Source organism: Triturus cristatus, chromosome 4_2 (genome assembly GCF_964204655.1).
Source record: "Triturus cristatus chromosome 4_2, aTriCri1.1, whole genome shotgun sequence".
Taxonomy (NCBI): Eukaryota; Metazoa; Chordata; class Amphibia; order Caudata; family Salamandridae; genus Triturus; species Triturus cristatus.
This window is the reverse complement of record NC_140586.1, coordinates 498,680,183-498,968,540: the sequence shown is the minus strand read 5'-3', so window position 1 is coordinate 498,968,540 and position 288,358 is coordinate 498,680,183.

The window sequence follows — 288,358 nt, the reverse complement described above, 5'->3', positions numbered from 1 at the left end:
TATGCTGTAACTATCCACAAGTCTCAAGGATTGACTGTAGATTGTGCATTTGTGAACATTGGTTCAACTGTGTTCAAAGAAGGTATGGCATATGTAGCTTTGTCACGAGTCAAAACATTATCAGGTTTATTCATGATAGACTTTGATGACTCAAAAGTTAGTGCTGATACAAACTGTGTAAAGGAGTATAATAGATTAAGAAGAAGCTATGCTCCTCATTTAGGTCAGTATCCTGTGTTGGAGAAACGTGTAGTTTCTCGTAAAAGGAGAAATGAGAATATCTGTAATGAAGATATAGAGAAGAGGAAAAAAAAGAGGAGTGATGTAATTGCAAGCAAAAAGAAAAAGGACAATGAAGAACAGGTTGTAGGATGTCATTTTGAAAATAGCTCTGGTGTCAACTGCTACGCTAATGTAGTGCTGAATGTTGCATTTTATCTGGAAAGTTTGCAAGAGCAGATAATAGTAAATCAGGGAAAAAGATTCTGTTCAGAGCTGAGTCTCCTTTTTCAAAAGCTGAGTAAAGATAAAACTCAAATAGAAAGTGCTACTGATATTAGAAAACTTTTAGATGTATGTTCAGGACGAACACAGTTTTCACAAAATGAACAGCAAGATGCACACGAATTTTTGATGTATTTTCTTCAGGTAGTGGAAGAAGAAGGAGTTCCCATTGACATTTTTTTTGGTCTCTCTTATAAATGGGAACATAGTTGTGATAATTGTTATAATATATGTGGCTCTATTGTTGATAATGAAAGGTTTATTTATTTGACATTGCCAGAGAGTAAAACAGTCACTTTTGCAAAATTAGTTAAAGATGCTAATCATAGCATGAAATGTGGTGAGTGTAATTCTGACATGTTTTCAACATTAATTTTAAGGGAATACGGACAGTATGTAATTTTAATGATGCAACGATGTAGAGCTGATGGTTCAAAATTGGATACTTTAATAAAGAAGTTTACAGGACAGCAATTATCAATTTCAGGAAAAACTTTTGTAACTGTTGCAATAATTTTCCATGATGGACCTACTGTTACTTCTGGACATTACACAGTTTATCTAAAATGTGAAAAAGGCTGGACACTGTGTAATGATTCCCAATTGATTTTCAAACAACGTTTGCCTTTTGATTTAGCAAATTCCTATCTAATCTTCCTGAAACCTAAATTTTAGAGAGACTTGGCAAGATCTGGACAAAATAATTTTACCATTTTACTGGATTACCATTGCAATTTTGTAGAAAAAATATTTTTAAAATTATCATTTGGCCTAAAGGAAAGATAACCAATTGTAATGTGGACTTTTTTAATTTTTAATGCAATTTTGAAAAACCAATAATTTATAGATAATCGGTAACTTCTGCACATTTTAAATTTTGGAATGCTATTGGACTGCCATTGGAAATTTTTTCAAAAATGATTTAAAAAATTACTATTTGGCCATGTGGAAAAGTAAGCAATTCTATTGTGGACTAAATAAATTATTCAAAAAATTTTCGTGAACCAAAATGTTACAGAGAATCGGTGAGATCTGGACAGATTAAACTTTAGAATTTTAATGGATTTCCCTTGGAAATTTATTCCAAAAAAAAAAAAAAAAATACTATTTGGCCTAAAGGAAATGAAATCAGATGTCTTTTGGAGTTATTTGAGATATAATATTGTGATTATACTTCTGAAACAAACATATCAGACGGTATTTTAAAGAAATAAGTATTGTTTTTAGATGATATTTTTTTAGAATAATATGCATTTCTGTAATGATAAGTTTAAGTGAGAAGAGATTCTGGGCTTTTTTAATACAATCTTTGAGATTGTTATTTTTTTTTGCCCGCTGTAAAATGATGAATGCAATTGCTTTCACAATTTATAGTGAAATGCAATATATTCTGAAAACAGCAAAAATAAGGCAAAAATATTTTTTTGAAAAAAATGTAAATATGTATACTGTATTATAAATTGTTAAAAAAATATTAATACTTTTTTCTTTTTTTTCAGATCGATATAGAAAATTTTCGAAAACTACAACCATTTTTAAAACTATTTTTTAAAAAAACAAATGAATAAATATTTTTTTGAGTGATTATGGTAAGTCAATAATAATAATTGTAGTCTCTCAAGGACCTTGTAATGTGATAATTGATTTTTAGTGTTTTTTTTAAAAAATAAAAAAAAGGTACGCGCACCGTACGCGTACGGTAAAAAAAAAAAAAAAAAGGTTTTAAAAAATATATGTAAAAAAAAGATGAAAGATAAGGTTGGCTCTTAAAAGAACCGTTGTGTTCATGCAGGGACAGAGGAAAGGAAGCATGGGAAAATCATTCAAAGCTACAAATGTGCTGATCTATTTTGTTGTTCACTAGGGAAACACTGGTCTCCCTATGACAAATTAGACCTTTACAAAATGTGCAATGAATATCAACCTTCCGAAATCGAAGGTTCATTTCCAGAGGGCCAGCAAAAGGAGATTCTCCCCCCACAGATGAAGGGCTCACCTGACCTGCAGAAGAAGGAGTCAGCCCTGCAGATGATGGTCCAGGCTGAGCTGCTGTGGATGTACTGGCTCGTCTTTCTGAAGAGTTACCTCCAAAAAGATGACCATGTGTCCTTCCGTGTACATCCTGGAGGTGCCTCTTCATGGTGTGATTCCCAAAGGAATACTTCCTGTTAGGATTACCTCTAGAAAGTACACGCTTACACAGACAGCAAGTAACTAAGGGTGCATTCACCTTTTGCTGGCCTTCTGGAAAAGTAAAATAATCCCAAACATAAGAAGGCTTTTGTTTCCTCGATCTCTGCCTCAAGACAGTGCTGCTGGTGCTAGGCTCACTCTCAGAAGAGCTCTGCTGTTCTGCCATCGTATCCCAAAGACAAACCAGCTCCTTCTCCCAAGGGATCACAAGCAGAAATGAGGGGAATGGGTGTGGTGTAGGAGAGTTCTAGAACTGAAAGTAGTTTCAACCAATCAAAAGTTGTGTTTCATGATCACATGACCTACCGTACGCTTACGGTACGCTTACGGCAAAAAGTACGCGTGCGCGTAAAAAAGACATGCGCTTCCGCGCATGCGCATAACAGTCACTCCCCGGCACTTCCGCGTAACGTGCGCGTGTGGCGTAAGCGCGCACGCGTCCCACGCGCAGTACGCGCGGCTACGCAAATTGCGTAACTATACGCAAGCAGCGTAGATAGATTACGGACGTTGCGTAAACCGTACGCTTACCGTGAGCTTACGGTACGCGTACTAAAAAAAAAAAAAAAAAAAAAAAATCTGGTAATAAATTTTACATGTTTATTTTAAAAAATATATTAAAAAAAAATATGTAAGGATTTTAAAAATTTAAGCATAGTCTTTATAAAATGAAAGAAAATTAAATTAAAAATATGTTTGAAAAAAATGAAGAATAAAAAAAAAAATTAGCATTTAAAAAACCTTGCAAATTCACTGAAAAAACCATGGGTTACACACACGTTATAGTTAGGAATTAGCATTTAAAAAACCTTGCAAATTCACTGAAAAAACCATGGGTTTCACACACGTTATAGTTAGGAATTAGCATTTAAAAAACCTTAGAAATTCACTGAAAAAACCATAGGTTTCACACACGTTATAGTTAGGAATTAGCATTTAAAAAACCTTAGAAATTCAGTGAAAAAACCATAGGTTTCACACATGTTATAGTTAGCTGGACATTTTACTCGTAAAAAACCAATGAAATTGCCCCGTTATAGTTAGTTCAGCTAACTATAACTCACGCGCCCGCAATGCACTGCTGATGACGTCACATATTACATCACTCATGACATGGTCAGTGACATCACTCATGACATCACTGATGACATCTCAAATGACATCACTGATGACCTCACTGATGACATCATCCAGTGAATGTGTGTTTTTCTGAAAATTAAATATGTTTTATATATGTATATCTCAAGGTCGATGGAAGAATAAATGGGTATATAAGTGTCTAAATGGATGATTTGTTTTTAAAAAATTGATTGTGTAAATGACTGATTAAGTGTATCTCTCACTTTGTGTATAAGTGGCTGCATGGGTTGGTGAGTAGCTACATGGGTGTCTATATAGGTTAGTAGTTGTTTTTTTGAGTATCAGTCTGAGTGTCTGTATGGTTCGGTGGGGGGTATTACGTAGTGCATAGGTGCATGAATGAGTGACTCACTGTTTGTATGTGTTGAAGACAGCATGTGTGCAGGACTGTATGGGTGGATGAGTGTGTGTATGGGTGTGTTAGTGAGTGAATGACTGTCCCAATAGTGTCTTCAGGAGTAACTACATATGTTTTAAACTAGTATATGTGACTATTGGTGTATATATGTGAGTATATGTGAGAGGGACAGATTGAAAGAGTTCCTGTATGAATAAGTATGTGTTTCTATAAGTGATTGTTTAAAAGACTAAGTATGTGTAAGTTTCCGTAGAAGTAAGTGTGGTGGTGTGTGTATAACTGTATATGCAGGTGAATGTATGTTTGATTCTTTATTAGCATGAGTGACTATGTGTGTGAGTAACTCTATGGATGAGTGGCATTATGTAACAGGATGTATAGGTGTATGAGTACATATGATGAGTGAGTACATGTATGAGTGACTGTATAGGACTGTTGGTGAATGAGTGGATGTGTATGTGGATCTTAGAATTACTGAAGAGGTTGTTGTAACTGGTATTGGTATGTCCATTGTTTTGAAAATTTTAGTCTCTATTTTTGAATGTGTGTATCAAAGCTTATATTAAGGTGAGAGGAGGTCTGCCACTCTATCACAAGGATGATGTCATCAGTGAGGTCATCAGTGATGTCATTTGAGATGTCATCAGTGATGTCATGAGTGAAGTCACTGACCATGTCATGAGTGATGTAATATGTGACGTCATCAGCAGTGCATTGCGGGCGCGTGAGTTATAGTTAGCTGAACTAACTATAACGGGGCAATTTCATTGGTTTTTTACGAGTAAAATGTCCAGCTAACTATAACATGTGTGAAACCTATGGTTTTTTCACTGAATTTCTAAGGTTTTTTAAATGCTAATTCCTAACTATAACGTGTGTGAAACCTATGGTTTTTTCAGTGAATTTCTAAGGTTTTTTAAATGCTAATTCCTAACTATAACGTGTGTGAAACCCATGTTTTTTTCAGTGAATATATATATATATATATATATATATATATATATATATATATATATATATATATATATATAGTTGTTACGGTCTAAGCAGGCATGCCCTCGCTGTGGCTCTTCTTTCTAAGTCGAAGATCTGCTAAAGATTGATCATCATTTAATCTTTTTGTACAGTGTAGCTACTGTGGAGAATACCATTTTCAGGTATATTACAAGAAAGTGAATTACTTTTCTGTGTAATGGCTTCTTACATCAGAAAACACTAAGGTCTCAAGCTACATGGCGATCTCAATGAGGTTTATGCTTGCCCCAATAAGTCGTACCGGCTGATCACCAATGCCAACCCCAGCAAGGTACTCTCAGCCTTCCACACGTCCAGTGGTGGACTGGAATTTCGAGAAGGGTGGCACTTACAGATGGGCTAGCTTGAAAGGGCAAGTTTGTTGGATGCTTTTTTGACATGTCATAGCGCATGGGACCACAAAAAAAAAAGCCTGCACGCTGGCCCTGTCAAGCTCGGCCATCACCCAGTGCCAGACTGCCCAAAAATTCAGTCCAGTGCCGCATCCTAATGAACATCTGTAATAAACTGAGTATTGAGTACCATTCATAATATTAACATCTGAGCAGGAACTATCCACTTTAACTAATGTTGCCCAGTGACAGAGCTGTCCCTTTGGTACCCCTGGCACAGTTCTTGGCACCCGAATCTGAGGAATCATGAGGGCAGAAGCAGGAAAAAGATACAAACAGAGCTTTAGAATCCTTGTTTACTAGTTTTCCCTCGCTGCTTTTGGCCTAGCTTTGCAACAGCAAATAGGTGACTGTTAAAGAGCTAAGGATGAGACAAGGTAGCAAGCGTGTGTTAAGGAGAATTTGGCTGAAGGATGAGAGATGTCAGCTTCTCTACGTCTAGAGTTTTTGGTGAATCGAAGTTCATGCTTGGAAGCAGCTATCCACATATTAAAATCCTATCTGGCTGTGGCCTCTGGTAAAATATCAGTGTCAAAGGTCAGCTCAGCATCTTTCAAGCTTTATCTGCTGTTTCTGTAGAAAGATTTGTCTTAGCAAGTTCCCTTTCATGGTAAATTGCCGAGTCACAATCTTCATTAGTAATTTCAAGAATTTAACTCCTAATTTAATGGACATTAAGGCTGTAGCATGTACCTTAGCGGGGTTAGCATCCTTTGCAGATATCTTAGTGTAAAGGTTATTTAGGAGTTTGAAAAAGAGCCAGTATGGGTTGCTAAATGCTATGAATAGCATTTTTCTTTTTGAAAAAGCTTTATTTCATTGGTAAAAGTTGTCTTTTGTGTGTTCCAACACTGCACTCCAATAATAAACTTTTTAAATCAATTGTTTCAGTTCTCTTTTGTTAATTTTCTCCTGTGTGCGTCCCAGGGATAAAGTGCTGTCTCCGGTCTTGCACTATAGCAACAATGAAGGATGTGCCGGAAGTGGATCTCCACCTCCCGACTCTGGTCGCACTGAACTTTCAGAACCCAATGGTTTTGTTCACCTTCTTTTTTAAATGAAATACATCTTTACTCAATGGCTTATTAGTTTTGTCCATGTTTACTCACATTTTTTTTTGTGTTCACACCGGGTTATCGGAAGGCGGAGGAGCTGCATTGAGCTGACATTTATAGTGATTGTATTATTTGGGTTTTTGACATGGAAGCCCCTGAAGAAGGGTCTATGACCCGAAATGCGTTGGGTAAGGTTTTGAACAAGAGGATTTTTAAGCAATGAATATCTAAAATTGGAAGTCATTAACGAGATTATTCAATGCATAAGACTAGTTAACTTCAAAGAAATTGTGTGAATAAACAGGGACAAAACAAATAGACAACTGATTAATGGTATATTTAATTTCAAAAACAAGGTGAACAAAACTATTGGGTTTTGACAGCTAAGTGGTCAGGAGTTGGGAATCCACTGCCGACACATCCTTCATCATTGGTAAAAGTTGTAACATATTTTGATGACTTTTCTCAACCTCTGCCGACCCTATCAAATGTATGCAAATTATTCAGCAGTTTAAAAAAAAATTTGTTTGACTGGTGAAAACGTGTGAAAATATATTTGCAACTTTTATGGACTCAAAATTAGGACTGAATTCCAAATTTTTAGGTTAATCCAGATACTGCAAATAAAACCCTCTAGTTATAAGTTGAAATCTGTGCCCGGATAGCTCATCCTTTCATGATCTCAAAGTGGGTGAGACGAACACCATTGAGTTGAAGAAATATACCACTTATTAACTTAATGGTTTGAGGGTAGACCTCAGACTGAAGGTTAGGTACTAATAAAACTTAATAATAAACAATGGGCTGAGTACCTGTCGCTCAGGCCTGTGTCTGAAAGGTACATAGCATGCTGCAAAAATAGGACTAGTTGTGAAATATCATACATAACTTTTTTATCCTCTAGCAATGTTTGAATAATGTTGGTGCATTTTTATAAATGCCTTAGTTATTTTCTATACAGCGGTCCCAACATTTTAGATATTATTCTGGTTTTAAAACATGCTGCTGACTAGTAACAAGTAATGAAGAACATGAAAAACTACTTCTTCAAAAGAGAGAAGTGTGTGTTTTTCCATAGTGAAAAGAGACTGTATCAATTCCAGAAGAAAATAAATGTGTAGACGAATGGGTATTTATAGCGTTAGAGTTTTCTCTATGGAGAACAAATAGCTTTGAAAAAAAAGTAAAAACCTTTCAGAAACTGGTTAGGGTTATATAAAGCTAGTGCATATCATATACCAAAAAGCCAACAGGTTATGGGGCATATTCAGAAAGGCATTTTGGAGTTAGTAGCACTCCTCTAGCACTCTTTTAGGTACTTTTACATACATTTGTAAATCGGCCTCAAAACATCTAAAATGGCAATCAAGTGGGACTATTCAAGGAACATTCATATACAGTTAGTACAAGTACATAGGACTGTGCCCTTTTTGCACTTTTATTAATACGGAGTTGGACGTTTCAGGGCTGATTCACAAAGTCATAAAAGTGTACGTAAACGAGTACTCCTGTTATACTCTTACTGTATTCATATGTGCTTTTGTGAATCAGTCCCACAGTTTGTGGAGTACAATTCATTGGAATTCCATGAATTCCACAAAAAAGAAAATCTCTGTGTCGAAGTATTAAGTTTATTAAGTTTACTCATCTAGATGTACTATTCATTTTTTATTTTTTATGAATGATACATATTTTTCATACAGAAGTAGAAAGATGATATGTTTGGGTCATAAAGGTAGCTAGGCATTTTATAAAGGGAACACCTAACTACATTAGACCCTTGGAATGTTGAACTCTCCATTGAAGACAATGGAGTGCCCTGGGCTTCTAATGGCAGTTAGAAGCCCGGAGAGCAACATTCCAGTATTTTTTTTGATTTCACAGCTGTTGCTGTGAACAAAGGAATTTAAATCCCCTCGGGCTCCGAAAGGCCTTTGTTTTTACTAATTAGAACATTCTGCCCTATAGGGGCGGAATGCTCTAATAGCCTTAGAACCCTCCGTAGTGGCCCTTACCGACCATTAAAGGCCCGCTACCTTGTTAAAGGCCCGAGCAGAAGAGCAGGCCTTTAGTGGCCGTTGGCTATATTACAACGGGGTGCCATAAAATAAGGGGGGGTAGATAACCAGCCATTGATGGGGAAAGGACTGCGAGGGTAAGCATTGAAGGTGTGCAGGAAGGAGCAATTTGAGTCTCAGGGGAAGGATGGAACATCTTCTATTCAAAACGGAAAAACTAGCACTATGTTTTTCCAGCATGGCCATTAGCATTCCTGCTTCTGTTCAGGAAGCAGGGCTCTCGCCTCCAGGGCATGAAGAGCTGAATGTCTTTCAGTTGTTGGAAAATACTACAGCATTAATGAGCTTTCAGTGCTCGATGCACTCAATACAATCCTTTGTTTCAGTCGTGTTTACGTTCCAAGAAGCATTGTGAAACCTAATTCAGAAGAAAGGACTGAAAGAAAGGGCCCAGCAGCAGTTTTATTTCAAACAAAAACAGGTAAGTGATCAGTAGCGCCAACGCCGAGAGTCACCCACGCGTTTAATTTAATCGCAGTGAAAAAGGTGACTCCTACGGGTTTTTCGTTTTCATTTCGTGCCCGCTGCTCCTGTTCCGTTCTGTTCCGTTCCGTTCTGTGACCTTACACGCAGACACCTTTTGGTCGTAGCAAAAAATGGTGTGTTTTTCCGAAGCAACTTGTCGGAGGCCTTTATGTACTTTTCAAGGCCTCCAAATATTTTAAGTATGCTCTTCTGATAAGGAGATTTGTTGTTGAAAAGCTTTAGCTGTAAAAGGTATTCAAAATATTTACATTTTTTAGTTGGTGAAGTATGAGCTTAAGCTAATCTCCTCCCAAGATATTTTATTTTTCTACAAGCAATTTACGCAATGCACTCTTTACCTCACAGATAACAAGAAGATAATAAAAAACGCCCGCTAAAAACAACATTTCTTGCCTTTAATTGTGCCTTATTGAAAGTCTTTGTCGTAAAATTAGGGCTGCGGGCTGACTCGATTAAAATGGCGCTCAGAGTCAGTACTGGCCAAACTTTCCACCTCTTGGAACGGAAGCTGCGTGTGCGTGCTTTTGTGACCGATTAAGCCCTGCTCGGACCCTGCAGCTAAGTGTAGGTCAACGCCTGCAGGCTTTCAAAGAAAAATGCTTGGAGCCAAATACAGAGTTTGCAGTCTGTTTCTTGTGACTCCACACAGTTTGACCTCTGTTTCTTGTGACTCCAGATAGCAACTCTAGCCCTGTTTTTCAGGTGTTTTAAGTCTGGCCAAGAGCCTGCTTATAGTGTCTTCTGAGCCTCATGTTTGCCAAAAAAACAAACATAATCACCCCTTGTATCCTGCTTTTGTTTACATAACTTTTGTTTCAACAAAAACTCAAGAAAACATGCTAAGACAGAAACCATATAAGCAGATGTGCAGAGCACATAGTGACCACACCGTCATCCGCTCCACTCAACACGTATGCACAGACATCACCCTATGATTACACTGACACATTAGTTATGGGTGAAGAACTGCTGCAGGTTTATTTCATACAACATAAGTATGACGATAGAGTGGGTTATCTTACGGGCGATCCAGGGCAAGCAGCCCCTCGTTGCTCCGCCCGCCTTGCGAGCCAGCACGCACGGTGGGTCGATGCCCGGCAGTGCGGCACATTTTTCAGATCCTCCTTTGGATCACGTGATCTGTGTAATACTCCTGCCCCTTTTAACGGGGGCGGAGCGTGTTATGGCACACCCCCGGTTGGTCAGGCCCCCCAACCGCCCGAAGGACTAACGGGGCGCCGTCGCAGTCTTCCCAGAACCTCCTTCGGCTCCCGGACCTTGGCTCGGGCACCCTTACTGTGCCGGACAGGGGTACCCTTACTGTACCGACTGTCGCAGAGGTACCCTTACTGTACCCTTCTGCCTCCAGATCGCCCTGTAACTCCGCCTGCAACACAAGAAAAAACATTATAACATTCCAGTTGCGCGCTGCCTACGCCGCGCAGGGTAAGCGGAAAGGGTGGGATCTCGCGCGGCCAGGAGCGTAACAGGAAGCAGAGGGCGATCTACGGGGGCGGGAGGCATAAATAGGGCCTGGCCCCGCCCAGCCCAGTAGCCCGCCTCCCCCAGCAATGCCCATTGGGGCCTCCCCTCCCCAAGGCGTGGCCTCTCTCTCTCGAGAGAGAGATGGAACGGGGGGGGGGTAGGCTCCAACGGGTGGCCACTAGAGAGCTGCCCTGCTGATGTCCCCCTGCATGGGACGCGGGCAGCGGCATAGTGACCACACCGTCATCCACTCCACTCAACACGTATGCACAGACATCACCCAATGATTACACTGACACATTAGTTAAGGGTGAAGAACTGCTGCAGGTTTATTTCATACAACATAAGTATGACGATAGAGTGGGTTATCTTACGGGCGATCCAGGGCAAGCAGCCCCTCGCTGCTCCGCCCGCCTTGCGAGCCAGCACGCACGGTGGGTCGATGCCCGGCAGTGCGGCACATTTTTCAGATCCTCCTTTGGATCACGTGATCTGTGTAATACTCCCGCCCCTTTTAACGGGGGCGGAGCGTGTTATGGCACACCCCCGGTTGGTCAGGCCCCCCAACCGCCCGAAGGACTAACGGGGCGCCGCCGCGGTCTTCCCAGAACCTCCTTCGGCTCCCGGACCTTGGCTCGGGCACCCTTACTGTGCCGGACAGGGGTACCCTTACTGTACCGGCTGTCGCAGAGGTACCCTTACTGTACCCTTCTGCCTCCAGATCGCCCTGTAACTCCGCCACAGCTCTGGGGAGGCTCCCGTCGCTGCCAGAGCCCCCCCTTCCTCCCTTCGCTGTTATAGGTGCCCTGCCCCTGCGAGCTAGCTTTAGTGGGCTAAATTATGGATCCTGTTCTGTAACCCGTAAATAACGGCAATAATTTGTAACTGATAACCGGGCTTCCCCAGGTCCAGCAAACCAGTCTTAGCCCATGCAGGCCCGGAGCCGGCATACCCCCTCAGGCAAGTGCCCCTATTCTATCAAAGCTCCCCGTGGATTTTGACTGAAGTGACCCCAAACCTAAAAATAGGCGTTGGTCCAATTTTACCTTTGCATGGCTGAAGAACAATACCTATGACAAGCCACTCCTGCCAGGAAGTGCCCGCGGGTGGAGGTAAGAGTTGACAAACCCGCTCTACTTCCTCTTACCTCAGTTATCTGAGTCTAGCCCTAGTCGGAGTATGACCATCACCTTCCGACAGTCAGCACCCTATGTGAAGCCTAGCCCTCCCAAAGTTCTGCCCGCATACCAGCGAGCAGACAGGACAGCGTGACCCAGGGGGGAACCAGAGCATAAATGCCTCACTATGTTAATACTGGGAATGCCAGTGGTACTCCTGCTACTTTGCAGCCCAAATATGCCTCCTAGGAGTTGTTCGGCTTATACGTGAATGATGTTCCTAACTTACTTTGAGATGTAACTGCAGATCTTCCAGACGTAATTGTGTGAAGATCTAAAACCTACATTATAGAGCCAGAACTGGACCATTTTTTTTATTTTCATTTTTTAAATTCTTCAGTCCATCATACCCTTCATTCCTTGAACATAATTTTGTAAACAATGGAAGAATATGTTCTCTGCCGGTAAAGGTGGCTGAATTTTCGGAAAGCGGCGTTTCTTTCCTAGCACGAAGAAGATTTCATTTTCCACTTTGTCTAAACAGGAGATGTATTAATAGTGTTTGTGGTTCCCGAAATGCTGTTGCCTCGAGGTATGCATGGTTTCTAGGCAGGGCAAAATATTTAAAGCTGGCTGCTTATATGGACGCCTTTTGCCATTCTCTGGATAAAGCCAATATGACTGACTGCCTAAAAGGTGAGAATTTGCTTCTGAGGGATACATATCTTTCAGCTCGGGCCAAAATTTGTGAACGTTCCAACTCCCTAGGCTACAAGGAAGGACTGAGCGAAGGAGGGCCACACCTAAATCTGTTTCTCAGGACTGGAAAATATGGCATGGGTAACAAGGCATTGGTGAAATAGGCGTTTATGGACATGAAATCCTATTATGGTTTTTCAATTGTGCCAAATTAGGGTCCATTCTGGCTTAGAAGTGTGTTTCCAACAGCTACATCACAATAACGCAAGATGAAGGTAACGTGTGAGTTAACTACCTTCCCTACGATTATAAACACCAGCTGACATCACGGGTATCCGATGATGGGATGGGCAATTAAAAGCTGTGAACATCAGACAGTAAGGGGGCAACAGCCTCTGTCTATGTACTCTCACCCAGCACACGGAAACCTATGCTCACTGTCCCTGGCTGCTTCATGTCACTGTCTCTGAATGTTAATGCCACAACCTTAGCTAGTGACAGCATTATTGGCAAATGATTCGTTGAGACAATCTCACCCTCCTACAGCCTGCTAATACTAGTCTCGCTGTTCATCCCAATCTTTTCTTGCTCTCCACTGGGACAGTGTATACAATTTCCTTGCTTGTTGAATAGAAGCTAGATTTTAGACTTTATTGCTGCTGCAAGGAGTTTATAGGTTTGCCTACAGTCCTTGATATACCGGTGTTGCTGTGCTATAGGTAATTTGTGGCACCGACATACAGCCTCATGCATCAAGCCAAAATCCAGTCGGTAAAATACCGAATCGCAAAAATCACCCGTTAGCGATTAAAAAATACCTACTTCAAATGCATGAACCCAAAACGTGAGCAAATAACGAATCGCAAAAAATAAATCCGCCAAAATACCGAATCGCTAATAACCAAAATGCAAAATTACCGAATCGCTAAATACCGAATTAGCAGATACCGAAATCACTATTAGCTCCCGGAAAGTGCCAATAGCAAATAACGATTCGCACCCCAATGCAACAACAGTCGCTAATAACGAAAATCCCAAAAATCGCTATTTTGCCAGAGCTAAATAAGGGGAATCAAAACCTGGAGGTAAAGTTAAAAAAAAAAACACAAATGCAAAAAAAAAAAATTCAACATGTGCAAATGATTGAGGCAATCACAAAACCCTTAAATGTGGCCCAGGAGACCCTGTTGGCTCCCACAAAATGGCTGCCCTCTACGTGCTTGCAAGGAGGATGCGTATCAATGCAGCAGGACAGCGCAGGAGAAGGGTCCAGGAGCGAGTTTTCAGACTGCGCATAACCTTGCTCGGGCAGAATGAGGACAAGGTGTACGAGAAGTATCGCCTCAATCGTGCAATGATCATGCGCCTGATTGCAGACCTGGATCCATTACTGCAGCACCAGACACACCGGACCAATGCAATCCCTGCGCACGTTCAGGTCCTATGCAGCCTGCACCTACTGGCCTCAGGGAGTTTCCAGGGGGTAATTGCGGTGGCCGGAGGCGTATCGCAAAGCGCACTGTCACGCTTCTTCAAGAAATTCCTAGATGCCATGCTGACAATGCTACACACCCACATCAGCTTCCCCACAACCCCACAGCAGTTGGACCGCACCAAACAGGCATTCTACCAGGTGGCACAATTCCCACATGTGATTGGATGCATCGACTGTATGCATATCCCCATATGTCCACCCGCAGCAAATGAGTACATATTACGGAACCGCAAGTCATACCACTCAATCAACGTGCAGGTTGTGTGCGATGCCAATAACATCATAACGGACCTAGTGGCACAATTCCCGGGGAGTACACACGACTCCTACATCTTCCGCCACAGTGGAATGCACAGGAGACTAATCAACGGAGAATTTGGAGAGGGACTCCTGCTAGGTACGTAAAAATACGCTTCCCCACACCAACACCACACATGTATGTACATCACAAATGCTAAGTCTATGCTTCTATCTTCTAGGTGACAGTGCTTACGCCCTGCGTGAATACATACTCACCCCATACATCAATCCAGCAACCCCACAGGAACATCGCTACAACGCTGCACACATCAGCACTAGGAATGTCATACAGAGGACATTTGGGATTCTGAAGAGTCGCTTCAGAATCCTACATAAGACTGGCGGCGCCTTGCTATACAAACCTGAAACATGCTGCCGGATAATTGCTGTATGTGCAATGCTGCACAACATTGCGACCAGAAGGGGGATACCCATAGAGGTGGACAGGAATGACGACCACCGGGATGACCAACCACCCGCCCAACAACGACAGGCACACGTCCCTAACACAGCAGAGGGCCATAGGAGGCGGACATACATCATGCAAAATCATTTTTGAAACATGTGAGAATGAAACATTACAAGTTAGTTTGAGGTGCAACTGTTTAATGCACAGTAGCACTGAGGTTTGTGCAACAAAACTAGCTATGTAAATCATGCTCCAATTGCATAAAGTAAAATAAAATGTGCCTTAAAGTCACGCCTGTGCATACTCAGTAAGTGGATGTCCATGGTTGCCCCACCATGGTCCTGTATGCATGTCCAACTGTCTAGTGGTGCTTCCCACGTACCCCAAGCCTCCGCTCAGGTGTCTCCAAAGCCTCACCACGGCCTGTCCCCGTGGATGCCCGCGAACTGCGGCGCCTGGTGCTGGCCTCTGCCAGTGACACGCTGCTGACACTGGAGGCAGCCTCACTAGCGTCATCCCCCCCCAAAGCTGCAGCACTGCATGTGCTGCTCTGGAAGTGTTCCACAGCAGTGGTCAACTACCCCAGTGCCTTTGCCACATCCCCGCAGAAGTGCCCAAGGTCGACCTGCAAGGACACAGTGCGGCGTGCCAACACTGCGGTACTGTTGCTGTGGCGCGTGATAACCCTAGTAGCGGCAGCGGAACGCAACAATTGCTGTCGGTGCCTCCTCTTCTGGCACTCATGGCCCTCCCTCATGGCACTGGTGAGCTCTTGTATATCTTCCCTGAGGTGACCATTGCCCTCTGCCACCACAGTGCTCATGTCCCTGACCGCCGTGCCCATGGCCGTTACTGCGGCAGTCATGGCTCGCATTTCACGAACAAGGTGCACGATGTTGGTGCTGATGGTTGCCATGTGGCGGCTCTGCACACGCTGTACAGACAGCATCCTCTCCTCAATGCCAGGAGTGTGTTGGAGATCCAGGTTGCCTGAGGAGACCGAACGTTGGCGAGACCTGCGCCGCTGTGTTAGCCTGGCGCGGACAGGTGGTGCATCAGGTGGTGTGATGGCGCGCTGACCGTGTCCCGTTTGTGTGGTGGGTGTTTCCATCACCGGCAAGGGCGCAACCTGGGACCTGCGCCGCGGCGCTTTGGTGGCTGTCGTGGCAGCAGCTGGTGTGGCTGGTGCTGGTGGTGCTGGTGGTGCTGGTGTTGCTGGTGCTGGTGTTGCTGGTGCTGGTGGTGCTGGTGGGGTGGCAGGTGTAGGTGATGTGAGGGCATCCTGCGCTGTCTCAAGGTCTGATTCAACCGGTGTTTCGGAGATTATCAGCCGGCCGCTGTCATCTGAATCCCCAGGTGATGCATCTGTGTGTGAAACAGTGCATGGTTAGTGGGATAGTTAGACCTACGTAGTGTTGTACACATACATGTCCCTCTGTGATCCACTAAATATACTGTCTATACCCAGCTTCTACTGATCTGGTGAATGGCTATTGCATTTACCCCTGTACATGCACACTTGCCTGAGTAGACTACAACTCCCACGATGCACTAGTGTTAGGAGTAAAGCTGTGTGTTGCAAAGCTGCATGCACACTCAGATCCTGGTGGGGGCCTGGAATGGGATTTACGCTATGCTGGGTATGGCAACAGGCATGCATCTTACCTTGGGCACTTGTGGCTGCGCCGGACGTGTCCATCTGGGTCACTCCCACGACGGCTTCCTGCTCAATTGTTCCTTCCACCAGCTCCTCCAGGGCAGTGTTAGCCTGGACCATGGAAGGGCCGCCTCCCGTTCTGCTTGCGTCCCGGAGCCTCTCTGCTATCCTCTCCTTCGCACGCTTCCGCAGGTCGTACCACCTTTTTTTTAGGTCGTCGATGCTGCGGGGCATCACACCTACTGCATTCACCCTCTCGCGGATGCGCAGCCATATGCGGCGCTTCTCCGCCTCAGGCACCTTGAGGGACAGCTTGCCGAAGAGGCGATCGTGCTTGCTCGAGACTCCCTCAATTAGGTGCTCCAGCTCCCTGTCGGAGAACTTGCGCTTGCGCGCAGCCTCAGCACTGGATGGGGCTTCCTTCTCCATGGATGTTGTATTTTGGCAGATAGAACAGTCTGTGTGGCTTCAGTCTGCACTGGCAGTCTGCAGTCAGTGCTCCTGTTTGCTCCTCTGTCGATGCAATGAGGGTGGGGCTGCTGTATTTCCTGGTTGGTGATGTCATCTGCACGTTCCCGGTATGACGCGGTCATTTACGATTTCGCTAATACCGAATTCGCTATTTGCTAATTCGGAATTACCGAACTCGCTATTAGCTAATCGGAGTTTGCATGCCCCGCTATTGTATATTCGGTAAAATTAGCGATTTTTAAGGAATCGCTAATAATTACCGAATCTGTTGATGCATGCCCAAAAGCGATTCCTTAATAACGATTCCTTATTTCTCGCTATTAAGGAATCGCTTTTGGTTTGCTTGATGCATGTGCACCATAGTGGCTTGAAAAAGAATCTTCTTATTTTATCAAATAATTTGTTGTGAGCCCCAGTTATGATTTCGTTTACATCTTCATAGTTGGCAGTGTCTCTATCTTGCCAATACCTGGGTCACGTCTACCTTAATTGATGACAATACATCTGGCTTTTCCACTAGCTTTGCCCATTTAACCTGTCAAATGTCATTGGAAAGCAGCACATCTCTGGTCATGCTCATTTCAGATGGTGTTAAGCCCTTTCCATTATTAGAAAGTTTAAGTGCAAATTTCAAGAGGTATGGTCGCTCTCTGCTCTCTCAATTATTTCCATGTAAATGAGGGCATGCCACAACTCCAGATTTATTGATAATCAATATGGCTGGCACGGTAGCCAATATTATAAGTGTTTGACTCATGTCTATCTGAGTTGGATCTCCCATTTACTGCCCTAATGCCCATTTCCAAACATAGGGCTTTTAGTTGTAAAGCTGTTTCAGTCCATCCTTTGATAGGCACTATTTCTAGGCTGGGGGTACCCCTTAGAGCATCTTCCTCTTCGGTTAGTTTATAGTTGTCCTGGTAGAGGGGCCCAAAGGTTGTATTAAAATCCCCTGCTATTAGTAGGTGAGGGATATCTGGGTTAATAGCCAGAGGTTCACCCAGTAACACCACGGTGTTAGACCTTCGACTGCCTTTGATTCCTCTAGTGTATACATTCTAAATAACTATATAGGTCTGGTGGCTAATCTGCATGCGAATGGCAAGGAGCTGTCTGTACAGCGCTCCTGGATCTTATAGCCTGTGGCCTGCCTCACCCATATGGTCATCCCTCCTTATGGCCTGCCTAACTGGCGGCGAGCTGTCAGTATATGATAATTCAGGCACCCAGGATGGAATATGGGGTCTGTAGACCATGTTTCCTGAAATAAAGATATCATGTGTATCAATTCGACTGTTCCAGTCTGAAGAAGCTCCCCTAGATCTCAGTCCTGCGATGTTCCATGATAGGAATGATGTCTTAGTTGCTGCTATTGGCTGGAGTGAGACTACCTGGTCATTTGGGCCCCATGGGCTGTGTTTGTTATTTCCTCGATACAAGTGGGCAGGGGAGGCATGGGGTTCAGATGGAACACATGAAATTAGTTGGTGGCCGGTAGCCTCTCCAGTGCATTCAGGAACTACATTCCGATGGTACTCGTGGAGAGGCTTCCATGACCATCAATCCAATGCACTTGGGGGAAACTATTAAACGAGAAAAAGGATGGTTTTTGGGTAGTAGATTTAATTAGAGATCCAGGGAGTTATATTTCGTTCGGATTTGTGTATCTGTTAAATGGGAATTCCAAACCTCAAATGCCACTAGATTGTCAACTAGTTCACTACAGGTAGGGGCCAGCGCTATACAATCCAAGCAGATCCAGATTGGGGTAGCCTTTCCACCATCATTATATCTTCCCTAATAATTGATCGACAGCCCCTCACATGTCTGATCCATTGGGTGCATTTATTTATCAGTGCGACTTTGTCCTCTTTAATTAAACTAGGGGATCATTTGGGGACATTAGTTAATTGAGCGATTTTGTTCTGAACCCAGCACAGGATCTCTAATAAGTTACGTCGTCTTCTTCCTCCTATTATGAAGGATGGATGTGCTTGAAGGGTTCCCAGGAGTGTCAACACACTTTATAAACTGAGGCCCAGTCAAACGAGTTTGTACTGTTTTGTACAGTTACGTGACCAAATGTTGGGCCAGGCCGTTATGAATATTGGTGGAATCTGAATGTGCTACCATGTGGGAGGTGATCGTAGGGTTTAACAGTATTCTCACTGGCCCCTGAAACCTGTCTGACAGGGTGCAACTCACTGCACACTGTTATTGTAGAATTATGTAGCTGATTCTTTATATGAACTGTGTCTGCTAGTACGAGTTTAAGGGATTCAGATGATGTGCTAACCATTACTTTAAGAGCGCTGACCTCTTTATTTAAATCCTTAATCTGCAGTTTTAATTTTCAGAGACCCTTCCTCTGAGTTAGATGCGAGTTTAGGGAGAGTGTTCGGCTTAACTAGTTTTACTAGTGGGGGAGAGTCAACACTGGGGTTGGGTTGGATGGAACCAGCATGATGTCCATTTGGGAGAAGAGGAGGAATGGATTCTGTGATATTAGGTGAGTTGGTATTATTTTCAGTTTATTTGAGCTTACACTTTTGTGCTGATTGTCTGGACAAATAGCTTTTTATTGTGCCATGCTTTTGACACAGAGTTGTTTTCGACCCTGCCTCTCACACAAAACCGCTGAGCCAATCAATCATATGCATGTCAATCAGTGTATCGGATATGTTACCTGAGCCAAAGGACTCAAAGTGTAGGAGACTCATGTCATCCCTGCTGGCAGGCAGTATAGTTTAAGGCTGCTTGGTGTGGAGAAGCACAAGCTCAGTCGATTTCTAGCCAAACTAACCCTCTTTGCAACATTAATCAATGTTCTAATAATGTATGCTTAGCGGTGTGTATGCAGCTCTAGGCTGAGCGTTCGTAGCTCACTGTTGACTATTAGGGCCTTAAGATATACATTGCAAGTAACAAAAGGATGCCTCTTTTGAACACAGTAACCCGCTGACCCACTCACATCATACGCACTCTGAAATCTACCCGGCACACGTTCCTTGCAGCGGGCACATCAACCCTATGCACTAACTACACCAAAGTCAAAACCTCCACTATACAAATCCCCGATCTCTCTCCAGGAAGTAAACGAATCACACGAGTCATCTTGACATTTATGTGAGGCCTGGAATTGCCGCGGAAAGAAACGCAGCATCCGGTGCTTCAAAGCTCTTAGGAAAAAAACCTATGCATGCGGGGGGGGGGTAGGGAACTGTGCAAGCTTTCGCGACCGCGGTCAAATCCTAGGCCATTCACAGCTCTTTGGAGCGGTGTCTGCCTGCTTAATAGCATGTTTGCTCCAAAGTGTAAGTTTGTTGGACCATTTGCAAAGCGCCCCCTCGACTCGCTACGGTCCGATTGCAATCAGCTATGGCCAGACACAGAGTACCACGCGAATTACACCAGTTCTGATGGTGCTGCGGACGCCACGACCGACTCGCTCTACTGGAAGGCGGCAGATGGCCCCACGTTCATGTTTCACCCCCGCTGCCGAACCGCACCTCTGGAGCGAGGAAGCCAAACCTCACTGCTTCATGGCGGGGCCAACCCGCACACAAGGAAACCAAATGTAGGTGCTGCTTAACCCGAGACCCTGAAGTCGTTATGTGATGAAACTGGTCCCTTTGCAACGTGCTCTGACACCTTCATGTAGGGTTTGTGCTATCGAAATTCGCATTTAATATATCAATACATACACTAAATTAAGGGCAGGTGCGTGCCTATGATCGGCTGGGGCGAGCAGGAAACGCGATCCCCATGAAACACTGGTGCTGACGGGAGGCTAGCCCAGTCCGGTTAAGGGCACGCCCAAGGCCGCGGCGGCCTGCTGTGCATTGTTCTTATGCCCCCACCTCACCGCTGGTAAAACGTGCAGTCACTCCGGCCGCACTCGACTGCGCAGATGGCACGATTACCCGTCCTGATGCCCGGGTGGACAAGGACAACCCCAGTCTGGGACTTGAGCATTCATTAGAAGTGGGTATGGGGACGGGGCCTCATCCATGCCACGCATGTGCTATTCCACTAAGCTGCATCCCTGGCACTGCGACGGCCGGGAACGAAGCCCGGATCCCACCCCCTAGCTGGAAGCACCGCCACAGTGTTCAACCAGGAAGATAGGCTCATGACGATAACCACTGCCCCCACAGGAACTCTCCTCGGGGCCCCAACGCACCAGATCCACCCAGTATCATCGCCCAACTAAACCGGCATTAGGCTGCTAAAGCACTTGCGCCAACGCTGCGCGAGCCACAGTAACCATGTTCTAATAATGTATGCATTGCGGAGTGAATGCAGATTTAGATAAGCGTTTGCAGCTCACTGATGAATATTAGGACACAATTGCAAATAACAAAAGGATGCCTCTTTGAAAATAGTAACCAGCTGACCTATTTACATCATACGCACTCTGTACTCTACTTGGCACACGTTCTTAGCAGCAGGCATATTAACCCTCTGCCCTAACTTCGCCGAAGTCAAAACCTCAACTGTACAAAAAACCTGCTTGCTCTCCTGGAAGATAATGAATCACGCGAGTTATCTTGGCATTTATGTGAGGCCTGGTAATTGCCGCAGAAACAAACGCAGCCTCCCGTGCCTCAAAAGGCACGCGCACAACGACTCCCACCGCACAACCGTGGCGGACACAGCAAGGATTATAGGCGCTTAAAGGCTGAAAATTGTTGCATATTTATATAGCGCGGACTAGACCCGAAGGTAGCGGAGCGCTTCATACGAGCACCGTATTTGGATTGCACATTCAGGCTTGTAGAGATTATATGATTTGCCCCAGGATCACAGAAAGTGGCGCGAACCGAGACGCGAACCCTGGTTTTCAGCACAAAAGTCAGCAGGCTAGCCGAGGCGCCACATCCCTCCGCGATGTATCCACGGATCTGACCTTCATATCTAAATCGCGAACTCTGCCGGCCAAACCGCCTTGGCGCATTTTTACATGCCTAAAATTCGTAAACCTTGATCTGTAGCCCCAAAGGCGGCTGCGCCGTTGATGGGGGGACCCGCTGAGCCCCGCGCCCCTTCCCCCGGAGAGGATGTAGGAGCGCTGTCTTTGGTGCCGCGAGGCCCGACTCGCGGTCAGCAACCCCCCCAATCTCGCCCAGCACAACAGAAACAAGTACAGGTGTCGCTGAAGGCTCGATCATTTAAACATCGAGCTATAGCAAAATACCTTCCTTGCAAATATCAGTGTTGCGCTGCCGCCGAGGCAACCCTATTACACAGAGCCCGATGCCGAAGTTTCCCGCCTAAAGAATGTTAATCTTCTGCGTTTCCAGATGAACGATATAATCGTGACCTTGCGGGACTCGAACCTGAAGCTGACGCTCGCCTTCAGCATAGGAATGCACCACGCCGGGCTCCACGAGAGATCGCCGAACCCGCTTCCCGCTCCGATGCCACAGAACATGTTCCCACATCCAAATTTAAACCGCCCTAAGCCATAAGCGCCGAACCCCAAAGATTCCATCTTGCGCCCCCTCCGCCCGTGGCATTTCTGCGCCACAGGGCCCCGTCAACCTGGTACTGCCCAGGGACAGGGCCGGGGCGGAGTGGTTGCGGCAAGACTCACCAGCGACTCGTAGATGCACGTGGGGCCAGACGACGACGACCGAGGCGACGGCGTGAAAGTGGGGCAGCAAAGGGGCGAGACGTCGCGCGGCCAGGAGCGTAACAGGAAGCAGAGGACGATCTACGGGGGCGGGAGGCATAAAAAGGGCCTGGCCCCGCCCAGCCCAGCCCAGTAGCCCGCCTCCCCCAGCAATGCCCATTGGGGCCTCCCCTCCCCAAGGCGTGGCCTCTCGAGAGAGATGGAACGGGGGGGGGGGAGGCTCCGACGGGTGGCCACTAGAGAGCTGCCCTGCTGATGTCCCCCTGCGTGGGACGCGGGCAGCGGCAATCTATTAGTATTTTTGGCGGAGCAGAAGGGCATCGTGACCTTTCTGAGGTTTTTCGTTTCTGACTCTCCTACATGCAGGGGCTTCTGGTCAGCCCTCTTTATCCATTAATCTGTTTAAGTGTCATTTATATTTTGCCTGCACCCACCCCAGTTTACCGAATGGGCAATGGATCAGCCTACTTCGGCCACTGGTTTTCATCACTATGAGTGATGGCTTTTAACTTGGTTATATGCGCTCATCCACTTTAAAAGAAAACCACTATAGTTCTAGGGCTGCTAGGAGTAAGAAAGATGATTATTAATTGGGGTGGACGGTGTCCAAACTCAAGCAATAATAACATTAACTTGTCAGGGTGAACCCCAAAGTCACTAAATGGACCTGAGCTCAACCCCTGTAGCTATGGCACGGAGTAGATAGGAATAACTCAGGGCAATGTGTAAAGTAGTTATGCAGTACCAAAACAGTGATAAAATGGGAAAAAAAAATCTGTATTAGAAATCTTAATGAGTAACATTTAATAAACAAAATTACACCAAAACAACAAAATTGCAGTAAGGGGAACCAGAGAAATGACTTTTTAAAGTTTTAGGTAAAAAAATGCCAAAAAGTACTAGGTGCCAATGATAGTCCATGTAAGCGGTAAATCGGGACATAGGCACTATTTCCGGCTGATCGTGATGGAGCACTCGTCAGATACCCCAAGCGGGGTTGTACAAGTCAATGATTTTACCTTCTGACTGAGGCTTAATATGGAGCTCAAAATCCTCCAACTGGACAAGCCTGAAGCTGTATTAGAGTAAGATGCATTGAATTCAGACACCTTTGCCGCAAGGTCCCCCAATGGCTACACAGGTGATGGAAGTCCAAAAAGTTTCTAAGTCCACACTTTTCAAAGTTTCTGGAGCAGCTCCTGTGGGTCAAGTCTAAGGCTCCCAGGACCTCAAGAAGAGAAATTAGGGGCCAGAACCCACTTCAACAAAGGCCACCAGCAAGGACCTGTCAAGGTTCATTTGGTACTGATCAACAGGTCACTTCAGGAAAAAAGGTCTCTTACAGCTTATTTTTCCCCTGTCTCTACAGAGAGGGTCAGCCAAATGCCTCTTGGAGTCCAAATCTTTGTCCTCTCTATAAGAAGGAGCATAACCAGTCCTTCAGGGCTCCTCTTGGGTCACAGACAGCAAGCCTGGTCATCTTATGGTCTTACGAAGGTCCAGAAGTTGTCCTGAGGAGTGTTCCTTGGGGTGTCACATTTATGGTTGGCACTAGCCAATGGGTAGAGTGACTCCTGGGCACTCCATAACCAATGGAGGAAAAATTCTCTATTGGGTAGGGAAAACCGAACATGGACATGCTACAGAGAGTTGTTGGTTCACAACCAATTTGTTTGAAGCAACCCTAGTACAGACAATTGAAGACGATGATAACATGACACTGACGCTGCACATCAGTGGAAGAGGAGGAAGGAAATGAGGTGTGGGCAAACGCAAGGGGTAGGCAAGGGCAAAGCACTATGCGGGGAGGAACTGAGCTGCTTGAGCCATGTGTGAAGGCCAGTGACTCGCGGTGTGCCGAGGAGTGAATAATCTGCCCACCTGGCTACTTTGGTACTTTAAACTCTCTCCAGTTTTCCGACAAGGAGGACCCACTGCGCTGGTGGTATCGGTGCCTACAGTGGGTCCGGTGTCTGGCGTCTGCACTCCTTGGTATTCCGCCCTCCTGTGTACCAGCCTACCGGACATCATCTAGGCATCCAGACATGACTGCGGGTAAGCTGTATGCAGGAGCAACAAACAGCAAATGGTAGGTAAGCAGCAAGTAAGCAGCTAAGTGATTACTCCCAGGCAAATGCAGTTGGAGCCCTTGTTAAAAACCCATTGGGATACAGCCTTAGTCTTCCAGCCTCAGCCACAGCTATAGCTCGGTTCTCTGGCCATGGCCCACTGTTTGAAATCCAGTGCTTTAGCGCGTTTGCGCTGCTTTTTGTAATTTCAGTTAAAATTTAATTTCACAGACTGAGCGCACCCTCTGAGGCAACATCAGTGGCCTGGCTAGGTTTGGGTGCAGCTTGCAGCCACAGGGGAGGGTGTTGGAGGGGGGAAGGGGACTGGTGTCATCTACATCACTGAAAACTGTGTGTTTTTCTGGATACCTAGTTGGATACTTGGCTGGGCATTTGAAGGCCCAGGAAGTCATTGTTATACCACTGCCAATCCTACCACCAATACTACTGCCTGATTGATTTGGGAGAACTTTTTAGCACACATTAGGCACAGGTGAAGTTTTACTGCTAAAGCAGTCAGTCGAGGTGCTGGTGTGGCTTGCAGGTCACCTGCCCTTTCCTTCCAAGGATCTTGTTCTTCAACATTCTGTAGGAGTGAGTTGGAACTCAGGCAACCCTCATGCCATTACCTGTGTTGGTGTAGTGGCGGATTGTTCATTCATGGCCGTTGACCAGTTGAAAGGCGTCAGAGCGGAGTGCCCATTTTGTATTGGTCACAAATCTTGTGCTGTTATCTATTTCTTAGATGAGCCCAGGTAAAAGCTGATTTAATTGTTCAGCTCAGTATTCTTCCTCCTATTCCTACTCCTATATTTACTCTGTATCTGCTTGCATATATCATGGAAGCAAAAAAGCTAAGATCAGGGAGATTGATCTCCTCAAGGTGTTGTCAAAAGACCAAATCAAATCCATTAAGGAACAAGGCACCACATTTGGGTATTTTAAAGAAGAAATCAATTATTCAGGCTCATTTTATTAGATCTGGTAAAGAGCACCTCAAGACGGAGGCTGATTTATTACCTACGAAAGATTGTTTGAAAATAAAATCACACAAAAAAATCACAACTGGATGGACCTTTGGCGGACCTGAAGGTTAATCTTCATGACTCTTTAGGTAGTAACATCACTCCTGATACTTCTTTGCTGTTTCTTGATAACGATCCAGGCCCAGTTGCTACAGAGTATTCAAGCCAAGGCTCTTTGGTTTTAGATGATCCTGTGTCTCCACATGAGAAAAGCAAGATAGTTCATCAGGGGGGCTATCACAGAGATACCTTTTTAATGGTAGAGTATACCCTTCCAGAGATATCGCCGTTTAAGGATGCCTCTCCTGCATTAAGTTAAAGTATCTCAGAAAGAGTTGCAACGTTAACACAGAAAAAGAAAAAGTCAAGGGAATTCTTCTGTAGTACAACTTGTATTAATATCTTGTCAGGGCTAAATCTCTCTGCAGCATCAGAATTACCACTTCATCCATCAGCGAATCTCCCTAGTGACTATGTCTTCTTCTCTAGAACTCTTCAACGCCTTCAGAGAATTCTGCCCTCTATTCTGCAATTGTTGGAAAAAACTAACAGATCTGATCATATACTGGACATTTTATCAGTAATTCTGAAAGAGCTCCCAATGAAATACGAGGGAGTTGACATATCAGCTGGTAAAAAGATTACTCAAGCTAATTCTATTCAAAATAATGATATGGGACTTCAAAACGGTTGCCCCATTTACTATCGATTCCGCAAAAATCAAAGCTGGAGATAAACCTATCTTCATTGGAGCTTCTCTTTACTGAGAAGGACTCCTCTCTTCAAATCTCACCAAAGGCTACTTCAGGCAAATATAATCCCTCTGCAGTACAATTCATGGGATCTGAAGTTTTTCCAGTTATTAAAACAAAAGGAAAACTTAAAGGGGCTGATGAAAGGCCAATATCTCTAGCCGTAAATCCCCAAAAATGAAAGATTGGAAAAAAGCTAAAGGAAAGCTAAGAAGACTAAGCAGAAGAGGGGCTAGAAAAATCACGTTCCCTGAGGAAACGTTTCCTACTTCTTCTTCAATAGACCTTGGAGAAAGTGTGATGTCTACCAAATGAGAATCCACAGTTAGCAGCTGTTTCTGAGAACCCTCATGGTTAAAGCAATTTAAATAGGGTTATACCATCAAAGGAAAGGAGTTAGTTACTAAAAATACATTTTCTTAGATAAAGAGGCGGAAAAGATGTCCCTGACTCGAAGAACTTTGTGCCATCTGTTTATTCACATTGGGACTCGAAAGACTCCAAAAAGGAAATAAGAGCCCCATCAATTGCTCCAAACCCAATTTTGAGGACCTTTGTGTCTCGTACATCATCTGATAAAGTGGAAAATGGCCCTCAAGATCTCCAAACTTATCAGTCTAAAATGCAAAAGAGAATGGAGAAATTCCAACTTTGGACTTTATTGTCTTATTTGAGAACAATTCTTCTTTTTTCAACTGATCCCTTTTATTGAATTTCTTGGCCCAGGTAGACCAACTTAAGTTGGTAAGGAGCAGTGATTTGGAATTACTTGTATTATTAGACGCTTGACTAGAGAAGAAAACAAAGGTTACATTTAAGTCGCTAGTTATTGTAAATTTGATCTTCAACTACTATGAGTTTTTTATGTCTCAAGGAATTGACATTATTCACTCACCTCCAAAAAACAAGGTTTTGCCAATTGAGGGGATGGGGGAGGTGGTGATTGGATTACACAGGAAGAGGTGATTACCAACGCAAAATTAACATTAATCTCTTGTAAAGCTGGTTCTAGGGTGGTTTCATGCAATGATTATATGATTATAAATCAGACTTGATGTCTAAAAGTGATGATGTATCCCAATGGGCCTGGCTAGCTGGTTGGTTAAACACTGGAAAAATGCCCCCACATCAAATTGGCTGAAGTGGGTTGTTTAGTAGTGCATCCCACTTCTTTCAAATTGTATCATGGAATATAACGGGCTGCTGGAATAATCTGGGGAAAATCCAGAATTTTGATGTATTAAGTCCTACAGTAAATTGCTTGCAAGAAACGTGGGCTCCTGCCGCTTTTAAGGTTGAAAATGTCTTTGTTATTTGTTGTCCTGCTATTAAATCAAAGAGATGCCATGCTAGTGGTGGTATAGCCACACTATTATCTACAAATGTTACTTGGACATAGCAAGTGTATTGGCAACAATCAATCCTATTACATTGTATTGTATTCCCAGAGCAGAATTAGGGGCACAACTCTGTTTTTCCCTTTATTTTGGTTAATCTACATATTGTACCAGGCCAAGAAAATACTCATTTGTTAAGAGAGTTCTTTTGTTATACTAACATGATTATTTGTAAAGTAGGTATCTCCAAGTTCCTAATAATGGGAAATCTAAATGCAAAAGTTTCTAATCATCCACTTGCTCTTTTTGTGGACAAAGAAAGGGAAGAGGCTGTTAGTATCCAAGCCATCATGTTCCCTTCCTCCTCCAGGACAAGTGAAAGAGGAGTTTTGCTCCTGGTGGCATGTAAAGAACATTACTTAATTGTCCACAATGGGAGACTACAGGGTGATATCCCAGCTAATTTCATCCATATTACAGCAAAATATGATATTTGACTATGTTACCAGCTCATTTATGGTTTTCCAGTATCTATCTGATTTAAAGGTGATAAAGAATATTTTGAGTGATCATAATATTCTTCTTCTTTCCAACAATGGAAACCTGATGATGTGGACTCATGGCAGATTGCTGAGAGTGACGATGTGTTATTTAGCATAGCAATTGGGAAGGTCTTATGGACCGAGAAAGATAAACAGTTGATAACAGTAGAATTAAGGAAAATTACTGAAACTCTTCCCCCATCAGGTTGGCTACCTGTAGACGTATTTGAGGAAGATATAGAAAAAATAGTGAGGATAAATCTGAATTTGGTAGGTAGTCCTTGTAAAAAACCCAGAGGGCATTCTAATTATTTTAATAAATTGTTTGTTTTTAACAAGCTTATTAATCACCTTCAAAGAAGGCAATTTACCTTATATTCTAAGGAACAAAATAGGAGGATTTACCACTTAAAAAGAAGAAGAACTAGGTGGGTAAGAATCCAAAAGAGATGTAGCTCTGATTACTCTCGGGGTACAATTAACAGAAGCAGTAAAATGTAAAAATCAAAAAGCCGTTTGGAAAATTATGGGGAAAAACAGCGTCTCTCTCCCCAAACCTAAGATAAATAATAATACTAGCATGGAATGGCAAGAATACATTATCTCTATCTATGCTTTGAACACACAGACACCCAGGAACGGTTTAATAGAGTCCCTAGATGAGGAATCAGCCGGGAGATGCACCCCCCTTCCCTCTCTTTGGACAGGAAGTGTGCATTATCTTCAAGCTGCTAGGAATACTGGGGCAAGAGATCCAGACCAACTATCTATTTCTATCACAAATTTAGACCTGGACTTATGGACCACTTACTTAACGTCCTTCATACATTTTTCAACAGCTTTTGACTGCGTGGACAGGCTGGCCCTTTCAAAAAATTTGAGTGCTTTGGAATTAATAAGATGTCTCCAAAAACATTTATTTCTCTCCATACAGTTACCTGGTGTCATGTTATGTTAGGAGGAAGGCAGGCTCTGATCCAGAAAATTCCTACCAGTAATGGTTTGAAGCAGGGCTTCCTGTTGGCACCCCTGCTTTTTTCTATTTCTATGGCAGACCTGTCTGATATGCTGAGCAAGGCGGCTGGTGATCCCCCAAAACTAAGCTCCTTTAGGGTATACCTTTATGCAGATGATATCGTTCTGAAAGACCTGACTCTCAAAGGCCTCCAGAAACATCTCGCTATATTAGCCTCTTACTCTAATGCTCATTTCCTGAAGGTTAATATAAAGAAAACCAAGATTATGAGGTTCTGTCCAAAAGGGTGTCGGGCCAATACAAAGTATAAGTGCTTCTATAATAATTCTACAATAGAAGTAATAAAATCTTACCCTAATCTTTGAAGAATTATGTCCACAAATTTGGCAGATGCTGAACACATTGCACACATATCAAATAAGGCATATGCTCATGGAAACGCACTTAAGTCACTTCATGAAACAACAGGTCGCAGGCACTTTAATCATCTCCTAACAGTATACAAAATGAAAATTCTGTCGACCCTTTTATATGCTATAGAGACAACAAATATTAAGCAATGGCACTTTATGTATAAGGTGGAGGGGAAGATTCTTTGCACAATTTACGCTTTAAATTCTATGGTCTGGATAGGAGCGCTTAGGCTAGAATTAGGCTTGGTGGGCACTTACATAAGAGGACTAGATGCCATTCAACTATGGTATCACTGTATTCTACATGCCAAGGACAAATCTTTAAGGAGTATTATGGCCATGGAATGTTTCCTTCCTACTAAAAAGGCCGGTCCACTTTTAATTAATATTTTATCTGCACTTCAGCAGTTTTACCTGACTAGATTAGATATTCAGATTATGAGCTATGCTCACAGTAAAACATTTTTAAAGCTTACCATTGCAAATTCATTGATGGAGGATTATATGGATACATGTAGCCTGAAACCTCACTTTCAGTGTGTCACGCAGTCATGTGAGGCAGCAGTACCCCAAGCATATTTGAACTAGAACCTAGAGCACAGGGTGTGAAGGTGTATAATGCTTTGTAGGTTGAAATGTTTACCAATAAAAACTGTGACAGATGCATGGCAGAATGTTGTTTGGGTGGAAAGAATTTGCACTTTACGTTACAATGGTGTACAGAATATCAAATGTGTTATATTTGTCTGTCCCCGTGCTCACTACGCCACTGGAGTCAAGCTATCCTGGCTGAAGAGGGGTGAAACCCCGAAACCGGTCCTAAGATGCTTGATTCCGGTCCAGGGAAGACATGGCTTGGCAGTTCCGGCTGGACTGTTCCCATGAGGCACAAGGTCAAGACTGATTTGCATATGGCCATGTCTGAACTGGGGTGGCGTGGTGAGCAAAATAACGATGGATTAAACCCAGATCTGTGACTGGGGGTGAATGTTTTGCCAATAAGCAACATTCCGGCCATCATCTTGTGTGTTTTGCTGTTCGCCCTATGTGGGAAGGGTATGCCCAGACGTGGGTCCCATGCTCACTACGCCACTGGAGTCAAGCTATCCTGGCTGAAGAGGGGTGAAACCCCGAAACTGCTCCTAGGCTGCTTGATTCCGGTCTAGGGAAGACATGGCTTGGCAGTTCGGGCCGGACTGTTCCCATGAGGCACAGGGTCAAGACTGATTTGCCTATGGCCATGTCTGAACTGGGGTGGCGTGGTGAGCAAAATAACGATGGATTAAACCCAGATCTGTGACTGGGGGTGAATGTTTTGCCAATATGCAACATTCCGGCCATCATCTTGTGTGTTTTGCTGTTCGCCCTATGTGGGAAGGGTATGCCCAGACGTGGGTCCCGTGCTCACTACGCCACTGGAGTCAAGCTATCCTGGCTGAAGAGGGGTGAAACCCTGAAACCGCTCCTAGGATGATTGATTCCGGTCCAGGGAAGACATGGCTTGGCAGTTCGGGCTGGACTGTTCCCATGAGGCACAGGGTCAAGACTGATTTGCATATGGCCATGTCTGAACTGGGGTGGCTTGGTGAGCAAAATAACGATGGATTAAACCCAGATCTGTGACTGGGGGTGAATGTTTTGCCAATGTGCAACATTCCTGCCATCATCTTGTGTGTTTTGCTGTTTGCCCTATGTGGGAAGGGTATGCCCAGACGTGGGTCCCGTGTTCACTACGCCACTGGAGTCAAGCTATCCTGGCTGAAGAGGGGTGAAACCCTGAAACCAGTCCTAGGATGCTTGATTCCGGTCCAGGGAAGACATGGCTTGGCAGTTCGGGCTGGACTGTTCCCATGAGGCACAGGGTCAAGACTGATTTGCATATGGCCATGTCTGAACTGGGGTGGCGTGTTGAGCAAAATAAAGATGGATTAAACCCAGATCTGTGGCTGGGGCTGAATGTTTTGCCAATGTGCAACATTCCGTCCCTCATCTTGTGTGTTTTGCCATTTTAGGTGTCTACCAACAGAGATTTTTAAAACCACTTTTAAAAAACACATGGAATTACAGCTAAAGCTGCTATGGAGGTGATAAATTGTCCCGCCAATTAATTAATGTGCTGTAATATTTATTATTTTTTTAGCTCATTTTTAAAATTGCGTTAATTGATGTATTTTATATATTGTAGCGATCATTGTAACATCCAAATCTCTTATTAAAACCTTGAACCTTGATAGGGAGGCAACCTTACCCACTTTGTCAGCAGTTCCTGTTTGTCCTAGTACAAACAACTCCACAGCACCCCTCATTTCTGAAATCCAAGATGGGGAATTCCTTCATCCCTTGTGCCGAGCTTTTGTGTCCACCCAGAAGTGTGGCCAGGGAAATGAGCAGTCCCTTCCCCTGTGTCCACGTTAAACTGGTTCTAACTTTCTTCCCATTATGTTTAGTGCCAGCCAGGATAGTGTGGACCTTGGGGACAAAGGCTTTTTATTCTTCAGGTGAAGTTAATGAAGTTCCTGGGTCCACGCCACCTGTCCTTCCTGGGCTGATAGGGATCAAATACCCTTGACCCAGTCCATTCTGCCATTAGGCCTAAGCCATCGTTTTGCATTGAGAGTAGTTGTTACACCACATTAAAGTCAAGCACTTACAGAGAAGTTGCTGGCAGGCTAATGCAATTTAGCCTCCAGGCGCTGCAGACAGAGAAAAGGTAACTTTGTAAAGGTTATGTCAAAAAGTTACTTTTCCTAAATATTTATTAAATATCTAACTTCACCAACGAATTAGATTTTTAATAAATGTGAAAATTAGTCTTTGAATTGCTATTTTAGCCATTTCCTTTTAAGACTACAGATTAAAGTTTATAATATGTACTTTGGTGTTTTGTAGGATCAAGCTACAGCTGTGCCAGCAAAAATTGCTTTTGGGGTCTTGTCACTGGAAGAACATGGCAACTTTTATTCCACATGTTCCACTTTTAAATATAAGACACGTTACCTTGTGAGTGACAAGGTGTACTTAGGAGCAACTACATAATATTGAAAAGCAGAATTTGCCACCATCAAAAAAGGTTATTTTGGCAGGTTTTGACAGCAGGTTTTTATACTGCTGCAGTCAAGTTGCACAGGGTAGGCATGAAGTCATTGTTTACAGGCCCACTCATTGTCATCTAAAAGTTGCCTTGGCCCTGCACAATTGGCATGCAAGTAACACTCAGACCCATGCAGCTGCTGCCATGCCATTTTCTCTGTCTCTGCAACTAGAGACATGGTCGTCATCCTTTTTAATAGATTCAAAGTGATACAGCATGTCACACAGTAAACACACTCCAAAGGTCACATCCTCGATCATGTCTTCTCAATATCGACAACCATCCAATGAAAGCCACCCACCTTATGAAGATGATGTCTTAGCATCATCCTTCATCAAAGCTCTCTCTGGGGATGCTCTCACACCCCTGCCTGCCATTGTCCATGCCTCACTCACACAAGGCATCTTCCCAGAATTTTTCAAGAGTGTTCAGATCATCCCACTACTAAAGTAACCTAAACTAGACCCTGAGGATCTCGCCAACTACAGGCCCATTACTCACCTACTATTTGTCTGCAAGATAATTGAAAAAAGGAAGTCTATGCTGAACGCCTCTCCTGCATGACTACCAATCTCGCTTCAAATCATGAAGCAGTAGTGATCGCTACCTTATACATTGTAGACAATACCCTATTAACCACGGATGAAGATGACCCCTGCCTCCTGCTATTGCTGGCCTCTCAGCTGCCTTCAACACAGTCGACCATCTCACTCTCATACTCACTCTCAAGTCACAAATGGGATTCACTGGCAATGTTCTTCACTGGCTATCCTCCTATCTTTCAACCTGACACTAGTTTGTTTAAATGGGCACCTCCAAGTCACAAAAGATCCCTATCATATATGGAGTCCCACTGGATTGCAGAATGTCTCCTGCCATCTTCAACCTTTACATGGAGTTGGTTAGTGCTCTACGCACAGAAAAAAGCATCAAGATTCATCAATATGTCAATTAAAAACAAATCTACTTGAATGTCTCCTCTGCGTTAGACATCCAATTCCTCAAACACTGCTTTCAAATCAACCAGACCTGGATAATAAGCACCTACTTGAAGTTCAACACAACCAAGACAGAATTCCTATTTTTTTTATAAGAAAAACAAACTAGATACAGTGCAAACCTGGCTGAATGACATGAACCTTGACAGCTTCAAACTTCAACTTTCACAAAATGCCACATCACTTGGATTTAACATGGACATAAATCTCTCCCTCACAGAACACATTGCTACAAAACCAAAGTTGACCTAGCACCTGCTCTCTCTTCTAAAGGATGGCAAACCATTTCTTTTGGAAAGCTACTTTAGGGGGCTGGTCAAGCCCTTGTACTCTTGCATCTGGCTTTTGTAGTGTCCTACTCCATAACCTCCCAGATTGCACACTAGCACCACTTACAGGCATCCTACATGTTGCAGCGCATCTCATTCAGGGCCTGGAGAGATATGATCATATTACCCCCACCCTGATGGAAACCCATTGGCTCCCTTGATAGCCCACATCATCTTCAAAACCAGCTGCATCATTTACAAAGCAATCACAACCAGCACCCCTGCTTATCTTGTATACAAGCTCACCATCTCTGGGGGTTCTCAGCACGCCCTCAGCAAGGACACCCTCAGACTGCAACTCACAAGTGTAAAAATAGAAAAAATAAAGAAAACTGGTCTTTCCCATCTACGCACCCAACATCTGGAACAACATTGCTGTATCAATCAGGACTACCTGCATGCTTCTGTAGTTTAAGAAAAAGTTGAAGACTCACCTCTTTAAAGAACACTGCCTCACAATGCATTAATTATCCAGAACTCAGCTTCCTCTCCTAGTGCTTGCCAACTTTAAGCTTACATTAGACCATGTACAGTACTCCGCTGCCTAACGGCTAGGTTCGCACTACAGAAATTCTGTATACATATATACATACATACATACATATCAAGGGAGAGAGCACCCACTTTCCCCTACCTCCTTTTCACATTTAGCCCAGCCCTGTGATCGATCTTTTGTCTGAATGTTTTGTGTCACCTTTAAGTCACTGCATTATAAAACAAAAAATCCTCAACAGAGGAAATTGCAGAGAAAGCAAGATAGAAAATCTGTGAGGGATAGAGGAGAAGTGAATAAGAAAGCATTTGGAAAATGTCCTCCCTTACCTGCTGATTGTGTTGCGATTTTAACGTTTCCTCCATAAGTCTCATGGGTTTTCCGAATGTCTTTTAGGATCTTCTCATCGCTACATGGTTTGGTGATACGCCTTGAAGCAACCCAAAAAATGATAATTTTTTCTTTTTAGGCAATAACTTGTAATGGCCTGTTGGAGAACTGGGCATCAATTAGTCCCACCTGTATAGATTTAACTAACATCCGGTCACCTTCCCGTATGCCAGTTGAGTGTGCTTGCATACACCTGTCAGCATACTGCTTCATCTTTTCCTTGGCTTGTTGATCTTTCTTGTGGGGTTTCTTAGCTTATGGATGTCACCTGAGTCATCCGGGGGGCTCCAGCTCAGTGTTCACATCTAAATCTCTTGCCCAAGCATGATAATTGCTGGTCATTGACCAGTGGTACTGTGCGGAGTGTTTCAGTAGGTTCAGAAACGAAACATGGTTCATTTAGGCTTGGTGAATTGCCTTTTTCATGATTGACATGAAACAATCAACCATCACATGTATTTATGGCCATAGTGGTGTGATTCTGTATTTGAAGCTCAGATATGGGGCAAACTGAGCGAAGTCTTGGCAGTCGATTGCCCTAGCAAACCTCATGAAGGGGAAGCCATAGCGCTCATCACACCATAGAATTAACTACAGATGACGGCGATATGGTCGATGATCCTGAGGCGGTTGCGGGGTGCTTCAGGCGATGTAACGCTGACCTATACAAGACCAAGTCCTACAGTGCACCCTCTGACATATTGGAATAACTGGAATATATTAAGCTACCTTGGCTACTAGATGCCCACAGAGAATATCTGATGCATCCGCTGGAAGCGTGGGAGATTCATGCTGCCTTGTACATGATGTGCTCTGATAGTGCGCCAGGGCAGGACGGACGTACGGTAGGGTTCTACAAGGAATTTAAAGAACTTCTTACCCCAAAGTTGCTAATGCTATTTGAAGAGATAGCGGAGGAAGGCACTATGCCCCCCACGATGCGCGAGGTGCTCCTGGTGGTTCTTCTGAAGCCCGGGAAACCCCTGCAACATTGCTCCTCTTATCGGCCACTCTCACTTTTGAATGTGGACACCAAAATCTTTGTCAAAGTGCTTGCGAACAGACTTGCCCCTCTGCTGCCGACCCTTGTTGGATCGGAATAGGCTGGTTTCATACCAGGTCGCTCGCTTACTCACAAATTACGCACAGTGTTTGGTGCGATCCAGCATACTAAACCAGACATCAGGGCAGCTGCAATTTTTTGGGACGCTGAAAAAGTGTTCGATTCGGTTGAATGGAACTTCATGTTGTTGACCCTAGAGCGAATGGGGCTGGGAAGCACCTTTCTGAGCCTGGTCAGCATTTTGTACCGAGACCCCACGGCCCGCGTGCGAGTGGGAGATGGTGTTACTGTCCCCTCGACTATATCCAGGGGTACCCGACAGGGCTGCCCGCTCTCCCCACTCCTATATGCCTTGGTCGCTGAGCCATTAGCTTGCGCATTGCGTGAATATCATAGCCACTGGGGAATCAGATTCCCAGGATACAACCTCATCGTCTCCACTTATGCGGATGATACCCTCCTATACGTGCGGGACCCAGCCCAGAATGTGTCTCGCATCCTGCGTGAGATTGTGAGATTCGGCAGGCTCTCCGGACTGAAAATAAACTGGACGAAATCGGTTATATTCCCCCTCACTCTGGTGACCCCTCCTGAAGTCCTGGACTTTCCCTTGCAATGGTCGACTGACTCGGTGCGCTATTTGGGAATACAGATACATGTGGACTCTGAGCTGGTGTTCAGAGAGAACTACAGCCGCGCCATAGCCAAACTTGAAGAAGACATAGCGAGATGGACGCGTCTCCCCCTCTCCCTCCTAGGTAGAATATCGCTCATGAAAATGGTGGTCCTTCTCAGGTTTCTCTTCTTGTTTCTTAACATCCCAATTGTTTTGCCGGCACATTTCTTCAAACAACTCAGAACGCTGCAAATTAGATTAGCTTGGGCCGACAAACAACCGCGAGCCAGTTGGGAGCTCCTTACTCTACCATACTCTATGGGGGGTCTGGAAGCCCCAGACCTTGACCTTTATTATAGGACTACACAAGCCTCCCATGCGTATTACTGTTTACACCAACAGGCACCTCCCCCTCAACTACATATATAACGTCTCACACAGGCCCCTGCTCATTTAGCAACTGCGTTGTTTAGAGCGCCGCGCCCCATCACTGGGACCCTAGACTCGATTAATGCAACCGTACACGCCTGGCATAAAATCCTTAACCGACAGCACTCTTCATATTATATTCTCCCGCAACCTCCATTGTTTGGTGCGAGTGGATCCCAATCCTCACCACACCTGAAATGATAGCGGCTTTACACTCCCTGGGACTGTATACAATAGGCGATTTCTTTAATGAGGGAATGGATAAACCTTGGGCAGACCTGTTATCAACCGAACCACCACCACCCCCTCTCATCACATTCCACTATTATAGGGCCAGAAGTGCTCTGCGGGATTTACTTGGAGACGAGTTACTGGAACCCCCGGAAGTCCTCTCCTTCACCTCTTTGTTGCAGGCTCACTCCCCAAAGAGGATAGTCTCCCATATATATTCACAGACACAAGAGTTGTGCCGTAACCACTATGTCAAAGCCAGACTTAAGTGGCAGGCGGACCTAGAGCTAGATATAGATGATGGCATGTGGGAATACTGCTGCAAAGCCACCAGCCGCATCTCCCTTAATGGTAGGCACCGAATAATACAGTTAAAATTCCTTAACCGAATCTATCACACACCGATGCGGTTGCACAAATCCGGACTACGTGATACGGCCAATTGTTAGAGATGCGGGGAGGGTGAGGCCGATTTTTTCCATCTAGCATGGCTCTGCATTGCGATCGCCAACTTTTGACAACAAGTGTTTGCAGAACTTAGCACAGTCACACAAGTGGAGCTCAGCCCTGACCCGCTACTGGCCCTCCTTGGATATTCCAAAAAATTGCGGAAACCCATCAGACGCTTGGTAGATCTGGCCCTCCTGGTCGCTAAACGTGTCCTAACAATGCACTGGCCCCGCGGGACCCCCCCTTCCCTGTCTCAATGGACTAGGGACATGTTGTATTGCAACACACAAACAGAAGCATATAGTGAACTGCTCCCACCCCAGAACTTCTGGAGCTTATACACAACTTACATTGCGACACAGCCTCGAGAGCATACCGCAACGCCCGCCCCTGCCGAAGGGTCACAACAGCCATGATAGAATTTATTGGTATTGGGAAGCGAACTACCGGTCTAGATATCGGTCATTGTACGCTACTGCCCCCACACTACTGTGCTGTTTGCTCCTGTTGTCGTTGAATGTATTTGAAAATCAATATATGTATCTATTCTTTTTGTGTTATTGCTGTTTTTTTATGTTGCTTGCCCATGATCCTGAAGATGATTTTCAGAGAGTATTGTATTTTCAGTTCCTTTTATGTCTTAATTATGAGTCAGTAGACTGTTTTGAATTTCTGTTTGATTTGTATGGATAAAATGAGAAAAAAAAGTCTTGGAAGTCGATTGGTGGACTTTTAGTTCACAGTTCTAGGTGGCAATTTTAGTTGACTTTTAGTTGACAGTTTTCTGTGACAGATGAGTAGTTGCCCGTTTATTGCCTCGGGGACTCAACATGTTGACATTTTTTATCTACTGTGGAGATGACAGCTCTTTTTTTTGTTTGAGGATAGTGACTTGTCTGATGGGAATCAAGAGTTCTCATTCATGATCACAAGTATATATTTTCCAGTCTGCAGTGGTCCAAAACATCAGTGGCAGCATTCTGTCATGCCTTGTCAGGGAGTGTGGACATTTGTAATAGAGGCAGATAGGCACCCTTACTGCATCTTGACGATGGCTGCATGTTCAGATTGTTTCTACTAATAACTGGTCTTGGTTTACGAACCAGACACACTCTCTTAGCACTTAATTGGTAGCCACTAGTCCCCTGTGACTCTCATGTGCTAGATCAATGATCAGCTCTTTTGTACGGTTTCTGGACTTACACATTGCTTGTCTCTGTGTAGCAATCCACATGTTGTTAATAAAAGCTCATCATTTACATACCGAAATCTGCACACTTCTTGCATGTTAGCCTCCACTGGCATTTCGTCCAGGTGCTGCCACCTACTCCCCAATTAAAATGAACAGCTTTTTTGGTCAATTTAGACAGTGGATTAACAATATGTGAGAAGTGTTGAGTGACATCATGAAAGAAATTGGAGAAACCCGGGAAAGTTTCAATTTCTTTGACAGTTTCAGGTGTGGAGCAGTTCCACACCTTTAACTTCTCCTGAGCCATACCTATGCCTTTGGCAGAAATTCAAAATCCAAGTAATACCACCAAGGGTATTTTAAGAATATAATTTTCAAGCACTTCCTCCTGCTATTCATGACAACTGCCTACGTTTGAAAAAAACAGAATGTATTTGAGATAATTGATGATACAGGTCTCTAGGATGTCTTGAAAAATGTGATTTACGATGTATTGAAATGCCACTGGACATTGCAAATATTAAAGGGCATCATCATATGCTCAAAGTCTCCATATCTTATATTGAGAATAGTTTTTCATTCATCTCCCTGATTGATTTGCACCAGATTATATGCCTTCTGGAGATACAATTTTGAGAAATTCTTGGCATATTTTTTAGATCCAGTAACACTGAGATACAAAGACGTGGATGCCTGTTATGGATCATGATAGCATTGAGTTCTCTACAATCTGAATAAAGTCAAAACTGTCTTTCAGATTTTGAAAAGAATAAGGTAGAGTTTCCTGCTAGTGAGGTTGCATGAAGGATGAAACACTTTTGTACATTTTCCTTTGAGGGCTCCAGAAGTAACGTGGGACAACGTCCATATGACAGTATAGGGGTTATGAAAATGCAATTGAATGATCCGTTTCTTACTAATTATGTTTCTATGTATTTATATATATATATTACCTACCGGCGGTTGCCAGTAGGTAGTTATAGTTAGGACCAAGTTTCCATAGGAAGAGCATTTTTTGTTTTGCTTATAACTTTGGCGTTGTTTGATGAATCTTCATGAAATTTACCAAACTAATTCTTTGTTCATATCAACTCCCATGTGGGAAGTTTGGGGGTGATTCGTCAAGGGGGGGCTGAGAAAAAGGGGGGTCCCAAAACGTGTTTTCTCCACGTTAATTTCCATAGGAAACTTTAGACAAGGCTACAGGTAGAACGGGTGAACGGAATTACCCCAAATTTGGCAGAGAGAAGGGTCTTGGTCTAGAAAACACGCTTTTGTGTATTTGGTGTAAATCCGGTCAGTAGTTTTTGAGAAGTATCGAAATTTACAGATATCGATATTAGGGAATTCTGCCATCTGATTGGCTGAGGCGTTACGAGCATGAGCTTGCTGCTTATTGGTTATGAGCGCTGCGAGCGGTTGCAACTAGGAAGTGTTGGCCGCCATTTTGTGATTCCGTCGAAGCGGGTAAGGGGAAAAAAGGGTGAAAAAAGTGGGAAAGAGGAAGGTAGGAGCACTGTAACCTCTGTGGGGTGTTTAGGTTGTGCTATAGACGGGGTGTGAAGCGAAGTATTCACCCCTAGTGGTGTGAAAGTGCTGGGCTATGGAAATTAAGTGAGGTATTGCCTAGAGTCTGATGCTGCTAAGGTGAGCTGGTGTGGGAGTCGGGGATTAAAGCATGTGCCCAAATTGTGTGTCTTATGCTGTGAAGTCATGTGCCGTGGCCGCTGCACTACACCTGTGGAAGTAGTGTCAGGATGTGTTTATATCTACTAGGACAAACTACTGACCCGTACTGGTATGAAAGTCCTGGGGTACGGAAAATATGTGAGGTATTGTGTACAGTCTCATGGTGCTAGGCTGAGCTGGTGCCGGACTCAGGGATGAAAGCGTGACTCCAAACAGTGTGTCATATGCTGTGAAGTCTTGTGCTCTGGCCGCTGTGCCACATCTGTCCAAGTAGTGTCAGTATGTAGTTATACCTACTGGGAGGAACTTTTGTTTCGAACATGTGTATGGTGCTTAGGGGGTGTTATACAGGGAGTGCGAAGGTGATTTCGCGCGTATCAAATCAATTCGGTATTTGTAAAGTGCAAACTACTCACTCCTACGGGTCTGATGGCGCTGGGGGCGTAAGCTGAGCTACTGACGGACTCAGGGTAAAGCCGGTGAACTACTGACCCCTACTGGTCTGAAAGTGCTGGGTACAGAAATTAAGTGAGGGATTGCCTAGAGTGTCATGCTGCTAAATTGAGCTGCTGCTGGACTCGGGTATGAAACCAGGAGCCTGTGTTTGCTATGCTGTGCAGTCATGTGCTCTGGGTGCTGTGCCACATCTTGTCCAACTTGTATATGGTGCTTAGGTGGTGTTGTACAGGGAGTGCGAAAGTAAATCAATACGGTATTTGTAAAGAGCAAACTACTCACCCCTACGGGGGAGTAGAGGTGGTGATCAAAGCGAGAGCTCTGTGCTGCAAAGTGAGATGGTCTGGCTGCTGTGTGGAGAATACATTTTGGTGAGGGTCCGGGAGTTGCCATTAGCTAGCCCTAAAATAGCGGGCCTAAGTTGTCAGTTATAGGGGGCTCTAAAAAGAGCCCTTGTGTTGATTAGTTGCAGCTACATATAAGTGCGAATGCACAGCTTCAAGTTATTCCGGAAAACTCGATTTCCGTGATCTGTGAAGTGTACTCCATCACTTCTGTAGATATCAGCCATATCAAAACATACGTTGTTGTTGAAGATGGACCCCATTACGTGGTCTCTGAGGTATGCAGACACAGCTTTGTTGAATTTCTTCCTAGATTTTTCAATCTGAGGACAAAATTGTTTTGACCATTTCCACTTCTGTCTTTGGCATATATTGGAATATACAAAGACAGTTTGAGGGAAAAGTAACATCAATTGTCCAAAGGTGTCCTTCATAAGCATTTCCAAACCTACCCCAGTCAATGTGCCTAGGTCGTTTCCACCGCAGTGCTCAATCATGAGGTCAGGGTGTTGGAGATGCAAACAGGTTTTAACCAACGGCAACAATTGGTGCCACTTCAATCCTCTCTGTGCAAACCATTTAATGTCCACATTTTGTAAACCTAGGTCTAAGTCAATACGTCTCTGTTCTGCATACCTCTTGCACCAGAAAATATAGCTATGTCCTACGATCCACACTAGCATTTTGAAGGTATGGCTGGAAGGTATGGAAAGATGTCTGTAGCTCAAGCAGTTCCTTGGTAGAATAAGAGATATGCTTAAAGATGGGGAACTACTTTTTATTGCCATACAAAACGATACATGATTGGGAGACAAAAAGCATTCTTTTTTAAAAGTAGGGTGCACATTCGTTTTGTGGAAAAGCATCTTTGTGATTGGTTAAGAAAAAGCAGTTTCAACGTGGCGTACATATTATAGGATAACAGTTGTCAACTCAACCACACCTGCTACTTGCATTTGGAAGGCACTGTTCGAACTTAAAACAATCGTGAACTTTTAACCTGCACGTTCCGTTAAATGTTCGAGAAAATGTTGCAAAAAATATGGTTACGTTTAAAAAGATTGATGAACTTTTAACCTGCACGTGTTGTAGAATGTTCTAGAAAGTGTGTTGATAGAATACGTTGCACTTCTGACTTCTATGTGTTGTTGAATATTTTAAAAAACTGTTTATATGGAAAATTAAAAAGAAACTAAGAGAGAGGAGTTTTGAAACCTGAAAGAATCAAGGAACTATTCTAATTTGTTCTTTACATGTATTTATGTGTGGAGCAACACAATTATAGAACCGCACCAGGAAGAGGGAGAAGCAGGGAGTGGGGGGACGGGGGAGATGGGCAGAATGGCAGACATGCAAAATTAAGTATAGCACAAGTATAGACAAACAATGGCCAAAATGAAACACACCAACAAGGAGCACAAGTCACCCAACTCGCCAACATCACACCAGTGAACGAGCATAGAAGTGAAAACCATGCTGCATTCATAGAGGATGTGTACAAAGGCGGGTCGTTGGTGTTGTGGGATGTCTGCGACCGTGGTCATCATGGATGAGATGCCCAGAATCTGGCACATGGGCGAGTTCCCTGTCTGTTACACTGCAAACAGCTGCTCCTCCCTCCCACGAGCTCCCACACTTTTGTACGGTGCGCTGTTGTATCCCGTGCACTCGTACGGCACACCATTGTAATGCCTAATTGCACATGTGATGCTGCATTCCAACTACACCATCACAGTGCCATTTGGAGGTGGTGCATGCCACTTTACAACATCGACTGCTAAGGCCCTTGTGGCAGGCCACATCAGAACACAGAGACACACTTACCGCCTTTCCTGTACACGGAGATGTCCAAGACACCCCGTTCCTGTTGTCAGATAGGCACACCCCTGCGCTGACCTGTGTACTCCGGACAAGCACACACCGGTTGTGCATGCAGGAGGATGCGTGCGTAGCTACATGACCAGGCTCACTGCCAACACTGAGGTGATGGCACACTGTGATGTTATAGGGCTGGTGCCTATCATGGTAACACATGACCAGAGGGACACACTTGCTCAGATGCGGGTTTGGGGGGCGTTGGCGGTCCCGGAGTTGTTCCGAAGAGTCTTGTGGCCTTCATGGGTATCCCTGTATCATGCTCATTTATTCTATGGCACCTGTGGGTGTTCTGGTGTGGCTTTTGGCTGTGTTCTCTTTCATGGTGCAGGTAGTCGTCCTGCTTAACACCATCAGAAAGCAGGTGTAAAATCCCTGGTGCTAACGTGACTTATCGCCGGAATTTGTTTCACATTGCAGTTGGTGTGAAAGATGTGATGTGATTTTTTGCGTGTGCAGGACAATATACGAACTGGGCAGTGTATCTCGTCAAGATCCAGCACCTGACGCCCGATTTCCAATCAATATAAATACAATGAGTTTTCGTAAATGATTTTGTGTGTACACTGTAAGTGCAGCCACTACGTCAGTGCAATTCAATACAGGATTTTAGTATTTTGAATAAATCGCAAAGGTGCACCTCGTGTCTTTTTGCACGGGCACGGCTAGTCTGCATTTCATTATCAGCACTTTAATGGAAGTAAAGTTGAGATAAATCTAACACACTATTCAGAAGTTGGTGGAAAATGCAGACATCACCAGTATTCTCGCGATAAGCCCTCCAAAATTTAAGACCATGGTGGACTTCATCAAATAACAGTAATAAGAACAAGAAAGAGTTACACAGCAGTTAAGAAAACAACCAGAAACGTTATTCATTTTTTTTTCAAACTTTATTTTTTTATTAACATATATCAACGATAAAGTAATAAACAAAATTTATCAAAAAAATACAAAATAACAAGGTGGAACACTGCTAAGGGGACCATGGGTGTGGACGACAGAGCCTGGAAAATAAAGCACAAAATAAGGACGTGTGTAATGCGCATATCAAAGGAGAGAGACATAGAGAAAAGGAGAAGGAAAAAAAGCCAGAGAAAAAAAGAGAGGGAAGGAAAGAAAAGAAGTGAGAAAGGGAGAAGGAGGAGAGAGAGTTAGAGAGATAGAAGGAAAAGAAGGAAGAAAAAGAGAGAGAGAGAGACAGAGGGGGGAGAGAGAGAGAGAGAGAGAGGGGGGGAGAGAGAGAGAGGGGGGAGAGTGGGAGGGGAGAGAGAGAGAGATTGAGAGAGAGAGAGAGAGAAAGAGAGAGAGAGAGAAGCACTGCCGCCCCTGCGCATCCATGAGCAAATAATTACCTGGTGCCACCGGAGTGTGCAGCAGTGGGCACTCCACATGCCCATCAAAACTCATCCCAGATATGTCGCTGAGTCCTGAGTCATCAATGGCGGAGACCACATCAGCTTCTGGGGCGCTAAGCCTGTGGAAGTTAAGTTCGTGCCACGTGGTGGTAGGCCCCTGATGGCCATATGAGCTTCAGGTGGCACTAACCCTGTGCATCTGAAGTCCTTGCCAAGGGGGTGGTAGGCCCCTGAGGGCTATACAGATTAGGGTGCGAGTAACCTTCTGCGCAAGTTTTGAAAGACTCTTTATGGTTGAGACACATGGAACGTCCGGCATCTAGTCAACACCGGCAATAAAGGATGTGACGTTGTCGATCTATTATATTTGTGTGGTCACATGGCCTGTGACGCATGTGCCGGACGGGTCTGGTGTGTGGGTAAAGCTGCCCTCAGGGAGTGGGTGGGAGATGTGGAGAACTAGACCACTGACCTGCACAGGAACAGCGAATACGCCTGCGACAGGTAAGTATGTGGGGCCATCGTCGGAACGTTATCTGAGTGGCATGACGTGGGGTGGCGTACGACGGAACAGGGCTGGGATAGCTACAGTGGCGCGGACGGCTCATAGTACTGCATCTGTGAGTGGAGTGGATGGGCTGCAGCTGTCCCTCTGAGAGCCTGGGAGCGAACTGTTCATAACTCACACTACATAAGTATTGAAAAATCATTTTGTGATTCAGTCCGTCAGCTGGCATTTGTCTGAGGTATTTGTGAAAACATATCGGAGTTCTTTCTGTGATAGATACCCCTTTGACGCTGCCTCTCCCCACATCAGTAGGTAACGCACCCTCTTCCCACATTACCATCATACCCCCAACAACCTTCTTGGGCCCGGAAGAGTCCCTGTGTGGTTGGACAAAGAAGAGTCTTAGACATGTATAGATTTACATATAAATAGATTTATTTAAAGAAAAGAACAACAAATAAGGCTGAAGGGAGTCTGGTGCTGTGGTCGCTGCCACGAAGTTGGGGTGACTGCCATTCAGGATTCAGGACACAGTTACACATGTGGGATCGGTTTGTGTTAAAGAGGGTTAGTGGGACTACGTGTCGCCGGCGTTGCATTTAGAAATATGCCTCACAAATCGAAGGGAGTATGTTGTGTGGTTGCTGCTTCAGACTTGGGGTCACTGCCATTCAGGACTAAGGACACAGTTACACATGTGGGATCGGTTTCAGTTAAAGAGGGTTAGTGGCACCAGAAGTATTGAGAGTGTATGAGCCTGTGATGATGCTTGGTGTGGACGGGCCGCACTGGGAGCAATGTGTCTTGGCTACTGGACTGTGTCATGTGGTATCAGGACTCTATCTGAATTGTGAGCCCTGCTGACCATAGTGTCCCACAGTCACGTGCAAACGTTGGTGGCCCCACCGACCTGCGTAGTGCAGGTTCAGTGGCACCACGTGTCGCCGGCCTTCCATATGCAAATACCCCTCACTAATTGAAGAAAGTGTGATGCTGTGGTCGGTGTCACGAAGTTCGGGTCACTGACGTTCAGGACTCAGGACACAGTTACACATGTGGGATCGGCTTGTGTTGAACAGGGTTAGTGACACCAAGTGTCACCAACCTTGCATATGGAAATATGCCTAACTGATCAAAGGGAGTATGCTGCTGTGGTCGGTACCACGGACTTGGGGTCACTGCCATTCAGGACTCAGGAAACAGTTACACATGTGGAATCGGCTTGTGTTAAAGAGGGTTTGTGGCACCAGTAGCATTGAGACTGTATGAGCCTGTGAGGATGCTTGGTGTGGACGGGCCGCACTGGGAGCAATGTGTCTTGGCTATAGGACTGCGTCATGTGGAATCACTACTCTATCTGAATTGTGAGGCCTGAGGTAGCGGTGAGCAAGGGCCCACAGCCACGTGCATACGTTGGTGGCCTCACCGGCCTGCGTAGTGAAGGTTCAGTGGCACCACTTGTCGCCAGCCTTTAATATGAAAATACTCCTCACTAATCGAAGGGAGTGTGGTGGTGTGGTCACTGCCATGAAGTTTTGGGTCACTGCCATTCAGGACTCAGGACACAGTTCCACATGTGAGATCCGCTTGTGTTGAAGACGGTTAGTGGTACCATTTGTCGCCGGTCACCCATAGTGTAGGGCAGAGGTAGCGGTGAGCTAGGGTCCACAGCCACGTGCATATGTTGGTGACCCAATCAAACCTTGCGTAGTACAGGTTCAGTGGCACCACGTGTCGCCGGTCTTCCATGTGGAAATACCCCTCGGTGATTGAAGGGAGTCTGGTGCTGTGGTCGCTGCCATTGAGGACTCAGGACACAGTTACACATGTGGGATCGGCTTGTGTTGAGCAGGGTTAGTTGGCACCACGTGTCGCCGTTCTTCCACAGTGTAGGCCGGAGGCAGCGGTCAGCAAAGGCCCACAGGCAGGTGACGTTGACTTGAGCTGTACAGAGTGGGAGCATTTGGTCTTCTTAACTCATTATAGTCTCTTACACAATTTGCGTCGCTACTAATGTTGAATTGTAAACCATGTAACTCCAGTGTAGGGCGGAGGCAGCAGTCAGGATGGGCGCACAGCCACGTGGCGTTGAGTTGAGCTGCACAGTTAGTGGTACCTGGAGTACTCAGCGTGTGCGCACTCTGCGATGAGACGTAGTCCCGGCAGGCCACACTAGGAGCAATGAATTCTGTGTTGATAAGGCCACGTGGCAATGACTTATGGTGCAGTGAGCTAGTAGTACCTGAAGTACACAGCGTGTGCGCACCCTGCGATGATGCGTGGTCTGGGTGGGCCGCACTGGGAGCAACGTGTCTTGCGACCTAGACTGCGATATCTGCAATCGCCCCTACATCTGAATTGTGAGCCGTGCTGTCCGTAGTGTAGATCGAAGGCAGTAGTCGGTACAGTCATAAATCTGTGGTGCTGTCCCACTGGGTTCGCAGGGGCCCTGTGTGGAGGAGGCCCGCGGTTATGGCGGCTGCCACGTGCCAGGGTGAGGGCTGCCGTTCTGACAGACTGGTTGGTCTTCCCACAAGTGAACCATGCCTAGGGTCTGGTCTATTTATTCATACTACTACGCTGGAGTGGCGTACATTGGAGCAGCCCACTCGCTTCCGCTTCCAGGGGGGGACAACACAGCTACATGACCGAGATCTTCCCCACTGCCTGAGGTAACATGGTTGCATCCACTGTGCACTACACTACAAGTATCAATGGTATATTTCCACATGGAGAGGTTTGTGCTTTGCATAGTGAGCTCTGTGCAGCACATGAGCGTTACACTTGGCATTGTGTGCTTTATCAGTGATGGGTGACTTGCCTCCTTCATATATAGTTGGTTGCTCATCTCCCAACATTTAGCTATTGTGTGGCTGAGGGGCATGGCGTTTTGGGAAGGTCTGTTCTGTTTTGTGCTGCCTCGGTGGTAGTAGGGGGGTGGTCCGGGGGGAGGTTCTGGTGGTGGTGGGGCTGGGTGTTGTGGCGTTGTTGGGTGTCGGAGCTGCATGATCAGTAGCTGTATCACATGTTGGTCTTTATGTGGCTGTGAGTTGGGTTGAAATAACGGAGTAGATAGTCGACCTCGTTACACCAGTTAAAGGTTGATGTTAATTTGTTACTGCTAACTCGGCTTATCGCCTGCTTTTTGGATCGCATTGCAGATTTGGCTGGTCGTTGAAAATATGGGGAAGTGCTGTTTTCGTATTTTTTTGCACGGGAACGCCTACTGTGCATTTCATTAGCGTTAGATGTGGCTCTTGTTTATGGCGATTTTGTTGTTGTAAGGTATTGATGGAAGAGTGGTGAGATTTGCAGTTTTCACCAAGTTGAGAATGGAATGATAATTTAAAAACACAGAAAAAAAGATAGGTTTAATGAACGTTATAAATAGATATTAGCATTTAAAAAACCTTTGAAATTCACTGAAAAAGCCATAGGTTTCAGGCACGTTATAGTTAGAAATTACCATTTAAAAAACCTTTGAAATTCACTGAAAAAAACATAGGTTTCAGGCACGTTATAGTTAGAAATTAGCATTTAAAAAAACCTTAGAAATTCACTGAAAAAAACATAGGTTTCAGGGACGTTACAGTTAGGAATTAGCATTTTAAAAAACCTTAGAAATTCACTGAAAAAACCATAGGTTTCAGGGACGTTCTAGTTAGTTGGACATGTGACTCATATAAAACCAGAGAAATTCGCCTGTTATAGTTAGTTGAGCTAACTATAACTTGCGACCCTGCAATGCACTTCTGATGACGTCACATATTACATCACTCATGACATGGTCAGTGACATCACTCATGATATCACTGATGACATCTCAAATGACATCACTGATGACATCACTGATGACATCATCCAGTAAATGTGTGTTTCTGTAAAGTTTAAATATGTAACATTCTTGTTTCTTTTCTCGATGCACTCATCTTGTGCTTCCTGTGTTATTGTTGCATTCCTTTGACCCTGAGTGCCATTTGTGGTCTGTGTGTTCTTCTTTGTTCCTGGCTTTGGGGCCAAAATGCTTTTTCACCCTTCTCAGCTTTCCCCAACTTATTTTAGTTTTAGCTGAGCCTCCATCTGGTCATGAAGTCATGTCATGCCTTTTTCAGTGGCAAAATTTCTTAGCAGGTGATGCCTGATGGACTATGGTTGTCAACCCTCTACGATCCTCAGACAGATTGCTGCTGCTTCATCTGAGAATTTGTAGAACTCACCATGTTGGACCAGATGGCGAACATGCTTGAAGAAGTTGCTCACAGTTTCTCCTTTTTAGTGCACCACAAGTGGAAGGTTCAGGGGCGGATCTTCCGCTAAGGCGGAGGAGCGTCGCCCTACTGCTTTATGAGCAGTGCAGAGGAAAAATAAATTGATAATAACGAAGCGTTATTATCATTTTATGTTTACTTCCAGGTGCGGGGAGGGACGGTACTGTCCATAGCAGGGCTGTCTTGGGCCAGCCAAACATTCATGCGCACTTTGCATGTTCCACCTGGCTGCTTTACATAGCCTTGTGGAGAAAACGCACAGGCTCCCTGTCCCCGTGGGAGCGTCGAATTACGGCGCTCACACCAATCACAACGCAGATTGGCTTAGGAGAACTTAGGAGAACGAATCTCAACACTGTTTTGCAGTGTTGTCATTGGCTTAGGGAGCCTGGGAGCCCAGTGTTTCCTGCAAGGAGGGGAGGTGGCGGAGAGGCAGCGGCTGGGACGTGACCGGCAGGTAAGTTAGCTTTATTCTTTCTATATTTTTGTATTTTCTTGCCCCCCTACCAGCCACCTCTGTTATCGATTATAGTCAACATTTTATTTTTGAGTAAGTGCAGTCTACACACCTTGATATATTGAATCTTCTTCGACAGATAGTTCCTTTATTATCCACTGAATATCTTGCCTGCTAGATTTTTTAGTGTCAGGAGCATTTGTTTTTCATCTTCCTCTCATGATTCTTAAATGCAATTGTCAAAGATCATCTAGCTATACAGCTAATTTGGGTCTCATGTGAGGGTAGATATTTCATGTAATTTGCATTGACATAATTATATCAAATTTTGCAAAAAAGAAACCTAAAATTATGCAAAATGCAAATTGGCCATTTAGTGTTATATTTTAGCATGACATGCAAAAATGGTTGCAAGGATGCCTTACGCACTTTAAAAATAGTACAAAAAATGAAAGTACTGCCAATGACAGCCCCTCATCTTCTGGTCGTACACATTTTTACAATGCTCCTGCAGTAACATTTTTCAGCAAATGTGGCATACATGTGCACCTTGGGGTAGGAGCGTAATTTTGGGAATTCTTGTAACACGAGTAAGGTAAATTCCAGAAGTTACCTGAAATCATGCCAGTGTAACCGACATTTCGCCTCAGCCTAGTCCCATACAGTTGCCTGGAAGTATTGAAGCCGGTGTAGGGATCTTATACATGATCCTCAGACCGGCTTGACTTCAGTGGATATTTTGGCATGTATTTGATCTGCTTCAAAATTGTTTGTGTGAGGTTGGCTCGTCTGCATGTGTGATATCTTTTTCAACTTTGACCTTACTTATACATTCTTTGATCACTTTTGCTTTTAATTTTGCTGATCGTCATCGCCTTCAATACTATGCGCTCTTTAATATTTAAGTACTTTTTGTTTTAGGACCTGTTTCTTTCCTTGCACATTGTATTACACTGGCTTCAGTTGGGCAGTGCGTTATTGGAGCTTTGCATCTGGCAGCCTTTCTACAGTCCACCACTGCCAGTGCACCCTCTTTTCGAGTTGCCGTCTTTAAAACGGCCACCCTGGATTACTGTGTTGGGAGGACTCCAGATTCTAAGATGGTCATCTTGTTCTTGTAAAATCTCTTATTCTGAAATCTTGAGTGCTGTCTCTGTTTATGCACTGTGCATCTCTCAATGCCCATATCGAGGCTGACGCTGAGCGGTTTCCCTGTGCAATTGCTGGGGTCTTGATGCTGCTAGGTACCTATCAGAAGGAGAACTTGGGGAACCCTGTAGCCAAGCTTCTGATTGAGCTCACTGTGGCACATTTTGCTGGGCATGGTTTTGTGCAGTTCTCGCAGAATTTCAGTATTTCCTAGTCACCACTTCTTTTTACTGTCTCTCCGTTGTGTTTTGCTGACACTGGGGTGATTCTAGGGCACGCAAGGAGCTTTTGGAGCACGTGATTATGCCATCTGCCTGTCTCTTTTGGGTGCAATGATGGGACTGCCGAGTGCTTTGGACTCATACTCATGGTTTGCGGCCTTCGTTGCCAGTTGTTGTGTCGAGTGGCAATTATGTTGCAATGTGAAATGTTGACTCACACGGCCTGGGCAGATGAGGTTAACAGGAAGTATAGGAAAGAGAACTCGGACTCCATGCATGACCTCCTTATTTTTAACGTTTACATCCCCTCCGGGGCCTGCGAACGATCACTTGATGAGCAAAGTATATGCCAAAATCGATATCGTCATAGAATCCAAAGCATTTCCATCGGTATTGATAATGGGGGACTTTAATGGGAACATTTCTAATACTTTACTCTCTGAATGGGGCACCTACGCACAGGAGGAAATGTTGTCAATTCCATCACCGCTATTTCCTATAAAGGTCAAAGCTGATAAAAGGGGGAAAATGCTTCTCGCCTCAGTGACGGCATTTAATGGACTCATACTAAATAGAAGACTAGAAGGAGATATTCAAGCGGCTTACACCGGAAAAGGGGCATTTAGCTCCTCCATTCTTGACTATGCAGTCTGTGGTTTTGACCTCTTTTGGAAAAAGCAAACTCTGAATGTTAAAACCAAAAAGAAAGTGACTACGCAATTCTGTCTTTGGCAACTGATATCCCCCTGCAATCCTCTGATACATGGTCCCTATCTCAACAAAATGGAACCGTAAAGGTTGATTAAAAAAAAGGCAAATAATATGGAATGCTAAAGCAATTGCAAAAATAAACTCTGCTATCATTACTTCAGTATTGACCAATGGGAAGCACAGTTACAGACCCGATAACAGTCTATGAGGATACAGATACTGAAATATTTTTATTTTATTTATTTAGAAAGTTTTATAGAGCGCGAACAAGATCCTAAACGGATATCAGAGTGCTATACAATCAGTAAAGGTTACTATACAACAAATAGATGTTACACATAGCGCATACACAGAACATCTTGTGTAGGCAAAGCAATAATCAACCTGAGGAAAAACAAAAAGTCTAGATGCTTAGATGGTCTATTATGACCATCTTGCTAGGGACACGGATGTGAATAGAACCCAGGTGTCTATAGTCCATAGTTAAGTGAATTTGGTCATGAGTATCGATTTTACCTCCATTTTAAAAGAAGCAGTGGAGGGGTTAAGTCTGGTTTCAGGAGGTAAGGCATTCCAGATTCTGGGAGCCATCCCGGAGAAGGATCTGTTATATGTTTTCTTCTTGTGGAACCTTTGTGGTTTCAGTAGTAGGTTATCCGCACTTCTTGAGGGTCTGATCCCGCCAGAGATCGTCAGTTTTTGTGCCAGATAAGAGGGTGCATTGTGATGAACGGCTTTGTGTGTCATACACGCTATTTTCAGATGAATTCTGGCTTCAAGGGGTAGCCAGCTCAGGGATTGAAGATCCGGGGTGATGTGGGAGTTTCTTTTGGAGCCAATGATGTGGTCTCTCTGACCGGTCGCACAGCCAGGTGTGGCAAGCAAAGGGGTCACTCAGTCCTAAAGCACTCAGACTGCGTAACCTCTAATTTAAACAAATTAATTAGAATGCAATTTTTAAAATACTCTGGAACTAGACAAAAAATGATCGCAAAGCTGAAAAAAAAGCGCCAACCACAGAAGGAAAAAATCAGACGTGCACAAAATGATACAAATTGGGCGGATATTCAAATTACAGTAAACCAAAAAACAGTAAGGATTTCCGGAGGATAGTGGCAGAATCAACTAGCACAAGGAAAACTCTCTACTCTTCTCCATTTCCCCCTTCGGAGTGGGAAAAGTATCTTTTTGAGCTTTACAAATCACATATTTTCAGCTTGGCAAAACCAATACAATCCTGGCACAGAAAGGAGAAAAAACTCCACGACACGTTAGCATCATCAGCGAAAGAAATAGCATTATACATAAAGGCAGCAAGATCAACTGAAGCAATAGGCCCAGATAAAATCTCCAATAAAGTTCTTCAAAGTAATCCTGAAGACAGGAGTAAGTATTTTTGGCCCCTTTATTCTCCCATTGTTTCTCCACCGGGAGAATTCCAAAAACATGACAGGGGAGCATTGTGGTTCCTATCCTGAAAAAAGAATCCCGACTGTTGCCCAACAATTATCGACAGATAGCCCTACTGGACGCTACAGGGAAGATTTTTGTAACATGCGTATTGGAACAGCTGAAAGATTGGGCATTCTCCACAGGAGTGATAACAACGACTCAGGCTGGCTTTGGACCAAAGCATTCTGTGACAGATAACATTGCAGTCTTGCAAAGAGTCATAGACAAATATGTAGTAATGAAACAGGAAGTTATTTATTGTATCTTTGTTGATTTTACCACTGCCTTTAATCGTTAGACAGGCCAACCCTTTGGTCTAAGTTAGTGATGCTCGGAATACCTAATGACTTGCTCACCATAATCATGGCACTATATTCTGCAACATGGTGTATAGTCCAGATGGGGAGCGAAAAGGGTTTGATGGGGCCTATCGCCACGAGGAACGGCCTTAAGCAAGGCTGTGTCCTAGGCCCCATTCTATTTTCTTTGTTTATAAGTGACCTCCCAGAGTCTTTACAAACAATTAACAATTTTCCACCAAAAATAGCTTCAAGCAACATGCACATTTTGATGTACGCTGACGATGTAGTAATTATGGATCTTATGCTGATAGGCTTACAAAGAAACCCTAATGCCCTACATCAGTCTGCTAAAGGAAATGTTCATATACCAAACAGCTCTAAAACGAAAGTTCTTCCCTTTAGAGGGAGAAAACATTGCCTTCATTACAACTGAACCTTAGACAGCAGGCCGTTAGAGATTGTTAAGGAATATGCTTACTTGGGGAGAACTTTTACATATACCCTACAAAATTGTTCCCATCTTGGGCATATCAGCCTAAAGGCTGAAGCCCATGTTGGTGGACTATTGAAATGTTACGCCTCCTCAGGTAATAGACATTTTGCACCTATGTTTGAGGTCTACCATTCCAAAATACCCCAAATTTTAATATAGGCCTTACAATATATTCCGATCAAGGTATGGTATCGACTAAAAATAAAGGAAGGGATTCTACTACGTAAGTTGCTAGGAGTCAAGCAGTCAGTCCCTGTCCAAGCAATCTACCTGGAGTTATCCATAGTCAGCGCATATGCAAAAGCTATCACAAATATACTTTGCTGGGCCTATAATCTTCTACATGCAGAACTAAGGTCTATAAAGCATATTTTAAAATTGGAGACTTTTAGAGACGAGACATCTCACCATACTTTTAAAAAGAACTTCAGTGTTGCACTAACTCAGTCTGGTTGCACGATTGCACTTTTAAAATCTATGACTTCTTCACACTTGAAACTTTATTTAAAGAACTTGACTCCAAGAATAAGCTACGAGTCGGATCTAGACCACTGGTCTCAACTAAAACATTTTGCACATCTTTTAGACAGTTTACAATATAAAACTCAGCAACGATACATACGTTTAGAGAATGGATGTATGACGTTACAACGCACACTTTTACAACGCATGCACTTACAACGCATTTTTTACAACGCGTAATCCATTACAACGCATGACATTACAACGCAGGACACTACAACGCATTTTTAAAAAATACCTTTACAACGCATTACCATTACAACGCATACTACCTTTACAACGCATACCATTACAACGCATAATATTAAATTACATTTAAGGTAAGTATTAGATAGTATAGGGGTAAAAATTACTATTCTAACTCCAGGGGGTGCAACAGTAGGGTAAGTGTTGGATAGTGTAGGGGTAAAAATTACTATTCTAACTCCAGGGGGTGCAACAGTAGGGTAAGTGTTGGATAGTGTAGGGGTAAAAATTACTATTCTAACTCCAGGGGGTGCAACAGTAGGGTAAGTGTTGGATAGTGTAGGGGTAAAAATTACTATTCTAACTCCAGGGGGTGCAACAGTAGGGTAAGTGTTGGATAGTATAGGGGTAAAAATTACTATTCTAACTCCAGGGGGTGCATCAGTAGGGTAAGTGTTGGATAGTATAGGGGTAAAAATTACTATTCTAACTCCAGGGGGTGCATCAGTAGGGTAAGTGTTGGATAGTATAGGGGTAAAAATTACTATTCTAACTCCAGGGGGTGCATCAGTAGGGTAAGTGTTGGATAGTATAGGGGTAAAAATTACTATTCTAACTCCAGGGGGTGCATCAGTAGGGTAAGTGTTGGATAGTATAGGGGTAAAAATTACTATTCTAACTCCAGGGGGTGCAACAGTAGGGTAAGTGTTGGATAGTATAGGGGTAAGTTTACTATTCTAACTCCAGGGGGTGCAACAGTAGGGTAAGTGTTGGATAGTATAGGGGTAAAAATTACTATTCTAACTCCAGGGGGTGCAACAGTAGGGTAAGTGTTGGATAGTGTAGGGGTAAAAATTACTATTCTAACTCCAGGGGGTGCAACAGTAGGGTAAGTGTTGGATAGTGTAGGGGTAAAAATTACTATTCTAACTCCAGGGGGTGCAACAGTAGGGTAAGTGTTGGATAGTGTAGTGTAATATTATGCGTTGTAATGGTATGCGTTGTAATGGTAGTATGCGTTGTAATGGAATGCGTTGTAAAGGTAGTTTTTAAAAATGCGTTGTAGTGTCATGCGTTGTAATGTCATGCGTTGTAATGGATTATGCGTTGTAAAAAATGCGTTGTAATGGTAGTGCGTTGTAAAAGTTGCGTTGTAAAGGTTGTTCCCCTTAGAGAATAGGGTCCGGCGTACCTTAATTTTAAGGAGGTTGGAGATTCTTCCCTTAAAGACCCAGACTTTTAAGTGGGATAAATCTGAAAGTTCCACATAAATTTGTTTCTTATGTAATGGAGGACGGCAAGATTTTTTACACGTGTTATTAGTCTGTCCTAATTCGACTCTGATAGAGGCCCGGCGCCAGTATATAAAACCTATACGTTTTAGACATAATCTCTGCTCTGCAAAAAGTCTAATTTAGTTTTGCAAATCTGTGTTTGATGAATTTGCTTGTTATAACCTGTATACATTTTTTTAAAGTTTTTTTAAACTGTTTTAATGTCTGAATAGTATTAATGTTTTACTAACTATTAATCATGTATTTGTTGACCTCAGTTGAGGTCTAAATCAAATTTAAGTTAAAAAAAATCAAATTTCTCTGCCTACATCACTGACAGTCTGCTCCTACACCACCGACAGTCCGCTACTCTATGGCCACACAAGAAGATCTCTTCCTTTTCTCCCCACTTTATTCTCACACTTGGCCACTTCCTCTCCAATCCCTGGTTTCCTGTTACATACTGCACTGCTGACTACCCCTTTAGTTACCCTCTAGATTTTCTTCTGTCACCATCACAATGCTTGCATGTGGTCTAAGTGGTGACTGAAGTCCAAGGCTCACCAGACATTTCTTCTTAAACAAAGGCTACGGGGCAACACTGGCAAAACATAATGGTTTACCCATTTGAAATTTGCTTCAAAATGTTTTTTTAAATTTTTCTAGATTATACAGTATACGTGAAATGACCATTGTACAATCACACCTGGCAAATACTCCCAGTTGTGAATGGGTTTACTTGGTCCCCTGTCATGCCCAATGTTGAAATAAGGAGCATGTTTTCTAGAGATGTCAGAGTTGGAGCTGACAAGACATGGCCTCCTTTTCGTGCTACAGAGCAGAATTAAATGCTCTGGTGTTGAATGCTTCCTGCACAGTTGATGAAACACCATGGCACAGATCTTGATGTGTCTTTTGCAACACTATATTCACTGTCAGGAAATGGTTTCCACAACTGGCAAAGAAAAATGCAGGCCTAAAAACGTAAAAGGATTTACTTTGTCCATACTTTTAGGATATTGACTTGGAGAATTCATGCTTTAAGAAAGGGCATGCATATAGGGTTTATAGGCTCAGCAGTATGGTCACTGATGGCAAACAGAATGGCAGCATCCATATATTAAACGATGGGAGGGAGAGTAGCATCATCCATGTATAGAAGGATGAGGGCCATAACACCATAAACAATAAATATACAGAAGGAAGCAGTGCAGCATCATCCTTATATTAAAGGATGAAACAGAACAGTACAGCATCATTCACATATTAAAGGATGAAACAGAACAGCATCATCCATATATTAAGGAATGGAAAGAGAACAGCATCATCCATATATTAAAGGACGGAAGCAGAAGAGCATCATTCATATAGTAAAGGATGAATCAGAACAGCCTCATTCCTGTAGTAAAGAGTGAGAGGCAGCACAAACATATCCGTATACAAAAGGAAGGAAGCAGAAAATCATTAGCCCTAGATTAAAGGATGAGGTAGGACAGTATCATTCATATATTGAAGAATGAAGCAGAACAGCATCATTCCTATATTTAAAGAGGGGAGGCAGAACATCATCATCCATGTATTAAACATTGGCATACATTTTAAACAGGAGCAATACAGATTAAACAGGGGCAATAGGTTGCCTTGCATTCCTCTATTTTCAAAATGAATCAGATTACATCAATTGATAATTTCTTCAAAATCTCTGGCCTGGATGATTTATGGAATGGCTTTTACAGAATGCAAGGGGCCGATATAGTGGATCAAACTAGTCACAGTAAGAAACCTTCCTCCAGTGACATCATCAAATGTGGCCTTAGGATCCATAAAGACAAGTAGTAGAATAGTGGTAATATCACCCTAAAGAGATAACTGACCCAGATATGAACACTACAGAACACTTCCACCTAAACTCATAACGCCTATAACAAAAAATAACCCAGACAATAGTTGCAGCATCAGGTGCTTCTACACATGCATGCATTTTCTAGGCTACACAGAAACATTAAGTCGGGGTGCGCAAAAGTGTGATTTGTTTGACTAAGGGCCACAATGATTGCGGTCCAAAGTAAAAAAACTTGGAATGACAGCTACCTTTGCAACAAATAATTGGTTGTTCTTAAATGTTAATGATGGGAGTGTATGCAGGATTTGTACATTGGGCCAGCTACGTCGGCAAAAGCAATTATGGAGTTACTGAATAATTTAATGAGGAATTTAAAATAAATAGTGCCACAGACATTGGAAAAGTAAGAAGCTTTGAAGACCATCTCTTGAACTTTTTGGTGTTCTCTGCCGAAGAACATTTTGGGACCAGGAGTATGGTAACATTTAATGCATATTGAGTCAGTAAAGCTGGTCAAAACAGGAGATGTTATAAACACACTTTGTGATTCAGGGGCATCTTTCAAAATATTTTTGGCAAGGAGTGCTAAGAGATGCATTTCTAAGCACTTTAAGACAAATACAGTGACCAAAACTAGATGGGATTGAAAATCAATTTACATAGGTGCTATTGGAAACCACTTTTTTATACTGGTTCAATGTCAGTCTCAACACATTCGGTAAGGGATATGCCCAGTAATAGGCAATGCCAGTCATTAGTTGTCCAACAACATGCAACACGAGTATCCTCATGCCCAACAAGAGGTATGGAAGCATTCACATGTCAGGAACCGGTAATTTAAGTATCCACTTTAAGAACAACAAATATGGACATTATCTGTGCATCTACTTACAGGAAATGACAATATCCATATTGCCAGAAAAATGTCTGATCACTCTACATGCCACAACACTGGCAATGCTAGTCGTCAATTTCCTAAAAATGGCTAATACTAGGACCAAATATGATCAACCTCCACATGCCCATCAAATGTTGCATGTCAGAATATCGAGGACAAAAATATCGACCTGTAAAATTATCATGACCAAATTATCAGCTAAGAATCGTGTGAATGTATACATATATAGGTAAGTATTGATTTACCATATTTAACTCCACATATATGTACCTTGATGATATATACAGTGCATAGATGTGTTATTAACCCTTTACCTTCCAAAATGTACTTGGCTTCATAATATTTTGGTTGTCTATATTTTGGGAACAATACTAATATGGCTCAAACTTGATGTTCTGCTAGTAACCCATCATCAACACAGTGAAACATCCCATGCCCAATAATAGGTACTCACAGCCTATGCAAGTCCAGCACTGTGTATAGACATCATCTACATGTCCACTAACAGGAATGCACAGGCCTCTCTGCACACTAAAAGGACTGGGGCACCGTCATATACCCAACAACATACATACTTGCTTCTAAGTGCCTTCTACCGTGCATAAACCACCTCCGCATGCCCAGTAACAGGTATCGCTAGCATCCAAGTACACAGGAACTAGTAATACCAATTTCTGCCCACAAAAGAAAAGAAATTACTCTCTGCAAATAAGCAGCACAAGCTGAAATGCAATAGGCTATTTTGAATCTTTAATGCGATATATGGGCTAACATTACCCCACCATACATTATAAGGATGTTCCAAGTCACTGAGGAGGTCCATGAGCATATAGAGGAACAAGGCTGAAGGCTGGGTACCTTTATTAGGTGATGAAACTCTAAGGTGACTTGCAATATCCTCATCTGTATGGCAGGAGGTACTTTATCCCTTATAATACCTTATAATACATGATCCCACCATCACCTCAATGTAGGTTTTACTTCCTTAGTGTACATCTTGTTTACGTCATGTATTTTCTTAAAATCAGCTTTTGCTTTTAGTGCGTTACTTACATTTTGCATTTGATGGAAACATATAACCTACCACAGAAAAGGAGCAAACACATGAGGTTTCATGTCCTGTTACTAGAGGGTATGTTCCTTTCATTAAGGTTGCTTCAAATCAAATGCAGAATAAACATTAGGAGTCCAGCACATCCTAGCTACTGTAAACAAAGCAGTGAGAAATAGATGTAAACTAGGAACTTCAGAAAGAAACGTGTACCAGATAACTTCTTTACATACAAACATCCAGAATACTTTGACACATCACAGTCTTCTGCAGTCTGGGCTGATGTGGGTGTTCTTTTAAGTGTTCTGGATGCCCGACATAGGCAGTTAGTGACAGAAGACTGTCTCTAGTGTCTGTCTTCTCTTTAGTGTGACCTGCTGCAGTTGAGAGGACTATCCACTGTTTGCACAGCTACATTTGTAACAATTGTAACAGGTTTACAAAAACACCTTTAAGAAGACCACTGTAAACATGCATTTAACAAAAGCTGCTGTATTTAAGCTAGTTATTCTAGCTTTCTCTTTCCATATTCTCAGTTCCAGTCTACCTAAAAAATGCCAGAAAGAAGGCGAAGAACAAGACTAGTTGTATCTTCTGGTGGCCTACATCGACGAACCCACCACGTATATCACCAACGAAAGGTTGTTAATATTTCCTAATGCAAAGACCAGGTTTGATTGTCACCCAGAGAGGCACTGTCAACTTGCCTCCTTTAGCTCCTTCACCTATCTTGTACCCACTGCCAGTAGAATTCTTGTTCACTAAAAGGCGTGATGAGATAAAAGGGTTTCTTGACATTATGAAGCTCAGCCCTTCCATATGCAAAGTTTATCAGTGAAGACGGATGAAACAGCATGGGACACCCATCATAAAGCAATGGATGGATGCAGGTGAAAATGATACCAGCACACAGACAAATACTAGATGCAGTAGTTTCCTTACTTCAGTAGCAGAAGGGGAAGTTTGCATACATAGTCGGTCTTGCTTCTTCAGGAGACTCCTGGGGTCCCATATTCCTTTTGCTGCCGGGGGCTGCATTGTCAGCATTCCGTCCATCATTTGTTTGTTGTAACGCTTTTCGCCCTAAGTGGGATGGGTATGCCCAGATGTGGGTCCCGTGCTCACTACGCCACTGGAGTCAAGCTATCCTGGCTGATGACGGCTGATAGCCAGAAACCGGTCCTAGGATGCTTGATTCCGGTCCAGGGAAGACATGGCTTGGCAGTTCGGGCTGGACTGTTCCCATGAGGCACAGGGTCAAAACTGATTTGCATATGGCCATGTCTGAACTGGGGTGGCGTAGTGGGCAAAAGAACGATGAATTTAACCCAGATCTCTTGACTGGGGGAGAATGTCTGCATTGTCAGCATTCCGTCCATCATTTGTTTGTTGTAACGCTTTTCGCCCTAAGTGGGATGGGTATGCCCAGACGTGGGTCCCGTGCTCACTACGCCACTGGAGTCAAGCTATCCTGGCTGATGACGGCTGATAGCCAGAAACCGGTCCTAGGATGCTTGATTTCGGTCCAGGGAAGACATGGCTTGGCAGTTCAGGCTGGACTGTTCCCATGAGGCACAGGGTCAAGACTGATTTGCATATGGCCATGTCTGAACTGGGGTGGCGTAGTGGGCAAAAGAACGATGGATTTAACCCAGATCTCTTGACTGGGGGAGAATGTCTGCATTGTCAGCATTCCGTCCATCATTTGTTTGTTGTAACGCTTTTCGCCCTAAGTGGGATGGGTATGCCCAGACGTGGGTCCCGTGCTCACTACGCCACTGGAGTCAAGCTATCCTGGCTGATGACGGCTGATAGCCAGAAACCGGTCCTAGGATGCTTGATTCCGGTCCAGGGAAGACATGGCTTGGCAGTTTGGGCTGGACTGTTCCCATGAGGCACAGGGTCAAGACTGATTTGCATATGGCCATGTCTGATCTGGGGTGGCGTAGTGGGCAAAAGAACGATGGATTTAACCCAGATCTCTTGACTGGGGGAGAATGTCTGCATTGTCAGCATTCCGTCCATCATTTGTTTGTTGTAACGCTTTTCGCCCTAAGTGGGATGGGTATGCCCAGACGTGGGTCCCGTGCTCACTACGCCACTTGAGTCAAGCTATCCTGGCTGATGACGGCTGATAGCCAGAAACCGGTCCTAGGATGCTTGATTCCGGTCCAGGGAAGACATGGCTTGGCAGTTCGGGCTGGACTGTTCCCATGAGGCACAGGGTCAAGACTGATTTGCATATGGCCATGTCTGAACTGGGGTGGCGCAGTGGGCAAAAGAACGATGGATTTAACCCAGATCTCTTGACTGGGGGAGAATGTCTGCATTGTCAGCATTCCGTCCATCATTTGTTTGTTGTAACGCTTTTCGCCCTAAGTGGGATGGGTATGCCCAGACGTGGGTCCCGTGCTCACTACGCCACTGGAGTCAAGCTATCCTGGCTGATGACGGCTGATAGCCAGAAACCGGTCCTAGGATGCTTGATTCCGGTCCAGGGAAGACATGGCTTGGCAGTTCGGGCTGGACTGTTCCCATGAGGCACAGGGTCAAGACTGATTTGCATATGGCCATGTCTGAACTGGGGTGGCGTAGTGGGCAAAAGAACGATGGATTTAACCCAGATCTCTTGACTGGGGGAGAATGTCTGCATTGTCAGCATTCCGTCCATCATTTGTTTGTTGTAACGCTTTTCGCCCTAAGTGGGATGGGTATGCCCAGACGTGGGTCCCGTGCTCACTACGCCACAGGAGTCAAGCTATCCTGGCTGATGACGGCTGATAGCCAGAAACCGGTCCTAGGATGCTTGATTCCGGTCCAGGGAAGACATGGCTTGGCAGTTCGGGCTGGACTGTTCCCATGAGGCACAGGGTCAAGACTGATTTGCATATGGCCATGTCTGAACTGGGGTCCCGTAGTGGGCAAAAGAACGATGGATTTAACCCAGATCTCTTGACTGGGGGAGAATGTCTGCATTGTCAGCATTCCGTCCATCATTTGTTTGTTGTAACGCTTTTCGCCCTAAGTGGGATGGGTATGCCCAGACGTGGGTCCCGTGCTCACTACGCCACTGGTGTCAAGCTATCCTGGCTGATGACGGCTGATAGCCAGAAACCGGTCCTAGGATGCTTGATGCCGGTCCAGGGAAGACATGGCTTGGCAGTTCGGGCTGGACTGTTCCCATGAGGCACAGGGTCAAGACTGATTTGCATATGGCCATGTCTGAACTGGGGTGGCGTAGTGGGCAAAAGAACAATGGCTTTAACCCAGATCTCTTGACTGGGGGAGAATGTCTGCATTGTCAGCATTCCGTCCATCATTTGTTTGTTGTAACGCATTGACAGAGTGATATCACAAAAACAGTTCCAACATTTGTCTGCTTGTTTGTTCAATCTATTTTACCACCTTCGATTGAACTTACTGCCACTTCCATGTGACATCAAAGAGCAGAGGTGACCACATGAAGAAACAACTAGATGGAGCTGCACAGGATGTTATTATTAGTCGACCTGTAAATCCGTATTTGCCCCTCCATCTTTGGGTTATAGTTTATTATGGATTGGGGAAATATTTTGGAAATGCACAGCAGTGGTGGGCATTCAAGGACTTGTGTGTTACAATGCATTTGATTAGTCATTCATTATAATATTCTGGTTATTATCACCAGGGTACTGGAATTATGTGATTGAGCGACTGCGGTATTTTTCGCATAATTATAAATTTGATGCATTTATCACATAATCCACCATTTGTATAATCTTAAAATTTTGTCTAGCTCCAACGGTTCAAATGTTATTAAAACACAATGACACGTGTTGCCACATAGTGGAAGACAATTTCTAAAGCTTGACTGACCACCTTGGGGCATTCTGTGTCAGAGAGAACTATGCCCAGCCTAATCTATTTACTTAAAGCATAGCCCACACACAGTGAAAGTGATTGGATATTTAAGAAAATGCAGCCCATCAGAGTGGGTTCTGGGGAAGCCATCTTCACTGATTTTCCATATGTTTTCCATAGTTAATGATTTTTTAAATTGGCAATCCATTAAGGTAATAGCAATTCGTGAGCTGTTACATTGTTCGATTTATGTTGCCATTAGGTTTTGGTGAAGGAGCATTAACGATATGGGCATTGATTCAACATAGAAAGATAACAGGGTCTTTCTGCTGGTTATTCCCACAAGGTAGGGCCTGCAGTAACACAATCCATTCAATTTGTTAACCAAGCACAGCAGACCAAGACTAACAAACTGTAGTTAGGTTCCTTTAAAGATGAGACTAGGCAAAAAAAATAATGTTCTCTCCTTTAAAATATAAATGTCAGAGTGAGTTACACAATATACAGCAGTGGCAGTCTGCAAAACGATTTTCTAGATTAAATGGATGAGCTGAGACCAAAAAGTTTAAGTACAGCATGCACAAAGATTTTACAAAGCACAACTATTCTAGTTAGTGTGTGCGCAGAGAATTGAAGATGTATATTCAAATATAAAGTTACAATGTAAAAGGAATAATGTAGTGCAGATGCTGCTGCCTTTGAATTATTTGTTAAAATACTGACTGCCATGGTATTTATTAAAAGTGTAAAGCTTCAGCCAATGGTGAGACAACTAGCCAAGAACTGCCACTGTGTCACACAGACCTGGAGAAGGTGGGGGCATGTGGGGTGAAGTGTCACTTTGGGGAGCAAACAATCTGCGGAGGATTGCAGTGGGATACAGACGGTGCCACGGGAAGAAACATTTCTTTCCCTGGTGTTGTAAAACGAGGCATTATTTGTGAGGCCTGCACAACCAATATGTCTACATTTGTTCTTCACTGGGAACCAAACACCCCATTGTAGCGCTTGACTCTCAGAGGGTAGCGTTGTAGAGCAGTCTAAGGCTTACTCAAGGGAGGTGGTGTGGGCTAGTAATCGCCATTTACAGGTACGCAGAAATAACACTCAATAATTGATTGCTCAGTCTGTACTTTTCTTTATAAAAACGGAAGAGTACATTTATTAGACACACTACTCAATACTATGCATCAATTAACAAATATACATAAGCTGTTGGAAATACTTCTTGACATTGCATAACCTTCCCACCCCTCCCACGTGGGGGGGACCTAGTTCCACCCCTCCCATGTATGCACATCATCTTGCCCCCAAATGCAGTGGGTTGACCATAACCTGGAGCGAGGGCCCATCCCAGTGGCGGCCCACCCCATTATCTCAGCAAGCATTTATAATGGGAACACCTGACATAGTGACACATAACCGTGACTGAGCATCTCATACTGACCATACAGTAGACACACTTAAATCACAGTGGCTGACAGTCGAGTTGTTCAACTAACTCAGTAGCAAGAATACATGTCTAGGCCTTACTTAGAATGACAGGTACTTATCATAATGGATAACAGGTACAATGCAAGTCAATCAAAGCACCTAAAAGACTTTACATTTATAATCACATGATTATGCAATTACAACCAGGCATCCTGGCAAGAGTGCCTATGAACATACTTCCAAATGACTTATCATTTTACATATTAAATGTGACTTCCAGTCCCCAAAAGGAACATCTTTATGTAAATACACCACTGGTGCAATTGCACCTCTTCACCTCTAGGGTATACCTCCCTGAAAACATACCCAGTTTAGCCTCTCCCATCTCAGTGCAGTCCTAAACTTTAACACCCAGCTGCAGAACAAAAGTTCCAGCAATAGATTGGCTTAAAACCATGGCTGAACCTTTCAGGGGTTAGTTCCTTTGAGTCCCCAGAGACTTAGAGGGGGGACTTTCCTCTTTTGTACTGGGGGAGTCTGCGTTGCTCCGGCAGCTCCCCCTTCACCTTTGCCAACAATTGGCGGCGACCCCATCTTCCGGGAGCCTTCACGCACTCAAAACGGGCAGTTTTCACTATGCTCTGCAAGGCATTATGGAGTGCTTTCCACCCCATCGCGTGAATATAGTAGCAGCGGCTCTCCTGCTGCTCTGGGAAGAACAGCGCTGCCCTCAATGACAGCCTCACGCTGCATTGGCACTTCTATGGGGGCCCGGACCCACCCGGGCACCCCGCATCCAGGTGAGTGAGAAAGTAGCTCGGGGAGCCGACCCTGACAGCTCCCCGACCGCCCAGCACCCTCGCATGCCGGTGTGGGAGCAGGCCCTCATGACACGGAGGCTGCAGCCAGTTGGGCGGGGCCATGAGGGAGTGTGACGGCATTGCCCCTTCCTGCCGCTCACCACAGGGAAGTGCAATGGCACTCCCCCTCTTCTCTCCTGCATCCGGGGCCCAGGCAAGGGTCCTGGCCCCACCCATCTTCACGGGGAGCGCGCACCAACGTCTGATTTTGCAGGGCCTGGAGTTGGCAGTCCCGGGCCCCTGGCACCACTTCACGGGGCGATGGCTCTCCCCAACTTCAGTTTTCTTTGGGGGCCGGTGGGCCATTTCACGTGAGGCGCTCCCCGACTTTACTTCTCGGGCCCACGGTGGAGAGCCTGGGCTCCATAAGCACATTTCCGGGGGGCGCGATGGCGCTCTCTGGCATCTCCTTCTGGGGGCAGCCCCCAGGACCTGACCAATCCTGGGGCACATGCACTTTGTCGTCGGTCTGCTCAGAGGTCAAAGGTTGCCTACCGTCTGGAGGTATATCTCAGCCCCTGTGCAGCTGATTTACACAATCTTGGCCTCTTTTTGCTTCTGGTTGCTAGCCCTAGCCACCTGGAGCATTTTTTGCCACCTTCCAGGCTTCCAAGAGGGTTAACTCAGCAAGGAGCTGTCTTCACGTGGGTTCCTGTGCCAGCCTTTTGCCTGGCTCTCCTTCTGGGCCTCTCTTCTCCTTGCGTAGAGGCCCAGGCTTCTCCTCACTGGCCCTGGACTCCCTCAAAGGCACAGTCCATAGTCCTGGGACATCAAGGGGTTCCTCCTTCCAACTGGCAATGGCGCCAGGTTCCAGCACTAGTCTTCACCAGCAAGGCCATACCCCAGAGAGAGCTCCTCTTCCTCTGCAAGACCTTTTAAGAGAACTTGGAGGGTGCTGGCAGAAAGGCACTTCTGCCCTATCCTGCAGCGACACAGCCCCTGCTCCCTCCTTCATGCACAGGCCTCTGGGATACTTCCAGATGGCGTTGTCCAGGGATCTCATGACACATGGTCTTTGACTTCCCCTTTGCTGACTCTAAGGCCCGGGCCTTGAGCAGGCCTGATGCCTGGCACCGGGTGACAGCTGCTGATGAATTACCTGCAGCTTCATCCTCATCTCTCTCTCCTGGAGATAAGATCTTTGCCCTTGGGACTGTTTGCAGTGAAGGGCTAGGCCTCCAATGCTACAGCTTGGGGAGGAAGGTAATTAATCCAGCCTGGCAGGGTCACACCCGGACAAGCTCTGGTTATGAGCTGAGTCAGAGGAATATGACAATTCTTTATGACCCATATGCAGTACAGATATGGCTTTTGACTCAGCAGAATACTTCTTTTTACACAACTTACAGTGTACTTTGGTGCATGTCTGGAATTTGTAGGCCCTAGGGAACTGAAACTACCCCATGTGGTCTCTGTCTCTATAGGAGAGTAATGGGGTTTCCTACAGTGAAACAGTACAGCACACTGACTTTCCCTTACATGTGTCTCCCCACATTATGAAGCCTATTCCATGTCACCAACCAATTCTGCAGAATTGTTGCCTCACCATTCTATCGGTACCTGCTCCTGGGCTGCGCCCAACAGGAATCTCCCCGCGCAGCCCTTACACATGTGCACACATGTGTGTACACGTGTGTACATGTAACCAGTCCGGTGCCCTTTACCCTGGCTGCAGTGCAGCGGCCTTATCTCACAAGGCGGATACTGATGAAATCCACATGCTGTCTATTAAGTCATGAGTTCACTGTGGGGGAGATCCAGCTTATGAGGTTCTCCCACAGTAAAAGCTCAAAAATCAGGTGTTCAAAAAGCGAAAAATCTTCCCACCTTCTCACACCTGGTGAACAGGTGGACTGCCATTTCCAAAAGGGGAGCTGTACAGCTGTCCAACGTGGGGAGTGGGCATCACCCAGGAGGTTGCAGAAAGGGCATGCTTGGGGTGTAAAGCTGCTTCTGGAAGCCAAAAACTTTCATTCAGATAAAGATTGTGACACCGTGCAGCCAAGAGGTCAGGCACAGCTTATATCTGAAAGTGGGGAACACTACCCAATGTAGGGAAGGGGTAGGGTCAATTAATCAATCAGAGTTTTGTAGAGCACACTACTCACCCTTTAGGGTCTCAAGGCGTTGAGGGGTAGGTGTGAGAAGCTCAGTTGGGGTCACTTGAAGAGCCAGGTCCTGAGGTTGTTCCTGAAGTGGTGCAGTGTCGGGCGGCACTGGAGGTGGAGGGGAGATCATTCCAGGTCTTGGCTGCGAGGTAGGAGAAGGACCTTCCGCCTGCTCTAGTCCTGTAGAAGCGTGGGGTGGTGGCTATGAAGAGGCCGTCTGAGCGGAGGTTTCTCTTGGGGGCATGGAAAGAGAGGCAGTTGTTGAGGTATTGAGGTCCGATGTTGTGGAGGGCCTAGTAGGTGTGCGTGAGCAGCTTGAAAGTTCTTCTTCTTTTGATGGGGAGCCAGTGGAGGTCTCAGAGGTGTTGGGTAATGTGGTTGTGCCATGGGATATCGAGGATTAGTCTGGCCGCAGCATTCAGGACAGTCTGGAGTTTGTGAAGGAGTTTTTTGTTGATTCCAGCATAGAGGGATTGCCGACAGCAAGTCTGCTGTTGACGAGTGCGTTAGTGACCGTTGTCCTGGAGTCAGGGGGATTTACTTGAATGTCTTACGTATTATGCGGAGGGTGTTGAAGCATGCGAAGGAGACAGCGTTGATCTGGCGATTTATAGTGAGGGATGAGCCCAGTATGATGCAGAGGTTATGTGCATGGTCCATCGGGGTGGGTGGTTTTCTGAGGGCACAGGGCCACCAGGTATCATCCCAAGCAGAGGGGGAAGAGGTGAGGATGAGGACATCTGTTTTCTCTGAGTTGAGCTTCAGGCAGCTGCTCTTCATTCAGGTTGTGAAGGCTAAATGTGTGTTGACGTCCTTTTCGATGACCTTGTCTGCAAAAGAAAGCAGTGAGATGGGCCTGAAATTCTTGAGGTCTGTCAGGTCTGCAGAGAGATTCTTCAGGGGGGGTTGACTTCAGTGTGTTTCCTATTGTCAGGAAATGTGGCGGGCTCAAGGGAGCAGTTGATGGTTCGACGTAGCTCGGGTGCGAGTGCTTTGGCATCCCTGTGGAAGATGTACAGCGGGCAGGTGTCAGAAGGTGCTCCAGAGTGGATGCCCTTCATGGTCTTTAGCGTGTCTTTGGTCATGAGTGGGGTCCAGATGTGTAGGGACTGTTGGGTGGTGCTGCTGGTGGTGGGGGTTGGGGTGGTGCAGAGGTCTTGGTCGTCAAAGTTGTTGTAGGGTGTACAGTCGAGCTTCACGGGGTCTTCTGCTGGAAAGTCGAGAGAAAATACAATGCTTTGGTGAAAAGAAGTTGGCACAATAAAACTCTTGCTAACATGAGCAGACTGTTCAGGTGAGAACACACTCCATGCAGGAGTGAATGAAGGGAGGCCAAACCTGGGCACTTGAACCTGGCCCTGAGCTCCAAAACCTTCCAGTGGAGATCTGCCATGTGAGCCATGTCCTTCTACTTCCTGGTGCTGTCTTGACATGTAGAGTGGTGAAGGACTACATATACTGTACATTTCGGCAGTGCAATAATACAGCGGCCATCTTGAAATGGGCTGCAGCAGGACTGCTGCGGGGCTGTGCACTGACCATGGAGGAGAGCGTTGGGCAGTTCTGCCGCCACCATGAGACAGGTATGATGTTCGGGCTCCGGAGCCTCTTCTCTGCCACTGCATTTCCCAGGATAGTGCAGGAGGACAGGAGTGGCACACGCCATCAACTTACAGAGCACACCTCCTCTTCCCGGTGTACTCATAAATGGAGGGTACGCCGGATGCATGCCACAGCACCCGCGCAATCTACCCCAGTTCATTGTTCTGAGGAGTAATGGATGCTTCAGCGAATCGAGTTACACCTGGGAGGTGGTGTAAAAGCTGGGCTGGAATGGGATTACAAGCTGCTGCAACTGGGAAGAGGTCGGGAATACGGGGACAAGCAGGGGTGCTGACACGCTTACTCAGAAGGAAGTTTAACGGGGATGAAAAGGAGTACTCGGGCCAGGGGATACTGATGAGAACACACGAAGAACAACAAGAAGTGGCATTCTATAACCAATAGAAATGAAGGAAAAGTGAGTAGCATGTACACTAACCCATGAAAAGTAAGGGTGGGATGTAATCCCCTTTTCACCCATTATATGTTCATGACTAGCCCAGCTCGTCATGAGTCACAGTGGAGCTGTGCTCATGATGAGCTGGGCTAGTCATAATGGCCGCGGCCCGCCCACGCGCGATTGATTCCCCGCCTGTGTGGGAGAATTAATTAGTGGGCGGGGTTGTGACGAGCCCAGCTCATCATGAGCACAGCTCCACTGTGACTCATGACGAGTTGGGCTCGTCACGAGCACCGAGGCGCTGCGGCTCTCGCCTCTCCCCGCGCCGTGGGGGAATTACCCCCGCGGCGAAGGGGTTAAGATTTATTAATAAATACAATAAATTTCACAAGCATAGCCCAAGCGCTGTGGAGGTGAAACCTAAAAATGAGCCATATCATTAGTGCAAGTACAGGCACTCGTTTATTGTTCAAATACCTTAAATAATGTGTAGTATTCTACTAGACCGGTGTTTCTCAAACTGTGTGTTGCGGCCCACCGATGGGTCAGCAGACAATTTTCAGAAGTTGTTGGACCTGTCCCTTTTTGCAGGTTTATCCCCTGACTTTTTGCCTTTTGGCTCCTATTTCTGTGACCCTTTTTTGTTGGCTATAGGACTCCTGCCACTTTACTATTGCTGACCAGTGTTAAAGTGCATAAGCTGACTGTGTAAAGTGTCATTCTGATTTGTTATCCACGATTGGCAGATTTGATTTACTGGTAAGTCCATACTAAAGGGCACATGGTGTGCCCAGGGCCTGTACATCAAGTGCTACTAGTGAGCCTGCAGCACTGGCTGTGCCACCCACATGAGTAGCCCTGTAAGCTTGTCTCAGAACTGCCATTTTAGTGACTGTAAGTGCAGTTTTGAACTCTTGTGTCGACCTGGCCTTCCCTTTTCCTACATGTAAGGCACCCCTAAGGTAGGCCCATGGTACCCCCATGGGCAGGGTGCAGTGTTTGTGAAAGGTAGGAGATGTGGTTTACATGTCCTAATAGTAAAATTAGTTTTTCACTATCGCAGGCCTATCGCTCCCATTGATTATCACTAGGACTGCCCTGTAAATCTCAATTGGGAAGAAATAGAGATTTGTCGTTTGGGCTCCCTGAGCTCAGAATTTTAAAATATATCTTTTAGTGAAGTTGATTTTTAAATTGTGTGTTTGAAAATGCCACTTTTAGAAAGAGGCCATTTTCTTGTTTTACCATTCTGTGCCTCTGTCTGCCTGTGTGTGAAATCAACATCTGGTTTAGACTGACAGGGGCCTGTTTGTACATTTACTTTAGACAGTCACACAAAGGGAGTTGATGTTTGCCCTGCATATCCTGATGACCCATAGCCAGGCTGATGGGTCTTCCTGAGCTAGAGTGGTGGGAGGAGATGTCACTGACACATGAATAGGGCTTTGCCTGTCCTCTCACAATGCTGTCTCCACCCCCTGGACTGTGTCTGGAGCCAAGGCTAGGCAGGGCAGGAACTTGGAAACTACATAGACTTCAAAGGCCAAAAGGGTATAGGTATTGGACCTAATGCCCCAGACTTTTAGAACACTTTTGATCAAGAGGAACCTCTACCAAGGAGAAGAGATGAAGAACTGTGAGGGAGAGTACTGCCCATTTGCTGTGTATTGCTTTGCTGGGATGGCCTGCAGTTGCTGCTTCTGCTTTGGAGAGGAAAAGGACTGGAATTTGCTGTGTATTTTGCTTGAGAAGTTTCTCCAAGGGCCTGTGTGTGCTTGCCTCCTGTTAAGAAGTCTCAGGGCCATCAAAGACTTCATCTGCAGCATCCCTGATCTCCACTTCTGGACTCGTGGTGTCAATTCAAGCCCTCGGAGGTTGATTTGCTGCTTCTGCTGCTAAAAATCCATACATCACCCTTCCAGCGCCTGTTTTTCCGATGCGGCCAAAGAAATCCACCCAACCCCTGCCAGTGGCTGAAGAAACCACTGCGGCCAGAGTTCGGTGCACTGTGTCTCCGAAGCCTGAGACCACCGCCCTGACTGACACAGGACCTGCTGTGCGGCTGAAGGGATCGATGCATCACCTGTCTGCAGCTGTGAGAATCGACGCAGCAACTGTTTTGCCACCGAATCCACCCACAATGTCTGAATTTTCCCCATAGCACACCAGTGCACCAAGACTACATCAACGCTGAGCTTCAGTAAGAACCGAGGCCGCGTGTCCGGAGAAATGACGCATCACCTTCCCAAGCAGTAAGAAACCAACTCATCACTTCCTCTCACAGTAAGGAGCCAACGTATCACCTCCAATGCGTAGCAGTAAGGAACCGACACATCACCTTCCATAAGAGCAAAGAACTGATGCATCCCCTTCCCTGTGTGTAAGGAACCAACACATCGCTTTGTTTACCAGCACCTCACCTCCCCTGCGCCTGTTTTCATCTTTGATTTTGATGCATTCGAGGTACTTTGTGCTGAAAGTGATGCATCCATAGTTTTCTATGACTGAACCATTTGAAACCTTTTAAAAGCAAAATCTTGATACACATGTTGGATTTTTTTTGTTCTGGTCTTGTTGGGTTTAGATAAAGAAACGTTATTCTTCTAAACTGGTGTGGTATCCATTTGTAGGGTGTTCACTGCGTTACTCTGTGTTATGCACAAATACTTTACTTATTGTTTCTGAGATAAGCCTGACACCTCATGTCAAGCTACCAAGGAGGAGAGCAGGGGTTATTTTTGATGTGAAATATCCTTATCCTAACTAGAAGGAAGGGTGCCTTCTAGAGATACCCATTTCTAAAAGACGTCCAAGCAATAAATAAAGACATTTTTAAATTCTGTACTTATGTTGTCACTGGTGTTTACAAACTCCTCTCAATTTGCAGTCAGAGAAAGAAAAGTAAAGTGAAGTATGTGACAATCCTGCTAGGGTACAAGTAGTGTGAAAGTAAAGCCTGAAGAATATACTTTTTTTATAACACACAATAAAATGTAAATGCCGGAACATGAACTGTACACATTATTGTTTATGTGCAATATAGTTTTATCAGTAAAGCTTTGTCGGTGTAATCTTAGTGACCACTTCAATAAAAATGTGCTGCCTGTAAATGACAGTGCGCTGCCACACAATGCTTTAGTTACATTAAAATAATCACCCGCCTCATGTCCATTAAAGCTAGATGGTTCCTGAAAGTTTGTTGTACTAAAAAGTGGGTTGGGGTTCTAAAAAGTTTGGGAAGCACTGTAATACACTAATCTTTACTGTTTATGACCTCACAAAACTCTTCTTCTACAAGACTTGAAGCAGTGTATTCAAATAATCACCAAGAACACCTTGAAAGAGCATAGTGGAGATAACATTGAGTGGCAGACAGGTAAGCAGTAACAAGGGAGAATGTAAACTACTGTATGTCTTATTACTATCTCCAGAATCTTTCACTGCTTCAGCTGTGCCCAGTGGTACCCTACCCTCATGCTCAAGTACCACTCCAGACACTCTTGCTTAAATAGAGAGAAGGAGGGGGTCGCCAATAACCCTAGTAATCTATGGCTAAAACAGATAGTAGGTGTCTGGTAATTCCATCAAGGAAACTTTATAATATGTGTTCCAACAGGAGAATATTAAAAATCTTTACTATTTTAGTCCAACAAAAAAGTCAACATGTTTCACTGCCAAGAACAATTCATGGTGCTTCTTCTGGACTAAACGTCACATTTCACGGGACCTATCATGCATACAACTCAATCTTTAAGTGAGTAATAAGTAGCTACCTCTGTACCCACCTTAATCTCCCAGACAACGCTAGGTAAGGATAATTACATCTTTATAATATCTTCTAATCTGAATAATGTTTAATCTTATAAGAGGCTGGTGGCTACCCTCTATTTCAAAGTGCACCTATATATTAAGAATTCCATTTCCATCTATTATGTGCAAGAAGACTGTATGTTTTTGGAAATACTGCCAAAGCCCCTGGATCCATAAAAGTTCCTGATGCATAAAGACGCTAGGGCTTTGAAAGCATTTCCACTGTCATATGCAATCCTGTTGCCAGGGCCGGCTTTAGGGCAGTGCGACAGGTGCGGTTGCACTGGGTGCTGACCTGTGGAGGGGACGCTGACCTCGGGGGGGGGACACTGTTTTTTACCAATAACTTATGTTCGGAGAGATGAGTGGCACTTTTAACTGATGGTACTTACAGAATCCAAGCAGGCGGTCATGGGGTGTTGGGGCACCAAAATCATTGCCACACCAGGCACCACCAGCGCCAAAGCCAGCCCTGCCTGTTGCTGCACCAGCAACTCGAATATGCCTTTCATCTGATCAGTGTATGACTTATCCTTTTGGCAAGCACGTATGTGGAATTGCACATGCAGCACAAACTAGGTTAAAATATCAGTGGCTTACCACAGAGGATCGAAACAACATTGCATCATTGGAAATACTGTCTCTGCTGCCGGAAACAGTGGATTACATTTTTTTGATCCTTCCAGGCAACAGCAGAAAGTCATTAGATTAATTTAACAGTGGATTAACATAACCTTCACAGACATAAAAGAAAAACACACTGTGCTTTTGCAATTTTTCAAGTTGGGGTATACAAAAGGTTGGCAGATTAAATGTCTTTTTCCATGAGCCAGTGTCCATAAGGGACTAAAGTTCTCTCACTCTCTTCTGGAAGTGACATAGAAGGAGCGGTGTAGGCACCATTGTTCTAGATCAGAAGCAGGTGGGAGTAGAGGGGGGTTTGAGAGGACAAATTACATAAAATGTCTTCGTTCTGTTTGGCGAGTGTGTGTTTTGGGTGCCAAGCTGGCAATATCAGAATGGGGTTGGGGCAAATAGTGTGACAAGGGAGATAACCTTTACAACCCTGTTGTTATCACACAATCTCTTTACAACAATACCTTTACCAAGAACTGCCTTTCCAGCACAAAGCCTTTACCACACATACCTTTCCCATGAAGGTAAGTATATTGTGTGTGTGAGTTTACCTATAATTTAGGGTTTAGGGTCGGTAAGGGTATTAGGTGGTAAGGGTATTTTTAGGGTTTAGAGGTGTGAAGGGGTATAGGGTGATAAGGTTGTTTTTAGGATTTAGGGGTGGGTAGAGGTATAGGGAGATAAGGGTGTTTTTAGGGTGAGTATGTGGTATAGGGCGGTGAGGGTATTTATTGGGGCTTAGGGATGGGAAGGGGCATAGGATGGTAAGAGTGTTTTTATGGTTTAGGGGTGGGTAGGGCATAGGGTGGTAAGAGTAAATAAAAATGGGCGGGGGTTTTCGGGGGTTCCCCCAATTGAGAAAAATTATAATCATTTTAAAAATGTGGTGTGTTTGAGGGTGTACCCCCCAAAGAAAATTGCACACACACACACACACAGGTTTAACTTACCTTAAATATACTTGCATTGCTTTGTAAAAACATGAGTGTTGAAGGCATATTTGAGGCGAAGGCATGCGTGATAAAGACTTTGCATTGTAAAGGTACTGCATGGTAAAGGATTCTTGATAAAGGCATGCATTTTAATATCATACAACCGTGTGACAAACAGTGTATTTGTAGCAGTCATACATTGATTAGTACATAATACAATTTAAAGACTTATTTACAGCGGTCGTGCACCTTCAGATGCATCAACTGGCCATCAGAGACCCCACAGATGGGTCTTGCATACCACAGTGTCTTCATAGAGTGCCAGAGATCCTCAGCCATCTGTCATTCATCTGCAGATAGCCATTGCTGCAGATCGGCGCATATAAATTCTACCTACTTCCACGGACAGAGTAAACCTACAGTCGCACGCACATACACTCATCATACGCTAGGGCCCATCACACTAACATTCATAACCGTTACTCTATCCACACTGTATATATGAGCAAAACCTATACCAATCTGCATCCAGTGCGAGGTCAATGTGACCATAGAGATATGCCCTGAGTCATGATTTTAAACACAAGAAATACATCTGTAACTCAATAAATGACAAAGAAATAACCACCCAACACTGGAATTCAAACAAATGGTTGTTTATCTAAATTATTTCAAATGAAAGTCAATCATCAGTAAAATCATTATTCTCATAGTTACCTATTCTAGCTAAATGGGTCAGGACAGGTCTCTCAGTAAAGTCTCCCGAGTCGCCGTTCTCTCGATCAGCATCGATCCTCACGAGCATAGGTTCAGGAAGAAGTGGCCTCAGACCCTCTCTAGTCTAACATTATTTATAACAAAACTAGCGAAATAAAAGTAACAAACAAACTCTGAATGTCCGTTGAGCCGCAGAGCAGAGCGAGCAGGAAAGGATGTCGTCTGGCAACATTTAGAAAACCTCCGCTCAGAAAAAATCACAAAAATAAAAACACGGAAGAAGGAAACTAAAGTTAGGAAGCGATACATTCATGAATGCTCTTCCTTGGTACCATAGCGAAGCCACCGCAGGTTTATCTTAGTTCATTGTGGCTTTATTCTTTTCCAAGGGCAATTGGAAGCATGCCCGGAGCTGCTGTCCTCACGGAAACTTTTAAATCAGACAGAGGCTGTGGTCTGGTCAGGTGACTTCCAACCATGTTCAGCAAGGCCTCTCGTCACATCTCAATCACTCGAGCGCAGGCTGTAAATAGCAGCCATCTTTGTTTAGGCCAAAACAGACCATCTTAATTAAAAGAAACACAAAACAACGTTACCACATCATAATGATTATACAGTGTTAGTCCCCACTAATACCCTTATGTGTATGTGATTACCTAGCCATCTGCGACACAAGGAAGCATTATAGCACGTTATTCTAAAAGCGTAAACACGAAACAAATAACACTTTAACAACACTTATTTAATTAAATTGCACACCAACTTAATTCACGTATTATTTAAGCAACATATATGCATTCCCACGTGTAATTTCTCTCATTAGTAATGCTGGTTAATTAAGACTTTTAACAAAACTAATAATTAGTGATTATAAATCAGTAATTTTAATCATAACATATAAACAAAACTGGAGCTTAAAACTCAATAAATTTTCAACAGAAAACTCTGCTCCAGCAATCCCCCCTTTGGTGATATGTTATCACCACAAAAACCAACCCAAAAAAAAAATGTTGCCCCAATTTTATGAGAAATTGAAAATGTCTTTTATGACACAACATTAAACACCAGACTCTCTCTCATCATCCCTCTTTGACTCCAAATAAACCCAAAAAAAAAATTAGTGAAAATTTAGTCCCATTTTAGGAGAAATCAGAAATGTCTTTTCCCCTTACACAACATTAAACACTAGTCACTCTTTCATCATCTCTCTTTGTCTCTAAGTAAACACTCTCCCTCAATTCTTCTAATTCTATTTCTTGTGGGTCTCTCCTTGACCTCTTTTGCTTCTTTTCAGTATTTCCTCTAATTATTCTCTTTTTCCTTCCCCTGTTTTTACAACACAAACACCCCAATCTTAGTATCAATAAAGCAACAATTACACATGTCAATGGAAATAATATTTTACCAATAATGGTACTACCTATTTTAGCTATAAAACTCTTAACAGCAACTATCTTATTAGCCATTTTAGTCCAAATACTTTCAGCTTCCAGTGGTACTAATTCTTCATGCAAATCAGTAATATTTTTGATATAGACCTTTAGATCTTTGCTTTCATCAGGAATGTAAGTTCAACAATGTTGAACTTTCAGCATTCCACAAACTCCACCCTACTTGGCCAATAGAATATCAAGGGCAAGTCGATTTTGCATAGACATGGCACGTACGGCAATCATCTCTGTATTTACCAAAAGAAACCCTCCAGCGGTACTTGTCGATAAGCGATCCACCACTGTTGACAGTTTCCGAATTCCATATGCATTTAAAGAAATTCCCACTGCTGGAATTAAAGCTCCAAAAATATCACCTACAATCTCTGACCAAGTTTCTCTCTTAAAACGTGTTAGTAAATTAATGTGTTCTACATCTTCCATCCTATCTATATGAAAAATCTTTGGAAAGACCAGGCCCACATAACACGTGCCATACCAATGGTCAGGCAACTTGTAATCAGCCTTGTTCCCACAAACATAATACACTCCTGGGAAAACTGGATCTTCTCCACCTTTAAAACCCCATCCTGTTGCAATGAAGTATGTATCATGACACTCACTAGTCCCAACAAAATACCTATCATATTGGGATTTCTTTCTGGTAATGCATAGTTTACCCTTCTGTGGTGCATCTAAAGCCAAAGTTGGACTAGCTCCATTCCTCAATTCCTTTCCCATCTCAATATCCCATATTGTCTCACTCACTTTATATTTCCCTGCCTTCTCATGCATGCTCACTCTCCTTTCCTCTACCATGTCTAGGAAAGCCTTCTCTTCTTCTTTCAAACTGCGAGTTAAATTGTTTCTAAAAATGTAATCTAATGTTAATTCTTCTTTCTCAATAAAAATCTCACCAAAAATGTTAGCTTCTTTAGCTGGATTCAGCTTTCTATTCATAGGCAATTGCCCAAAAAAATTATCTTTGTTAGACATTTCATAATCTATTTTCCCTAACAAATAAAAAACACTACTTAACACACTACATGAAATCCCATACGTAGCTGGTAAATGATGATAAGTAACACCTTCTGAAACGGATGCAGGTAATTGCATACAGACGTAGCAATCCCTAACTTCCATTGTCTTTACGTATTCATACAACAACTTTGAAAAAACATTGCTAGAGAAATCATTAATTGACCTATCTTTATATATGTAAATGTTTCTGTGAACTCCTCTCTATGTTAGTCACATTCTCAGTATGTATTCCAAAAGTGTCTATCGTAACTCTAAAAGTAACTAGTAAAGCTAATACACCCCATAATAGCATTAATAATCCAGTACAGCAGCAGCACATTCTACACCATCTTTTCAAGAAGGCACATCTACTTTGATTATTCTCTGTGTTAGCCATTTTACTACTTTGGCAGTGTCTTTTGACTTATCCTCTTCTACTCCACTACTGAAATTTAGATCTCTATATTATCTCAAACAGTTAATTTCAGACTTTCTTCTTTTCACTTTTCTCCAAGTGACTCCTTTAGTTCACTCAATTTGGATTCTCATCACTTTTCACTTCTTCTTCAGCAACATCAAATTGTATCAGATCTTCAACAACATCCTGAGCATCCGACTCTTCTCCAATGTCAGTCAAGATAACTTTCAGGATTCCAACAGTTTTCTCCTCAACCACTTCTCGTACGGTCCCCTCTGGATTTCCTTGACTTTCTGCCTCTTCACCTTCAGACAGTGCCACGTACGTCCATTCCGGTGACCTATACTTCTGGTTAGGTTTTCTGATTCTCTTGAACTCCTCCGGTTCTTTTGTGACTTTTTGTTTATCACTCTTTGCTTGATTCTGACTAGACACCTCGTTCACCTGTTCAGCTTTTGATGAATTCACTCGTGTCAGTCTGTACCTCAGTCTCTTTATTCTGTTAGGCCAAAGATCTCCTCTTACAACCCTCTTTGGTCTCAATTCTTTATTATTTCTTTCTCCAATCCAAGTTCTCTTTCTCAGAACTCGACCCTCTGATTTCTCATTCTCACTCTCATCTGATTCTCTTTCATTTGCCTCTTGTTCTTCAACAATTTTCTTTCGCTCCACAGTCTTTTCCACCACTGATTGAGATTTCCCTATTTCTGTCCCTCCTCGGGTCTCCGACACGCAATCTTCTTGCTGTCTACTTGTCCCTTCACCTAGCTTATCAGGAATGTTCCCTACACCTCCTCGGGGGTCTTCCGCAATCTGTCCCTCTCTATCTTCTTCTGACCCTACTTCTTCAGGTGTAATCTCAAGTGGATTTTCAACCTCCTCATCTGATTCAGGTGTAGTCTCTGTGGAATTGCTCTTTTCTCTTCTTTTTCTCTACTGCTTGTTGGAACTTCAGGCACTCTTACGGAATCCGATCTCTCCTCTGAGACTCCCAATGTTTCCCTTGAAGCCTCTCTTGGAAAGAAAAAAGAATCACCTGACTCTCTTTCTCCTTCACCTCTTTCAGGATTCTTTCTTCTTCTCACTGGTTCAGTTTCTGCATCATCACTGGAATCTGACTCTTCAAAATACTCTTTACCAGTCCCATCCTTTGGATTTGGAACTCTCAGAGTATGACTCGCATGCACCCAGTTTTTCACACCAGCACACTTTACTGCGGTTGTCGTAGTCAGAATAACTTGTCTTGGCCTTCCCAACCTTGGAACCAAGCAATTTCTTCTCCTGTGTACTTTAATCCTCACCCAGTCTCCTGGACTCAGATCATGAGCTTGCTTCTTTTCAAGTGTAGTAGCGTCTTCTCCAACCTGGTGAAACACAGAATGAACTGCGTCAGCCAGGCCTTTACAGTAATCCAAAATCATGTCATCAGTTATTGTCATCAACTTATTGACAGGCACAAATGCATGTCTCATTGCACGTCCCATTAATATTTCGTGTGGACTCAACCCTGTGGTTCTATCTGGAGTAGACCTAATAGTCATAAGCACTAGAGGCAAGATATCAGGCCATTTCATTCCAGTGGCTAAACACATCTTACCAATTCGGTTTTTGATTGTGCCATTTATCTGCTCAACAACACCAGAAGCCTCTGGTCTGTATGCACAATGTAGCTTCTGCTGTATGCTCAATGCTTCACAAATTAAACCCATGAGCTCATTGTAGAAGTGTCCACCTCTGTCCGACTCAATTGTCACTGGAAACCCGTACCTAGGAATCAACTCTCTTAACAGTAACTTTGCCACTGTTATTCCATCATTTCTCCTAGTCGGATAGGCCTCCACCCATCTTGAGAACAAACAGACTACCACTAGAACATACCTCAATCTGTTCACTTGGGGCATTTCAATGAAATCTATTTGCATCCTGGTAAAAGGACCTCCTTCTCTGCCTATTGTTCCTAGACTCACCACTGTCTTTTTTCCAGTATTGAACTGCTGACAAATCAAACATCTCTGACAGATGCTCTCTGCAATCAGCCTGAACTTTGCATTGTACCAGGTTTGTTTGAAGGACCTAATCATCGCATCCCTCCCCAGATGTCCCTGGCCATGATACATTCTTGCCATTGTCGACAGCATGGAATTAGGCATGACTGGTCTACCGTCTCTATAGATCCAAACATGATCTGCTTCTCTTGGGGCACAACCTGCCTTAATCCAATCTCTCATTTCCTCATCTCCTGCCTCATCCTGCAACTGTTTCACTTCATCCCACGTTTCTAGGACATTAGTAAACATCACAGAACAAAAAGACATCTCCCTTTCTTGTGCCCTATTAATCGAATGATTGTTCTTTGCACAATACTGTGCTATGTCATTGGCAAAACGATTACCAAGAGTAACAAAATCATCTCCTTGTCCATGAGCTGCACACTTCACAACTGCTAGCTCTTTAGGCAGCTGTATCGCCTCAAGCAACTTTCCAATCACTTCAGCATTCTTTATTGGAGTCCCACTCGACGTCAAGAAACCTCTCTGTAGCCAAAGTTGGCCAAAATCATGAACGACTCCAAAACCATACTGACTATCAGTCATCACAGTCACTCTCAGATTCTTCCCAATCTTGCAAGCTTTCATCAATGCCACCAATTCAGCCACTTGAGCAGATCTTACTCCTTTCAAAGGCGAAGCTTCCATAACTTCTGAAACCTTGCACACTGCATATGCTGCACTCAGCACACCATCATCAGTTCTCAAACATGATCCATCCACAAACAGCACATGATCACTCTCAGGCAGTGGCAAATCTCTTATGTCTGGTCTAGGTTTTGTGCAGTAATCAAGCACATCCAAACAATCATGATCAACATCATCTCCCACATTCACATTCTCAGCATCTGGTAGAAGTGTCGCTGGATTCACATTCACACATCTCTCAAGAGTCACATTTGATGCTCCCAGAATGATTTTCTCATATTTAGTCAGCCGACTATGTGACATGTACTGGGTCCTGCTTCTTGTCAAAAGAATTGCCACATCATGAGGTACAAATACCCTTACAGGATATCCCATTATTATACCCTCACTCTGTTCCAAACTTCTGCATGTAGCAGCTACTGCTTTCAGACAACCTGGCAAACCCACAGCTACGGGGTCAAGTGTCGATGAGAAGTACGCAATCGGCCTTCTCAGTTGTCCATGTTTCTGAATTAACACTGAAAGTGCACATCCATTTCTCTCACTGCAGTACAACTCAAACTCTTTCTCATAGTCTGGCATTCCCAAAGCAGGGGCTTCACACATTCTGCTCTTCAACTCTTCAAATGCTGCCATTTATTCTCCATCCAGTTCCAATGGGTCTCTCACCTCACTTTTAGTCAATTTAATCAGTGGCTTTGCTATCAGGGAGAAATTACTTATCCACTGACGACAATAACCCACCATCCCCAGAAACATCCTCACTTCTCTCTGGGTCATCGGGGCTCTCATTCCTCTGATAATTTTGATCCTGTCATCGGTCACCTTTCTCAAACCCTTTTCAATATTGTGTCCAAGATAATGCACCTCTTTCTTGCAAAATTGCAATTTGGCTGGAGATACCTTTAACCCTCCATCTGCCAGATGATTCAGTAAAGCTATGGTATCTACTTCACAAGCTTCACGTGTCTTCGATGCCACAAGTAAGTCATCGATGTACTGCACTAGTACTGAGCTTTCAGGCATGATCAAACTCTCCAATGATTTCTTCAGTAACTGATTGAATATTGAAGGACTCTCTGTATACCCCTGTGGGATACGACACCATGCTAAAATACGCTGTCCAAACCGAAATGCAAAAATCGGCTGGCTGTCATGATGCAATGGAATTGAAAAGAAAGCATGACACAAATCAATCACTGTGTACCACTCAGCATCATGAGGAATCTGATACAAAATCACTGAAGGATTTGGCACAATGGGACAACATGCCACCACAATTTTATTAACTTTTCTCAAATCTTGTACAATCCTGAACTTTCCATTAGGTTTCTTTAACCCCATTATCGGTGAAGTACACGGGCTACTCAGTAACTCTCTCAAAACACCTTGTTGAATCATTTTATCAATTTTAGGGGTTATTCCCTCAATTATCTCTGGTGTCAATCTGTACTGAGGAATATTAGGATAAACAATCCCCTCTTTCACTGAAATCTTCACTGGATCTACATTGTTCATCAATCCCACATCTTCTCCAGTAAAATCCCAAACTGCCGTTTTCACTGTGTGTCTCAACTCCTGAGGCAAATCATCTGGGTTAAACACTGCATATGGACCAACAATCTCACACTCTCTATTATCTAGAGTCATCCTGTACAAAACATCCTCATCTGGTGTTTCAAAAGCTATTCCATCCGGAGTACAAAAAATTGTGCAGTTCATCTTACACAATAAGTCCCTACCTAACAAGTTCACTGGACTAGTGTCACAGACTACAAACCTGTGCATGTCTGAGAATTTCCCTATTCTTACCCTTACTGGTTCGGTAAGACGAGTCTTAATCTGTGTATTGGCTACACCAACCACTTGGATTGCTTCGTCCGAGAGAGGAAGATTTCTAATATCTGCTGACCTGACAGTTGATCTCGTCGCTCCTGTGTCTACCAAAAAAGTAACACTCTCCCCATTTATTTTCCCATCTACAAATGGTCCTGCCTGGTCTATTTCTAGAGTTGCACCAAGTATGCACTCTTCCTCCTCTCTTCGGCACCGTCAATAGTCCCCTTCAGACTCACTCCCCTCATTCTTTAACCAGTACTGCTGTACCGGGTTTGAACGCCTCGGTTTGTTTACCTGCTCATCATTGTAGAATCCTGAGTCCTGGTTATACTTTTGGGACCCTCTATTCTGCGGCAAGGGCGGTTTTGGCTCTTGACTCTGCTGTCTGACAACCTTCTGCTGTTGCTGCTGATGATTACACCCCTCGTTCTGCACCTGTTGATTCAAGGGTTTATTCTCATTACTCACTAATGGTGGATTGGTACACTCGGATCTTCAATGCCCCAATTGTCCACAGTTGTGACAAGGGAACTTTTTCTTTGCCTCCTCTAGATTCCCCTTTCCTTTTCCTGCATATCTGGGTCTATTTCCTTGATTATTTGCCTGTTCCACCAACTGTGCTTCTTGTCTTTCAGCAACCTTCACCTGTGCCCACATTGCTTTTTCTTTCAGCTTTCTCTGTTTTGCTTCAATCTCATCACTGAAGTACTTTGCATGTCTCAAGATTTCATCAATCTTTTTACTCTGCCAAACAACTGTGTGCTCACGTATTCTTTCACTGATTTCAGGTCTCAAGCCATATACAAATCTGTATACAAAATGACTCAAATCCTTATCACCCAGGTGTTCATCTCCACTGAACTGTTTAAAAGCCAGTATCAGCCTTTCATAAAAAGCATGAACTGATTCTTTCGCTTCCTGATGTGTTCGATCTATTTTAACCCAGTCTGTCTCTTTTGGGGGTACCTTATTTTTCAGGAACACAATAACCTGCTCATACTTCCTCATAACCTCTGGATCTGGAGCTCCGGTTTTCGGATCTCTTGGGTACTCCTTTGCAGGCCAATCTACAACTATTTTACATTCTGCCTACAAGTCTGCTGGAACAATTATATCAAACAAACTATTCAGGTCAATCCACAGTACTTTTGACAATTTCACAAACCTGTCTACCTGCCTATACCACTCGACGGGCTTTTCTCTCAGTCGAGGGAAATCATTCGTAAATGACAAAATATCCTGTCTAGTCCATGGGACATGTACATATCCTCCTCCAGGAATCTCTCTCATAGGATAAGCATCCACTGTTTTTTCTTTTTCTCTCATAGGGAAAGCTGAATAAGTCCTGTCCACTGAATCTTCCCTTTTCTTGTACCATCTATCCTTCCACTTTTCCACATCACCCCATTTTCGCAATAAGGCAATCATTTCCTTAATCTGCCCTGTTCTGCCAACACCATTTAGATTTTCAATGTCTTTATCCGAGTAATCCATCCTGTAAGACTTCTGCAAAGCTTTCACTTTATCCATGTCAACTCCTAGTTCACTCGCTATTGCTTTTAACCTGTCATGTGTACTTTTAGCCCTCCAGGTGATACTCTTGCACATGAATAACAACTCTCCATCATGATGATTTTTCAGTATATCTGTAGGAATTGTTCCTGCAATAAGCTCCTCCAATTCTATGCGCAACCTGGCTACATCAATTGCCTGTGAATCTTTATCCTTCTTTTGAAGAACTTTCAACCAATCATTCAAATCCTCAGCTGTTATTTCTGTAGACTTTTTCACTGCACCCACTTGTTCTGCCATCCACTGTCGTTCCAAAATCGTTCCTCCCAAACAACCAGCATTCAATCCTGAATTAGGCTGCACATCTGATCCCCCACTACATATGTCATGTCCCGACTGTCTCAAATTATTTCCTCCCGTCCTCATTCCTGATTCCTCCAAAGAACAAGTACCAACCAAACCATTTCCAACATAGGGAACTGTCAAACTATTTTCACCCATTCTTTGCTTATCAAAAATAGGCACAACCGGACCTATGGTTACAGGCACTGTAACAGCTTCCAAATTTTTCGTCAGCTCTCGAATTTTCTCAGTCAGCTCAGATGTCGTTCTGGCTAATTCTCTTGTTTTCTCGTCACTGACTCGATTCTCTCTCTCCCGCTCTCTCTCTTTCCCTTTCCATGAAAGAGCTACCACTTTTCAGATCAGGTGTCACAACCTCAGTTTTAACAATCCGCAAAGTATCTCTTATTGGAGTAGCAACTGGCGTGCTCTCTTCTGGTTCTGGTCTATATGGAGGTGGTCTCTTGTAAATCATGTCATCCAAGACCTCATCCTCGTAATCATTAGCCCCATACCTTCTCACTTCTGCATCAGGCACCTTTTCTGTACCCTTCCTCCCTTCCGCTTCCTCAACAGTTCTCATAGGATATAATCCCTCTGACATACTAGCATCTCGCCATCTCCTCATTCGATCATGATGAGTTTCACGATCATATTTCCTCCCGAACATATACCTATAGTTGCCTCCAATCCTCTGCTTTTCTCGCTCATGCACCTCATCTTCCCATTCCACCAACGCCTCGAACTGTGTCGGCCTCGGTCTAGGCTCTAGACACATCATTTTTTCCCGTAAATTTCTCAACACGGCCAGATTAAATGAACGCTAAAACACCATCGTCCTTAGTGTACTTAGCCCAGTTGTCTAACCATATACATATACCATCCTCTGCTACCAGGAAACTGCTGCAGATCAGCGCATATAAATTCTACCTACTTCCACGGACAGAGTAAACCTACAGTCGCACGCACATACACTCATCATACGCTAGGGCCCATCACACTAACATTCATAACCGTTACTCTATCCACACTGTATATATGAGCAAAACCTATACCAATCTGCATCCAGTGCGAGGTCAATGTGACCATAGAGATATGCCCTGAGTCATGATTTTAAACACAAGAAATACATCTGTAACTCAATAAATGACAAAGAAATAACCACCCGACACTGGAATTCAAACAAATGGTTGTTTATCTAAATTAATTCAAATGAAAGTCAATCATCAGCAAAATCATTATTTTCATAGTTACCTATTCTAGCTAAATGGGTCAGGACAGGTCTCTCAGTAAAGTCTCCCGAGTCGCCGTCCTCTCGATCAGCATCGATCCTCACGAGCATAGGTTCAGGAAGAAGTGGCCTCAGACCCTCTCTAGTCTAACATTATTTATAACAAAACTAGCGAAACAAAAGTAACAAACAAACTCTGAATGTCCGTTGAGCCGCAGAGCAGAGCGAGCAGGAAAGGATGTCGTCTGGCAACATTTAGAAAACCTCCGCTCAGAAAAAATCACAAAAATAAAAACACGGAAGAAGGAAACTAAAGTTAGTCAACCCATTATCAAAACCATTATCAAAACCGCACAAGCGGTTTTGATAATGGGTTGACTTGGTGTTTTCTATCATTGGTAAAAAGCGTGTCTCCATTTACTCTTGTCATAAAATCAACTGATCACTTCTAGCTCGTTTTTTGAACACCTCCTACTATTTGGGATTCCTTGAAGGGTCTCTTCTCTCCCCACGATCAACCATGTTTTTCTCACGTTTAACATCACTTCTTTTTGGACATTTTTTAACTGGGTTTTCCTTCTATGATCAACCACGTTCTCTTCTCATTTAACATCACGGCATTTCGGAGTTTTCGTTTAAACCGGTGGATTTTTGCTCAATTTACCGATATTTCTACATTTGAGTAGGTCGCTAAAACTCTCCCTTTGAATTCTTTTAGGACTTCTCCTGATGAAGGGTCGTGCGTGACCCGAAATGCATTGAGTGCATTAAAAAGTCCTGCGCTGAATTACAATGTTTATGTTACAAACCCGTGAATACAACGTGGAATGGAATATTGATTAAGCTTTTGATAATAAAACAGCATATTGGAACTTTCCTTGAAACTTTGCAACTTTGTTGCCTTTCGGCTGTGCATAGAGGGACACTACCCATTTGGATTAGTGCATTCTTTAGATCAATTAAACACTGCCATTTTGTCCTAAAACATCCTTTCAGCTGGCCATCTTACACCTTTAAAGATCTAGTTTTCAACAGATATTAGAAAATCCAGTTGGGCATCCGCTATCCCATAAAACCCTTTCTAAAATTGTGTGCTACAGTTTAACTAATACTCTGATTTCTTTTGTTGATTAGTTCTTTCAATGCATTTATAATTGTTTTATTTAACAAAGTGAAGATGAGAAGCGAAGTCCATCTTGCCCAACCTTAAAGCTCACTCAGTTTAACATATAAAAACCAATGGCAATGATTTTCTATTTTGCCAAGTCCATAATTTTTCTATAGAGCAAACTAATAAAAATGTCTCTTTCTTTGATTCTGCATTTTCTTATGAACTACACACTTTTTCTATGATGAGTTTCTGAATTTGCTAAAAAGGCAGAACCACTTTTGTGAATAAAGAAAAGTGTGCAATTTTGGCAAGCAATGCTTCAACCACCCAAGCATTTAAGTTTCCTGCTGAAATGAAAATTAGTTTCTTAAAGAGTGATATAAGCTATAAATACTAATAAAAAGATTTTAAAAAATGTATATATGTATATCGACCTGTCATGTTCAACCGAAATCAAAGGAAACAATTGGTTTCCAGTGGACTCAACAGTGCTATAGAATGGGCTCCCTGGAGAGATGATGCAGATTTTGGTCATGGTTTTGGGGGCAGGAAGGACTGTTCCTTCCTTCTTTGGAATAAGACAGTTACTTTTTGCCTTCTTTACAGTCAGCGCTCTTCAACTCTGTGGTTTTGGGCTATTAAATGGAGGCTACTCTAGCAGTATCTTAAGTCATCTTTCTATTATACTGTTAGCACAGCACCACAACGCAGTTGCACGACGGTTGTATAGAGGTCGTTTATTCAGGCTATAGAAAAGTACATCAAAAGTAATGGTTTTCAGTTTATTAAACTTGGAAGTATGAAGGACTTAGTGGGTCTGCCATGATTCGTCTCTGACTCACTAGTTGCATATAAGCATCTGCAGAAATCACATCACCCTCCGAAATAATAGCAGTTGTTCCAATAAAATTAGTACTTTGGAAAAACTGGAGCAATACATAGTGTTTCATATTGGACTTTGAATTACAAAAGAGTCGGTCATATGTTTACTATCTGGAGTGTTGTGATTTTCTCTGTATATGTGTGCCCTCCTTCTCTGCTGCAGGTTGTCCATTCAAGGGACATTCTAGAGTAGTAAATAGTGCTGGAAACTGAGATATGCTTGTAAGGGAAGGTTGTGAAACGGATGGATGGCAACCAATTGGTGACAATTCTCGGGTTGTCCTGAGCAGCCCCCTTTTGTAAAATCAATGAATACATAGACAATTTAGGTGCCCATATTTAAGAAAATGTATGCAGAGTTGCAGGCCTTCATACTGGTGTTCCTACTTTGTGCATTACAATTGTATATGTTGCTTATCTGAAGGTGAATTTCAAATAAACAACAAACCCAGGTCAACACCCAGGAATGGTTTCTGTCAACTTGACACTCACCCCAAAAGGAAATATAGAAAAAGTGTCCACTTTTCTTCCTACAATCTGAAATCATAAAGAGATTGAAAGGCCATGACCCCTCAAAATGCCCTCGCCCTTTGGCAGGGGCGCGGGACAGGCTGGCCCCATTTCAGCCTTATAGCTGCTCACGTGCTTTGAGGATCGAAATGGATAGCAAAGTCAGTAAAAACAGTTGTGAAAGGTGCATATAAATGCAGAGATGTTTAATAATATTCTTCCTTGACAGATGGCCAGGCTTTTCTTTTACAATCTACTCTTCTCTTCTGTGCTTTTCCACCTTTGTATGATATCTTGCTCGAGCCAGCTTTGGCAGATTGTTAGGGCTCAAGTCATAACAAGAAAAGAATATATATAGAGTCGTTTGTAGTTAGCCCTATTGTTGAAAAGCCTCTTTATAGAAGCTCACCATTTCATTGGCTGCAGATCTGTTAATAGTGTGTGCTTCCATTTACAGTGCATGGGAGGTCCAGTTCCCATGCACTGCAATAGAGGCAAAGGGATAGCCAATAATGTCTGAACCCCATCACAGACTAAACCTCGCATGCTGCTGATCCTTCTAGGCAACAGCAGCAAGTCGTGAGATTAATTTTGCAGCCGATTATCATACCCCTTCGAGGGCAAAAAAATACACTGTGCTTTTACAATATTTCAAATTGGAGAAAAGGAAATGGAGTGCTAGTTATATGGTGATCTATCGTTTTAACCAAGTCCTTAAGGGACTATAGTCCTCTCTCACTCTCTGCTGAGCTATTGTAGGAGGGTTGTAGGCACCATTGCTGGACAGCAGGGGATTGAGAGAACAAATTATGTAAAATATCTAGTGCTATTTGGTGAGTGTGTGTTTCAAGTGCCTGGTACCCAATATCAGAATGGGGTTGGGGCAAATGGTCTGACAATCAATGCATTTATAATAGTACTGTATTGGTCAGTCCTTAATAGAATTTAAAGACTAATTTACAGAGGTTGTGCTTCATCTCCAGACCCAGCCAGCTGGCCCTCAGAGCCCCACGGTTGGCTTTCAGAGACCATATTGTCTGTCTTCAGGAATCTTGGAGAACGGATCATTGTTTTATCTTAAATGTTGAGGAGTTTAAGTAAATGAAATCAAGAATAAAATAGGCAGGCCTACTGGAAGGTAATTACCTTAATCAACCTTAACTTAAAGCTCAAATATTCAGATGTGTTATTTAAATCTCCTTTCATATTGACTGTGTTGATTGAGCTTTTAGATCATTCCAGACTTTTGATTATAAATATATATTTCTCAGCTCCTTTACTAAAAGAACTTTTTAGTGTTTCTTCTTGTCTGTCTCTTTTAGAAGATCAAATAGAAGTTTTCAAACATGCAATGATTATTATCACTGGTGATTTTTATGCAAACCTTTTACATGAACGCACTTTTACAGCAGATGAGGATTCTGAACACAGTTTTTTGGCATTCCGATTTTAAAGTACTCGACTGTTAACCAGAAACCTATTGATAAATATGTTGGATCTTTTTTTGATGATTTGGTCTTTTGTTTTTTAAACGGGAGGCCTTCTGGTGACCAACCAGCAAATCACACTGATTAGTCAGCTGGTCACAATCTATTTTAGATCACACCTATGTGCACATCAAAGATTTTGCTAATTGACAGAACTTTAAGATTGGGTATAGAAAAGAAAGCGACCATCATCCAATGTTTATTATGCTTGAACTGGTTGCATGAGGAATAATATACTAGTAAACATCCTGATTCTCTAAATATTGAAGAGATTAATTTGAGATTCATTAAATGGAAAGGACAATTATCTATCCATTTAGAAGAGCTGTGGGAATATCCTCTGATCAAACCAATTATGCTTAATATCACTGAGGGCAGATATTACCTAAAAGCATTTAATGGAAAAATTGAGGCCCGCATGTACAAAAGTTAGGCGTTGCGATCTCCAAATAGCAAATCCATAGAAATCGCTCTTAGGGAATCGCAAAATGAGATGTAGGTAACAGGGGATTCAACTAATAGTGATTTCTGCAGATTTGCAATCGCAGTTAGGAAATCGCAATTCATTCAGAGTGCACAATGATGATGTCAGACCAGGAAGTTAAGAAATGCATGGTGTGACCACAGCCCAGACGCCTAGGAAGGTGCTTCAAGGAAGGAATGCACCTGTCCCACCACTGGCAGTATAACACCTGTGCTTGAACCACACCATGTCCAAGGAAGATGGGGACAAGGATTCTGGAAGCAGGAAGCGTAAGGTCAAGTTTTCTGAAAAGGAGTTGCAGCTTCTAACTGCAGAATATGTGGCACAAATGGACCAGCTGTTTGGTAGGGCTTCATTTACTGTTCCTGGGAGCCAGAAAAATAAGATATGGAACAGGATCTTGGAGAAGGTGAACTCCCTTGATGTCACATAGAGAACAATACCAGAGATCAGAAAACACTGGTATGACTTGAGATTCCGCACAAAGGAGAAGGTGGCCAGCAGAATGGCTAGGGTCATGGCACAGGTGGGCGATCCTCCAAACACCCCACTTCAATGGAATTACTGATCGAGGGGACACTGGAACAAGAAAGTGTGGTGGGAGTGTCAGACGTTGACACCTCCAATCCTGCCGGCACCAGCCAGGGTAAATCACCTCCCCTTCACTTACTTAACGTAACATAATGTTTGTATTTCCTCAAGTACAACATCACAGCAAACAAAACTACATTTTGATGCATGCTGTACTTTGGCAATGCATCATGGGAGTTGTAGTACACCAAAGTTGCATGCTGTACTGCGTGCTGATGACTAACCTACACATATCTGTACATCATAAACATGTTGCAAACACAGGAAGCACAGATACAACAATATTTTGAACAAACATAAAGCATTTATTTACACTAATTATGTACATGCATTGACACAGATCATACCCAGGACATGCCAGCAACAATTGAGGCTCAAGAAGCTACTGACACACAAGTGTAAATAGAGGACAGCACAATACCAACTCCTATGCCCATTACTCCAACTCCAAATACTAGGAGAGAAACTGTTGCACCACTACCATACTTTGTGGACGGTGATGAGGGACAATCCCACAGCAGGGACACACTGGCACAGTAGAGTTCAACCAGCAACAGTCCACAATGACAGTGTGTCAGATGACATGGCACACAGGTCTACTATGTTTGGTGGTTTGGAGAAATCCATAATTTCAGTACAGTGCCTGCAAACCAAACAAATTAAGACTGTTAATAGGCATCTGCAAAGCATGTCAAGGTCAATGCAGCAATTGCAGAAAGAGCAAGATCGATGGATTGCTGCCATTAAGACATTACATACTTTGGTGCTTTGTTAAAACAATGTTACATCCGCAATGGAAACAACTGATTTTGGACAGATAAGTTATTGTCACAACCTGAATAAAAAGTGATTTTTCAGTTATCCACCATGCATTACCATCATGTATGATGTCAATTTCATATATGTTCTATTCATTCATACCTCAAAAATAGCTGCTGGTGATCTCTGAGTCGTGCACAACCTTCTGCTGCATGAGTCCCGTCCTGCTGCACCTGTAGTAGTGGTAACTTTATAATATGTGTACCAACAGGAGAATATTAAAAATCTTTACTATTTTAGTCCAACAAAAATTTCAACATGGTTCATTGCCAAGAACAATTAATTTTACTTCTTCTAGACTAATCCTAACGTTTCAATGGACCTATCATACATACAACTCAATCTTTAAGTGAGTAAGAAGTAGCTACTTCTGTACCCACCTTAATCTCCCAGACAACTGTTAGGTAAGAATGTTCTATTACTTACCGGTAATCTTCATTACTCCGGGTCCCGTTGTCCTCGTCCCATTCATAACAAGTGGAGATGACCATCTCCCGACAGAAAAAAACAAAGGGAATGCTGGGACCCTAATACTGCCCCTCCCACCGGGAGTACATAAGCAGTACTTACCCAGCATCCCGCCTGTACAACCAAGCCCAGACAGGAAGGCCGGCCGCCCGGGCGGGAGGGAGGGAAGTATGAATGGGACGAGGACAACGGGACCCGGAGTAATGAAGATTACCGGTAAGTAATAGAACATTACCCCCAGGTCCCTTATGTCCTCGTCCCATTCATAACAAGTGGAGAATACCAAAGCAGAACACCGGCCTTCCGAACCCACAAGCACACCCAGGAAACCACAACAAAGCAGCAACCCAAGGGAGCACCGAGAAGAAGGGAAAGAGGGACCGGAGGAAGCAACCGGCCCGCAACCCAGGACAGCAGGGACCAAACAAGGACCGGAGACAACCAAAAAAACCAGAAGGCCAGGGCCCCAACAAGGCGGCCGCCAACCAGAGAAACCGGAGACAGGGCAAACAGGACCAAGACCCAAAGGACACGGCCAAGGAACCCACCAGACAATGTAGCCCAGCCCAGAACCACCAGGAGGGCACACAGGACCCGGCAGCCGCACGGACACCAAGCAGACACGACCGCCCCGAAGAAGGCCAAAGAAAGAGGCCAAGACCAGGCAACAGGGCGCAGGCACAAACACCCAGACCAACAAGGTAGGAGGGAAGCACAGGCCAGAAACTGGCCCAACCCAGCAAACCATACGACCCGGCCCCCAGAGAGGACAGAGGAGGAAGCCCACCCAACCTCGCAGAAGAGGACCAGGACCCAGGAAAGAAACGCCAGCACCACCAGGGCCACCAAACGACAACCACCATGCACCCAACCTAGAGGGAGGAGCCGCAACAAGAGGTCAGGAACCAGAACCCAACCAAACCGAAAAGAGAGGGAAGGAGGCAGACACCTGAAACCCGAGGAGGCCAAAAAAACCCACAGGCAAGGGGGCCGCCAGCCCAACCAGGACGGACACCGAACCCAGACCAGCAGGGGTAGAAGAAGCCAACCCAAAATACCACAGGCAAGAGAAGCCCCCAGAAAGAACCAGCAGCGGACCAAATAACAGAGAGGCCAAAAAAGACCGGAAACCAACAAGCCGGAACCTAACAGAACCAGCAAGGGAGGGGACAGGGCCACCGGCCACAACCCCAAAAACCCCCAACCCCAAAGGGAGGGAAAACAAGGCAGGGCGCAAGACTAGGGAAACAAGAACCCCTGGCTGCCCCCAAACCAGGAGACAACCAGGCAGGAACCCGCCGAACGACAGAGGGCAGAAAAAAACACGCGCCAACACAGCGGAGAATCGCACAGGCACCCAACATCCCGGCCAAGCCCGCAGCAAGGGCAGGAGCATCGGAAAAAGGCCTCAGGGCGCACGGTCCCCAGGCCAGAAACCCACCAGGCCCGACCCCAGAAAACGCTGGAGAGGAGCCAAGAAACAGCCAAAAAACAGGGCAACAAACGCAAAGGAACCAGGAAGCCAGGACCGGAGCCAAGCAACCCGCCCACGCAGGAGGACCCGCAGGCCCAACCAGCCCACATAAAAGAGCCCAGGCAGCACAAAGGCCAAAGCAAGGGCAGGAAGGCCCACAGAGACCCCCAGCCCACCACCGCCAGAAGAAACAAACAAGAGAAACCGCCGAGCGGAAACCGGAGGAAGCAGAGAAGCCAGAGGGCCAACCAACAGCAGACCCCGGACAACCCGCAGCCAGGAGGGCGAACCCCACAGAGGCGATGACGAACATCACAGAACCGCACCCCTACAAGAGAAGGGGGGGGCACCCAAAATATACCCACACCGGGAGCAGACCCAGGGCAAGCAAAGGAAGACAGGAGCGAGCCAAGACACCGGAACCAGGAAAGAACCAGGAAAGCCCCGTAGACAGACCCCACAGCCGGCAGGGAAGCGACCGAACAGCCAGCAAACCAAAGAGGCCTCGCCAGAGGCCTCGCCACACCAGCAGGAAGCCAGCAGGCCAGGAGCAACAGAAGGCAACCCTGGACATGCCAGCCCAGAAGCACCGAACACCAGGACCCCACACAGGCTCGAACAAGGCAGCAGAAAGAGGGCCAATGAAGAAGGAGCACCGGGAGAACTCCAACATCCCACAAGGGAGACACCAGGACCAGGCAGAAACATGGACACCCAACCACAGGTAAAACAAGCCCGGCAAGAGAGCTACCAGCAGGAGCAGGCCCAGAAGGACACACCCGGACAGAGCCCAACACCATCGGAGCGACCCGCCAGGCCAGCCAGAGAGCGCATAGGCAAGGATGCAGGGCCGAAGAAAGTGACCAACAGGCGCCAGAAACCCGCAGGAGCCAGAAAACCCCAGCAGACCCCAGCCAGGCAACCAGGAAGGGGACCAGATGAGACCAGGACCCCCCAGAGAGCAACCGCCCCCAGAGACCAGAGAGAACCCCAACCGCAGAACAGAAGAGGGGAAAACATGCGCCAGTGCCCAGGACATGGCAACAGCGAAAGACAGCCAGACCCAGACAGCAGTGGCCCGAACCCCAGGCAGGTGAACCGCACAGGGAACACACCCCGGGTGGGGCGCAAAGGAAAGGAAGAGCAGGAGCCCAAACCAGACCGAGCAGCACCGAAGGGCGAACCAGGAGGGTCAGCTAGGGCCCACCGAAGGAAGCCAAAGACACAGGAAACAGACCAGGGGAGCAGCAAAAGCAGGGAACACGAGGACAAAGCCAAGGAAACCCCAAAAGCTAGCAACAGCGCCAAGGGAGCGCCAGAGCCAGGAGCAACCAAGAGAGCAGCACCCAGCAATGAAGAGGCAAGCAGAGGGAGTCAGCACCAGCCAGCCAGCCCCCACCAAGCAACCCCAGCTCACAGAAGGCACCGGGACAAACACCAGCCGCTGGAAGGGAGGCAGCAACAGGCTCAAACCCCGGGAAACAGGAGGAGGCGAACACTGCACCCCACCACGGACCCAGGCACCCAAGGCCAAACCACAGCACCAGCACCAGGAACACCCAGAGGAGCAGGACCGGCAGGCGCGACAGAAAGAGCGGGCAGACCCCGGCAGGACCAAACGCCCAGGAGAGGGTAAGCCCCAGCGACGTGGGCAGCTGAAGAACAACCGCCCACACCAGAACAAGGGCCAGGAGCACGGCGGCCAATCAGGCCCAGGAGGACCAAGGCCCTAACCGCAACACCCAGGGAAGCCATCAAACCGCAAGTGCAGGGAACCCCAGGAGGACACAAGCACCGCGGCCAGCGTACCAGAAGGCAGGCAGAAACACAGCAGCACCCAAGACGACAACCGAACACCCCGAACACCGTCAAGGGCCGGCTAAACAAGAAAGAACCGCCAGAGAGGCAGGAGCGGCAGGGCCAGGCACCAAGCAAAGGGAGACATGCAGCCAGGAACAAGGACCGGCCAAAATACACCACCAGGCACCCAGCACCGACAAGAGAACCAGGCCGGGAAACAAGCGAGACGGTGGGGGACCACGAGGAACCTGACCCATGCCCCAGCACGGCAGCGCCCGCACCAGCCCCGAGCCAGCAAAGGCCCAACCTAGGGACGGAGTGCCACCGGACAGGAAACAGCCAGCGCACAGCAAGCACGGGGGTGGGGAGCCAGACCCTGCAAAGGAAACAGAGCCACGGCAGCGAAGCCCGCAACCCCAAGGCAAGGCATGACAGAGACCGCCAAGGCAGAAACGACGAGCGAGGGCCACCCTAGAGGCAGCCACCCACAGGAGGAGAGACAACCCACGGCAAAGGGCCCAGCACCTCCCGCTGAGACCAGAACCAGCAGCCACAGATGGCACATACCCCTGAACCGCAGGGAGTCCACGAACAAACCCCCAACTCCTCCAACTGCATGAACAAACTTGGCGCATTCGAGCAAGCGTCCAACAGGCATTCGACACCAGTTCCATGCTCACTGAAACGTCTGAATAAGGACAGCACCCCTGCAACCATCACAGGGGGGAGTGAGGGCATGTAAGGATGCTTACGGACCACCCGGGTGACCTCGGAAGCATGGGACTGGAGCCCAGGAACAGAACCCGGGATCGCAACCCCCGACAGCTGCAAACAGGAGCGGGCGCCCCCGAAGACCCCGAAGGAACAGACAGCAGAACCAGGCGCGTCACCCGTAGGGCCACCCCCCCCCCCGCAGTGACAACATCCCACAGGATACACCGCAACAGCACACGACAGACCCCAACAGGACGAAGGTCGGGACGCAGAGGCACAGGCAGTGGCAGCACAGAACAGCACATGAAACAGCACAACTGAAACCGGTGCTGCAGACAACCCCCGAAAGAAGGGCCCCATAGCGTCCGACAGCAGATGCCCATCAAGGGCACGCAAGGCAGCACGTATGTGCCAGGGCCCAAGGAGACGCCGCAACAGCTGGGTGCGGGGGGCCGCTCCAACAAGGAGGAAGGCAAAGCGCACCCACGCAAAGAAAGTCGAAGGGAAACCTGCAAATCCTCGCAAAAAAGAAGGAAAGGCCGCCAAGCGGGCCAAGGCCCCCCCCCCTCCAACCTCCAGCAGGAAACCAGGAGAATGAGGAGGAACATCGTAAGCGAGGCACGTCTCACCCGGCCAGGCTCTGGAAGACGCACCCGTGAACCGGAAGGAAACAGGAGCACACGCCCCAGCCGCAAAGGGCCGGGCGGCCAAGCAGGATTCCGGCAGGAACAGAGACTGACTCCCAGCAAGCCCGGCAGGCCAAGAGACAGTCCAGGAAACCCCGCGCCCGCACAGCCAGGCAGCCGGGCGGGGGGAGGAGAAGAGAAGACCGCCACTCCAGCCCAGCAGGAGCAGCACCAGCACACCACATGCAGTCTGTCGACAGACAGAAAAAAGAACGGGCGGGATGCTGGGTAAGTACTGCTTATGTACTCCCGGTGGGAGGGGCAGTATTAGGGTCCCAGCATTCCCTTTGTTTTTTTCTGTCGGGAGATGGTCATCTCCACTTGTTATGAATGGGACGAGGACATAAGGGACCTGGGGGTAATAATTAAATCTTTATAATGTCTTCTAATCTGAATAATGTTTAACCTTATAAAAGGCTGGTGGTTACCTTCTATTTCAAAGTGCACCTATACATTAACAAATTCCATCTCCATCTATTATGTGCAAGAAGACTGCATGTTTTTGGAAATACTTCCAAAGCCCCTGGTTCCATATGAGTTTTCGACGCCTAAAGACGCTATGGCTTTGAAAGTATTTCCAAAGTCATATGCAATCCTGTTGCTGCACCAGCAGCTCAAAAATGCCTTTCATCTGATCAGTGTATGACTTATCCTTTTGGCAAGCATGTATGTGGAATTGAACATGCAGCAGAAACTAGGCTAAAATATCAGTGGTTTACCACAGAGGATCGAAACAACATTGCATCAGTTGGAAATACTGTCTCTGCTGCCGGAAACAGAGGATTACATTTTTTTGATCCTTCCAGGCAACAGCAGAAAGTCGTTAGATTAGTTTACCAGTGGATTAAAATACCCTTCACAGGCGGAAAAGGAAAAACACACTGTGCTTTAGCAATTTTTTCAAGTTGGGGAAGACAAATGATTGGCGGGTTAAATGTTTTTTTCCTTGAGCCAGTGTCCATAAGGGACTAAAGTTCACTCTCACTCTCTTCCAAGAGTGACATGGAAGGAGCAGTGTAGGCACCATTGTTGTAGAGCAGCAGCAGGTGGGAGGAGAGAGGGGTTTGAGAGGACAAATTACGTAAAATGTCTTGGTGCTGTTTGGCGAGTGTGTGTTTTAGGTGCCTGGCAGGCAATATCAGAATGGGGTAGGCGCAAATAGGGTGACAAGGAAGACAGCGTTTACAGCCCTGTCTTTATCACGAAATGTCTTTACAACAATACCTTTACCAAGCACTGCCTCCTCAGCACAAACCCTTTACCACACATACCTTTCCCATGAAGGTTAGTATATGTAAGGTGTGTGTATGTGAGATTATCTATAATTTAGGGTTTGGGAAGGGTAAGGGTATTGGGTGGTAAGGGTGTTTCCAGGGTGTAGAGGTGGGTAGGGGTATAGGGTGGTAAGGGTGTTTTTAGGATTTAGTGGGAGAGGTATAGGGAAGAAAGGATGTTTTGTAGGGTTATGGGGTATAGGGTGGTAAGGGTGTTATTTAAGGTTTAGGGATGGGTAGGGGCATAGAGTGTTGAGGGTGGCTTTAGGGTTTAGAGGTGGGTAGGGGTATAACGTGGTAAGTGTGTTTTTAGGTCTTAAGGGTGGGTAAGGTTATTGGTTGGTAAGGGTGTATTTAGGATTTAGAGGTGGGTAGTACTATAAGGTGGTGAGGTTTTCTTAGGGTTTACGGGAAAGGAAAGGGTATAGGGTGATGAGGTTATTTTTAGTGTTTAGGGGTGGGTAGGGGCAAGGGATGGGTTGGGTGTTTCTAGGGTTGAGGTGTGGGTAGGGGCATAGGAAGGTTGAGAGAGTATTTATGGTTTAGAGGTGGGTAGGGCAAAGAGTGTAATAGTAATTTAAAACAGGTGGCGGTTTTCGGGGGGTTCCCAAATTGAGAACAATTTATTTTAAAAAGGTGGTGGATTTGAGGGTGTTCCCCACAAAGAACATTTTACACACGCACTCACGCGCGCACACACAAACACACACTTACGCATGCACAAACACACACACACACACACACAGATATAGGTTTAATTTACTTTATATATACTTACATTGCATTTTAAAAACATGGGTGGTAAAGGCATATTCGAGGTGAAGGCGTGCGTGACAAAGGCTTTGCATTGTAAAGGTACTGCATGGTAAAGGATTCCAGGTAAAGGCATGCATAAATTGATTAGTACCTAGTAGAATTTAAAGACTTATTTACAACGGTCGTGCCACACCTTTAGATGCATCAACTGGCCATCAGAGACCCCACAGATGGGTCTTGCATAGCCATCTCATGCCATCATTTTGCACTCTGAAGCCCTCAACTGTCTATCAGACGACCCAACTGTTCCTTCAACACCTTCACATGGCCTTCAGAAATCCTTTGCCCTCAACCACACCAAGCACGTTCTCATAGAGCATCAGCCCAGCTCTAAAGACCCACAGTCCGCACCATAATTTCAAACAGTCCCACCCCACTCTAGAAAGCACTGCCTGGCCTCAGATATCCCAAATATGATCTTGGAGAAATTAATTCTCAGCCAGCCTTCAGACACTATTTTTTTGTCATTAGCGATTTCAGACGTGCATCTGCCAGCATTCATTCATCCCTTTGAGTCTTTAATCCCAACCAGACATCAGAACCCTTTGCCTTCCTTCAAAGAAGACTCATCATACCCTTAGTGACCTTACCAGCCCCTTGGAAATATTAGTCTCCCTTCAGACACCCTCTTCCTTTTTTCTGACACCCAAACCCTCAGATCCTCAGAGACCTTCATCCATCAACTACAAATACTCATCTCCCTTGAGACACACTAGCCCTCATAGGCTCATTACCAGGTCTTCAAATGCCCCATCCCGCTTCAAATCTAATCTCTAAATATAAGCAGCAGGTCCTCAAAAGACATGTCATCCATTAAACACTGCCATTTTGTCCTAAGACATCCCTTCAGCTGTCCATCTTACACCTTTAACAATCCAGTTTTCAACAGTTATAAGACAATCCAGTTGGGCATCCGCTATCTCATAAAACTCTTTCTAAAATTGGGTGCTACAGTTTAACCCACCCTCTGATTTCTTCTGTTGTTTGGTTCTTTCAAAGCATTTCTTATCGTTTTATTTAACAAAGTGAAGATGAAAAGCTAAGTCTATCTTGCCCAACCTCAAAGCTCACTCAGGTTAACATATAAAAACCAATGGCAATTATTTTCTATGTTGCCAAATACATAATTTTGCTTTAGAGCAAACTAATAAAAATTCTCTTTCTTTGATTCTGAAGTTTCTGAATTTGCTAAAAAGGCAGAACCCCTTCTGTGAATAAAGAAAATTGTGCAATTTTGTCAAACAATGCTTCAAGCACCCAAGCATTTAAGTTTTCTGCTGAAATGAAAATTAGTTTTTTAAAGAGTGATTTAAGGTATAAATACTAATAATATGATAAAAAAATATGTATATTTGTGGGTCGACGTGTCAAGTTCAATCGGAATCAAAGGAAACAATTGGTTTCCAGTGGACTCCATAGTGCTATAGAATAGGCTTCCTGGAAAGATGAAGCATTTTGGTCATGATTTTGGGGGCAGGAAGGACCGTTCCCTCATTCTTTGGAACAAGACAGTTACTTTTTGCCTTCTTTCCAGTCACTTCTCCTCAACTGGTTTTGGGCTATTAAATGGAGGCTACTCTTGCAGTATCTTAAGTCATCTTTCAATTATGCTGTTAGAACAGCATCACAACAAAGTGGCACGACAGTTGTATAGAGGTAGTTTACTCAGGCTATAAATAAGTCCATAAAAAGTAATGGTTTTCAGGTTATTAAACTTGGAAGTATGAAGGACTTAGTGGGTCTGCCATGATTCGGCTATGACTGACTAGTTGCATATAGGTATCTGCAGAAGGACACATCACGCCCTGAAATATCAGCAGTTGTTTCAATAAAAGTAGTATTTGGGAAAAACTGGAGCAATATATAGTGCTTCATACTGGACTTTGAATTATAAAATGTATGTATGTACAATCAGCAAAAATCAAAAGATTCGCTCATGTGTTTACTATCTGGAGTGTTTTGAGTTTCTCTGTATCGGTATGCCCTCCTTCTCTGCTGCAGGTTGTTCATTCAAGAGACATCCTAGAATAGTCAATAGTGCTGGAAACTGAGATATACTAGTATGGGAAGATTGTGAAAAGGATGGATGGCAACCGAGGGGTGAAAATTCTTGGGTTGTCCTGAGCCACCACCTTTCCTTAAATCCACGAATAGGTAGGCAGTTTAGGTGCCATATTCAAGAAAATGTATGCCCAGTATGCCTTCATACTGGGTGCCCTACTTTGTGCATTACAAGTGTATATGTTGCTTATCTGAAGGTAAATTTCCAATAGACAACAAACCCAGGTCAACACCCAGGAATGGTATCTTTCAACTTGACACTCACCCCTAAAGGAAATATGGAAAAACTGTCCTGCTTTGTTCCTAAAAAGCGTTTCTCATCTTGACATTGAAAGGTCATGACACCTTTGACACCTTTGGCAGGGGCGCGGGACAGGCTGTCCCCATTTCACCCTTATACCTGCTCAACTGCTTTGAAGATCGAAATGGATAAAAATGTCAGTGAAAACAGTTTTGAAAGGTGCATAGAAATGCAGAGATGTTTAATAAAATTCTTCCTTGACTGATAGGCTTTTTTTAAACAATCTACTCCTCTCTTCTGTGCTTTTCCACCTTTATATGATATCTTCCTAGAGCCCGCTTTGGCCGATTGTTAGGGCTCAAGTCATAGCAAGAAAAGAATGGATATAGAGTGGTTTATATTTAGCCCTATTGTTGAAAAGCCTCTTTATGGAAACTCACCATTTTATTGGCTGCAGTTCTGTTAACCCATTGCGTGCGCGCGTCGGCCAACGGCCGTCGCGAGCACTACCTCGGAAGTGCTGCGCATGTCTATTAGCCGACGCGGCCCCGCCCACTCAATAAAACTCCCGCACCGCAGCGGAATTTGCGCCGCAGTTAAGGAGTTAACAGTGTGTGCTTCCATTTACAGCATATAGGAGGTCCAGTTCCTATGCACTGCAATGGAGGCAAAGGGATAGCCAATAATGTCTGAACACCATCACAGATTAAACCTCCCTTGCTGCTGTTGTAGCTCTCAGCACTCCATGCTGTCGTAAATGAAGATTCTCTTGTGCTAGCTGCAGCAGTGCTGGTGAAATGGATGGCAGTTGTTAGTATAACAATGTAAATTTGCAGGGCTCCTGTAAACCTGCATAGCTAACACAGCTCCTGAGAGAGACTGGAGCATGTGCAGTCCCCCCCAGTGCCACCACTAGCAGCAGCTGTACTAGCTGAGCATTCAACGTTATAATATGTGTACCAACACAAGAATATTAATACTTTTTACTGTTTTAATTCACCAAAAAAGTCAACATGTTTCTCTGCCAAGAAAAATTCATGTTGCTTCTTCTGGACTAAAAACACATTTTACTGGACTAATCATACTCACAACCCAATCTTTAAGTGAGTAAGAAGTAGCCACCTCTGTACCCGGCATAATCGCACAGATAACACCAGGTATGGACAATTAACTCATTAATATTATCTTCTAATATGGATACTTTATAGCCTTGTAGGAGTCTGAGGTTTAACATCTATTTCAAAGTGCACCTATACAGGAAAGCATTCCTTCTCCATCTATGATGTGCAGCAACGGAATTCTGCAAGTTTTGGGATTATTTCCAAAGCCCCTGGTTACATAAAAACTCTGGGGCTTTGAAATATTTCCAAAGTCATATGCAATCCTGTTGCTGCACCAGCAACTCAAAAATGCCTTTCATCTCATCCAGTGTATGACGTATCCTTTTGGCAAGCAAGTATATGGGATTGAACAGCCAGCAGAAACTCGGCTGAATTACCAATGGTTTACCACAGAGGATTGAAACAACATTACACCAGTTGGAAATAATGTCTTTGGTACAGGAAATAGAAGATTCAGGATTTTTGATCCTTCTACACAACAACAGCTAGTCTTAAGATTAGTTTAGCAGTGGATTATCATACCCTTTCCATGCCGAAAAAATACACTGTGCTTTTACAATATTGCAAGTTGTGGAAAAGGAAAGGGAGTGCTAGTTATATGGTAACCTAACACTTTAACCAAGTCCTTAAGGGACTATAGTCCTCTCTCACTCTCTGCTGAGGTATTGTAGGAGCAATGTAGGCACCATTGCTGGACAGGAGATGATTGAGAGAACAAATTATGTAAAATTATCTAGTGCTGTTTGGCGAGTGTGTGTTTCAAGTGCCTGGTAGCCAAAATCAGAATGGGGTTGGGGTAAATGGTATGACAATCAATGTTTTTTTAATAGTACTGTGTTGGTCAGACCTTAATGGAATTTGAAGACTAATTTACAGAAGTTGGGCTTCATACAGCCTCCAGAATAGATTTATTCTTATTTCATATAGCCTTAAGATTAGTGCGTATGAACACGTCCCAAATGCATTCTCAGATCATGCTTTAATTAAGATGGAAATAGTGAGCTCAGGGTTAAGGGCGAAAATACCGATGAGATGGTATTTGAATAAACTGAACCTGGAAAAGGAAAACTGGTGCACGGAAATAGTCAATGAGATTAACGTTTTCTTTTCCATCAATACAGATTCAGCACCAATAAATATAGTATGGAATGCATTTAAGGCCACTCTTCGAGGAGCAATTACATCAAAAGAAATTCCGCAACAAAAAGCTAAAAAACAAGAAAGATTAAGGATTGAGGCAAGACTAGCGCAGGCGAACTACGTCCATATGAAGCATAGAAATTTTGAAAAAAATGCAAGCAAAACTACAGATGCAGGACTATTACTATCAACTAGGAGATGCAGCGAGCAGGGCTTATCTTCAAAAGGTATATGAAGAGAGTGAGTACACAGGGAAACCCCTTGCGTGGCAGGCAAAAGAGAAACAGGTCCAAAACAGAATTGACAGCATACAGGACGAAGAGGCCAATAAACAACTAACGAATGCTAAGGATATAAGAGATCCTTTTTTGAGACAACATAGGAAAATCAATCAGACGGATAGGCAAATATCTCCACACCTCATTACAGGTTTTCTTGATAAATTGCCGATCCCTCCACTGAACGATGATGCTAGAGAATCATTACTTGAACATTTTACTATTGAGGAAGTTGACTCGGTGATTGGTTCACTTACAAATTGTAAAGCATCCGGGGATGATGGACTCCCAGCAGAGTTATGCAAAGGATTTGCTCCAATCCTTAATACACAAATCCTAAAATTAGCTAACCATCTACTTAAAGGAGGGGAACCCCGCCCTCTTTTCATATAGCTGTGGTAGTCAGCGTTTTGAAGAAAGATAAAAACAAGGAAAACGTCAACTCATACAAACCTATGTCTTCTCAACGTCGACTATAACATTTTTACAAAGCTTCTTACAAGTCGATTGAATAGAATTGTAGGTCCTCTTATCCACGCAGATCAATGCGGCTTTGTGGCCGGAAGACAACTTGTGAAGAATACAATGTTTTAATAGACTCCCTAGATTGTTTCCATAAGAATGGTATTGAGGCTCAGGTGTGCTTTTTAGACGCCGAAAAGCCTTTGATTTAGTATCCTGGGATTGTATTTTCTTAATACATGAGAAATTTTGTTTCCCAGAAGACTTCATAAAATTAATAAGTCGACTCTATAAAGGCTCACGGGCACAACTTCTAATTAATTCTACTAATATAGGCTCCTGCCAAGTAAATTGAGGTACAAGACAAGGCTGCCCCCTTTCCCCGATTTTATTTGCACTTTTTATAGAGCCACTGGCAATAGCTATTAGACAAAAGGCTTTATATACCACACCTCTCCAAGGCATGACAAATATAAAACTCTACGCCGAACAATATTGTTTTTTTTTTAATTCTAAAGTACATACTCAAGAGGAGATTCTAGGCACCTCTGCAGAATTTCAAGAAGTAGGAGGATACAAAATAAATAGGACCAAGACGGAAATTATACTCTGTAACAGCTCAGTGGATACTGTCATGCCAAATTTCAGGCTAACATATCATTCCCATCCAAAGAGGTATCTAGGGATTTATGTGACAGAAAGGGTGGAGGAACTGATTCATCTAAATTACATTCCCCTGCTTCATAAATGTAAATTTTTATTAGCACGGTGGAATCAACTTCAATTATCAATTATTGGTCGTGTGGAGCTGATCCGAATGTCAATTCTACCACTTTTTAACTTTTTGATTGCAGCAGCCCAGTGTGCTTTACAAATGTTGTTTTTCAAAGAGATAGATAGTTTATTCTCATCTTTTTTGTGGACTAATAAGACACCAAGACTAGCGCTAAGCACTTTATGTTGTTCAAAGGAGGAGGGAGGATTGTCCCTCCCAAACATAAGACAATACTATTTTGCTCATCATTTTCTATATAATAAGCACAGATTCCTTGTCCAATCAGATAACCTGACACTAGATAATTTCTTTATGGATAAAATCTTAATAGAATATAAAATTAAGGACCCAACAAAAGTAGTGAAAGGTCCTAAAATAGTGAGGTACAAAGTGCTTCAATGTATTCTCAAACAAAAAAATAATTGTTTAGTTTCTATGATATCCCAAAGATAAATAGCACAACGAACCTGTCCTATCTCCATACGGGAGAGGTCGCTCTATTACAACCTAGCATATTAAGAAAGTGGGAGGAGAATGGCTATAGACAAGTTAAAGATTTTCTTAACCCTAATTCTTGGAAAAAGTGGCCTGAGATAGAAAATAGACTCATACATTCCAAGGACATGCTTAAATGTTCACATATTACCGCGTCTCCTCCTTCTGCCTCCAGGACTGCCCAATCCGGTCTCCCCTCAACATGGGCCGCTAGCCTGGTCTCGGGGACACCTGGAGACTTTGGTACCCGACTGCGCGACAATACACTCATACCTCGGCCTCCCACCGCACACATGTGCGCCTAGATTACGTTTTTCTGCCGGCCCAGGATTGCCGAGCGATTTAAGCAATCTCTATCCTCCCTAGGGGCCTGTCGGACCATTCCCCAGTGATGCTCCCAGCTCACGCTTCTGGAAGCGCAGGCCGCCCAGCTCGAGACACTGCACCCTGAGGATAGATCTGATGCCCGGGAAAGGAGACTTGCATTCCTAAGGGATGAAATAAGACAGACCTCCCTGGAAGCCGCCAAACTGCTCTGGCGTTCATCCGTGGCCCGAGTATACGGCTGGGGAGATAAAACTGGGAAGCTTCTCCATCGCCTTGCCACCTACCCTATGGCCAACCGTATAATACCGGAAGTGGCTGATACGAGCGGTGAGCTCCATCGTGCTCCGTTAGCGGTGGCTCAATGCTTTGCCACCTACTATGCTACCCTCTATTCGGCACGGACGCCTGGTCTTTCACTCTCCGAGCTCCTCCGGTGGGAAAGGTTCCCCCTTCCTCGCCTTAGTGACTCTGAAGCGGCAGCGTTGGACCTTCTGCTCACCCATGAGGAGGTATCTGTTGCCATCTCATGCCTGGCAGCCGGTAAGACTCCAGGTCCGGATGGGCTCCCCCAAGAAATGTATTCGTTCTTCCGAGATACCTTGGTCTCACCTCTCATAGCGATGTACAATGAAGCAGTGGAGTGCGGCTCGTACATCCCGGAGACGGACCTAGCTACCATCATAGTGATCCCCAAGTCCCAGCCCCCCTTGCATTGCTGCTCGGACTATCGTCCCATTTCACTCATCAATACTGAGCTTAAGATCTTTGCCTCTGTCTTGGCCAACCGCATACGATCGCATCTAGCTAAGTTGGTTCACCCAGACCAATGCGGCTTTATGCCTCTCCAAGGGACTAGACATTGTCTTAGGCGCCTTCATCTTGCTCTTGCGAACCGGCACTTGCTGACCCCCTACTTGTCTCTCCTTCTTGTAGACTTTGAGAAGGCTTTCGACTCGGTTGACTGGGACTATTTGGGGGCTGTATTGGAACAGATGGGCTTTGGCATTCCTTTCCGCAACTTGGTGAGAATGCTCTACCACCGACCCCGGGCGCAGGTCCTTGTCAATGGAGCTCTATCCTGCTCCTTCCCCATTCTATTTGCTTTGACAATGGATCCCCCTTCGACGGCAATCCTTCAAGTACTTGGGGATCTGGATATCCCTTCTCCCCGAACTCGCGTGGTCACTCAACGTCACCCCACTGGTTAAGCGGGTCTGCGCCGACCTCCTTAAATGGCGCACACTGCCCCTGAACCCTCTGGGCAGGATAGCCCTGTTCAAAATGATGATTCTACCCCGCTTTTTGTATATGCTTCAGAATACACATCTCTCCTTTGCTAGGTCTTGGTTCCGTGAAATAGATGGTCTGGCCGCTAAGTTTCTCTGGGGGGGCCGGAGGCTCAGGCTGGCCCTGGCCCAATGCCGAATCCCACCTTTCCATGGATGTCTTGGAATGACGAGCCTCTATCTCTACTACCTAGCGACTCGACTCCTTACGATCCACGACTGGTTTAATGGCGGCTGGTCCGACCCGGTGTATCACTTGGAATTGCACACTATGGGCTTCTCCTCTATCCAGGGGATGCTTTACGGAGCCGTTGTTCCTCGGGCTCTACCTGAATTCACGCGCAGAGTATTCCTGGCTTGGCGAGCATCACTACGTCATACCCGTTGGGCGGGCAGGCTGACTCAATACACTCCCCTGTGGTGCGGTACCAGGCTCCGAGAGGTTGCTTCCTTGTCAGGGTTCCGGCAATGGGACCTCATTGGGGTATCCTTGTCGGGCGATGTCTGGAGCGGTACCCATCTGCGCTCCTTTCAGGACTTGCAGACCAGGCACTCCCTCCACCCCTCTCAATTCTTCTGATATTTGCAGCTGCGACATGCCCTCCACTCCCACATCCCAGATGGCACCCCCTTGCCTGAGTATAGTCCACCTGAGGCTCAAGTCATGAACGGCGATTTGGGGAGAGGAGGGATCTCCCGGATTTATTGATCACTCACCAACAATACCACCAACTCCCTCTCCCAACTCTGAGATAAATGGGAGGGCTGGCTCGGGGCTCTGGGAGATGAGGACTGGAGAGACGCCCTGATGGCCCCTAAAACAATTGCAGTTTCAGCGAGGCTCCGGCTGGTCCAAGTATACTTTCTGCATGCTGCCTATCTTACACCGCTGCGTCTCCACCATGTTGGGCTTCGGCCTGATGCCCTCTGTCCCCGTTGTTCCCACTCCCACGCAGACTTCTATCATATGGTGTGGCTTTGCCCTGCGATACAGGGGTATTGGGAGTCTTTAACACGAGAACTGATGGAGGTCGTGGGCTGGGAGGTTCCTCTCGACCCTATACGTGTTCTGCTGGGCCTCACAGATGAGTTGGATGGCAACAGGGCTGAGAAACTCTTCCTTAACCCCTTCGACGCTCATGACGGAGCGGTATCATCATGAGCGTCGGTTGCGCTGTGCGCATGACGGAACCGCTCCGTCATGGCCCCACCCGCACACAGAACCTTTAGCACGGCGCGGAAATCCGCGCTGCGCTGAAGGGGTTATTACGGCACTGGTGGTAGCCAAGAGGGACATTGCTGCTCACTAGTTGGACAATACCGCGCCCACATTGGTGCACTGACGCAGGGAGGTGGACTGGTGTGCCGTGCAGGAGCGGTCTCTTTATGTAGCCAGGGGGTACCCTAAGAAATGTTGCCGCATGTGGGGCAAATGGGTGGGAGTGATAGAAGACTAATGTGGAGTGGCTTGGTCTTCAGATTAGAAGTGGATATGTCGATACTGGATTTACATGTGTATAGCCTTGATTTCGCTGTGAAGTGTTATTCCCTTGGTCTTACCTTATATGATGTAGCTCTGAATGGTGCTGTTTGTTTTTGATGCATTCAAAATTCAATAAAGTTGATTATCCCCTCAAAAAATTCACATATTAAAATAAAGCATTTTTGGAACCTATAGATGCTAAGACTTCAATGTTAAGCTAGAGAATAATTGAAGCTATAGAAATCTCTGAAAAAAGAGCAGTAAGTGCTTGGGTGAAAATCCTTGGTGAGAACTCTCATGTCACTACGTGTGATAAAAGGAGAGATAAATGTAGCAAAAAAGAAAATTGCAGATCCCAAAAACAATTTGGAGCAGAATTAATAAACTGAATGCCTCAGTAATTAGAGGGGCAAATTTTAAGCGTATGCAATTCTATTCAAAATGGTTAATCTATAGGACTCCCTCATTTTTACATAATATATATCCCCAGATCGAGGAAAGATGTTTTCGTTGTGATAAGGAAGGGGGAGGCTCATGGTCTCATGTAGTCTGGGATTGCCCAAAAATTAAGGAGTTGTGGGAAGAAACTGAAAAATATCTTAGAAATGCTTTGGGAACATCTATATCTATAGATAACTATATTGCAATTTTAGGTTGCTCTCCAAATTTAAACGCGAATAATACACAAGATGAATGTCTATATATATCTGCTTAAGTGGCAAGATCCTTAATTTTACAAAATTGGCGTAGCAAAAACATACCCACGTTTCAAGCATGGAGAGCTAAATTTAGTAAAGTTAGAGGACTAGAGAGGCAATATGCACAAAGAACAGGATCTCTTAGGAAATTCGAGAATCACTGGGGGCCCCTAGCATGTAAAATTTTTGGCCACTTAGATTTATAAGAAATAATCGGCATATGTTCTTAGTCGAATAATGACTTCTGTTATAATCAATAATATAAAGAATCTGTGTTTTTTAAATATATTAAATGTATTGCTTACAGAAGGATTTATCTGAATAGTCTCATTAGATGACTAGATGCATGTTATAATCGAGCACAAATGCACCCTGCACTTTATCTTGTTTTTTATCGCACAAGTGGTTATTGTATCATTTTTTTGACCTCTCAATAAAAATATATATATTAACAAAAAAAAAAAACAATTGGATTCTATTAACATGCTGTAGAATTAGTGTCTCACATTCACCAATTGTTATCAGAAATATCGCATTACATGACAATGATCATTTGAAGTTTAGGAGATTTACAGAACAGTTGGTTCAGAAGTCCAGTGGTATGATTGATGGAGCATGGAGGCAATATTTCCAACAAAGTCTTAAAAGTTGCTGCATGTCATATTAATATCTGCTCTTAAAATATTGACGTTACAACAAACAAATGATGGACTGAATGCTGACAATGCATACATTCTCCCCCAGTCAAGAGATCTGGGTTAAATCCATCGTTCTTTTGCCCACTACACCACCCCAGTTTAGACATGGCCATATGCAAATCAGTCTTGACCCTGTGCCTCATGGGAACAGTCCAGCCCGAACTGCCAAGCCATGTCTTCCCTGGACCGGAATCAAGCATCCTAAGACCGGTTTCTGGCTATCAGCCGTCATCAGCCAGGATAGCTTGACTCCAGTGGCGTAGTGAGCACGGGTCCCACGTCTGGGAATACCCATCCCACTTAGGGCGAAAAGCGTTACAACAAACAAATGATGGACGGAATGCTGACAATGCATACATTCTCCCCCAGTCAAGAGATCTGGGTTAAATCCATCGTTCTTTTGCCCACTACACCACCCCAGTTTAGACATGGCCATATGCAAATCAGTCTTGACCCTGTGCCTCATGGGAACAGTCCAGCCCGAACTGCCAAGCCATGTCTTCCCTGGACCGGAATCAAGCATCCTAGGACCGGTTTCTGGCTATCAGCCGTCATCAGCCAGGATAGCTTGACTCCAGTGGCGTAGTGAGCACGGGTCCCACGTCTGGGAATACCCATCCCACTTAGGGCGAAAAGCGTTACAGCAAACAAATGATGGACGGAATGCTGACAATGCATACATTCTCCCCCAGTCAAGAGATCTGGGTTAAATCCATCGTTCTTTTGCCCACTACACCACCCCAGTTTAGACATGGCCATATGCAAATCAGTCTTGACCCTGTGCCTCATGGGAACAGTCCAGCCCGAACTGCCAAGCCATGTCTTCCCTGGACCGGAATCAAGCATCCTAGGACCGGTTTCTGGCTATCAGCCGTCATCAGCCAGGATAGCTTGACTCCAGTGGCGTAGTGAGCATGGGTCCCACGTCTGGGAATACCCATCCCACTTAGGGCGAAAAGCGTTACAACAAACAAATGATGGACGGAATGCTGACAATGCATACATTCTCCCCCAGTCAAGAGAGGTATTCCCAGACGTGGGACCCGTGCTCACTACGCCACTGGAGTCAAGCTATCCTGGCTGATGACGGCTGATAGCCAGAAACCGGTCCTAGGATGCTTGATTCCAGTCCAGGGAAGACATGGCTTGGCAGTTCGGGCTGGACTGTTCCCATGAGGCACAGGCTCAAGACTGATTTGCATATGGCCATGTCTGAACTGGGGTGGCGTAGTGGGCAAAAGAACGATGGATTTAACCCAGATCTCTTGACTGGGGGAGAATGTCTGCATTGTCAGCATTCCGTCCATCCTTTGTTTGTTGTAACGCTTTTCGCCCTAAGTGGGTGGGTATTCCCAGACGTGGGACCCGTGCTCACTACGCCACTGGAGTCAAGCTATCCTGGCTGATGACGGCTGATAGCCAGAAACCGGTCCTAGGATGCTTGATTCCGGTCCAGGGAAGACATGGCTTGGCAGTTCGGGCTGGACTGTTCCCATGAGGAACAGGGTCAAGACTGATTTGTATATGGCCATGTCTGAACTGGGGTGGCGTTGTGGGCAAAAGAACGATGGATTTAACCCAGATCTCTTGACTGGGGGAGAATGTCTGCATTGTCAGCATTCTGTCCATCATTTGTTTGTTGTAACGCTTTTCGCCCTAAGTTGGATGGGTATTCCCAGACGTGGGACCCGTGCTCACTACACCACTGGAGTCAAGCTATCCTGGCTGATGACGGCTGATAGCCAGAAACTGGTCCTAGGATGCTTGATTCCGGTCCAGTGAAGACATGGCTTGGCAGTTCGGGCTGGACTGTTCCCATGAGGCACAGGTTCAAGACTGATTTGCATATGGCCATGTCTGAACTGGGGTGGCGTAGTGGGCAAAAGAACGATGGATTTAACCCAGATCTCTTGACTGGGGGAGAATGTCTGCATTGTCAGCATTCCGTCCATCATTTGTTTGTTGTAACGCTTTTCGCCCTAAGTGGGATGGGTATTCCCAGACGTGGGACCTGTGCTCACTACGCCACTGGAGTCAAGCTATCCTGGCTGATGACGGCTGATAGCCAGAAACCGGTCCTAGGATGCTTGATTCCGGTCCAGGGAAGACATGGCTTGGCAGTTCGGGCTGGACTGTTCCCATGAGGCACAGGGTCAAGACTGATTTGCATATGGCCATGTCTGAACTGTGATGGCGTAGTGGGCAAAAGAACGATGGATTTAACCCAGATCTCTTGACTGGGGGAGAAGGTCTGCATTGTCAGTATTCCATCCATCATTTGTTTGTTGTAACGCTTAAAATATTGACGGCTTAAATCTTTTAAAGTGATGTGGATTTCCTACACTTTTTAACTGCTAGCCGTATTGTCTGTCTTCAGGAATCTTGGAGAACGGATCCTTGTTTCATCTCAAATGTTGAGGCGTTTAAGTAAATGAAATCAAGAATTAAAAAGGCTGGCCTAGTGGAGGGTTACTTACCCTAATCAACCTTAACTTAAAGCTTAAATATTCAGATGTGTAATTTAAATCTCCTTACATATTGACTGTGCTGATTGAGCTTTTAGATCATTCCAGACATTTGATTATTAATATATATTTCTCAGCTCCTTTACTAAAAGTCCTTTTTAGTGTTCTTTCTTGTCTGTCTCTTTTAGAAGATCAAATAGATGTTTTCAAATATGTAATGATTATTATCACTGGTGATTTATATGCAAACCTTTTGCATGAATGCACTTTTACAGCAGATGAGGATTCGGAAAACAGTTGTTTTTTCGGCATTCCAATTTTAAAGTACTCGTCTGTTAAGCAGAAAGGTATTGATAAATATGTTGGATCTTTTTTTGATGATTTGGGCTTCTGGTTTTTAAAGAGAGGTTTTCTGGTGACCAACCAGCAAATCACACTTATCAGTCAGCTGGTCACAAATCTATTTTAGATTACACCTATGTATACATCACAGATTTAGCTAAATGACAGAACTTGCAGATTGGTTACAGAAAAGAAAGTGACCATCATCTACCGTTAATTATGCTTAAAGGGTTGCATGAGGAATTATATACAGGTAAACGAACCGATTCTCTAAATATTGAAGAGAATAATTTAAGATTCATCAAATGGAAATGACAATTATCTATCCGTTTGGAAGAGCTGTGGGATTATCCTCTGATCAAACCAATTATGCTTAATATCTCTGAGGGCAGATATTACCTAAATGCATTTAATGGGAAAATTAAGGCCCAGATGTACAAAAGTTAGTCTTAGCGATTTCCAATTAGCGAATCCATAGAAATCACTGTTAGGGAATCACAAAATGAAATGTAGGTAACAGGGGATTCAATTAATAGTGATTTCTGCAGATTTGCATTCGCAGTTAGGGAATCGCAATTCAGAAAATCGCAAATCTACGATTTCCTAATAGGAAATTGCTAATTAGGAAAAGTTGCATTCAGGATGCACAATGTTAATATCACACCAGGAAGTTAAGAAAAACATGGTGTGGCCACAACCCAGAAGCCCAGGAAGGTGCTTGAAGGAAGGAGTGCACCTGTCTCACCACTGGCAGTATAATACCTGCACTTGAACCACACCATGTCCAAGGAAGATGGGGACAAGGATTCTGGGAGCAGGAAGCAAAAGGTCAAGTTTTCTGAAAAGGAGTTGGGGCTTATAACCATAGAATGTGTGGCACATATGGACCAGCTGTTTGGTAAGGCTTCATTTACTGTTCATGAGAGCCAGAAGAACAAGATATGGAACAGCATCTTGGGGAAGGTGAACTCCCTGATGTCACATAGATGACAATACCAGAGATCAGAAAACAATGGTATGACTTGAGATTCCACACAAAAGAGAAGGTGGCCAGCAGGATGGCTGAGGGTTGTGGCACAGGTGGGTGATCCTCCAAACACCCCACTTCCATGGAATTACTGATCGAGGGGACATTGGAACAAGAAGTGTGGTGGGAGTGTCAGACATTGACACCTCTAATCCTGCAGACAGTAGCAAGGGCAAGTAACCTCCCCTTTACTTACTTAACATAACATAATGTTTGTAATTCCTCAAGTAAAACATCACAACAAACAAAACTCCATTTCGATGGATGCTGTACTTTGGCAATGTATCATGGGAGTTGTAGTACACCAAAGTTGCATGCTGTACTGTGTGCTGATGACTAACCTACACATATCTGTAATTCATAAACATGTCGCAACCACATGAAGTGCAGGTACAACAATATTTTGAACCAACATTAAGCATTTATTTTTTACTAATTATATACATGCATTGACACAGCTCATACCCAGGACGTGCCAGAAACAATTGAGGCTCAAGAAGCTACTGACACACACGTGGAAATAGAGGACAGCACAATAGCAACTCCTATGCCCATTACTACAACTCCAAATACTAGGAGAGCAACAGTTGTACCACCACCACACTTTGTGGATGTGCTGAGGGACAATCCCAAAGCAGGGACACATGGACACCGTGGAGCCCAACCAGCGACAGTCCACAATGATAGTGTGTCAGCCGACATAGAGGGCAGCTCTACTGTATTTGGTGATCTGGAGAAATCTATCATTTCAGTACAGTGCCTGGAAACCAAACAAATTAAGCCTGTTAATAGGCATCTGCAAAGCATGTCAAGGTGAATGCAGCAATTGCAGAAAGGGCAAGATCGATGGATTGCTGCCATGGAGTCATTACATACTTTGGTGCTTTGTTAAAATAATTTTACATCTGCAATGGAACCAGCTGATTTTGGAGAGATAAGTTATTGTCACAACCTGAATAAAAGGTGATTTTTCAGCTAAGCACCATGCATTACCATCATGTATGATGTCAATTTCTTATATGTTGTATTCATTCTTACCTCAAAAATAATTGTTGGTTATCTCCGAGTCGTGCACAACCTTCTGCTGCATGAGTCCCGTCCTGCTGCACCTGTAGTAGTGGTAACTTTATAATATGTGTACCAACAGGAGAATATTACAAATCTTTACTATTTTAGTCCAACAAAAAAGTCAACACGCTTCACTGCCAAGAACAATTCATGTTGCTTCTTCTGGACTAAATCTCACATTTCACTGGACCTATCATGCATACAACTCAATCTTTAAGTGAGTAACACCTCTGTGCACAACTTAATCTCCCAGACAAGGCTTAGGTAAGAATAATTATATCTTTATATTGTCTTCTAATCTGAATAATGTTTAACCTTATAAAAGGCTGGTGGTTACCCTCTATTTCAAAGTGCACCTATATATTAACGAATTCCATCTCCATCTATTATGTGCAAGAAGACTGCATGTTTTTGGAAATACTTCCAAAGCCCCTGGTTCCATATGAGTTTTCGACGCCTAAAGACGCTATGGCTTTGAAAGTATTTCCAAAGTCATATGCAATCCTGTTGCTGCACCAGCAGCTCAAAAATGCCTTTCATCTGATCAGTGTATGACTTATCCTTTTGGCAAGCATGTATGTGGAATTGAACATGCAGCAGAAACTAGGCTAAAATATCAGTGGTTTACCACAGAGGATCGAAACAACATTGCATCAGTTGGAAATACTGTCTCTGCTGCCGGAAACAGAGGATTACATTTTTTTTATCCTTCCAGGCAACAGCAGAAAGTCGTTAGATTAATTTACCAGTGGATTAAAATACCCTTCACAGGCGGAAAAGGAAAAACACACTGTGCTTTAGCAATTTTTTCAAGTTGGGGAAGACAAATGATTGGCGGGTTAAATGTTTTTTTCCTTGAGCCAGTGTCCATAAGGGACTAAAGTTCACTCTCACTCTCTTCCAAGAGTGACATGGAAGGAGCAGTGTAGGCACCATTGTTGTAGAGCAGCAGCAGGTGGGAGGAGAGAGGGGTTTGAGAGGACAAATTACGTAAAATGTCTTGGTTCTGTTTGGCGAGTGTGTGTTTTGGGTGCCTGGCAGGAAATATCAGAATGGGGTTGGGGGGAAATAGTGTGACAAGGGAGACAACCTTTACAGCCCTGTCTTTATCACGCAATGTCTTTACAGCACAACGCCTTTACCACGCATACCTTTCCCATGAAGGTTAGTATATTTAAGGTGTGTGTGTGTGTTTGGGGTTTGGGGTGGGTAAGGGTATTGGGTGGTAAGGGTGTTTTTAGGGTGTAGAGGAGGGTAGGGGTATAGGGTAGTAAGGGTGTTTTTAGGATTTAGGGGGAGAGGTATAGGGAAGTAAGGGTGTTTTAGGATTATGGGGTGGGTATGGGGTATAGGGTAAGGGTGTTTTAAATGTTTGGGGATGGGTAGGGCCATAGGGTGGTAAGGGTTATAGTTAGGGTTTAGGGATGGCTAGGGGCATAGATTGCTAAGGGTGACTGTTCGGTTTAGAGGTGGTTAGAGGTATAGTGTGGTAAGAGTGTTTTTAGGGCTATGGGGTGGGTAAGGTTATTGGTTGGTAAGAATGTATTTAGGGTTTAGAGGTGGGTAGGAGTAAAAGGTTGTTAGGTTATTTTAGGGTTTAAGGGAAAAGTAAGATTGTAGGGTGATAAGGTTACTTTCAGTGCTTAGTGGTGGGTAGGGGTATGGAATGGTATGGTTGTTTTTAGGGTTTAGGGGTGGGTAAGGGCATAGGAAGGATAAGAGAGTATTTATGGTTTAGGGGTGGGTAGGGCATAGAGTGGTAAGAGTAATTAAAAACAGGTGGGGGTGTTCAGGGGTTCCCCAAATTGAGAAAAATGTATTTTAAAAAGGTTTTGGATTTAAGGGTGTTCCCCACAAAGACCATTTTACACACACACACACACACACACACATACATACATGCACACATACACACACACACACATATATAGGTTTAATTTACTTTAAATATACTTACATTGCATTGTGAAAACATGCGTGGTAAAGGCATATTCGAGGTGAAGGCATGCGTGATAAAGGCTTTGCGTTGTAAAGGGATTGCATGGTAAAGGATTTGTGGTAAAGGCATGCATAAATTGATTAGTACCTAGTAGAATTACAAGGCTTCTTTACAGCGGTGGTGCCACGCCTTTACATGCATCAACTGGCCATCAGAGACCCCACAGATGGGTCTTGCATACCACAGTCTGCCTTCATACATCTTCATCCATCTGTCATTCATCTGCAGATAGCCATCACATGCCATAATTTTGCACTCTGATGCCCTCAACTGTCTATCAGACAACCCAGCTGTTCCTTCAATACCTTCACACGGCCTTGAGAGATCCCTTGCCCCCAATCACACCAAGCAGGTTTCATTAGAGTATCAGCCCAGCTCTAAAGACCCACAGTCTGCCCCATAATCTCAAACATCCCCAACCCACTCCAGACAGCACTGTCTGGCCTCAGAGATCCCAAACATGGTCTTGGAGAAATTAAGTCTCAGTCAGCCTTCAAACACAATTTTTATGTCATTATCGATTTCAGACATGCATCTGCCAACATTCATACATCCCTTCGAGTCTTTAATCCCAACCAGACATCAGAACCCTTTGCCTTACTTCAAAGAAGCCTCAGCATACCCTTAGTGACCGTATCCATCCCCTTGGTAATATTAGTCTCCCTTCAGACACCCTCTTCCTTTTTTCGGACACCCAAACCCTCAGATCCTCAGAGACCTTCGTCCATCAACTTCAAACCCTCAAGCTCCCTTCCGACACACTAGCCCTCATAGGCTCATTAGCAGGTCTTGATGTGCCCCATTTGCATCAAATATAACCTAAAAATATAAGCAGCAGGCCCTCAAAAGACATGTCATCCATTAAACACCGCCATTTTGTCCTAAGACATCCCTTCAACTGGCCATCTTACACCTTTAAAGATCCCGTTTTAAACAGAGTTTAGGCAATTCAGTTTGCATCCACTATCCCATTAAGCCCCTTCTAAAATTGGGTGCTACCGTTTAACCCACCCTCAGATTTCTTCTGTTGATTAGTTCTTTGAAAGCATTTTCAATTATTTTATTTAACAAAGTGAAGATGAAAAGCTAAGTCCATCTTGCCCAACCTTTCGAGGTCACTCAAGTTCACATCTAAAAAACCCTGGCAATGATTTTCTATTTTGACAAACCCATAATTTTGCTCTAAAGCAAACTCTTAAAAATGTCTCTTTCTTGGATTCTGCATGTTCTTATGAACTACACAATTTTTCTATGATGAGTTTCGGAATTTGCTTAAAAGGCAGAACCACTTCTGTGAAGGAAGAAAAGTGTACAATTTTGTCAAACAATACTTCAAGCACCCAAGTGTTTAAGTTTTGTGCTGAAATAAAAATTGGGTTTTTAAAGAGTGATTTAGGCTATAAATGCTAATAATATCATTATAAAAATGTACATATGTGCATCGACCTTTCCAGTTCAATCGGAATCAAAGTAAACAATTGGTTTCCAGTGGACGCTATCGTGCTGTAAGAAGAGGCTCCCTGGAGGTGCATCCCTTTCAGCCTCTCTCTGGCTGGATGCAGAGATCAAGCAGATTTTGGTCATGAGTTTGGGGGCAGGAAGGATTGTTCTTTCCTTCTTTGGAACACGGCATTTACTTTTTGCCTTCCTTCAAGTCACCTTTCCTCCACTCTATGGTTTTGGGCTATTAAATGGAGGCTATTCTTGCAGTATCTCAAGACATCTTTCAAATTATACTGTGTTAACACATCATCACAAGACAGTGGCACGATGGTTGTATAGAGGTAGTTTACTCAGGCTATAAATATGTAAATAAAAAGTAATGGTTTTCAGTTTATTGAACTTGGAAGTATGAAAGATTTAATGGGTCTGTCATGATTCGTCTCTAACTCACTATTTGCACATCACCCTCCGAAATATCAGCAGTTGTTTAAGTAAAAATAGTACTTGGGAAAAGCTGGAGCACCAGCATGAAACAATATATAGTGGTTCTTATTGGACTTTGAATTACAAAAATGTATGCATGTGAAATCAGCAAAATACTACAGATTCAGTCATATGTTTACTATCTGGAGTGTTTTGATTTTCTCTGTATCGTATGCCCTCCTTCTCTGCTGCAGGTTGTCCCTTCAAGGGGCATCCTAGAGAAGTAAATAGTGCTGGAAACGGAGATCTGCTAGGGATGGAAAGTTGTGAAAGGGATGGATGGCTACCTAGGTTGTCCTGCGCAGCCCCCTTTTCTTAACTCCTGGAATAGGTAGGCAGTTTAGGTGCCCATATTTAAGAAAATGTATGCCGAGTTGCAAGCCTTCATACTGGTACCAATAAACAACAAACCTAGGTCAACACACAGGAATGTGTTCTGTCAACTTGACAGCCACCCCAAAAGGAAATATAGAAAAACTGTCCTGCCATGTTCCAACAAAGTGTTTCTCATCTTGACACTGAAATCATAAAGACATTGAAAGACCATGACCCCATAAAATATATTGGCCCTTTGTCAGGGGCACGGGACAGGCCTCATTTCCCCTTATAGCTGCTCACCTGCTTTGAGGATGGAAATGGATAAAAATGTCAGTGAAAAGGTGCATAGAAATACAGAGATGTTCAATAATAATCTTCCTTGGCTGATAAATCAGGATTTTGTAACCATCAACTCCTCTCTTCTGTTTTTTCCACCTTTGTGTGATATCTTGCTAGAGCCAGCTTTAGCAGTTTGTTAGGGCTCGAGTCATAACCAGAAAAGAATATATAGAGAGTGGTTTGTAGTTAGCCCTCTTGTTGAAAAGCCTCTTTATGGAAGCTCACCAGTTCAATGGCTGCAGTTTCGGTAACAGTGTGTGCTTCCATTTACAGTGCATGGGAGCTCAATTTCCCATGCACTGCAATGGAGGCAAAGGGATATCTGATAATGTCTGCTGTTGTAGCTCTCAGCACTCCATGCTGTCGTACATGAAGAGCCCCATGTGCTAGCTGCAGCAGTGCTGGTGACATGGATGGCAGTTGTTTATATTCCAATGTAAATTTGCAGGACTCCTGTAAATCTGCATATCTAACTCAGCTCATGAGAGCGACTGGAGCTCATGCAGTCCCCCCCAGTGCCACCACTAGCAGCAGCTGCACTAGCTGAGCATTCAACTTTATAATATGTGTACCAACACAGGAATATTAACACTTTGCACTGTTTTAATTTACCCAAAAAGTCAACATGTTTCCCTGCCAAGAAAAATTCATGTTGCTTCTTTTTAGAATAAAAGCACACATTTTACTGGACTAATCATACTCACAACCCAATCTTTAAGTGAGTAAGAAGTCGCCACCTCTGTACCCGGCATAATCTCACACATAACCCCAGGTAAGGACAATTAACTCTTTAATAATGTCTTCTACTATGGATACTTTCTAGCCTTGTAGGAGGCTGAGTTTTAACATCTAATTCAAAGTGCGCCTATACAGGAAAGCATTCCATCTATGATGTGCACGAACACAATTGTGCAAGTTTTTGGATTATTTCCAAAGCCCCTGGTTACATAAAAACTCTGGGGCTTTGAAATATTTCCAAAGTCATATGCAATCCTGTTGCTGCACCAGCAACTCAAAAATGCCTTTCATCTCATCGAGGAAGAGGTGTGGCGCCGCGGCCAGGGCGACTGACTGCGGAATCTGGGGATCACGGTTCGATCGCCGGCGGCAGATTAGCCCAGGACCATGTGTAGCTTGCTTAATCTTCCCGACATCCTCCAGCGCCTAGCGACCTTTATGGGTGATTGTTAGCGCTTTACAAATGTGGATTATTATTATTATTCTGTGTATGACGTATTATTTTGGCAAGCACGTATATGGGATTGTACAGCCAGCAGAAACTCGGCTGAATTACCAATAGTTTACCAAAGAGGGTTGAAACAACATTACGCCAGTTGGAAATAATGTCTTTGGTACAGGAAATAGAAGATTCAGGATTTTTGATCCTTCTCTGCAACAGCAGCTAGTCATTAGATTAATTTAGCAGTGGATTATCATTCCCTTCTCAGACCGAAAAAACATACACTGTGCTTTTACAATATTGCGAGTTGGGAATAGGAAATGGAGTGCTGGTTAAATGGTAATTTAAGACTTTAACCATATCTTTAAGGGACTAAAGTCCTCTCTCACTCTCTGCTGAGGTATTGTAGGAGGGATGTAGGCACCATTGCTGGACAGCACGGGATTGAGGGAACAATTTTGTAAAATATCTAGTGCTATTTGGCAAGAGTGTGTTTTAAGTCCCTGGTGGCCAATATCAGAATGGGGTTGGGGCAAATGGTATGACATTTAATTAATTTATAATAGTACTGTATTGGACAGTCCTTAATAGACTTTAAAGAATAATTTACAGAGGTTGTGCCTCATCTCCAGACGCAGCCAGTTGGCCTTCAGAGTCCCCACAGATGAGGCAATTCTGGACATCCAAACACAACAATTGGATGTTATTAACATGCTTTTGAATTAGTGTCTCACATTCACCAACTGTAATCAGAAATATCACTTTACAAGTATCAGGAAGGCCAGACGGAATCTTCACGGAGGCAGAATGAAGCTGAATTCCCAATGCCCACCTCCCGGAGCTAGCTGCGTTGACTCAACTGCTCCAGGCAGGGGGAAAGGGGAAGTGGACAGAAAAGAGACACTCGTGCAAAACTGGCTCCCTCTTCGTCTTTCAGTAATTGCCCAGGAAGACCTAATGCACAGAAGGGAACAAAATTCCATTCAACATTCTAACTGGTGTTATTAGACAATGTGCTTTCCCCTGGACCTTTACCCTACCAGTTCTTCTGCAGGAGCTATGCCTCTCTTTATTTTCCCAGTTCGATGATCACTGGTTTTGTTCTACAGGAAGACCTAATACACACATAAAAGAACTGGTTAGGTCTTATTCATTTCTTCAATTCTTATACTCTTCTCAACCTTGTGCCCTCTTACCAATTCTCCCAGCCTTCCTTGCCACTCTGGTTGACAAACTGACTGGAACAGAAGTTTTAGTCTAAGCTGCTTCCTAGGTGAAGAATGCAGTTCACTGTGTCCTTCTTGCGTTACTTGGATTACGCGCAAAAAGGGACAGGGTAGGGTAGACAGAGGAAGGTAAGAGTAGGTAAGTCGCAAGGAGGGTTAGGGTAGAGGCAAACAGATGAAGAACGATTTTCATCGACTGAAGTTCAGGTGTACTCAAGTCTCTCTGCTATCTGCTTACTTGTGTGGTAGTTCTGGTGCTCTCAAATCTCTCCGGTAACGGCTTACTTGTGTGGAGTTATCTTCAAATACTGCAGCCGGTCTCCTTCACTCGACGGTAAGCCTACCGGAGTAAGGAGACCCTGGAATCACCTCAAATATCTTCGGAGACGGCGGAGTCAGTTTACACTCCCACTCTGGGTTCTATCTCTACTTGACCAAGGATTATATTGGCTCAGACTAATTCAGAATTACTCTCTCACTAATGTCTCTAACTACACCTAGAGACCTGCTATGACCAAAATACATTAAATTACTGAGGGAAACTTCGAGTCGAGGAGCGAGAACTAAAGCTACCTCACTCGACTGTGACTAAATTGAAGTGCGCGGCAAAACGCGCTCCGTGAGCAAAAGAAGTCTCCTCTCTCGCGAGACTTCGTAACTTCATTAGTTAGTAAGGAAAATTGAGCGGCCATCTTAGAACGGAGTCCATAGCCTTTAGACACTAGTCCAGTAATTGCAGAGGGAAGGTTTCACCAACACCCGATGCTGTCCCACTGTCTTAAGCCTTGTGATAATGACATTCAGATCCTTCCTGACAACAAGTCAATGATCATTTGAAGTTTAGGAGATTTACAGATCAGTTGGTTCAGAGGTCCCGTGGTACGGTTGCTGGAACATGGAAGCAATCTTTCTAACAAAAAAGTTGCTGCATGCCGTATTAATATCCGCTCTTAAAATATTGACGGCTTAAATTCTCATTTAAAGCGATGTGGACTTTTTAAATTTTTTAACTGCTAACCATATTGTCTGTCTTCAGGAATCTTGGAGAACGGATCCTTGTTTTATCTCAAATGTTGAGGCGTTTAAGTAAATTAAATCAAGAATAAAATAGGCAGGCCTAGTGGAGGGTTACTCACCCTGATCAACCTTAACTTAAAGCTCAAATATTCAGATGTGTTATTTAAATCTCCTTACATATTGACTGTATTGATTGAGCTTTTAGATCATTCCAGACCTTTGATTATATATATATATCACTCCGCTCCTTTAGTAAAAGATCTTTTTAGTGTTTTTTCTTGTCTGTCTCTTTTAGAAGATCAAATAGAAGTTTTCAATCATGAAATTATTATTATCACTGATGATTTTGATGCAAACCTTTTGCATGAACGCACTTTTACAGCAGATGAGGATTCTGAAAACAGTTTTTTGGGCATTGCGATTTTAAAGTACTCGTCTGTTAAGCAGAAACCTCTTGATAAATATGTTGGATCTTTTTTTAATGATTTGGGCTTCTGTTTTTTAAACGGGAAGTTTTCTGCTGATCAACCAGCAAATCACACTTATAAGTCAGCTGGTCACAAATCAATTTTAGATCACACCTATATACACATCACAGATTTTTCTAAATGACAGAACTTTAAGATTGGGTATAGAAAAGAAAGCGACCATCATCCACTGTTAATTATCCTTAAATGGTTGCATGAGGAATTATATACTGGTAAACAGCCCGATTCTCTAAATATTGAAGAGATTAATTCAAGATTCATCAAATGGAAAGGACAATTATCTATCCGTTTAAAAGAGCTGTGGGAATATCTTCTGTTCAAACCAATTATGCTTAATATCTCTGAGGGCAGATATTACCTAAATGCATTTAATGGGAAAATTGAGACCCGTATATAGAAAAGTTAGTCCTTACGATTTCAAAATGGCAAATCCATAGAAATTGCTGTTAGGGAATCGCAAAATGAGATGTACCTAACAGGGGATACAACTAATAGTGATTTCTGGACATTCACAATTTAGGAAATTGCAAAAATGCGATTTCCTAATAGGAAATTCCTAATTAGGAAAAGTTTGCATTCATGATGCACAATGATGATGTCAGACCAAGAAGTTAAGAAATACATGGTGTGGCCACAACCCAGAAGCCTAGGAAGGTGCTTGAAGGCCTTGTCTCACCACTGGCAGCATAATAACTGTGCTTGAGCCAAACCATGTCCAAGAATGATGGGGACAAGGATTCTGGAAGCAGGAAGCATAAGGTCAAGTTTTCTGAAAAGGAGTTAGAACTTCTAACCACAGATTTTGTGGCATATATGGACCAGCTGTTTGGTAAAGCTTCATTTACTGTTCCTGAGAGTAAGAAGAACAATAAAGGGAACAGCATCTTGGAGAAGGTGAACTCCCTTGATGTCACTTAGAGGACAATACCAGAGATCAGAAAACACTGGTATGACTTGAGATTCCCCAAAAAGGAGAAGGTGGTCAGCAGGGTGGCTGAGGGTCGTGGCACAGGTAGGGGACCCTCCAAACACTCCACTTCCATTGAATTACTGATCGCGGGGACACTGGAACTAGAAATTGTGGTGGGAGTGTAAGACATTGACACCTCCAATCCTGCCGGCACCAGCCAGGGTAAGTCACCTCCCCTTTACTTGCATAACATACCATAATGTTTGGAATTCCTCAAGTAAAACATCACAGCAAACAAAACTCCATTTCGATGCATGCTGAACCTTGGCAATGCATCATGGGAGTTGTAGTACACTAAAGTTGCATGCTGTACTGTGTGCTGATGACTAACCTACACTTATCTGTACATCATAAACATGACACAAACACAAGAAGCACAGGTACAACAATATTTTGAGCAAACATTAAGTATTTATTTTCACTAATTATATACATGCATTGACTCAGATCATACCCAGGACCTGCCAGAAACAATTGAGGCTCAAGAAGCTACTGACACACTTGCGAAATAGAGGACAGCACAATACCAACTCCTATGCCCATTACTCCAACTCCAAATACTAGGAGAGCAACCGTTGCACCGCTACCATACTTTGTGGGCAGTGATAAGGGACAATTCCAAAGCAGGGACACACAGACACCGAAGAGTCCAACCAGCAACAGTCCACAATGACAGTAAGTCAGACAACATGGCACACAGTTCTCCTGTGTTTGGTGGTCTGGAGAAGTCCACAATTCTTGTACAGTGCCTGCAAACCAAACAAATCAAGATTGTTAATAAGCATCTGCAAAGCATGTCAAGGTCAATGCAGCAATTGCAGAAAGGGCAAGATCGATGGATTGCTGCCATGGAGTCATTACATACTTTGGTGCTTTGATGAAACATTGTTACATCTGCAATGGATACAGTTGATTTAGGAGAGATACATTATTGTCACAACCGAATATGTCACAACCGAATGCACCATGCATTACCAAAATGCATGATGTCAATTTCTTATATGTTGTATTCATTCTTACCTCGAAAATAGTTGTTGGTGATCTCTGAGTAGTGCACAACCTTCTGCTGCATGAAGTCCCGTTCTGCTGCACCTGTAGTAGTGGTATTTCCTCACCTGAGTCAGATTCAGGCTTTATGGTGATGTTGTGCAGACCCTTCCTCATGGTGATATTGTATGGAATGGCGCATATGGCTATGATTTTACAACACGTCTCAGATCTCTAAAGGCAGGGGAACCCGGACTTCAGTATGCCAAAGGTCCGTTCTATGATGGACCGTGTTGTGTTATGTGGCCTGTTGGGCTGCCTTTCACGTCTAGTTCTCTGAGTCGAGTATGGTGTCAGTATTCAAGGAAGTCTCCTTAAAGCACATGAGAAGGAGAAACCATTAGGTCACATTAAGCAAACATTTTTGCCACTGTATGCATTGAGTCAGCACTTTTTTACCAAGTAAAAAGCCAGCGCCAAATTTACCCTGAGACAGTCAGTTATGTATTCCACTGTGGCGGAACATGAAGGAGGCATTGGTGCTGCCTGGGAATTTAGCCACAAGGTATTTTGTAATGCATGAAGCATCACAATCTACCTATGCTTTGATTGAGTGTGAGCTTTTCCTATCTCTATAGATGAATTAATTTGCTGAGGGGGACATATGGCAATATGTGTGCCATCAACACAGCCAATAATTTTGGGGAATATGCTACCCGGAAAACATTAATTTGTTCTGGTTCAAATATTGGGGAATATTTGGAAAAGATATGAGTTGGTTTACTCTGCTAAGCATGATATCCAGAGACTTGTTAAAGAACCAGGGAAATGCACTTTGTGACACTGCCCATGCCACTACCTCATTACACATTTGATGGTTTAATTAAAATACACTTACTTTAGAAATAATTGATGGTAATGTAACTTCATCTCTCCTTTCCTTCTGCTGTTCTGATGTCCTCTTAGGATGTGTTGGCGACGATGGACTTTCCTTAATCAGAAATGCCCTGCTCCGGATGCATTGGAAGTCCCTTACATGTAGCTATATTGTGCAGCATAGCACACACTGTGATATTTAAATTTATAAATACCTAATGGAAATCTATTTACAAAGTCTCTTCTTGCAAATCGATTGTATAGAGCACTGTACCAAAATATTTAGTAGTCATAGGTGGAACCCGGAACCTGATAATTTAGCCACAGTCTCATTAATGAAAGAACCAGCATTGCAAACTATTTGAATGTTTAGGGAGTGCTGGCTCTTCTGATTCCTCTACAAAAATTCAGGAGCACTAGGAAGGCAAATTAAGAAATGTGTCCCATCAACACAGCCTATAACCTGTGAGGGATGTACAACATGACATAAAGCAAATTTTGTTTGCTGCAAGTCTTTTTATGAGGTGGGAAAAATATATCTGTGAATGCTTGCCAGCATAGCATCTACAAAATTGTAAAAAAAAAACAAATACATAAAAGAGTACTTTGGGAAACCCCTCATGCCATATCAACAACCCCCCAAGAGAGCTTCCTTAGGCTAAAAGATGTAGGTGGTAAGTATTGAATGTGGGTTGATATAGAAACACTCCTATGTGTCCCTACACAACACAGGGTCCAACTCAGCAATGAAATCTAACATAACAGAGATCCTGAGCTTATACCTGCTATATATATCTTCATCGGTCTGCTGAAACAAATTCACACTGATTCTGAAAATGTACATCTGTCTTTGCCTTCTCCTGTAGTGGTGAAAGCAAACAGCCTCAACCTCCTCGCTATACCATAAAGAGCAGCCATTTTGGTAAAAAGCAAAGTTTCCACCTGATACCTGGTTACCACCTGCTTCCACTTGATGATAGTTTGTGAGTGCAAAAACCAGGTTTTTCAAACCTTTCGCAATTAGCAAACCAATATTACATTCCAAAATAAGAAACGCAAATCAGTAATAGGTAATCACAAATGCCAATTGCAACAATGGCGAGTTGGTTAGAATCGGTTCACTATTTTTGTGATTGGAGCTGAAAACCACATTGATGCATTCAAAACATACCTTTTAACAGTTGCTAACATATTTGTGACTGATTATCAAATTGCAAACGGTTTGTAGATCTGGCCCTAAGTGCCCTTAAACATTGAACTGAAATTATTTTCCTATCCTTTTTTAGTGGAACTAAGTAGGCCAGCTATATAGTAGAAGTATATGGTCCTGATACTAAACATGTATTAGACAATTCTATTTCAATACTTGGAAAAAACAATGTTGAGGATGCAAGCGCCAGTGTTCATGCGTATCATAATGTACATCTGGGTCTGTCAAGCAGAAAGACAGATACTACCTAGTGTATTGTCAGTTGTACACTGCTACTCTACAGCCATGCCCCTAGCAATATGGCAGCAGAATGACGCAGGATGGCGTTAGAAGTCACGGGAGGGGGAAAGCTCCAGGACAATTACATGAAGCTGGAGCTATGCGATATAGTTTTCTGGATTGAGGATACGTGAGCGATATGTGAAAAGTTGTCCATGCGCTGTCCATGTCACTGAGTGGGATTTCACTAGAGGCCTGCAGTTCACCGACACTAGACCCTTGGGTTTTCCCAATGTCCTGTGCTCTAATTTCCTCCTTTTTCTATGCTGGTTCTTTTGGAACGTGCCATTCAGGGATCCACGCTGATCTCTTCATTCACTATTAAGGCAAAGGTATGCGGCAGGCCTCAGGAGAGATGAGGCCAACTTCAACACCACTTCTCTGAATTGGGAGTTATCCCAATACAGAAAGTGTGCAGAACCATATCTCTCTGCTGTTTTGATCAGACATTGTCAATTGATTTCAAAACCAATGGGTGGACATTGGCAATTGATTTTCAAAGCCTCAACAGTTACTTTCTACTATCGTCGCTGTTTTTCATTTACAGCCACCATTAATACATTCTCCATAATCATCTTGGATATAGACCTACTCTCTTCAAATACTTTCACCAAAGTGCCTATTATCGCAAACCCACCAGTCTCCAACCAACTCATTTCCTCAGAGGGGTAAGCTGACCCCTTGTATTATAAAAAGAGGTTTGCAATCACAGACTAAAAGAGAAATAAAACAAAGAATCTTTAACAAAGCCACAAGACCTATGCCTATTAAGGCAAGCACAGGAAAGGTATGGGCAAAGTGTTTTGCAGGCCCTTATTTCTCTGCCAATCAGACTGTCTACAAAAATTTAGCAGTCATGCTACAGAGGATAAATTAATTCTAGAGTGGACAAAAATAACCAAAACAATGAAAAAGAAATGAGAACAAGTTGTTGCATAGGTTATCTCACAAAAAGAGGGTTGGGATAGCCTGCCCACCACTTGTCACCCTGTCGAATTATCAGACCTGTCTGAAAATTAAGAGGCAAAAGTGATTGTCAGCAAAGAAAACTTCCCCTGTACTCTCTGTAGACGCCACATTCTCCAATTAGGGGCAAGATTTAAAGAAGTTAGAATCAGATGTACGAAATAGTGGTAATAAAATACTGACTGCGATTTGCAACCAGTTTTAAACCAACCTATGTACTCATATTTCGGTTTGTAAAATCCCTTTTTGGGGTGGGCTGTAATCCAACCTACTTCTTGAATACCAATGATGTAGGTTGAAGAGGGCAGCTCGCTCAATTGCTGACAATCACTAGAATTGTGGCTTTACAGAGTCTACAGTCCACCATGTCTGCGATCACCTTTAAGTAGAGTAAACTTATTTTTAGATGCTAACCGTTTAAAAAAAAAATTAAAACCTTTTTTTTACAGTTTATTTGAGAGTTGGCAGTGGTCTCCTGTACCACTGCCCACTCTCCAACAAATATTTGTTTACATTTATAAAGGAGGCGGAGTGCCAAAAAGACTTCATTCCTATTGTGAATAGGTTACTAGCCCACCTTGTGAGTCTGTAATTTTTCAATATTTTGCAATTGGATTATGATCGGAAACAATTGATACACCACATATAGATTCAGTATTTAACAGCGACGCCCACAACATGCACCTTCCGAATTCTGAATTGGTATGAGGTCAAACAGGCACTTAGTAGCTGGAAAAATGGGCAGATTTACTAACATTTGACAAAGCACAACGCAGCAAGCCCACTTGCTGTGCAGCGGTGCGTCAAATGGAGAAGGGAGGAAGGTGCCATGTCTACTAAGATATAGCACATTCCTGTTCTCCCTCCATGCTGGTACAGTAGTAATTGTCAAGCACCTACACATGCACCATAGCACCATGGTGCAAGAGTGTCTGCATTGCAGGAAGGATTTTTTTGTGCAGGAAGAGAGAACTTCTTGCAAAAAAACAATCCTCTTACTGGCACATGAATCAAGCAAAAATCCAGTCGGTAAAATACCGAATCGCTAAAATCACCCGTTAGCGAGTGTCAAAAACCAATTCCCAATGCATCAACCCAAATTGTGAGCAAATAAAGAATCGCTAAATAAATACCGGAAAAATAACTAATCGCAATTAACCAATCCGCAAAACTACCGAATCGCTAAATACCGAAGTCGCAATTACCGAAATCACAAATAGCTCCCGGCAAGTGCCAATGGCTAATAACCAATCGCTACCCAATGCAACACCAGTCGCAAATACCGAAAATCCCAAAAATCGCTATTTAGCATGAGCAAAATAAGGGGAACCAGAACCTGGAGGTAAAGTAAAAAAAAAAATATTTGTAAGACATAAAATTTTTTTCACATGTGCAACTGATTGTGCTAATCAGCAAACCCTTAAATGTGGCCCAGGAGACCCTGTTGGTTAGCACAAAATGGCAGCCCTCTACGTGCTTGCAAGGAGGATGCGAATCAATGTCGCAGGGCAGCGCAGGAGAAGGGTCTAGGAGAGAGTATTCAGACTGCGCATCACCTTGCTCGGACAGAATGAGGACGAGGTGTACGAGAAGTATCGACTGAATCGTGCCATGATCATGCACCTCATTGCAGACCTGGAACCACTACTGCAGCACCAGACACATCGGACCAATGCAATCCCTGCGCACGTCCAGGTCCTATGCAGCCTGCACCTACTGGCCTCAGGAAGTTTCCAGGGGGTAATCGCCGTAGCCGGAGGCGTATCGCAAAGCGCACTCTCACGCTTCTTCCAGAAATTCATAGATGCCATGCTGACAATGATACACACCCACATCAGCTTCCCCACAACCCCACAGCAGTTGGACCGCAACAAACAGGCATTCTACCAGGTGGCACAATTCCCCCATGTAATTGGATGCATCGACTGTACGCATATCCCCATCTGTCCACCCTCAGCAAATGAGTACATATTCCGTAACCGCAAGTCATACCACTCAATCAACGTGCAGGTTGTGTGCGATGCCAAGCACATCATCACGGACCTAGTGGCACAATTTCCGGGGAGCACACACGACTCCTACATATTCCGACACAGTGGCATCCACAGGCGTCTACTCAACGGAGAATTTGGAGAGGGACTCCTGCTTGGTACGTACACATACCTCTTCCACACATGAGCACCGCACATGTCTGAACATCACCATTGCTAAGTCTTCGCTTCTATCTTCTAGGTGACAGTGCATACGCCCTGCGGGAATATATACTCACCCCCTACATCAATCGAGCAACACCACAGGAGCAACGATACAACGCCGCCCACATAAGCACAAGGAATGTCGTAGAGAGGACCTTTGGGATTCTGAAGAGTCGCTTTAGAATCCTACATAAGACTGGCGGCGCCTTGCTATACAAACCTGATACCTGCTGCAGGATTGTAGCTGTATGTGCTATGCTGCACAACATTGCGACCAGAAGGGGGATACCCATAGAGGTGGACAGGAATGACGACCACCGGGATGACCAACCACCCGCCCAACACCGACAGGCACACGTCCCTAACACAGCAGAGGGCCATAGGAAGCGGACATACATCATGCAACATCATTTCTGAAGCAGGTAAGAATGAAACATTACAATTTCATTGGTGGTGCAACTGTTTAATGCACAGGAGCACTGAGGTATGTGCGACTAAACAAGCTATGAAATGAATGCTCCCCAGGAAAACTGTAACAACAAATGTCCGTTTTAGTCACGGCTGTGCAGCGTCAGAAAGGGGAGGACCATGGTTGCCCCACCACGGTCAAGTATGACTGTCATTCAGTCTAGTGGCGCTTGCCACGTACGCCAAGCCTCCTCTCAGGTGTCTCCGACGCCTCACCACGGCCTGTCCCCGTGGAGCACCGCGAACTGCGGCGCCTGGTGCTCGCCTCTGCCACAGACACACTGCTCACACTCGAGGCAGCCTCACTGCCGTCTTCCCCTCCCAAAGCGCCAGCACTGAATGTGCCGCTCTGCAGGTGTTCTACTGCAGCGGTGACCTGTCCTAGAGCCTTGGCAACATCCCCGCAAAAGTGTCCAAGGTCCACCTGCAGTGACACCGAGCGGCGTGCCAACACTGCGGTGCTGTTGCTCATCCTTGTGCTGCTCTCGCTCTCATGGCCTTCCCTCATGGCACGGGTGAGCTCATGGATGTCCTCCCTCAGGTACCTATTGCCCTCTGCCACCACAGTGGTCATGTCCCTCACTGCCGCAGTCATGGCACAAATTTCCTTCGCAAGGCACGCTATGTTGGAGCTGATTGTCGCCATGTGTCTTCCCTGCAGGCGCTGGACACGCAGCATCCTTTCCTCCATGCCAGCATTTGGGGAGATAGCAACGTCGCCTAAGGAGAGTGAACTGCGCAGAGACCTGTGGCGCTGTGGGAGTCTGACACGTGCAGGTGGTGCAGCAGGCGGTGTGATGCTGCGCAGACTTTGACCCGATGGTGTAGCGGGTGTTTCCATCACCTGCATGGGCCGAACTTGGGACCTGCGTCTCCGCTCTTTAGTCGAAGTTGTAGCAGGAGCAGGTGTTGCTGGTGGTGGTGGTGGTGGTGGTGTTCTTGCAGGTGGAGGTGGTGAGTGCGTATCCTGCACTGTATCCATGTCGGAATCAGCTGGAGTCTCGGAAATTATCAGCCGGCCGCTGTCGTCCGAATCCCCAGGAGATGCATCTGTGTGTGAAACAGTGCATGGTTAGTGGGATAGTTACACCTACGTAGTATTGTAAACATACATGTCCCTCTGTGATCCACTAAATAAACAGTCTATATCCAGCTTCTACTGATGTGGTGATTTGTAATTATATTTTATCCTGTGCATGCACACCGGGCTGACTTGACTACAACTCCCATGATGCACTAGTGTTAAGAGTAAAGTTGTGTGGGCCAAAGCTGCATGCACACTCTGATCCTGCTGGGGGCATGGGAATGGATTTACGCTATGCTGGGTATGGGCACAGGCATGCATCTTACCTTGGGCACTTGTGGCTGCGCCGGAGGTATCCATCTGGGTTACTCCCACGACGGCCTCAGGCTCGATCGTCCCTTCCACCAGCTCCTCCAGGGCAGTGTTAGCTTGCACTGTAGAAGGTCCGCCTCCCGTTCTGGATGCCTCCCGGAGCCTCTCCGCAATCCTCTCCTTTGCTTGCTTCCTCAGGTCATACCATCGTTTTTTGAGGCCGTCAATGCTGCGGGGCGTCACTCCAACTGCATTTACCCTCTCCCAGATGCGCAGCCATATGCGCCGCTTCTCAGCCTCTGGCACCTTTAAGGACAGCTTCCCAAACAGCCGATCGTGTTTGCTGCTCACACCCTCTATCAGGTGCTCCAGCTCCCGGTCGGAAAACTTGCGTTTCCGCTTGCGTGCAGCTTCTGCGCTGGATGGTGCTTCCTTATCCATCCTGGTTGTTTTGGAGGGTAGATCAGTTAGTGTGGCTTCAATGTGCTCAGCCAGTCTCCAGTCCCAGCTCCTGTTTGCTCCTCTGGCGAGGCAATGAGGGTGGGGCTGCAGTATTTCCTGGATGGTGATGTCATAAACCCGTTCCCGGAGCAACCCGGTCTGTTCCGTAATCGCTAATAGCGATTTCGCTATTACCGAAATCGCTATTAGCTAATTCGGTAATACCGATTTCGCAATTAGCTCTTGGGTGTTTGCATTCCTCGCTATTGGATATTCTGTAAAATATAGCGATTTTTAAGGAATCGCTATTTTTTACCAAATCTGTTGATGCATTCACAAAAGCGATTCCTTAATACCGATTCCTTATTTCTCGCTATTAAGGAATCGCTTTTGCTTTTGTTGATGCATGTGCACCTTAATCTTTTTCAGCACACATAGATAAAGGAAAAAACAAGGAGAAATAAATGTATTTTTCCTCATAACGCCTCACCTGGGGAAGGTGAACCATTTTGATGCGTTTCCAGGTTTACTATTGTTGGTAGATCTGGGATGCACCTAAAACCATGGATGGATGCGTAGGAATACCCACTCTCGACACATGGAACGCCTTCCCAGGGCAGAGTAACGCAAGGCAGCAACATGCGCTGCCTTGCGATACTCCAGATTTACTATGCCATGCAAGGTGACTCTGCATGGCATAGTAAATCTCACTTAAGGACTTGTGTTACCCTTGCATCACCTTGTGTGATGCAAGTGCACCGCATGCCCTTAGTAAATCTGGGCCACAATACTTTATAAAACAACCAACATTCTAAGTGACCTTCAAAACAGAAGGGGGAGAGATTGTGTGTGTTTTCTGTCAGAGACCTCAGACACCATAGAGTCAGTACCCAACTCTTGTGTTGGAATTGTTAGAAATAGGGTTTCTGGTTGGCTAGGGTATGCACCTAAGCCAGGCAGAACCTACCTCTCTAGTCAGGGCAAGGGAGTTACACGCTGAAAATAACCCCCGCTTACCCCCTTGGTAGCTTGGCAGAGCAGTCGGGCCTATCCCAGAGGCAATGTGTAAAGCGTTTGCGCAACACACTCACACAGCAGCGACACACTAGGGACACCACAATAGAAACTCCACACAAGGTCATATAAAAGTAGCCTTTGTATTATCTATAAAAACACATTAAAACACAATCAAATATATTACACTGTGCCACTATGCACTTGTCATGATTTTACAAGGATTTACATGAACCTTTTTGGCCAATCGGACCACTGTCATAAACATTACATCTAGTTAGGGTCACCAGTAACTACTGGTAGTATTGCATTTAGCACAAAGCATCAGGCATAAACATTATAACGGTACTTAGCATTGCACATTGTGCATATAATCATCATGGTACCTTAGCACCCACTTGCAGAAGGGCATATATATCATAAATATATCACATTCACCTTAGACATACTTAACATGATCAATTAGCATGTGACAATCCAGTAATTCTGAATTACCAGGAACCCTCCTGGCCATGCAGTGGCACTCCCCCGTTGGGGTGGCGGTGATCCCCTTGACCCCCTTCACCAACACGAGGCCTTCAAACTAGCCCCCCCCCCCCCAGGTGCAGCCAGGACATATGTGGCAACTTCTGAATCCAGGGCCCTATTGAGCTCGCCCCATGATGCTACTCCAAAATGGCCCCAACATCAGGTCAGCATGCAGCTGCCCACAACCAAGCAGCGCAGCTGCAACAATATCGGAAATGTAGGAATTATGTTGGTGCTATGAAAGCACCTGAGTGAGGTCTGCCAATGGCCCCTTGGGCCGGGAAACAACGGTTCGGCCCACTTCCTTGAAACGGGCGCCCCTGGACAAAGGCACTCCAGTCCCAAGGCACTCCAGGGCACCAGTATTAGTGTTGGGAGTGGCCTGCCAACTCACGGTGCCATCCTTTCTGCGCACCTTCTCCCTGCACAGAAAGACTCCAGTCGGGTCTCACTGACTGAGAACAAAGTACAGAGCGATGTTTCTACCCCTCTTGCTGGCCTCTGGCGGCCCACAGCGGATGGGAGCCCTAGAGACACTTCTCCCTCTCTGAGGCAACGGTCCACTTGGTCCCGCCCACAGCCAGGGTCAGAAAGCACAAGGGGCTCTCCTCTTCCTTACGGGAGTCCTCCTCATGACCAGGCTTCCTACGTCTGACTTCTGTCCCTGTAGTGAATATGGATCGAAGTCTCCGTTGGCTTCCCCGCTTCTCTCTCTGCGCCCACTGTGCTTGGGAACTTGAGCTCACGTCGCGGTCTCAATTCAGGACGCACCCGCTGTGTGAAAATGCCACACGAGCCCACGTCAGGGCTCAACTACACTGGCCACAGAAATTCTGGATCGCCCCACGCACTGCTCCAGGTACAGTGCTCCTCCCGGGCACTTAAGGGCACCAGAAGGAGAGTGCTCACCATGCGCTGGAGTACAGGGCAATAAGAGGAATCTACAGCGCTCACCCTGTCTCCCACTTGAAGACACAACAGGGAGCAGGCAGCGCTCTTCTCCAGGAATCCATAAGGGCAGAGCTGAGCACAGGCAGACCAGCATGCAGGGCCTCCCAGCAGGCATTAGCGGAGTTCCACGGCGGTTCCTCATGGCAGTGTGTACCTCATAACCAGTTCCCAGCAAGCTCAAATCACATGGGGTCACAGCCTCAGTACTTATATTAGCAAGTGTCTTTGTTCTCCCCTTGGCCCAGGGCCCTGAGCCCAGTCAAATCCAGTTTCTGGGGGGCACTTTGCAAGTGCACAACAACCTCCCCCCTTGCTCCAGACACACCACAGGGGGGACGAGCCATCATTGTGGAAGGCAGGCACAGCCCTATTCAGGTACTACTCCTCCCACCACTCTAAATGCAGACCATGCCTGTTCAGCCTAATGCTGAGTCACCCAGGCAGGGCAGGACGCAAATCAACCCGGACTTGCTGGAGGGAATGCACATCCCCTCTTCCCCTGTCAATCAGAACCACACGGTCAATACATATCAGGCAGGCACAAAGACACATACCACACAGAAATATTGGAAGCATCAGATACAGATCATTGATGGGGCACCGGCACAAAATATTGGAAGCATAAGATGGAAATGCTAGAAGACATATCAATTGGGTCCAGTGAGAGAGGAAAGAAATAAACCAATGAAGAGCAGATTGGCAGATACCTTCTTCAAAGAGGCACCTGATTAGAATGGTGTGCACTACAGGGTCAAACACAATTAAAAGACCTTAAACAATAGGACCAACAGTGGCACCTTTGTCGGTGAAACTATGATGTCATCTGTGGTAGCAATGAGAGCAGTTTCTGTGCTATGATCATCTCTAAAGCTAGATTGTGAAGGATTGAGCAGAAGGTGAGACTGGAGGAAGCTGGTAAGTTGTTGATTGACTAGTTTTTCCAGGACTTTGGCTGGATGGGAAGAAGGTCATGGGATCAGCAGGAGACCTTTTAAGCAAAGGCAGGACCATGGAATGTTTCCATTCAATGGAAATGCAGTCGTTGGTGAGAGGTTAAAAAGGGTGTTTAGTGCAGGGTCAAAGAGTTCATGACTGAGACAGAAGATGTACTGTGAGCTGGGCTTAACAAAGCATCCAGATTTAACCAAATGCATGGTCCTCGTGACCTCTTCTGTCATAAACAAAGTAATGCTGCGCATGGCTGCCTCCGAAGGTGTCGAGGAGGGCATACTAATAAAGTCCAGAGTGTAGAGCGGGTTGTTGGGAGAAATTAAGATAAATATTCTTGATCTTATCATAGAAATAACTAGAGAGATCAGAGCAGAGGTCTTGGTTCAGGGTAATGGAGCAGGAAGAGGCAGAGGGAATGGCAAGTTCCTTTATAATGGTGAAAATATTCTTAGTGGTATTATCACTTTCATTGATCAGGTAACAGAGAGGTTCCTGGTCAGTCTCAGGTGCTGATCATTACAGAGCGCTGACTTAAAGATGCATTTATCATGAATTTTACCAGAACTCTGCCAGTGCTGCTCAAGTTGTATGTAAGGGCATTTAAACTGTCTGGGGTCCTCTGTATATCAACTGGTGTGGGGAATATGCCATGATGTGGAGTATGTCTTTAATAGGGCAAAGATATTAGTAGTAGTAGTAATACTTTATTCGATAAAAATATCATCATAAAAGTATGCAAAACATTACAAATGAAATAAAATCAAGAACCCACCAACCTTAATATACATTCAACATCATATATGTGCAATGATCGTATTAATAAAATGAACATAGAACAGCTAACAACTACCATGGTGCTTCCTACCAAAAGCCGTCTAACCATTAGATAGAATAATGGAGGACTTAATTCTCCTCATGCGTGTTGACCAAGCACTACCAAGGAATTTTGCTACTCCACACACCATGGCTGAAGAGGTCGTGTCGGTACAAAGAACCTGCAGGGCCATTTTATGACATCTTAAGCCCATCCCTTTGCATAGAGGTTTTAACCATATCCTCCTAGCCACCCTATAGGCAGGGCAGGCAAAGAAGAAGTGCGCCACGGATTCAGTAGGAGCTGCACAACCCGGGCAAGCCTTCGATGTGCCACTTTGGTTTTTCCACCCGAAGGTGAAATCGTTCACTGGAAGAATCCCAAACCTGACTTTTAAGTAGAGTGATCTATCCAGGGGTTTCTCTATAAAGTCGAGGAGCAGTTCGAGTATCCTGGACCATTTGAACTCCAAGAACCGCACTGTGAGTGAACCCCCTGTACCTCTACATATGGCCTCGTTCTGAACCCAGTCCCAGTACAACTTCTTAATGACTATCTTGGGTGGCAGAGTTTGGCTCTTCCAGGATTCGCTCAAGCCCAATTGCACAACCAACTGCCTCAAATTATTCAGCCACTTAATCTTGTTACCTGTATTGAGCAGTATAAGTTCATCTAGTGCAGCTGCATAGTTTTTAAGCTCCTCGGTCCTTCTTAGTCGAACCCAAAAGAGTAATGGGCGAAGGCGCACTAGATCTTTAAGGGGACGCCTACCCAAGTCAAGACGTAATGGGATTAACGGACTGGAAGCGGGTAGAGCTACCAAATCTCTTAAAAACTTATTTTCTGATGTAATTAGCTCCACTATGTTCTCAAACCCCCATGGTTCGGAACCATATAGGGCAGATGGTAATACTTGGCCCTCATAGATTGCGAGAGTTGGTGCCACAGGTTTACTCATTGACTCCCGCTGTTCTCTCAAAACCATCCCTGAGACTCTTTTAAAATTTAGTAACATTTTGGCCAGATGGTCTCTCCAACTCATCCGACTATTTACCCTAACACCCAAATAATCAAAGGAATCTACCATCTCCAATGACTCGCCATTAAGCGAAAAATTGTTCCTGAATCTCTTAGAGGGAGAAAGGGCCATAAGCTTTGTTTTAGAGGTGTTGATGGTAAGACCTCTGTCGGTACAAAACACACTAAAACGGTGCAAGAGCTTTTGGAGACCTACTGGGGATTTAGAGATCAGAATGGTGTCATCCGCAAAGAGTAGAGTAGGTGTTTTTTCCCCTGCCAGGGAGGGCGCATCTGCCGGTTACTCTCTCAGATGGTCCACCACACCATTCACAAAGAGAGAGAACAGGGTTGGTGCCATAACACATCCCTGGCGAACTCCCCTCCTCACGGGCACCCTCTCGGTCAGTTGTCCCTGGGTGCCCCATCTGATCCTCGCGTAATTCCCCGCATGGAGCTTCACAATGAAGTCCAAGAGTGGTCCTGGGAAGCCCATCTTCTCTAAAATATCCCAAAGCCTTGCACGAGGGACTAAGTCGAACGCCATTCTGAGATCTATGAAAGCCAGGTAGAGACTACCTTTGTTGATGGTCACAGACTTCCAATAGATCGCAAAGAAGCGGAAGACCTGGTCCATCGTGCCCACCTTTTGACGAAAACCGGCTTGGAAATGAGAAAGGACATGCTCCTCTTCCATCCAGGTACCCACCCGCAAGATAATGACCCTGCCGACCACTTTCTGGATCACGTCGATCAGACTGATCGGTCTGTAATTGGCAGGGTCATCTCTGGCACCCTTTTTGTCCACAGTTATCACCTCTGCTCCCTTCCACGAGTCTGGCACTGGATATCCCTTAGAGATCAAATTCATTATTAGGGCAATAAGATTGGCCCAGGCTGCAGGTTCTTCCAGGAGGAGGTCCCCCAGGATTCCATCAGGGCCAGCAGCCTTCATCGGGGTCAGATGTCTAATGGCCAATACTACCTCAGAAGCCAGAAATGGCTCTTCAAGCAATGGTGAGGGAGGGACCCTACTAACTGGATCAAAAAGAGAAGAGCACGTCGCGTCCGGTCCGCCATACAGAGCGGAAAAGTGGGAATACCATTGTTGGCTAGTTCTATGGTTAGCCAATGGTGGCTTAAGATGCTGCCTGGCCTTATTAATCAGTTCCCAAAACCGCGAAGCGTTCTTCCACTTAGATGCACATTTAAGGTCCTGCCAGTATTGTTCCTCCCACTCTCTTTTAGCCCACTCCATTTCCTTCGCATACTCCTTCCTAGCTACCCTAACTAGAAATTGGTTCTTATTGCGCAAGGCAACGGTTAACTCCTTCCTTTTTGCCTTGTACTGGTTGGAGTATCAAGGATTACTGGTTTTGGGCGGTTTATTGTTCAGTCTGCCACTATTACCCTGGATTAAAAAATATTTACCTACTTCCTCAATGGTTTTTTTATAGATCAGGGCAAAACGCGGCTCTTGTTCCCTACCTATTCCAGAGTCAAGTCCCGCCAGCTCTACAGTCAGCTCTTCTATGTGCGCCCTAATCCTCACCAGATTTTCAGTCTGTGGCTGGACCTTATCCCATTTCAACCTCCGGTTACCATTATAAGGGACCACCTCATTTGTTAATCTCAAGGGGGCACTCATCGAACCTCCTTTTAGGTTACCCCACCTTAACTTCATACATAGGGGGTTATGATCACTATCCTGTGAAGGAACCACCTCCATATCAATTAGGTCACGCTACAATGTGACGTCCAATAAGATATAATCAATTCTGGACGGGCCGCTAAGCCTATTGAAAGTCATTGCTCCATCCCGGTCAGAAAGTGACCTGCCATTTAGAGCTCTTAGGTTATGTTCCACGGTGAGGGCATTGATCTGGATTGTCTTGGATGACCATTTTTTAATCGGGGCTAGTGACAAAACAGGAATGGACCAACTAGAGTCCTCATCCTCTGTACCCAAGGGATCATCCCCACTAAGGGGTTCAAAAGTACAATTGAAATCCCCACCCACGATGAATTTGGAAGATGGGGGGCAGTTAGCTAATGCCTGATCTAAAGTCATAAAAGTACATGAGATTTTATCTCCCGAGGTCCCTCTAGAGTAGATGTTAAATAAGTCGATCCTGCTGTCCTTCTTTTGGCCTACAAATGAAAGGTGTTGAGTGTTCCTACTTGCTGATTCGTGGGTAGAAACATCCCAATTCAGATCAATTTTTACCCATACGTGTAAACCACCTGCAGGTCTGCCCTTCCCACAACTATAAGCTGGCAACCAAAAGGTTGCGTAGCCATATTTATGTACTGGGAACAGGCTCCACGTTTCTTGAAACATACATACATCAAACTTTTCAATAAAGTTGTTCCATTCTGGGAGAGCCATCTTTTTTTGCAACCCGGCCACATTCCAAGATATCAAATGAATAACCTTCTTGCCTCTAATAGGCTTGACAGGAGTAACCCCCTTGTTACCACCCAGCACACATGGGGTAGAGTCGATGGTAGCTTCAAGTCCGTCTAATAAATTCAGAGATTGATGACTGACACCTCTACACCCCAAAGACAATGAGTGGATGGCGATTGGGGACCTACTAATAACAAGACTGTTGGGAACCGATGGAACCTTGTTCCCGATAACGGAACCAGTGGCCTCTCCACGAGCCTCAAGATCGCGATCCGCTTGACTAGCAACGCCTAAACTACCCCATGAACCCGACGTGGACTGTAAACTTCAATCGCAATCCTCCATACCGTTAAGCACATCGAACCTATTCCCAGTCTCATGGGGACCGTTCTACAGTGGGTAATTCTATTAAATCTAGGGGGAACAATGTTCCACCCTAGAGGGTCAAGTAATGAGTGCCTAGTAATGGGTGCTATAGGGGTATTTGTGTAAAATGAAGTCTGATCACTAATGTAGGTTGAAGGGAACACCAGGGATCTAGGGTAAAAATATGTCAAGGCACGGGGGCTAATGCAATTATTGCCATTTCTCGAGGGCCAGTTCAGTATAAAATCAACTGCACCTGGATCTCTAAAATTAATCACAACTATATCTCCCTCGATATCTTTACGTCTACTTCCAAGCCAAGAGAGTCGCCTAACATGCAGAATCTCGCCGTTAATGTTCTTATTAATCGGTCTATGTATACTTAGCCAGTGCATTGTTTTGTTTTTCAACTGGGTGAAACCTTCCCTCTTGTTATCTGCCAATGTGGGCACCCCCGTCAGAACAACCACCAAGGGCACAGCTTCTGGGGGCAATTCTACCTGAGGGCCATGATTCACTAAAACCCTGCTGTGACTGCTATTTCCACACTCATCCCCCTTATTCGCTGTGGGTGCCGTTAAGATCCCCCCCAAAATATCACTTGTTGGTTTACCAACCGATTTTTTTACATTCATAGGAGGCACTAGTCTATGTTGGTTGGATACTATCTGATTAATTAGCTGTGGTATGGCTTTGCTAGTTTGGGGGGTGTCTTTGGATGCATTGATGGTATATAATGTGGCAAGAGGGGAGAGAGGGGCAGCCATGTACGCCTGAGCCTTGACCGAGTAAACCTTACAGCTTAATACGGACTCAATGACCGACAGCCTTTGCTCCACCCTCTTCAAACTCTCAATAATGGGTGAGATGAGGGATCTGATCAAGTCACCCAAATTGACTAGTGGAGCAGTGGGGAGTGCTGCCAACTGCGCCGGTTCAGCTGGAGTGGAATGAGCCTCGGAACTGGTCGCAACTATTTCAAGGCCCTCAGAAGGAGAGGAGGGAACCGGATTAGGCGAAGATCCTGGTATGACCACTAACCCCGATTCAATTCTATCATTAGGCTTTGTGTGCTTCCCAAAATCAGAATGGCTAATCTTGGATTTAACCATGCCCACCCCCTCCTTACGTCTTATTTTACTTGGTGGTGGACCATGAGCCTTGCCCCTTTCTGGTTTCTTTGGCTTCGTCCTAGACGATTTACCGCGACAGGAGAACTGTGATTTTGGATCAACAGGTATACTTATAGCACTGACAGGAGGGGTATCGCTATTATCCTGAGCAGATGGGGAGCAATTTTTGGAGGAACAATCCCGCGACAGAGATGGGACACTCTCCTGAAAAAAGGGAACCTCATTACCACTAAAACTGCCTCCGTCACAGGAAAGGGTCTGGAGAGTGGATTCTTTGGGAGCCCTGTGTTTTAAGTTGTCAACAGAGCGGCGACGCTCTGTCCTACGTTCGGCCATTAAAATTTCCCTATCATCAGCCACCTGGACCCTCTTAAAATAATTATCCAGGGAGCTGTTTAACAGACCCCCCGGTTTTTCCACACTAACTTTATCAGGACTCTGAGCCATGGCAACACTGGTAACCTAGAGAGCGGGTGAGTCAGGGCGGTGTGGCGGACTAAATGACCGGGCCCAGCCCGGCCTCACTCGGCCTCTGAGGGCCTAAGAGGGCCCGCCCTTGTCCCGGGCTTCTCCCGGGACGCTCCCGCGCAGTGGCAGTGCGGCCTCCTTAAATAGAAAACAGAAGGAGTGATGGGCGGGGCCAGCAGGGAGAGCAGCCCAGGTGAAAGAGATTGGGCTCGCAGGGACTCCTGGGTGATGGAGTCCCTGCTAACGTACTCGCAGCCCTGCCAGCAATAACACACCCCAAGTCTTTAAACAGAAGACAGCCCCTCTCTCAGCAGCAACTCTCGCTGATGGAATATGCGCTGCGGGACCCGCGAAGCGGGTCCGGCGAGTTGCTGGTGGATTTCAAGACAAAAAGGCAGAGGGCGACGATGGCAACAACAGCAGTCCAGTGGCAGGTCCAGAGAAACAGCCGATAGGGATCCCAAAAACAAAGTCCTGAATCCCAGTTTTAACTCTGTGGGCGGGGGGGCGGGGCCAGCAGGGAGAGCAGCCCAGGTGAAAGAGATTGGGCTCGCAGGGACTCCTGGGTGATGGAGTCCCTGCTAACGTACTCGCAGCCCTGCCAGCAATAACACACCCCAGGTCTTTAAACAGAAGACAGCCCCTCTCTCAGCAGCAACTCTCGCTGATGGAATATGCGCTGCGGGACCCGCGAAGCGTGTCCGGCGAGTTGCTGGTGGATTTCAAGACAAAAAGGCAGAGGGCGACGATGGCAACAACAGCAGTCCAGTGGCAGGTCCAGAGAAACAGCCGATAGGGATCCCAAAAACAAAGTCCTGAATCCCAGTTTTAACTCTGTGGGCGGGGGGGCGGGGCCAGCAGGGAGAGCAGCCCAGGTGAAAGAGATGTGGCTCGCAGGGACTCCTGGGTGATGGAGTCCCTGCTAACGTACTCGCAGCCCTGCCAGCAATAACACACCCCAAGTCTTTAAACAGAAGACAGCCCCTCTCTCAGCAGCAACTCTCGCTGATGGAATATGCGCTGCGGGACCCGCGAAGCGGGTCCGGCGAGTTGTTGGTGGATTTCAAGACAAAAAGGCAGAGGGCGACGATGGCAACAACAGCAGTCCAGTGGCAGGTCCAGAGAAACAGCCGATAGCTGCATGTCTAGGCCAACTGTTGTAGCTAGTGATGACAGTAGACAGTTCGGTAAAAAGTAAATGGAAATAATTTGTTAAGGTCTGAGTTTCAGTTATCCATGGAGATTTTCTTCCTTTGTCATTTAGTAAGATTGTGAGTGGGTGAATTGCTAGGTTGAGAGAAGAGGATATTGAAGATGATTAAAAGATTATCTGTATAGTACCCAAAGGAGCTACCCTTATACCCTGTCCTACCTAAATAGGACTGGGTATGTAATGTTTACTCGTCTAGATGTATCAGTTTGTATACACTGCATTGTGAGGTAATTTCAGCCTATGATTGTGAAATTGTTTACATTTGTATGTTATGTATAACTCTGTCTCTGTGCCAACAATGTTTCACCTAAGGCTTGTTATTCAAAGATGGGAGTACCCAGATTCTGGGTGTAGCTATGCATCCATTCTTTGATTCCCATATGGTTTTCCTCATACAAAGATGATAGGTGTATGTTATATCCCTTTGTCTTATTTATTTAGAATACCTGATTTTTGTAGCACATTCATGTTTTTACTATAAATAATGTGTCTCTATGACATTATATACGCATCAATATTCTATTTGTTTCAAAATGGCAGCCATTTTCTTCATATGGGATTTGTTCTGTTTTTCTTTTTCTATGCTCCTAAATACTCAGTGGGCTTCCCCCACCAAACCTTTCTGCATTCCAACATGAACATGCAGACATGCTGTCAGCATGATTTGTTAACCTGCTAAAGTCGATCAACCAAGAATTGATCATGGTACTATCCCTACCAATATGGGTCTGTTTTTTTCAACACCCTTGTTCATACATCACGCTCCCATTCAATGTGTTTTTATCTTTATTTTTTCCAGAGGATACCTCAACTCATTGAGTCATACCAATTCAATTGGATCCCTGTTACACAATCTTTGAGCTGTTGACATATTGGCTGACTCCCATTTTACCTAACTATTCATATTTGGTTTGTATTTGATACGAGTGTGCTGACATAGTAAGTCTAACTAGTGTTGCTTTGCCCACTATTGCTTATAATTTACTAAATGGTGTTAACCATACTTATAGTCTTTACTATGTTTACTGATCCTGGACCATGTTTGAATCAGCTTCTTGTAAGTGGCATGCAGTGTGCTGATTCACTTTCACCCTTTCACCTCTCGTGCAAATGTATTTATTCATTTTTTGATGTACCCTTTCTGTTTTTTTATTTTATAAAAGGGCATAATTTCCCAAGAAATCCTAGTAATTTCACCCTTTTAGAGACCTCTTCTGTTTTAGCGTATATATCTGACACAATCGTTTTTTAAAGTTAATTTAATTTTTCCATACATTTCACCCTTAGGATCTACTGAGAGCTCTGAAACCCAGTTTTTTCATCCTGATGAAGTCCTTGCAATATCCTTTTTGGGTTGAAACAACGTAAATGCAAATGGGTGCAAAGGTTAATTATTCGATACAATGGTCAATTAGGAGCTTCAATGAATTGCATGCTTTTCATAATTGTTTTGTGTAAGCCCTGTTTAGTTATTTGATCTATTCACCATGTTTTACCATTATATTGTCTACCGCCTTGTTTGCCAATCACGTTATTGGGCTATTTCCCCATTCCACTTGTTTGTACCGTGTGATCACTTTCCGCACAGAGCACTATCATTATTTAGTGTAGTTCCTCTGTGTACTTATGTTGGAGTGATTAATGTTCATGCTTTTGTATACAAAGGTTTTTGTAGATAATTTAGGTCTCCTTGTGCCTTTTTTACATTTGTTGATTGATTGATTGGCTGGATAAACAATAATTTACCCTCTCAAATATTTGTAATGTTTAATCCCACCTAGAAAGACTTCTGTTGTCTCTAAACATAAAACACGGTTTGAGTATGTAAAGCGTAGGGGCCTCTCTACCCAAATATGGGCAAAGTTGGTGAAGATAAGGTCAATCTCACTTGGTCAAAGTTCCCAAGATTCGTAGAGCCAAGGCAGGGGGTATGGCCTTTAGCTTTGCTGCAGCTAAACTATGGAATAGTCTCCCTTTGGAGCTCAGACAATCCAATGACCTTTTACAGTTCAGAAAACAGATTAAAACATGGCTGTTTCCCAGAGCCTGTTAGCTCTGGAATTGCTTCTTCTGTATTAAGCATTGTTTCCTTCTCTATCATTTGATACCAAATCTTGTACCATAGTGCCGAGGTACCCATTGGGTGTTTGTTGCGCTTTACAAATGCTGCATACAATACAATAAGTGACCCGCGGGATGGGTGACTCCTAGAAAGTGTTGGCAGATGCCAGAACTTTTAGGTTGCCTAAAAGGTTAATGGAGTCACGGTCAGAAGCATCTTCCAGGTGAAAGTTGAGGTCGCCAAGAACCATGAATGATTGGAAATTAGAGCAAGAGGTGAAATGAGTTTCATAAAGTAGGAACTGAAGTTATTCTTGGGTCTGGGGGGACGAAACACCAAACTACCTCCCAATGCCAAGGAAGTTGGGCAGTTAAATTTGAAACTAAGGTAATCAATCCAGTCATTGACATGTGCTGAAATAATGAGACAAATGAGGGTGGAGCCGATTACCAAAAAGTGAACCCTTGCAAATCGCTATTTGGTAATAACAAATCGATATGTACGTAATGAATCACGTTAAAAAAATGCAATTTGTTATGTAGTTGGTTTGGTATTTTAGAAAACTGCATTTCACGATATCCAATGTAGCAAATAGAGTCGTAAAGAGTGACCGGTGTCTCAAATAGTTGCATTTGTCATACTGTGAAAACATCAGCAGCAGGAAGCTGGCCTAACTGTAAAGCTGGAGAGAATTGGTGCAGCAGCTTCCTACAAGAATCCATTTTGGATCCCAGTGTGTGTTTGCTGTCCAACCTTTTATTAAAGCCATATATTATGCAAGGACAGAGAGAAGGATGCTGGTAGCTGGAAAAGGGGACTACATTTTCAGAAAGGGAACTTGAAATCCTCACAGAGAAAAGTGTTGGGCACCATGACCAACTGTTTGGAAAGTCACCCCCACCACCAACTGCCATAGAGTAACTTATGCAAAGCACCCTGAAGCCAGAAATAAACAGTGGCAATGGTGCAATTGACACCTCAGACATTCCTGGAACCTCCCAAACTAAGTCAAATATAGACTTGTGATACTAAACAGTGTATGTGAAGGGTGTCAGTAAGACAAATAATCATATTGTTAACCCACTGTAATGTAGTTCAAATCTGAGATATACAATAGAAGTAGTCCACATACTTTCAAAGTACACTATGGGAGATGCAGTGTTAAAAATTACAAATAGAAGGACATAAACATGAATAGTAAATGTTTACATTTAGTCCAAGGACAACCAACTACAAATCACTAAAGTCTTTTGAATCCATTTTTACACATTAATTTCACCTATAGAAAGTGACCACTCAGAAAGGGAATGTTCAGAAGACGTACATATGCATGTAGCTGACCCCAATGATAGTTGCAGCCAGGCCAGTCCAACGCATGCTGCACATCTAAGTCCTGCAGCTATAGAGTATAGAGAGACAGCTGAAGAAGGGATTGAGGGCATCACATGAACTGTTCACACAAAAACCTGTAATGAGGCCAAGCCAAGATATTAACTTGTAATTTGTCTTCCTCCACACAGTCAAACACACCCCTGTGTTGCAAATGTGATAAGTCCAGAAATCCAACAACTGTTTGGAGGTTTAGAGACCTCTATGTTCAAGGTTTAACCAAAAACTGATAACCCTAGATAAAAACATCACACCTGGGTTTGAAAGTGTCACAAGTACCCTAGCTGCCAATCAGATGGCAATGAATGAAAACTTCTCAAATCTCACAGAACCCATTGCAACCTTATATGTCAGGAACTGTACCATGATAGCACCCAGCAGCAAAGACATAGGAATATACATACAGCATCCTGCATTGATGAGCTGGTTCATTCCATCAATCGCCTGGCCCAAACTATAACCACCTTATCTCACCATTAGTTTACAGGTAGAAATGGGGAACTACAGAGTGATTATGGCCTTGTAAAGGTTATCAATGTTTTGTTATGTTAAAATATTTCTAAAGTGCTCGAATACCCATGGGTGTCTCGGTGCTGATTGGGAATAGCAGTATAGGCGAGAGCAGAGAGGGACCAAAGGTTAAAAATCCAGGTTTTTGTTTGTTTCCTAAATCTCAGTAATGTGAGAGCTGCTTTAATATCGATAGGCATACTGTTCCAGAGAGCCGGAGCTACAGAGGAAAAGCAACTGCCCCCCCCATTTGAGTCTCTTAAAACTGGGACGGGAAACCATCAGGGAGTGTTTAGATCGTAGGTCTCTGCTGGGTATGTACCAGGAAAAGGACTGTTTAAGGTAACCAGGAACTAAATTATGCATGGCCTTATAGGTAAGGCATAGCGCATTGAATTTAATACGGTTAACCACTGAAAGCCAGTGAAGTCCATTAATGGAGGCTGAAACCGGATGGAACTTGGGAAGATCAAGAATAAGCCTAGCAGCCGCATTCTGCATGCTATGGAGTTTTTTCACGTATTGTTTTTTGGAGCTTAACAAAAAGTCGATTACAGTAGTCCAACTTTGTGAGTATTAATAAGGAGATTACTATTTTTCTGGAGGTGGCAGGAACGAAAGGAAGAATCTTCCTGATGATTCTCAAAGTTTTGAAACTGGAAGAGACAACTAAACTGATATGCGTATTGAATCAGTTTGTCATCCATGGTTATACCTAAATGTTTTGCTCTTTGGACTGGGCTGGGGAGAGTCCCTATGTCTGCTGGCCAGCATGCTGGGCTCCAAAACTGAGCTTTATTACCAAAGAGTATCACCTCCATTTTCTTCGAGTTTAGATTGAGGCAATGCATACCCATCCAATCACTAATGGCTCTCATACAGTTGTGAAACTGAGAGATGGTGACTTTCGTATTATTAGAGAATGACACCACGATTTGAGTATCGTCCGCAGTGGAGACAATGCAAACTAGCAGTGAAAGAGGCACATAGGTTGGAGCGGGAGATAGTGACGACCAATTAAGGATCAGCAGCATCTCAGTTTAAATTTGCGGTGAAGCAGGAGTTTGTGTGGAGCTGCTGAATTTGTTAGAGCAAAAACATCAGCTCGCAAAAACCGCAAGACCGTAGAAAGGGCAAACGTGTACATCCAAATAATGCATTTAAATTTCATATGATTTTGTTTCTCAAAACAGCCATCTGGAAAGAAAAATATCTTTTCAGATATACATTTTGTTACCTGAAAATAAACGTGTTCTTAGTTATACTACCAACAATAGCCTTTTCTAATTCTTTATGCAAGATTGAATGCATTTACATACTTACCATGAAAAATAACGATTGGTTACATTGGCACATCCCAAACACCCTTCTGCAGCATGGGTTTCTTCATCTGTAGGAGGCGCTGTGATTGGCTCTTCCTCCGTATCTGAGTCAGATTCTGACACTGTTACATTTAGTCCAGTCTTGCTGCTATAATGTGCAGAATATCAAATGTTGCTACAATTTTACAACTGATCTCTGGAGAGTATTGCAGGGCATTGCTGTTTTTATGCAGACATCTAAAGCAATGTATTAGTAGTCCAAAAGTATGTTCTATGATGCCTCTGGTTCCATGGTGTGCCTCACTGCAACAACGTTAATTGGGAGTAGCGGCACACAGATATGGTAGATATAGTGTCATTATCCATGGCCATTAGACATAAACACTGCCACCTACAGACAAAAGATATTTAACTATGGAATTGACTTGCCATTTAAGCTCTATGGTATATAATTCTATGTGTATTTACCCAATAAATATCCTTCATTAAAATCTTCTCCTTGTAGTCTTTGGTAAATTCCACTATGTCAGAATATGAAAGAGTAATGGGTGCTCCCTGGAAATCAGGCAATAATATCTGTTATGATATTTTTTGTATCACACACCCCTTGAATGGTTAGGGAGTGAGCATTTTTGCGATTTCTGAATACTCTACAAATGGTGGGCCTATACGAACATGTGTACCATCTATACATCCTACGATGTAGTAAGATGGCCATCCTATAGAATTCTATTTTAGTAATGTGCAATTAATGTGCATTTTTGGGGAAATATATAGGTCTGAATGTGCATTGCATCTAGAAATGCATGAAAGAAACGAGAAAGGGCACTCTGTTGCATGCCACCGGCTGCTGCAGTCACACCTTGATGGCAACCAGAGGCTAAAAGATGCAAACTACAGAACACATGCACATAGGTGGAGATTCGTTTACTGCACGAGGTGAGTCTCTCAAGCTGAGGCTTTAAATCAGCTATGAGCTCCAGGATACCAGCTCTTCCTAGCCTGTACTTTACATATATATCTTCCTCGGTTTGGTCCAATAGTGTAATCCTCAGTCCGAAGGTCCTCTTCTGTTTTCTACTCCTTCTCTGCAAACCAGCCAGAATACCAGTGGCACTGGCATGTAGGGAGGGTGGTTGGTCAGGAGGAAAAAAAATAAAAGTTATAAATAAATATAAAAAGAATTACACTTACCTTCAATGCTGGTGCAAAGTCCTCCTCACAGGGGTGTTCTGTTCTGTTCTCCAAGCAGTCAGGCTCCAGCGCAGGACCAGGATGCTACAGTAACCAATCCTGGCATGCATTCCTGCAACATGAAAGCAGCACCAGTATTGGGGGGAGTGGCCTCTCTCACTGCTCCTGAGGGCACTGGAGCCCTATGCTGTATCTAACCCAGCTGCCTAAGACAGCTGAGTTAGAGACGTTTAACCTGCAAATGTCTGGTTGGCCGTCGCAAGACGGCCGGCCAAAAAGACGTGCACTTTAAACCTAAGTGCCCTGTCTGCCCATCAATGCTTTCTGCTCCTGCCTGACTGGCAGCAGCTGAAAGAAGAAAGCCCCACCCTCCATCGTGACACTAGGCTTGGGACAGGGTTCCGAAAAATAAAATGGTAATTTATTACCATTTTATTTTTTTATCTCTGGGGGCATTTTTTTAGTAGGGCAACGCTCCTCTGCCTTAACAGAGGCGCTGCCCCTGCAGGTTCTCTTTGCCATCACATACAGAGCAGCCATTTTGGGAAAGCGCAAACGCTTTAGGAGCCAGCTTATATAGTGTGAGCACGGTTACCTCCTGGTTTGTGTTGGTGGTAAATTACATGTGCAAAATTTAGTTTTAGTGAATACCCTGAACATAAGAATAATGATTAGTTATTAAAGTTATCTTAATAGCGAATCACTATTTGGAAATGGCAAAATACCGAATCGTTATTCATTTGCATAGCTAAATTTAGGGCTGTGAATGTATTTCCTACATAGCAACATGATGTTTTCATGACCGGAAGCCAGTTTGGTCTGATTCCCGAGTCACAATTTTTATTTTTACATATAGCCAAAGTGAGGTACTTATGGAGGGGGAAGCAGAGTTGCATTGCCGGTTGTCCTCAGAGTCTGAAGGCAGGGGTAAGAGGAGGGAAGAAAACATGTAATGTGGCAGTGGGGCAGGACGTGGCTAAATAGCAAGAGGGCAGAGGGCGTGGCTTAATGGCTAGGATGGCCAACTCTGGAGCTCTGCAACCAGGTTCGAATCTGGCGAGAGGCTCAAACATCCTGAGATTTTAGGCAAATCACTTAATCTCCCTGTGCCTATAATGAAGGGGTCCGTCTGTAATGCAACTGGTGCTCAAGCAAAACGCTCTGATACCTTGGGGTCGAGGTCGCGCTATATAGAACTGCAAAAAAAAGTTACAAAGCACCTTTGATGAGGGAGGGGGAGGCTTGAGTACAAGAAAGAGGTGAGGGCAAACCAGGGTGAAGTTTAACGAAGGTGGGAGTGGAGATTTTAGAGATTCACTTTTAATAGCTGCTGCCTCCTCTTCGATATTTAGCCTATTAATACATTTCAGCTGTACCTACAATCATTTGATAAACTTTCTTCACATCAATTATATGTGTCAATTCTTCTTTACTCATAGAGTATATCATTAATACCAAAACAATCCTTCATTGGACATCCAACACGAGCTCGGGGGATTATCCTGCTTTTTCAATGCGTATGATCACATTCATTTTCTCATGTTTTTAAAACACACATTGGGCCACCGAAGAAATGTGAATCATTATTATTATTTTTTTTTTAAAGGAACCTTCTCAAGGTTCTCAACATTAAACTCTGGCCCATATTCATCAAAGTTTTCCTTCACTGTCGGCCACGCAAGGTAATGCAATGGTGACGCAAAACCTAGATGAGATTTACCAAGCCCGCAAGGCCACCTTGCATAGTCCCAGGCGCGCAACACCCATTGGACTCACAGGGCTTCAGCCCCCCCCCGTCGTGTGTGGCAGCCCGGGCTGAGACACCTTCCCCGGCAAAAAAGCAGCCGCCCCGAACACTTCACAGGTCTTTAAAAGACCATTTGCATGTTAATGAGGCCTCGCTGTGGTCTCACCCCTTCTAAGAGCCCCTGCAGCTCCACTCTGCCTATTGCTTAAAGTTCAGCCCCCCCCGAAATTTGTGCTCAGCCCCCCCGAAATGTTTGCTCAGCCCCCCCCCCCCCGAAATGTGGCTCTAGTTGCGCCTCTGCATAGTCCTGTGGGGCTTGGTAAATCTGGGGTAACGCAAGGAAGCGCAGGTCACTGCCTTGCGCTCCTCTACCCCAGGGAGGCATTGCATGGGTGGAGCGTGGGTGATCCCATGCAGCCACCCATGCATTTGGTGCACCCATGAGTCGCAGACCTGGGAATGGATCAAAATGCTGGCTTACCCAGGGGAGGCATAACTAGGAGAAATATGCTTATTTCTCCTCGTTTGTTCCTCTTTCTACGTGTGCTGCATTCTGCAGCACACATACAAAAAGCAGAAAATGCCTCAGAGGACTGTTTTTGTGCAGGAAGGTGCTCCTTCCTGCAGACAAAACAATCCTACCTATAACGCAGTCATCCTTGCACCGTGGTGGCACCTGCGTTGGTGCTAGGAAGCACATGACGCGCCAGTGTAAGGAGAGGATAGGAATGCGCAATCTAACGAGACATATGGTGGATTGTTACCTAACGCAGTGTATGTAGCAAGGTGTCTTGCTGCGCTGCATGACATTTTGCTAATGATGTAGCGCTTAAAAGTTTGAAAATTGTAGGGGTGCATCATACTCACTGTTAGTCGGCACCCGCATATAATCAAATGTGTACTCAGGTATTTTGTGTGCAATGTATTACGAATTGTATAACCTATATCGATTTTAATAGAAGTGCTAGCTATGTACAAGCACATTGTAAAGGTATTAGAGAAATGTATAGAGTTTAGCCTACATGAAAAGTAATGTGGTGTTAGAAATGTGCACCCTAGACTTCGTGTCTGTAGTTTGTTTAGCTTGACCACACATGAAAGAAAGACGTAAATGTCAATACTGTGATTGAAACCTGCTTGTGTAACCGAAGTAGTGGCCAGAATTCGCATATATCGTTGAGGCGAAAGGCCTGGTATTTTCTTATGTTAGCCAAGGGCAATAGGCCAAAAAGGATTTATTCCAGTAGAGGTTTTAGGCTGTAGTAAATTGCAACTTAAAAGATGTGAAGAATGTCTGCTTTGCATGATCTCACCCCAGGTGCAAGGACAGTTGCTCGTTAGTAGAGAAGCTCTTTGTTCACAAATTGACTTATGTAGTAAAAACCAGACATGGGAGTGTATTGGAATGTGCCAATCGTAACTCCTAGTGCGGATGGCGTCTGGGACTCAAGGCCAAGCGATGGACGATGGAACTGGACAGCGCTCTGTGGAAATTTACTGAAAGACGACCCCGCAGAAGAGGAGGCGCAAAGGGCGTGTTCTGGGATTTGGGGTTCTGTATTAGGGACAGCGCCCCGAGGGTGGAGGCAGATCAGAGCAGCCCTGAGCAGAGGAAGGCTAGGCAAAGAGATAGAGGGGGCAACTTAGACTAGCTCTCTAAGTGAAGTCTTCTTATGAAGTTTCACTCTGACACCTTTTATTCGATGAGGGTCTCAAGGGATTGCTAAGTAGGGATGTCATCTTGTGCAGAGTAGGGACAGAGATGGTATGGTTCAGTGTCCCTAGTATCGACATTTGCTTGGTGGTGTTCTACCTCATGCTTTTAGAGATTGTACTTTTAGTTATTTTTAGCCGTATGCGGATTCTCCGTAGAGTAGCTTTTGTGTTAGTGCCTATGTACTTGTTGTGCCTCGTATTGAGGACTTTGTATCTGCAAATCTTCATGCTGATAATAAAAACCAGAGAGCCAAGAGATTAAGTCTCGAGTCCTTGATTATGGCAAATTGCGGACAGTCATTTTGATAATTGTGTGTTTTTCCCTCCACGCTATTGGGCAAGTAAAAAGGTCCATCTGACCAGAGTGGGTTCCAGTAGATAATTGCGAGATACTCAAATGGGCCGGAGCAGTTGGTAGCAAACGAGGATGGTTTCTTACTGATAGCGAGGGAAGATTAGATAAGGATAAGTGACCCTTGAGGCCCAAGAGACGATAAGTGATGCTGAATCATCAGATGGCGAGCAGCAGACGGCAGCAGATGAGCATCGACGGCGAGTAGCAGCACGGCCGAAAGCAGCAGTTCCAGGAGTGAGTATGAAAATGAGATGTTGTAGATTGCGGTGTTGATTTGTTGTGTGATGTCTTGCGGAGTTGTTGTGTATGTCGTGTGATTGTGAGATCAGGCTGTGAGCGCGCGCAGCCCGGGAATTGTGGTGTAGAAGACACCTGAGATAGATTTTGTTGACCACCCAAAGGAGATCGTGAGGTACCATCGATCACCTGGACCGAGATAGGGGGAGCGAATGCGTGTGTGTATGGCAACTTAACGCTGGTCGTGGGTTGTGGTGTGCAGATCGGAGTGTTAGTAACCTATCAGAGGCGATCTGTCTGGCCGGACGGGGGCAGACGGGCGCCAATTGAGGTCAACAAAGTCGAGAGACTGTGGACGAACAGTCAGAGGCTGTGGACGGACAGCCAGAGAAGTAACTTAATTAGTTATTTCAGTGTGTGAATGGGACGTGAGTAAGCGTGAAACGAGTTTGGAGAAGGGAACTGCTGCGAGCGAAGGAAGGTGACGTCAGAGAGTGTCGCGCTGTGATAGGCCGGTTGGTGTGAGTCGCGCTGTTATTGGAGGATTCGGGAACAAGAAGTAAATAGAACGCGAGATCGAATTTGCTCATTATGAAGTGCCTTAGGGCTTTGCGAGAGTTGTGTAGAGGCGATAAGCATGTGGTGGTTCGTGGGGGAGAAGAAGCCCCTCCCGAGGATACCCCGGCACATTACATGGCACAGAATGTGGGGTTACATACTATAGTTTGGATCGAGAATTGGCACAAGGTTACACAAGGTGAAGGGGAATTAGCTTTCCCGAGGTACGGCTCATTTAGATTAGCGGTGCTGTACCAACTGAAGACGGTGATGGGGTCCTTAAAACCCTTGCCAAGACCAGCACAGTTTGAAGCATTACATGCGTGGATTAGAGCAGCGCATGATAAGGAAAAGGGAAGAAGTCAGGAGAGAATGAGGAAGTCGATTAGGGCATTTCAGGATGCCAAGTGGGACGCAGCGGAGAAAAGATGGAGAGTGCAGACAATTGAGGAAGCGAAACTGTATCCTGTGATAATAGATTCGACAGGGATACGCCATGTGAAAGCACAGGAGAAGGCACAGGAGGAAGATAGTGATTCCGATGATGGGGTATTGCAAAGATTGCTAGACGAGAGACCACCCCCTTATAATCCAGATGAAGCGGATGATAGGTGGGGTGAGAGGGGAGAAACTAGGAGGGTAACAATCCAGCCTGAGACTCGAGTGGAAGGGTTGGTTTCGTTTGAAACCGCGAGTTCACAGGGTCCGTCTGAGGCTAGTGGGAGGATTGAAAGAGAGATGAGGTTACCGGATGCCTTAAGGGTACCGGTCACCATTGGACCGATTGTGTCGATATACAGTCCGGAATCAGAGGAAAGAGAGAGGTCAGAACGAGTGGCAGAAAGAACGAGGAGAGAAAGCGGGGAAAGTGAGTTGGAAGGGGCAATTGCCCGACCTCCAAGCCCTGTACAATGGAGTACACCATTAGCAGCAGTATCAGACACATCTAGGGGCGAGGAAGACCAGAGATCGGAGAGGCCGAGGACTCTGATGGAGTCGAGATCAGATTTAAGGTCATGGGTGCCGCCAAAGAAGCAAATGACCTGGAATATGGGCAAAGCGGGGACAACTCCAGTTGCCTTTCAGAGCCCTTCTGCTCCCATAGAACCACCAGAAGAGAGGAGGGAGACGGAGCCAGAATGTGAATATGATGAGGGACGTGGAGCAAGTTGTCAGGTGTTGAAAGGAGCCTTGAAGGCAGGGATGATAGACGTAGTAAGGCTTAAGGCGGAGGCAGATGAAATTATATATGGAAGTCTACCTCTTGAGAGGATAGTATCCTACAGTCCAGATGATCTGTTTTTCGTGGCGAAAGATGTGACGCGGAAAGCACGAATGGCACACGAGAAATTGAGGGGATTGGCGAAGGAATATGGTGTGGATCTGTCCAAGACTAGAGCATTGCAAGGAAGCCATAGGATGCATTATACAGAGCGGGAGCTAGAGGAGAAGAGGGTTGTTGGTCTGAGGTCACATACTAGAGAACTGATCCTAGCCATGCGGCCATGGTTGACGCTTGATAAATGGGAAGAGAAATGGTCAAAGAAAAAGACCCCAAGGGGAGCGGACGGAGGAACTCCGGCAGAGGGGTTGCTATTAGCTAAGACCTTTCCCCTTAGGGAAGTGGCGAATGGAGGATATGTGCATGTACCATGGAGCAGGGGGGATTTGGCATCATTTACGAATGATTTTCCCAGGCTCAGGGAGAAGCCTGCAGAGTGGTACAAGCAAGTTGAGCGTTTTGTTAAGATTTCGAAGGTGTTGTGGATAGACCTGAACACCTTGTTCGATATTGTGGTTCCAGGGGATTTGTGGAACGCATGTAAAATTGCTGTTGATTGGCCGGACTATGAGCCTGATAGGAACATGATTACAAATGGTCCGTCGCCCGTAGTGATGAGGCTGTACGATAAGGTAATTACCTGGTTGAAATCGAAGGTTTCACCCCAAGACATCGATTGGGTGAAGATAGACAGGACAGTGCAGGAGCCAAAGGAGACAGTACATGAATTTTATGAGAGACTTTTGAAGGCTTTTAAGCAGTACAGTGGTTTAGATGAGCTGGAAACGAAGGACATGGGACAGTTTGTGTCTAAGTTCGTGCTGGGTTTGAAGCCCGAGGTCAGTCTTATGATACAGCAGCATTTGATCTGTTGGCAGAATAAGCCTGTAGACGAGATCTTGCGGTATGCTAGGTACTGCACGGATGAGATTGAGTCCAAGCACAAGAAGATGAAGGATAACTTATTGCTCATTCAGATGCAAGCTGCTCAGGGACCGCAGAATGGGGGTCCGGTGGGGCGGAGACAGGGAAATTATCAGACAGGGAATCAGAACGCGCAGGGTCAGGGAAGGCCGAGGCCCGTTGACCCTAGGACAGGCATAGAGGTAGCAATCTTGAAGAAGACGACAGCTTGTCACCAGTGTCACCAGGTGGGACATTGGAGGCGCGAGTGTCCCTTGAACCCCTATAATCAGCCGCAGATGGAGGGAGGAATGGGTCAGGTCCCTGGGGCGGAACAGGTACAGACGGTGACTGTACCGAGAATGATGCAAGGGGGGACCGGCGTCTCGCAGGTGCAGGTTCCCCAGCCACCCCGGATGCAGAACATACAGCAGGGAGCTCGGACTTATTTGCAGATGCCCATGTTCGAAGTAGGAGAGGAGAGGGATGCAGATTTGCTGGCGCAGTTGAGTTTAGGTCGGGATGATGATTGCATACTTAGGGCCATTCTAGAGGTAGATCAGAGAGGACCCTTTGTGGAAGCAGAACTCGATGGACACCCTACTACCTTTTTGGTAGATACGGGGGCTACCAGGTCAACTATAAGATCAGCAGTAATTCCGGGGGTAGCCCTTTCGGGGGAATGCATACAAGTGGTTGGAGTGGCGAACAAGAGGCTAGTTAGCCCCTTGACAGAACCGATTCCAGTCAGGATAGGCAACTTTAGGGATCGACATCAGTTCGTGGTGTGCGATTCTAGTCCTGTTTGTCTGTTGGGAAGAGATTTGTTGTGTAAGCTCAATTGCACAATCTACTGTACCCCGAAAGGAGTAGAGGTACAGACAAGGGATGATGATGCGACCTTTAAGGTTGCAAATCAGCGGGTGTGCGTGGAAATGTACCCGGCTTTGACAGTGGAGGAGCTTCCACCGGACTTGAGGGAGTCTGTATCGGCCGATGTGTGGGATCTAAGCGGAGAGGAGATCGGCTTAGTCAGGGGAGTGGAACCAGTGAGAATACAGGTTAAGCCGAACGCGGAATTCCCGAGAACACCCCAGTATAAACTGTCGCCTGAAACAGTAGCAGGGATCAAACCTGTGATCGAGTCTATGATTAGGCAGGGAATACTGGTGGAGATCATGGGTAGTCCATGTAACTCACCCATTATGGGACTGCAGAAACCAAGTGGGAAGTTTAGGATAGTGCAAGACCTGCGGAAAATAAACGACATAGTTGTTCCATGTTGTCCAGTGGTACCGAATCCATCTGTGATACTGTTCCAGATCCCATGCGAAGCTGGATGGTTCACAGTGATTGACTTGTGTCAGGCATTCTTTTCGATTCCCCTACATGAAGAAAGTAGATTTCTTTTTGCGTTTAGGCTAGAGAATCGGATATTAACATGGTGTCGAATCCCACAGGGGTATACGGAGAGCCCGTCAATTTTTAATCAGCTCTTAAAGAAGAATCTTGAAGGTCTTGTGTTGCCGAAAAACTCTGTTTTGGTGCAATACATTGACGACCTGCTTGTCGCATCAGAGACAGAAGACGCTTGCAGGGTCGATACCATTGCGTTGTTGAATTTCCTGGGAGAGAACGGTCACAAGGTGTCTCCAAACAAGCTGCAATACTGTTTACCTGAGGTACAGTATTTGGGGCACAGAATTGAGAAGGGTAAAAGGAAAGTGTCTCCAGATCGCATTGATGCGATTCTGAGGATGCCAGTTCCCTCGACACAGAGGGAAGTTAGAATGTTTTTGGGAATGGTGGGCTATTGCCGCCAGTGGATCCCAAACTTTTCCTTTGAAGCGAAGCCTTTACAGCGGCTGACGCGAAAGGATGTAAGTGATCCGGTACCATGGGACGACGACTGTTTGAAATCATTTCTGAGGCTGAGAGAAGCCTTATGTAGCGCTCCTGCGTTGGGAATGCCGGATTACAACAAGGCATTTGCATTGTTCTGCTGCGAAAGAGAAGGTTGCGCATTAGCAGTGTTAACCCAGAATCATGGAGGTGTCCGTAGACCAGTTGCTTATTTCTCAGCTACTTTAGATCCAGTAGCTTCTGCGTTGCCCGGATGTCTCAGATCCGTCGCGGCAACAGGTGTCAGCATCGAGAGATGTGAGAGCATTGTGATGGGTCATCCTCTTACTGTACATGTGCCACATTCTGTTGAACTGTTGATGACTAGGACTAAAACGCAGCACCTCACGAATAATAGGCTGACTCGTTATGAGCAAGTTATCCTTGCAGCCGATAATGTGACACTGAAGAGGTGTGCTGTTTTAAATCCTGCTACATTGTTACCTGTTCCAATTATAGATGATAATGAAGATTGTGAGGACCATGATTGTCTCGACGTTACGGAACTATGCACCAAACCGAGACCTGACATTGTCGATGAACCGCTCCCAGTTTCAGATGAGATCTTTTTTGTGGACGGTTCATGCTTAAGAGACAGTGTCGGTCGATTGAGAGCAGCGTTTGCTGTATGCACCATCACGGGTGTGGTTGAAGCCGCTTGTTTAGAAGGAGTACACTCCGCGCAGGTGGCTGAGCTCATTGCCTTGACTCGTGCCTGTTTGGCAGCCGACAAGATCCGTGTAACTATTTACACGGACAGCCAGTATGGGTTTGGTGTGGTTCATGACTTCGGACAGCTATGGTCCCAGAGAGGGTTTATGACGTCTTCAGGTTCTCCTATAAGAAATGGTGAACATGTACGGAAACTGTTAAAAGCATTGCAAGGTCCTGATGAAATTGCTGTTGTTAAATGTGCTGCCCACACAAAGGGAAATGATTTCGTCTCGTTGGGAAACAACTACGCTGATGAAGTAGCCCGGTTTTGTGCAGAACAGGGATGCAACTTCACTGAGACCCACGTCGAGGAAACTGGGGAGGAGGTGGTGTACGGTCAGATGCTAGCAATGGCAGACTCATGGGAGGAACTGAAACAGCTTCAGGAAGGGGTCTCGGATCAGGAACGTGACAGCTGGATACGAGCTGGATGTGAGAAGGGAGATGTGGATATATGGGTTTCGAATGATGGACGAGCGGTGTTGCCGGAATGTTTATTGAATCCCATGGCGAGGTTGATACATGGTGCTGTACACCTGGGTAGGGATGCCATGATGAGAGTGTTTCGTCAGACTTGGTACAACCCGAAGTTTCGTGCAGTGGCTGAAACTGTGTGCCAGAGGTGTGTCACTTGTCAACAGATGAATGTGGGGAAAAGAACCGCTGTGACGTTGAGCCACATAGGGAGGTCAGGGGGACCTTTCAATAGGATGCAGCTGGATTTTGTTGAAATGCCGAAGTGTAATGGGTTGAGGTACATATTAGTGATAGTATGTGTCTTTTCCAGGTGGGTGGAGGCATACCCTACACGTAGATGTGACACGCTCACGGTAGCAAAACTATTATTGAGAGAACTCATTCCAAGGTACGGGTTCCCGACGTCCTTTGAATCGGACAGAGGAACTCATTTCCACAGTGAAGTTATGAAGTTGCTTTGTGCTGCTTTGAATATAGACCAGAAGTTACACTGTAGCTATAGACCAGAAGCTTCAGGGATAGTGGAGCAGGTGAATGGAACTCTGAAGGCTCGGATGGCGAAAGTGTGTTCGTCTACGTCTCTGAAATGGCCTGATGCATTACCTTTGGTCCTTATGAGCCTCCGAAGTGTGCCTGATAGAAGGACTGGGTTGTCACCCCATGAAATCCTCATGGGAAGAGCGATGCGTTTGCCTGCAATACCTGCTACTGCTCTGATAAATATCACTGATGATATGATCCTGGACTATTGTAAAGGCCTTGCTGACGTGGTCCGTTCTGTGTCTCAGCAGGTGCAGACAGCAACGGTTCCAGCTGCGAGTGACCGGTGCCACGACTTGGACCCAGGCGATTGGGTCCTAGTCCGAAAGCACGTGAGGAAGAGTTGTTTGGATGCTAGGTGGCGCGGCCCGTTCCAGGTGATTCTTGTCACGAACACAGCTGTCAAGTGTGGAGGTTTACCGAACTGGGTGCATGCTTCTCATACCCGTAGAGTTCCAGCACCCTTGGAAGATACAGCCCCTCTCGAGAACAAAGATCCCAGTGAGCCGACAGAGCCTCCTGAGAGGGCCAGTCAAGCTGTAAGGGTTGCTGAAGCGGCTGATGGTGCACTGAATCGAGTTGAGGAAGAACGTGAAAGGAGTACTGACCCAGAAACCGGCGAAAGAGCAAGAGGTGCAGTGGGTAGTACAGAATCAAGTTCGGGCGAAGAAGAGGAAGTCAGTGCACAGGGTATCGGGGAGAAGACCGGAGGTGCCACCGAAGCAGAAAGGGTTTGGCCCGCAAGACAGAACCGGGTAAACCTGAGGTTGGCTCCGGACACAGACCTTGCACCAGTTTCGGAAGAACCAGAAGAAGAATCAGGGGATGAGGAGAATCCTCAAGGTGTGAGAAGATCAAAGAGAACAAGAGTGCCAAGTCGGAAGTACGCTTCACCCGAGTGGGCATATCGAGTGACTGATGCCAGGGTTACCGAGCACGGGAAGGTTGAGGTCGATGACATTGGTCAACAGTGTCCCGCTCCAGAGGGTGGAAGTGTTGCTGAAGGTTCCGGGATTGGAGATCGAAGGAATTTTGACGATTCATATTCCGAGTCCGCCATTCCTAAGTGTCATTCGAGGTATGATCTTGGACAATTTGGAGTTCCCGACGTTCACGACTGTGCCAGATCCACAAGAACTGATCATTCTTAAGCTCGAAATATTGCAAGGAGTTTTGGAACTGTTGGGACCAGCGCTTATGTTAGATTGATTTGAGAAGGTTGCAAGCAGAGAAGAAGATAACCTAGATCCGAGCGGAAGAAGAACAAAATTAGGGATTTTTCCGTTATAGAACGAAGAAAGGTTAGGGAGGTTTGCCTAAAGTTCATGAAAGAGACACTGATGAGAAAGAGACATACCCTTTCAGAGACTGTATTGGACACTGAGTACATTCCGAAGATGGCAGATCCTGCAAACCCACATCGTAGGGCTAAATTGATAGTAGGCACGTTGGTAGGAGTTGTGATAGTCACCATATTTGCGGTAGTGATAAGTTCATACATGGTGGCTCACAGGCAAGAGGGGAAGGTTCAGGGAGCACCTACACCTATTACCCCAGGGCAGAGTGGTGTCAGTATCAGGGAGCAGGAAATATCGAAGTTGAGGGATGATCGCAGACTCCACATGGATTTGTCAAAGGGTGACTTTAAGCTTAATGCGTATGCAAGGTTGCTGTATGAGTATGTTGATGCGATGGATGTGAAGGATTGCTATGTGTGTATGCAGTTGCCTGCTTCAGTGGATGAGGGTATCAAGTATCATCCTCTCCCATTGACTTATGGGATTTCTTGTAGTTTATTACTCAGTTTATTTTATGACAGGAGACAGTTCGAGTATTTCTTTTCAAATTTTGATACGGTACTTCCTGAAGTTCCAGCAATCAAGCATTTGAACAAATATGATTCTAATAAGAAAGAGGACAGACTCCTGAAGTATTTTAGACCGACTATGAAGTTGGATACGGCGCATGCTCACAGGAATAACCTGACATGTGCGTTATCTGAGATAGAGAAGAAATTCATAGACCAGGTAGAGGACAGATACAGACGGTTGACCCAGACACGACACACCGGAGATAGCCCAGTAGATTGGACAGACGAGGAGAGGGCTCACAGATCCAAGGGAAGTTATGGACCAATAGCGTTAGATGAGGTACAGAGAGGGAATTTGTGTATTGGGCGGCCTCAATCCGATACGGATAAGGTCGCAGTAGGACATAGCACTTGTTCTCAGACTTTCACAGTGGAAGCCTCTGCTAAGAATTTTATGGTAGGTCCAGTAGAGGTAATTCCGACAGTATATTATGTATGTGGGAAGAATGCTTATGTCAGGCTACCTGCGAATTGGTATGGCATATGCTATTTGGCCATTATATTCCCGAAGATCTATCACACCGAGGACTTGGAGTTGTTAGAGACGAAGCGACAGTCCAGGAAACGTAGGGCTACGAACGCTGGTGCAGTGATTGGGGACATATACGGAGCAATGATACCTAGTATGGGTGTGGTGTTGAATGATGTGAAGATCAGGAGGTTGGCGACTGTGGTTGATGAGTTGTCTATGAACACGGCGAGATCTTTGTTGTTGGTGGCTGGAGAGATGTTGTCGATACGGAATATGGTTATGCAGAATCGCCTTGCTTTAGACGTGTTATTAGCCAAAGAGGGCGGAGTCTGCAAATTATTGAAGGTTCAGGAATGCTGCACATATATTCCAGACAACACGAAGGAGATAGGGAAGTACATAGATAACATCACGACTATTCACAAGGAGATTATGGATTTGACGGAGGAGAATGTGTGGGAGAAGATTGGATTAGGCTTTGGAAGAGTGGGAACCTGGTTTGCGAATTTGGGAAGAGGATTTCTGGGATCAGTGTTGAAGCCAATTATCATTGCTGTGGTTTGCGTGATTTGTTTGTGGGGATGCGTGAAGGCATGGAAGTGGTATCAAGGAGGCAAGGTTGAAAGGGCTCTTAAGGCAAACGAGAAAAGGATGGCGAAGCTCCAGGAGCAGCAATATGAGAGTCTTAAGAAACTGGAGGGAGTTCGACATGGCCAAGTTATGACTAGCGCGGTTTAAATCAGTTCTAAAGAAGAGACATGTAATGGTGTGATGACGGATGTCATCAAAGGGGGGAACTGATGTAGCGCTTAAAAGTTTGAAAATTGTAGGGGTGCATCATACTCACTGTTAGTCGGCACCCGCATATAATCAAATGTGTACTCAGGTATTTTGTGTGCAATGTATTACGAATTGTATAACCTATATCGATTTTAATAGAAGTGCTAGCTATGTACAAGCACATTGTAAAGGTATTAGAGAAATGTATAGAGTTTAGCCTACATGAAAAGTAATGTGGTGTTAGAAATGTGCACCCTAGACTTCGTGTCTGTAGTTTGTTTAGCTTGACCACACATGAAAGAAAGACGTAAATGTCAATACTGTGATTGAAACCTGCTTGTGTAACCGAAGTAGTGGCCAGAATTCGCATATATCGTTGAGGCGAAAGGCCTGGTATTTTCTTATGTTAGCCAAGGGCAATAGGCCAAAAAGGATTTATTCCAGTAGAGGTTTGAGGCTGTAGTAAATTGCAACTTAAAAGATGTGAAGAATGTCTGCTTTGCATGATCTCACCCCAGGTGCAAGGACAGTTGCTCGTTAGTAGAGAAGCTCTTTGTTCACAAATTGACTTATGTAGTAAAAACCAGACATGGGAGTGTATTGGAATGTGCCAATCGTAACTCCTAGTGCGGATGGCGTCTGGGACTCAAGGCCAAGCGATGGACGATGGAACTGGACAGCGCTCTGTGGAAATTTACTGAAAGACGACCCCGCAGAAGAGGAGGCGCAAAGGGCGTGTTCTGGGATTTGGGGTTCTGTATTAGGGACAGCGCCCCGAGGGTGGAGGCAGATCAGAGCAGCCCTGAGCAGAGGAAGGCTAGGCGAAGAGATAGAGGGGGCAACTTAGACCAGCTCTCTAAGTGAAGTCTTCTTATGAAGTTTCACTCTGACACCTTTTATTCGATGAGGGTCTCAAGGGATTGCTAAGTAGGGATGTCATCTAGTGCAGAGTAGGGACAGAGATGGTATGGTTCAGTGTCCCTAGTATCGACATTTGCTTGGTGGTGTTCTACCTCATGCTTTTAGAGATTGTACTTTTAGTTATTTTTAGCCGTATGCGGATTCTCCGTAGAGTAGCTTTTGTGTTAGTGCCTATGTACTTGTTGTGCCTCGTATTGAGGACTTTGTATCTGCAAATCTTCATGCTGATAATAAAAACCAGAGAGCCAAGAGATTAAGTCTCGAGTCCTTGATTATGGCAAATTGCGGACAGTCATTTTGATAATTGTGTGTTTTTCCCTCCACGCTATTGGGCAAGTAAAAAGGTCCATCTGACCAGAGTGGGTTCCAGTAGATAATTGCGAGATACTCAAATGGGCCGGAGCACTAACTATGCCCCTTAGTGTTTCTGAAAAGCCAGCGAGATCACCTAAAAGCACACAACATGATGACTATCCTTTCAAAAAGCATGAGGGGAGTCCAGCTGCGTGCAAATATGAAGTGGCAAAGTGGACGCAACGCACCCCCTTTTAAAATAATGATACTAAAAGTCATGGCTTGCTTTTACAAATTGCTTAAAATAAAGGTGGCATACTACAATTTTAAAACCAAACACCTATTCAGTCCGTAATCTCTCTTAAGCGATATGACGATTGTTTTACCATTCATTTAGTTACTTCAGAAAGACTGTTTTTACACTCTTTCTCTAAATGTGGTCGAAAGTGATGCTAATTACCCTCTTATATCGTCTCCATCCTAACTTAATTGAGTATGGGAAGCCTTCAGGGAATGAAATCTTTCGCTGTGGCACACGGGCGAGACCCAACATGACAGGATATGATTAACTTTAACACTTTGCGGCTCTTTCTGCGTCGCTCGGTTTTTTGGTGGTCCCCCCAATTTCTGGAGAGAACAAAGCCGTCTAAGTAGAAAAGAGCGAATTGCTTGCAGTATTCTGAGAGCGGGCCAGCTGACGGAGTACGACGTGACCACAGCCCCAGCGCGGGCAAGCTCCTGCCAACACAACAACAATGCCCCACAGTGTGACAGGGCGCAGAAATCCAGGCCCCCGGGGTGGCAGGCACTCGTTTTGTTCCATGAGGAATAAATAACATTCTTCAAATGTTAAGACAGGTACGGAATGGTCCTTGCAATTATGTCAACCTACTTCCGGTTTTTAATAATCCAGTGTTTTGTGTGAGTAGGGCAAAAATAGACCGCCCTGACGAAAGCATGCGTCATTTTTGATTTCTGAGTTAGCATTTGAGACATTTTTCTGTTGTTTTTTTCGAAGTAATTTGCCCCGTCAGGTATGATCTTTTTGTACATTTTCGTAAATCGATGGATATATATGTATATTGCGAGTGGCATCGGAGATTTATTCCCATGACAGGGCCTTGACATGTAGATTTATTGACAATGAATTGCCTTCTTGAAAAAGGTACGTCAGATTGTGTTTTTTTGCAATGTTTACCCCTGCTGTCTGTTGCCAAGTGCTGGGCCAGGACATGCCATCTGAATGGATGACGAGAAAAGGCCCATGTGTGCGCAGAGCGGGGCGGTGCGTGTGCACAGTGTGCTCTGGGTGGCAGATGTTGTCTGTGGGCAGTTTGCATGTGAAGAGAACAACAGCTGTCGTAAATAATCCAGATTCCGGCATTCTTTCGGGCAGCTACGGCATAATGCATTAACCTAACAGAATGACACGGAATAAAACGTGTCAACATGGCGCCTCGGGATTCCCAAGGCAAGCTGCTCTTTCAATTATTGCCTAAGAAATCATCCACTCCAGTTTCTTTCGCAGCCACACTTGCAAAACCAGGGTTCTTTCTTGTGCGCGCTACAATATAGGCATTTGTAGTTTCCACTTAACTGAGCACTGCATGGATAATAATCTAACCTGATCTGGCAAAACATTTGTAAAAAAAGGAGGTACTCCGTGTACAAAAATGTGTGTAGAATCAAACACACACAATAAAATAACTAAATACGCATTCCTGGTTAGGTCTCGCCTGACCCAGCGCATGCGCTGGTCTGGCGAGACTTATTGAGAGGGCTCCAAAAAGTGCTACCAGGCCAGCCTAGAACTAGTGCATGTGCGCGGGCGCGCGCGCCACACTTTACCGCGATTACTTTCACTTTCGCGGCCGTTTTGATGCTTGATCCCGATCACTTTCGCGGCCGCAGGACCGCTTGTTAGAATTTGGCCCTGGTCAAAACATTGTTTGGTTGGATTCAATGTTTCCATGTTGTTGCTTTGCATACTAAATTACATGGGCTGAATATCATTTTCTTTCATTCCTGTTCCATGGTTGGACTAACTCTCTGTCACCCTTTCTGACATTATTATTAGGGCGCAAAGGTGGGGATAACAAGATAAGCTTTTCTTGAGAGATACAAATATTGAAAAAAAGATTACAGCAGAAGCTTTGCACAAGCTTGCACGTCTTGTGATTGTCCGCCACCTCTTCGGATTCTTCTGATTGTCTTGGCTTGTTAAGAAGTTAGATTTCGGAGGCTGCCTCTCTCTCTCTTACAGCACCACACAGCATCAATGCAGCACATCGTTCAATAAACCAGCACCATTTCACCGGCTGACGTATTGTCAGAGCTTTTCCCTCCGGTTTGTGGTCCGCGCTACAAAGACCCATTAGTGATCACCCTATAAGAGAAGCTGTGCTCTCGCAACAAAAATAACTATGCCGCCGGCTTTGCTAAGGGTGCCTGTGAACATGTATTTCCCTGATCCTTTTGTCGCATTGCTGCTCTGTGTTTAAACTGTTGTTTTATCATAATTGTAATAAACTGATGCAAGAGCTACAAATAAAGCAACTTTCCTCCCGAACCGAGGCCACTGCCTCGTCAGGCAAGCCATGCACAGGTGCAAATGGCTTAAATCACTTCAGCCCCGGAATTTCCATTATCTGGGGGCTTTGATTACCACCCCTACATGGCACGCGGTAGTGCCTCTTTTTGCAGCGACTCCGGGCGGCATGAGCATCAGCTCGAGGAGTGGCTGCATGGCACTTATTAATGGCTCCCCACTCTACCCGTTGGTGATAGGATGGGGTGGTATCTGTAAACATCACAGACCCCACCTCACCCTATGAAGAGTGGCGAAAGGGTGGGATTCCCTTATCTCCCAACCTCCGAAAGCCTCACCGGCCACCGTCACCCATCGTTACTAGGCTGCTGAAACAATAGGTAGGCAGGCGGCAGTGGTGAAATGTTGTTTCCTCAGAGACTGAGGACTGGTGACAAAATGTGTTTACCTTTAGAATCCGCTGTTGTGGCATCCTTGGCAATTATTCATTACTAGCTGATGCTGGTTCACACATTGTCAGAGTTGTTTTAGCGCGAGGGAGGGCGATGGAGCTCACAAGTGTTCGAGTGCCAGTGGCTCCAATCACACTTTTCATGTTTGAATTAGCTGTCAGTTTTGTCTGCAAGTCCACCTTGATTCGGCTAGGATGCCAGAGGGGTGTCGGGAGGGGTCGCTTCTTTTCACACATTTTAAGGTATTCATAGAGGAGAGCAACATTTCACACGTGTTTTAGGCGCGGGCTCAACATTGTGTGAGTCTGGGCAAATCATTTAATCTCCTTCTGCCTAAAAAACACAAAAAGGAATGTGTCCTTGTGTAATGTAACTGGTGCTCATTCATGTAAAGTGCTCCAATACCTTCGAGGAGAGTTCGCGCTGTATAAAACTAAAGAAAACAAGCATTGGCATAGCCAATAGGTCTCGCTTTTGGGACCTTATAAGTGTTTAGCCATGCAACAGTTGATGTTGTTGCACCAAGGAAATTGTGCTGCATAACTAAATACTTATAAGGGCCCAAAAGCGAGACCTATTGGCTATGCCAATGCTTGTTTTTATATATCCCCGAAACAATTGAATACGTTAAGTATTGCATATTTTTTTTTTATTGTGGTATTTTGGCTCGCAGAGTCGTTCTAACATATTGTGACATCAATACATAAGGCTATATCTATCGTCATTAATGAGTAATGATGACTTCATGATGCTCTTCCCCTAATTTAATGGTAATAATACTTTGGGCATTGCATATATAGTTTATGTCATGCTGTCTGTTTCTTAAGTATGTGTTTTTAAAGATAGCTATTTAACAAAAGCCAAAATGAATGGGGTGATCTCCAATGAACTATCCTACTGTATCTGTTTTGGTAATTGTCTCCACTGTAATTTCAATTGTCACATTTACTGTACTGTACGTTTATGTCGATATTTGTTAATAAAAAGATATAAAAAAAAATAAAAAATGAATAGGGTTTCATTTTCTCTTGCGGCCACCAGTACAGAACGTAGGGCATGGTTCATGTGTTCTGAAAATAAAAGGCCATAAAAGGAACAGGATGCAAACAACGCACACACTCGATGCATTGCTCATGATCTTATCTTTATTATAACAGAGGCAATTACAAATGTCATCAATGATGTCTTAACCATTTTAATTCCAATCAGTGACCATTGTAAACTGTGCATTTAAGAGACCAACTTCAACAATTTCTCATTTCTATAGATAGATTGTGGTTTTAACAATGCAAAGGATATATCTTTTTAAAATTGTACATTTTAACTGTATAATTAAGCAGCCTTTTTAATGTAAACAACCAAACAGTACATATTAGTATTTTTTTTTTTCAATTACTGTTCTTTGTTTGAAAAATACACTGTATTAACTACTACAAATAAATGTAATAACTAGTTCCATGTGTAGTATGGTCATATATTGCCATCTTAATGGTCTAGGGACATGTGCAAACCTCCTGACCTTCAGCCTTACGGCTTACGCTATCACAGTAGGCAATAGTGGCTATGAAGTTCTTATTATGACTCAGAGCCCATTGGGGTGGCATGTTTTTGGTTTGCTTATAACTTTGGCACTGTTTGACCAACTAGCATGAGACTTGTGAATAAAATAGCTCAAGTGGCTAAGTATTGGTGTGTACATTTTCATGTAGGTTCATTTAGCGGGTTTTAAAAAGAGGAGGTCACATAGGCTGCCTTACATTGTAAATTACATACAAATCTTTGCTCTTCACATCAGTAAAGAAATTCACAAGAAGGTTACCACAAACTTATCATGAAATTAGAGCTTTACTCAAAAGAGTGCCTTTGCTTGGTTTAATGTAAAACCATTCATTATTTTTGCAGACATTTGTGTTACAAAAGTTGCCATGCTCACTTCAAAAAGTTATGGTAGGGGCTATCTGGACTGTTAATTTGTGAATCTGGATCCTCAAAACATACAATACTTCAAGGATAATACATTTGAGAAATAAATGGATACAATTAAAAGAGGGAGCATGTTTTTTCTTTGTCAAATGCAAGATTCACTGATCCTCGGAGGATTCAAGGATTCAGGTAATTGAATTGACCAGAAGCAAATAAAATGTTTTGTTGAGGTGGTCATTGCAGTACCAGGTACCAAAGCCAGCACACTGGAAAAGCATCTCCTGACCTTGGTGAGGATGGCAGCAGGTCCCAGTGAGGCAGATATTGCCCTCAAAAGCAGAAAAATAGCAAATACCCCGTTATTCTTGTAGAAGTCACAGATTCTAATTTCGTTCCAAAATTCCATAAATTTGCAGATTATTCTGCACATGTTTTGGAAAATTAGATTGTTGCAAATCTACAAAAAAAGGCTAAAAAAAAGGACAGAGTAGCTATGCATGGCAAGGATATAACCTTCTGAAATGCTTTAAAATACATTTAAAGTGAAACTGCTATGTTTAATTTGGACAGTATTTTGCACAACTAGAGTTGCTAGTCATTCAATCTCTTACAGTGCCTGGGCTGGAGTCAGAGAGACTACAGCAATGTCATCCAAATATGCTAAGACTTTCAACTGCTCTCGCCCAAACCTCACAGGTTGAATACTTAGCAAAGGGGAAAATGGACAGCATTGTCTGGTCCCTCTTGATATTGGCACTAAGTCAGATTCAAGCCCAAGCGCACATATTTGAGCCGCCGGTGATTTGTACGTGGTTCTGATTGCACTGACAAAACCAGCTCCAAAACCTTGCCACCGCATAGTTGCCCCAAAAAATTCCCAAGAGACACGGTCAAACGCTCATTGAAAATCTGCATTTAATGGGAGCCTGTCGATGACAAGGGCATCACAGCAAAATGTTCCCTTGGTTCATCCACCATTCATTCATTGTGTGAAACTTATTTTCACTGGTCTTGCAGGATGCAGTCCTAAATCATCATGAATGTTTATTTTGGGTAAGTTATAATCCATAAAACGTGCAGATTTGTAGTCCGTAAAAAACATATATATTTATCTAATACTACATCTTGTAACACGTACAAATACATCACTAAAAATAAACATGATACAGGAGCAATACAGCATGTGTACATGGCAGGAACAGTGCAGCCCAGAAAGGAGTAGAAGAGCAAGATGGAGCCTGTGTAATTCCCTGCCTCACCGCCGCCCGTGCCTTGAGTTTACTCGGCCGTCGGCTACGCAGCCTAGGTCAGAGATGTTGTTGTGCCAGGCTCTGCGCGTGCTGACCCGAAGTCGCTGCGGCCTCTGTCTCCCGCTGAAAACGAACATCATTTTTGGGAGTAACAGAGCACTGAGCCCCGGTTCGAGGCTTTCATTAGCTTGGATGGTTTAGCGGACGGCCCCTGCTGGTGTGGACTGCCTGGATTGTCTTCTGCGCTGCTTGGCTGCTTTCCTTTGGGCTTCGACATCTCCCGTGCTGCAGCGAGCCCAGGTCTGGCGGAGCATGGCGTCCCGCGGAGTCAGGGGCTTAAAATGTAAAATACCCCCCAGCAGCAACTTGGGATCCTCCGCCTCAGCGACCCCAAACACGGACTCAGAACCGATGCCTAAAGGTAAACGGGAGGCGGGGGTAACAAAAAAACTATTAACAATCCTGCTGGGGGAGGAGTTCCCAAGGATGGGGGAGCTTTCAGCCCTCAGTTGCTAAAATGTCCTCCGTGGCTGGTTTATCGGCCAGCCTATCAGTCACCAAGGAGGAAAAAGCTGTAATGATTCCGAGAGTGGTAGAGATACTGGAACAAAAGACTCTGCCACAGATGATCAGGTCCAGCTCAATGCAGAACAGTCTGTCCCGCAACACGCTCTGCAGTTAACAGGAAGCCCTGAGCTAGAGCACACGATTGAATCCCAAGGGCCAGAGACTCTAGCAACAGGCATGATTTGTCTCAGTACAAATACCAAAGCCCTAGTTACACCTTTGGGGACTTCTGGGGAAAAAAAATCTGACTCCAGCTGGTATCGAGTCCGAGGAGAGGGAGCAAGATATCTGAGGCTCTTCCTCTATTGACCCCAAAGCTACCTATACACAATGGTCTCAGGTTGTAGTATCTCCCGAACCAACGGGCGAGCACTTCTTTTCAATATCAGATGGGTCCAACTCCATGGCTGAAGAAAGCTCTTCTACTTCCAGTGATGGCAATTTATTTGAAGCCAACTATAGCAGCTTTTCAAAAGGTGTTGACATGGTCCAACGACAAAGATCCACGTCCATTAAACACAGAGCAAAACGGGCAGAAAAACACAGTCAGCTAAGATGGTACTATGCAGGGTCTCAACTTTTCCCTGCACCGATGAACTTGACAAGACCATGGGAGTAGGGAACCCCAAAGCCTCACTGGATCAATCAGAGGAACTCTCTATGGCAGCCATACTCTTTTCAATTAAACAATTCCAGGAAGAAGTACGTGGTGATAACCGACAATCCAAAGGTGCCGCTAAGAAACTGCAAGGGGGTCTTAGGAAACTACATAAAATTTGCTCGGACATTGGTGAACGAGTTTCTATGGTTGAGGGCCACATCGAAAGTCTTGAATCTGAAGTCACCTCCCTGAAAAGCCAGTGCTCCACCCATAGCGACTGCATGACAGACGTCATGTGGAAGATACAAGAACAGGAGAACAGACAGCACCGAAAAACAACCTCCGCCTACTTGGGATTCCCAAAGGGGAGGAGGATGATGATCCCCGGCGCTATATTATAGAACTACTGAGGGGGGCTTTTCCCGAGCACACAGACTGGAATTGGGAGCACAAAATCCAACAAGCCCATCGTTTTCCCTTCATACAGAAGAAACAGCACTCCAACGCCAATGAAACCGTAAAACCCAGAGCCTTCTTGGTGTTTTTCGGGAACTTTCTTCTTAGGCAGATGATCTTCGACCAAGCCCGGCAAAGTTCCAGAAGAGTTACGAGGGGGTGTCTTTCTCTGCAAAGCCTGACTTTTGCCACACAACAGTGGAACGAAGATGGCATCTTTCAGTAACAGGGAACACAAGTTTTTCTTATGAACCCTTCCAAGTTGAAAGTTATTGTGAACGATTCTGCACGCACTTTTCTATCTGAGATTAAGGCCCAAGAGTATCTCTTTGAGGTCAAGAACAGAAAGGAGCAATGCTAATGCCATCTATGGTTTACTATGGGTCGCCACTCCAAATCTGACGCATGCTATATATCTGTCTCTTCTTTGCTGTATTTCACACTTCGTTGGAGGGGGTGGACGTCAGAGATGGGGCAGGCCCCCGATAGGTTCTCTAAGGGGCTGGCACACTCGAGATGAAATTTGGGCAATCCTTGGGAATCCTTGAGCCTAGTTCAAGTAAGGGTTCAGCGGGCAGGAATCAAGATAAGGACTGCTTTTTATTTTTTTCTCTTTTCTTTCTTTCTCGCTTGTGCTAACTGCCTTAGGCTATTTTCCTTTAGTATTATCTCACTATCGACTTGTTAAATCTCTATGCACTATTTTCTTATGTGGCGGGGTTGGGTGGTGGGGGTTTTATTATAGGTATCCAATATTCAGGTAATACCTGATTGCTCATATTTGGGAGGGGAGGGGGGAAGGAGGTCCAGGGGGATGGCGTAGAGGTAGGGTTAGGATGAGAGGGGGTGGGGGGGCTGAGCCTACTGGAGATTTATTTGTTTTTTCTCTCATATGTCAATTGTGTTGCGTACCTGTGCTAGTATTTGTCTTTAGAACTTATAGAATGTGCAATAATCTGAAATTGGTTACTCAACTCTATTATGATGGGTAGTCTTCCTCAGTACACTTATGATCTTAACTAGCAGCTGGGGTCATTGATTTTTTATTTTGTTCTTGTGCTTGTTTGCACATATCTGACTCAACAATACTTTAACAATTTTAACAAATCAACATGACAAATACAACACATATCAAAATTGTCGCCTTAAATATCTGCGGGCTGAATGATACCCGAAAAAGACAGAAAACAGCTCAAGGTTTACGTTTAATAGGGGTTCACATAGTCTGCCTCCAGGACACTCATATAGAGGGTTCCCAGACACACCTTCTAAAAACTATGGGATATAGCCTTATCGGGGGAACACCACAGGGGGCACGTACAAGAGGGGTCACCATTCTAGCACATCATAAGCGTTTGCTTCAACCCACTCGGGCTAAAGTCTATCCCCAGGGAAGATGGGCACTAGCAGAGTGTCGACAATCCCCTACATACTCTTTTACCCTTTGCTCCATATATGGGAGCAAAGTGGACAACCCCTGAGTGATTAACTGGGTTTCCGGGGAATTAGCACACTGGCCTCTCCCAGTTATTGTATACAGGGACCTCAATAACAATCTACCCAGCAACTGGGAAGCGAACGATCAACAGGGGTTTGTAAGTCGAAAACCCAAGGTTCTGCAAGCTGTAAAAAATCTCTTACATATACATGGGCTTGTGGATGTTTGGTCTTGCTTGAAACCATATCAGCCAGGGTATACATTCTACTCAGCACCTCATCATTCCTTCGCACGTTTAAATTATTTTTTGGTTTCATTCTCTTTGATCCACAACAGCGATATTGATATCTCTCCTCGAGTTCTATCAGATCATAACCCTCTCATTTTTAACATACGGGCTTAGCTATACACAAGGAAGTCTCGTCCTGGAGCTTCGAGAGAGCACTATTATTCAATGAGGATACCAAAGCCATGGGAAAAGTTGGATCCAGGACTTCTTAGACACTAACGTTGGTTCAGCCTCTACCATGACAGTGTGGGACACTCTGAAAGCCTGCGTTCGAGGAGATTCCCTACAATACTCACTTAGAAAGAACAAACAGGAGAAAGTTCAGATTGTAGAACTGCAACGAAAATTAGCAAAGGCTGAGGAAAACCTCATTGTTGCAGTCCAGACCAGAGGAGAGATAGAGCTAGCACATCTCGCTGTAGCTGCCACTAAAGCAGAAATAAGCTCAATACTGGCTGAGAGAGCTGCGACCAAGTGGGCTGCTGCTCTGGAAATTAATTACGAGTGTAGTGAGCAGATTGGCCATCAGTTGGCTTTGAGAAGTAGGCAACAGATTACCATTAATGAGATACACTCTATTAGAACATCTTCTGGAGCTATCACCAGCAACCCCGATGAAATATGAACAGCCTTTCACGAATTCTATCAAGGTCTTTATTCTGAACAGGGTACTGGTACACAAGAGGACAGGCAGCTAGCGATCGAAAAGTATGTCAATTCTATCTCACTATCACATCTTGGTAGGGAAGATCGGGAACACCTGGAAGACCCTCCCTCTTGGGACGAAATTTCGATGGCTTTGGCTAATCTACCAGATGTGAAAGCTGCTGTCCCCGACTGTATTCCAGTCTAATTATTAAAGTTTTTTTTTTCAAATCAAGGATATTTTTAACTCTGTGGTGACACAAATCGTTAATGGTGTAATGTCTCCCTCATCGTGGGCTGCAGCCAAGATTATTGTCTTCCCTAAAAAAGACAAATCTCCATTAGAAATGGCCTTGTATCGCCCAATAACTCTCAATAATGGAGATTCTAAAATGTATTCTAAAATATTTGCGTCTCAACTATCGGCTAAAATTGAAAGTCTTGTGTCTAGGTGGCAGCACGGGTCTATACCCAATAAGGGGACCAGGCAGCATATCCGGAGGACCATTACTCTGCTCAATGCGGCACAGACTTCAGGAGACCCGATGGCCTTAAAACTTCTTGATGCTGAAAAAGCATTCAATCGGGTCTCCTGGAATTTTCTCTGGTACATCATGCAGAGAATGAACTTCGGGCCCAAAGCCATTCAGGCCATTAAGGCGTTATATATTTCCCCTATAGCTAGGGTTTCTATTAATGGGTCACTGTTGGAGCAAATTTAAATCACGTGCGGTCCCCGACAGGGCTGCCCCTGCTCCCAGCTACTTTTTGCTATGTATAAAGATCCTTTTATCAAAAGGCTGGTGGAGAGCCAGGACATTCCTGCCATTTGTAGACTTGGCCAATAGACAAAAATGATGGCTTATGTAGACAACTTAGCCCATGTGACCCCCGATCCGGAGAGAGCTATGCTTGCAATATAGCAGGAGGCTCACCTATTTGGCAAGGTATCCGGATATGCACTAAATAAAGGGAAAACCCAATTGATTGATTGATTGATGTGGAACTTTTATAGCGCAGCTATCGCCCTACGGGCATCTTGGCGCTTTTAACTGAAAGACAACATCAAATGGTGACAGAGGGAGAGTCAAGAAAAGAATCTACCAAAATTAGGCTGTAGGATATAACCAGGTCTTAAGTCCCTTGCGAAATTCAAGAAGGGAGTTACACTGTCGCAAGTTCACGGGGAGCTTGTTCCACAAGCCTGATGCTACTATGCTGAAAGATCTTCCGCCTACCCTAGTACGCTTGAATCTCGGAATCACCAAGAGACCGGCTGAGGAGGAGCGAAGTTGCCTGTTTGGTAGATAGCGAGCAAACTTGTCCTGGAGAGGGGCTGGGCCAAGTCCATGTATTGCTTTAAAAGTTATGCATAAGGACTTAAAAACGACCCTTTCCCTCACGGGAAGCCAGTGTAAGTCCTTTAGTGCTCTGGCCGACGAAGATCGGCGGCGCCGATCAAGCACTAGCTTGGCTGCGGCTGACTGAATCCTCAGCAAACCTTGGAAGATATACTGCGGAGCCCCCAAATAGAGGGAGTTGCAGTAATCGAGTCTGCTTAATACCGTGCTGCGTACCACCGTAGCACGCGACTCCCTGGGGAGCAAAGGAAGAATGCTCCTAAGTACCCGCAGCAAGGCAAAGCAGACATTAGCAGTCTTACTAGCCTGAGACACCATCTGAAGGTCGTCATCGATGATCACCCCAAGGTTGCGAACCTTCCTAACTGGTGTGAGGGGTCCTTCCTCCGGTGTGAGACAGAAATCGGAAGGGAGATATTTGGGGATCCTAAATGGCGAACAGAAGACCACTTCAGTTTTACCGCTATTAAACTGAAGAGAGTTCCTTCTGAGCCAGTTCGTAGTCTGGTTCATGCACTGATGAAAGCGGTCCATGGATAGTGCATCATCCCCCTCTAAAGAGAAGGCCAGTTGCGTATCGTCAGCGTAGTTCACCACGCTGACTCCAAAAGATTTAATTAATGGGAACAGGGGCTGCAGGTAGATGTTAAAAAGGATGGGACTAATAGCGGACCCCTGCGGCACCCCGTACGCAACTGGAGACCTGCTGGAGGAGAATGGTGGCAGAGTAACAACCTGCTGTCTATCTTCTAGATAGGAGTGAAGCCATTGCAGTGCTCTACCCTTTACGCCTAGCTGTCTCAGCCTCTCTAGCAGGACTGGATGGCTCACCGTATCAAATGCTGCCGACATATCAAGAAGCACCAAGATCATGGCGTTCCCGCTGTCGGCACGCATTCGAAGGTGGTCCAGCATGGTAGTTAGTGCCGTTTCGGTTCCGTGGCCAGGACGGAAACCGAACTGGTCTCTATCTAACAAGGAATTCTCCTCCAGAAATTGAGACAGAGTCTTACTTACAGACTTTTCCAGTATTTTCACTGGATAAGGCAGGAGAGAAATGGGCCTGAAGTTAGCTGGCACCAGAGGGTCCAGGTTCGGCTTTTTTATCAATGGGGTCACTACTGCAAGATTCCAGCAGACGGGAACAGATCCGGCCAGTAGGGATTGATTGCAGATCATCCTTAACCAGGGGAAGGTGTTACGTCCATACAGCTTCCACATTTTATGAGGAAGAGGATCTAAAGGAGAACCAGACGACACACTTTCAGTCAGGATGTCAAAGACCTCCTGAGAAAGAGATTGAAAACTGTCTAGGACAGCAGTTGGTTCTTGATCTCCGTCAACCAGGCTGGTTATTTCCTCCGGACTGTTCTGGGTGTTGTTCTGCAGATTGCTCACAATGTTAGAAATCTTCTCCTGAAAAAAGGAGGCGATTTCACTACACAGAGTTTGCGAGGGGGCGACTCTATTATTCATGCAGTCTGGGTTGGAGAGGTCCCTAACGATCTTAAAGAAGGCCTTGGACCCGTTAGAAGCCTGTGTAATAGAGTTGGCGTAAAAGTCTGCCTTAGATCTCAGAATGAGAGTTTTATATTGCAATTGTACTAGTCTCAGATCTTTTTTATCTTCTTCAGAGTAATTTCTTCTCCATTTCCTCTCTGCTTGTCCGCGAGAGAGTCTTAGATGATGTAATTTCTCATTGTACCAGGGCGCTGATCTTTTCCTTGCCCTCTTTAAAGATTTTATAGGGACACAATGGTCTAGGAGCTTAGTGATGTGTTCCGTGAAGGACCTATAGTTATCCTCCACGGACTTATCGGAGGAGAAGAGATTAACATCAAAGGATGAAGTTATATAATCAACCCTTGCCAATTTGGCCCATTCTCTGTCCATCCTGTGGAGGTACCGCTGGCTAGACAGATTCCTATGACAGGGCAGCATCATACTTAGGAGGACAAGAAAATGATCAGTCCAGTTCAAGGGCAATATGTTAGAGACTTTTGTTGTGGCTGGATTGGCAAAAACCAAATCCAGCATACGTCCCTTCTGATGGGTAGGGCTGGACACCAATTGGCAGAGGTTCAAGGTGGAGCACGTATACAGGAGGTCTCTCAGCTGACTACGATGGCCTCCGTCTTCACTAAGATTAAAATCCCCAAGAATGACCATGTTGGTATGGGTAAGTTTTAAATTAGTGATGGTTTCAGCGAGAAGATGAAATTGTGTGGTCGCACCCGGTGGTCTGTAGCAGAGCATCCCCGTGAGTAGGTTTCCGCTAGGGGCCTGAAGTGAAAAGCCCAGGATTTCAATACCCCCAACCTCGTCGATCTGACATGGTCTAAAGTCCAAAGTATCCTTAAAGATCAGACCCACTCCTCCCCCTCTGCCCGAGCTGCGAAGCTTGTGAAGGATTTTATATCCGCTGGGACATGCCTCACTCAGGCCAACGACAGACTCCGTGGTAGCCCAGGTTTCTGTTACAAATAGAGCATCCAGTTCCATATCTTCCAATAAACTGAAGACTTCAGTAGAGTGCTTGACAAGCGAGCGGCTGTTAATTAGACCACAGGAGAGGCCAGCACTAGCTGACTTATGACCCTTTGATGGGTTTAGATATAAAAGTTGTGCTCTGCTGTATGTCACTCTTTCTGACTGGCAGGTAGCATTGCTGGCGCTGGAAGCGTCCGGGACGCGGACGGGCGCAGACGGGCTTGCCTCTGGCGCGCCTCTGGCGCGCCTCAGGCGCGCCAGCTGCGCGCGCGCGCTGCGCGCTTGCATCGGGTGGGTTTAAATAGGTTCTCAACAGAATTCCCAGCTGCTAGAGCGCCTCTCAAAATGGCGGCGAATAATGGCACAGTGGAGAAGAAGCACACCCAAGATGGCGGCAATGAAAGAAGCAGAGGACTGTCACGCAAAAATAGCGTGTGCAAGTTGATTTTAAAGTGCGGGTAAGTGAAATGCCATAGAACAACAGATATTACGGTGCACTTACAGAGTTTAAAAATACAATTTAGACACGAGTAAAAAAGAGTAAGACACAGCACCACACGGCGCCCTGACTAAACTATGTTTAAAACAACAGTCACTCGTTCTACCACTCGATAAGAGCCTCAGTCAAATTAGGCTGCGCGCTTGCATCGGGTGGGTTTAAATAGGTTCTCGACAGAATTCCCAGCTGCTAGAGCGCCTCGCAAAATGGCGGCGAATAATGGCACAGTGGAGAAAAAGCACACCCAAGTTGGCGGCAATGAAAGAAGCAGAGGACTGTCACGCAAAAATAGCGTGTGCAAGTTGATTTTAAAGTGCGGGTAAGTGAAATGCCATAGAACAACAGATATTACGGTGCACTTACAGAGTTTAAAAATACAATTTAGACACAAGTAAAAAAGAGTAAGACACAGCACCACACGGCGCCCTGACTAAACTATGTTTAAAACAACAGTCACTCGTTCTACCACTCGATAAGAGCCTCAAATTATAGTAAATAGAAGGATCACCTGGACCGATAAAAGAGTTGTTCCTAAAGCAAAATATTTAGGGGTAGACGTCTTAGGTGAGATTGATTCGATAGTCTGTGAAAACATGGACCCTTTAGCCCTAGAGACAAAGAAGGCCCTGAGTCGCCCTACCAAACTACATTTGTCTATTGTGGGCCGTTGTAATATCCTTAAAATGATTTTCTTTCCCCAAATTTTGTATTTTTTTAGAGCTATTCCCCTAGAGTTTACTAACACAATACTTTTAAGATTTGATCGCTTATTTTCCCAGTTTGTATGGGCATACTCTCAACCTAGGAGGGCATTCAAACTTTTATCTCTTCCCCGAAAATGAGGGGGCTGGGCACTACCCAACCTAAAATTAGATTATTGGGCTACTGTTTTACAGTCTTGCCCAATATTGCTGCAAGATCCACCTTTAACCCCAAACACAGGTCTTCCGTCACCTTTTGAACTTTTACTCGGCCCTGTTGCTTGGGGGTGCTTGAACTTGAACTTGGCTATTACAGCAAGGTCAAATTCAAGACCCTTATGGGAGTATAAAATTTTTTCTGCTGTACTCAAACACCTAGGAATTGGTAGATTGAACTATTACACCCCTACCAATAAGAACCCCAAATTACCGGATATTTTTGGGTCATCATACTTCCAAAATTGGGTCAACTCAGGCGTAAACAAACTAGGGGGCTCTTTACTCGGCTGAAGGGTTCCTGGCTTTTGAGGATCTTCAAACTCAATATAATCTGAGCAGCAGGGACACTATTAAATATCAGGCCATTAAGACCTTTCTATCACGCAAGACGAGGGGGTCTGCTGGCTTCACTAAAAGCAAATTAATTGGGAAATTATGTGCACCAACCCCCTGCGAATTTGGGTAATTTATGAATTTTTAAATTGCCTAATGCCCGATAATTACATAAAAAAGTTCAAACAAGTTGCAGCAAAAATTGAACACTACTGATCATACCTTTTGCCTTGCACTCAAATTTGCCCAAAGCGACCTATTATCAGTCAGTTTGCAGGCGCAATTTTATAAAACCTGTTTTTCAAAATATTTTACACCAATTTGAATTGCTAAGTGTGGGACCGGAAAAGGCACACACTGTCCGCGCTGTGCTGAACATAGTGCAGACTCAGTTCATATGTTTGCTACTTGCACAGAGCTAGGCCCGCTTTTAACTAAAATATAAGCCTTCCTTGGACAGGTCTTATCCTGTAACATTCTTTTAACCCCTACAGTTATTTTGTTAGGAATACAAGATTCGGTTGGTAGAAAGAGTGGTGGGGCCTTAATATTTGTTGCTATGGCAATTCACAGGCTATGCATAACGTCAGCTTGGATAGATCCAAACCCTCCTTTATTTTCATAGTTGTTGGCCCAGCTTTATTCAATATGTACCCTAGAAAAAGCAATTTACTCTAAAAAGGGTATCCGGGCCAAAAAGAAAGGGGTAGTTATCTGGGAGCCTTTGCCTCGCTGGCTCAATCAAACAAATTCTTAATAAAGCTAGATTAAGAGGGGTATTTTCTCCGGACCCGGGATATGTGCTATATAAACGTTAGGGGGTGTTTTTGCTCACATTTTCGGCTACACCAGAGAGTGAGCGGTGGCTAATTAAGATATATTCCCATGTATTTTATACCCAAATGAGAATAAGCGTCTTAGACAGGGTCTTTTAATATTAACTAATCGCTATCTTTATAGACCTCACTGGATGCTTAATCCAACCATGTGCATTAACTATTTGTATACTTGCACAAAAAGTTTTAGAAACATAATATGATGTATTGTTGCACAGGTTACTTTACCTTTTAGAGAAATAAGTTTATTCAACCATATGTATTAACAATTTCTATATTTGCACAAGACTTCTTGCTATAGATTACGATGTATTATTGCACAGGTCACTTTATTCTCTAGAGATCCATTTCTATCTAAATTTTCCAGAGTTTATTCCTTATTTCTGTGCACTTTACGCTGATTTTCTAGATTGTGTTATCCAGTCTTAAGTGCTATTCATAAATATTTGTCTTTTAGTCTTTACATTAGCTGTACCTATAGGCTCAGGGTGGGGGGAGGGGGGTTGCTATGCTATGTTGTTCCATTTTCTCTGTTATTTTCTTTTTCCTGTAAATTGCATACTTAAAAAATCAATTTTATTTTTTTTAAATCATGATACATATAAGAAAATTGCCATTATGTATATACCTAACAACATTATACTCTTTAGGACAAGTATGTACTACAGAAGCTAGGTTTACAAATAGAGCTAAATTATTAACTTTTATAGCATCAAATATTTTTATCATCCTTATTTATGTTGGCGGTACAACCCCATAAAGCACAAATAAATATAATACAACATTCTAAATATACATTAAACAATACATAAAATATAAAAACATGATTAATTTATATCTTAAACGTTACTAGTAAATATCCAAACACATCATTACTCATGACAAGACTTACTTGTATCTAGTTTCCTCTTCCTTATTAGCCATGCACAATGCAAAAATTAGTTCAAGATAAAAATGATAAGATCATGTGTATCTGATTTTAAGATTCTTACTGCCATCAGGTAATTCCACAGACCCAGATTAAAGCAAATCGATCAAATCCACTTCCTATGTATCTACATATAAATTGGAGAAAATAAAAGAAAATGCTTTCGGGTTCTATAATACGCTCACAGAAGGGACATTTGTCAGAATTGCAGCACCTTGAAGGCCATTTAATAGTAATGCTGTTAATTGGTAGGGCACCTGGATTTGATATAGCGTGATTTCCTAAATGATTTAAAAATGAAAAAATTATTTATGATTTTAACTTCCTTTGCTCTCACAGTCCACGACTCAGATACATATGACCACTGTTGCACTTTTAAAAGCTTTATGGAAATATCATTGATTTCAAGTCATTTATCCCAAGGACCCTTTAACTGAACAGTATCTAGCCAGTATTCCACAAATTTATGGAAGATTATTTGAATTGGCTACCTCCATCAGCTCCACTAGTTCCAGTTTATAAGAGACCAATTAAGCAGTTGCCTAAGCCTCAGCCAGTAGGGATGTGGTCTTAAGTGCCTTATTGACTAGTCTCTAAACAGAGCAAACGCACCGAAGTTCTGGCAGGCATGCTAATATAGAATTAAAGCTATTCTCTTTAATAGTTAGACCATTTGGTTTAACCTTGCCCCTAATCTCTGCTTTATTTAGCGTGGACCCTTTGACAGTAAAACAGTGTAATGGAATAATACGGGAAATAGATCTTGAACTTGATGCTTTCTACATTTTTAATACTGTTGATCCCCTATGCTGAGTCACCAATTCACAAGTAATTAAATGAGGGCTAGATGAATGTGTATGTAAGATTTGACTCCTAAGTATTCAAATAATTATCCCTTTCTAAATTACTATGCTATTGTACTGGAGCATCCGTATAAGTTCTCTAAAGGCTTAGGGTAATATATTTTGTTTTACTGGCACTTGATTTCATGCCACGCTGCTTGCAGGAATCAAGAAAATTATTTAATAAAGTTTGAAGGCCCATAGAGGTCTTAAAAATAGCCATGGGATCATCAGCAAACAGCACGGCTATGATTTTAAGACTGTTCAATTTAGGTGAATCATTTACATTATTGCTAAGAAAATCAATCACATGATTAATATTTAGGACCCAATTATGATGTTGGATGGACCAGAGTCCATCCGACATCGTTTAGTAACTGGGACCGAACGACCTCCTGTTTTCGGTTCCAGCCTAGCAAGTAGGATGCAACCAAATCGTATTCTTTACAATAGGAGCATGCACTCCGAATGGATGCAGGGATCAACAGGGGGGCCCATAGGTGCCCCCTAGGCCACCATCCGGAGGCATTGCACCCATGGGGGGCTGCTGGGGCCCCAAAAGTGGGATTCCCACAGCCTTTTTGTGTCAGAAAGGCTGTGAGAATCTTCCATCGTAATTCCTCAGACGGAAAGGGCCACCCAAGGGATTGATGGAGAATTTCAGAGTGGCAGCCGGGCTTTCCGAGACCGTCGGAGGCCATTTGGAAATCCGGTTCGGATTCCTTTCCGACCCCATCAAATTGGGGCGTCAGAAAGGAATCCAAACAGGACATTTCAATGTGGCCAGAACGGCTCCGACCAACGGTCGGAGACATTTCCGACCGCATCGAAGTCAGCGCCATAGTGTAAATAATGTAGGGGCTAGTATACAACATTGCCAATCTAGGAAAGTGTGTCAAAGTGTTTTTCACCATTTTAGGATGCTGGCTGTTCATCATACTGAAATGAGAAAGTTTGTGAGAACATTGTATTTTGCTAAAAGTCCAGCACTAAAGTTAAATGAGTAGAATAATGCTCTGTTCCGTGGATCTGTATCAGATGTAGTGAAGGTTACTGATGAGATTCAGTTTTGTTACTTTGGTCCAGAACAAGAAAGTGTAGAAAATGACACAGTGATTGATGAAAATGTGGAAGAGAATGTAGAACTCACTGTTAGTAAAAATTTTGAGGATGAAATTACAAAATTTACTATCATCTCTAATGAAAGACCAAATATGACTTGTATTTGTTGCCAGAGAAGCCATTACAAAAATCAAACAAGGAATGTTGATCTGTATAAAAAAAGTGAAAAAGAAGATAATTATAAGTGGAAAGATTTTGCAACATATATATTTCTGGAAAATTGTTTTGATTTGGGTGAAGATCAGCGTATTTGTAAATACTGTTATAACAAGTTAGAAGAAAATAGAATGCCAGCTAGAGCTGTACATAATAATTTAGAATTGGTTGATATTCCTCCAGAACTTTCTGATTTAAATACGTATGAGTCTATACTCATTCAATGTGTCCATCCGTTTCAGACCATAGTGCGTATGGAGCCAAAAACTGGTAAATTACCTCCTTCGGATTTACAAAGAGGTTTAAAAGGAAGAGTTGTCTATTTGCCATTGGATTTGAAAAAAAATATGGAAACAATTGATGCAGATACTTTGGAAACTGAAGCATTAGTTATTCTGGTTAATGGTGTACCTACAAGGAATAAGAAAATTTGGCAGGAGCTGGTGGACGTACGAAAAGTACAAAGAGCAAATTTATATTTGAAAAAAAATAATAAATGGTATGAAGCCATTTATATGGATGAAGATGAAGAAGAAATACTAGAAGACACAAGAATACCAACTGGGCAACTTGAAAAAGTGGATAAGTCAAAAGAAGAAGAAATTTATGAACATTTCAGCATACATCCTCTACATTCTAAAGAAGTTATGGGAAACGCTATTGATCTGTTTCAGATGAAGAAAGCACAAGGAACTCCCGTGAGTGTATGGGAGGAGAGCTTGGAAGCTCGTTGTTTTCCCCAGCTGTTTCCTAAAGGAGAAGGAGGACGATATGATGAACGTCCAGTACAGATTCCTGCTTCTGAGTATCGGACTACAAGACTATATGCAGAAGATCCGAGATTTCGTCAAAGTATTCCTTATTTGTTCCATCTTTTATTTGAAAGTGACTTGTCAGCACTATCTTATGCAGTAAATCACATTTTGAAAACTGGAGTACATCTACGTAATGTGACTGCAAAGGATTTTATGAACAAAGTGCAACAGCGAGATGATCATTTGGAATCTCAATTGATCAATTTGATGGCTTGTCAGCGTGGGACGAATGAATATTGGTACCGACGCAATGGAGAATTGAAATGTATGTTACGGAATTTAGGAACTCCTACATGGTTCCTTACCCAAAGCTGTGCTGAGTACGCTTGGGATGATCTTCTGGATTTTCTTCGAGAGGCAAATTCAAATATTGAAAACATCCAATACAAGACAGCAGGAGAATTGTGCTCATTGGATCTGGTTAATGTTTGCAGATATTTCAATCATAGATTTGAGGCTATGATGTCCTTCATCTGCAATAAAAAAAATCCACCTCTTGGAGAAGTTGTGGATTTCTTTTGGAGAAAAGAGTACCAAGCAAGAGGTGCTCCTCATATTCATATGCTGTTGTGGATCAAGGATGCTCCAAAATTTGGAACAGATTCTGATGATGCAGTTTTAAGTTTAATCGAAGGATATGCAACATGTGCTATACCTAAAAGCACAGAAGAGAAAAATTTAAAAGAGCAAGTTTTACGTTTCCAAAGTCATCGGTGTGGAAAATACTGTCGACGAAAGTACAAGAGTAAAGATAAATTCTACACAAAATGTCGATTTGGATTTCCACGACCTGTTCTTTCAAAAGGAAGAGTAAACAGTTTTATGTCAGCTGTGCGACATACTATTACAAGAAAATCACCTAAGAATACCTACAACCTAAGAAGAAAAGAAGAGTCAAAATATATAAATGACTACAACCCAGTCATTTTATCCATGTGGAATGCTAACATGGATATACAGTATGTGGCTGACAATTCTATTGCTGTTGCTCGCTATGTCACATCTTACATCACTAAATCTGAGAAAACGGAATTGAAGGAAATGTGGGAAGAGATTTCTCACGAGAAGACTGTCAGTAAGAAGCTATACAGTTTCAGTTTAAAGATGTTATCGCATCGAGAAATTGGATCCTATGAATGCTCAGATAGGTTATCATCTGCAAGTCTGTATTCAAAATCCAGAAGAATAATTTGGGCAAGTTTAGGTCTTGCAGGAATGCGAAATCGGGTACTGAAATCTATTCGAGAAATTGAGTATTTAGCAGAGTTCGAACCAGAAAGTACAGACATTTTAAGAACAAACATGTTGGACACATATTACCCACAAAGAAGTCATCACCTTGAGAACATGTGTCTCTATGAAGTGCTGCAGAACTTTATTTTTAAACGGAATGTCACAGAAGATATCAACAATGGAAAATATAAAGTCATTGGTGAGGAAGGATGTTTGGTGAAGCAAACAAAAGGAAGTTTGATAAATCACCGGAAGCTGAGTTGCGACACTCCTGATAAAAAGGAATTTTACTACTTGGCACTTTTGCTGCTGTTTAAACCATGGCGTTCAGAGGACGAACTACTTGGAGAATTTCAGAGCTATGAAGATTCCTTCAATGCTAGCAAAGACAGCGTCGAATGCAGTACTTTCACAACTTATGTTCAAATGTTAAATGAAGAAATTGAACAAGAAGCAACAATTGCAGCTGAAGTAGCTAGAGACAGTTCTCAAGACAGTCAAAGTTCTGGGACATTCAGTCAAGATCCTCTAGGACAACCGATCATCGAAAATGAAGCAGCAATAGCTATGAACGAAGTGGAAACAGCTATGAATCAAGCTCAGGAAGATTTAATAGACTTAACATATTTTAGGAGCAACTGAATGAAGAACAAAAACAAATATATGAAGAAGTCAGACAAAAAATTGATCACGGATTACTACATGAAAATAAAGAGTGCTCATGCACATCTTTTGAACCAATGAGAATGTATGTAAGTGGACAAGCAGGAACTGGAAAAAGTTTCTTAATTAAGGTAATTAGAAGCTACCTACAGAAGAAAATGGATTCCATTTTGTCTTGTGTTGTTACTGCTCCAACTGGGTTAGCAGCGTATAACATCAAAGGAGTTACCTTACATCGTTTGCTAATGTTACCAGTAGAGCATGAGAACAAAATACAGTACCACAAACTAGCAGGAGAAGCATGCTTGGAAGTTTCAAGAGTATTGAAGAAAATGAAAGTACTCAATATTGATGAAGTTAGCATGGTATCAAACTTAATGCTTGCCTTTGTGCATTTAAGAATGCAGCAAATTCTGAAGACAGACTTTGACGTCCTATTTGGAGGAAAACACATCATAGTTTTTGGAGATCTTTTGCAACTTACTCCAGTTAAAGGACAACCGGTATTCCATACACTTACACATGAAGACACAAAAGAGTCATTAGGAAGTATAGGCAATGTAAATATTTGGACATACTTTCAGTATAAGGAACTCATTACCAATATGAGGCAAGCCAATGATGAGGACTATGCAAGTATTCTGAAAGATATAAGAATTGGACTACTCACAGAACATGGCAGAAAAGCATTACAGAGTCGATTGCTGAGTAATTTGTTTCCAACAGAACAAATAGTTCCAGAGAAAATATACAAGAAAATTGCGGAAAAAAATACTGTAATCTGCTTAATGCCAACACTACATGAATGTTCTGTATTCAATCAAGAACTTTTGAAATTGGAAAATGAAGAGATTATAAAACTGGAAGCTGTGGATAAAATAGAACATGAACGAATTACTGTTATATTGACAGGCAAATTGGGTACTAAATTGGATTCTCTGGAGAAAAACATTTCAAAAACAGCAGGTTTGGAAAAGAATCTTTATGTGTGTATGAACTGTAGAGTAATTTTAAGACGGAATTTGGATGTAGGGAAAGGTTTAGTGAATGGAGCTATGGGAAGAGTTGTGGGTTTTATTAATTACCAGAAAAAAGTTGGAATTGAATGTTTAAAAATAAAATTTGATCAGATACAAGAGGTTAAAGACATTTGTCGTTGTTCAGTTCGTTTCTTGCTTGTGAAAGACTTATATGTGCGTAGGAAGCAGTTTCCATTTTCTCTAGCATATGCTGTAACTATTCACAAATCTCAAGGATTAACTGTTGAGTGCTTTTGTAAACATTGGATCTACTGTGTTTAAAGAAGGTATGGCATATGTTGCTTTGTCACGTGTGAAAAAATTATCTGGATTATTCATGATAGACTTTGATGAATCAAAAGTAAGTGCTGATGGAAACTGTGTAAAGGAGTATAATAGATTAAGAAGAAGCTATGCTCCTCATTTAGGTCAGTATCCTGTGTTTGAAAAACGTGTTGTTTGTCGGAAAAGGAGATTTGAGAATATCTGTAATGAGGGTGTACAGAAGAGAAAACAAAAGGATAGTGATGTGACTGCAAGCAAAAAGAAAAAGGACAGTGTGGAAGAGGTTGTTGGTTGTCATTTTGAAAATAGCTCTGGTGTCAACTGCTACGCAAATGTAGTGCTGAATGTTGTATTTTATCTTGAATTTTTGCAAGAGCAGATAACACTAAATCATGAAAAAAGATTCTGTTCTTTGCTGAGTCTCCTCTATGAGAAGCTGAGTAATGATAAAACTAAAATAGAAAGTGCTTCTGATGTTAGAAATCTTTTAGATGTATGTTCTGGACGTACACAGTTTACACAAAATGTCCAGCAAGATGCACAGGAATTCTTGATGTATATCCCGATGGTACTGGAAGATGAAGGGGTAGAAGTAGAAAATATATTTGGTGTCTCTTATAAATGGGAACATTGTTGTGATAACTGTATGAACACAAGCAGTAGTAATGTTGATTCTGAAAGGTTCATATATTTACCATTACCAGAGAGTAAAACAGTGACTTTTAGTAAATTAGTTAAAGATGCTAATCACAACATGGAATGTTCTCAATGTAAATCAGACATGTTGTCAACATTATTTTTAAAGAAATATGGACAGTATGTAATTTTAATGATGCAACGTTGTAGAGCTGATGGTTCAAAATTGGACACTTTAATAAAGAAGTTTACAGGACAACAATTATCAATATCTGGAAAAACTTTTGTTGCAGTTGCAATAATTTTTCATGATGGACCTTCTATAACTTCTGGTCATTACACAGTTTATCTTAAATGTGAAAAAGGATGGACACTGTGTAATGATTCTCAATTGATTTTCAAGCAACGTTTGCCTTATGATTTACCCAATTGTTACCTAATTTTTCTGAAACCCAAATTTTAAATACTAACATCATCATTGGAAGAAAGCATTATTAAAATTTAAAAGGATTTAAATTGGATATTTCGCTCAAAAGAGATTTTAAACTTACCATTTGGCCGCAAGGAAAGGTAAAACAAACAATTGTGGACTTCTTTGACAGATATTATTTTGGAAAATGTTCTTTTGCAACAAGGTTTACAGACGTTATTTTTTGGAAATTGTTATTCTTCTTAAAAGGTATTTTTAACATTTCTATTAAAGTATGTTTTAGTGAGGATACATTTGGGGCTTTTTTAAACAATCTTTCAGATTGTTTTTTTTTTTGCCCGCTGTTAAATGATGAATACAATTGATTTCACTATTTTCAGTGAAAATCAAAACATTCTGAAAACAGCAAAAAAAGGGCAAAAATTGCTTTGCTAAATATGAAAAAACATGTACTGTTTAATAAAGTGTATTGTTGAATATTAATACTTTTTTTCTTTTTTTCAGAACTAGAAAGAAAATTTAGAAGATGTTATTCAGTTATCTTTGCAATTAAATAAAAACATTTAATTCTAAATTATTTATTTTGATGGTCAGGTAAGTTTAACATATCTGTATGTGTCACTGGTTTCGTTTCATGCTTCCTTTTCTTCACCTCTCCTTACTCTACTTTTCTCATTTCTCTTCTCACTCTCTCTTCCTGCTTTACTACTCTTTTGTAACTTCCTCACTCCTTCTATACTACTCCCCTACCTTTACTACCTCCATCACTAAATTTTCATCCATGTTTCTTTTTCTGTATCCATATGTCTTAGTCTTTTTAACTGCCTTACTCCTTCTCAGTTGTTTGCTCTCTGTGTCTGTATCTGTCACTCTTGGTTTGTCTGTTTTACCCTTAATTTCCTTAACATCTGTGGGGCACATTTACAAGCCACCTGCGCCACCACTACGTCAATTTTCTTGATGAACTAGTTGCGCAGGGTGCTTTTCCATATTTACAAGGAGAGGATAAGCCTCTTTGTGTGTCTTTTCCTCTCCTTGTAAATACAGCCAATTCAAATGCAGCACTAAAATGAGCTATTATGTTTTTTGGGTACCTATACATAAATACTGATGCAGAGTTTAAAGTTTAATAGGAAGACTCTCTTCCCTTCATCTGTGAAATGTACACCATCTCTTTTTTAATTACTTTGCCACTCCCCTCTCTTTCTCAGGGAGTTCCTGAAGGTTTGCTAAAGGTGAAAAAAATGTTTTTTTTTTTTAAAAAAAAAACCCCATTGGGTGCGCGCTGGGTGCGTGCACCCTAAAAAAAAAAAAAGAGAAATAGATTCTAAAAAACAAGTTTTTGTGTTTTGATTTTAGGTGGCTCTTAAAAGAGCCCTTGAGTTAATGTAGGGACAGAGGAAGAGAAAAACGAAAAAAAAAATAAGAAAATTATGGCCTTTCTCAAAGATGCTCCTCAAATTTTCTTTGAATGAGATCAATACTGCTCTCACCCAAAGAAATAAGAAGACCACAATCCATGCAGTGTGTACTCATCCTCCCAAAACAAGGACGAATATCCAGAGGTGTGGAAGAAGGTGAAGGCACCACTGCAGAAGAAGTGCTTGCCTGAGCTGCCGAAGATGTGCTCGGCTGAGCTGCTGCAGATGTCGTCGGCTGAGCAGGTGGAGGGTTTGCTCCAGAAGCTCGACGAAAAGTCACTGGATGCATTGCCTCAACGTGCCTCGTCATAGTATGAATACTAAAAGAGTACTTCTTGTTAGGATTCCCACGTGACAAGACGCGCTGACACAGTTTGCAGGTGACCTTTGGTGCATTCACCTTCTTTTGTCCCTCTGGAAAAGTGAAAAACTGCCATATAAAGGAGTCTTTCTGCTTCCTCTGCCTCTGTCTCTCAAGAGTGTCCTGTTCACTCTCAGAAGATGGCTGCTGCTCTGCCATTGTATCTCAACACACAGATTAGCTCCTTCTCCTAGGGAATCAGAACTAACAATGAGGGGGGTGGGTGTGATTTTGGAAGAATCTGGAACTAAAAGTACTTTGAACCAATGAAAAGTGATGTTTCTTCATCACATGACTTGCCATGAGGGGATTGGGTATCGTATTGAAACAATATGAAACTGAAAGTAATGAAAACCAATTAGAAGTGTTGTTTTATTCATCACATACCCCGAGGTGCGCGCACCGAGCAAGCTCCCTGCGCGCACGGTACAATTACGCATGCGCGAACGCGTATGCGCGCATGCGCTTACGTACTATGCGCGTACGTAACGCGCATACGCAGCAGGCGCGTATGCGTCAACATCAGCGCGCGTACTCTACGCGTATACAGAAGTGTACCGCGTGGAGTACGTACGACGCACGTAAGCATGCGTACGTACGCATGCGTACGTATGTATGCGTACGTAAATAACGTACGCCGGAATTCATGAAAAATGTACGCAAACGTACTAGGTGCGCGCTCTGAGCGCGCACCCTAAGAATTTATATTAAAAAAAAAAAGTGGACATAACTTAATAGAAGATATTAACTATGCTGTTCAACTTTATCTTAATTAAAACTTTAAAAAAAAATGAGCCACACCAAATTAAAGGATACAGATAATATATAAATGTATACATAGGGAAGTTTTTGAAAAAGAAATATTTAAAAAATATAATTAAAAAATACAAAAATTAGCATTTAAAAAACCTTTGAAATTCACTGAAAAAACCATAGGTTTCACACACGTTATAGTTAGGAATTAGCATTTAAAAAACCTTGCAAATTCACAGAAAAAACCATAGGTTTCACACACGTTATAGTTAGGAATTAGCATTTAAAAAACCTTGCAAATTCACTAAAAAAACCAGAGGTTTCTCACACGTTATAGTTAGCTGGACATTTTACTCGTAAAAAACCAAAGAAATTCCCCCGTTATAGTTAGTTCAGCTAACTATAACTCGCGCGCCCGCAATCCACTGCTGATGACGTCACATATTACATCACTCATGACATGGTCAGTGACATCACTGATGACATCACTGATGACATCTCAAATGACATCACTGATGACATCATCCTTGTGATAGAGTAGCGCATCTTCTCACACTCTAATATAACCTTTGATACACCGACTAAAAATTTAAGAGTTCCATTCTCAAAACCATACATACTGCAATACCAATAACTACATACCCAATTATTAACTCTTAGGTCTACATACACCTCCACACACTCACCTGTACAGTCACTCATACTTACAGTCACTCCATACAAAAGTATCATATGAATTTATACACACACCTATATAGACACTCACACACTACCAATCATCCATAGAGGTACTCTCACACTTACTCAATCATGCAAATAATCACACTCCCATTTACTCACCTAGGCAGTGAAACATACTCAAGTTCACTTACTCATAAAATAGTATCACATTCTTACGCTCTTAGAGAATCATTGATACAAGCACACACTCATCCATACAGTCACTCTCACAATCACTCACTCTCACATCTACCCACTTATATACTCTTACACGCATATATACTGCCTTTCACATATGTAGTTAGTCACAAATGTACCACTCACATATACATTCATTCCCTAACACACCCATACATTCACTCACTCTACCATACAGTCCATCACAGATGCAGTCTTAAAACCATGCACCCATAGAATCACCCACTCACACATCTATGCATAGAGTGATACACACCCTACCCACACAACCACTCATGAACCCATACAGATACTTAGACAACCAATCAATTAACCATATAGAGACTCATATAGCTGTTTTCAAAACCATGCAGCCACTTATACACCAACATACAGACACATACACACATTTACACAGTTTAGTCACTAGTCTGCAGTAAGATACATTTAATGACTAACTTAAAGAATCATGTTATGCACCACAGAAAATCATCCATTTACACACTTGTACACCCACTCAGTCTTAAACAGGCCTTTCCCTATATATATTAAACATATTGAAATTTTTCAAAAACACATACTCACTGGATGATGTCATCAGTGATGTCATCAGTGATGTCATTTGAGATGTCATCAGTGATGTCACTGACCATGTCATGAGTGATGTAATATGTGACGTCATCAGCAGTGGATTGCGGGCGCGCGAGTTATAGTTAGCTGAACTAACTATAACGGGGGAATTTCATTGGTTTTTTACGAGTAAAATGTCCAGCTAACTATAACGTGTGTGAAACCTCTGGTTTTTTCAGTGAATATATATATATTCACAGAAAAAACCATAGGTTTCACAGACGTTATAGTTAGGAATTAGCATTTAAACAACCTTGCAAATTCACTGAAAAAACCAGAGGTTTCACACACGTTATAGTTAGCTGGACATTTTACTCGTAAAAAAACACTTTTTAATTGGTTTGTCCTCTAAAGCTGATATACCTAGTGTCTCATCCTCTAATTCAGTTAGAGCGCATACAGAATTTAATGGTTGAAACGTAAGATTAAAATACTCAGCAATTTAACATTATTAGTTTTTATATGGTTCTTCGGAATAGATACCGTGGAGGACTCTTAATTCCTAGGGCTAGAGCAATTATAAACATTATACAAACTCATAATTAGCTACTAGATAATTCTAAACTTAAGACCAAAATATCTGTAGATAGTATGTCTACCTTACAAATTTTGCAACTAAGTAAAATCTTACCATGTCTCCTGAAGTTTACAAATATGATAAGAATCTATGAATTCCCCCCACATCAGATCTATATTCTTGTACTTTAACCCCACTAGGTAAGGCATGGCCATTATGGTGGCCAAGGGAGTCACACTACTGTGAGCTCTGCTTGGATCAACCCACAAACAGCCTCCTGCCAGCACAGATATCCCAACTTAGCTGCTACCTTTTTGCTTGGAAATGTTCTACCAATTAAACTATCAATTGGTTGAAGTATGAGGAGCCACAAATGAAAGCGGGGTGAGCGTCATCAACAAAGCTTACTTTGTGGCCTATTGGAACGCTGACATCTACGGGTAGCATCGGGAGGCGGGTCCACGTGCATTTGCCTCAGAAGGGTATCCTGGCAGCTGACTCTGCTGCAGTGGAGTGAAGAGTGTGCCAGGGTAACCCTTGTTGTCATGAGCTTTGCTTGATGCTACATTGCTCCTGCCCCCAGACTGTTCCAAGGAAGGCTGATGATGGCCCTATTGGACTGTGGCTCCCATTTCTTGAGGCTGACTGGAGCAGTTACATGGTGTGCTGAGAGGCAGCCATTTCCAAGAGGGTTGCTGGGGTGCGGGAGTTGACTGGCAGGTACAGCCTTGCAGGCTGTGTCCAGTTGATACCCTCCAATAATAATTGGATTGCATTGGCTGGAGGTCAGTTTTTGGTTGGTGGATGTGCTCCATGTGGCGAGGCACCACTTGACACCACTTGCATTCAAATATTGTCTCTCTCAGATGATCTCATGACTGCCCCACTCATCTTACATCCTGATCTATTACACATCTGTGCCTCCTGTTTGGAGTGTGGGTCCTGAGGCACAGGAGGCTGGAGACCACACCCCAGAGTTGCCCGATGCACACACATGGTGAAGTCATGGGGCCCCAAGGGAGGGGAAAGGTTGATGGCCATCAGTCTATACCCGAGTAGGCAAGTCAACAGCAAGCCTCTACCAGGGGTGTGGAGGTGACACTCAAAAAAGACACAGGAACATTTGAGGTGATTTTGTAGGCAATTGTTAATGTCAAATCTATGCTTGAGCCAAAAATTTAAACTGTAGCACTGGAGATGGGGCTACTCAGGGCAGATCACAAGCTCTCAGAGCAAGTGGAAACAAATGAGTCAACTCTGGTGTTGAGGCACCCATATGTAAGTTGACAATGCTGAAGGATGCTCTTGCAGTAATAATGTGCACATTATTGGTTTGCTAGAAAGTGTTAGCATGGAAGTCTACCTAGAGAAGTGGCTGGTGGGCATTGTGCTGGATGGTAAACGAATCTACTTTTCCTTGTTGAACGTGCATATAGGGTCCCAATCCGACTATTGCCTCCTTGGATTCCTCCCATCCCTATGGTAGGGAGGATCTTTAACTATCGTGAAAGAGTCTGTAAGTTTCTGTAAATTAGAAAATATCTTCAAAAAGTTAAGTTGCGATACTCTCTGATGTTCCCAACTAAGCTCTGTATTTTGGAAGATGATCCAACTGGTTATTTTGCCACTCCGGTGGAGGCATGGGCAGATATTGAGTTGTAGGTGGAATCGAGAGTGAGAAGATAATGTGACCCTGACAAGGGATGGCAGACTCGGAAAAGCAGACAGAAGTTGTCCAGGAAGTTATGAGGCAAGCCTACTAAGGACCAAGCTGCCGAAGAGAGAGCCATGATTGGGGAAAATGTAGGAGTAGGACTATAACATGGTCCGAAAGGCTGGTTGCTCCTGGATGGTGTAGACACTAATGCAGTTGAGGCAGGCATTGAAGACGTTGAGTTGGCCTTGAGACAGGAGCCAGATATAATGCCAATACCAGCTGATTCAATTGTTAAAATTTGTTTTCTCTTTTTCTAGGCTTATGGTCTTTGATAATCATGGTTAGGTGTAATTGATAACGGTTGTGAATCGAAACTGATGCTAAGTTATCACATTTGCTGGCAGTGTCTTAATGGGGTAGATCCACAGGGACCCTTGCTCATGGTTTTTTAACAGTTGAATTTCCTTACCTTCCAAGATGGATAAGTTCAATCGTACAAGTTTCTAGTGTGAATCGATTGGCAGGGTAGTTTTCAAAATCCCCAAAAAACAAGGAGTGGCAGTTTATGATTTTAAGGTTTTTAAGGCTAGATTGACTACTGTGATGTTAACCAATTATGGTTTGGTGGGTGCATGGGGTGGTGGGGGACAATGCCCTGTGTTCATCTTGAGATATGGTGGGCTATGCTGGCAGTTCCCCCCTCTCCACTCCTGGTGTAGTGTCCATACTTGGACTGTCTGAACCATGGCCACACCAATGAAACGGAATTGAATGCATGCCTATTTCAAGTGCCGCCATATTAAATTCTCATGTTTCCAGGAGACACACTGACAGCCCCTGACCTGGCCAAATTGCAAAAACAATGATGAGGAGTGGTGAAGGGTGGGCGCCACCTACTCAAGCTATGCCAGAGGGGTGCTTATAAGGGTGGCTCCAGGGGTCCCATTTATAACAAAACACATTAGAACCAGAGGACAGGTACGTAGTGCTTGAAGGAGTGCTAGATGGGGCCCCTTTCTCACTGGTGACTGTATATGCTCCGGATGCAGGCTTGCCTTGTTCCGGACTACTTTTACTCTGTCCAACCTGACAAAAACACATAGGAGCCCTGCATATGAAGAGCATAGTTTCAAATGCCTGACGTTCAGATAGACCTCTCTACTCCACCCTTATTAGGAGCTCAGTCTTTGATACTTGATAGTGACAAAATGTTTTAGGAAGAGAACGAGGGATACCCACGTGATTGATGCATGGGGAATTCTGCATCCCGATGAGAGAGATTATTCACACAACTCGGGCTGCATGCACTTCACCCAGGCATAGATTTATCCTATCGCAATGTGGAGGGAGCTGGGAGGGTGCCTTACATGACATCGCATTTCAGCCTGCGGTGGGGGACCACATAGAGCAATACTTTAATGAAAACACAGAATTAGATGTCTTTAAGGTAGTGATGTGTGCCCTTTACATGAAAAAAATTATGGAGTCAAATGGGCATTGCAAGGAGAATTAGCGGTGTTCGAGGGGTGTATAAGGGTGTTATGTCATCTGCAGACAGCCAAGTAGCGCAGCAGCTGACACAGAATACAGTGGACCACAGAACTGTGCAGGATAGGTAATGCAAATTAGAATATAGGGAGCAAACAACATGCTGAAGGTGACAAGGCAGGGCAAATGCTTGCCTGACTTTTGCGGTCTAATAGTCCTAAAATCCCTATTGGTGCCCTTTGAGACAACAGGGGTTTGATTGTTAATATATAGGCTGAGATTAACTTTTTATGCTACTTTGTACGCCTTGCACCTGATAGCAGATGTTTCTGATGTAACAGGATTTATAGATGGGGTTATGCTCTCATCAATTAATGTACTTCAGAGGGCATAACTGGAGTAACCAATCAACATACAGGCAATACAGACAGTAATGGCACAAATGGTTAGAGGCAAAACACCGGGACTAGATGGGTTCTCAGTGGAATTCTATGCAACTCATGTCTCGGTGCTTGCACCCCAGTTGCTGCGGGTATATAAGACAGCCAAACAGGCAGAGAACTTATCTGCCTCTTTGGGGGAGGCTCTGATTGTTGTTTTCCAAAAATAAGGCTGAGACTCCTTAAAGGTGACATCTTATTGCCCACTTTCACTATTAAGTCTATATTATAAAATTGGCATACCAGAGGAGTGTCAGGCTTGTGTCCCTGTCAAGGGATTTAGGCTAGAATCAAAACCAATCAAGTATCTGGGGTTGAATATTTACCATGGAAAGAGGGACTTGTTTGACGTCAATCTAGGTAATGTGCTTGCATCGATTCAACAGTCTCTGCTTGTAGGAAATTGGGTTACTGATTGAAGGGGGTGAAACCCTACTCAAGCAGCAGCCACAATTTCTGTCAGAGTGAATTCATAACCAAACCCCAAACTAATCTGTGCTCAACCGTATGATAACTTGGCACAAAAGCAGTCAGGCTTAACTGCAAATGTTTAAAGTATTTATGCAGCACTTAAAACAGTAATTAAGTAAAAGCACAACACAAGAAAAATACCACACCAATTTAGAAAGATATAGTAAATTTTTGTAAATTATTTGAGACCAAATTGACAAAAATCTAATCAGTAGAACCGGAGATATGTAATTTTAAAGATTTAAGTGAAAATAGTGCCTAAAAGCACAAAGTGGCGAATGTGGTTATCTGGTTGTGCCAGACCGGGACAAAGTCAAAAGCTTAGGCCGACCACGATGGAGCACGGGTCAGATATAGGGATAAAGTTAGACCTGCTGAACAAAGTACCTTAAATCCTAGTTTGCAGTTCCGAGGAAGCTGTGAGGTTGAAAAGCAGAGTCCTGCATCATGGTCAAAGGATACTATTTATGAGGGGCTTGCGATGCAAAGTCCTACATCGAAGATGTGTCACACACTGATGGTTCTGAAGAAGCTGTGGGGCTGCTATCTGGATACTTGCATAGCCATTGAGGATGCCGTTGTCAAGAGGCTTTCATTCGAAACCCTGCATTGAGGTTGCATTGTGCAGTGGCAGTTCAGAAGAGGCTGTGAGGTGTTATATGAGGTGTGGAGTTGGGGATGTGTCATGCCGCCGCGGTTCCCATGCGGCTGTGAGGCGATGTGTTGCACTGCATTGGTTCTGCTTACAGGATCACAGCTAGGCTGGCAGAGCACTTTCCAGCCCACTTCCAAGGGTCTAGGCACCACTTGAAGGGCAAGACTCACAGAAAGTAGAGTCCAAGTGCTGGGTTCAAGGTGGTTGGTGCCTTTTTTTTCCCCTGAGGCTCTGATCATGAGGCAAGCCAATTAGGCCCTGGAGACTCTCTGGTGGTCCAGGGTTCAATTTGCAGGTCTAGTCTTTCTATCTCGGACATCAAGGCAGCAGAGAAGTAATTCTTCTGGCAGAGCAGCACAGCAGTCCTTCTGATTCTTCGACAGGTCCAGAGGTGTACTGAAGCGTTTGGTCTGAGGGTACATTGTTTATACCTGGTGCCCACTTTGAAGTAGTTTCTGGAGTTCTCCCCCCTCAGAGGTGTTTGGAATTTCCTGCTTCCTGCCCTGGCCCTAGCTTGTCTGGAGTTACAAAAGAATAGTGCCAAAACCCTTTGTGAATGTGGCCGACAGAGCCTTTGTGATGCGCAAATGTGGTAGATGACAGCCACCCCCCTCATCAAGTCAGAGATGGACCATTCTGCCAGAAATTTTTTCCCTTTGTGTCACTGTCTGAGAGCAGTACACAAAGGCTAACTACCAGCTATACCTAGACAGTTGACCCAGGATACAGGCAGCAAACACAAAATGGTTGGAAGAAGAAAATGGCAACTTTCGACAAGCGCATTTTCAGAATAGTCACTTAAAATTTGACTTTACCATTAAAGAGGGCTTTAAAGTACAATTCTTTAGACACTAAACTCCGACCTACTCCCAATTAAAAAAGTTACCACTTATTAAATGCCACAAGGGAGCCAAATGTTATCCTCTGGGAGAGGTACGCCTTACAGTAGTGAAAAATTAATTTCCGAGTTTTTCACTACCAGGGCATATAACACTTAAAAGTACATGTCCACTTTTTAAATACAACAAAAATGAGATTCAATAAAATGGAGTAGTAAGACAAAATGTTTGGGGGAAGACCAGCCCAAGGCAGACAGGTCTAACACTTCAGTTTTCGACCATGGGTCGCATCGCTCTTACCAAAATGTTGGTATTACTCAGGCGATTGTATTTCTCTTTGGATTTGCCAGTGGTGCTAAGGAAGCCCTTCTTTGGAGAGCTGCAGGTGCTGCTCACCTCTTTGGTCTGGGGAAAGGTCCACCTCCTGTGGAGAGTGGACTGACATCCCTAATTACACATTCTATTATGCAGCTGCACAGTTGCAGTGGCATGTGAGGTGGTTAGCAGTTGCAGATTACCTGAAGGTACCGGATTGGACTTCTTATTGAGCAGTGATGGAGATAGAGTGGGAGAGAATGTTTTATTGAGAGTGTCAAGATGCTGCTTTAAGATCTATGTACAAAGAAGGGCGGACCTGCATTCTAGTCACCAGAGCTGACTTTGTGATCCTAGCATCAGTTCATAACGTGCACCCTTGACTTGAGGCAGTGATCTGGGTGTGGGATGATTTGTTCCTAGAGGAGAAATTGCGATCATTTGACGACCTAAGGTAGGTTTATAACTTAGGCCCAGGGCAATACCTATTGTATAATACAATAATACAACAAACAACACATATCTACTGCCTATACCTGAAATACGATTTTTTGTCTGATCTCTTTGCCAATGACACATAAAATTGTTAAAGGAAATGTTTTAAAATCAGTATTGTAAGACAGCTCCGGATAGGTCTTCTACATATGAATTTGTATAGATTGATTTTATATATATTCTTTGTTCTTTACTTGTATTCCTTCACAAGCACCCCCTTCTACCAATTTCTTATTCACTGTTGAGCAACTTCTAATGAAGTAAAATTGATCTATGATCAAATGCATGATAAACATCTGGAAAAGAAAAATATATTTATGATCAAACGGATGATAAAACCTAATAAGTTCTGCAATTTTCTGAATGTCTGCTTTTTATGATTTGGATACTATTAATGTTAAAATAATTCCCTTTGGGACCAATTGTTTTGTACCACTAAATAAACTAAGCATTGTTTAGATTCCTGGATTTCGTGGTGGTGTTAGTAAAACAGCGCAATGAGATGTCCTGGAAGGCGACGAAAGCCCCTGTGCTTGGGGACTGGATGATCTGAAAATGTGGTCTTATGCTGACAGTGATGCTTTATTTGGTACACAGAGAGAGGGAGGAACCAGCTCACAATACACAAAGTGGGAAAGTTTTATGGCAAAACTTGAAGCTAAATCGGATGTCAGACCTCCTTGAAGGTAAGGGCATGAGCTGGCCTAATAAGGTGAGATGTATACCTGAACAAGCAAAACCTATTCACAGAGGGGGTGTATATTATAGTCAGCCATGCTTGAGATGTCAATTTTTCCCTTTATCTCGTTCACCCGTGTTTCTTCGCTGAATCCATTTGCCTCGCTGCCTGCAGTCATTAACAGTGGATATGTGATACACTTTGAAATGGTTTCTTGGCTTTGTTAGGCTCAGTTTGTTTATTGGTTCATAGTTCATAGACCTATTATACTCCATTTAGACTTCTGTGAAATATATTTGTGAGAACATGGTAAGCCTTGAATGCGTTGCACTGTAAATATGGTGTTGACTTATATGCAACGGTAAATGTTTTAACTGTTCAAAAATAAAGATCTATTGTGATAGAAAAAACACCAGATTTTATGAAAATATTTGCAGCTGTGTGGCCCCCAAAATAATCATTAGAATATGTGATATTATAGGATTTTTGTCACTGTTAGGACCCTCTGGACTGGAGTAAGTATTATCTGGGACATCTAGTCCAGGGGGATGACTATTTCTAGGTTCTGTGTTAAGTTTGAGAATTTAATTTTCTTCTCTAAGCAGTTCCCCTCCTCTCACCATGATGGTCCCCCATCAAATAGTCTCATTTAATGTAGTCATGTTCTTAGATTTATCTACTTTAGGCAGTTCTATCGTACCCCCAAGCATGTGTTAAGTCTGCTTGAGTTGGGAGGGTTGGAATGAAAGGTCAACTGTACTTGAACTGGATTCCTGAACCACTGGCCAGAAGGGTTCACATGCCTAATCCCACAAGGCCAGCCACTAGTTCAAAATTGGCTAAACAAAATGTGATAAATCATATGACTCATTTGGAATTACAATATATTTGGCTGAAAGTATATCTGAGCATTATGATTGAATATCATTGTCCAATGTCCCTAATCCAACGTATTGCTTTTTTGATGAAAGAGTAACCATCCTTATGCATATGGGCATGTCACGAGGCCCATAGAGGTATTGTCGTCTTCCCTATGTTAGCATGAGCGCGTTGCTTCCTGCTTTGCGCACATTACTACACAAATTTGTTTGCTTGTGCTGCTCTGAAGCTTTCACATAGAACATGCTGTTGTTTTCGCGCCTTGCTCATTCCTGGGATTTAGTCTGCACATTGTGAACAAGGTTGAACAACAATGCCCCTTGTTATTTTGTTCTGGTCAGGCCTTAGCACCTATACAAAAGAGAGTTGACAGTGTTGTGTTCTTCGGTTATAATCACTTGTTCCTCTGTGAGTGAGTAGGAGGGTAAGTGAGACACTATAGCTAATCGGTCTCGGGCTCATGGGTACTAAGGTGGCAGGCTAACTCTGTAATTTTCCAAATTGCATATTGCATTTTTGGCCATTCCTTTCCTCGGTTATGAATTGACCAATGAGGGAAGGGGGTGAGCACCCCACGTCTTAGAGAAATTTGCTCAGTTACAGCCCCGGTCTTCCCTCAAGACATTGCAGTCTTTACTGGGTTTCTTGAATTTCTGCAGAACTTACATTTGTGATTATGCTCAGCATATCAAGGCACTATATGCTTTGATACATCCTTCTTTTTCATCTTCCAGTTGGCTTGAGGAACACGCCGCTGTACTGTGCTCTTTGCAGACGGATTTGCTAGCAATGCAATATTTACAAACTAGAGTGAATACTACCAATTTGGTCATACGGGTTGTATCAGGAGCAATCGATTTCACTTCCGAGTTCAATGAGGGGGATACAATTCAGTTTGCAAAAAATTACACCTTTATACCCCTGCAAAGGTGCGTTTTCTTCTACTGAAAAGATTCTTACTGTTGTACAGATGGGATTCTGAACGAACGTTCTCTGGCTCAAGGTAAACGCATTTTTGTCGTAACACCAGTGCCTTCCCTAAATGCAGTCATGAAAGCTAGTGTTCCAAATTCTAAAGTGCTGTATCCTCGATGGATACAATGGGCTACTTCGTTGACATCAGCTGATGTCAATTTTGTTTTTGATCCTTCTTTACAAACACAGGAATTTCTTCAATATGAACATGTTCATACACTTCCTTCATCGGTTCTTCCTCTTGAACAGTACACATGTATAATCTATGCTGATGTTGCCACACATCTGGCCATTGGTTCTAAACAAGCTTATTCTGCAGCATGTGCTATTGTGGCAGGCACAATTGTGGATAGTCCGTTTCTGTCATCATTGGTGCACACACAGACCCATGGTCATTGCACGACACAATTGACTGAGTTGCAAGCTCTACTTTTAGCTATTGAACTTGCTGATCTGTAGTTGCCTACTCTTGTGGTGCATGACTCTTTTCACTGTGTGCAGTCTGTCGTGATTCAGGCATCACGCCTACCTCGCCTACAATCCCCAGAATCCCCGGGATTAGCGTGGGCGGAGCCGCCAGCATAAGAGGACGAAACACACGCCGGACGCCGTGCGTAATTCTTAATTGGCGTGTCCGTCATTTGTTGGCATCCCGTTTGTGTCAGTTTCTTGGGACCCAGACCGGATTCTGTGGCGAGCTCCCTTGGGTTCAGGTCGGGTGGTATTGGAGCCCTGACGGCTGAACTCAGCTATGGCGCCGACCCTGCTGAAACGGGTGGCGGTCGACACACAGTTTTTCCGATTTGAGGAAAAACACCAGAGGAAGGACAACGCTCCGGGACCAGAGCGCGGAAACAACAGGTATTGTCGGCCTCAGTCTCACTCTCGGACTGGAGGCCTTTCCTCCCCAGCACTCCGCCACCGTCCTTAGGTGGTGTCGGTTCGCTGAGGTCCTGGCGAGTCGGCGGGGACTCTGAGAGAGTATTCAGCTCTTCCTCCTCATTCCTTGGTGGAGGAGCCTATTAGTTACCTTTGAGTATTTGATTCCCAGGTGGTGAGTAAACCACAAGAGTTACGAGGCTCAGAACAAACAATTTCTTCACAGTATGAACGCATAATAATAGAGTACAGTATCTTTTCGAGCCTAAGTTAAAACCGGGTGTTATTATCCGGAAAGATCTCTATTACCTCAATAGTATCCACTGAAAGCCTTATACGTGGACAAAGTGAGACTTTGGGAGTCTGAAGGAAAAGGCTCCGAGGTTTCTGACTTTACACGCAGTTCTTATAAGGGGGGCATGCGGTTCTTTCGCAGAGAGTGGTGGTGGCCCGCGGTTGTGAGCTGATGTTGGGGAGGTGTCTGTTGCTGTTCAGTTGGTGGTATGTGTATGATGTAATAGAACTGCCAGCACAAGTATAACCTTACTATTCCAGCCTCCAGCCTGCAAGGATATTGTATCACTAGCGAGAATTGATGAGTGTAGCCAAATATGTTTTGACATTGCAATTGTGTTTGTATGTTTATTTTTCTTTACAGGTTCTACTCCCCGCTGTTCCCATCCTTCCCTTCCCTTGCTTGATTGCTCCAACCTTCCGTGCCTTTAGTGCAGGAGTTGGGGACGTCGAGAGGTGGACCCCCTATAGCATCGCCTGAATCCTGAGGAGAGTCGGATCTGGGACGGAAGCGTCACAGAATTACGCACCCACGTATTGAGACTCCTCCCGGTTCGGGGGGTGCTGTAGGGACGCAGCATGGAAGAGGTTATGCAAGCACTCGCTGCGGTGCAGCAAGAATTAGCAGCCTCTAGGGCTGAAACCGAGGCCTTACGAGAGAAGGTAGAACGAATGTCGAGAAATCCTTTTGACGCTAGTGCAGGGGCTCTACCCATCCAGGTCACCGTGCATCCACCCGTTCCGCTAGCTAACCCGGAACGTTATCCCCAGAAAAGACAGGTATTCCTAACCCAAATATTGATGCATTTTTCCTGCAGGCTGTCCTCTTTCCCGAATAATCACTCTAGGGTGGCCTTTGCCATCTCCTATTTAGCGGGAGAGGCAGCCAATTGGGCGGTACCGTTGGTAAGAAACAACGACCCAGTGTTATCCGATTGGGATGAGTGTCCGGCAGCTTTAGAAGGGGTATTTGACAGGCGAAGCACCACGTTTAGTGCAGACCGAGAGCTTCTAGAGCTAAAACAAGGGATAAACGAGCTCGTGACTTATTTGACCTCTTTTAATCGTTTGGTAGTGGAGGCGGGATGGTCAGAAGAGGATGTCTCTGTTTTACCAGAGCCTCTGTGACGAGTTAGAAGACGTCATCGCCAGAATAGACCCACAACCCCACACCTGCACCGCTCTGATTAGCCTAGCTTTACGGTTGGATGGGCGCATCGCCGACAGGGGGAGTGACAGGTTTCGAGTAGAGAGGGTCAGGAAAGACACGACCGTTGGAGAAGCAGCACCTGAACCCATGGAATTGGGAGCAGTTCGTGCTCAGCTGTCCAGAGCGGAACGAGATAGCAGGAGAATACAGGGGCTGTGTATGTATTGTGGGAAGAAGGGACACTACGTCCGTGAATGCCCCGCTCGACCAAAAAGAACTGGGGGGTACAACAGGAACAGAAAGACCATAGCCACAGTGTCCAGCACCGACTTAGACCCCGTGTTGTTGGGTGGTTCTGTAGAAGAGAAGGCTCAACACTGGAGGATCCCTTCTTTGGCTACCACTCAACAGCAAGACACAGAAAGACATATCGAGTTAGTTATGTGGATAGAGAAAGGGTCACAATCCTATCAGATTAGAGCCATGTTGGATTCCGGGGCCACAGGTAACTTCATACACTGCGGATTGGTGGAAAGATTGGCCATAAGGAAGGTGTCACGGAAGATCCCCGAAGAGGTGTTGGCGGTTGACGGCAAACCACTAACATCAGGGCTCCTCATTGAACAAACAGAGAAACTCAGGTTAGAGACCAGAACAGGAGACATGCGTCACATAGAAACATTGCCGTTGAATATCATAGAAGCCCCACAGTACGAGGTTATCTTGGGAATGCCATGGTTTAGCCTCCACAATCCCACTATCAATTGGAGGGAAAAGACAGTACAGTTCCTGTCAGAGGCATGCCGGGAGCATCTTGTTCTCGGGGGGAGTTCCTGTGTAGAGGCATTGGCATGCTCCTTCGTAGCCGCTACGGCAGCAGAAAAAGTGGTGAACTTACCCAAACAATACTCCTCTTTTGCTGACGTGTTCAGCAAATCCCGGGCCGAGTTGCTTCCTCCTCACCGGTCCTACGACTGCCAGATAGATTTGGTGGAGGGGGCAACCATCCCTATGTGTCGGGTCTATGCGCTCTCCGAGCCCGAGACTAAACACCTCCGGGAATACCTGGACCATTTCTTAGAAATCGGATTTATCCGTCCTTCAAGATCTCCTGCAGCGGCCCCTTTATTTTTCATAGCGAAGGCCAATGGGGAGTTAAGGGCTTGCTGTGATTACCGCATGCTGAACAAAAGCACCGGTCACAACCGGTATCCTTTGCCCCTTATACCAGTCTTGTTGGACCAGGTACGGGAGGCCACGGTGTATACGAAGCTAGACCTTAGTGGGGCGTACCACTTGGTACGCATACGCAAAGGGGACGAGTGGAAGACCGCGTTTAAGACCCGCTATGGCCTTTTTGAATATCTGGTTATGCCGTTTGGGTTGTGTAACGCCCCGGCAGCGTTCCAGTATTTCTTGAATGATGTACTAAAAGAGTATATCGATAGAACAGTGGTCGTATATATCGACGATATTTTGGAATATTCAGATACCGTGAACAGCCACACAGAACACGTGTTGCAGGTATTGAGGGCATTGAGAAAGCATAGCTTGTTTTGTAAACTGAGCAAGTGTGAATTTGGGGTGTCTGAGGTGGAATTTTTGGGGGTAATTCTTCATCCTGAGGGTTTATGTATGGCAGAGCAAAAGATACAGGCGGTGCAGGAGTGGCCGATTCCCCACAACGTCAGGGAAGTGCAATGCTTCCTGGGTTTTGCCAATTATTACAGGCGATTAATCCAAGGGGTCTCACAAAAGGCCCTACCGCTCACTCGGATCCTCAGAAAAGGCGTGTCTTTTGAATGGACCCCGGAAGCAGACAGGGCTTTCGGATATCTAAAAAGGGCTTTTACCACGGCACCGGTGTTGCGACACCCACAGCTTGACACACCTTTCATCGTAGAGGCAGATGCCTCTAACGAGACCGTCGGGGCTATATTATCACAGAGGGATAAAGACACCGGGCAGCTCCACCCAGTGGCATATCTTTCCAGGAAGCTTCTCCCGGCAGAATGGAACTATAACATTGCCGAAAAAGAGCTGCTGTCTATCAAAAAGGCCTTTCAGGAGTGGTGTCCATACTTATGGGGAGCTAGGTTTCCAGTCACGGTTTACTCTGACCATCGGAACCTGCAGTATCTACGAACTGCCAGACGTCTTTCCTCCAGACGAATGAGATGGATGCTCTTTTCGAGGAGTACAACTTCGTCATCACCTTTAGGCCAGGAGCAGACAACCGTAAAGCGGATTCATTGTCCCGGGTGATGACCTCGGAGATGGACGCCGAAGTGTTTGAAGAGGCGATTAAACCGTCCTCCAAAGTAATCTGTGCGTTACAGGCCGAGGACTATCTGAATAGCATCCAGAAAGATAAGAGCATACAAGCCTGGAGCAGGTGGGCAGAGAAAGAACCGGAGAGACTAATGAGGCATGGACTGCCTTTTCGGAATCAGAAATTGTTTCTGCCCACTCCAGCCCTTAGAAAAAAGGCGTTTACTTGGTGTCATGAGTCACCATTAGCAGGACATCCGGGCATACAAAAAACAACCCTCTTAGGGCAAAGACATTTTTGGTGGGCCTCCCTAGTCACTGACGTACGGAATTGGGTATCCAGATGCGAGGAGTGTGCAAGGGGAAAGTCTGACACTTCACCAGAGAGGGGCTTGCTCCTTCCTTTGCCCACACCTCCAGCGCCGACGCAGAATATCAGCCTGGATTTCATCACCGGGCTTCCGATGGATCAGGGATATTCCGCCATCCTGGTGGTAATAGACAGCCTAACAAAGATGGGGCACTTCATTCCATGTAAAACACTACCCACGGCTGGACAGACAGCTCAGCTGTTGCTACACTACGTGGTAAGAATACACGGCATCCTGCAAATCATAGTGTCGGACAGGGGCCCCCAATTCATAGCTCGCTTCTGGAAAGGATGGTGTAGTTCCATGCACATTGAGTCTGCGGTGTCCTCCAGTTTCCACCCACAGAGGGACGGACAAACAGAACGATTGAATCAAACGGTAAAGAAATACCTGAGGTGCTATGCGGAAGAGCCTCAAGACTCTTGGGTGGCCATGCTATGGATGGCTGAATTGGCCTACAACAACGCGACTCACAACTCCATCGGTGTCTCTCCCTTTTTAGCCAACTATGGGTACAATGCCCGTATTTTGCCTTTCATCATACCTAAACGAGTAAACACTCAGCCTTCAGTACAAGCTCACGTACAAGCGTTACGCCAAGGGAACGCTAAGGTGAGGAGGCTTCTGATTAAGGCGAAACTGGCATACAAACATTGGGCTGATAGGCACCGCGTAGAGGCTCCCCAGTATAAGAAGGGGGATAAGGTTTGGCTGTCCACAAAAAATATCCGCTTCAAATTACGTAGCGTGTTCCACCCTCGGTATATAGGCCCCTATCCAGTGGTGAAGAGGATCAATCCAGTGGCCTACAAATTACGGCTTCCCGGCTCTCTTCGGATCCACCCTGTCTTCCACTGTAGCCTTTTGAAACCGGCAAAAGGGGGGGTGAAGAAGCCGACACCTGCCACGGTCACAGAAGAGGGACCAGAGTACGAGGTTCGACGCATTATGGATGCCAAATATCGAGGGAGAAGCTTATGGTACTTGATATCCTGAAGGGGTATACCTCAGAAGAAGATTCATGGGTACCCAGTGGCACAGTGCATGCCCCGGCAAAGGTTAGGGCGTTCTACTGCCGACACCCGACCAAACCCGGTTCTAGGAGGTGCCGGGACGGGGACCTACTGTCGTGATTCAGGCATCGCGCCTACCTCGCCTACAATCCCCAGAATCCCCCGGATTAGCGTGGGCGGAGCCGCGAGCATAAGAGGACGAAACGCACGCCGGACGCTGTGCGTAATTCTTAATTGGCGTGTCCGTCATTTGTTGGCATCCCGTTCCTCTTTCGTGTCAGTTTTTTGGGACCCGGACCGGATTCTGTGGCGAGCTCCCTTGGGTTCAGGTCGGGTGGTATTGGAGCCCTGATGGCTGAACTCAGCTACGCCTAAGGCGCCGACCCTGCTGAAACGGGCGGCGGTCGACGCACAGTTTTCCGTTTTGTGGAAAAACACCAGAGGCAAGGACAACGCTCCGGGACCGGAGCGCGGAAACAACAGGTATTGTCGGCCTCAGTCTCACTCTCGGACTGGAGGCCTTTCCTCCCCAGCACTCCGCCACCGTCCTTAGGTGGTGTCGGTTCGCCGAGGTACTGGCGAGTCGGCGGGGACTCTGAGAGAGTATTCAGCTCTTCCTCCTCATTCCTTGGTGGAGGAGCCTGTTAGTTACCCTTGAGTATTTGATTCCCAGGTGGTGAGTAAACCACAAGAGTTACGAGGCTCAGAACAAACTATTTCTTCACAGTATGAACGCATAATAAGAGAGTACAGTATCCTTTCGAGCCTAAGTTAAAACCGGGTGTTATTATCCGGAAAGATCTCTATTACCTCAATAGTATCCACTGAAAGCCTTATACGTGGACAAAGTGAGACTTTGAGAGTCTGAAGGAAAAGGCTCCGAGGTTTCTGACTTTACACACAGTTCTTTTAAGGGGGGCATGCGGTTCTTCCGCAGAGAGTGGTGGTGGCCCGCGGTTGTGAGCTGATGTTGGGGAGGTGTCTGTTGCTGTTCAGTTGGTGGTATGTGTATGATGTAATAGTGCTGCCAGCACAAGTATAACCTTACTATTCCAGCCTCCAGCCTGCAAGGATATTGTATCACTAGCGAGAATTGATGAGTGTAGCCAAATATGTTTTGACATTGCAATTGTGTTTGTATGTTTATTTTTCTTTACAGGTTCTACTCCCCGCTGTTCCCATCCTTCCCTTCCCTCGCTTGATTGCTCCAACCTTCCGTGCCTTTAGTGCAGGGGTTGGGGACGTCGAGAGGTGGACCCCCTATAGCATCGCCTGAATCCTGAGGAGAGTCGGATCTGGGACGGAAGCGTCACACAGTCTTTTAATGACAATTCTTTTTTTTTTTAAACAATTTATTTTTCGAGATTCTAAAGGTAGCGCAATTAAGCATAAAATGCTTTGGGTCCGAGTGGCTGCTCTAAAAGATCACTTGTCACTTACACATGTTACCCTTACATTAGGACATCAGCGTGCAGGAGCGCACATTGTTGTTAATTCTATGGCTGATGAAGCAGCTAAATCTGCAGTTGCCAAAGTTAAAGTAACAGTAGTTACAAGGTCCCTGACAAAGATTGATGACAACATTTTGGCAGGTGTTGCCGCAGTGAGGGAGGGTACACCATTTCCCCAGGGTTTCCCTTAACGTTACACTTATCACTTGACTACTGACAGAGTGCCTGTGCTAACTATTCCTATGGTTGGTGATCGCTTGATTCCCAACGAGGATCGCAGACTTTCGCTTATTGTGGTCGCCCATGAAAGCATGGCTTCTGCTCATGCTCGGCTACAGTTTTCTTTCACAACAACGCTAATGGTGGCAGGGTTTATACCAGCAGACTCATAAATATGTGCTTTTATGTGACATTTGTCAACAAATTAAGAGTTGTACTGTATCTCGCCCACCACAGACTTACCTTTGCATTTCTAACCATCCATTTGGATGTATATATCTTGGTCATTGCGGTACTTTAACATCAGATAATGCTTTCAAATACATTTTGGCTGCAGTGGATTCATGTCTTTGTCGGGACTTATGCCTGTTGGGCCTTTCATTCTGACCAAGATCCGGCTTTTGCCTCTGAGGCATACCGTGATTCGATGAAGTCCATGTGGGTGCAGGTGCATTTCTCGTCTCCCTATAGGCAATTCTGTTCTGGAGCAGATGAACCATGACTTAAAGCAGTCTTTAACAGCAAGGGTACTAGGTACAGGCCGTGGCTGATTAACTCATATATATGGGGGTACAACATGCACTTAATAATCTCCCTTGAAGATCTCTGCGTGCGGGGACCCCGTACGAAAGGCTCTTTGGCATTAAGATGTTTGTGCCAGACCTTGATGGTCTAGACGTTGTGGCGGCTGCCACAACATTTTACATAGATAATCACTGTGCTATGTTACAGGATCTGCAAAAGAATCATGACACCCTGGCAAGATCCCATTTGCCCTCACCAATGAATGCGGCAGTGCTGATTCCGATTTCTGGCTGGCTACGGAAAGTAGGCGATCTGGTCCAGGAGAAGGTGATGAACAAGAACAAATTTGGTCCCTCATACAGTGTTCCAGTCCTTGGTCTTAAGGACTCACAAACTGTGATTTTACCTCCACTGCCAGCATCTAAAGATAATCGCTTTATTTCAATTGACCGTGTCAAATTACACCATCTGGCCGATACTCAATAGTGTGCCTAGGAGCATCCCACATCGTGATGTTTTACTGCAGCCTATGAACTCTGTTTGTTCTGTTTCACCCTGGCAGCCTGAAGGGGTGACCGAGTCTCCAGTTGAACAGTTATTACTTTTAACTTCTACCCCACCTTTGGCAGAACTAGATTCAACTTTAACTCCTGAACAGCCACCCTTGTTTCAGCTAAGTTCCAGCAGTTATTATATCGATGAACATCATTTCTCATCGGACAGTTCTTCATTATCATCAGTTGTTTCGCCACCACCTGCACAGATTTGCATCTTCATCGCTTGGTTGAAATGCACTTATCTGGTACCACCTTGGATGTATATCTGGTTAATTTTTTCAATGGTGTTCCTCTTCATGTGGATTGGATTTGTGACCGTGTTTTTCTTCTTGATAAATGACCACTATCTCCCTGAACGTTCTGCTGTGGATCTAGTTGACAGAGTATTAGTACCACATTCGTCCTCCCACAAAATAAAAAGAGACCAAGCCCTTGTTAACATTTCGGCTGTCCCTATTGCTGATTGCATTGTGGGGGATGAAGTGTCATTTGATGTTTATGGTCCTACGGAGACCCTACAAATACTATTTGGCTTCTGTGTTTCTTTGGGGATGTGGTAACACCCAGTTTATATTTAGATGACTGGGATGTTAATAATGTGAATTCCTTGTTTTCTGATTTACAATATTCTACTGTGTTTGATACACTAAGTTCTGGCAAGTGCAGGGTACTGAGTCCTTGCACAGTGCTTGTCTCATACCAACACAAGTGATATTTCTTAATCAAACAATCCAGCAAACTACTTGTTTGGGATTGGCTACGGTGAAAAACGTGAATACTCCCACTATTCCTACCCTGGCCCTTAATGAGTCATGGAAGACAGATACCAACTACACTGCAGATCAACTAAATTGTATGATAAAAAATGGTTCCTTTAATTTGTCCAAGATAAACCAACACGGGTGGGTATTGTGGCCAATGGACACGAATGCTTGTCATTTTCGCTTTATGAATAATGCTAGTGGATTTACACTACATAGACCGGATCCACGCTACCCAAATTCCCCCAATTCCAATACTGTTACCACTTACTCAGTTGTTAAATTGTGTCAGCAGTGGTTGGTACATTCGACACTGTCTGCTGTAAAAGAACATCTTTCTCTTTTATCAGGCGACATTGACCTTTCTGACTTCCTTTTGGGTCCAAAGTCCCCTTGTGCTAAACTTTTGTTTATGCAGCCTACAATGAATTTTGGAAATTGTCACAAATGGAAGCTGCTGTACGCCTACATCAGCTTGATCAAGATAATTTAGATAAAGTTCTTGCCGTGTTGGATAAAGCATTAACACATTATCATCTTGTATATACACTTTAGATAACATTGTATCATCTGTTATCGATATTGTTCAAAAGGAGATGTCTACATTGTACCATGGTCAAAATCAACTTCGATCTGGGTGGACACTTTAAACACTTAAAAATGGAAGGGTACCATGAGATTACCTGAATGCGTCGGCATTGTTTTTACCCTTTAATTTGACGGATAAACAACAATCAAATCAAGTGCCTTGAAAGACACTACATACACTATGCTACATATTGAAAAACTAGAACAATTACCATTAACTGTGATAGAGACCGATTCAGTAGTGTGAGTAATACATGGTGTAATTTAATTGCCAATCTCACTGTTTCAGTTCTCTGCTTGCATGAAACATTATCCGGTGGGTAGGTATGATCCATTTGGGAGCAGTTACATACATGAACTGTGGTTCTTGCCGTTTACATTTGGTTGTCAGCGTGCTGAGAAAGAGGTTTTTCTTACAGGGGATGTTAGAAATGGGGGTCTCTAGTTGGCAATGGCTGGCCACTGTCCAAGTAGGGACTCTTCTTCCCAGAGTCAGAGTAAGATGGCTACACCCTTTGATAACCCCTGCTCAACCCTGTGTTAACGTAGTGCAAGCAGCTAGGCTTATATCAGAGGCAGTGTGTGAAGCATTTATGACCATATATAGTAACACAGTGAGGAACACTACAAAGGGACACCACACAAGTAGTTATAAAAAATAAGTATCTTTATATATAGACTTAACACAAGACCAATAACGGTAAAAAGCCACAATGCTATAAAATAGGGTTACTCTTGAAATGCTGCAAAAATAGTTCAAAGTGTGCAAAGAGGTGTTCAGTTCAAAGTAGTGGTCTCTGCGACCCTTTAACTTACAAAGTACCTGGATTTCGTAGCAAAACAACCAAAATGTCGCAAAGGGGCTGTAGCGATGATTTTCCACACGCGAGACCGGCGATGCGTTGAATCCTTGCCATGAGGGAGGATGATGTGCCGATCAGCGGAAGCATGCGGGTACAAGGCGACAAACTTCTGCATGCTAGGCCGTGGATGCGATGACTCCTTGCCGCGAGGGTGGAGATGATGCGACGATCCTGTTGCGTCTGCGATCAGGTTGCGATGAGAGAAAATGGCGCTCCGCGAGGGAGCAACGATCCTGATGCGATGCGATGAAAATGGCGGATGCCCAGCGTCCACGCTGCGATGTTGTGAAGCGATGGACTCGATGATCTTTGGTTAGCGAGCACTTGGAGGCCCACAAACGTGTGATGCGATAATCTTAAGGTTTAGCGAGCACTTGGAGGCCCGCAAACGTGCAATGCGATAATCTTTGGGTTTAGCGAGCACTTGGCAGCCTGCAAACGTGCGATAATTTTTGGTTGCGAGCACTCAGTGGCAGCGCAATGATTTTCCATGCGCTCTCAGCTGTGGCGGCTCGCAAACGGGCGTTAGCGACGATTTCAGCACTCTCTTCTCTGTAGTAGAAGTAGAGGCCCTGGAACTCACAGGAGCCTCACCTGCAGATAGAAATCCTCGCTGGGAGGAAACAGGAGGCTGGTGGTGAAGTCTGATGTGCCTGAGACTTCAACAGGAGGCTAGCTCTCTTCTAGCCCTTGGGTGATTGCTGTAGCAAGATAAATAAAAGTTCCTTCAAAGTCCTTTTCCCTCTTCTTCGAAATCCAATGGTAACTACTGCAAGCCAATCCAAGAAACAGCACACAAGCACAAGGACAGTCACCTCCTGCAGATTCTTTCAGTTACACAGGCAGAGGTTCCTCTGGTTGTCCAGGAGCAATACAAGTTGAGGGGGTTTCAGATATTTATACCCCAAAAGTCTTTGTTCTCAGAAGCTACAAGTCACTGAACCCAGCCAGAAACAGATCTGCCCAGTCCTGGAGCACTTTGTTTACCAGGCTGCATCCTTCCTTTCAGAAAGAGGGGGTCTGCCATCAGACGCACAGTAGGAGGTGGAGCCAGCATTCACCTTGCCAGGTACAGCCCTATTCAGGTCAAGGAGCTACCCCTCCCCATTCTTCAATGCAGATCTCTCTATTCAACCCAGGTATGACTCAGCCTGCCATGTCCCTCCAAAACCAGCTAGCCAATACACATAACAGCAGAGCACACTGGAAGGCTTAGGCAAGAAAATACCAACTTTCTTGAAGTGGTATTTTCAAACACAGAATATAAAAATAAACTTCACTAAAAGATGTATTTTAATATTCTGAGCTCAGGCATTTTAAATTCATTTTTCTACCATGTTCTTTGGGTCAGTTAGGACAATAGAATGTAATAGTCAAACTGCCCATTCTGGCCTTTGGAGAACAGGTAGCCTTACAGTAGTGTGGGCATCAAAAGTTTTTTGACAGGTGTCAGTCCAGTTCACAATCTTTGGCTGCTTCTTGGAAGTCAGCTCAGTCAAGGGTGCAACAATGTTGCCATACCCCTTGACAAACCTCCTGTAGTAACCCGTGAGTCCTAAGAAGGCCCTCACCTGGGTCTGGATCCTTGGGGGCTCCCAAGCCAGGATGGTTTCAATCTTGGGCTGTAGGGGTGCCATCTGGCCACTCCCAACCTGGTGTCCCAAGTACACCACAGAACCCTGCCCAATCTGGCACTTACTGGCCTTGATTGTGAGGCCTGTTCTGTGCAGCGCCATCAACACTTCGCAGAGGTGGCGCAAGTGGTCCTCCCAGGAGGAACTAAACACTGCAATGTCATCCAGGTAGGCGGCACTGAAATCCTCCAGCCCAACCAACACCTGGTTGACCGACCTCTGAAAGGTGGCAGGGGCATTCTTCATCCCAAAGGGCATCACACGGAACTGGTAGTGCCCATCTGGTGTGGAGAATGCTGACCTCTCCTTTCACCCATCAGTTATGGTGATATGCCAGTACCCAGACGTTAGATCAAACGTGCTGAGGTACCGGGCAGCCCCTAAAAGATCTATGAGCTCATCAGCTCTGGGGATGGGGTGTGCGTCGGTCTTCGTGACCAAATTGAGACCTCGTTAGTCCACACAGAACCTAAGTTCAGGAGTGGCACCAGGCGCTGCAGCTTTTAGTACCAAGACCACGGAGCTGGACCAAGGGCTGCTAGAGGACTCAATCACCCCTAGGGCAAACATTTTGGAGACCTCCTCCTTAATGTAGGCCCTGACCCTGTCAGTCACTCTGTAAGCCTTGTGCTTGACAGGAGGACTGTCCCCGGTGTCCAATTCATGGACGCACCACTCAGTGACACCAGGCACCAGGGAAAACAAATCAGAAAACTGCCCCAACAGCTGGTGACAATCTCTCTGCTGTTCAGTGGTCAGTGTGGTGGCGAGGACCACTCCCTCCACTGGCCCATCCTTCTCTCCTGCTCACAGGAGGTCAGGGAGAGGCTCACTCTCCTCCTCCGTTCCAGCATCTGTGGCAAGAAGCATGCCCACTTCAGACCTCTCAAAGGCGGTTCACATGCAGGACCCGCAGGGGGTTCCTGGGAGACTTAAAGTCCACCAAGTAGGTAACTGGACTTTTGCACTCCACCACCTCAAATGGACCGGTCCACTTATCTTGGAGCGCACAAGGCTCCACTGGGGCCAGTACCCAAACCTTCTGACCAGGTTGAAACTCAACCAGAGTGGCATTCTGGTCGTGCCAACGTTTCATTTCCTCCTGGCTGGCTTCCAGATTTGCCTGAAACGCCGAGTCTGGATCCTGAAGGCCAACATGTAGCTAAATACATCTTGGGAAGGTTTCCTGGGAGATTGCTCCCAGCCTTCCTTGACCAGACTCAGAGGCCCTTTTACCAGATGGCCATAGAGCAGTTCAAAGGGACTGAACCCTAAGGACTTTTGTGGCACCTCACGGTAGGCAAACAACAGGCATGGCAAGAGGACGTCCCACTTACGCCTCAGGGGCTCTTCTAGGCCCATGATCATGCCCTTCAAGGTCCGGTTGAACCTTTCAACCAGACCATTACCTTGGGGGGTGGTAAGGAGTGGTGAAATTATAAGTTACCCCACACTTTTTCCACAGAGACTTCATATACTGGGAGATGAAGTTGGTCCCCCTGTCAGACACCACCTCTCTGGGGAACCCCACACGGGAGAAGATCCCCATCAGTGCACGTCCTACCACGGGGCCGTCACTGTCCTGAGCGGGATGGCTTCAGGGTAGCGGGTGGCATGGTCCACCAAGACCAGGATGTACCTGTTGCCCATGGCTGTCTTGGGGTCCAGAGGCCCCACAATGTCACTGCCCACTCGCTCGAATGGGGTACTGACAACCGGAAAGGGCTGGAGTGGGGCTTTGATCTTCCCCCCACTCTTCCCACTTGCCTGGCAAGTTTCACATGTCCTACAATGAGCGTCTAAGCTCTTGCGCATCTGGGGCCAATAAAAGTGGGTGACCAGCCTCTCAAAGGTCTTGGTCTGCCCCAGATGTCCTGCCAATGGAATGTCATGAGCCAACCCTAGTAGGAAGGCTCTGAAGCACTCGGGTACCACCAGAATAAGGGCTGACCCCTCAGCAGCCTTAGGCTTGCTATACAGGAGACTGTTATCCCAATAAATTAGATGTGAACCAGACATGTCACCTGCTGCCTGGGCTGCAGCCTGTCACCGCATACCCTCAAGAGAGGGGCAAACTCTTTGCTGCTCACAAAACTCCTCCCTGGTGGGCCCCCCTTCCTGCTGTCAATGGGTCAGCTCAGACAGGTCCCCCAGTTCAGTGATCTGCTCCCCGGTAGACTCCAGGGCATCCCCCTCAAGTTCTGCTCCCTCCTGGGCCGTGGGAACCAAGGGGACCGGCTTCCCGCGCCCCCTGCCCCTTCTCTCTAAGGTAGGGACCTGGGCCATACTCTCAGGCTCCCGGTCCTTCTCAATACCCTCTTTGGCTGCCATGGACCGAGTGGGTGCACACGCCCACTTAGGCAGGCCCAACATTTCCAAGTGAGACCTCCTCTCCACCGTAGCACACGGGGAGTTCTCTAAATCATTGCCCAACAGACAGTTTACAGGCATGGCAGGCCTCACAGCCACCTGAAGAGTTCCTGAGACCCCCCACTCAAAGAGAACCTGAGCCACTTCACACTGGCTCTCTGAGTTGTCTGCGGACACTACTGGGTAGAATGCATGGGGGACAACATGCTCATTGGACACCAACCGGGAGCTGACAGCAGTTACACTGGCTCCTGTGTTTCTTAGAGCCTCCACTCTATGGCCATTGATGGTCACCCACTGCCTGTACTTTTTAGTGTTATCAGGCAGTGCAGGCTTACGGACCATCTCAACGTCTCCTAGTGAGAGAAGGGTCAATTCCACGGGATCCCACCCACCTTGGGCACCCATCTCCTCCCCTCCCAGGGATACACTAGCAAGCTGGTGGGTGGTGCATGGGGTGGTGCAGGAGCATCATTTTGAGGACACTGAGGATCAAAGTATCTGTGGCCCACTTGACCACACTGAAAACAAGTAAGGGGCCCCCTCTGAACAGGCCTACCTGTCAGGGACACTGGATTCTTCTCTTGGGGAGGTTGGCACACCACTGCTTGGTTCCCTTGGGAATTACTTTGGGGCCCTCTGTGGAACTCCCTTGGTTTACCCCTGTCCCCCCCACTTCTCTGCTGGGGACCCTGCCCACCTTTGGCAAAGTATCCTACTGGACCCTTGCGAACCCGGGTGCTCACCCAGCGGTCTGCCTCAGCAAGCTTCCTAGGGTTAGTTAGCCTGCAATCAATCAGGTGCTGGCGTAGCTCAGGAAAACAGTTACTAGATAAATGCTCCCATGCAATCCAATCATAAAGCTGCTCAAAAGTTTCTACGTTGCTACCTTTTACCCAGCGTTCCATTGCTCTGCAAAAAAAAGACACATATTCAACCCATGTGGTATCCACTAGCTTCTTGCAGGTCCTAAATCTCTGCTAATACATCTCAGGGGTCAAACCATAGCGGGTAATCAAAGCTTCCTTCATGTGGGCATAAACCATCCTACTTTCTGGGGGCAGGTCAAACACGGTATCCCTCCCCTCACTCACAAAGCGTCCCCACAACCCTGCTCCCCAATCCTTCTCAGGGACCCAGTGGGACACCATGGCTAATTCAACCATTGCCCAATATCTTCACTTTTATGGAAATCCTTAATAACCTCCTTGGGTATATACACTCTACTCTCAGTATGTACTACAGGTATGCTGCAAACAGAGGGGGAGATCTCTACACTCTTTGATTTAATCTCCAACTCCCTCAATATTCTCTCATGCTCAAGTTTCACTTTCATATTTTTAAATTCTAACTTCTTGTTCTCTAGGTCCCTCTGACCATCCATTTTAAGCTTAGCTATCTCCATATTATGCCGCCTATCTCTCTCCCTGTCCTCCATCTCTTCTGGAGACAGGCCCCTTAAGGACACACTAGTGCCCGGGCTGGAGACTGCTTTATCACCCACCAAATGTACTACTTCATCCTGCTGCTCTCCTGCATTATCTTCCCTCTCCACAGGCTCACCCACATTCCTAGGGGCATCCCGGGCTTCTAGCCAGGCCTTCAGCGCCTTGCAATACTCCTCCCTTCTAGTGAGACCTGTGATAGGGACTGTGAAGCGTTTGCAAACATATTTGAGCTGCTTGGCATTGTAGGTTTCTAATTTCTCTTCTTCCCATGAGAGATCCTCAGAGGCATTGAATCTGGGCTTGCCCATTGTAGCAATAACTGGCAATATCAATCAAAATTAAAATCAAAACCTCAAAAACGTATGTGGTTGCGTTATGGTCTGCGCTCACTAGTAGTGTACAATATAATTACTGTATGCGATCACAAATGCAAGTCCAGATCCTCATCGCTGACCACCAATGTTAGAGATGGGGTCTCTAGTTGGCAATGGCTGGCCACTGTCCAAGTAGGGACCCTTCTTCCTAAGTCAGAGTAAGAGGGCTACACCCTTTGATAACCCCTGCTCAACCTTGTGGTAACGTAGCACGAGCAGCAAGGCTTCTTTCAGAGGCAGTGTGTGAAGCATTTAGGACCATATACAGTAACACAGTGAGGAACACTATAAAGGGACACCACACAAGTAGTTATAAAAAATAAGAATCTTTATATATAGACCTAACACAAGACCAATAACGGTAAAAAGCCACAATGCTATAAAATAGGGTTACTCTTGAAATGCTGCAAAAATAGTTCAAAGTGTGCAAAGAGGAGTTCAGTTCAAAGCAGTGGTCTCTGCGACCCTTTTACTTACAAAGTACCTGGATTTCGTAGCAAAACAACCAAAGTGTCGCAAAGGAGCTGTAACGATGATTTTCCACACGCGAGACCGGCGATGCATTGAATCCTTGCCGTGAGGGTGGATGATACGCCGATCTGCAGAAGCGTGCGGGGACAAGGCGACAAACTTCTGCACGCTAGGCCGTGGATGCGAGGACTCCTTGCCGCGAGGGTGGAGAAAATGCAACGATCCTGTTGCGTGTGTGATCAGGTTGCGATGAGAGAAAATGGCGCTCCACGAGGGAGCGACGATCCTGATGCGATGCGATGAAAATGGCGGATGCCCAGCGTCCGCGCTGCGATGTCATGAAGCGATGAACTCGATGCGATGATCTTTGGTTAGCGAGCACTTGGAGACCCGCAAACATGCAATGCGATAATCTTAGGGTTTAGCGAGCACTTGGAGGCCCGCAAACGTGCAATGCGATAATCTTTGAGTTTAGCGGGCAACATGGCAGCCCGCAAAAGTGCGATGCGATGATTTTTGGTTGAGAGCACTCAACGGTAGCAGCGCGATGATTTTCCGTGCGCTCTCAGCTGCGGCGGCTCACAAACAGGCGTTAGCGACGATTTCAGCACCCTCTTCTCTGTAGTAGAACTAGAAGCCATGGAACTCATAGGAGCCTCACCTACAGATAGAAATCCTCGCTGGGAGGTAACAGGAGGTTGGTGGTGAAGTCTGATGTGCCTGAGACTTCAACAGGAGGATAGCTCTCTTCTAGCCCTTGGGTGATTGCTGTAGCAAGATAAATAAAAGTTCCTTCAAAGTCCTTTTCCCTCTTCTTCCAAGTTCAATGGTAACTCCTGCAGGCCAATCCAAGAAACAGCACACAAGCACAAGGACAGTCACCTCCTGCAGATTCCTTCAGTTACCGAGACAGAGGTTCCTCTGGTTGTCCAGGAGCAATAGAAATTGTAGGGGTTTCAGCACAGATATTTATTCCCCAAAAGTCTTTGTTCTCAGAAGCTACAAATCACTGAACCCAGCCAAAACCAGTTCTGCCCAGTCCTTGAGCACTTTGTTTACCAGGCTGCCTCATTTCTTTCAGAAAGAGGGGGTCTGCCATCAGACGCACAGTAGGGGGTGGAGCCAGCATTCACCTTGCCAGGCACAGCCCTATTCAGGTCAAGGAGCTACCCCTCCCCATACTCCAATGAGATCTCTCTATTCAACCCAGGTATGACTTAGCCTGCCCTGTCCCTCCAAAACCAGACAGCCAATACACATAACAGCAGAGCACACTGGAAGGCTTAGGCAAGAAAATACCTACTTTCTAGAAGTGTTATTTTCAAACACAGAATATAAAAATAAACTTCACTAAAAGATGTATTTTAATATTCGGAGCTCAGGCATACTAAATTCGTTTTTATACCATGTTCTTTGGGTCAGTTAGGACTATAGAATGTAATAGCCAAACTGCCCAAACTTACAGTAGTGAAAAACGAAATTGGGTGTAATTCACTACCAGGACATGCAACACACATCAGGGCATGTCCTACCTTACACATACAATGCACCCTACCATAGGGGTAACTGAGGGAAGGTTCAGGGGCTGGGAAGTGGGTGCACTTCACAGCGAAGATGGCAGTTCTGGACTGCACACAGACTCTGCAGTGGCAGGTCTGAGACACACTTTACAAGCTGCTTCTGTGGGTGGCACAAACAAGCGCTGCAGGCATTGGTTTACAAGCCCTGGGCACACACAGGTCTCGTTACTAGGGACTAACAGGTAAACCAAATAAGCCAATCATGGATATACCAATTCACATGTCATATTTACACACTGAATGGCAGTGGCACAGCGCCCAGAGCATCTAATACCAGCCAAAACAGAGGAGGCAACAGCGAAAAATGGAAGGGAGGCCCACGCCAATGGTGCCAGGTCTAACAGGGGAAAATTGTGATTCTACTGTTGGACATTACCTTGTATGCTGGCAAGTAAATCTTCACGGCTCATGCAATGTTTCGGCCCTTAATTTGGCTTGTTTTTTAAAAAGGACCCCTGTTCCCGCTATTATTGCAACTCTTACTTTGCTTTTCAGCGGCATTTATCTCATCCTCAATAATCAGAACTGCTGCAGTTTGCGGGCTGGCATCCTGTATATTGTAACAGTTTCAGAACAAGTTACTTCTTGCATGGGAGTGTAGATAGTTCACTGTGGCTTTCTATTCCAACATTTAAAACAGATTTCAATAAGCTAAGCATAGTCAAAGCGCTATTGTTTCAGCAAGAAGTGGCTCTGACGTCAGCTCGTGAGACCTTTGAATTGCAGGTGGCAAGAACGTCCATCATTTTGGGGAATTTATATACCAAATATTTAATGCGTCTGATACGGCAGGCCTAGCCCATTTTTTTAAACTTGTGGGATCCGGCCTTGTGGCCATTTTTCAAACTATTTGTTGTGGTCATCCCAGCCTTTCTTCAATCTATTTTTTACAGCGTATTTGGAGTGTTCCGTCTACTGCTCCTCCTGATCTTTGGTGTACATGTTTTGCTCCTACTGTTCCGCAATGGCTGCTCGATCTGGGGTTCTACAGGGCCTGGAACAGCTGCAGTTGTACTGTGATCCGATGCCACAACTCTTTGGTTTGATACCATTGCAAGCTCTAGATGTTGATTTATGCCTGACCTTCCGTTATGCTTACTTTACCTGTGTGCAGCCTGTGTTTCACTGCATCCTGTACCCCTTTTAGTGGGCCCTGGCTAACACGTCAAACACTGCCCTGGATTTTGAACTGTTGATGGGTCTGTTGATGTCCCATAACCAGGACTGTCCCTTGGGTATGCGTCTCGTGTACAATCTGTTGCTGGGGCCACCGACAGCATCGAGTAACTGTGCCCGAGCACATCACCTCCTGGATATGAGTTTCATCAAAAACAACACGTGTTCACTGGGTATGCTTGTAACAGCTACAGGAAGTGAGGAGCATGTCTGTTCATTTGAATTGCTTAACTGGATGGCAACAATCTTCTCTATGGAAGGTTAGGAGGCCTTGTTGGAGCTTATGGCTTTCCATTTTGCGACCTATATATTGGTCACTGAAAATATGCTGTAATCGGATATATTTTTGCGTACAAACACTTCATCCAAAAGTATACTGCCCTCATCACTCCTTCCAACCTTTTCACATATGACCAACAAGTAAATACATCCATCAACACAAACAAGTATTTACACTGCAAAGCACCTGGCCCCATAATGCCAACAGCTACCGTTTCCCAAGGGGTTCCCAGGTACTCAAATTCAGATAAGGGCGGTCTCAATGTTTCTAGAGACTTATCTACATGAACAAAACTGGTACAACTCTGCACAACCGCTTCACATCAATGTCTGCACCTGGCCACCAATACGCACTCTTCATCCCACTTTGATAGCTTTGTTCTTTGTGGCTTCTTCAAGAGGCTATGGCTATGGTGATGAGTTTTTTTAGTATGTGAACCAGACATATTTCATGTGCATGAGACCATTAGGAATTTGTGTTATGTATATAATATTTTCTTGTTTGTCAATAGGTCTTTAGTTGTTGTAAACTTCTTAGTTGTACTAATGTGCAGAAGGCTTAGTTTTTTAAATATTATGATTTCAGAATTATCTTGAATTTAAAAAAGAAACATTGTCATATGCCTCAGCTTTAAAAGGATGTGCAAATGGCTTTACAAATGCTTTTTGACAATCACATTGTGGGCTCATATGTAAAGATGAGTGTGGGTACATGCATCATGATGCATGACAGCGAGGTTTAATTTACCATTCTACCATGTGGGGCAGCCTGTTAGATTAGTAATTTAAAATGTGAACAAAAGTGTACACAAAGAGAAAACAAGCATTGGTAATGCATCTGTTTCGCCTATGTAATGAATACATTTTATTTATTTATTTTGATTATTTATTTTGAAGTTTTATATAGCGCTGGCTAGACCCGAGGGTATTGGAGCATTTTACAACAGTCATATTGCAAAAGACCAAAAATACAAGAACAAAAATATAGGGAAAGTATCAATACAAGTGACAAAAATACTGTGAAAGTATCAATACAAGTGACAAAAATACAGTGAAAGTATCAGGCATGGACGGTGAGTTTCAGCGGGTTAACTAACCAGGGTCAATGAAGACTAGTAGTGCCTTTGCCGGGTGTCATAGTATAGGGTCACACTCCCATCCAGGGAGTAATGTCATCAGCGCTTCTGCGGCTCATATCCCTTTGCTAGGGACCGATCTAGGAAAAGATTTTTGAGTTGTCCTTTGAATTTTGCGAAGGAGGAGATAGATCTAATGTGGGGGAGAATAGCGTTCCAGATTTTGGGTGCGTTACCCGTGAAGGACCGGGCTGCGGTTGTTTGTTTGCGTGCTTTCAGCGGGATGAGTAGTAGAGTGTTCAAGCTCCGGAGGGTCCGGGTCTGACCGGCTTTTTTGAGTTTGGAGGCCAAGTATTCAGGTTTGCCTGTGTGAAGGGCTTTCCCTGCGGGTGAGATATGGTCAAATTTCTTCACTCCTGTGACAATTCTAGCTGCTGCGTTTTAGCGTTGTTTTAAGGGGAGCATGATGTGTCTTTGATGTGCCTGAGAGGGCTGCGATCCCATAGTCTAATCTAGATAACACCAGTGATTGGGTAGCTTGTTCAAGGTCCTTGGATGGGATGAAAGGCTTTAAGTTGTTCAGTAGCTTCAGGCTGAGGAAGGCACTCTTGGAAGAGTTCTTAATGTGATTGGTCATGTTCAGTTTCGGGTCTAAAGTGATGCCTAGTGATTTTACAGAGTACGCCAGGGTGATGTTTCCGTTGAGTGCATCGATCGCATTTAGCCATTCCGTAATTTGTGGATTCTCTTCTTTGTTTGAGATGAGGAGTATTTCAGTCTTGTCTTGATTACGTTTTAGGTGGTTACTTGACAGCCAGTGTTGGACTTCTCTGAGCGTGTCATTGAGTCTCTGAATATCATCAATGGAGGTGGTTTCCATATAGATCTGTGTGTCGTCAGCATACAGGTGGAAGGGGATGTTTGCTTTTCTGAGCACGGTTGTGAGTGGTTCCATTTAAATGTTGAAAAGTTGTGGGGAGAGCACTGACCCTTGGGGGACTCCCCTGCTGACAGGGTGTGGTCAGATGTAAAGTTTTTGATTTTTATTCTTTGGATGCGGTTGAGAAGGAAGGAGGAGAACTATTGTAAGACCACCTCATCTAGACCTGCACTTTCTTGAAGCACCTTAATGAGGAGGTTGTGGTCTACCGTGTCGAAAGCTGCCGATAGGTCTAGGAGAATGAGAAGGCAGCATTTGTCCGCATCCAGTGATTTGTGGATGTCATCAATGACGTTGAGGATCGCTGTTTACGTGCTGCAGCCCTTTCTAAAGCCCGATTGGTGGGCATCGAGGAGGTTGATGCTATCCAGGTGCTGAGTTAGTTGCAGGAGCACGCATCTTTCTAAGGTAAAGAGCTGCTTTCATCAATCATCGTCCGGCAGAAGGAAAGAGCTCCCTGACAGATAACATGGGAGTGGAGAGGATGTGGTGCAGCGGCCATAGCTGCTAAGTCGAGAGCAGGAGATCCTGGTTCAAGTCTCGGTGGCGCCGTGCAGCATCCTGTGATTCTATGCACATCACTTCATCTCTCTGGGTGATAAATTGTTATATAAATATGCTGCAAGAGTAAAAGGCAAAACTTTATGAAAAAATAGTTCCACCAAAGCAGATGTTAACAGTATTTCGGCAGTGGGAAACTGATAAGAGAAGCAGAGGAGGAACAAGCATTGGTAAATGCAGGTAAATATGCTACAGCCAATAGAAATGGAGGAAAGGTAAGTGGCAATCACAGGACCCAATGTAAAGCCAGGAAAGAGAGGAGGCGGGATGTAATTCCATTTTAAGTTTGTATTAAAAACAATAGATCTCTCAAGCACAGCTCAACTGTGGAGGCGCAACCTAAAAAGTAAGCATGCAGTTTGGCAGCAGCTGCCTGGTCCTTATGAAATATGTAAATAAATAAAAAAAATGGGGAGCAGGACAGAGAGATAAACAGGTAGACCGGAAGGAAACACATGCACTCCCCTAAGGTATGCAATGAAAAGATATAACTCATCTGACAGAACACTGCGGGCCAAAATGCTCCTGGGCAGGACAAACACAGGAATAGGGGGAAAGCTGGCAAATCAAGAGCAAACACCTGAGATACACAACAAAGCCTCCAAATCATGAGCACAGGTTGACCCAAAGCCCATTCTAAGTATATATCATGTATTGTAACAGTAGGTCTGCCTACAAAGAGCTAGAAATGTCTGTAGTCAAGGCCTAAAAATTGTTTGTAACATTTAAGAAATCTCAGACAAAAAATGGATATTACTACATTACTATTCAGGGAGATGGTAACATTTAGAGCATCAGAGGATGGATGATCAAACAAAGCTATAACAATTGACCATGGGTCTGAGATGATAGTCCGTTTTATTATCAGTAAAAAACTGCTGCATCAATCAGATTATATAAACCAAAAGGATGCATTCGGGGAAGAATGAGCTGAGAAAAGGGTGCCTGGACTTATGATTTAGAAAAGATGTTGCGAATTGATCTAGAATCTAGGCTGAAAGATCAGAGCATTGTACAAGGGTTGGAGGGTAGGTGAAACAGAAAGATGCAAATATCTCTACGCACTATCGCGGTGTAGTGAGGATGGGGAATTGTGGGCTGTCAGATGGGCATGAGCTCACCCTCGCAGCCCAGGCTCTGATAGAAGCAGTGGAATCCCTAGTGCTTTTCCACATCTCCTTGAAAAGGAGTGGAAATAAAGAATGCGGTGTAGTCCCCGCAGCAGGACCCTACGGGAGAAATGTCTGAATCAAATCCATTAATTTCCAGACCTTACCCTATAATTTCATAACGTCCTTTCTCCAATTTAGTTCATTGTTCAACCTTGCCGTGTCTGTCTAGCAGTTTAATCACAGGTCTCTGTGGCATGTCGAAGGTGAAATAATTTTGCACCCTGCTCACTTAAACCACAGCACAGACCTCTCCGTCTAGCACACCTCTCGGCAGCTGCCCTATCGCATGCCCTCATCTCGAGAGTGTTCGCCTGTGGCTGCTTTTACTGTGGCAAGCAGGGTGTGGGCACGGGGAAAATTATAGGCTGTGGTGATGACGTCTGAGGCTTAAGCTATGTGTCGCATCTTGCTTTATCACTAGAGAAACACTACATTCTTTCTCGGCGCTATCTGATTTCTCACATGAGGGCTTTGTTGCACTGTTTTTCAGCGTGTCGCAAGACACCCCTATGAAAAGGCTAGCCTTTCTGTCACCCGGCTCTCCAGCATTAGCCATTTTTATCGTTAAAAGGGTGCTACGCACGCACGTCGGCTGTGCTAGCATTTTATCATTGGCTGTGTAGCATCTTATCATTAGTTTGCTGACATTTCGAACCGTTCACCACATTCTGAAATCGCTTTGGTCAACCTTTCCTGCAGCATAACATCTGGTTTGAAATCCTGGGAGGAATGTACAGCACTGAGTGAGTCCAAGTGCTTAAGAAATATCACCAGAAACCAGATATGACACTAATGGGCAGGGTCGGATTGGTAACGCGGGCACTCGGGAAATGGCCGACGGGGCGATAGCCGAGTTCTAGCCGTGTCCTGCTTTTTTGGGCAGCCTGGGGCCCGTGCTGTTAGGATGCCACCAGCGGCCCAGTGGGTGCCTGAGTGACCTTTCTAGAGGCAGATGGGCGGAGGTGTCACTCCCTTTCTCTCGCTGGGCCGGCCCATTACTGTATGCTGATTGAGCAGGGGCAGGGGGGCCTGAGCAGTAGTGGCCTCATTTGCATTCATGTGTGGCTCAGCAGTGTGAACTAATCTGTGCATTTTATTTATGGAAGTGAAATTAATAAAACATGTGGAAAGGCAATACGCAAATGTGGCCACTTTTTTTTGGGGTGTGCCCGGGCCAGTTTTTTATCCCAACCCATGGGGTATAGATTTTGCGTTGGTACTGCTTCACAAAAGGGACACAATCCTGACACAAAATCCTGGGACTGAGGGGCATATTTATCTAAAAGTAATGCAGCGCAGCGCAGCACATCGAGTCACCTGGCTTCACTGTGCTGTGTTACAGGGAAAGAGCAGGAATGTGCCTTGTTTATTACAATACCACGCATTCCAGCCTTTTCCCAGCGCTGTCGCACAATGGGCTGTCCACTGCCAACTGCTGTTGCCTGCAGGGTTATTTTTATGCAGGAAAGGGTACCTTCTTGTACAAAAACAAGCCCCTGAGGATTTTACTCTTTCTATGTGTGCTGTTCTGCAGCACACATTGAAAGAGGAAGTAACGAGGAGAAATAAAGATATCTCTCCTGTTCGGCCTCCCCTGGGAAGGCGTTGCATTTTGTCGCAGTCCCAGGTCTCCCAGTGATGGTAAATCTCGTAGTGTGTCAAAATACATGGGTGTTGCGTGAGAACACCCACACAACGCCCACTGAACAACTCCCTGGGGGAGGGTAACGCAAAGCAGCTATTTACGATGCGCCCTGTTACTCTGGATTTATCAAGCCACTCAGGGCCACTCAGGGCCACGCAAAGTGATCTTACGTAAATAATAAATCCAGTTTTGGGGTGGCTTTGCACATGCACCACATTGAATGGTGCAAAAGAGGCACAACCCCTTGATGAATAGGGCCCTGGAGTTTTAGAATCATCACTCGCATAATAAAACAACAAAACAAGCATTGACAAAGCCAGTACGTCGGGCAATTCTTGTGTTTTTTTGTCATATTTGCAAACCTTAATTGCTTGGTAAGCTGATGGGTCCTCATAAATTTCAACCAAAACATTGGCTAGAGGTAAAACTGTTGTCATGGTTTCAAAAAAGCACACATTGCCATTGTACTCCGTGGCTCTGAAGAGAACTACTTTGTGTGTTGATGTGCTCCTTGCGCTTCTTGTGAAAAAGCAGTAAGCAATTACTCATAGTGAAGTCAGCCAGTGGCTGAAGTCAGCTGACACATTACCCCTTGAATCTTGATGGAGCGGGTGGAAAGAGCTACGTGAATGACAGGACCACAGACTAATGGACAAAGTCTGGCTGAAAACTGCCATAGGTAACTCGTTAAACACATATTTGTAGTAAAATCAAAAGGAAGGAAGGAAGGAAAGGGAAGGAAGGAAGGAAGGAAAGGGAAGGAAGGAAGGAAGGAAGAAGGAAGGAAGGAAGGAAGGGAGGGGAAGGAAGGAAGGAAGGAAGGGGAAGGAAGGAAGGAAGGAAGGGGAAGGAAGGAAGGAAGCAAGGGAGGAAGTAAGGAACACCCTTATGAGCTGATATTCAGAGTTCATGTGAGCTGCTGGTAAGTTGTGAAAAAACAGCAGTCAAATAAAGAAACAAAAGCTACTTCAAAAATAATATACAACAGCATTGGCAGGGCACACAAATTGATAAAGCTAGAATGTGTCAGGGTGCTCTCATCTGGTAGCTCTACAAACAAAGACAATACTAAAGTAATAATAATGTAAAAACAAACACACTGGCATTGAATGGAACTATCGTGTGTGGGAATGCACTACCTTTGATAGGGCAAAATGGAGTCATTTTAAGTGAAGTTAGCCAGTGGCTGAAGTAGGCTGACCCTTTGCCCCATGCTGTATGCTGTAGTGGGCTGAAGCAAAATGTGAATGACAGAAGAATAGACCAGTGGGTGTGTAGAGATCTCTGAAAGCCCATTTATGTAAGTATATTATACATATAATTTTAGAAAAATCAAAAGGTTCTGGCTAATGCCAGACCTAAAAACATGATCAACTTGTCAGGAGTGGGATAGACCTGCTTTGAACTAGGGGTGGGCGAGCTCGTAGAGTTTCACTCCATGGAATTCCCTGGAGTTACATAAAAACTCTGCAAGATTCCGCAGAGTGCCGCCAGTGCTTAATTTGTGCCGGTGCTTTCCGGAGCTCAGCACCGGCACTTATTTTCTATAAATCATTCCCTGAGTCCTGGCCCGGTACATTTTAAAAATAAATTCCTGCACTGCTCTCCTTTTGTGGCTGCCTGGTATGTACTCCAAAGTCCCACCCTGGTCCAGGCGTATTGAAGGAGCGTCGTCATCACGTTAGTGATGTCACGTCACACCTGATTTTCACTGAACATTGGTTTATTTCCGGCCGGTGGGAGAATGGCTGAGAGCGGGCTTTGGCTGAGCTGGGGCGGCAAGGCAGGCTGGAAGTGTGCAGGACTGTATGTACGAGCGCCCACTATCAATACAGGTATAATTTATTTTTCATCAAAGAGTTTACTTGCTTAAAAAAAAAACAAGAGCGGAGCCACTCCAACAATAAATATCCGGCATTGAGGCACGTTCTTTTAATCTCCTGTCTCCAGTGGTCAAAGTGGGTGGGATCGGCAGGGCACGGCGTTCCCCTACTTCTTCAATTCCAAGGATTCTGTAACTCTACATTTTTATTTTGAAAATGCGTCCCAGCCTCCAGGACGCAAGAAATCGCCATTGCCTGTAAATAAAGCTCGGCGTTCCTGGCGTTCGTTGGAGGACTGGCTTCAGAGAAGTAACAGGACTCTGTCTTTTCCTTCTTGCCCAGAGAAGAAAATACAGTGTCCACTTCTGCTCTGCCGCTTCAGTTGCCCCCCCCTCAAGCCCCCACTCTTTCCTTCTTCCCTCTCTTTCTGTCTAGCAGTTCTTCTCTTACTGAAAACCGTGACTTCAAGACAAGGTTCTCACTCTGTTTCCTCTCCTTTCTTTTATTTGCTCCCCTGTGAAATGTATCCAAAAAAGAAAAACATTTTTGCTGGAAATGTCGTATTTTAATTCCAAAGAGCAGCATCTGGAATAAAAGGTTAAAAATATGAAAAATAACTAAATAAAGTAAGGGTGGTAGCAAACTGGCCAGATTGATTTTATTCACACCCAAACACATTAGTGCCACTTTTACAGAGTTTGCCAGTGAAGCGCTATTTTTGTTTTCTTGTCATTTTTTTCCCTGGGCTTGCAACTAGCGCACCAATCCCGGAGGTACTGCAAAGTGTGGATTGGAAAACAAAATGTGTACTGCGGCTCTCCATCCAGGGATGTGGTCTTTTTACCATACTGCTAACATTCTGTAAGGATACAAGCAATGGACATTGAAATGGGTCCATTCAAGGCCCTGTAGTCATGTCCTTAACTTTTCAGTCACAAGCACTCACTGATTTCTGAATAGTGAGTGTAAAAGCGTTAAGGTAACCATGTTGTTCCTGCTTACAGTTCACATGGTTTGCTAAATTTTGCATTCCCTTTGAGTGTTTGCTTTTTCCAGGATGTTGTAACTTTTCTTTGTAGGCCGCATATTGCTCTTGTCTAGTGCGTCATTTAAATTGAGCCTCATCCAGGTGTTTATAGCCGGCAGCAATTGGGTTGTACTTAAAGACGGTGTGAGTTTTTCTCAGTGGGGGAGAGGATGTGGCACTATGGCCAGAGCTGCTGAATTTGGAACTGGGGAACCAGGTTCAGCCTTAATAACCAGTCCACCAGACAACTCTCATGAGAGAGCACAATCCCATGCTAGACCTTAGAAGGCTTCGCAAGAGCTTAGAAGCCCTGGTGTCTTAGCACCAGCAGGTGGACCCTAGCAGTGGCAAGTGTGGGTTAACCTTCAAGGTTTGTCCACCGCAATCCATACTGAAGTTCACCTCCAGTCTTGGGGGCAGGCCTATGAAGCAGCACAGCCTAGAACAACAGTGACTCTGTCACTGTGGTCACAGGGCTCTTGAGAAGGGCCAGCTCTAGGGCAGTGCAACCGGTGTGACCGCACCGGGTGCCGACTTTGGGTGGAGGCATTATGTTTGCAAGTATATTAAGGTTTTAAAAGCACCTGCTGCCTCCTTCCTGGCCTCCAGCAATTTTCAGCAACAATAAAAATGCCATGATGACTCAGGGGTTTAATGTTCGCCCTAGAGAGAAATCATTTTGTCTAGTGGACGTTTTAAATCATGGAAAGGTAGCTGAGAGGGTTAATGTGCCTGCTGCAAAGAACATGTACCATGCAGTTCACAAAGTGCACATAATGTAAATAGGTCAGTGGGCTACTGCTTTTGTCAGAGAGATCCTTTTGTTACTTGCAGTTTATAAGTTAAAATCCTAACACAGAACAGTGAGCTATTAACTTTCATCTAAGAGCTGCATACAAACTGCAAGGTATAAATTAGAGCGTTATGCTTTTCCCCCAGTCTTTGATTATCTTAATGTTACCAAAAGTGTTCTTTTGGACAGAAATCAATTCCGATTATTAAAGAGAACCCCCAATCATGGTATTAAGTTTTAAATTCTGAGTTAGTGTTTCTCCAGACCAATCACTATTAAACTATACAGCCTACTTGTATGGTTGTCATGTGACTCCTACACCTTGTAGTCCTTAGTCTTAACATGTAACATTTTCTATACAGTGATTTACACACATATTGATTGTCTCTGACTAATGTGTGTGATGTAAAGTGCTCTGACACCCTACACTGGTATGAGTTGTGCTGTAAATCAAATTAAATGCATCTGAGAGTGTGGTTATGGAGACTTGAGGGGCACTGTTAAAAGGTGGTTGTGAGGGAATCCATGGCAGAGGTGGTTATAGGGGGGCAATAACAAACATTAATGCACAGGGCACCACCAGTGCTAAGGCCGGCCCTGCTCTTGAGGCCAGTCTGCCTCACCCATAGGTACCTCCATTGGCCTTGTTTCAGAAGTAGTAGCTGCAACTCACAAGGGATTGGCAATGCAGAATTTGCACGCACACCAAACTAAGTTCATAAACTTCACAATCTCTCTGCTTCATTCACAAGCACTTTTACCATGTGCTGCTTGCTGTGGGGCCACTGGAATTAATTATGCAGCAAAGGAGGACAAAATTATGCCGCAGTGTTGACTAAATTATGCATTAAAAAATGGCTGCAGTACGTCTTTCTTTCATGCCAATGTGATATGTTTGTGTCGTGGTCTTGCCTTTTAAGATGTATTCCTAAATGGTGCTGTGTTCTTTGTTGCAACCGAAAATCAATAAAAATTGGTTATAAAAAAAAAAAATGGCTGCAGCGTAATGCAGTATATTTTCTGATATTTTATTATTTTGACATGTGTACACATGCTAAGAATCTCTGGAAAGATGTTGCCTTATTAGTACCAGTGCAACATACAAATGCAACAGTGAAAAAGGTGACCAGTCAACCTTTGCAATAAGCCATCCACTCCGCAGCAAAACAAGTCACATTTTTTATTAACTTTTGATACGTTTGAGCTATAAACAATTTATTAGTTTAAATGGTCAGATCATGCAGCAGATCTTGCATTATGAGGGAAATATGGCAGAGCCATAATTATATAGAAAACATTTGCAAACTAGGATATTTTGCCATTCATGTTTGAACTGCTGTTGTGGAAAAAGGGAGAAGTGCTGATGACAAACACTGTGGCTCGGCGACAAATGGCTTGTGCTTCCACATTTCATCGTGTTTGGGACATTCTATGATTAGAAGCGTATCCCACTTTGTGAATGTGTTTTAATGTCAATAACTCGTTATAACCTTAAATAATCATGTGTATCCATTGGTTGATTAAACTGGGCAGTGAAATGCCAAACAAATAATACAAATTGGGATGTTTGCGCATTCTGGCCACACCTGTGGCTCCGCCCACTGATACAATCCTTGGGTTATTCCCGCCCTCTGATTCTCCGCCCACAGTTCCCCTACTTTTTCTCCCCCACTTCGACCACTGCCTGTCTCCCGTGCTAACTGAAGGCCTGCTCTTCAGAGTTAGGGCCTTGTAAAATCCGGAGGATGGTTGCCAGAGTCTGCTTTGCTTGAGTTTCAGTTTAGTGTAGGTTTGCTAGCATTTAGCAGGATTCCATGAAAAGGAAATCCTTTGTAGATTTAATCTGCTGCCCTGCCTTTCGGAAATTAAAAAAGGGCGCGTAGCATGCTGCATTTTTATCAGCCATGACCTGGAGCTGCCTGTAATGGTGCATTCGAAGTGCTCATGATGGCTCACCACAATGGTGTGCACTTGCTGCTCTGCACTCATTAGCCTAAGTCAGTTTTTGTTGGTCAGAGCTTAAAATATTTTTTTGGGTGGCTTACCAATATTGAAAGCTTATTTCTATGCCTTTAGGCTATATTTATTCAAACAAAGTTGATCAAATGCACACTGCACACCATTCTAATTCATTTCTTCTATGTTGTTTGAAACTAATTTGACTCTTGCATGCAGCCTGGGCTTGCGTGCTCTTCCCTGTAACACGCATGTATGCTATCAACAAAACTGGAATGTTTGGATAGTTAATTATAGCTGCCTCGTCGATCGTTTGCACCCAGGAGGTTTAAGCAGAATAAACATGATGTCACATGTAAGGTGATTTGGTAACATCACGTCCACAAGTGTTAATTCACGTTTAGAGTTATGGACTAACAGACTGTCATTGCAGATCATCATTGCATGTATTAAAATGTTTTTTCATCAAAAAATGATCAATGCTATGTAGAACATCTAAATTCTTAAAACGTTACGTTGTATATCAAAAGATGTGGAAATCGTAGCTATTAGCAAGTTGTTGGAAGGATGGGCCATAGGATTTGATGGGGCCGGTATTTTTGAATACACTGGTTCTTGAATGTGTAGTTAGAAGCCAGGGGTTAATTAGTAGGTGTAGGTAGGTTAACAGAGGGATAGGTTGTAGTGATTTATGGGTCTTGTCTTTTTCTTGAGAGCACGTGGACCTGAACGGGCAGGTAGAAGCATTTGGTTAATCAGCAGGGTAATAGTAGGGTGTGGTCATGCTGAGTGAGCTACAAAGGGGAGAATCACATGATAGATGCGAATTGAGCACTTTCACGCAGAAGATGTGGAAAGTGGTTGGAGTTAATGCACTGCGAAATGGAGAATGGAGGTAAACAAGAAAGCTCAGTTCATTTTGGTTGTGGCTATGTCTGTTATTACTATACAGTTAGTTTTTAATCAGTTGATTGTGAACACAATGGGTTTGATCTCACGGCCCAAGCACTTAGTCAGGGTGCATGCGAACATGGATGTAGAAGATAGAAGGAGGGCACTCTTTGGGAGAGTTTCAAAATATGTTTTTACGGGCACATTTTGGGTGAGTTTAAACACGTTCTTGAGAGGGACAATGTAGATCATTGAAAGGGTGTTGTCTAAAATATAGTCTGAGTAGCATAATAAGTTTAAAAGTAATTTCGGCGCATATTGGTGTGAACAAAAAACGAATGGCAATTTTTTAAATTTATAGTTACCCCTGAAGAAGGGCAATTGGAGCCCAAAATGCATTGGGCAGCACGTGATAAAACTGCCAAGAATGAACTGTGTATTTCCGCGTGCCCTAGAGAAAGGCCTGGATAGGCATATCTGTTGCACAAGAAGAAAAGGGAAAACATATAACCTTACATGTTAATGGAGTGAGCAATGAATGGAAAAAAAACACTGGATCAAATGGAATAAAACTGTTAAAAATGTACAAGCCTATGGTATCTTTGTGAGCATTCACGGATTACGCTGTGCGTCTGGCATAGGAGCATAATCATGTTCCAGTTTTGTTGATTTAGGCTATGTTTGGCACATAAGCATATTGTAATGGGCTCACTTTTAGCCTATTTTATTTTTAATACATTAAGGATGCGAACATGGGTCTGCAATACCGGGAGAATGTTGAATACTTTTGTCCTTTTGCAGTGACAGAAGATAGCTACGCTATAAAAGAGTACATTAGCATAGCAGTTTAGATCGCTATCGGGGCTTACAATGGCATATGTGATTTCTTGGCATGTAAACATTGTGTGACCATTGTCTCTGCAAGTGTGTCCTTTCATTTAATTTAACCTTAATTCAATTACTAGATGAATGAACACAACAGCTGAAACTGATTGACGCAAACATACATGCCAGTTGATTAAAGTGTCCAAACGCAAAATGAGCAATAGTATGCTGCGGAAACCATTGTCCGTCTCCTATATAAAATCCACTTATGGTAAAATGCCACCCCTAGCCCACTACACTGTATGTACTTGGCTTATTATAGGATGGAAAGGGTTAACTGTTTTGAAAAAAGAATTTTCATTTGGGAGCTAAATTGAAAGAGTCATAAATGACTTTCATTCCACTACTGCTGCCTCTCAAGGACTAAGGAGTCATTCATGTTGTGCAAAGAATTCGGTGCACACTTGTTAAAATGTAGAATGTTTAGGATACACTACACAGACAGACCCGTGCAAACATGCCTGAAGTAGACAAATTGTAAAGGGAAGCCGTAATTTAAAAATATGACATTGTTTCTATCTTCACGTGGCGTTAGTTAATTTGTGATGTATTTTTCTATTCTCAAGTCAATGTGAGTGGTTGAATTAATGAGTTTCTAAGTAAACGTGTTGGAAGCGCCTGCTGTAGCGCTCCTTGCACCTGATGCAAAAATCACTTTTGGCGGTGCATGCACCAAGCTCGAGGAGGTGGGAGGGAGCATCATGTTCACATGAAAGAACTAGGCCTAAGAACTAACATTGGCACGAGCTTTCACAGTGCATGCACAAATGGCAGGCCCCCAAGCTTGCCACTTAGTGATATGATGTCCTAAATCGCTATTGTGTGTCTTGGACAGCACGGCTGAGCATTGATGAGACAGGCCAAGAATGATACAGCCTTGTCACCCCTCAACTATACATAATTAATTACTCAATATTTAATAAAGCAGTGGTGTACTCTTTTCTTGCTCTTCCCCAGTATCTGCTTTTCCTCCTCCCCTTCACCCTTCTCTCCATTCTTCTTTCACTTTCTGCCATACGACCACATTTCCTCTTAATTGCTATCTCCCCTCATTAATCGTTTATTTTTCACCTTCTCATCTTTCCCTTCCACTTTCTTTTCACTCACTCCCCGCTGTATGCTCTTCTTCCGCTTTCCTTTTTTCATTCTCATCATGGTCCACTCCAGTCTTTCACTCCCTATCTCTGCTTTCCTCACTTCTTTTCACATTCGTTTTGATACCGTATCTATCTTTGCCTTCAGACCTCTCCTCCTTCCTCACTCTTCCTTTTTTTTTTAATCAAAACTCACTCTCCCTTTTTATGTTTTTCCTTCTTGCGCATTTCTTTATATCCACTCCAGGAATCCGTGTTTGTTCACAGGATCATAAATTTAAATCTTGGTGTGGCAACTCAGTCTTTCATATATCTGAGGTTGATAAAATGTGTGCCAGTGAGCTTGAAAACAACATTTTAAATTCAGTGTTAAGGCCCCCTTTGGTGAATATGTGCTTTACAAACAAACAAGGTATGTTAAGGACACAAATGTATTTCAATCTTTTGTTTTTCAATTTCTATGCAATATTACACCTACATTATTCTCTAGGTCCCTCCTTGACCCAGTGCCTCTCATACTCTTATTCATTCCCCTGACCTCCTTTCTTTCCTTCGTCCCATCTTCTTCTTTTCCCTTTTTCTCTTCCTCAGCACCTCCTTTCCCCTCTTGCTTCTTGCTTCCTTACACCCTCATTCCATTCTGGCTTCCTTACACCCTCATTCATTCCCCATACTTCCACCCTGGGTGCAATTAATCCTTCTTCCTCCATTCTTCCTTACTTTTTTCCTGCTCCTTCCTTCACCTCTTCTTTACTTTCTTATCATCAACTATTCTTTATGCTTATCTTGCTCCTTTCCTTTCTTCTTTCTTTTTATTCATCACAAATCATTCACTTCCTTTCTCCCTCTATTCCTTCATTTATTCCTTTCACATTCTTTTGTTATTCCCTCCTTCTTTCATCCATTGCTCAAATATATAATCACTCCAGTACTACCCTTCCAGCCTGCATTTGTTGCTGTCTTCTTTAATGTATTTCTTCCTTCACCCCTTCCTTTCTTTTAAACAGCATAGTACAAGCACATTCTCTTTAATTTGCAAAGCTACCTCAAAGTCCTGTAATGACCGTTCCTGAAGCTGCATTTTGAGATTTACACACATTCTTCACTTTGAGTTCACTTTCAAGTTGTTATAGACTTCCCATATGTTACATTATGTTAAGTTATATTGATTTGTAGAAAAACTAATCACCCAAGAGGGTATCCAAGCACTTGGGCAGGTGTGTAGGTGGGAGGTCCCCGAGGTGCTTATGTGAAGAGCTTGATGTGTTGAGGCTTGTGGATGTGGGTGGAACCAATAAAGGAAGTGAGTGGAGCATCTAGAGGAAGTGGGCGGAGCCAGTAAAGTGGGTGTGGCCTCCTAAAAAATGTGAGCACCTGCACTTAATATTTTACAAATTAAGCACTGAGTGCCGCCAATGGGTGGAAAATATGCAGAATAACTGCAATTTAGCGCCAGTAGCGTGAGCAGCGCTGAAAAATCCGCGCAAATGGCAACATGCATTGTATGAGAACACATGGGCATTTGAGGTTATTTTGCTGTCAGTCGAGTAGAAAATCTACTAGAGCAGCAGCAAATCTACTCTAGTGGTAGCCCTCTAACCACGGTCACTTACCGCCACCCACAACAGCCCACTTTAGAAAATCGCTCTAGGGGATGCCAATCTCGCTCACCACTCATTTTCTGGAGACTCGTGGGATAAAAATTCCACCACATGGTGATTGGCAGAATTTGGCTGGAAATTCTGCCAATTCTGCTCACCCCTACTTAGAACAGGCTCTATTGAGGAGGGTATGATGTTAACCATGTTATGCTGGTTCATACTGTTGGCTAAGTAGCACAAAGCGAATCCCAAGCACACACTTTCACATCATTAATATATACAATATGCAATATTTTGGACAATCTTTGTCTTTTTTTCCTTATGTGTGACACAGTAGTCACATCATTAAGTAGTGGGAACCAACAACGGAGAGAAGGTTTGAGGAAAAAATTCATCAGATTAGAGGGACTTAAAAAAGCGTCTGGGCATGAAAAGACAAAAAGAAAATAATGAACGACAGACAAAGATTGGCCAAAATATTGTATATTGTATATATTATTGATGTGAAAGTATGTGCTTGGGAATCGTTTTGTGGTACTTAGAGAGATCTTTTGGGATCTCATTTTCTGGGAGGTAGGGTGATTCCTCCTTCCTTTGAGCACCACAAGTACAGATAGGAGTGTTGACTGATATACCCATATTTGAGACCGCCTGTAACAGACTTTGAAACTTATCACCCAGGGTGTTTATCAATGTTAGTTTTCAATTGTTTTTGTAGCATTTTATTCCAGACTTCTGACATATCCATGAGTGGTGAATAACTAGTGTTATTTTTACCCAATTTATCATATTTTTGAAATTGAAAGGATGGAAGGTTAAGTCTGCCTTGTCGTGATTTGAACTTGTGACCCGAAGATCACCTTATATTTCAGGGACAGGCATGCATCTCACTCAGCCATCCTGCTACTATTATAACATATTAGGAGGCTATGGTTGTCCCTCTTTCCTTATGAAAACTCACCAGAGAGATCCAGAATAATCCGAGGTAACAATCCCCACCACTAGCCTTTTGTGGGGTAGGGGTTTGCAACAGGTCATTTGCATGACAAAGCAGTGTGTGAAGAATAGAGACAGGATCAGAATTCTAGGCTGGCTTGCAGTGGGCTGGGGCAGAGCACTGGAAACAGAGGTTATACCATAAGGGTGGGTGAGAGCTTTATGGCAGAGAATGTCCGCGCACTGGTCAAGTTCTACACCTCTTGCTGGGTAAGTAATCAGGGTTTCAGTAAACATAGATGAGTCACTTAGGCCAAGGATTGCTTCACTCTGGTGTGCAGCGCTATTGGAGATTCTCTTTAAAAAGGGTTATATTTCTTGTGAGGCAGGCGGGAGCTTCCTTAAGCAACTTTCACCATGGATCCTCAGGTCTCGGTGACATATCATGGCTGGTTGTCAAACTCTGGCCGGAACTTTCCTCCTCGGTTCAGTTTGAAGCAACGAAAGGCCAGCTGTTTTGAGTGGCAATGGTTTGGCATTATGGCAGCTGCTCGCTGCTTCATTGCTTTGGCATCGTCAACTTCTCATAGTTGCCTTCCCCCCAACATCTCCATGCTCGAGAGGTGGAATGCGGTGCTTTCCTATAGTCTCACAGAAACTGATATATTGCATACTCTACTGATTTAGGCCCCATTTCAGCAAACCGGAGGACCTTTTGAGAACGGATATGATTGATCTTCTGATGCTTTATCATCAGGGATTGGAAATAGGTAGCCATCTCTTGTCCTTGAAATGGTGGTCCAATGTGTGTCCTAATTGTTAGAGGTATCCCCTAGGTGGCAAAGTTTTGTGAAATGTCCGGACTACATCATCCTTAGCAGTGGAGCGGACTACCTCTACATCGTCCATGACTATGACAAGGTGTTGCTCTCAGGGTAGAGTCGCAAAGTCTGCACTTAATTGGGTCAATGGTGGACTTGGACTATCTTTTATTATGATGGGAGCAGGTGGGGCAGGGGGCCATATTGCTTGACGTCTCAGACAAATGAATAATACTTGTTCAACCCTGGAGTCCAAATCGGGGAACCATACTCTCTGCCCGAACCGCATTTTTGTTTTACCTAGTGCTTAATGGATGCAGTGAACAGCTTGCAGGAGCTGTGGTTTCAGCTGCTGGGGATTTACAAGCCAGCTGCCATGTCATAGCAGTGCTTCTTTGGCTACTGATAGCTCGATGCGTAAGTTGTACATGGCCTGGACTGTGGCCTACCTCTGGCTGCCTGTGGTGAGCGGGCACTGTAAACATGTAGACACTATGGGGCAGATTTACAAGCCCCCTGCGCCGCGCCACCACTACGTCACTTTTCGTGACATACTGGTGGTGCAGGGGGCTCCTCATATTTACAAGGAGGGGAAAAGCCACCCTGCGTGACTTTTCCTCTCCTTGTAAATATGGCCCCTTCACACGCAGCACTGTGCGTCGAAGGGGCGTTCCATGGGTGTTGCTGTGGGTGTTCCCACGCAACACCCATGGAACAGGACACATCTCCAGATTTACGAGAAATCGTAAATCTGAAGATGCGTGTGAATGCTACGCCACCCTAGAGGTGGCGTAGCGAGGTGCAACGAGGAGAAATGTTTTCATTTCTCCTCGTTTTTTCCTCTTTCAATGCGTGTTGCATTCTACAGCACGCATTGAAAGAGGACAAAGCCTCTTGTGATTGTTTTTGCGCAGGAAGGTGTCCCTTTCTACACAAAAACAATCTCCCCACGACGCAGGCATCCTTGCACCATAGTGCAAGGGTGCCTGCGCCAGCGCATGGCTGCAGTTTGTGCGCCAGCAAAGGGGAAGTACAGAGATGCGACATATTCTTGTAAATATGTGGCATCTCTGTGCTTTCCAAACTAACGCAGCACGGCGCAGCAAAAGGACTTGCTGCACCGTGCTGCGTTACTTTGTTGTAAATCTGCCCCTATGTGTAATTAAACTCTTTGCGCCGAATACCCAGTGTGCTCGAGGACCTTCATGTATATGATGCCACACTCGGCAGCACCCAAGCACAGCAGATGGGTGGAGGTCAGGCGGATTAAATAAACAACATTACAGATAAGGAAGTAATAAATTCCTGAATATTAAGCAAGGAAATAGAAACATTGTTACCTGTGTGATACAGTTCGGAAACAGGATTCCATGGGCTAAAGAAGTCAAAGCCATAGTTTATTACCCAGGACTTCAAGAAGAACTTCAAGGCAACTTAATGCAAGTAGAACACCCAAAAGTATACCCGATTATGTAAAACTACTTCCAAAAGTTAATAGAAGACGAAACAAAAAGAAGTAAAGAGACTAGTTTGGGATCTGGGGTGCTTTATAAAACATTTCTGTGTGTATTAAAATATAGTTAAACTGAATTACACGTTAAACTTACAAAGAATTTCTTACAATTCAGTAATTTAATACAGACATTAAGGTACATGTCTTTGCTGGTGAGCGTCCTGAATAACGACACCACAATATCAAAGGGCCACAAAATCGAGGACAAAAATACAATATTGACAGGTAAGTGTTGAAAAGGATCACACTGCAATGTTGTTTTTGGCGAAGTACTGTTTTATTTAGGATCAGAAATCGAGCATGACTTCCCTCCTTGGCAGTTCCTCACAACTGTCAAATGCTGGAATGCCACCGCTCCCATGCCACCAAAGGAATTCACAAACATTCTAAAGTCCTTTAAAGAACCACATTACAACATGTCCTCCTCCTTTCATAATACAAGCTACTCATGGTAAGTAAAACCTAGAATAACAACTTAAGAAAACGGTAAAAGAAAAACTAATGACATATCATATACCCCTAATTGACCCCTCCACCCACCAATCATTTTTAAACAAACATTTAAGAAGCAAAAACATATCTCAGATAATTTTAGAGAAAACAAATGACTTATCTGACATAATCTTGCAAATAGATGGAAGCTCTTTTTAGTCTCTGAGCTCTCACAGATTCAGAAGTCATGTCCCTACTTCTTAGATCCCCTTGAACAGTTTCAGCAATTCCACATTTACCCGACTCATATGGGTATGGTACTTCACAAGACGGTGATGCAGAAAGTGAACTATCCTTATCCCCCATCAGCATGAAGCCGCTGCACTCATCATCTTTCTCACTACCCATGACCTTGCACTTGTGTGATCCATACTTTGCCACTCTTCTACAATACCACCTTTCTCCATTATCCAACACCACTTGCCTACAACGGTTTCCTTAACTCAAAACTTACACAAGCCTTTGACTACTTGCCTTGATTTCAACTTCAGCAAGTCATCTGGTACAATCTTGGTTCTGGTCCGATCTTCAATCTCCATTTTTTCCTTCGAGTCCTCCTCTCCACCATGTTTAGTGATATCATTTTCCAGGGTCTTCTCACCCTTAATCAGCTCCTTCAACCAGAATGGTATCAATTTGGTGCTGGGATTCCTACCACACATCAAAAAGAAGGGTGAGGCATTTACAGTGGCATTCTCTGTCGTGCGATGCACCCAGACCAGGTCAAAAATTGTCCCTTCCTCACTAAGGACCTGATTTAGATCTCGCTGGACTGATTACTCCGTCACAATGGTGACGGATATCCCGTCCATCGAAATATGAATCCCAAAGGATATAATGGGATTTATATTTTGGCAGATGGGATATCTGTCACCATTATGACGGAGTAACCCATCCGCCAAGATCTAAATCAGGCTCTTATCTTGTTGACTAACATCAACTGAATAGGCTCTATGACCAGTCTGTTGGCCTTTTTAACAATTCCATTTGTTTGAGGATTGTGCAAAGTGGTGCATGAATATTTAACTCCACAAGATGATTGTAGGAAAGTAGGATCTGCTTCTTATGGTTACCCACACTTTTTCCTAATGTGATTACTATTTTTGACTAGTCTGACTGAGATCCTGCTAATCAGGACCCCATTTTATCTGCTTTCTCCCTAAACTGTTATTTCATGTACTCACGTATACTCCAGATTGGATACTGGGCTACCCTTGTAAATCCCTAGTATATGGTACCCATGTACCCAGGGCATAGGTACCCCAGAGGCCTCCCATGGGCTGAAGCATGTATTACGCCACCCATGAGAGGCCATGAAAAATGGAACTCCAGGCCTGCCGTTGCAGCCTGTGTAGGTTGGTGCATGCAACACTGGCTTAAGATATAGGTTTACTATATCTAAAGGTCACTACACTTAAAACCTATAAGTCACCCCTATAGCAGACCTTAATAATCCTGAAGGCAGGGTTCTTGGTTCTAAGTGAGAGGGTGCCACTGCATGAGCAGGACACCCCTGCAGCCTACGGAGTCCATTCTCCTGGGTTGTTAGTGAAACAGCCATTTATGACATATAGAGTGGCATTAGGTGACTGCGTGATGACCAACTCTAAAACGGCTGAAGCAAACCCTATTGTGTTTGGTGTCAAACATGTTGGAATCATACCCCCACACCGGTAACCGATATGGGAGGTATGATTCCACCCCTCAGAAGCAAGCTTCGTTGGGTCCCTGGTGTTCCCGGTACTAGCCTTCTAGTCCCGGGCAGCACAAAATGGTTGCTGCCGACCAGAGAAGCATTTCTGCCCTCCTGCTTAGCCAAGCTTGAGCCAGGGAAGGCAAAACTATAAGCATCCTGTCACAGGGAGGTGTGACCACCTCCCAGACAGGATTTATTGTATTAGTGCTGGGTGGGTGTGCTTGCCAGCGACCGAAAGTCTGCATGAGAGGCACATATGGTGTCCCTGTGCATAGTCCAGTTCAAACCAGTCCTGGAAGCTGTTGGCTCCTGCTCTGGCACGAAACTGGACAAAGGACATAGGAGTAACCTCCCCACTGTCCAGACCTTCCCCTGGGAGGGTCCCCTGAATCTGTCCAACCCTCTTCCGTGGGTACAAAATGGCTTACCTGGCTGTAGGACCCTAGATTCAATGTGGACAAGATTCTGAACCAGAAACCACTGACCTTCGACCATCTGGACACTCTGGACTTCGCTGGTCTTCGTTTGGGCGGGACCTCATCTCCCTCTTAGTCTGAATCATCGTCTGTGCCCGTGGACCATACAGGATCCATGCAGGACCTGTGGAGCATCAAAGAAAAGTGAAGATATCTCCCTTGGGGTGAAGGAGTCACTCCCCTGCATTCGCTGTGACCACAACATTGCTGTCCAGTCTGCTGATCCTGCGCTCCTACAAACTCTGAAGGCTCCAGCACCACACCAGGTGGGTTTCTTTGTCCCTCAAGGTCCGAGCTGCCCTCTCACCAAGTTTGAGGTCAGAATCCCTCGTGGAGGCTGCAATACCCGAACCCCGGTTCACCGTGTACATTTGCATGTGCAAAGGTTTGTTGTTATTTCCCGAACAAGTGCATTGGGGGTCCGTGTGCCCCAACCTCTGGCACCATTTCCTACCAAGATCTTTGGCCTCCTTGCACCGAGTGCTCCGTGGGCTGTTGTTTGGTGAAATCGCTCGAGGTCCTCTCGTGACTCCTGTGCCTCCGGCCTGTGAGTCCACTTGAGGGTCAACTTTATTTTTCATGGGCTTCCCTGGCTGCTCCAGGCTTGCCCTGACTCCTCTGTGTTTGGTGAGTCTCCTGGACTTTGCTGGTCTGAACCGGAACCTTTCTTGACCTTCTGCATGGGTTGCTGTTGCCAAAGCTTGTTGGTGCTCCGGCTGGACACCGACCCCTCAGCACTTGATATCCTTTGTGGGACCGCTCATATCTGGCTCCTGGGTGTCCTTGACATCTTCTGGTCCTCGTAGCTGCAGAGTCAAGGGCTCCCTCAATGCACCTGAAGCACCCTACATCGGTGGGCATTCGTCTACCGAGCCCCTGGTCACTCCTGAGTGACCCAGACTCTGGCTTTCAGGTACTCTTCATCAACAATCCAGCTTTAGATTCCAACTGACACTTTTCTTTCTTCCAGTAGTGGCTTTTCTTCGAAGTCCTCCATTGGGTTCGACAGCGGTTTCGGATGCCATTTCAGACCTATGCACCCGGCTTCCGTGAGATAAGTAACTTTGGTACCTCGGTATCCAAGAGTGGGGTGGCTCTCCAACATCTTATCTTCCACGGGGTTTCTTCAAAGTCCATTGGGAAGGGTCCTTAAACTCTAAAGCTTCAACTGTGACTTTCCCATAGAATTGTACGGAGCACCCGGTCGTGTTCCCAAACTGGACCCGTCCTATGTGGGGTCCCTACTTACTCACCTTAGGTGGTTCCTTGGGGTCCCAGTGATTCTGCATCCTCTAGACACCGTCTTGACTCAAGTCATGGTTCTTATACCACTATTTTATTATATAGTTTGGTCCCCCCTGGGGCCCACTGTGTATTAGTATTATTTACTGTCATTTCTGTGCTAAAAGTATTGTGTGCTTTGTGATTATCTCTGTGTAGGAGATACTGTGTCGTACTAGATAGTGTTATATTAATAAATACATATTATAACTACTGTGTGGTTCTCCTTTCATTTAACCAATACTATAAGGTTGCATTCTGGTAAAACAAGCTGCTTAACATTCCTTCAAGACTAAGCCTGAAGGCTGCTCTCCACAGCTACTACTTGGATAGCTGTCTAAGGTTTTCTTTGACCTCTTAAATCACCATAAGGGTTGTTTGGACTGATGCAAGGTGTCCACTTTAATTATTGGACAGCATATACCAGGACAACTTCTCACAATTATAAAAACTCTCATCTCAGAAGATGTCAGTTGGGTACCATTGCTCATTATCAAACCGTCTGGGAAATCTTCATCCTCAACATTTTGTACCAAGACTCTGATTGTGGATGCTGTAGTTATTTCTGACATGAATATCACCACAGATGAAAATTAACCAAAACGAGTGCAAACTTCTGCTCATATCTAACTCCAAACATGGGACCATAAAAGTCAGCACACACACTATGCCAAACTTGCCCAGGGTCACAAACTGTACCAAAATCCATTTGTCTCCCAACCGCCAACCTTTTTTCGCTCTCCAAACATACATCACACCACTCCACCCAATCCACCACATCCTCATCTATTCATGGCCACCAGAATTCTGATTGTTAGAAATGAGATTTCAAGTTGACTAAGGCTTGCGCCAAAGCCAGGCAGAAACTACCACTCTAGTCAGGGCAAGGGAGTCACACGCCAAAGATAACCCCTGCTCACCCCCTTGGTAGCTTAGTACAAGCAGTCAGGTTTATCCCGGAGGAAATGTGTAACGAGTTTGCGCAACACACACAGCAAAACATACAAGGCACACCACAAAAGGAACTCCACACAAGTGTATATCAAAAATAGCCTTTGTATTATCATAAAACACATTAGAATAGTAATCACACAATATACACTGTGCCACCTGGCACTAGGCAATATTTACAGGGGATTATATACACATGACAGGACCACTTGGACCACTGTTAGAACCATCACAAAGTGAACATAGTAAACGTAGAACATATAATAAATGCAGAACACAACCAGTAATGACTGGCAAACACTGTACTCAGCATCATTCTGCAACGTAAACCATAGTACACAGCATCACCTCAGGCGTAAAATACATTATGCGCCAACCTCATAAGCCTAAACCTATTAGACCATAACCTCCTAAGCATAACCCACATTAGGCATAAATCACAGTGGAGAATAACCTCCCAAGCATAAACCACAGTATGCAAAACCTCATAACATAAACCACACTAGAGGCATGAATCACGGTGCATAATACACAGTACATGAATCACATTTCCTGCCCACCACATAAATCACATTAGGGCCTGGTGCCCTATCAACCTAACAGTCACTCTGGCCAACTGGCCTCCTCGGAGGGCTCAAATGCCCTATGTCCAAAAGTGTTAGGGCGGCTGCCAATGCAGCATAATTCGCAGGTGCGCATTTGCGCTGGGGCAGAGGAGTGCATCTCACTCGTGTTCTCATCCAAAAATGCGCACAAAGAACTAATAGCCTAAACGTTGCAGCTGATGCTAATTGCCGTGCAGCTGTGAAGCAGAACGTGGGCCTGGGCACTCACTGTGCCCTTGGACAAATATGCAAAACACGTTGCAGCTGTCCGCACTGGTGCAGCGCAGCTGTGAATAAGCCAAGTGAAGAGGGCCTGGCACATCTGTGCCTCTTCAGCCCCACTGGCCTCTCTAAACCAAATTGCCCCCATCGGTGCAGCTGCCCTCTAGCAAGCGGGGCAGCTGTAGAAAATGGCCAAACTGGGGAGAGCACGGGCCCCACTGGGCCCTCAAACAACATTATGCCCCCTTGTTGGAGCAACCCCTATCAGGTGGGGGCCGCTCAGGAGATCCACCAAGGCTGCCCAGGTGCCTCGTGAGCACCAATACCAAAAGGAAGAATGACCTCAGCCCCCCATCACCGTAGTTCCATCGGAGACTCCTCCGGTCCCGGGCGGCATGCTTGGGAGAGCCCTCACTCCTCGGGGACTCTCTCTCCTTCTCCCCGGTTCACCAGTGTGGGGTGGGCTCCCGCGTGGCTTCTGCTACACGCAGGGCTCTCCCTTCATCATGGGAGCCCCGCTGACCTGCCTCAGCACTTTTCCTCTGTTCCGGTGGGGGCAGGCTCAGCGGCATCTAGGGAGCCCCTGCTCCTCACGCCGCCTTCCTTGCTCTTCACCCGGGGCTCCCACCAGCTAAAGGGAGCCACGCTGCTCCCTGAGGCGACTTCTTATCTCCACGGCAGGACCCACTCACGTCCAGGCAAGGTTGCCTGACTTCCTCCTTCGGCGCTCATCTTCCCCGGGCCGCAGCAGTGATTTCCTTCATAAAAAGAGAGCGGGATGTGCACCTGCCTGGAAATAAACAATGCGGGGTGGGCACCCGCAAAAAGGCACCATAATGCGGGGTGGGCTCCCGCTTCCAGCAGCATCATGGGGGAATCCCTCACGCCGGGATTCCCTCTAACAAAGGTGGCAGCTCAGCGCTGCCCAGCCCACGCTCTGCTCCTAATTAAAATATAGCGCTCACGAGGCGCTAGATGCAGCAACAAAATCTTTAAGGTCCTGGAGGATAAAAAGAAACAAAGGTCCATGGGGCATAGCTGGGCCCAGGGAGGCCATCACACAGGGCACTCCAGCAGGGAGGTTAGCCCCCATGGCGGTACCTCCTGGGCCCCAGCAGCAGCAAGCTCCCAGCAAGTCAGGAACAGCATACCAGCATAGAACAGAACAATTTCATGGGTTCACAGCTCCTAAATGTATACTAAGCATTCCTTTGTCTGCAGTGTAGGGTTTGGGGAAACCAGATACAACTGGTTCAGGGGGGATTTGGAGCACTTTGCTTTCCAAGCTCCTCTTCCCTTTTGTCAGATGGGGGCTAGGTGATCAGACACACCACAGGGGGCGGAGCCAGCATTGTACAGGCTGGGCACAGTCCTATTCAGAGTCAGGGGATTACTCCTCCCACTACTTCCACTGTAGATGTCCCATTCAGCCTAGTGCTGACTCACCCTGCCCCTCCTGGAGCCACACACACCTCCCCTGTCACTCACAAGTCAAACATGCAATTCACATCAGGCAGGCAGACACATAGCACACAGAAATGCCAACTTCTAAAAGTGGTATTTGCCAAATAGTCATAATAAATCTGCGCACACTATAGCGCAGCATTTATTATAAGAATTCAATACATACTAAACTTGACCACGCTGCTCCTCCCAAATCAGTAATTACCACTGACACACTGATCAGGGAATCCCCAAAGCATTCCTTTGGGAGGGCAGGCCAACCTTACCAAATGTCACACAGAGAGCGCACGCACTTTACACTGGACAGCAGTGCTAAAGTGCCCAGAGGCCTAAAACCACCTACACCATGTCACAGAAAAGGTTAGGAAAAGGCAAAAGTTTAGGGATGAACCTGCCAAAAGGGCCAATTCCAACACTGATCTCAGCCTTATCTTGGTTAACGTTAGCCCCAAATGTCCTTCATGAGCAACGTCAAATGGTTTCATTCTAACTCACATAAGTGGTAGAATTTTCTCACCTCCAACCAATTTTTTGTCACCTACTAATGACAATTCGTCCAACACCATATGACCTTACAGTCGTTGGCAACGTACTCTCCCTTCATCTACTTTCCAACACCATTTGAACAACTTTTCTCAAAATGTCTTCGCTCACCATGGCTTTATTCCACTCTTCATTGCTCACTGGTCCCAAACACCATTGAATCACACCAATCACACTAGCAACAGCACCTTTCTTCTCACTCCGAATAACTACCTCTTTTTCCACGGAATTCCCAGTTAAATTGCAAACGTGAGACAAAGTCTGCTTGTACATTTCTCCATCCAGGTTTATATTGAACTGTGTAGTTATACTCCTGTAATCAAACCACCAGTCTAGGCATTCTGGCCAAACCTTTGCTAGCACCTCCTGGAGACAACATCTTCAGAAGGGCTCGTGATCTATACAGAGTCTAATTTGAGTAACCCATATATATGTTCTGAAGGGCTTCAAACCCCATGCTGCCGCCAACGCCTCCCTCTGAATAACTAAATAGTGGCGTTTAGTGAATGTCACAATTGGCAATGTACACGCAGGGGCGGAGCCGGCCACAACTGCCATACGCTCATTGCACATTATACGATAAGTACAGCCGGTTAGCTATACGCTGCTATATACTTGATATGTTTGTTTAAACTTTCAAATTGTCAGCGTACACCTTCAACACTTCCTCACTTGTGCGTTATGAGATAAATACAGCCAGTTATCTAGCATGCACCTTCAGAGCTTTCTCACTTTCCTCCACACTGATTGATTTAACTGCTGAATACCACGCTGATTAATTAAGCTGCTCGGCACGCATATTCCCTCTGTGTGCTGACCTTGCACAAGCGTACATCTTCAGCGCTTACCTCCCAGACTGTTTAATTACTCTGGCTGAAATACGTCAGCACCCCTCACCGTGTTCTTGGCTTCGTCTTAACTCAGATATGGTCATCAGCTAGCCCCTTGAGCCTCACTTCATAATTAATATTGTCACTGATTCTGTTTTTGCTGTGCATCTGCTGATCCAATCTGCTCTCATCTTCTCAACATACTTGGTGCTGATGCCGTTCCACTTTCGATTTGATTTACGATGGTTCTTGGGACTCACACTGCAACCTCAGGGCTGTAAGGGAAGAACTGGCAGCTTGGCACCAAAATTATGTTGTGACGGAACACACTGTAACATTGTTTTTGTTGAAGTACTGTTTTATTCAGGATCAGAGATCGAGCATGACTTCCTTCCTTGCCAGTGCCTCACAAATGTCAACACCACTGCTCCATTGCCAAGAAAGGAATTCCAAGACATTCTAAAATCCTTCAAAGGACCACACTCCAACACTAAGTAAGTCTAAATCTCTCATATATGTACCTTCGCGTTACGTATATATTCAAGCTAAACAGATGTGGAATTAGGAATAGTAAATCTATACTGGATTTTAGGCATTTACCTTATGATATTTTGTAAATTGATATTCTGTCCTTGATATTCTTGTACCACAATATTCTGGGGGGCAATAATCAGAAGTACAACTGGCTTCTCTCATTGCCAGTTGTTAAGAGTGAAGAAGGGTGCCATTTTGTTTTCGAGTTGCTCATCTTCTAACAGGATAAAGAGGGAATGCTCTGTACTTCATGTCTATAGTTGCAAAAGACTTCCCCCAAGACATTTTGTGACTTGTGAATCAGCGTTTATAGTTTAAGCCTTTACGCTGCCCATGCTGACTTTACTATAGTGCGCTAAAAGTTTCTCAACAAAACATCCCTTCAATATTAGAAACCCGATCCTCAAATTGCTACATTAAGGAAATGGCCATTGTTAGATCTGGGGGTCTCTAGTTGGCAGGGTAGGTACCACTGTCCAAGTAGGGACCCTTGCTTCTAGTCAGGGAAAGGGGGATACACTGTTAAGATAACCCCTGCTCACCCTCTAGGTAGCTTGGCCTGAGCAGTCTAGGCTATCAAAGGCAATGTGTAAAGTATTTGTACCAACACTCACAGTAACACCGTGAAAACACCACAGATTTACTCCACACCAGTTTTAGAAAAATAAGGTATCTTTACTAAAAACTTCACAAGACCAAATACTACAGACAAACCAACATATAATTCAAAAGGTTACTTTAAAGATAGTTCAAGAGTTTGCAGAAAGTACTCCAAGATGTAAAAGTCAGTGTCTTGCACAATGCGACTCTCAATGCACAAAATGCGACACTTTCGTGCCCAACAGTACCTGTAGTTGCGATAAGGTTCCCAAAAGCTATAACAAGGAAGCTTGCAAAGGCGATGCGATACTCCTGAGATCCTGGGGAGGCTTTGCAGCAGCCCTGCTTCACGCAGCAGAGGTGTATGCGCCGGCTCCGATCTGTAAGGGGAGGATGCGATGACTTTGGCCTTCGTTGCGTAGGTTTCTTAGGGGGAAGCTTCACGCACAGGTTCGATGCGACACGCTTCGATGTGGCACGATGCGCGGCGCAGCGTTGACTTCCGGCGCCGCAACTCTCGATGCGCCACGGAACGGGACTCTGCGTCGACGCACACGATGACTGGAGACTTCCACGCACCGGCAGTGGTGCGGCTCGCAAACTGGTTCTGCGACGACCCTCGCAATGTCAGGAATCTTCACGCTTCGGGACGATGCTCGACGCACTCGGCGATGCGGGGACCCTGCGTGTTGCGATGGTGCCGCGATGAAATTTTCCACGCACTCTCGTCCTTGGGACACGCAATCGGATGATGCGTTGGGTACCAGTTACTCTTTTTCACGCTTCTGCTTCCCAGCTCCCAAAACACAGCAAAAACGACCTCCTGAGGCCCCAAGACTGGGCAAGCACTCCAAGGCAGGTCAGAACTCCTTCAGCAGAGTTCCAGGGGAGCTGGTGGTGAAGTCCTTTTGTTCCTGGGACTTCTTAACAGGGAGCCAGCTCTTCTCAGGCCCTTGGAGATCAGAATCAAAAGAAGGGGACACAGCAAAGTCCTTCCCCTCTCCTTGGCAGCAAAGCAAAACAGCAAGCAGGCAGTCTTCTCCTCTTCAGTCCTTTTCAGCTTTCTCCTTGGCAGAGGTTTCTTCTTAGTTCCAAAGTGATCTAAAGTTTAGGTGTCTGGGGTCCTCTTCTTATACCCCTCCAAGTCTTTGTCTCTCTTTGTTCCAGTGGGGGGATTCCCCTGCTCAAACCGGTTCCTGGGTGTGCTCTGCTCTGGAGCACCTGGTTCCTTTCAGAGTGTGGGGCAGGGTCGTTAGACGCTCAGCAGGAGGTGGAGCCTTCTTTGTGCCAGCAGAGGCAGAGTCCTCAGCCTGGCCAGCAGGGGGTGGAGCCAGCTTTGTGCTGGCAGGGGCAGCCCTATTCAAACCCAGGGACTACTCCTCCCACCCATCTAAAGCAGATCTCCCTATTCACCCTGCTGCTGACTCATCCAGGCTCCTGGAGCCACCTAGCCCATCACATGACACCAGTCAGCCAACCAGCACACAGGCACACAGGAAGGTTAAACAGGAGAATAGCTACTTTCTAAAAAGTGCTATTCTCACACAGTGAATTTAAAAACCATCTTGCTAAAAAGATGTATAATTAAATTCTGAACACAAAGATACCAAACTTGGATTTTCTATCTTGCCCTTATGGGAAGATAGGCATGTAAACAGCCTTCCCCATTCTATCCTATGGGCAAGATAGCCTCTCAGCAGTGAAAAACAAAAATGGCTGTAATTCACTACCAGGGCATGTTACACACCTCAGTACATGCCCTACCTTTCAGATACACTGCACCCAGCCCAGGGGGGTACCTAGGGCCACCATAGGGATGCCTGACATGTACAGAAAGGGAAGGATAAGGCCTGGTCAGTGGGTGCACTGGCCAGGTCGACATGGCAGTCCTGGACTGCACATAGGCACTGCAAGCAGGCCTAAGACATCATTTTAGCGCTACTCCTGTGGGTGGCACAATCAGTGCTGCAGCCCACTAGTAGCATTTGAATCACCAGCCCTGGCACACGCAGTGCACTTTACTAGGGGCTAACAGGTGAAACAAATATACCAATCATGGATAACCAATCAATATGACAATTTATACAGAGAGCATATGCACTTTAGCACTGATCAGCAGTGGTAAAGTGCCCAGAGTCCTATTGCCAACAACCACGGGTCAGAAAAAATAAAGGAGGAAGAAGCAAAAAGTTTGGGGATAACCCTGCAAAAAGGGCCGTTTCCAACAGCCATATTGCAAACTAATTTTTGTCCAAGCTTTTGGAAGTCGAATGCACGCTGCCAAACCAAAAGGTGAATTTTGTGAAAGTGCTTCTGTTAAATGGTAGCGGCAGTTGCAGTCGATAACCTTTCCAGTATTGCCCGGCGGTAATCGCCTCTTATACCATTCGATGCTAAACCAACAAAGAGGCAGGCGCCGGAGACTGGAAGGCAGGAAACAAAGTTTTATTCTCTCCGGAGGAGAACACATCAGATGAGACAGCAAGGTATCGTCACGAGGTGCTCTAACTGCATCTCTGAGACCTGGTCTCTTATACACACGTTTATGACTTTATTGCAGGTTTATCACACATGGCACATTCTTGAGATTGTCTTGATACAAGAAAGAACATCCTCGGAATCCCCACTTCGAGCTCGTTCCCACACATATCTACAGTGGAGGTCCCCACCCCACCCACAGTAGGAGATGGCTATCACACAGCTGGACATTCCGCCAATTCCCGGGGGTGTGTGCAACCGGTCGGGTCTCAGGGGGTGGGGGCCTTGATCTGCTGTAATCCCTTTGATGTGGGGTGTTTTCCTTACAGTAGGGGCAATAAACTGCATCCGCAGGGCTAGGTGATGGCCTAGGATCGGTTCGGACAATCGGGCGCGGAGGAAGGGGGTTATCAGAAAGGATGTATGACCATGTATGGGATGAAAGGAGGTGTTGGTCAGGCACGGGGTGCGATTCCATGGCAGGGTCGCGCAGAAGGAGAGGTTTTACGGCCCATGTATGAGAGAGCGGGGGTGGCCAGCGCGCGGGGGATGTTCACAGCGCCTGAGGGGCGCGCTGGTGATCGGCAATGAGCGGGGAGAGAGAGTGGGGTGCCTAAAATGGCGGGCGTGCGTTCGCTGTGCGTGGCGCTGGGGAGAGGCAAGATGGCGCAGATAATGTTCAGTTACAAGCTAAATTTCCACAATCCTCCCTTTTAACATATCTCGCCAGCTTGCCTGGCCGACATTCACCTTCGTTAACCCTTTAGCTATAATACCGTGAATGTTTTTCATGCATTCCTTAAAAGTACAGAGTTTTTAGGACAGGCAGGAGCAATCTGACACAATTGTACATAGTTACATATAGTTGATAAAATAGGCGAGGAGGTAGTGCATACAAAATTACATCAGCTGTGCCGCATGTCAGGCCCAGGGATAGGAGGAGGGGAGCTTGTTTGAGCTTGTTTGAGCACAAACATGATACCGTAAAGCGAAAATGTTTCTGGCAAAACAAGGGATATTTCGTACATTACTTAAGGCCCAGACTTCGTGTGGATCAAAAATAGTCAGCATAGTCGTGTGCACGGCTGGTGTTATACAAATGTCATTATACAATGTTAGAGTTTCTTAACTTATCAATGTACAGTGGGAAGTGACTGACGCAATATCATGAAAACTCGATTGGAAGATAGTCAATATAAAAAGGTGGTTGGGAGAGGAATTCAACTTAACATGAGTTATAGTCATGGAAGGGAGTTCTTCTTACCAGTGTCCTATTATAACGAGCCATCACTGGTAAGCTCTTATTGTTGTTCTTCTTTTGTTGGCACTGTTGCGCACCGGCGGTGGAGCTAAGGTCCCGCTCAAATCCAAGTTTTCACGTAGCAGGGTGTGACCATTCGTTGTTCTCCGATCACAGTCCTGTTCCCTAACACATTTTATCATAGGTACTTTGAGACGGGGTACCCGCTTTTTGTTCTTCTGTAGTTAAGTCAAATTCAAAATCCATATAAAAGAGAGAGAGAGAGAGAGAGAGAAGGGGTGTGGCGTGCTTCGGGATGCCGAGGGAAGAGGGGGTGGAGTGGGATCGGATCAAAAAGCGGACCAAGGAGAGCAGAATCTTCCAGCACTGGGCCCATCAATCGGGCCCGACGGGTTGGGACTTCAGGCACGCTGGTCAGCGAGCAGGGGGCCTCGAGATAGCCCTTCGTTCTATCGCTTATCATCCTGATAATGGTGCCTCGTCTCACGCCCTTTTTGCTTCGTTGCTTCCCCCTTGGTCGATGCCATAGATGTTCCATGGTCCGCAGCCAGGCTGTGTGTCACGTCCGACCCCTCTCTTCCGATGGCCGCAGGTTATCTTTGAATGAGTACAAGAAACAAAATCTTAGAGAGTTGGCAGGGAAGACATTTACACACTTCATCCTCTCTCCCAACCACCGAGTAGTTAGGGAAATGTTTTTGTCGGTCGCTGCATGATTGATGTCTATTAACTCGTATGTCGGTGTGTGTTACTAATCTATTAATCATTGCTGTGGTGCAGGTTTCTGTGGGTGTTCCTGTTCATCGTCTGGCCTGCTAGGTGTCGATTCCTGTGCCCTATAATCGTTGCAGGAAGCCTGACATCTGTTGACTTTCTGGTTTATCAAAAATTCGAACCGGCTTCTCGGGGAGGGACATAAGCTAAACATTTTTCTTGCTGGAGACAATAGGTAACCCTTATCAGCTTAGGCGATGTACCTTTAGAGAATAAGGTCATCAGCTGTTTTGTTCGAAATACTCTCAGACGGCTAGTACAGGGCTGGGGTTATTTTGGGAGAACGGGGTGCTTAGACATTCTAGTTCGGGGTAATTGGGCGAGGGCGATTCTGGGCGGTGGAGATGGTGTTGTTAAAGCTCTAAAAACGAAAACCACTGACCTATAGTCCCCGTGATGAGGGCCAAATTGGGAGACATCAGTCGTCTTACCTGTCCTTTCTTTCTCAGCCAATTAAGTTCACCATTTGCAGAAAGGAGAGGTAGTAACGTGGTAAAGTACGGTCGTTTTTGTTTCTGTCAATTTGTTCGAACACCGCCGCGTTCGAGGCCAATTATACACATACTGAGGAGGAGGTATGTGTCGTTAATTTGTTCAAAAAAAACAAAGAGGGCAAGAAAGCCTTCAGGGAGGGAGGGAGGGAGGGAGGGAGGGATAATAGGCTACTTGGTGCACACACAATATTGGAGTAGCATGGGTCAGTTCTTTGTAAGAAGACACAAGCGGGGGAAAGACATAAATTTGGTGAGCACGTACACAAAAATACCGGCTAGGGCGTGTCAGTACATACATCAAGCGCAGAAACTTAAGACGGAGATACAGGGCTACGTTGAGTATGGGGACCTTTCCTGTCTTGTCCTCGTTCCTATGCATGCTGCGTATTTTCAGTATCTTGTAGTCTATCTTGAGGGGGGGTGTCGGACCTTTTACTCCCCTCCCTTTGATTGATAGACAAGCACTTCAATCATACGATGACGCTCTCCTCAAGCGACCCAAGCATGAAATGCATACACATTCATGCCGCATAATCGTAGCACACACGCACAATCATATCATACAGTTTTTCATGTTCCCAATGGTGGTCTGCACTTTGCGCATTATCCCACAACGTTCGTCTATGTTTTTCCCTACATTGAACATGGTGCGGTCCATGTCCACTCCATTCTTTAGTCGGAACTTCGTCGTGACCTATAGAGGGGAAAAAGAGGGGAGGGGATGTGCAGTATTCAAAGTACATTAGCGCGCGTAGACACGAAAAAAGTTCTACTTACCACGTACCAGGCTAGCCGCAGGAGTGGGTAATACTACAGACCTATTATTCTTTTCCTCCGAAACAAAGATGCTCTATTTTATTCATCTCCTAAATTCGGGTTCCCTGGTCGTACATGCATTTCTCAATCGGTCGTATATTATGGTGCAAGATACCATACCTTGCATTCGGCATATACTTTAAGCTATAGTCGATCATTTTCTGACAACTCTTGGAAAAAGACAGATGTGACAGGTACAAATTCCGTTAATTAAAAGGATTCAGGTAAATGGGGTCTGCATTATCTGTTTTCTATTGCTTGGGAGTAACAATCATTTATTCAAAAGAAAACCTTTACCAACCTAGATGATTTGTCATGACACTGATTCCGTAATTCCTTTAAGAAGCCCTTTATTTAAAACAATGTCAGTATACAAATACGGGCCTACAACCGTTCAGGCCGGCCACGGTGTGAGAGGCGTCTCGGCGCCATTTTGGGGCGAGGTCGGGTGGGTTCAGTGCACAATTATAAGTCTTTCCACTAACTAGCTGCCGGACCAGAATCCCCTTCGGTAGTTCGAGAGTTTTTCATCAGCGTCAGCTTGCGTCAGCATGGCGTCACCGCGGTCTTGTAGCGATGCCGTGGTTCGTCCTTGGGGCGGGACAGCAGGCGGGTTCTTCCGCCGTCGCCCTGAATCAGTCTTTCTTTTACGACACCAAACGGAGGCGAGATGGCTGCTGCCCGGGGCAAGGACAAGTTAACGTGGAATAATCAAGAAAAATAGCGGCGATTGTCCCCACCGGAGGCCCACGGGAGTCGAATGTCAATGACTCCCGCAGAATCTGCAAAGCTGAGAGGATGTTTTTCAAGGGGGTGGGGCCCATGCCCGAGCAGACAAGCTTTCGAGTCCAGGGCCGTCTTTCGGTGGGCCAGGCCTGGATCCGAAGGACTGGCCGCCATAGTCCAGAGGCAGCAGCAGCAGCAGCTCTTCGTTACAGCCACCGGGGTGGGTCCCCGATCACTCTGCTGCGGGGACCCACCTCACGAATCAAACGCTAATGGCAATCTTAGTGGATCTGCGCCTGAGCGGCAACCCGGCAGGCAAGACTTGAATGGCTGTCCCGTTGCAGCCGGTCGGTGAGTGCAGGGGCACCCACTCATCTGGGCGGCGAGTGAGATGGCTGGGTGTAGCTCAGCTGGCCGGTGAAAGAGACGGTTGGGGTGCCCTCATCTGCTGGCGAGCCTCCACCTGGGGAGGCGGGGGAGGCCCGTCCGCGTCGCTTCCCCCCGCCAGGGCACCCTTCGTTGTTGAAGGAAGAAGAAGAGAATGGGAAGATCCGCACAACGTGGCAGGCCCCACCTCGGCGTTGCCAGGGTCTTGGCGCCGCATGTAGCTTCCGGCCTATTCGCACAGTTGTCCGCCACTGATGTCGATGGATTTTTGCATGGCTTTTATAGCCCAAAGCCGACTAAAAGGACCGCCCAAAACAGGCCAATGTTGCAACTTCGAGGTAGGAGAGGCGAGGACGGTGTCACGCGGACGTAAATGCTTTGGGATGGAGGTTGCAGCAGATTGTCATGTAAATAGTTGTTCAAAACGTGTTTTAACTTGTTCACCTTGTCGGAATGTTGTTATACCTATAAGTTATTAAAATGTTTTAATCATACTACTTTGTTGGAGTGTTGTACATATTTGCAATCTAGTTACTGTGTAATCGGGAAATGGCATAGTCCAATTTGTGCGTGATCCTAGTCCAGTTCGGTGACGTCGATGGTGAGTACCAGCAGGCTTCCGGTTGTGTGGGATTTTTGTCGTGTTTACTGGGCGGGGTGGGTGGTAGGGCAGACATGTTTAGGCAGCGAGAGCGATGGAGCCGAACTACCTCGTGGCCGTCTTGACCGTGAGCTTGGCTCCTTCCCCTAGTTTCATATATCCCACAAAGGGCTATTTCCTAGCGTTACTTTAGTTTTGTAGGGTCAAAAAGGATCCCACCAGTGGCCACTGACTCTCGGGGTCCCCCTTTGTATATTTTATGCCATAGCTTGCTATAAACTACGGCGATTAGTTCGTTTTTAGTGAACATGTCCTTATTAGGGGTGCCTTCCAGAGGAGCCGGATGGTTCACCTCTAATAAGCGGTCCGGGCAGAACCAACTACCAATCAGTGGGGAGAAGATAGGCATGACGGGTTACAACGGGGACAAAAGTCAGCACTACCTATCTTTTCACTGCTTGCAAAGACTAGACAGAATATCTCTATTCCTCGTTATTTGTAAGCAGAGAATACCTCCAAAGAACCAATATCGAACAACTAGTGTTCGGACAATCAATCAATCAATGGGGAGATAAAGATAGGCACGACGGGTTACAATGGGGACAAAAGTCTGCGTTACCTACCCTTCACTATTTGCAAAGACTAGACAGAATATTTCTATTCTACGTTATTTGCAAACAGAGAATATCTCAAAGAGCACTATTCTTCAAAACAATCAATGTTCGGACAATCAATCAGTGGGGAGATAAAGATAGGCACGACGGGTTACAACGGGGACAAAAGTCTGCGTTACCTACCCTTCACTATCTGCAAAGGGAGAGAGAGAGAGTATTTCTACTCCTCCCCGTTTGTAGACAGCGAATATCTCAAAGAGAACAATCAATAAGTAATACTAGTATTTTCAATCAATCAATCAATCGTTTCGCAATTTGTCGTGTTTCACGACCTTACCCGGACCGCGTGGACAGTTTCTCGTCTTCCGCCTCCAGCGCCCGATCGTCCTCTACTCTCCGTTATTGCCGCGGCACTCCTGATGGTTCCCAGTCAGGACCGTAGATCACTCGAGAGAGGTCTGCTCAGAACCAGTGAAGTTCGGATGATCGGCTGCCAGACGAGGGTCTATCAGGCAGGAGCTCTCCCGATCGTTGCAGTCGTTCACTCTGTCGTCGGGACCTCTCCCACTGGATCCACGTGTCGCTGATGGGCCCCACGCTTGGGACGCCAATTGTTAAATGGTAGCGGCAGTTGCAGTCGATAACCTTTCCAGTATTGCCCGGCGGTAATCGCCTCTTATACCATTCGATGCTAAACCAACAAAGAGGCAGGCGCCGGAGACTGGAAGGCAGGAAACAAAGTTTTATTCTCTCCGGAGGAGAACACATCAGATGAGACAGCAAGGTATTGTCACGAGGTGCTCTAACTGCATCTCTGAGACCTGGTCTCTTATACACACGTTTATGACTTTATTGCAGGTTTATCACACATGGCACATTCTTGAGATTGTCTTGATACAAGAAAGAACATCCTCGGAATCCCCACTTCGAGCTCGTTCCCACACATATCTACAGTGGAGGTCCCCACCCCACCCACAGTAGGAGATGGCTATCACACAGCTGGACATTCCGCCAATTCCCGGGGGTGTGTGCAACCGGTCGGGTCTCAGGGGGTGGGGGCCTTGATCTGCTGTAATCCCTTTGATGTGGGGTGTTTTCCTTACAGTAGAGGCAATAAACTGCATCCGCAGGGCTAGGTGATGGCCTGGGATCGGTTCGGACAATCGGGCTTGGAGGAAGGGGGTTATCAGAAAGGATGTATGACCATGTATGAGATGAAAGGAGGTGTTGGTCAGGCACGGGGTGCGATTCCATGGCAGGGTCACGCAGAAGGAGAGGTTTTACGGCCCATGTATGAGAGAGTGGGGGTGGCCAGCGCGCGGGGGATGTTCGCAGCGCCTGAGGGGCGCGCTGGTGATCGGCAATGAGCGGGGAGAGAGAGTGGGGTGCCTAAAATGGCAGCCGTGCGTTCGCTGTGCGTGGCGCTGGGGAGAGGCAAGATGGCGCAGATAATGTTCAGTTACAAGCTAAATTTCCACACTTCGGTACAAAGAGAAGCCTGTTGAGGTGAGGCCTTCTATATGGAATATCAGGGGTGTTAGATATGGGGGTCTCTAGTTGGCAGAGGTGGGTACCTTTGTCCAAATAGGGACCCCTGCATCTAGTCAGGGTAAGGGGATACAGTTCTAAAATAACCCCTGCTCACCCCCTTGGTAGCTTGGCACGAGCAGACAGGCTTATCTCAGAGGCAGTATGTAAAGTATTTGTAATACAGTTAAAACACTACAAATGGACATCACACCAGTTTAGAAAAATAAGTAATCTTTATCTAAACCAAAACAAGACCAAACAACAAAAGTCCACAATACAGTAATAAAAATATGACTTTCAGATGGTAGAAATAGTTCAGTTCAAAGCAAATTGTAGATGTGACACCTTTCACACAAAGTACCTGGGATGCGTCACGCAAACAAACAAAACGGGCCGCAGGGAAGGTGATGCGTTGGTTCCTTATACTCAGGGAAGGAGATGTGTCGGTTCTTTACCGTAGAGGAGTTGATGCGTCAGTTTCTTACTGCGTGGGGAGAGATGCATTGGTTTCTTACTGTGTCTTCCGACAATGCGACAAATTTGGAGCCGCGATGTGACGATCTGGAAGGAGGCGTGGATTCTTCCAGCTCCTAGTGGAAAACAGTCTCTAGAGGTCCAAAACAAAAGCAGGCTCCTCCTTGCAGGTCAGAACTCCCAGCAAGGAAGTTCAGAAGAGCTGGTGGTGAAGTCTTTGTGTCCCTGAGACTTCAGAACAGGAGGCAAGCTCAGTTTCAAGCTTTTGGAGATCTTCCTCAAGCAGGGGACACAGCAAACAGCAAAGTCCTTTTCTCCTTTCCTTGGCAGCAAGTAACCACTGCAGGCCAACCCCAGACAACAATTAGCACAAGGGCAGTATTGCTCCTCAGCTTCTCTGGCTCTTCTCCTTGGCAAAGGTTCCTCTTGATTTCCCAAAAGTGATCTAAAAGTCTGGGGCTGGGCCCCTCTTTTTATACCCAAAAATCGTTTGTTCTCTGAAGGCAGAGAGTGTCTGTACCAAGCCAAAACCAGTTATGTGAAGCACTTTGCAAGTGCACCACAACCTCCATCGTCAGTGAGAGCCCTGGCTCCAGACACACCACAGGGGTGCGGAGCCATCATTGTGGGAGGCCGGCACATACATATTCAGGTGCAGGTGCTGCTCCTCCCACCACTCCAAATGCAGACCAGGCCTATTCAGCCCAGCCCTGACTCATCAGGCTCTCCGGAGCCACTGCTCCTCCCCAGCCCCTGACGCTCCAAAGCCAAAGCAATACACAAACCTAGCATAGGCACACTGGATGGTTAGGCAAGAAAATACCTACTTTCTAAAAGTGGTATTTTCGAACTCAGAATGTTAAAATCACCCTCACTAAAAGATGCATTTTAACATTCTGAGTTCAGGCATGTCAAACTTTATTTTTCTTCCTTGTTCCCAGGGACAGATATGTTTGTAAGATGTTATAAACAAACTCCCCTTTCTATCCTTTAGGCGCATGTAGCCTTGCAATAGTGAAAAACGAAATTGGCAGTATTAAACTATCAGGACATGCCACACACATCAGAGCATGTCCTACCTTTCACATACAATGCACCCTGCCCATAGGGGTACCTTGGGCCTACCTTAGGGGTGACTAACATGTAAGAAAAGGAAAGGTTAGGGACTGGAAAGTGTGTGCACTTTCCAAGTCGACATGGCAGTACCAGGCTGCACACAGGCTCTGCAATGGCAGACTAGAGTTACATTTTACAGGCTGTTTCTGTGGGTGGCACAATCGGTGCTGCAGCCCACTAGCAGCGTTTGATTTACAGGCCCTGGGTCTGGTACTGTGCATGGTACTCGGGTCTGACTAGTAAATCAGATATGCCAATCATGGAATCACTAATCCATAACAACAATTTACACAGAGAGCATATGCACTTTAGCACTGATCAGCAGTGGGAAAGTGCTCAGGGTCATAAAACCAACAGAAACAGGTCAGAAACAATACAGGAGGAAGGCAAAAAGTTCTGGGATGACCCTGCAAAAAGAGCTAAGTCCAACAAGAGGGCTTCAATGACATGCAGTATTTAAATTACTTCTGTTGAAATAATAGTGATCATGTTTCATTAACTGGTGGATATATACATATAATGTTATCATTTTGTACTATTCAGTAACACTTCTATTGATTTATTTTGTCATTTGCTGTCTGTTTCAATTCACAATAATTCCACAACTTGGTCAGTTGCCTTCATTGTTATGTATTTATTGATTTATGTTCATTTTTTAAGTGTTCACACCCACTTGTGGCTATTTCATGCTGCAGATGGATCAGTGGCATAATAAAAACTTGAGGGGGCCCCCTGCAAGATATACTGAAGAGGCCCCTCACACTCATATCAGTAGGGGCTTCGGGGGCCCCCTCCAGTATGGGTAAGCCTGGGGGCCCACGCACTGGGGGGGCTACGGCGGCCTTTGTTATGCCCCTGACATGGCTGTGGATGTCAGGGAAGAAACCAGCATCAGAAGTAAATTTGGGTTTTTCTAGCTCATAAGATCCTCAAGCAACTTTGGAATGTCTAGAGCATCTTGGGCTTGTATTACAGAAAGACAATAAAGGTATGTATAAAACGTATGTCTGTATAATGTATTTGTATAGAATTAACCGAGATGAAAAGAGTGGGGAAGTGTTAATGTTCACAAGATAAGATGTATTCAATCAGAGTTTGGAGCAGTAGAAGAACAGAAGTGGACTGTTACTGCATCGTGATGTAGTGTTCTTTAAGGAGGTGAGTCTTTAGCTCTTTAATGACTTTGAGCAGATTTTGGGAGATCCTAATGGAGACAGGGATAGCATCATTGCACTTCGGGCATATCACCTATCAAAAGGTTATGGGTAGAGTGCTTGAATTAATCCTTACCAATTGGTGTATTTAACAGATGCTCCTTCTTGCTCCTCACATCCAATTTCCATCTTGTTTTTGTACTCCTAACCTTCTGCTCCTGCCCCTTTGCCTCTGTTCACTCCCTTCTTCCCTAGATCCACCCCATTTTGTCTCTCTAACCCCCATTTAACTTCTACACTCCCTCCCTTCTTCCTTAAGTGTCTTTTCCACCCCCTCTTTCTTTCCAATCATTCCTCTCTCATTCCATATTTAAGTTGATGCTTCACTAATCTAACACTAGTCGGCTCTGTCAATGTTTCAATGTGATATGAAACATTGTCTCCTTGTGTTTTTTTTTTACACTGTAAAGCACAACCCATGTAAAGTTGAGCTATAGAAAAATGTAAAAGAAAATAAATAGCCACTGTGATAATTTGGGACAAAATCCAGATCTTTTTTGTCCACAACATCCCTCCAGGTGGGGCTCAGCCATTTGTAAATCAGATTTAGTCCTACAGCAACAGGAACAGTCCATTTCAAACCAATGGCCGGGTTCCCTCTAGAAGGCAAACCAGACAACCCCAAACCAGTTTTAGACTTGTTCTGCATAATCTGTGAGTTGCGACTTAAGACCTGTGCCACGATGAGCGGTCTCTCCAAGGCTTGTGTCATGACAGGCTTCCCTCGTGACATGCATAACTCATGATGAGCAGCCATAGTCGGGAAATTGAAGACGTGTGTAAACTATGGAGTGGCTTTCTGTATGTAAATGATGTTGGTGTTGAAAGATAACAACAGGTTGAGAGTTCAACCTAGAGTGTGCACTGATCCCATGATATGTTGTGATAAACGAAAAGAATCTATGTCCATAATCAGTTCTTGAGCATAAACGTTACCTAAGTTGTCTTTCCATATGCTACAGTGCCCTGGCACAGGGCAGCGTTGAGATGGAGGAAACAGGTCTTCTGCAAGATCCTTCGGTTCATCTGGGAAAAGGAAGATTGGTGTTTCGGGGGATAATAGCCAACTGCATCAACTAAAGGGGTTTGGTGGGCTGGTGCTGCATTTATCCTCGGTCTTCACCAAAGGAGAAGCTAGGGACTTCACTCTCTAGCTGTTGCTATCCCATTATATTAGGACCACCCAGTGTTTGCCTTTAATTCAGATGATGTTATGGTTAGGGGTCAATAGGTTAGGTGGCTGTGAGGATTCTGATAACCAGATCTTGGTTATGGACAGAAGATGCAGAAAGTTGTCCGTGAAATTTCATGAAGGTGGTTTAAATTGCACACCAGGCGCTATTAGGATCCCAAATTTGTTACATAAAGTTGTATGGGGTGCATGGGGAGCAGATGTGAATGAATTCAGGGAAGAGAGGCAGATAAAGGCAGCTGTTGATTTGGGCAGTAGCTACCATGTGGGGTGCCTTTGGGGCCCAGCCATGTTCTGAAATGTTTCGATAGGCAGAATTGTGAGCACTAGTTTGCCAGGCAAGGTTTTAATTTAACGTTGAAGAAGATTTTGGCTATAGTCACAGGGATCATTGGTTCAGGAGAATTAGAGCACAGATGTGCCACTAACTGTCTCTGTATTATGCTCTGAAAAGATGAAGAATATGAGCTCAGCATGGCATGAGGTTGAGAGCGCAGTGGGTGGTGCCTCTGCAAGACAGGGGTGGTGGCTTTGGCAGCAGATCGTAAGTGGCTGGGCTCTTGTTTTATTGCATTGGCAGAGAATCAGGCAGGGCCTGTGTTAGGTGAGCAAGTAAACCTCTTAAGGGGGCTTTCAAGTGGAAGGGAGAGCTGCACCGGAACTCATGGGATGACAAATAGGAGTGCAGTTGTCAAGTTCGAGCATTTACCGGGTGTGTGGTGGTGGTTTACAAAACGTGACACCATACTGATAGGATACAGACTGTATTTCTGCCCATTAATCTAAATAGCATGACTGTGTGTATTTATTTCAAATAATTGTGATAGCCTTAGCTTTTCTTTCTTAAGTGGAGACTTTCGACAGATTTTACCTGAGGATTCTGTGGTGCAGAACAGGTTGATGGTTTCATTTTTGAGCAAGGTTGACCTCCGGTGGCGACTTGCAGTAATGCACGCGAGCATTTACACGCACAACTCCAATGTTTCTTGGGACATTTTATGTATGACATGTTCTTTCTAAATTCGTATTTCGTGATACTGGTATCTAATAGTTGGTATCTTGGTATTTAATTCTTACAATTTGCTTCTTTCTTTTTTTTTTACGAAATTGTTTTGCGTATTTTACTGTTTTGATTCAGGTCTTTAATCTTGCCTTGGTGTAGCTTTTACGTAAATCGTTTTCCTCTGGGGAAACGCCTATTGCTTTATATGTCCTTGCTACTAGTGGTGAAACTGGGTTTTCTCATTGAAATTGTGTTTTAGCTGACAAGGCATTTGCTTACCTTATGGGAGTCCATACCTGTCACGCCGTCAGTTTAAAACCCTGATTTCATTGGGTGCTAAAATTGTTTAGATGTGTAAACATTATTATTATTATGTGTAAACATAAAAAAATGACTGTTAACCAGTTCATAACGCTCATATCCTTCCTCAATGCCATCAGCTGGGTTTCCAAACAATGTAGGAACTCTTTGCAGCTTTAAGAAGTATGTTAATGCTAAAGGCTATCTACTGTGTATAGCCTTCATCAACCAAAAATGGTGCGTGTTGCCATCTCTAGAGTAAGTGGGATAGGCTGAAATCTGCAGACTTTTGTGTCTTTTTGGTACACCAATAAATCAGTCCTTCACAAGTAATTTTTGATTTGGCAGAATTGTAAAATTACTAATGACGTTTTCTTTGTTAAGAAGGGTGTGACGATGAGATGTGACGATGAGATGTGAATTGTCTTCTATATTATTTAGCAATTTTGCGAGTGATTTTGGAAAAATAGAGCTTGAATTCAAGAAGGACATACCAAATCTAAATATTGCGCCAATATCAGTCCCCTTTTATTCGATGACACAGAAGACCTCATTTATTATATCCTAAAGGGCTTGGTAGTGAACAAGGCCTTATCAAAGGGAGCAGGAAAAGAGCCTGTGCCATATTACTTTTCGCAGGCATGGAGCTAAAACACGGTATGGAAGTTGATTCTTAGGATGTCTGGTTCATGTAGGTAACTACCTGCGTAGACAAGTTGTGGACAATTTTATCAAACATTATCACACCAGTCTTCTAAGTGCTACGGAGTGAAACAAGAGGAAAGTGCAGCACTGATGTTTAGCACTGGTGCTAATGGCCAAAATCACAAAAAGGGTGTTTTACTCCTATCAAAACCAGTTTAAAAAAAAAAAATCCTAGTTACATTTGTATGTCAAGAAATAAAAAATTAAAAGGAGTGTTCAATTCTCTAAAGGAGTATCTGTTCCAAAATCAACAGTTGGTTAACAGTTGGTTAAACTGTTCTCCAGCAATAGATCAAGTAAGTAGTCATGATGTGACGAATAAAAGTTATTCAGGAGTCTTGCGAGTTGCTCTGAATCCACTTCTATTCACAAAATGCCAATTTGACAGAAGCAATCCATTCGGCCCAGCCATACATTTGTATGTATTTATTCACCTGGGTATTTTGTGCTACACCAGGATGCCACTATTCAGCCACTGCTGTGCAGAGAGCAACACAATTTCAAATAATGTCCGGTAGTGTGATAAGTGCAAAGTGCATGTGAAAGTTAGTATGTGTGGTATAGTTCAGGTGAATAACAACAAAGATCTTTGTAAACGTTTGATGTTTGGAACTGCATTTCTTTAGTCGGTGGGGTGTTGGTGTGTATGGATGCTCTTTGGGAAATTTATCAGCATGCTGCAGTCACTTGGGTTGACCCATTTCTGTTAACCCTATGGACTCTGAAGAAGGAGCAACCAATTCCTCAGAGCAAATACCGGGATTTGCGGCAAGCTGAAGGGTAGACGCACTTCCCAAGCTCTTATTTTTTAATAACCAAAGATAATTTAGGAATATTTGAGGGACACTTAAGTATCGCTCCACCTGATCATAGCTGTCCATACTGTTGTCTGGAAGAGGCACTCTTCCACTTGCAGCGACAGACACCTGATGGCGTTGACAGAGAAACAAATCACATTAGTACTTCTCCAACTACAATAACTAAGGTATTAAACTGCTTTATTTTCTTATGGCCTTTATATATCAGTCACACAAAATATGATGGGATGAAAACTTGCAAAAAGTCTAACTGCTGATAATTTCACGGGGTAGCATTCAAACCTATTTTTCACCCACTGTGCCACTCCAGACAAAGGACCACCTTATGCAAATCAGTACTGACCCTGCTCTTCATGGGAACACTGCAACTCAAACAGCAAGACAAGGCGCTCTCCAGAAGAGAACACAAGTCTACCCAAACCAGCTTTTGCCTCGCTAGGCATTCTCAGTGAGGTATAGCTATGGCACAATGAGCAAGGGCCATACTTGTGGGCATATCCTTTGCCACGTGGGGCATAACTGCAGTCACGCAAATGGTGAGGGGAAGAATGCTTGTAAAATGTTTAACCACTGACAATCGCTTGTGGCAGCATTTCATTGTTACATCCACTGCCAGACAAGGTCCCCGTCAATCGTTAGACTTATTGCTAGCATTCCTACCATCACCTTTTGTGTGTTTGATGTAATGCCCTAAGTAGGCAATGGTAGGCCCGCATGTAGGTCCTGTGCTCACTGTGTTCCTGGAACCAAGCTACACGTGACTGAAGAGCCCCAATTAGGGTAACATTGGTCTTGGGTTGCTTGTGTTCCACTTTAGGGAGGAACTGGTCTTTCAGTTCAGGCTGGACTTTTCCTATTGGAGCAGGGCAAAGACTGATTTGTATATGGCTGGTTCCAAACCGATTTGCCATGTGGGAAAAAGAGCAATGGGTTAAATGCAACTCTGAGCATTTGCCAGTGGTTAGACTTATTGCAAGCATTCCTCCCATCACTGCGTGGGGGATATGTACAAGAAAATGTCAGACCGCGGTGTAACCCCAAATTTGGCAATGCCGTACTCTGACATTTTCAAAACGCAAGGATAAGCCATATTTACAAAAATACAGCACACCCCCACATTTCCCCTAGTGCTGGTGCTAATAAAGCTGACTAGTGCCAATGCATGTATCCTTGTGCCATGTTGCAAGGATGCCTGCACTGCAGGGGTGATTGTTTATGTGCACCTTCCTGCACATAAACAGTTTTGAAAGGTGTTTTGCTGTTTCTATGTGTGCTGCATTCTGCAGACCACATAGATAGAGCAAAATTCGAGGAGAAATTAATAATTTCTCCTTGTATCATCATCCGAAGACCAGGTTCTACCTGGCCTTAGTTTTTGGTGCTGCCCCATCCTTGTAAATATGGGGCAGCGTCAAAAAGCATTGGGTGTTGTGGTGGAATGCCCACTGCAACACCCACTGCCCACAACTTTGCCGCAGCGGACTGCTTCGGTAAAGGGCATATTTATAAAGGTTATAAGTGGCTTAACACCACCTTGTAAATATGAGGTAGAGAGCAACGCCACCGGAATGTCCAAAAAAATGACGGTCCAGTTGCGTTAGGGGCTTGTAAATATGCCCATTTATGTGTTAGCTGTACATATTTCTGTTATAATTTGCTTCAACCTATACTCATTCAATTTTTGGCAAAATACTGAAACAGTCTATTCTCCATGTAAGTCTAACACTTGTGTGGAATATCTTGTCTTAAATTACAAATAGTGACAGTGGAGACAAACCAGGATGTTGCTTACTTTGGGATGAGCACAAATAAACGTCTAATCAGTGTTTTCCTTGGACCAGGGTTGAGGGTGGTGGGCACCTGCACTAATCTTTGTGGACTGGGACTTATTTTTCTTCATCAGCTCTTAACCCAGAGCAAGAGAGAGAAAGGTAGGAAAGAGAGAAAACATGGAGGGAGTGAGTGACAGTAAAAGAGCGACAAATGGAGAAACCAGTAACAAAAAATAACCCGAAAGAGTGGCATAAAGGGACAGTGTTGGTTAGTGAAAGAACGAGGCATACAATGGAATCAAGAACAGACAGCCTTAGAACTTGCCAACTCCATCATTTTCCAGCACCAGTTGCGAGCTCCTAATACAAACTTTAGGCCCCTGAACCTATTTATTTATTTACTTATTTATTTCTACAAATTAGGCCTAGCATGCGATAACCCATTCTTTTAAAGATTAGCTTCACTTTTAAGCAAAAATACTGGCAAATTATGAGTGAAGGTATTTTGCTTATGCAATTCCAGCTACTTATACCTGCAAGTGCTGTTATCATACTGATTGTACATAATATCAGTACAAGTCCCTTCACGAGGAGCCAAACCTAATTTTGGTTCTTCGGGTCCTATTTTCCCTTAATACACTCACACTCGTATTCGCTAGAAATGGTTAGGTAGTTTGCCAATTTGCACCTTAGCTTATCTCCATGGAGGAGGTGGGGATCTATGTTAAGTAGTGAAAGGAGGGTCAGACAGCACTTCAGTGTCAGCCACCTACGAGGGAGGTCAAGAAGTGTGTTCATGCTTTGCCACTGGCCCCCTTTCAACTGGGACACTTATGGGCTCAATCTGTTGTGGCTTCCAGAAGGTCAGGGTAGCTAAACTAGTATATCTATTACAACACAATCTTATAATAGGTCATGCACTAGGACCTAGGCAGCCATTTCTGTCCCTGGCGAGCTTCCTCTTCTGGTACTGTGGATATCAATCACGCCTCTGCCTCCTGGGTCTCCGCCCATCCTACTAAACCAGTTTATTACATTGTCACCTACCCATGAAAAATTTTGTAGCAAGAATAACCAATGAGTACCTAAATCAATTAAAATGTCAAACAGATTTACGTTTCATAAATTTAGTAGTCTAGACTCTGGCTTGATTGGTGAGCCGAACACTAGGCTATACCCCACCCAAGCAACATATGGAGAAACCTCTGTCTTACCATGCCGCTTGACGCAGTTGAGCGGCGGTCTAGTCCAAATCCGATGACTGCTCCTCTACAAGTCTTGACGATTTGCAGCAGATATACCAAGTTCTGTCAAAACAAGTTTTACTTTAAGTTTTGATGGAGTCTGAAAGCAGTGTTGACAGAGAAAAAGTATTAATTTATGAATCACAGCCACCTGACCTGGGGATTCTCTTGAATCATTAAAGGAGGAAAATTGTCAGACTACAGGCAAGACTCAGACTTACACTCTAATACACATGTTTTGATATCAATTACATGACTGAATTCTCACAAATAATACAAGCATGTACTTTAGCTGAGCTCATGAGACCCTGAAGGTTACATTCACAAGTAAAAAATGTAACCAGTTGGGTGTGGAGGGCGGCTCCGTGCCATCCTCCGCACCAGTCCTCGAGTGCTGCGGACAGCTCCATGCCATCCTCGCACATGAGGCAGGAAATCCCTCCGATGGGAGCACCAGAGAGATTTCCTTGTATTTATTTTAGCATGGGGACGTGGCAAAGAGCTTCCCCAGCTCCCGAGGCTATTTAATTTTTATCTCTGAAATGACGATTGGTGCACGTGGCACGTTGACATCATTTCAGAGAAAGTGAAAGTGAAATGAGTCAATCGGCTCATTTCACTTTCACTGCTTCGATGCTCGGGGCCTATCTCAGACTCCCTGAGCACTGAAGAACACAGGATAGGTATCATTGGTTTCAAATTGTACCTTTCCCTAGTGGATCCCTGCTAGGGGATCTCCGCAGGAGGGTGATCCCCAAGCAGGGATCCACTCCACTAGACACCAGGGACTCTTTTTTGAGGAAGGGAACTGCCCCTCACAATGGGCTAGTGCTCCCCACCAACACCAGACCCAAACGTTTTTCTTTCTGCCCCCCCCCCGCAGACTGGTGGGTCTAACCTCCAATCAGCCCCCCAAGTGAGGGGAGGGGGCAAAAAGACCCCTAGACACCAGGGATGTTTTGATAAGGGCATAAATGGGCGAGGCATCGTGCCTAGCCCCTACCCTTTTTAAATCACCCCGGCCATCTTTCTGCCCCCGTCAGGGGCAGATTGGAGATGTCTTCCTCGAATCTGCCACCAGCAGTGAGCAGAAAGCCCAGTAAACCACCAGGGACTATATCTGGATGAGTGTGCATGTACTATGCACTATGTGCTAGTGGTCGGCCCCACCCTCCGGCCTAAAAGTTTTTTCTGACCTCCCCTGGAGAGTCCACTAGACACTACGGATTTTTTAATAAGGTATACATGGGTGGGGTGGCCCATCCAGGCATAAGGCCTAGCTTCCACCCCTTTTAAATAACCCCATCAGTTTTTCTGCCCCCCATCAGGAGCAGATAGGAGGTGTCTTCTTCCAATCTGCCCCTGGCGGGGATAGAAAGCCCACTGGACCACCAGAGGCTTTTTTCGGAGGGGGCTTTCTGAAAACATCTGGGGGAGTCCAGGGTGGAATGCTTGCATGGATCCCATAAGGATTTCTTATCCACAAAGCCCTGCAAACCTCAAACATTTCCTGAAATTGCACATTTACCTTGCATTTCTGTGACATAAAGTTCCAGAATCAGCAGGAATCCAAAAAATTCCTACCACCCAGCGTTTCCCCACTTATTTCGATAAAAATGCAACCCCCCCCCTCCTTGTGTGACTATGCCTAGTGCCCCCAACAGGCACAAATCAAACCAGGGTCAATGAGAGTCATTCCGCGAGACTCCCATTGACTTTGGTTTGATGCTTGCCAGTCGCATGCACTAAGCCCAGCCACACAAGCGGGGTAGCATTTTTATCGGGACAAGTGGGTAAATGGTAGTTGGTAGGAATTTGTGGCACTCTGCAGATTCCAGGAGTTTCCATCACAGAAATGTGAGGAAAATGTGTTAGTCAAAATTTGAGGTTTGCAAGGGATCCTGGGTAAAATAACCTGGTGAGAGTCATGCAAGTCACCCCATCCTAGATTTCCCTACTTTTCTAGTTTTCAAAAGTGTACAGGTTTGCAGGCTTTCCCTAAATGCCAGCAAAGCTAAGGCCCAAAATACTCAGCTACCCACTTTGCCAAAAACAAGTCAGTTTCGAGTGGAAAAGATTCATATATCTATGTTGCGTTTTAGGCCGTTTCCTGCTGCGGGGACTAGGACTACCCACACAAGTGAGGTACCATTTATAGGTCGAGCCTAAGCACAGCGCGCATGCGCTGCTCTAAGGATACGGCCTCTTGGAGCTGACCAGCACTTCGGGCACGAGACAGCAAGCTTGTGCTCGAAGTCCTGACATTCCATTGGACTTTGCGTGCGTCTTCCTTAAAGGACAGCACGTAAGTGGGTAAAGGCGGGTGCATGTCCCGCCTTTCCCAGCCAATGTAACCGTCCATGGCCTAAGGCTTGCGATTATGCGCACGGGTCACATCTGTTTTCAATTATCGTGCCCAGACGCGGGCGCGATAATTAAAAACAGATTGCCTGGTGCTCGCTCTCGCGTGCACAACTCGCGGGCTTGTTTCCTTTGCTGCAGTGCCAAGCTCTTCGAAGAGCTCTTTATCTGGGATGCACTCATGTAAAGGCGTGTGACACTTTACCTTCCTAGATCGCGGCTGCACCGGTTCTAGCCTAGTCTACTTGGACACTTCGACCACTGTGCATAATTCTCATGCAGTATCCATCCTGGGAGGAGGCAATGACCTGGGAGCCTCCTTTGCGGACTCTTGCTTCCCTGCTGACCTTGCCGCTAAATCTTGCACAGTCTCTTTGGTTTTCGTTGCCTAGCTTTAGATCGCGGGGCAGTGCAGAATCTTTGACAAGAAAGGCAGCTTGTATTTGCGGTTACCGCTAGGTGGCACTGCTGTCACTCTCCCTATGTCGGGGCAGTCTCTGCAGCTGCGGTTCACTTCTGCCACGAGCGCTTCCGATTCGAGTGTGGGGCTTCCCTTAATGCTGCTGATGCGGCCTCAGGTCATGCTATTCCCTATGCTGGCGGGGCGCTGCAGACGGCTGCCGACAAATGCATTGTACAACCCTGCTGGCCAGGGCGCTGTTTCTAGCTTGCACTGCCAGTGCTTAGCAGGTAGGTGTACTTCAGGGGCAGAATACATATGACTCTACTTGGGGCAAGGTGGCGGGGCACTGCAGACTACTCGTTCAGGGCGGCTCATACGCCGTAGATGTTTTCACAGTTGCGCCACCTTGTATGAGTGCCAGAGCTGGGGTGCCGTGCAGCGAGTCACTGCTAGGTGGCGCTGCGGCCACTTCAGGAGACCGCGACAGCCTTCCCACAGCTGCAGGACGTGTGACGTGTGGCCCAAGCGGGTGCTCCTTGGGGCGGGGAGATGACAGTTTTTTATTTATTTAATGCAATTTTATTTAGCGCGAACATTACCTGAATGTGTCAGAGCGCTTTACAAAAGAACCAGTTGCGTTACATAAGGACTTTGGATTACATGAGTTACATAAGAGATACAAACAGAAACAATTGCAAATGTACAAGTTGTAAAGTCACTCAGGGAAGAGATACAAACAGGAAAACCAAGCATTGGCATAGCCAATAGGTCTCGCCTTTGGGATCTTATAAGTGTTTAGTTATCCAGCACAATATCCTTGGTGAAACAACATCAACTGTTGCATGGCTAAACACTTATAAGGTCCCAAAGGCGAGACCTATTGGCTATGCCAATGCTTGTTATTAGAAGATTTAGGGGAATGCTGGGTGGAAGGAAGTTTGTGGCTCTCCCCAGATTCCTGAACTTTTCATCACAGAAATGTGAGGAGAATGTATGTTTTTTAGTCAAAGTTTTAGGTTTGCAAAAAATTCTGTGTAAAACAACCTGGCAAGCCCAACTCAAGTCACCCCATCCTGGAATCCCTAGGTGTCTAGTTTAGTTTTCAAAAGTGTACAGATTTTCCTAGGTGCCAGCTGAGCTAGGGCGCAAAATCCACAGCTACCCACTTTGCAAAAAACGGGTCAGTTTTGAATGGAAAACTATGATGTATCCATGCTGCGTTTTGGGACGTTTCCTGTCATGAATACTAAGCTACCCACACAAGTGAGGTAGCCTGTTTATCAGAAAGCATAGGGGAATGCTGTGTGGAAGGAGGTCTGTTGCTCCCCACAGATTCCAGACCTTTCCATCACAGGAATGTGAGAAAAATGTGTTTTTTTGTCAAAGTTTGTGGTTTGCAAGGGATTCTGGTTAAAACAAACTGGTGTGAGCCATGAAAGTCACCCCATTTTGGATTGAATAGGTGTCTAGTTTTTTAAAAAGTACAGGTTTCCTATCTTTCTATAGATGCCAGCTGAACTAGGGCCCAAAATCCCCAGCTACCCACTGTGCAAAAAAGGGCAGGTTGTAAGTAGAAAAATCTGATATACATGTTGCATTTTCACTGGGCCTACCCATACAACTGATGTACCATTTTTATCAGAAGACGTGGTAGCATAGAATAGTAAGATATTTATTATCACCAATCGGATTTTGCTGCATCTGTGCCTTCCAAATATAATCCAGGCTGTAAGAAATTTGACATTTTGAAAAATACCATCTAAATCATATGCAGCTCGCATGGCTACCCACAAATTCAAGATCAGAAAAAATGGGGGGAGGTAGAGGTATATGCTAGGTCCACACTCCTAAAACAATAGTAGACCCAAAAAACCACCCGAGATGTCGGGTAAAGAACCTAGCAGAGAGTTGGAAAAACAGCAGAAAAGAAAAAAATATTTTCTTTTCTTGAGTCCCCTCACTCACCAGGGTTTCCTCATGGTGATATGCTTCATCATAGAGGCCATCTCAGTTCGCTGCGAACGGAGGCATGATATGACTTGCGGAGTTACGTAGGAGCACTGTTGTGAGAACTATGAGTGGTGCGGTGGTGTTGTTATATACGGTCTCGAGGGGAACTAATAGGTAGCATACCTTGAGGAGAATTCAAAATTAGAATACGAGCCCCCCTCATTCCCTCAAGATCATGGGGCACAATTTTGCCTACATATGAATATTACGTGACAAATGTATTTATCATATGTATTAACGCATGCTTATTAGTTGCAGCGTTTATTTTGCTTATCAACACTATTTACCTCAAGTCGAGGTCACTTTAGGAGTGGTATACACCCGGTTGGACCCTGTGTAGTCCTGACGAAGAGCTTTGGGGAGGTTCGAAACATGTTGACAGTATACTAGGAACCCCTAACCCATCGTAGCAAGGTTTCTCCCAGTATCTTCACCCCGTTTTTAGACATACCGACTAGGAGCCAGAATAAAGTTATTTCACCCACTAGTTAGGTATTTTTAACTCACCTCCCACTCCACAACACCACCGCACCACACATAGTTCTCACAACAGTGCTCCTACGTAACTCCGCAAGTCGTAGCAAGCCTCATTTCGCAGCGAACTGAGTTGGCCCATATGATGAAGCATGTCACCATGGGGAAACCCTGGTGAGGGAGGGGACTCAAGAAAAGAAAATAATTTTTTCTTTTCTGCTGTTTTTCCGACTCAGATTGAGCAAAAATCCATCCCTTTTTTCTGCTAGGTTCTTTACCCGACATCTCGGGTATTTTGGGTCTACCCACAAATTCAGACATGTACAATAACCACACTCTTAAACTCCATATCTTGTGCCCATTTCAGAAATATATAGGTTACCTCATTACCTATTTTTCACTCTACATACTTCACCATATGAATCAATCAATCATTTGTAGAGCGCACTACATACCTGCGAGGGTCTCAAGGCGCTGGGAGGGGGGAGGTGCTACTGGTCAAACAGCCAGGTCTTGAGTAGCGTCCTGAAGGTCAGCAGGTCTTGGGTCTGTTGTAGGCTCAGTGGGAGGATGTTCCAGGTCTTGGCGGTGAGGTGGGAGAAGGATATTCTGCCAGTGGTTGTTCTACGGATGCGAGGGACGGTGGCGAGTGCGAGGTCGGCGGAGCGGAGATGGCGGTTGGGGATGTAGAAGGAAAGTCGTCTGTTGAGGTAGGCCGGGCCGGTCTTGTGGAGTGCCTTGTGTGCATGGATGAGGAGCTTGAAGGATATCCTCTTGTTGACGGGGAGCCAGTGCAGGTTTCTCAGGTGGGGGGTGATGTGGCTGTGGCGTGGTACATTGAGGATCATTTGTGCAGAGGCGTTTTGGATGCGTTGCAGAAGTTTGATGAGCTTGGTCGGGGCTCCCTCATAGAGGGCGTTTCCGTAGTCGAGTCTGCTGCTGACGAAGGCCTGGGTGACTGTTCTTGTGTCTGTCGGGATCCACCTGTAGATCATGTGGAGGGTGTTCAAGCAGGAGAAGGAGGTGGCGTTGATTTGCTTGGTCATGGAGAGCGTTGAGTCGAGGATGATTCTCAGGTTGCATGCGTGGTCGGTGGGTGTCGGGGCTGCCCCCAGTGCCATCGGCCACCAGGAGTCGTCCCAGGCTGAAGGGTTGGAGCCGAGAATGAGGACCTCCGTCTTGTCCGTGTTCAGCTTCAGTCGGCTGAACTTCATCCATTCGGCGACGGCCTTCATTCTTTCGTGAAGGTTGGATTTGGCGGTGATGGGGTCCTTGGTGAGGGAGAGGATCAGTTGAGTGTCATCGGCGTAGGATATTATGTTGAGGTCGTGCTGTCGGGCAACTTGTGCGAGTGGGGCCATGTAGATGTTGAACAGTGTCGGGCTGAGGGAAGATCCCTGGGGTACGCCGCAGATGATCTCGGAGGCTTCGGATCGGAATGGGGGGAGGCGGACGCTCTGAGTTCTGCCGGAGAGGAAGGAGGTGATCCATTCCAGAGCCTTATCTCGGATCCCTACGGCGTGGAGGCGTGCGCATAGTGTGAGGTGGCAGACAGTGTCGAAGGCGGCGGAGAGGTCCCAGAGGATGAGTGCCGCGGTCTCACTGTTGTCCAGCAGGGTCCTGATGTTGTCGGTGGCGGCGATGAGGGCAGTCTCGGTGCTGTGGTTGCTGCTGAACCCTGACTGGGAAGGGTCCAGGATTCTGTTTTCTTCAAGGTATCGCGTTAGCTGTCTGTTGACAATCTTCTCGATGACCTTGGCCGGGAACGGAAGCAGAGAGATGGGCCGGAAGTTCTTGAGGTCTCTAGGGTCCACCTTGGGATTTTTGAGTAGGGCGTTGTTCTCGGCGTGTTTCCAGCACTCTGGGAAGGTCACGGCCTCGAGGTAGAGATGGATGACGTTGCGCAGATGGGGTGTGATGGAGCTGCTGGCTTTGTTGAAGATGTGGTGCGGGAGTGGGTCTGACGGGGAGCCGGAGTGGATTGTGCTCATGGTCTTTATGGTGTCATCGAGGCTCACCTTGGCCCAGGCTAGCAGTGGGTCGTGGTAGATGTTGTGCGGAGAGTCTGTTGTGTTGATGCCTGTTGGTGCTGTCTGGGTTTTGAAGCTGTCGTGGATGTCTGCTATCTTGCGGTGGAAAAAAGTGGCGAGGGAGTCTCACATGGCTTGCGACGGCGGGATGTCGTTGGTTTTGGAGCTGGGGTTGGAAAGTTCCTTCACGATGTTGAAGAGCTCATTGCTATTGTGTGTGTTGTTTTCGAGGCGGTCTTTGGAGGAGGCCCTCTTGGCAGTCCTGATGATGTGATGGTGGTTGCAGATGGCGTCCTTGTGGGCTGCGTGGCTGTCCGGAGTCTGCTCACTGTGCCATTTCTTCTTTAATTTCCTGCAGGCTCGCTAGGAGGCTAGGAGTTCTGTGGTGAACCAGCTGGCCCTCTTGCTGGTGTCTCTGTAGGTGGGTTTCTTCAGCGGGGTGAGGGTGTTGGCACAGTGGTTGATCCAGCGTCTGAGGCTGTGGGCAGCATCGTCGGTGTTGGAGGGTTCGGTGGGTGGGCTGAGAGCGAGGTTTGCATGTAGTTGGTCTTCGATGATTTTGCTCCAGCAGCGGCGAGGGATATGTTGGGTGCGGTGGTGTGTGGTTGGTTTCTGGAAGGTGAAGTGGATGCAGCGTTGGTCGGTCCAGGGGAGTTTGGTGGTGTGGCTGAAGGAGACGTGGGAGCTTGAGGAGAAGACGTTGTAGTGTGTGGCCGGCGGAGTTTGTAGACATTGTGATGAGTTGCTTCAGTCCGAGTGTTAGAAATGGGATTTCTGGTTGGCTAGGGCTTGCGCCAAAGCCAGGCAGAAACCACCACTCTAGTCAGGGCTAGGGAGTTACACGCCAAAGATAACCCCTGCTCACCCCCTTGGTAGCTTGGCACGAGCAGTCAGGCTTATCCCGGAGGCAATGTGTAAAGCGTTTGCGCGCGCACCCAGCAACAACACCCAAGGCCCACCACAAAGGAAACTCCACACAAGGTATTATATAAAAATAGCCTTTGTATTATACCAAACACATTAGATAAAAACACACACTTTACAATGTGCCAACAGGCACGGGCAGAATTTACAAGGGATTATATGTACTGGGGACAGGGCCACATGGACCACTGTCAGGAATTAGCCCTTTTAGAACTCAGCACTTAGAACATAGGATATAAAATACTGTAGCACAAAATAGCAAATGTAGCACACATCCAGTAACTACTGGTATCAGGTAAGTACCACCTACGCAACCCTAACCACCTTAGGAAAATATTGCGCAGGGAATCAGGACCTCACTAGCACCACCTGTACTAGGGAGAAAACAACCACCTAAGTATCACAATACCTGTAGGGGTACACGCACATTACACATGATGCATCACATTCAGAGGTGTAGGGAAGGAAAACACATGATGCATAAAACACATTCAGCGTTGTAAGAACAAGGCACATGATGCATAAAAACACATTCAGAGGTGCAGGTAGGAACAACAGCGCAAAAACTCACATGAGCCACCACCTGTGGCAGTCCCTAGGCCAACTGGCCTTGAAGGGGCAAGGACGCCCTGTGTCCAGAAAAGTCAGGGCACGGCTGCGCAAGCTGCGCAAGCCAAAACACAGAGGCCACAACCTAAACGTTGCAGCTGCCCACTAAGTGCTGGGCAGCGGTAGGACAATGATGGGGCCAACGCTGGAGCCTGGCAGGCTCTGTCCACGGACTGTCCCCTGAGCCCCTCTGGGCCCTGAACGATAAAGAGATGCCCCGTTAGAGCCTCACAGGCTCAATAAACAAATGTGCCCCTAAAACGTGGTGGGAGCCTCGTGGGCTCTAGGCAACCAATGCGCCATCGTTGGAGTCCCTCTGGACTCGGAAATACTGCCCCCAACCGTTGGAGTCACACGCGGGGGACTCGTGAGCCTCGCCGGCTCTGGCAAACAATGTGCCCACGTGTTGGAGCCTCACAGGCTCTATCAAAATGCCCCCGGTCGTTGGAGCCTTCCCGGCTCTGAAACAAAATGCCCCCGGTTGTTCAAGCCCTCACTGGGCTCATGAACAGGGATGCCCCCGGTGGAGCGCACTCGCTCCGCACACAACACGAGGATGCCCCCACTCACCGGGACTCCGTCGGCGCAGACGACACGCGGGGCTCTCGTCTCCGGGGCCGGGACGTCACTCACGAGGCAGATGCAGCGGGGCTCTCACCGGCCACGGGAGCCCCGCTTCTCCCTCGCTACCGTCCGCTTCCTTTCTTGTCCGCTTCCTGTCTTCCGGACGAGGGCCTCGGGGCGCAGGGTAGGCTCCTGCCTGCTCCGGGGCTCAGACCAGCCGCGATTCTCTGGAAGGAGGCGGGGTAGGCTCCTGCCCTCCTAGTTCCGACTCCGGTTGTCCCGGAGACCCGCCCCCGGCCTGCCTGACTTCCCTCGAGCCCGGCCGCGGCGGTGATCTTCTCCTTACACTGAAGCGCGGGGTGGGCTTCCGCCTTCGTATTAACGTCCAAGATGAGGAGCTAAGCGGGGTGGGCACCCGCTATAAATTAAAGCACCAAAGCGGGGGAATCCCCTTTTCAAAATGCGCGCAGCCCCAGGCTGCAGGGAAACAGAAGCGCTACCCCTCAAAGGTTGCCAAAAAGCGCACCCAGGCGCTAGGTCCCACAAATCAAGCGCTCCCAGTGCTTTAGGGACAAATAACCCCAAAGTCCAGCAAAGTTCTTCCCTGCATGCAGCAGGGCAGGGGTGGGGGGCAAGGCTGGACCCAGAGCCATCTCACTGGGCCTCCAGGCAGGGAGGTAGTCCAAGTGGCGGTCCTCTGGTCCAGCAGCAGCAGCAGCCCCCCTCAGATAAGATCCTGGCAGAGAACAGTTTCTGTGGGGACACAGCCCCATTTTTATACAGTACAAACCCTTTGTTCTGGGTTCAGGGTGAGGGGGAAAACCAGTCGCAGCTGGTTGGGGAGCACCCTTGATGTGCTCAGCCTCTCACTCTATTCACTGGCAGTGCTAGGGTCGTCAGTCGCACCACAGGGGGTGGAGCCAGCATTGTGTGGGGAAAGCCCTGCCCTATTCAGGTCCAAGGTGCACTCCTCCCCAGCCATCCGCATGCTAATCTCACACTCACCACTGGGACAGACCCAACCAGACTCCTGGAGCCAGGCTCACCAGCCAGCTCCAGCCAATCACACGCCAGACACACTGCACACAGAAGTGCCCACTTCTAGAAGTGGCACTTCCACACTAGGTACATGCACGCCGCACACGTCATCGCGCAGCATTCAATCACACGAGTCCGCACATACCAAACTCGGGCCTGCACACCTCACGCATCAGGAACTACTAGGGACACATACATTCCCCATGCATTCCTATGGGAGGGCAGGCCTATCTCACCACATGCACTCAGAGTGCGTACGCACTTTACCCTGGGACACAGGGAAAGTGCGCAGAAACCAAAAATCACCACACCAAGTCACCAATAAAAAGCAAAAAGTTCAGGGGTGAACCTGCCAGAAGGGCCAAGTCCAACACCGAGGTTGGCGAGGTTATCGATCAGGGTGGTGGAGTTGCTGTCGTTGTTGTTCTCAAGGTGAAAGGTCAGGTCTCCGAGGAGGATGTAGTTGGTGGAGGTCAGGGCGTGCATGCTGATGAAGTCGACGATGGAGTCGCTGAACTGGGGTCAGGGCCCGGGGGTCTGTTGACGAGGGTGCCTCTGAGGGTGGAGTTGGGGTGTGTGTGGATCTGGAAATGCATGTGTTCGGCGGTGCTGAGAGTGTCGGCGGTGCTGGTCGAGACCCTGATGCTGTTCTTGTGGACGATGGCGATTCCTCCTCCGACTCCGTTGGGGCGGTCTCTGCGGGTGATCTTGTAGCCGTCTGGGATGGCAATGGCGATGTCTTGTGCGGAGGAGTTGTTCATCCAGGTCTTTGTCAGGAAGGCGATGTCCGGGAATGAAGTGTCGAGCAGGTCCCAGAGCTCCACGGCATGTTTGCGTGCAGAGCGGGTGCTCAGTAGGATGCATCGGAGGTGATTGTGGTCTTTCTTGGCGGGTGGTTCGGCGGCTCTGAGGCTGGTGTAGCTGCAGTTCCGGCAGGTGAAGGAACCCTGTGTGCGTTTCAGGGCGGCTTTAAAGCAGGTGTGGGTCCGTCCAGAGTTGAGAGCGTGGAGAGTGCTGGCATCGTAGCGGCGGCGGTCGTCGTGGCGGGCGCTGGGACCAGGGGTTCTGGCGCTGGGCGCGGTCGGGTGCAGACGGCCTTGCCTTAGGCGCTCAGCGGCCGCCATATATGGGGAGGTGGAAGGGAGGAGCAGCTGGGAGGCGGGAGGCAGGGCAGGGGCAGCGAATGGGCGGTCAGGGAGACAGGGCCACAGGGGATGCAGCGGCTGGAGCGGAAGCAGTGAGGGACGACGAAGGGAGCAGAAGGCAAAAGGGCACCGAATTACAGGGGCAGCGATGGACCAGAAGGCAAAAGCGGGCACAGAATTACGGGGCAACGAAGGGAACAGAAGGCAAAAGCGGGCACAAAATTACGGGGCAACGAAGGGAACAGAAGGCAAAAATGGGTACAAGAGTATGGGGCAACGAAAGGAACAGAAGGCAAAAACGGGCAGAGAAACAAGTGGACAGCGAGGGTAAAAGAAGGAAAAGAGGGCACAGACCAAGTACAGGCATCAGGGGAAGACAGACAACAGCAGTCACAGACACCAAATAACAATAAAGGCAATGCAGTAAGATACAGATGGTGATACAAACCTTGCAGCGGCAGCTGGGGCAAGGACACACAGACGGTGCTGTGCGGAGGGGGAGCGACCTACCTAGCAGAGTCAAGGGTCGCTGGGTATATACTCAGTACACAATGAAAAAAGAATGTACGGTGCAGTTCAGAGTTGGCTCTGGGGACAGTCTGGTTCTTGGAAAACCTACGAACCCTACATATCCCCTCAACCAAAAGTATCTAGAAAACGTAATTGTACATTATCTTTGTAAATCAGCCTTGTGACAAAAAGATACAAATGAAAACATGGTCACAAATGACTGTTTTTTCCCAATTGTTTTCAATATTTTTTTATTTTAACAGTTAGTTTCTTTGGGAAACCGCGAGGGATCTACACTTATGACCCCTTTTTGAATTTAGAATTTTGTCTACTTTTCAGAAATAAAAAGGTTTTTCGGGTCACCCATGGGTTGTACACTGGCTTATACCACAAACTGGAAGTAGATTGAAAGCACACAAAATAGGAAAAATGGGCTACCTAGTTGAAAAATGCTAAAACCGTGGTAAAAAATTGTGTTTTTTGATTCAGTTCCTCATGTTTCTGAAAGCTGGGAAGAGTGTGACTTTAGCACATCAAACCATTCATTGATGCCATTTTTATGAAAAAAGACACTTTTATACGGAGCACTTTTTCCTATTTTTACCCAAATACTCAAAATCTAGATACAATATGGCTATTTTCTCAGTCTCCTCCAGGGGAATCCACAAACCCTGGGTACTTTTAGAATCCCCAGGATCCTGGAAAAAAAGGATACAAATTTGGCATGGATAGCTTATGTGGACAAAATGTTATGGAGGCCTAAATGCAAACTACCCCAAATAGTCAAAAAAACGGCTTATCAACAGGGGGGAGAGGGGCACGGGGGAAGGCCTAACAGTGATAGGGTTAAAACAGTTTTTGCCGGAGCAAGCTAATTCACATCTCAATTGCTAAAACACAGTGCATGCAGCGTTAAATATTGGCACATCCTGTGGACATTGCTAGTACATTTAACATATTGGTTCGAGAAAAGCTGCACTAATAATGGCAAATCAGCTAACCCTCTTAATACCGCTTAATTGAGCCAAAAAGTAGATCTGATATGTTTTCTCTTCACCTGCAACACATCTAATTATCCATTTTGATATAGGTTTTCCTATGAATGACGCTTCTTCAGTATGTCGATCTGGGTTCCGCAATAATTTCTAACATGCCTACCTCAGATATTTTAGCAATCTTAAATGAGCATGTATGGGAGCATTCTTTGTTTTATAAGATACAAATTGTATTTCCTTTGATAGGCTTTTAAATCTTGAAAACATATTTTCAGCAATTTCTACGTGGCTATAATGTTTATGATTTTAATTTTACAGCTCACATGCTTGTGACACATCAGAAGCCTAATAGATAACATTGCCTCTGGTTAGCCAATAGGATATTTTATTGATGCTCACAATGTTGCAGACACATTGACTGGCATTTTCCCTCCCTTCCTTCCAACCCATCCTGAGTACTACAAGCAGTGCTTCATTTGTAAAACAGTAAGTGCTGATGCCCAAAGTTTAGCTGAGAAGCCCTAGTGTGGCACTATAAAGCTCAGAAGTGCTGAATAATAGGGATGGACTGGCCATAGCGGCATCAGGCGTTTGCCTAGGAGGCTGGAATGGTGGGAGCCGGTTTTGAATCTATGGGGGGTGGTTTTGTAACTGAGGGCCGGTTTTGAAGTGATGCTACAATATCGGCCCCTAGTAACAAAAGCAGCAGTGCTGAGGGCCGGTTTTGTTAAGCAGCAGTGCTTCACAATTGTCCCATACCCCCAACCCCCGGGATGGGGGCCGGTACAACAGAATTGCCATGGCTGCTTTGTGTTCCCAATTCAGCCCAGCTGAATAACTATGTTGCATAGTCTTGATTCCACCTCATGCCTCTTTCATCCAACACTAGATGTCCTAATCCCCTGTATCTCAATCTTGCAGGTTCTTTTTCATAATGGAGTTTTACCATTGCCAGTAGTTTTCAGTCTTTCTCTTTGTCTGTCATTCCTCCTTTTTTTGCTTGCTCTGGGACAAAGCTTGATGAGGAAAGTTAAGTGCCAATTCCTCAAAATGAGTGCCAATGGGCCCCACCTGCAACCACCTGTTTAACTTTCTTCTGCGTTTAACTTTATTGCAGCCTTATTGAAGATAAAATAATTCTTTGAAGTTGTTGGGTGTAGTCAATCTCTGAACCATTGTAGTGTTATTGTATTTCTTAGTTAATTAAACGTGCAGTGATGTTCTTAGTCTATCGCCCAAAATACTCAGTGGTCCCTCTCTGTTCCATACTCTGGTCTCTAACACCACCACCCCAAAAGACTTAGCCACTGAAAAAATTTACTACTATAGAAAGACTGAAAAAGAAACACATACGGACAGAACTATATGCACACATGCTCACAGAATATCTGAAGGCAGATATTATCCCAATAGGTTTGCAGGCGAGCAATATCACAGCAATTGTTATCCAGGACATAAAATTTAAGAACTGTTTCTCACACATCGGGATTACGTGTTCCTGCCATTGGATGGTGCTAGGTATTGATACCGCACTCGAACACTGCAAGAAAGAATTGGTAGAAATTCTTGAGCTAGAAAAGGCAATCCTAGAACTAGACAATCTAGCAGTCCTAGAGAAACTAGAGCGCTCCATACTTGATTTCCAAAGCTTTGAGATTTACAAAAAATCCACAAAAGTGTCTGAAGACATAAAAAAAACTATAGTAAGGAGATAACCTATCCGTACTTACCGGAAGATTTCTTCACGGCACCCACCCAAGAACAGCAGAGAAACCCTGCAGGGACTTGGGGTAGATTTAATAGTAGGCAACCTGTAACTTTTTTCAGACTCCTAAGTGGACTCAAACGCCTCAGACCCCGGAGCAGGCCCAAGCACCTCAACCCACAATCCCAATTTTTTAGGGAGAGGCCAACCCTTTGGAGGAGAGCGAGTCAGAGGCAGGGAAAAAACCAGGTACAACTTCCCACCAGGGGAACGCCAGACGAGATGCAAGTTATATCAATGAGGGTACCAATACTAGACCTTTAACCTGTCTCAACACCAGTTGGCATCTACGAACATTGCTCTACTGAGCAGAGGCCTATCCTTTGTAACACAGACACTACTGGACTACGCCCAAAATCTACAATCAACCCCCTGAGCGGCTCCATGGCCCCAGAAATACTTACATTCGAGCATCTAGTCCTCAAAGACCTAGACAAAATTCAAAAAGAGTACACGTTTACCCCATACAATGTCAGCCTGGGAGAGAAGCAGAGTTTTAACAGACTAAAAGACCTTGATGAAATTGTTATAAAACCCCATGACAAAGGGGGGTGGGATAGTCATACAGGACAAAATGGCCTATGACAATGAGATTTTCCGTCAGCTAAGCAACACAACACATTATGAGCACCTCACGCGCAACCTTCTCCAAGAGATTAGCGCCCTCATTTTGAATGTCATTAAAAAAGCTGAAGAGGGTTTTATCAATAAGAATGAATTCTTATTTCTCAACAACAAGGCCCCACGCACCCCTGTTCTATACACGCTACCAAAAATACATAAACATTTGGAAATATCACCAGGCAGACCCATCCTATCAGGTTGCAGATCTATCCTAGAACCCCTAGGAAAATACATTGACCACTTCATACGAGATCTGGTACAGACTACCACTC